The sequence below is a fragment of the Magnolia sinica genome, chromosome 14 (genome assembly GCF_029962835.1).
Source record: "Magnolia sinica isolate HGM2019 chromosome 14, MsV1, whole genome shotgun sequence".
Classification (NCBI taxonomy): Eukaryota; Viridiplantae; Streptophyta; class Magnoliopsida; order Magnoliales; family Magnoliaceae; genus Magnolia; species Magnolia sinica.
This window is the reverse complement of record NC_080586.1, coordinates 82,002,992-82,269,397: the sequence shown is the minus strand read 5'-3', so window position 1 is coordinate 82,269,397 and position 266,406 is coordinate 82,002,992. Positions and strand designations below refer to the sequence as shown.

General features: G+C 40.6%; 10 protein-coding genes, 3 long non-coding RNA genes and 3 other non-coding genes across 22 annotated transcripts; 9 read left to right on the top strand and 7 right to left on the bottom strand.

Annotated features, from left to right (window-relative positions):
- Window positions 1-18,556: 18,556 nt before the first annotated feature.
- On the top strand, window positions 18,557-18,663 carry LOC131226383 (small nucleolar RNA R71). Its single transcript, XR_009161772.1, has one exon. It is a non-coding gene; the product is annotated as a small nucleolar RNA R71 (small nucleolar RNA).
- A 31,160-nt stretch (window positions 18,664-49,823) lies between these two features.
- Window positions 49,824-50,399, bottom strand: LOC131225090 (receptor-like protein EIX2). The gene has a single exon (XM_058220510.1). It carries the CDS (start codon window positions 50,397-50,399, stop codon window positions 49,824-49,826), a length of 576 nt encoding a protein of 191 aa, XP_058076493.1.
- A 78-nt stretch (window positions 50,400-50,477) lies between these two features.
- LOC131225088 (receptor-like protein EIX1) lies at window positions 50,478-54,765 on the bottom strand. Its single transcript, XM_058220509.1, has 3 exons — window positions 54,651-54,765; window positions 51,772-52,815; window positions 50,478-51,646 (listed from the first exon to the last, which is right to left on the bottom strand). The coding sequence occupies exons 1-3, from the start codon at window positions 54,763-54,765 to the stop codon at window positions 50,478-50,480; spliced, it is 2,328 nt and encodes a 775-aa protein (XP_058076492.1).
- A 16,540-nt stretch (window positions 54,766-71,305) lies between these two features.
- LOC131225087 (receptor-like protein EIX2) lies at window positions 71,306-74,332 on the top strand. The gene has a single exon (XM_058220508.1). It carries the CDS (start codon window positions 71,306-71,308, stop codon window positions 74,330-74,332), a length of 3,027 nt encoding a protein of 1,008 aa, XP_058076491.1.
- A 14,682-nt stretch (window positions 74,333-89,014) lies between these two features.
- LOC131226541 (small nucleolar RNA R71) lies at window positions 89,015-89,121 on the top strand. Its single transcript, XR_009161916.1, has one exon. It is a non-coding gene; the product is annotated as a small nucleolar RNA R71 (small nucleolar RNA).
- A 14,491-nt stretch (window positions 89,122-103,612) lies between these two features.
- Window positions 103,613-106,418, top strand: LOC131224755 (mitogen-activated protein kinase kinase kinase YODA-like). Of its 3 annotated transcripts, none has more exons than XR_009161170.1 (3): window positions 103,613-103,735; window positions 104,985-105,264; window positions 105,847-106,418. XR_009161170.1 is itself a non-coding variant. In XM_058220097.1 (2 exons), the coding sequence occupies exons 1-2, from the start codon at window positions 105,203-105,205 to the stop codon at window positions 106,145-106,147; spliced, it is 363 nt and encodes a 120-aa protein (XP_058076080.1). In that variant the 5' UTR covers window positions 104,711-105,202; the 3' UTR covers window positions 106,148-106,418. The 3 variants fall into 3 exon arrangements, 1 of the variants encoding a protein (XP_058076080.1); XR_009161171.1 differs by lacking the exon at window positions 103,613-103,735 and adding an exon at window positions 103,754-104,296; XM_058220097.1 differs by lacking the exon at window positions 103,613-103,735 and having other exon boundaries at window positions 104,711-105,264.
- Window positions 106,419-106,421: 3 nt separating this feature from the next.
- On the top strand, window positions 106,422-205,644 carry LOC131224757 (uncharacterized). The gene is made up of 2 exons (XR_009161172.1): window positions 106,422-106,551; window positions 204,325-205,644. It is a non-coding gene; the product is annotated as an uncharacterized LOC131224757 (long non-coding RNA).
- LOC131224746 (receptor-like protein EIX2) lies at window positions 109,449-112,991 on the bottom strand. 2 transcript variants are annotated; one of them, XM_058220073.1, is made up of 2 exons: window positions 109,810-112,991; window positions 109,450-109,647 (listed from the first exon to the last, which is right to left on the bottom strand). In XM_058220073.1, exons 1-2 carry the CDS (start codon window positions 112,952-112,954, stop codon window positions 109,517-109,519), a joined length of 3,276 nt encoding a protein of 1,091 aa, XP_058076056.1. In that variant the 5' UTR covers window positions 112,955-112,991; the 3' UTR covers window positions 109,450-109,516. The 2 variants fall into 2 exon arrangements, with proteins under 2 accessions (XP_058076055.1, XP_058076056.1); XM_058220072.1 differs by having other exon boundaries at window positions 109,449-112,991.
- On the top strand, window positions 138,650-139,255 carry LOC131224759 (uncharacterized). Its single transcript, XR_009161174.1, has 2 exons — window positions 138,650-138,707; window positions 138,805-139,255. It is a non-coding gene; the product is annotated as an uncharacterized LOC131224759 (long non-coding RNA).
- LOC131224756 (non-specific lipid-transfer protein 1-like) lies at window positions 152,240-153,439 on the top strand. The gene is made up of 2 exons (XM_058220098.1): window positions 152,240-152,660; window positions 153,294-153,439. Exons 1-2 carry the CDS (start codon window positions 152,314-152,316, stop codon window positions 153,301-153,303), a joined length of 357 nt encoding a protein of 118 aa, XP_058076081.1. The 5' UTR covers window positions 152,240-152,313; the 3' UTR covers window positions 153,304-153,439.
- On the bottom strand, window positions 188,173-188,279 carry LOC131226452 (small nucleolar RNA R71). Its single transcript, XR_009161836.1, has one exon. It is a non-coding gene; the product is annotated as a small nucleolar RNA R71 (small nucleolar RNA).
- A 4,170-nt stretch (window positions 205,645-209,814) lies between the features above and the next one.
- Window positions 209,815-210,396, bottom strand: LOC131225086 (receptor-like protein EIX2). Its single transcript, XM_058220507.1, has one exon. It carries the CDS (start codon window positions 210,394-210,396, stop codon window positions 209,815-209,817), a length of 582 nt encoding a protein of 193 aa, XP_058076490.1.
- LOC131224749 (leucine-rich repeat receptor protein kinase EMS1-like) lies at window positions 210,037-213,441 on the bottom strand. Its single transcript, XM_058220076.1, has 2 exons — window positions 213,149-213,441; window positions 210,037-213,073 (listed from the first exon to the last, which is right to left on the bottom strand). Exons 1-2 carry the CDS (start codon window positions 213,439-213,441, stop codon window positions 210,472-210,474), a joined length of 2,895 nt encoding a protein of 964 aa, XP_058076059.1. The 3' UTR covers window positions 210,037-210,471.
- A 30,341-nt stretch (window positions 213,442-243,782) lies between these two features.
- LOC131224753 (mitogen-activated protein kinase kinase kinase YODA-like) lies at window positions 243,783-253,439 on the top strand. Of its 4 annotated transcripts, XM_058220089.1 has the most exons (4): window positions 243,783-244,092; window positions 250,447-250,534; window positions 250,714-250,776; window positions 252,906-253,439. In XM_058220089.1, exons 3-4 carry the CDS (start codon window positions 250,763-250,765, stop codon window positions 253,339-253,341), a joined length of 450 nt encoding a protein of 149 aa, XP_058076072.1. In that variant the 5' UTR covers window positions 243,783-244,092; window positions 250,447-250,534; window positions 250,714-250,762; the 3' UTR covers window positions 253,342-253,439. The 4 variants fall into 4 exon arrangements, 2 of the variants coding, with proteins under 2 accessions (XP_058076072.1, XP_058076071.1); XR_009161169.1 differs by lacking the exons at window positions 250,714-250,776; window positions 252,906-253,439 and adding an exon at window positions 251,669-251,953 and having other exon boundaries at window positions 243,789-244,092; XR_009161168.1 differs by lacking the exon at window positions 250,714-250,776 and having other exon boundaries at window positions 243,790-244,092.
- Window positions 253,440-254,734: 1,295 nt separating this feature from the next.
- Window positions 254,735-255,641, top strand: LOC131224758 (uncharacterized). Its single transcript, XR_009161173.1, has 2 exons — window positions 254,735-254,900; window positions 254,975-255,641. It is a non-coding gene; the product is annotated as an uncharacterized LOC131224758 (long non-coding RNA).
- A 2,735-nt stretch (window positions 255,642-258,376) lies between these two features.
- On the bottom strand, window positions 258,377-261,421 carry LOC131225085 (receptor-like protein EIX2). The gene has a single exon (XM_058220506.1). The coding sequence runs from the start codon at window positions 261,419-261,421 to the stop codon at window positions 258,377-258,379; it is 3,045 nt and encodes a 1,014-aa protein (XP_058076489.1).
- Window positions 261,422-266,406: the final 4,985 nt, after the last annotated feature.

Below are 266,406 nucleotides of genomic sequence, written 5' to 3'. Positions count from 1 at the left end.
ATCATTGTGGAGCCCACGTAACTTTGATCTCCTTTGAACCGTTCGTACAACTCAGATATCGAGGAGTTGTATAGCGCTCGTCTTCGCACGACACGTACCCACATCAGCTATATGGGCTCAAAATTTATCTAAATACAAAACTGAGTGGGCCGTACGTTAGGAAAAAATGTGTGTAAGTAAATTCCTACCGTTGAAACTTACCTGGGTCCACCGTGATAAAGTTCATAAGGTCATTCCTACTAGGATAAACTGAAAATATAAAAACTAGCATGTTTCAACGGTGGAAGTCCAATGCTCTTTCGTGTGGCCCACTTGACTTTTGGATTCGCGTCGGTTTTGGGCCAATGTTCTAAAATGATCTAGAAAAACTGATGGAAAGGGTGGATTTCCAATAAACAACAAGGTGGGCCCCACCTAGGTTTCTTAATTAGGAAGAAATCAGCTTCCGCCGCTAACCCAGGCATCTGCGGAAGCGGATTGGCCGGTGTACACACACCACCAATCTGGGTAGTGTGTTGACGTGACCAAGTTCTATGGGTCCCATCATAGCGTATGTGTTATGTCCAAAACCATCTCTCCGTCTGGCCAGCTGGCTGTATGGTGTGGATACATAATACAACATCAAGATGGGCCCCACAGTAAGTAACCGACGGTAAGGGCGGCACCATCTTGGGTGAGGCTGGGGTCGAACCTACGTCTGCCCCTCTCTAGTCCTCAAAAGGAGGATATACACAGCCTCCTCATACCTTGTCTTTATAATTGGGTCCACCACTTTATGATCCAAACAGTTGATTTTCATGGTATGTCCCGCTAATTAGTGGACGGCCTTATTTTAATTAATTTCAGGTGATCTTCATGGTAGGGCCCTCTATGAAATAGATGTCCTCCAAAAGTGGCTTTAACGGGAGATTTGATGGGCCTGCTCCTCATCAGTTCTACATTAGAAATTATCCAGTGGTATGCATTAATCAGAAATTATACAGGTGGTATGCATTAATTTAAATAAATCTGACTAAGTTGTGCAGACCAATGTGACAAAGTTATTATCCCATGACTATATTGATTGAGCAATTTTAATCTTTGATTTGATTTGTGTGGGATCATTGGTTATTTTTCAGTTTTAACTTTTGAACGAGTGCCCGCCAGCTTGATATCCTGATGGTACCATGATTTTGATAGTTTAATTTAACTACTTGTTTGTCATGTAAGTATTTTCAAAGTAATTACTAAGTGTATCGCTTTATCAAACTCTGCCAGAGTATCAAAGTTTCAGGTGAATAGAAGGATGAATGAGCTGGCCTATCATGGATGAGAAATACCTCAACATCTTACCCACAAATATGTGTGGATTATTCATTTGCTAGCTAGTGGATGAATGGTTAAAAGGTAAGCGAAAAACAGTTCATACAATTCTAAGATTTCACATCTCTGTCATTGCTATGCTTGTGCCTTGGGTTGGGTTAGGTTGGTGCTCAACCTTAGCCTAACGTAATGTTCCTGTACCTCAACCCTACCCCGACCCAATGTTGGACGGATTTTGTGGCCTGCGGTGTGTTGAGGTGTTGACACAAGCAAAGTTCTATCAGCCCTACATGATGTATGTGTTATATCCACACCGTTCATCCATTTTTGGAAATTATTTTGTTAAATCAGTCTGAAAACAAAGCAGATCCAAAGCTAACGTAGACCGCCCCTCATAAAGCAGTTGGGACAGTCATGTTCCCACCATAATGTTTATTTCCTATCCATTCTGTTTATAAGGTCAAACAGAGCTGATGAAGAGAAAACACAAATATCATCTTCATCCAAAACATCAGTGGCCCTCAAAAAGCTTTTAATGGTAGGTGTTCAATCCCCAGTGCTTTTCATAGTATATGGTTCACTTGGAACTTTGGATCCAGTCATTTTTGTGATCATGCCCTAAAATAGTGGGGCCCACAGAACATTGCCAAGTCAGCACATCCTGAGTGTGCCATCAAGGCAATCCGCATCCGTAAAAGTTGGCAACGGGAGCGGATTAGGTGAGATCCCGACTCACCAAGTCAGTGCGGCCCTTACTATGGGCCCACCTTGATGCATGTAACTATATCCATACCATTCATTTATTATTATTATTATTATTTTAAAGATTATTTTGTAGCATGAACTCAAAAATGAAGTAGATCTAGTTCTAAGGTGGACCATACCTTAGGGAAACCGTGGTGATTGTCCATAAAGGGAGCAATTAAAGTTTTGGATTGAGCTGATATTTACTTTTTCCCTTTATGTTGGATTACCTTATCAACAGTTTGGATGGCAAATAAACATTATGAAAACATTGCAAAGGGTTTGATAAGTTTTTAATGGTAGGTTCTTTAATAACTAGTGTTTTATATGGTATGGTACACTTGAGTTTTGGATCCACTTCATTTTAGGGAATGGGCCCAAAAATGACCTGGAAAAACGGATTGATGGCATAGATTTAGAATACAAACATCAGGGTAGCCTCACGGCAAGGGTCACACTTTCGTTCGTGAGGGTGGGGGCATACCTAATCCGCTCTCGGTTGGTAACGGTCTCCACCTAAGCACCTAGGCTGATCACTATATGGTGGCCCATTTTTTATTTTTATTCTCATTTTAGGGCATAAGCCCAAAAATATGGATCTACCTCTTCTTCTTCTACTACTTTTTTTTTCCCTTTCCCTTCGGGAAGGCAACACGGCAAGTGTGTAGGGGTGTGTGGAAAAAAAAAAAATAAAGCATCTAGACCACACTACTACATTAGAATGGTATACCCACCGGTAAAAGCTTTCTTGAGGATAAAAAAGTTTTGGATCAAGCTGAAATTGGAGTTTTCCCTTTATGCAAGTATGTGTCAGCTAATCAACAGGTTGAATGTCAGATAAACATTACAGTGCACTATAAAATATTTTTAATGGCAGGAGTTCAATCCCACTTCTTCTGCTGGTGTGGTGCACTGATATCTGGATCTACCTTATTTATTGTTTTGGGGCTCATGACTTAAAATGAACAATCCCACTTCTTCTGGTGGTGTGGTGCACCTGATATCTGGATCTACCTTATTTATTGTTTTGGGGCTCATGACTTAAAATGAACTGGCAAAATGGATGAAACAGATACATCCTTGTGGGGCTCACAGAACTTTTCCAGCATCACATATATAGTGCCATGGCGTGCCCTACTCTACCAAATCCAAGTCGGACAAGGATTGCCTGTCAATTAGCAGATCAGGTGCGACCCTGCCTCACCCAAGACAGTGTACTTATTTTCCACTGAACCATTCAATAACTACTATTTTTCTGTAGTGTGGTGCACTTGAGATTTAGATGTGCCTAATTTTTGTGATCAAGTCTTAAAATAAACTATGAAACTGGGTTATAATTCCAAGTTTTGATAAACTTGTAAGATATGGAGATGACTCTTCCACTTTTTTTAATTATCCATTTTCCTGCATTAAAGAAAACAGTGGATCCTATATTTGTATTTTGTTAGGCATGCAGAACATTTTAAAATGACATAGTGTAAAACAAAAGAAACTTGGGGCGTGTAAAATTGGGAATGACTCAACTAGATACTAATTCTGAACATGGAGTGAATATGTACCTTCTTTTTAAATTTTTTTTTTTAAATTCTCATAAAAAAATTCACTCAAAAGATGAGAAAAATATCATGTTATAGGTTTTCATCAATTATTACTATAAGCCAATCCACTCCTGGAATTTGAAATCCTTTGTCAAATTTCAAAACTCACTAAATTCACCAAAATAATTTATAAGAGGTCCCAATGCTTTTTATATTTTACCACAATACTAGTTAACCACCATTTTCATCATATACCATCCAAACCTCCAAATTTTGAGTCCACCATCTCCGTTGCATTAATGTCCTGCACAAGTGGCTGTTAGGGGGAAGAGACGATATGCTCATCAGTTATGACACATCAGATGTACAAGACAACATACATTAATTCAAATAAAAGGGACTTAATTCTGCAGCCCAATGTGGCAAAATTATAATCCCAAGATCAGATTGTTTGGACAGTCCTGACCTTTGATGTCTAGACACTTGTTTTACGATTAGATTAAGACCACTTGTTTTTTTTTTTTCTAAAAATAAAAATAAATAAATAAATAAGTAAATATAAAAAATCCAATAAAAATGTATCCAGTAAGCATCACGGAAGGGATTGAAGTCATGGTCAGTATGTCTCTGGAGGGATGTGACTGAAAGGTTGTCTACATTGCACCCCGTGGAGGCAAGAACTGAAGTCCCGTCTTTACTCCAACGGAGGGATGTGACTATGATAGCTGTCTAAGGGCCTATTTGTTAACGCTGAATTTTTGCGTCTGTCTAAGGGCCTGTTGGTTAATGTTGAATTTTTGCACTTAACGCGGAATTATGAAAATGTTCCGTATTTAGTGGTGTTTGTTAATGCATCATGGTGAATGCGGAATGCGTGAATGCAGAATGCGCTTGGTGAATTTTTCATTAAGGGGCTGTTTGATTTTTAATTTCACTGGTAAATAAAGGAAATAAGTAATTATTACTTGTTTTCTCTAATTTTTTTCAAATTAAAATGTATTTTTTCTTATTTTGTTTTTTAAGGCGTGGATGATGTCAGGATTACACATGGGGTCCACATATCACAGGTGGGTTGCTACCCAAATGTGGGTTGACCATCCGTACCGGTAGAGTTGAAATTTGTATGATTGTACAGTACCCGGTTTTAATACCTCCTATCCAAACATTGATCTGTATAAGGTATTGTATACTATGCCAACCAATACCTCCAATCCAAACATTAATTAGTATTTGCTTGATTTGGATGTATTCTGAAAACCGTCCAATGCATACATGAACAGTACCCAAATACAATACAATACAATACTATACATGAATCCAAATAGGCCCTTAGGCAATTTTGGGGACGAAATTGTTTTTAAGGGGGGTAGATTGTAACGTCCTGGATTTTCAAAAACCCTTGAATTGTTTTTATATAATTAACTTAGATTATTACGTACTGACCATTAACACTCAATGTTAGTTTATACACAGGTGGTACCAGTAAAGAACCACACAAATTCGATTAATCAACCATAGGAAGCCAACGAATCTGGCCGATTACTTAAACACCGAGTTTAGCCACATGATTTGCTCACACAGATCCTAAATCTAGCCGACCTATCATTAATTAGTTAAGACAATTATAACTAAATAAAAACTTATTAAAATCTGAGATAACTAGTGGTCAAATCTTAATTAACAAGCCCAATTAATCCCGTATCCTTTTAACCCAAGAACCGACGGTTTATGGTGATTACAATTGAATCGTAATTTTCACTAGTTACGAATATGCCACATTATGAAGTTTCCTAATCCAAACCTTTATGATTGTGCATGAGAAATCTCGATACCCAATTTATTCTATAAATGCCTTGATTATCTAAACAAGCTTTAGACCGCTCGTTAGTGGCCCACTAAACCTAAAACTATACAATAATGTCCATCTCCCTGGGCTTGACGCCCATTGTTGAGGGTCAAATATTGCATATCAGACCCAGTTACTGCCTAGATTTACGAACATAGTACGATTTAACAGCCTGATTTAATCATGTTTGTGATGCAGGGCGTATTCACGAGCCTGGACTGGGAAAGGGTACTAAAAGCATGGATTTAACGATCTGAAAGCACCAGAGCATGGGACGGACCCTATGAGACCAAGATCGACAGATTTACACGGCAATGATCCAAGAAAATCGAGGAATTGAAGCTCAAGTGGCCTGAAAAGTTTTCAGAATGCAAGATCATAGGGTTCCCACCATCCGATCAGGATCGAATCTTCATATATGGCCTGAAGACCCTAAATAAACCGTACACGTCAAATTTCAATAGTTGGATCCCTATGGAAGTAGTCCAATGGTCAGATCAGCCCATGAATTACCGAGCTGAGGGCCACCTGATATTCACATATGCTTCAAATGTGGGCCTTACCCATTAAATGAGATGATAAAAGGGATGAGCGGATCTGATTTCCCGCAAACATCAAGGAAGACCCCGCTCCACGTGACAGCTGTACACAGCAAATGTACATGCACTGTGCACCGGATCAGCCGGCCTGGTCAAACCAACCGCGACCCGTCGCCCTCCCTCTTCTGCGGAAAAAACGGATAGCGTCTTTACGCTGTCCGTCCGTTTTTCGCTAATGGGCCCCACTCGTTATATGGATCGATGATCCGAACCGTTCACCGGACTCAGGACACAGCCAAGACCGACTCCTAGCTGTCCGTCTGGTCCCATGCATATACATATGCATAGATCTCTGTTTAAACGCAGGATGGACGGCTGGGTTACGCTCTCATGAGATACCGCACTTTGGATCGAAAACCAAGCAATCCCAAACGGTTTTTCGTCCTGAAAACAATGGACGGAGTGGATTCGACATTAGAATCCTAGTGTGGCCACAGTCACCACCGACTAAACAACGTCCGCGGCTCTGTTTCTGTCTGCTTAACAGAGGCTGCGGATGATCGTAGTGGGCCATCATCACGGACCAAATCATCAATCCGAGCCATCCATCATGTAGAGGGACTCAATATTGTCAGAACCATGCTGACCGTTTTCAGCCATACACGCATACATGTCCGCCACAACGATCACAAAAGGACCATTCGAATGCCGTTACAACAGGAATTCTTCCATGGGCAGCGTCAACGGAGGATCAAAACAGACCATGTTCGGTCGAAATTCTGAGGAGAAGCTGTTGGACGGCATGGATCTCTCAAATGATAGATAAAGTGGGCCCCACCAATCATTCTTACGCAGAAAGCCTCTTTGTTGCGTGATTCAGAGCCCGGTCCTGTTACAAACAGCCTGCGAAAGGCAGGACGGGCTCTACATACAGGAGTCTCCAGCTTCCGCAGCCGAGTCCTGCCAGGACTCCACCAATCTTTATTTTTCTCTCCTTTTATCTTTCTTCTCACCTCCCTGCTGTGGAGTCCTAGCAGGACTCGGTAGCGGAAGCTGGAGACTCCTGTATGTAGAGCCCGTCCTCCCTTTCGCAGGCTGTTTGTAACAGGACCGGGCTCTGAATCACGCAACAAAGAGGCTTTCTGCGTAAGAATGATTGGTGGGGCCCACTTTATCTATCATTTGAGAGATCCATGCCGTCCAACAGCTTCTCCTCAGAATTTCGACCGAACATGGTCTGTTTTGATCCTCCGTTGACGCTACCCATGGAAGAATTCCTGTTGTAACGGCATTCGAATGGTCCTTTTGTGATCGTTGTGGCGGACATGTATGCGTGTATGGCTGAAAACGGTCAGCATGGTTTTGACAATATTGAGTCCCTCTACATGATGGATGGCTCGGATTGATGATTTGGTCCGTGATGATGGCCTACTACGATCATCCGCAGCCTCTGTTACACAGACAGAAACAGAGCCGCGGACGTTGTTTAGTCGGTGGTGACTGTGGCCACACTAGGATTCTAATGTCGAATCCACTCCGTCCATTGTTTTCAGGACGAAAAACTGTCTGGGATTGCTCGGTTTTCGATCCAAAGTGTGGTATCTCATGAGAGCGTAACCCAGCCGTCCATCCTGCGTTTAAACAGAGATCTATGCATATGTCTATGCATGAGACCAGACGGACAGCTAGGAGTCGGTCTTGGCTGTGTCCTGAGTCTGGTGAACGGTTCGGATCATCGATCCATATAACGAGTGGGGCCCATTAGCGAAAAACAGACGGACAGCGTAAAGACGCTGTCCATTTTTTCCGCAGAAGAGGGAGGGCGACGGGTCGCGGTTGGTTTGACCAGGCCAGCTGATCCGGTGCACAGCGCATGTACATTTGCTGTGTACAGCTGTCACGTGGAGCGGGGTCTTCCTTGATGTTTGCGGGAAATCAGATCCGCTCATCCCTTTTATCATCTCATTTAATGGATAAGGCCCACATTTGAAGCATATGTGAATATCAGGTGGCCCTCAGCTCGGTAATTCATGGGCTGATCTGACCATTGGACTACTTCCATAGGGATCCAACTATTGAAATTTGACGTGTACGGTTTATTTAGGGTCTTCAGGCCATATATGAAGATTCGATCTTGATCGGATGGTGGGAACCCTATGATCTTGCATTCTGGAAACTTTTCAGGCCACTTGAGCTTCAATTCCTCGATTTTCTTGGATCCCTGGCTTGTAAATCTGTCGATCTTGGTCTCATAGGGTCCGTCCCATGCTCTGGTGCTTTCAGATCGTTAAATCCATGCTTTTAGTACCCTTTCCTAGTCCGTGAATACACCCCGCATCACAAACATGATTAAATCAGTCATTAAACGGTATTATGTTCGTAAATCTAGGCAGTAACTGGGTCTGATATGCAATATTTGACCCTCAACACAACCCCCTACCAGCATTTTGCTAGTCCCGAGCAAAGTATGCAAAAAATAAGTTGAGAAATACAGAACAATTTTTATGAACTCAAGCGATTTTTTTATTTTAAAAAAAAAACAGTCTAGATTCGAAAATTCTAAGATGCATGAATGTTGGATATTACTTCCTCCTAGAATCAAGTGCACAATAAATTTCATAATCAACTTTAAAGTATTTATGCATTAATTAGAATAATTCTAAACAATGAGTATCATGAGTGTATAATAAAATCTCGACTTATCGTCATTAAGAAATCCAATGGATAATTTTTATGATAACATTGATAATCAAAACAGTATTTAGGACACTCAAAACTTAAACCAGAATTTGCCTTTTAGTTCTTTTTTTTTTTTTTTTTTTTTTTTTTTTATCGAGGGAGAGGAGAATTGAATCCACACCTATAGGGAGCAAACCTATGGTGAAAATTATTCGCCTAACCTTTTCCAAAGGTATCTCTCTCTCCCTTTTGTTTTTTTTTTTTTTTTCATAACGGGCAAATTTTCCAAGCTGGTTCCTTACATGCTTAGTGATTACCAAGTTAACCCTTTAATATCAGACTGAAATCTTAATGTGAAAGCGAGATGTGACATGTGAACTCATAACTCAATCAATGTTTAAAACTTCCAATTATAGATTAATACTTCAAACTTAACTGTGAAATCTAATATAATAGATAACTGAATCTAAAAGTCATAAATTACCAACTTCACTTATCTTGTAATTTTAAATCCAAGATGGTTATCAAAATCACTTCAAATTCAACAAAATGTCAGAAAATTTTTAAAATTTTCACAACTTTTGTACAAGACCAAGAAAATGCTAATTAGGTGACCTAATCTCCCACCCCAACCTAAAGTCTACATTGTCCTCAATGTAAAAGAAATAAGCATGCGATGCACATGGGACAAAAAGTAAATGAGAAGTGATGGAAAGATAATACCTGGATGAAAGAATCAAGAGGCTTTTCAAAGATTTCTACGTAAGAGCGGTCAGCACAAGAGAGAAACCAGCAGAAGTAAAATAAAATAACAAAAATACAATCCTACCTATACCACTTTCGTAGGTGCTCTCGATTGCATTTAGCGTATGCAACAAGCCTTTAAACCCCTAGGTTACCCCTAGTGGACGAGTTGTAGTCTCGTGAGGGTTTGCAGTAATGTTACCCACAAACATTGAACTGACTAATGAAAAAAAAAATGACATAAAATGAAGAACTGGGTTGCCTCCCAGGAGCGCTAAATTTACCGTCTTCAGCCAGACAAATAAAGCAACTACCCTAGTCCTAAGAAAACAGGAAACTTACCTATACCTCCATCAGACTAGGAGGTTAATCCTGGTAAACAGGATCAGTCAGAGGCATGGACATGTCCTCTGAATCAAATTTCTCGACAAATGGTTTCAATCGATGTCCATTGACTTTAAACTCCTTGCCATTGTCGGGATCTCTTATCTCAACGGCCCCATGAGGAAAAACAGTAACAATAATGTAAGGGCCGGTCCAACGAGATCGAAGCTTACCCGGAAAGAGATGTAATCGAGAATTGTACAAAAGGACCTTCTGACCAGGCGTGAATGATTTTCGTAAAATGTGTTGGTCATGAAATGCTTTCATCTTGTCCTTATAAATTCTTGAATTATCGTACGCATCATTTCGGATTTCTTCAAGTTCATTCAATTGAAGTTTGCGTAGCGAGCCAGCGTTGTCAAGATTGAAATTAAGATTTTTGATCGCCCAGTACGCTTTATGTTCCAGCTCCACAGGCAAGTGACAAGCCTTCCCATAGACAAGTCTAAAGGGAGACATTCCAATAGGGGTTTTAAATGCAGTACGGTATGCCCATAAGGCATCGGTCAATCGGATTGACCAATCCTTACGGTCAGGGTTAACCGTTTTCTCCAAAATGTGTTTAATTTCTCTATTAGAAATCTCAGCTTGCCCACTTGTCTGTGGGTGGTACGGGGTGCTCACCTTATGAGAGATACCATATTTCTTTATTAAGCTCTCGAATGATCTATTACAAAAGTGTGAGCCCCCATCACTAATGATGGCTCGAGGCGTTCCGAATCGAGAAAGAATGTTTTCTTTTAGGAATTTAATGACCGTGCGATGGTCATTCTTTCGACACGGAATCGCTTCGACCCATTTAGTGACATAATCCACGGCGAGCAAAATGTACAAATTTCCAAACGATTGGGGGAATGGTTGTCACGCCCCAAACTCGGAAACCGGGCTCACAAAATTCCCGATCGCCGAATCTGGCCCCGACAGCCTCCGTAGAATCCCATTCTCGGCTCACAGCTCCCATTCGCCAGGTTCCGATCCTGGGATGCTACAAGGAGGATTTTCAACATCAGTTTGATTCGTAATAAGCATAACCAAAGGCATAACCCACAAACACAACCAAAAACTCCATCACATTTCCACTATAATCAAAACTTTACAGGTACAATGAGCATAAGGGAAATACAATGAATATAGACTAAAACTCCAAAAGAAGATCAGCCACGCGTCCAAGCCTCAGCGCTGCTGCGATCCAACGTCACCTGCACGCAACGGTCGTGCATAAGCTTATAGAAAGCTTAGAGGGTGGTGAAAGTTTATGCTCAAGGTGATAATGTAGCTATACAGTATCAGAGTAATGCGGAACATGCTGATGAATGCCAAGAATACCATTAGCCGTACCAAGGCCATGTGGTGCAAAGAATGATGTCGGCCATACCAAGGCCATGCAATGCGAAATGCAAGTCAAGCATACAAATCCTCATCTAAGTCCACATGTCAATACGGCTCAAATCGGGAATATCACTGGGGTCTAGTACACTCCAAGCCGATTGCCGCCCCATCGCGCGCAATAAGGTGAGTGGAAAGACCTCACTATCCGCCGCCAATATCGGGCTCGGCTCGTCAATAGCGGACCCATTCCTCGAGCCGGTCGAACTCCTAGCATTGCCCCTACTCTCGGGCGGTGTAAGGCCGCACCCCCTTCCAACCGACCACGACATAGTGGAAAGCGCAACCATCCGGTAATCGGCACTCGCGCTCATGCATCCACTCGGCTAGACGTTGGAGCAACCTCCTGGTACCATAAGGGTTTAGGGACTTTCACCCAGTGGATATCTATCGCACCCCATGTAGAAGATTTCCTGGTATCCAATCCCGCCAACCACGATACGTCTGTGGGGCCACGGCCCGATGTCGCTAGGGCATACAAGAACCATATCACACAATGCGAATGCATGAATCACACTATCCGGTCATGCAGAGGAATCCTGCGCGTATCGTGCGCTCATGTAGGGCAACACCCTCTGTACGGTCCCATAAACAATCCGCCCAAAGACATATGCTATGATCACCATCTCTCATATTAAGCATACATATGATGCATATGATCATGAATCATGGAATTTAAATATGTTATATGGGGTGGATGACGTGCATAACGAAGGTGGGCCTAGACGGCCTACACATAACATGCACGAGCCTAACAATGGGCCCTAGGGAAAGTCATAATGCGGCATTTAACCACACTATACTTGCAATGTGGACATCAAACCACCATTGCTCCCAAGGCATAGCCCTGACGTAAACATCATCACATAAATTATTTTGGGATTACACATTGCAATGGACCTTAGGTACATCCATTGGGCCCTTAAATACATCAAATTAGCCAAGTCACAAGGGCCTTATATTCATTAAGTGGGGCCACACCAATGGGCCTTATGTACATTGCAATGGGCTATAACCCGGGGCTTCAGAACATATCAAATAGGCCTAATCTTATGGGCCTTATGTGTATCACATGGGCCACACCAATGGGCCCTAAATGCACATCAAATGGGCCTCAACCCATAGGCCCCAATATGTCTTAATGGGCCTTAAACCATGGGCCCTTAATACCTCAAATGGGCCTTGGGCCCATAATACATCAAATGGGCCTCGACCCTTGGGCCTTGCACATACATCAAAGTGGGCCTCAACCATGGGCCATAAGTACTGAGGTGGGCCTCAATCACGGGCCTCAATATTGGTAACAAATATATGCACAAAATATAGTATATAATATATGTATAGTATATAATATATATATATATATACATAATACATATAATATTATATGAAATATAATATATATATATATATATATATATATATATATATATATATATATATATACACACACACATCACAGGGGCCCCCATAGAGCCCCTACTTGGACCGAGTCCGTCTATCCCAGTGGCTCCACGTCCACCGTCCAGGCGGACGGTGGGAATGAAACACGTACATCAATGTGGGCTCCATGTGGGGCCCACCATAAGGTTTAGATGCCATCCGAACCATTGATAAGGTCACATGGGCCCAGTTGAAGGGTGAGAACAATTCTCACCCTGATCCCAAACATGGTGGGCCCTGGAAGGGTTTCAAAGGTAAATGTTCAATCCCACTATTTCACACGGTGTGGGCCACCAGTTTTGGATCAAAGTTGATTTTTGGGGTGGGCCCACGTCGGATAGTGGCCCACCCGATGAACGGGTTTGATGGCACATAAACGTTAGGGTGGGGCCACGGCCGGGCCGTGGGTGGTGGCTGCTCGAAGCAGCGTCGCCGGACGTGGCGTCTTGTTGGCGTGCACTGCCTGGCGCAACAGCAGAATAGCGCTTCTTCATTTTTTTATTTTTGTTGTTTTTCAGAAAATCTGCAGATTTTGCAGGTGGGGTCCACATCCAGTTAATCTACACCGTCCAGCGTTCTTCCATGGCTCACCACGAGCAGAACAAGTCCAATATTGGACATATTTCAATGTACAACAACTCAAGGAAGTTTTCAATGGTGAAAACCACCATTTGCTACGGTATGGCCCGCCTGAAAGTCTGATGGATCCCATCTTTCAGGTCAACGGCTAAAAAGAGCTTGGGAAGGGAATGGATGGTGTGGATTTAATACATACATCAAGGTGGGGCCTACATGAGGGGACAACCCCCTGGCAAGCTAATATTTATGTTTTTTTTTTTTTCCCAAAACGTCCAGCGTTCCTGGACGCTGGACCATTGAAAATAAATTAGGGGTGGGCCCTGCTTAGGTGGGCCACCTCATGGAAAATGGTGTGGATATTACACACAAAGTGGGCCCCACTTGTAGGTGATTTGGATGGAATACATACCCTATGGTAGGGTCCATTCAAGTGGGCCACACAACCTCATCATCTTACAACAAAATAAAATAAATGAAATAAAATTAAAATAAAAAGGGAGAGAGATAGAGAGTGAGACCGTGTGATGGAGGGACCCCGGCACTATGGGCCCTCCCTTGCACTAAATCATACATTAAGTGGGTCCCATTACAAGTGGGTCCATGGAATTGAAATCCAACGGTGGAGATCCCTTCTCCACTAAAATAAATGGTCTAGATGACCCTAAACATGGAAGGAAATAAACATCATGATGGGGTCCATGGAGAATGGCCCCATCATGGAATGATCATGATGATCCAAGTGGGCCGTCGGCCACATCTTAGGGTCCAAAGTGAGATCCAAACCATTAATCGGTTGGCCTCACTTGGTCCATCTTAAAAATGAAAATCTACCCTATTAAGACACCCACCACTTGATCTTCTTGCTCCCTAGGCTTCCTTGGTTCCTTGAGCTCCTCTTTGATGGTGGAAGATGAGAAATGGATGGTTGAGATGAGAGATGAAGGGGGTGGGAAAGGTGGGCCACACAAGTAGTTTGGGAGAAATGGGAGAGGGTCTCATACGTAAGGATTTTTTTTTTTTTTGAAAGAAATATGAAGGAATAAAGGAGAGAGGGAGAGATAAGAGAGAGGGAGAGATAGCTTAGGTAGGAAATGATGAGTTGTAAGAGAGGGTGGCTAGCATTAAATGCTTGTAAGAGGGATAGGGGTAGGTAGGGTGGCTATAGCTAGGGTAGGGTGGCTATAGCTAGGGTAGGGTGGCTATAGCTAGGGTAGGGTGACTATAGCTAGGGTAGGGTGATGTCATCATTCTCATAATTTCCTAGAGATTAGTGCCACATGGAATAGGTGGGCCCCGCAATACGCGGTCCACGGTCATTATAATGCATAGCCCCCAACTTATGATCTAAGCGTCGGTTTCACGCACAAGACGCGGCGTTGGAATCGCAGCGACGGAGCGGTCGCTATGATACAACTTTCGGATCAAGCCGTCATCGGTGCGCGGAACCTGGCCTAGGATCGTGTGCAAACACCGGATATGGTACGAAGGTTGACGGAATTTGACCGGAAGGACCGCGGAAGCCAACGGAACAGTAAGGATTAGGACACGGGTCTTACAATGGTCCCATGAAATCGATGCCCCAGCAATCAAATGCTTCAATGATAAGGATGGGATTCAAAGGCATTATATTTCGACGGGACAATGCTCCCAATTTCTGGCAACGCTCACAAGCTTTGCAAAACTCATGAGTGTCCCTAAACATAGTGGGCCAGTAAAAGCCACACTGCAGAATCTTGGCCGTGGTCTTTTTAGCAGAAAAGTGACCACCACAGGCCTCTGAGTGACAGAAGGAGATGACGCTCTGATGCTCATCGTCTGGTACACATCTCCTTAGGATTTGGTCTGGGCAATATTTAAATAAGTAAGGATCATCCCAGAAAAAGTTGCGCACCTCGGTGAAGAATTTCTTCTTATCTTGCGCAGTCCACTGTGTCGGTATGGCACCTGTAGCAAGATAATTAGCAATATCAGCGAACCAAGGTGAATGGGAAACTCGGAACAGTTGTTCATCAGGGAACATGTCGTTGATATGAGTCGCCTCAAGGGAATCAGAGGTATTAAGGCGAGAAAGGTGATCGGCCACTACGTTCTCTACTCCCTTTTTATCTTTAATTTCCAAATCAAATTCTTGGAGTAGAAGGATCCATCGTATCAGACGGGGCTTAGAATCATTCTTAGAAAGAAGATACTTAAGTGCCGCATGATCTGTGTAGATACCTAAATTTGTCCAAGGCGAACACTACAGCTAAGAGTTCCTTTTCCGTAGTCGAGTAGTTCACTTGGGCAGAATTTAAGGTTCTACTTGCGTAGTGAATGACGTAGGGCCGCTTATCTTTTCTCTGGCCTAAGACCGCTCCAAGAGCATAATCAGAAGCGTCGCACATAAGCTCAAAAGGAAGGCTCCAGTCGGGTGGCTGCATGATAGGTGCAGTGGTTAACGTGCCCTTAAGCTTGGTGAAAGCTTCCTGGCATTGCTCAGTCCACTCGTACGGAGCATCCTTTTGGAGAAGAGTACATAAAGGACGAGAGAGGAGACTAAAGTCCTTTATGAATCGCCTGTAAAATCCTGCGTGTCCTAAGAAGGATCACACGTCTCTGATGTTCTTGGGTGGAGGTAGGTTAGAGATAAGATCGATTTTTGCCTTATCTACCTCGATTCCCTTGGACGAGATAATATGCCCAAGGACAATTCCCTTCTGAGCCATGAAATGACACTTCTCCCAATTAAGTACCAAGTTCTTTTCTTCACATCTTTTCAGCACACATTTAAGACTTTCCAAGCATTTGCTGAAAGATGGACCATAAACAGAGAAGTCGTCCATGAAGACCTCTAGATATTGCCCCACCATGTCAGAAAAAATACTAAACATACATCGCTGAAAAGTGGCAGGGGCATTACATAGTCCGAATGGCATCCTTCGATAGGTAAAGGTACCGTAGGGACATGTAAATGTGGTCTTTTCCTGGTCTTCAGGGGCTATCTCTATCTGGTTGTAGCCCGAATACCCGTCAAGGAAACTATAATAGGAATGACCAGCTAACCTTTCTACGATCTGATCAATAAATGGTAAAGGAAAGTGGTCTTTCCTCGTGACGGTATTCAACTTTCTGTAGTCAATGCACATTCTCCAACCAGTAGTGACTCTAGTTGGCACGAGTTCATTATTAGCATTGGCTACGATGGTGATTCCGGACTTCTTAGGGACCACTTGAGTTGGACTCACCCATTGACTATCAGATATAGGGTATAAATACCCACATCCAATAGTTTAAGAACCTCGGCCTTAACCACTTCCTTCATGTTTGGATTTAGTCTACGTTGTGGTTGCCGAGCGGTTTTTGCATTATCCTCAAGGTATATGTGATGAGTACAAATCGAGGGATCGATTCCTTTGAGGTCCGCTATCGTCCATCCCAGGGCTCCTTTATGCTCAATGAGAGTAGATATAAGCATACTCTCCTGCTCTTTCTCCAGGTGGGCAGAGATCACCACCGGGTATGTCTCATCTTGACCTAAGTATGCATATTTCAAATCAGAGGGCAAAGGTTTTAGGTCAAGCTTCGGCGGCTTGAGGTTAGACGGTAGAGGCACTATATCGGTTTGTGGCAATTCTTCAAATTGTGGCCTCCACCGGTTAACTTCAAGTACCGGTGCAGTATCAAGCAAGGCACACGTCTCCCTAATCATGTCATCATCGAAATCATGGGAGTGGGCCAGGCACGTCTCCAGATGGTCGGAGGATAAGGTTAGAGGTGTCGTATCTTCCACGAAAGAGTCAATCATGTTAATGTCGTGGAAATCGTCATCATCCTCTGCGTTGCTGCCGTTATTGAAAAAAATGTTCGACTCCAATGTCAAATTTCCAAAAGACATAGTCATGATACCATTCCTGCAATTGATAATTGCATTTGACGTGGCAAGGAATGGGCGACCAAGAATGACGGGAATCTGAGTGCTCATGTTATTGATGGGTTCGGTGTCCAGGATGATAAAATCTACAGGGTAGTAAAATCTATCGACCTGGACTAACACATCCTCAATTATCCCTCTTGGTACACGAACAGAGCGATCAGCAAGTTGTAGTGTGGTTAGGGTGGGTTTTAATTCACCCAAACCTAACTGTTTGTATACCGAGTAGGGAATCAGATTGACCCTTGCTCCTAAGTCAAGAAGTGCGTGATCAATTCGATGGTTCCCGATTACACATGATATGGTTGGGCTACCGGGATCCTTGAATTTCTGCGGCACGTCTTGCTTCAGGATGACACTCACTTTTTCAGTCAAGAATATTTTCTTTTGAATAATTTTTCGTCTTTTGGTCGTGCATAAGTCTTTCAGGAATTTGGCATATGAAGGTATCTGTTTAACGACATCAAGTAGAGGAATGTTGACTTTCACCTGTTTCAACACCTCTAGGATATCCTGAGAGTTAGAGAGGGGTTTTGGTGAAACCAACCGTTGGGGGAATGGAGTAACTGGCTTCTCTAGAAGTTCCGGTTCTACTTTTTATGGGGCATCACTGGATCCATCATTGTTATCCTCTTCTAGTTCTTGAGGCTTTTCGGGCTTAACCGGAAGAGTTTTATCAATGATCTTCCCACTCCTAAGAGTGGTGATGGATTTAGCATGCCCCATCTGATTTGAAGAGCTGGGATCATTATTCTCGTACTGCGGTTTAGGATTGTGGAGAGGTTGTGCAGGAAGCATCTTCTTTTCTATAACCGTCATACGAGAATCTATCTTTTGCATAAAATCTGTGATTCCTCGCATTGCCTGAGCCAGCTCTTGTATGAGATTTTGAACCGGTTCCTCTTGAGGTTTCACTTGATTTGGATTTTGATTGAAGAAACCTGGAGGAGTCGCCGTTTGTCCATTCCTCCAACTAAAGTTTGGATGATTTTTCCAGCCAGGATTGTATGTGTTGGAGTTAGGTCCAGTAAAAGGTCTTTGATAGTTGTTTACGGCATTGGCTTGTTCATTCAACACTCCTCGAAAGGCGGGTATTGTAGGACAGTTTTCAGTTGTGTGAATGTTGCAATCACAGATGCCGCAAACAATTTCATTGACCTTATCCTTCTTTCCTTCCATGGCCTCAACTTTCCTTATGAGCGTAGTCACTTTACACTTGAGATCATCCTTTTCTTTCAAGAGATATAATCCACCTTTCTCCTTTAATTGAGTCGGCCTAGACGTGGTGTTCGCCATTGGGTAATAGTCCCATGATTGTGTTTTTTCAGCGAGACTATCGAGGTAATCCCATACCTCGTCAACATCTTTGTTGATGAACTCTCCATTACACATTGTCTCCACCATTTGGCGCATGGAAGATGTCAGTCCATCATAGAAAAAATTTGTAATGCGCCACGTTTCAAATCCGTATTGTGGGCATGAACTGACCAAATCTTTGAACCTTTCCCAACATTGGAAGAATGTTTCATCTTCCTTTTGGGCAAAGTTCATGATTGCTTTTCTGAGGGTAATCGTTTTATGATGTGGGAAGAATTTTTTTATGAATTCCCTCTGCATGTCGTTCCATGTGCCAATGGATCTAGGACGCAGTGAATGTAACCACGTCTTAGCTTTCTCTTTTAAGGAAAAGGGAAAGAGTTTCAGCCTAATTGTATCCTCAGATACATTAGGAAAACATAATGTAGCTATAATCTCATCGAACTCTTTCAAGTGCAAATATGGACTCTCTGATTCAAGTCCATGGAATTTGGGAAGGAGTTGGATAACTCCTGGCTTGATGTTCATTTGTCCTGTGTTTTCAGGAAAAATCATGCATGAGGGCATACTCACTCCCGCCGGTTGTAGATAATCTCGTAAAGTACGAGGCGGGGGTGCCTGTTGCACCTCATTTTCATCTTGGGTATCCTCCACCCTGGGTGGAAGTAGAGGAGGTTGGTCTTCAGCCATAACTTCAGTTAACTCAGGGGATTTCGAGCGGTGTCTAGTCTTGCGATGGGTAGTCAACCCCTCGACCAATCCTCCTTCAGTCAAGAGACGTCGAGTGTTGTCACGGGCCCACTTGGGCATGAAAACACTCGCAGCCCTCAATTAAAAACCTAATCCTAAGAAAGGAAAAGAAAATCTAGAAAGAAAGAGAGAGTTGGAAAGAAATTACCAAATTGGAGTCCTGAGTTAAAACCTGCAAAATAAAACAAGAATAAGTTGGATTCTAAAATAAGAAGAACAATCCTTTAAAGTAAAGGTAGTAGTAAACTAATTTCTAAAAGAAAGTGGAAATTTCTAAAATAAATTAGGAAAGTCCTAAACTAGAAAGTAAAGTACTAAAAGAGAATTGAAAAATAGAAAGTAGGGAAGGAGCTTACCGAATTAGAAATTTCTATCTTAAAGGCCTACAAAATAGGAAGGTTAGTTTCTAAAAAAAATTCTAAAAATAAATTAGGAGACAAATTAGATTTTAAAAGAGTTAGAAAGTTACTAAAATAGAAATAGAAAGTTAATTTCTAAAAAGGGAAAAAAATAACCTAATTTCTAAAAATAAACTATTTCCTACAGAAGGGAGGATTCTGGAATTAGAAAATTTCTAAAAAAAAAACTTAATTCTAAAAAAAATAGGAAAAAGTAGAGAGATTAGGAAGAAATTACCAATTGAGAAACTTATGTCAAGATCCTACAAAATATGGAAACAAGTTAGTTTCTAAGAAAAAAAAAAAAAAAAAAACTTTTAGCCTAAAGTTAGTAAAATCCTAATCCTAACCTAATTCTAAAACTAATTAATTTCAGAGAATCGTAACCGTCAGTCCCCGGCAACGGCGCCAAAAACTTGTTCACACCCCAAGTGCAGGGTTGTGATGTAGTAATAAACTCGGTAAGACCGAGGTCGAATCCGCAGGGACTGATACCTGTACGTTATCTGAACTAAGTAGAACTAGAACTAGTCGAAGATGCGATCTAAAACAAATAGAATTTAGGAAATAATTGCGGAATGATTATCTAAAACTTAAGTAACTCAGAGGAAGGAAACTAGGGATTCAGATGATCCACTTGTAGAGATCAGGGAGATCTTATGCCTGCATCAATAATTATGAAATTTAAATTGAACGTTACTTGATCTAGTTTTTAAGAGATGAAAAGTATATGAATTAGAATGGATTCCATCATCTAACCATGCCCAGGGGACAAAGTAAACAACAGAATTAAACTAATTATCAACCAACCAACAACGTATGAAGATCAGGAAGGGTACTGTCATCCTACCATGCCCATGAAACAATGATGAACAACAGGGCTTTCTGACTTCATAATCATAAAAAAAGGGAGGAAATACTCAAAGTCATTGCAGATCTATTGTAATTTTAGTCACAACACACCATTAAAAACTGAAAGTATTCCTTTAATTAAACGAAAATCAAATTCAGTTCGTGAATTGAAATCAAATTAAAGGCAATGAATAAAATCCCCCATCTCACTACAAGCTTCACCTCTTAGCCCTAGCTAAGAGGTTTAGCCACTCATGATTGGCCTAAGCCCAAAACAAATAGAAAGAAAATGAAAATGAAAAAGAGAAGAAAAATAAAGAAAAATTTCTTATCTTTTCTCTCTCATCTTCTCTCTCTGTCTTCTTTTCTTCCGTCCTTCTTCCAATCAGCCGCACAACCTCTCTCACGTGCCAGCCACGTTCCAATCCTCTGCCGATGTCCAGCACGAACACTTCTTCCCAACCAAAAACGACTTCCCACTTTTTCTCCCCCTCCGTTTCCAAACTTTCTCTCCTTTTATCTTTCTTCTCACCTCCCTGCTGTGGAGTCCTGGCAGGACTCGGCTGCGGAAGCTGGAGACTCCTGTATGTAGAGCCCGTCCTGCCTTTCGCAGGCTGTTTGTAATAGGACCGGGCTCTGAATCACGCAACAAAGAGGCGTTCTGCGTAAGAATGATTGGTGGGGCCCACTTTATCTATCATTTGAGAGATCCATGCCGTCTAACAGCTTCTCCTCAGAATTTCGACCGAACATGGTCTGTTTTGATCCTCCGTTGACGCTGCCCATGGAAGAATTCCTGTTGTAACGGCATTCGAATGGTCCTTTTGTGATTGTTGTGGCAGACATGTATGCGTGTATGGCTGAAAACGGTCAGCATGGTTCTGACAATATTGAGTCCCTCTACATGATGGATGGCTCAGATTGATGATTTGGTCCGTGATGATGGCCCACTACGATCATCCGCAGCCTCTGTTACGCAGACAGAAACAGAGCCGCGGACATTGTTTAGTCGGTGGTGACTGTGGCCACACTAGGATTCTAATGTCGAATCCACTCCGTCCATTGTTTTCAGGACGAAAAACCGTCTGGGATTGCTCGGTTTTCGATACAAAGTGCGGTATCTCATGAGAGCGTAACCCAGCCGTCCATCCTGCGTTTAAACAGAGATCTATGCATATGTGTATGCATGGGACCAGACGGACAGCTAGGAGTCGGTCTTGGCTGTGTCCTGAGTCCGGTGAACGGTTCGGATCATCGATCCATATAACGAGTGGGGCCCATTAGCGAAAAACGGACGGACAGCGTAAAGACGCTGTCCGTTTTTTCCGCAGAAGAGGGAGGGCGATGGGTCGCGGTTGGTTTGACCAGGCCGGCTGATCCGGTGCACAGCGCATGTACATTTGCTGTGTACAGCTGTCACGTGGAGCGGGGTCTTCCTTGATGTTTGCGGGAAATCAGATCCGCTCATCCCTTTTATCATCTCATTTAATGGATAAGGCCCACATTTGAAGCATATGTGAATATCAGGTGGCCCTCAGCTCGGTAATTCATGGGCTGATCTGACCATTGGACTACTTCCATAGGGATCCAACTATTGAAATTTGACGTGTACGGTTTATTTAGGGTCTTCAGGCCATATATGAAGATTCGATCCTGATCGGATGGTGGGAACCCTATGATCTTGCATTCTGGAAACTTTTCAGGCCACTTGAGCTTCAATTCCTCGATTTTCTTGGATCCCTGGCGTGTAAATCTGTCGATCTTGGTCTCATAGGGTCCGTCCCATGCTCTGGTGCTTTCAGATCGTTAAATCCATGCTTTTAGTACCCTTTCCCAGTCCAGGCTCGTGAATACGCCCTGCATCACAAACATGATTAAATCAGGCTGTTAAATCGTACTATGTTCGTAAATCTAGGCAGTAACTGGGTCTGATATGCAATATTTGACCCTCAACACAACCCCCAACCAGCATTTTGCTAGTCCCGAGCAAAGTATGCGAAAAATAAGTTGAGAAATACAGGACAATTTTTATGAACTCAAGCGATTTTTTTATTTAAAAAAAAAAAACAGTCTAGATTCGAAAATTCTAAGATGCATGAATGTTGGATATTACTTCCTCCTGGAATCAAGTGCACAATAAATTTCATAATCAACTTTAAAGTATTTATGCATTAATTAGAATAATTCTAAACAATGAGTATCATGAGTGTATAATAAAATCTCGACTTATCGTCATTAAGAAATCCAATGGATAATTTTTATGATAACATTGATAATCAAAACAGTATTTAGGACACTCAAAACTTAAACCAGAATTTGCCTTTTAGTTCTTTTTTTTTTTTTCTTTTATCGAGGGAGAGGAGAATTGAATCCACACCTATAGGGAGCAAACCTATGGTGAAAATTATTCGCCAAACCTTTTCCAAAGGTATCTCTCTCTCCCTGGGCTTGACGCCCATCGCGGGTGTTAAACCAAGATAGTGCCCGGAATTACTCAACTTGGTCCAGAATTTAAGTGTTTCAAACGCGTGAATCCCCTAGGTTGAAATCTGGAACTTAAATGAAACTAGTTACTTTGTTCTTTCACAAAGTTGTGACTTTCAGACCGTCAATTCATAGCCAAAGTCGGGGTACTGACTAAAGATATTTCTTCAAACATATCCGTATGGTCGCGGCCTCGATCGACTATCGGTGACCATTAAACAGACTCCTAATCATATCTGTTGATCGACGCATCCAAATGGCAGGCCGATCATATCCATACGTAGATCATCATTAGGGCTAACTATCCTACGGTGTATATCAATATGTACACCCCATAGTGGGCCTTAGAGCTTAGAAAAATCTTCTCATAAGGCTAGTATAGTAAAAACCCAGCCCTTGGGGCCATTCATACCAAATCTGGCACTATATAAGGGCTTCATTTGGGCACCCCATCTCTCCATACGAATTTGCATTTTCTAAAGGAGAGAAAGAGAGAAAGAGAAAGAGAAAGAAGAAGAAGAAGAGTGAGAGTAAGAGTTGGAGGTTTTGGTGCTTCCTTTCATCGGTCTCCTCCAACCAAGGCCTGACCTCGATCATTTTCCTCCACCGAATCCACCCTATTTGCGATTGGGAGGAAAGAAACAAATCTTACTTTCTAACCTAGGTTTTTCTAAAATGAATTGCATGAATCTCATATAATTCTTGGTGTTTATATAGGAATTTGTGATTTTCTCCAAATCCCTATCCCTATGAGCTCAAAATTGGATATTCCTTATTAAGGTGCGGACCATTATCTCTAGGTTATCATTTGTCGACCCTTGAGGTTTTAGTTAATGATTAGATGCTTGTAAATGAATTTGTACATGTTAATATGTAAATGTTTTGATTTGTCTATAATATATGTTATTTGTTGGATATGGATACTCACATGTTTGATGAAATGTTTGAATGATGGAATGTATTGCTTTTTTTATGCTCATGTACTTGATTTAATACTTAAGTGATTGTACTACTTTATGCATGCTCACATGTTTGATTTAATGTCTTAATGAACGTATTATTATATGTATGCTTACAAATTTGATGAAATGCCTAAGTGGTTGTGTAATATAACCTATGCTATAATTGTGTGATGTAGTATTTAGTTCATAACGATACTTAGGATTGTTATAATATTGGGTCAGTTGGCTAACTGCCTGAACTAAAAGGGTTGTCCAAGCTAAGGTGGCCACCCTGGGCTTGTTCGATTGACTTGAGTTAAACACGGACGAGCGACAGTAGCTGGACTACATGAGCTACTTGCACTCAATGACGGTTGTGTCGTAGTTCTCCCAGTTCAATTAAATTAGTCCACTAGCCAACTGATCATGTATGTTCAAAATGTATGACACGTCCGTTCCTAATGGATGTGTTTATTCATAACTGTTAGTGTGATATGATCCCACTAAAACTCATGAGTCGGGCATGGTGGTATGGGACACCGTGTCTGAGCTGTCATCCTATGCTGGGGTGACAAGCCTCCCCATAGTAAGAAGTAAGCACAAATGGAGGTGATATATAATTGTTTGAACAACCTCCGTTAAATTACCTGGTTGATAGTTTCATTCCAGAGTACTGTTCGAATGACTCGGGCGTGAATGGAATTGGGTGACGAGCTATTTTCCTTTATGTGTTTTGGTTTTATGTGATAAGCCCGCATCTCAAAACTGAGTGATCATACCCGATATTGGATGACGATTCGTATCGGGTTGATCCTCATACATTTAGGTATCATACCGTACCTTTAGAATTGTTGATTTGTGAGAAAAGGGGTGATACTTAAAGTTGGATCAAGGGACACCGGTGATGAGTTGCTACATGGGGCAACGAGCTACGTGATTTGGATAAGGACACGTAATATAACGCCGGTATCCTATCTTAGCCAATATGCTTGATGAATGAAACTTAATAATTACTCGGTTAACATGATCATTCATTGCATCGCATTAGTTTAGAATATGACGAAACAGGCGTTGGAGTCGCATGTTGAGGAAGTATTATTATTTGCGAACCAGGTGATCGGAGTCATGTGTGAGGGAGTGTTATTAGGAAAGGGCATGCATCATGTCATATTTTCATATCTATATTTAACAAGAGTATTTAAGAATTATTTGATTTCTTGTTTATCATTAATTGCGCTGATTATGTCGATAACATGTGTAACTTAAAATGAAACCACTGAGTTAGCTACTCACTCCCACCTGGGACGGTGTTTTAAAATACCAACCAGGCATATTATTAATGCATGTTCTATCAAGGCCTCTGGCGGGTAGGCTTAGATCGGTTTGCACCACCGCCGTTATGCTCTGGAAGATTTGGAATAAATTGAAAACTTTACACTTTAACCATATTGGGTATGTATATTGTTGAGGGTCGAATATTGCATAGCAAACCCCAATTACTGTCCGATTTTACGTACACGATAATGCCTAATATTATAATTTAATCGTGTTTTTGTTGCAAGATGTAATAAGGAGTTTGGACTGAAAAATAGTACTAAAAGCGTGGATTTGACACTCCGAAGTGACTAGAGCAAGGGACACACTCCAAAGAACCAAGACTGAAGACTTTACATGCAAGGGATCTGAGGAAATCAAGCCATTCACGTTAAAGAGGCCCGAAATTGGTGAAGACTGCAAGATCACATAGTTCCCGCCATCTGATTGGCTCAAAACTTCATACATGGCCTGAGGGCCATAAATTAACCGTACATATCAAATTTCAGCCCTCGGATCCCTGTAGAAGTGGCCCAACGAACAGATCAGCCCCTAAAACTCTGATTTTAGGCCCACTTGCTATCTGGATATGCTTAAAATTTGGTCTTAACCTCTCAATTCACACGACGAAAGGAATGGACGGAGAGGATTCTTTATATACATCAAGATGGAACCCACCCTGCATGGTGCATGTGCACAACACATGTACAGTCGCTGTGCACCGAATCTCCCAAAGTCGGTCAGCACACGTTGACCGACTCTCATCTTCCAAACCAAGAACGGCAACAACGACTTGACACCGATCACCGGTTCTTGGTTGTGGGCCCCACTAATCATGTAATTTGAGGATCTGGACCTATTAGGTTTCCAAAGGGCGTATGATCCAAGCCTAGGTGGCGGAATTTCAAAAGACATCGAAGATCAGTTTTTGATCGTCCAAACGGAAGATGGACAGTGGAATAAATCAGTTTGCGGGCCATACCGAAATTAAACCCGAATTGGCCTTCCTGTGTGTTTTTCCGGTTGGAATACAATGGGCGGTATGGATCTTCCATCTGATTGCAATCAGTGGGCCATCACACTTCACAGAGTTGACGTGCGTCGACTCTGTTTCGCAACTGAGGCTGTGTCCATTCGTTGTGGCCCACCATCATGCAGTAAAGGCTTGATAAGAGTCATTCATCAGGTAGAGGAAGCAAAACCAATCAAATTCATGCTGATCTTTGGCGGCCATGTACATTCACAGGATCGTTACACCGATCGCAAGAAGATTGTTTAGCTGCCAATGCAGCCTGATTGTCTCAGTGGGCCGCATCAACGGACAACCATAACTCTCCATATCTGGTCGAAATTTCGAGGAGAAGATGATAGACGGCGTGGATTTCGCAAACGTCATATAAGACGGGCCCCACCAGCAGCCCGCGCAAGAGCTTCCGCGTTGCGCATGTAGCTGCGAAAGGAGTTGTGGAAGCTTCACCGACTCCAGTTATGCACTCTCTACCGCCCTTGGCAACTATAAAACAGAGGGAGAGAGAACGTGAGGGGATGATTCAGCTGGGGCATAGAGTGCAGCCGTGGAGGCGAATTTTGAAGCCGGTTTCCTGGAGTTCTTTTTTTTTTTCCTTTTTCTTTTTCTTTTTGTTTATTTCTTTCCTTTCATGTTTTTCCTTAGTTTTAGCATGATCATGCTAGGCTAGACCTCTTAGCTCGGGCTAAGAGGTGAAGCTTGTAGGATGATGGGAGACTTTTTGCTTCTGCCTTTTGTTTAGACTGAACTGATGTTGATTTTATTTTAATTAAGGGAATGTTTTTAGTTTTTAATAGTCTGTTGTGACTAAAATTACAACGGGTCTGCGATAGCTTTGAGCATGTTCCTTTCTTTTTTTTTGATTATGACATAAGGAAGCCCTGTTGTTCACCATCGTCTTCTGGGCATGGTTGGATGAAGATACCCTTCCTAACCTTCATATCATGTTGATTGGGTGGTAATTAGTTTAATTCTGTTGTTTACTCTGTCTCCTGGGCACGGTTTGGTGATGGAATCCATTCTGATTCATATACCTTTCATCTCTTTAAAGTTCGATTTGATTTTCATGGTTGCACCTTTCAACTGGATGAAGATGAGTTAAGTTCTTGAAACAGGCATAAGATCTCTCTGATCTCTACAAGTGGATCTTCTGAATCCCTACTTTCTTTCTTCTGAATTCCTTAAGTTTTAGAGTAATATTTCACTATTATTCCTCAAAAACCATTCGATTTAGATTTCATCTTAATCTAGTTCTCGTTCTACTTAGTTTCAGATAACGTACAGGTATCAGTCCCTTGGGATTCGACTTCGGTCTCACCGAGTTTATTACTACATCACAACCCTATACTTGGGGAGTGAACAAGTTTTTGACGCCGTTGTCGGGGATTGACGGTTGCGATTCTCTGAAATTAATAGGGTTTAGGATTAGTTAAGATTATGATTTTACTAACTTAAGTTTTAGATTTTATTTCTATTTAATTTTTAGAACTAACTTGTTTCCTGTTTTGTAGGATCCTGACATAAACTTCTAAATTGGTAATCCTTTTCTAATTCCTCTACTTTTTATATTTTTTAGAATTAGGGTTTGAATTTTAGAAATTTTCTAATTCTAGTATTTTCCTATTTTTAGGAAATACTTTATTTTAGAAACTTTCCTCTTTTGTTTTTAGAAACTAGGTTAGCTATTTCCCTTTTTTTTTAGAAATTCTTTCTAATTTTAGAAACTAATTCATCCTTCTTTTATTTTATTTTTAGAAACTTTCTAATTTTGGGCTTAGATTTTCTATTTTAGAAACTTTCTAATTCTAGGTCTTCTTTTTAGAAACTAACTTAGCTTCTAGGTTTAGGGAACTTTCTTTTTTAAAAACTAACTTTCTATATCAATTGTAGGAACTTTCTAACTTTAGACTTTATATTTTAGAAACTAATCTCTTTTGTTTTCTTTTACAGGATCTTAACATAGGAACTTCTCATTTGGTACCTTCTTTCTAACTTCTCCTCATCTTACTTTACACATTGTTGTAGGATCGTTTCTTCTGTTTTTCTTAGGATTAAATTTAGATTAAGGGTTTCATCATGTATATGCACGAGTGGGAACGTCAGTATGCTGAGAAGAATAACCTATTTTGGGATGATAAAGATATAAATCAACCTATGTCTCAAAACTTTTCTGAAACTATCAGTAAGAACCGATCAGAATATAAAGATCCACCGGCTAAGAAGTCCTTACGTGATTATATGCAGGAGAACAATTACACCCCACGGATTAACAAAAAGTACGTGAGTGTTGGGGTTATCATAATTATGTTTGTGAGAATTATTATCACCCATTTGATAAAAAGAAAATAATGCGTGATTATATCATGAGTGATAATAAGTATTACCAACCAGCAGATTCTCCCACCTATGATCAGTATGACTATAACCGGTGGGAACATCAAAATTGGGTAAATGAACCATCAACAAGTTATAATAATTCTCTTGGATCCCATACCTTTGAAATCCAAACAGAAACGACCCAAGAGGATTCACTTCAACATGACATAGCCTGTCTTGCGGAAATTAGAAAAGCAATGGAAACACTCATTTCGCGCCTCGAAAGGATAGAGGAAGCTTTCTCATCCCAACCACAACCCAATCCAAAAATACAATGCTAGGAAAGTGATTCTCACTCACTTTTGAAGGAATCTGGAATTTGGAATGAGGAGTTAAATTCCATTAATGAGCATGCAGTTCAATCTCCTGATGAGAAGATCTCGATGACTGTTCAAAGGAATGGTGAAGATACATGGATGTCTTTTAAATATAGTGATGATGATGATACAACTTCCTTACATGACACACAGGATTTCAATGATGAGGTAAAGGTTAGTTTATTTGAACCTCAACCGAATTTAGGAATAGAATGTGAGGAAGGCGATCTCATCCCAAATGTGCACTGCACTGAACTAGAATATGATGAATATTGGGACGGCGATCCTGAATGTACAGCCACAGTTCCCCTGGAATCTATCTCAAGTTTGGTCCAGGTCAATGATCAAGATGTACACAAAGTGGTCGGTCATAATGAGTCACTCCCCTCACCTGACATGTCTGATTTAAAAGTGGAGGATGAGCTCCTTACAACCAACCCTTCTAACTCTTGTGAAACATGTTTGGACCACGCATCTGAATCGAATGATGATGTGTTTCAGGAGAAGGACGAGTTGCTCGCTACGACCCTGGAATTTGAAACCACTCAATTGAGGCCACCATCTGAGCTATACACGTTTAACAATTCAATGCCTCGATTGAGTAGTCTCAATGAACAAAGTGATCACATCGATGCTTACCCTATTGATTTTCAATCTGTGTGTGCAGGACTGGAGGAAGAAAGCGTACATCTGGCTACTTTTAAGGATGATGGTTTCCTTAGGCAAATCATCGCGAGCTACAATGTGGAAAATAAGTCACACTCAGCTGAACTTCCCAACTCTTTGGATGATTGCTTGGCATACTTTGCAGATTCAAACAATCCCATGTCAAAAGATAAAGTGGATGCCTTGCAAGACGACATCTCGGTAGTCATCACTGACTGAGAGAACCCTTATTCTGAAGCCCCTTCTTCCCCTGATCCTAAACGTCTACCAGTAAAGGAAGAGAAGCTAAAAATTGAACCGAAGTTTGGAACTTCGGAATGTATTGAGACTACATCACTTCTTAAGAAGTTTTCTAAACTTTATTTACTTGTAGTCTTTGATTCACCATTGGATACTAACGTTGAAACTTCTTCTGTCACAGGTGAATCGTGTATACTCTGGCTACCTCAAGCAATTCAATGAAAATTTTCTTATGAGGTATATAAGTTTCTCTGGAAAGTCATGCTCTAGAGTGTCTAAGCCTATTGCAAAAAGGGCTTTTAGATGATCTTGTTGAGGAACTTACTAAGAAACTTATCAAGATATTGGCCGGAAGAGGAACCTTGCGGTATGATCGAGTAGTTTTTTCCTGCATTCATAGGACTAGGGTAGTTTGCTTCATGCTGTTCTAAGTTAATTTGTTGTCTGGCTAAAGGCTTAAACTTAGCGCTCCTGGGAGGCAACCCAGCTTTTCATTCCATTTTATTTTTCTAGTTAGTTAGTTCAATGTTTGTGGGTAACATTGCTGCAAACCCTCACGAGACTACAACTCGTCCACTAGGGGTAACCTAAGGGTTTAAATGCTTGTTGCATACGCTAAATGCAATCGAGAGCATTTGCGAAAGTGGTGTAGGTAGGATTTTATTTTTGTTATTTTTATTTTTTATTTTTTATTTTTTTATTTTTTACTTCTATTGGTTTCTCTCTAGTGATGACCCACTCTTACGTAGATATCTTTGGAAAGCCTCTTAATTCTTTCGTCCAGGTACTATCTTTCCATCACTCCTCTTATATTTTCGTTGTCCCAAGTGCATTGCATGCTTATTTCTTTTATATTGAGGACAATGTAGATTTTAGGTCGGGGGTGGGAGATTAGGTTTCCTAATCAGTGTTTTCTTGGTCTTGAGCAAGAATTGTGAAATTTTTCAAAAATTTTTCTGACATTTTTATGAATTCAAAGTGATTTTGACAACCATTTTGGATTTAGAATTATAAGATAAGTGATGTTGGTAATTTATGACTCTTAGATTGAAGTGTTAATCTATGATTAGAAGTTTTAAACATTGATTGAGTCATGATTTCACATGTCACATCTCACTTTCACATTAAGATTTCAGTTTGATATTGAAGGGTTAACTTGGTAATCACTAAGCATGTAAGGAACTAGCTTGGAAAATTTGCCCGTTATAATCAATTGAAAAAAAAAAATAAGATACCTTTGGAAAAGGTTGGGCGAATAATCTTCACCATTTGTTTGCTCCCTATAGGTGTAGATTTAATTCCCCATGGATGATATGTGAAAAGGATTAGGTGGACGATCTTTATCATAGGTTTGCTCCCTATAGGTGCGAATTCGATTCTCCTCTCCCTCGATGGAAAATCAAAAGCGAGAAGAATGAAAAAGAAGAATTGTAAGGCAAGTTCTGGTTTAGGTCTTGAGTGTCCTGAATGCTCTTTTGATTATTAATGTTATCATAGAAATTATCTATTGGATTTCTTAATGATGATAAGCCAAAATTTCATCATACACTCATGGTACTCATTGTTTAGAATTGTTCTAATTAATGTATAAATACTTTAAACTTGATTATGGAATTTATTGTGCGCTTAATTCCAGGATGAAGTAATGCCCAACATTCATACATCTTAGAATTTTCGTATCTAGATTGCTTTTCAAAAATCACTTGAGTTCATAGAGATTGTCCTGTAATTCTCAACTTATTTTTCGCATACTTTGCTCGGGACTAGCAAAATGCTGGTTGGGGGTTGTGTTGAGGGTCGAATATTGCATAGCAGACCCTGATTACTGCCCGATTTTACATATACGATAATGCCTAATATTATAATTTAATCGTGTTTTTATTGCAGGATGTAATAAGGAGCTTGGACTGAAAAATAGTACTAAAAGCGTGGATTTGATACTCCGAAGTGACCAGAGTAAGGGACGCACTCCAGAGAACCAAGACTAAAGAATTTACATGCCAGGGATCCGAGAAAATCAAGTCATTCACGTTAAAGAGGCCCGAAATTGGTGAAGAATGCAAGATCACATAGTTTCCGCCATCTGATTGGCTCAAAACTTCATACATGGCCTGAGGGCCATAAATTAACCGTACATATCAAATTTCAGCCCTCAGATCCCTGTGGAAGTGGCCCAACGGACAGATCAGCCCCTAAAACTCTGATTTTAGGCCCACCTGCTATCTAGATATGCTTAAAATTTTGTCTCAACCTCTCAATTCACATGATGAAAGGAATGGACGGAGAGGATTCTTCATATACATCAAGATGGAACCCACCTTGCATGGTGCGTGTGCACAGCACATGTACAGTCGCCGTGCACCGAATCTCCCAAAGTCAGTCAGCACACGCTGACTGACTCTGCTGACCGATTCTCATCTTCCAAACCAAGAACGGCAACAGCGTCTTGACGCCGATCGCCGGTTCTTAGTTGTGGGCCCCACTAATCATGTAATTTAAGGATCTGGACCGTCTATTAGGTTTCCAAAGGGCGTATGATCTAAGCCTAGGTGGCGAAATTTTAAAAGACATCGAAGATCGGTTTTTGATTGTCCAAACGGAAGATGGACGGTGGAATAAATCGGTTTGCGGGCCATACCGAAATCAAACCCGAATTAGCCTTCCTGTGTGTTTTTCCGGTTGGAATACAATGGGTGGTATGGATCTTCCATCTGACTACAATCAGGGGGGCCATCACACTTCACAGAGTGACGTGCGTCGACTCTGTTTCGCAACTGAGGCTGCGTCCATTCGTTGTGGGCCACCATCATGCAGTAAAGGCTTGATCCGAGTCATCCATCAGGTAGAGGGAGCAAAAGCAATCAAATTCATGCTGATCTTTGGCGGCCATGTACATTCACAGGATCGTTACAGCGATCGCAAGAAGACTGTTTAGCTGCTAATGTAGCCTGATTGCTCAGTGGGCTGCATTAACGAACAACCATAACTCTCCATATTTGGTCAAAATTTCGAGGAGAAGATGATAGACGGCGTGGATTTCACAAACGTCATATAAGACGGGCCCCACCAGCAGCCCGCATAAGAGCTTCCGCGTTGTGCTGCGCACGTAGCTGCGAAAGGAGTTGCGGAAGCTTCACCGACTCCAGTTACGCACTCTCTACCGCCCTTGGCAACTATAAAACAGAGGGAGAGAGAACGTGAGGGGATGATTCAGCTGGGACATGGAGTGCAGCCGTGGAGGCGAATTTTGAAGCCGGTTTCCTGGAGTTCTTTTTTTTTTCCTTTTCCTTTTTCTTTTTGTTTATTTTTTTTCTTTCATGTTTTTCCTTGGTTTTAGCATGATCATGCTAGGCTAGACCTCTTAGCTCGGGCTAAGAGGTGAAACTTGTAGGATGATGGGAGACTTTTTGCTTCTGCCTTTTGTTTAGACTGAGCTGATGTTGATTTTATTTTAATTAAGAGAATGTTTTTAGTTTTTAATAGTCTGTTGTGACTAAAATTACAACGGGTCTGCGATAGCTTTGAGCATGTTCCTTTCTTTATTTTGATTATGACGTAAGGAAGCCCTGTTGTTCACCATCGTCTTCTGGGCATGGTTGGATGAAGGTACCCTTCCTAACCTTCATATCATGTTAATTGGGTGGTAATTAGTTTAATTATGTTGTTTACTCTGTCTCCTGGGCACGGTTTGGTGATGGAATCCATTCTGATTCATATACCTTTCATCTCTTTAAAGTTCGGTTTGATTTTCATGGTTACACCTTTCAACTGGATGAAGATGAGACTCTAAGTCCAGTTGAGTTCTTGAAACAGGCATAAGATCTCTCTGATCTCTACAAGTGGATCCTCTGAATCCCTAGTTTCTTTCTTCTGAATTCCTTAAGTTTTAGAGTAATATTTCACTATTATTCCTCAAAAACCATTCGATTTAGATTTCATCTTAATCTAGTTCTCGTTCTACTTAGTTTCAGATAACGTACAGGTATCAGTCCCTTGGGATTCGACTTCGGTCTCACCGAGTTTATTACCACATCACAACCCTATACTTGGGGAGTGAACATATATTGTGGCTTGTATAATCCTCATTAGGGCGGACACTACTTTTTAATTGTATTTTGACTGTTTGCTCTATATTTATTAATTTTTGTTATCTCTGCCTCGCTTTGGTTCCGCTAAGTTGAATTGCACAACTTTGATTATTCGTGTGCGGACTTGATGTGAATTAGAATGAAGATGCATGTGCATTTTATTACGTCAACACCTGAGAACTCGGGATTAGAGTCTATGTACTCGGGTGCCGATTTTTAGAGTTCTACATTATCGTAAGCTAATTCAATTGGAAAATTTGAAATCTTTTGTCAAACTTCAAAACGCATAAAATTCACCAAAAGAATTTATAAGAGGTCCCAGTGCTTTTTGTATTTTACCATAATACTAGTTCACCACCATTTTCTCTAAGCAGGGTTTGGCGTAGGTCATTAGATGCGATTAAGTGGGATAGAATTGCATTTGGAGAGGATTGGGAAAGGTTGGGATTAGGTGAGATGGAGTTGCATTTAGTCTTATAGAATTGCATTTTGTTCCATGCAGCCGTGGATTTTGAAATCCACTGCACGCACTGATGAATGTATTTATCCATGTCGTCCATTCATATACACCATTTACGCATGACACTATGGTTATATATGTGTACAAGTGAATGACATCCATTTTGAATTTGATCAGTTGATTACAATTCCATGGTCCACCAAACATGATTTTGCTTAATCCCACATTTCCGTGGCAAAATTTCTATCCAAGCATGGGATTGGATGGCAACAATACTATGGTATTTTCGAACATGCAATCATTGTGCAATATATAATGATGTTAATCCCATCTAATACAATTCAATACCATTCAAATATAGGGACCAAGCAGGCCTTTAGGCATCATATAGGACTATCCAAACCTTCAAAATTTGTGTATATGAGATGAGGAAACTATACAATACCAGATTGTTTGGACAGTCTTTACCTTTGGCCTCTGGACACTTGTTTTAGGATTATATTAAGACCACTTGGCTTTTTTTGTTTTTAACCATCCAATAAAAACGTATCTAGTAAGCGTCACGGCAGGGACTGAAGTCATGGTCAGTCCGTCAATAGAAGGATGTGACTGAAAAGACTGTCTACATATTACACCCGGTGACCGGCAAGAACTGAAGTCAGGACTCTACGCCAACGTAGGCATGTGCCTATGATGGCTGCCTAAATGGCACTTCAGTCAAAGTCAATATGTCACGGAAGGGATGGACTGTTGCAAGTAATATGCTGTCTAAATTACTGGCTAATCATGAAGCAGGCATATCCTAAGATCACGCTCACAAAGAAAGAGTGACCGTTCTTTTGTTAACCATTAGACGAATGCTTAAAAAGTAACCAGCTGTCAACTGTGGAATTATACGATGATCAGGCTGACTATGATGTTTTATATACAGGCACTTAGAAATTATAAATGCGGTGTACGTTAAATCATTAATTCAAATAAAATTGAGTAAAATGTGCAGCCCATTGTGGGAAAGTAACACACCCAAGATCAGGTTAGTTGAGCAATCCTAACCTCTAATTTTTGGACTCTTGTTTGTGTGAATAAGACGTACTATTGGATATATTTCATCTTAACCATCCAATAAGTGTCCACCAATTTGATATTTTGATGAACACGTAAGCTTAATTTTTACTTCAAAGTTCATGCACAGAAAGTACCTTTATATGGATGGTTTAATTTTACTACTCGTATGGCATGAATGCATTTTCTAAATAATTACTAAGTGCCTGCATGTTATCCAACACAATCCGCAAGAGTATCAAAGTTCTTTTTTTTTTTTGTTTTTTTTTTTTCCAATTTTTTTCCTCAGAAGAATATAGTGTTAGATGGCTTTTGCTGATAGTCATGTATGTTGTGAATGTGAACTCCACGGCAGGGACAAAAGTCTATATCAACCTGTTAATGGGGGATGTGATTGCTAATGAACTGTCTAAATTGCACCTGTGACCGATAGGGACATGTGTGGAGATTCTAGTGGAGTTGTCTGCTTGAATGAATGAGTCCTTGTAAATATCCTCCTAAAATTAGGAAAAATATGAAGAAAAAATTATCTTAACATTGTCTGACAGTTCACATGCACCCATTCGCATAAAGTAAACGGTACAAACATCAAATTATGAATTTTTGTACCATATATTGTGAGAATTATTGTATACATGAGACTTAATTCAATACTTTATTGTTTGTTATGCACTATTTATATAAGGTATACTAATAAAATCCATATTGCATATATGTTGCAGTTGCACATGTGAACATGGTGCAATTAATCTTATTAGTTTGGACCATTGAACAATGGGCCCTGCCCCGTACAGCCTGAAAATGGTGGCTTTAAAAATCATGCATAATATAGATGTCCTAGTAGTGGGCCTTCGATCAATTCTTCTTAAGCTCTCATGTCTTTTATGTGCATGTGCCAACCTATTCAGTGAGACTGTTTAATTTTTTGGCCGAGGGAATTATTTTTATTTTGGCTGATCTAATTGTATCATTTTCCATCCTCAGCGTGCATATCTTATAAATATTCTGGATGATCACATAATACTTGAGGATTCTATGCAAATCCTCAACGTACACATATCCCATGATTTGGGGTGTGACTTTGGCAACATAAGCTTTGCCAGAATAAATCCTGACATATCATAATATGATATGAGGAGGCCGATTCAAACCATTTACAAGATTATTTATTTATTTATTACTATTTTTATTTTTTATTTTTTTTATTTTTTAAATTACACACGCACACACGCCCCACACAGTCATGCTGATGGAATTTCATCACCTATGGATACTCGAACCCTTGACCATTTACAAGATGGCCGAGCTGTATATGAACTGAGCTAGCTTAGTTATCTCACTCGACTCGACTAAGAAAAGCTTAACTCAACTTGGCTTGAAATTGGGTTCAAGCCAAGTCGAGCTAATTTTTTGAGCTAGAAAAAATTTTGAGCCGAGTTCGACCTAAACTGAACTAGACTTGACTTGGGTCAGAACTTGACTTGGATCGAATTGATTCAACTCGGATCAAGTTTACTTAATATAAATATTTTGTGTGTGTGTGTGTGTGTGTGTGTGTGTGTGTGTGTATAACTCTAAAATCTAAACTTGAACTCAGTTCATAGGCTTAAAATCGAACTCGGTTCGAAAGATCGAGCTTAAGCTCAACTCGAATTGCTGACCGAACCAAGCCGAGTTCAAGCTAGGGTAGCCTGCTGGTCGAGTCAAGCCGAGCTGAGCCTAGCTTGACACAGTTAGGTTCATGTGCAGCTCTAGCCCTCATCCTCGATGGTGAATACCTAATGATGAAGTTCATCAATTAGACTGCTAAGCACTTGTTTACTTATTTTTCATCAAATATAAACCATACACTTGACCATTGCTTTTTGGGCCATTGATTTTAAAGTCTAAGATTTTAAATCTTAAACATTTTTGAAGCATACATTCATGGCTATATTTTGTCATATCAACAATAGGGATCACCTAATGCATGGCCCATTGATTATAAAGTAGAATCTTGAAGATTTTTGAAGCAGACATTCATGACTATATTACGTCAGATAAATAGTAAAGATCACCTAATAAAATCCTAAATCCATTGTATATTGTCCCAACATATTATATTGTAATACATTGGGATATTCTATCAAAGCTCTAATGACAATGGGTTTTAATAATTTAGTTAAATTAATTTGACTGATCCATACCACATTTACAATTTCTCAATCCTCTGTCTAAGCATACTCTACCAAAGTTTCAAGTAACTCCTCTCACAATGCCACACAAGGTGCATTTATGTTATTTTATGCAATTGCATTGGTAATCTCCATCGCGTATGAACGTATATTTTCAGGATTATGCTCGCAAAGAATTGTGAATAATTCATCTGTTTGATAGCTACTGAAAAAGAGGCAGAAAAGTAAAAGGAGAAATAGCTATGAGCCAAGAAAATGTCATTTCACATTCTTTTCATTTTCTTGCCCGATTCTTGGGATAAAGTTACTGTATGTGGAGAAAAAAATTACCTGGACCATAAAATGGGTTATAATTCGTCAAGTCTGACATGACATGGGCTTGTAAGATACGGAGATGATTCCAATGCTTCTTTTACTTATTCATTTGTGGACTGTTGAAGAAAACAGCAGAATGCCCAACTTTCCTTTGCTCCACCACGATGTACTGCTTTATCCATGCCATCCGTCCCTTTTACCAGCTTATTTTATGGCATAAGCCTAGATATGAGGCCAAGTGAACAATTCGAAAGGAAACAATGGTGACTCATGAATGCCCATCATTAAAAACTTCCCTAAGGCTACAAAAATTATGGATCAAGCTGATATTTGTGTTTTCATTCGTATTTATTTGTGTGACTTAATGAAGACGTTGGATGGCAAATAACATTGCAGTGGGTCATTGGATGGTTCAATTACTGAAATGGTGCATCATGACATTTGAATCTGTCTTATTTTTTAATACATGCTATAAAATGAGCTGGAAAAATGGATGGATGGCATGGATAAAGCACACACTACTCACTATTGGTGGTGCGTGTTATTCTATGCAGTCCATCCCATACGAGCATAGGTCGAGATGAGGTGAGGCTGGGTTATTACCATGAATAGAATGAGATGCTACCTTCACTTCGGTGCTTCCTTATGCATGGAACATTTCTCAGAAACATTCTGGTCCTTGGGGAAACCGGGGCCATGGCTTCATGATCCAAACCATTAATCTTAATGGGAAATGTAATGGATGGAGATTCCTCAAAACACTCCCACAATGATTCTAAACCTTTTATTGGTGGTCTAAAAATAGATGAATAGGAGAAGAATATTGCAATAGTCCACTTCAGAGGAAGAAAGCAAAGCATGTGATAGACATGCTCAGGCATTACAAAGTGTATTTTATCATCCAACACACTGGCTGGCAGAGTATCAAAGTTTTTATTTTATTATTTTTTAAGCTACTGGGTAAAGGCTATATATTATTAGCAGGCTTCTGCAAATGGTGTACCTTAATAACATGCAGATCCCACCACGATATATGTGATCCACACTGTCCATCCATCTTGCCAAATTATTTTTAAGGCATGTTCCAAAAAACAAAGCCAGTTATAAGCTCAAGTGGATCACACCACAGGAAACAATGTAGATAATGACATTTACTGTTGAAAGTGGAAACCTTTTAAAGCACAAAACCATATATAGCCGTAATATCTAAAGCCAAACAAAAATGGATGAAAAGAAAACACAAATACCAGCATCATTCAAAACTTGTGGGGCCCAATAAGTTATCATCAGTAGGTATTCAGTTCCTCCTATTTCAAGTGCCGAGCCCATGAAGCTTTTTTCTAGCACGGACTAGCATTGAGGTAGATACTTGAGAGGTTACTGCCGAATCCAAGTCCCCAACACGTACCCACATATAAATATTTGCAAGATCTAGGACGATCATCACACATGCGGATTGGTGGATCACAAATCTGCCATCAATGTGAACTGTTGGCTATCCTATTTTAATTGTTTCCGTGTTTATTCCTACTGGTCCATCTGAAGTGACTGGATTTTGTGCTAATCAATGTTCATCGCATGGGCTGCTTGATTAATATCCAGATTCTCACACGCATGTGACATAGTTGTACATTTATCACACTTGTTTAAAATAGGACCAGTTCATCAGGCAATCCCTCACCATTTAGATTCCATACATGCGAAATCAGGCACATATTTTCAGTAGGTGGGCAGCACATGACATAATATAAACCTATTTTTTGCCAATCTCTTAACCATTCATTTATTTTTATTACTATTATTATTATTTTTACAGCTGTAGCCTATTGGATGAGCTCATAGGCTTGGCATCCAAGTTGTGGATCGCTCCGATTTCACACTCATGTGATTTTTGATGGCCCGGGCTAACCTGGGCCTATTGCCACCCTTGTTCTCATGGAATCTCTGCACATTGTTTATTTCTTGAAAGGCTTTTCTTTTTCTTTTTTTTTTTTAAATTTTTTTTTTTTTTTTTTTATAACACACACCCCACACACTCACGCTAATGGAATTTCACTGCCTATGGATACTCGAACCCTTGACTGGGTGTTGAAACTCTTGAGAGTCTACCACCCGAGTTTAGCCACAGAGTATTGAAGTTTTTCTGTTTACCATGATCTTTCTAATAAAATACAGCAAAGTCATTTCTGGTCATTGCAAAGGACCCAAATCCAACCGTTGATGTCCTAATGTGTTTTGCACATGCCACAACCATGTCCCTCGATGTCTTCAAATTAACCACTTCCTCTCTCAGCGTGAAATGCACAGGCCACTTATCTTCTGGTTAAGAATAATTTCGGAAACATGGGCCATCTATGACTCTATCAAACATGGACCACTTAGATACACCACCCTGATGAGTATGCCACCGCGAGATGGCTCTATAAAATTCCTGTCTCGGATTGATACATCAGCCTACCAACTACAATATTGGGATATGGCTCTGTCATATAGACATGTTCACTTGTTCTACCATGGATTCCCATGCTAGTTTTGTATTGTTTAAAAAATGGCTGTGCCTCATCCTCTCCACATGATTTACTGATGTGAAACTATCTAGATCATCTAAATTGTGGGTCCTATTGTAAATATAACATATATCTAAAATCACACTAATCAAGCAATCCTAGGCATCCAATTAACAGGAATCAATAGATGTTTAAAAATAAAATAGTGAGTCGTCTGAATTCGAAGTGAAAAATCTTAAGAGTAATATTATCTTCACAGTGCAAGTTTTTATAGATGCTATGCATACGGCAACACGAGCATAAAACCAACAATACAAATTCTTTGCATTCAGGTGAGACGGAGAAACATGATGAGTAAGAGTAGGCGACTTCAAAATCTCAAGGCTATCTCCTATGATGCTGCTAAGGATGAACACAAGGATTTCTGGACTCGGATTTGGTAGTGACGCCTCCAGGACCAATGTTGGTGCCTGTCGATACTAGAAAAGCTCTGTGAACTCCACCATGATGTATGTATTTTATCCACACTGTCCGTCCATTTTTCCAACTTATTTTAGGGCATGAGCCCGAAAATGAGGCATATCCAAATCTTAGTTGGACTACACCACAGGAAATAGTGGTGATTGAACACCCACTACTAAAAACTTCTTAGGGCCACGAAAGTTGTGCATCAAGCTGATATTTTTGTTTTTCCTTTCAACCAGGTCTGTGTGACGTAATCTACAGGTTGGATGGCAAATAAACATCACAGTGAGACTAAGAAGTTTTTAATGGTGGGCATTAAAGCACCACCGTCCTGTGTTGTGGGGGCAAACAAGCTATCTTTATCTCACTAGATTGGGATCCAAGGACCCAAAAAGGGGCTCAAAATATATCCCAAAATAGGGCCAAAACAACATATTCACACAGAATAAAAATAACCATGAAACAAAGCCGACCTGGACTGCTGAAAGGGGCTAAAGCCAAACAGAGCTGATCCACACTGATGGTGCTGGCATTCCACACTGCTGGGAAGTAACTGGAAATGAGCAAACGTATAAGTGGAAGTACTTGCATTTCATCCATCACACTGACAGAGTATCACCTCATTATCAAAAATTACATGAATCCTAACTGGTGGACTGGTGGGCATCTAATGAAGTGTGAAAGAAAGTCATTACTGTAAACTTGGGTATGAACACTGTAGGTGTGTTAATAGGCTAAGTAGTCCAATGGGCTTGCCTCAGAAAAGATGTCTAGTTGACTACTGTTAGTATAAAAATGAGCTGGTTTTGGGTTAGGTCAGGGCTGCTGGAGCCTAACCACATTTACAAACAAGCCTAAACTCAGTGTCAGCCCAAGCCCAAGTGCAACCTGACCAAACCCACTCTGCAAAAAGATTGAATGAGGAAAGGTTGAACCAAATCTTTCACAGGGTTTAAAACATCCTACCAACAAAGCAAGCATACTAATTTATTTATATCGAAATAACGCATATGGGACATGAGCATTTGGGAAGTAAGGTTTGGCCAAAGTCAAACCGAGATGGGCTCAATTACTTTAATGGTTCCTATCAACCCAATCATGACCCGAAAGTCCATAAACGCAACAAAACCTAACTTCTAAGTGGGTCAGATTGGTTGGGCCCACTACTAAGTGGGCCCAACTACCAAGTTAAGCCCAATTACAATTAGGCACTTACTTAAGGAGAAATTTTGGTCCTAATTAATTTAAAAACTCAGCTAGAAAAATGGACCACAATCAGGCCCAACCATTAATATAAAAATATGATCCTAAGTTTGAGCCAGATCTCTAGTTATGTGTCGCAGTCCAGATCAGAGCACATTAGGGGTCCCAATTTAAGCCCCCAAAGTGGGCCCCATCTGGGTCTGAATCTATAGCCAGCTTAAGTCTGAGAACGGCCTTGATTAAAAGGTATCTAACTTTTCAGTTTTTAAGCCAAAATTGGCCCATAACATTCTCCCAAAGATGATGAAGTTTGGACACACTAAGATTTCAATTAGACAGGGTCCTTACTCACGTCTCCCTGGTAGACTCACAAGAGTTTCGACATGAGATCATAGGTTCAAGTACCCATTGCGGTGAAATTCCACTGTGGTGTAAGTCATCTATGTCGATGCAATGACAAATGCAGTAGTCTTGGCAAGTGATCAACTATTGATTACAATTTTTAAATATTAGCTTGGATTATCATGTTTAAGCATTATTACTTGAATTGTATGGTATTTGAACCATATAAACTCGACTTGGATATAATTATAATTTTTTTTCCACCAACCATTATAGTTTAGGTTTTTATAAAATGAAAACTTATTATATATAATTGTGTTTTGCAATATTTTGATTCCATTCAACGTCTCTGAACTTTTAATGAAAAATTCTACTATTTTTATTAATGTTTTTCCAGTATTTCTCAATCAACAATATATATATATATATATATTTGGAGTATTGGCTATAATATCAATGATGGCGACACATGTTCACACATGCCTCAGTCATTGGTACATGTGCGCAGAATTTGAACCACTTATCACATATACACATGCTTCATTTCCAAGTGCAATTAGCAGCACTAAGTGGGCTCATGCAAATGCCCTTATTGGATCATGACCCTGTTAGAAAAGTGCTAGAAACCAAGGTCCAAAGACCCGACGGGTACCAGAATGGATCTGATTTGGGGTCCTAAAAATGAGCCCCAAACCCCAACAGCCCTAGCGGGGGTGTCAAAAGATCGGGCCCCAAGGGCTGTAAAATGGAGAGATGAAAGCGGCCGGATTGGGAAAGTTGTTGAAATGGGCTGAATTTTAGCCTGTTGCCGATGGTGGTTCATTTCTTGACTGCTTCCTATACCGTACACATGCCCAAAGATTGCAAGGGTGTAATTTTGTATTCTTCCTGAGCATTGTGATGAAAGAACCACACCAAACTTCCATAACTTTGCATCTGCTGTCTGCTATCCTAATTATGATTTGGGGTCAGTCCGTGGCAATCTCTAAAGAATTTGGGACTTTCATCTGAATCCAAGCTTTGACGAGTGTCCTACTCCACCCCATTGACTGATTTAGGATGTGGCATTGGTTGAAGTCGGACTCCGGGAGTTGAAAGACCACTTGCAGTTTACTGTTATTTTTGTAGCTTTAGTTTCATCGGGAGCTTTTAATCATCCTCTGACACAGCAACTGATGTTGGTATTTTTGAAATTATAATTTTCTGCTGGAGGGATAGCTTCCAATATTGTGTATCAAGATCAGATTCAGCGGTTCCTTGTTGGGGGCCGTTGCACAAAACCTTAGGATCTAACCTCCCAAATAACACCAGAATTATAAGATAATAAAGTAATGAAATAAATCAAAGCACAAACCACACGACACAAGAGATTTTTACATGGAAAACCTTCAAAGAGGTAAAAACCACAGGACCTCGTCCAGATCAACAATCCACTATGAAGTAGAACATTACAACGGACCACAAGCACACACCGCTTGAATCAAACCTTCTTTACTCACGCAGGAGTGGATAAACAATATAAGAATAAAGAAAAATGGAGAGAACTCACCGATTACGAGGATGCAGAAGTGTTGAGATGTCGAGTGCACAGTTGATCACCTCTACAAGCAGAACCTCCTTTCTACAAGCTTCTTCGCTCTCTTTCTCTCTCTCTTTCTCTCACAAACCTTTGATAGCCCTAAACCCTTTAGCAAACCCTTGCAAAGCTTTAGGAAACGCTCTTGTATTCACTAAAAAAATCCTAGGAACCCCTATTTATAATTTAGGAAACTCCTTTCTGCACCATGACGAAAACCACCTCAAATTTACATAATCCAAACAAAATCCGGACATGAATCTGCGTAACCTCGACTGGTCGAGCGGATTCCTCGACTAGTTGAGCAACACGGAAGAATAAACTCAATTGGTCAGTAGACTTTGAGTCGAGTATCACTCAATTGGTCGAGTAGGGCACTCGACCGGTCGAGCGACGAGGAGAAAATCCTCATCAAAACTCCTCCTTTTCGACTCAGGAGGAATTCACTTTCTTCAAGTTAGCTCGGTTTTTACAAACCTCAAATTCACCTTTAAGAAAAGCCTTGGTCAACATGTCTAACCTATTATCGTCCGTGTGGACCTTCTCAAGCTGTAACACCTTCTGTTTCAAAGTATTCTTAATCAAGTGATACCGAATCTTTATATGCTTTAACATGGAGTGTTGACTTAGATTCTTGCTCAAGTGTATAGCACTTTGACTATCGCAATAAACCATGTGTTGTTCCTACTTCAGGTTAAATTTCTATAGGAACATCTTCATCCAAAGCATCTCTTTACATGCCTCTGTGACTGAAATGTACTCGGCCTCTATCGTCAACAATGCTACGACCTTCTGTAGCTTGCTCTGCCAAGAGACTGCTCCCCCTGCAAACGTGAACATGAACTCTGATGTACACTTCCTGAAGTCTATGTCACCTGCCATATCTGCATTTGTGTAGCCCTCTAACATAGGTTTTCTGTCACCATAGCATAGGCTTAACCTGAATGAGCCTCTTAGATACCGCAGTATCCATTTCACCGTATCATAGGTGTGGTTCTTATGCAAGGATTTTATCTCTTCTTTCATAACTTTCAACCACTCCCCCTTATGCTCGTCGATTAGGGTTTTAGAATAATCTTCTGACTCTCTCCCATCAATGAGCATAATATACTCATGCGGCGAGTACCTATTAGACAGATGACTATCCCTAGATGACCTCCTCACCTGTGGCTAAACAGATGGATCAAGTGGGGGCTGCTCCCCCTATCCATCTTCTATAGGAACTCTCTCGTCCTCTGCACCATACTGTACTCCCCCGTCATCAGGCACAATGGGAGGAATAATCGGATCCATGTCCTCTAGCTCACATGAACTAGACTGGTTCTTCTCTAGCTTATCAATATCTTCTATATACTGATCTTCAAAGAAAATCACATATTTGCTCCTAACAAGCTTTTTCTCGGTCGGATCCCATAGTCTGTAGCCAAACTTTTCATCACCGTACCCCAAGAACACGCACTGTCTGATCTTCATATCGAGCTTGAACCTCTTGTCCTTTCGTACGTGAACGGATGCCTTGCATCCAAACATCCAAAGATGACTGTACGATGGATTATGTCCAGTCCACACGTTCTTGGGTACTTCTCCATTTAACGGGGCTGATGGAGACCTGTTTATCAAATACACTGTCGTGTGCATTGCTTCTCCCCAGAACATCTTAGGCAACTTCTCATGGGATAACATGCATCTGATTCTCTCAACAATGGTGCGATTCATTCGCTCGGCCACACCATTATGCTGGGGAGTCTTAGGAACTGTCTGTTCATGCCGTATACTCAGGGACTTACAATACTCATGAAAGTTACCGATATATTCACCACCATTGTCAATGCGAATACACTTCAATGATCTACCTGTCCCTCTCTCTTGACCATAGCATGAAACAATTTAAACACATCAAAGACTTCGTCCTTAGATTTCAAAGCATAAACCCAAACCCTCCTGGATGCATCATCTATAAAAGTGACAAAATACAATGCCCCACTCAAGGTTTTGGTCCTCATAGGACTACAAACATCAGAATATACTAAATCTAATGCATACACTTTATTACTATGAGAAGCAATTTTAACAAATGAAACTCTATGTTGTTTCCCTGATAAATAGTCAATACAGGTTTTAAGAAGTATACCTGTCACGTCTTGAAGGAGCCACTTCTTTGCTAGTAGTTGAAGCCTCTTTTCACTCATGTGGCCTATACACCTGTACCACATGTCAACAGATAAATCTTCCGCTGCATTCAACCCACCCTTGCACACATTGACACTTGCCTTGTACATGCAGAGTGCAACACTTCTTCCATCTGGCTGCGATCAACGAACCCTTGATGAGCTTTCAGTGCCCACCAACAAATCGGCTTTTATATCCATCATCATCCAACCTTCCTGTCGACATCAAGTTGAGGCGAAGGTCTGGGATATGCCTTACATCCCTGAGAACCAATGTGCAGCCCACATCGGTCTTCACACAAATATCACCGACCCCTACGATCTTTGATATGCCAGAATTTTTCATCTTCACGGTCCCAAAGTTACCTCACTTGTAGCTTGTGAAGAAATCCCTGTGCGGAGTCGCATGAAACGAGGCTCCCGAGTCTATCACCCAGTCGGTGTCCTGACTCGTAACCATGAGACAAATATCATGATCCACCAAAAGAATAATCACAACGTCGCCATCTGAAGCGACCGCAGTGGAATCTGATTCATCTTCCTTCTCCTTTCCTTTTCCTTTTCTTATCGTTCTTATTCTTACGACATTCATGCTTATAGTGGCCATTTTTTACACAATTCCAGCATTCAACTTCCTTCTTGATACTCGACTTGCATTTTGATTTATCTCGATCCTTCCCACCTTTTTTATTCTTTCCTCTCCCCCGTTCTATTCAACCCCTGAGACTTCTTCCTTGTCTCCTCATTGAAGAGACAACTAGTTACCTGTTCCATGAACATCTTTCCGTCTGTCGCAGGAGTTACTTAGAGACACTACCAATGTCTCCCAACTATCAAGTCATGAGCTAAGCAATAGTAAAGCCTATAATTCATCATCTAGGACGAAAAGCCTATAATAGTAAAGCAATACAATTCCTTACAATAAAGCAAGTCCTCCATCTTAGCCTTCCATATGGTCCAGTTAGAACCATTGAGACTAATCATCCTTGATGAGCCACCTTCCATAATTCAGAACTGATCCCACTCTGTTCAACCAACCTGGACGCTTTGATACCACTTTGTTGGGGTTGTTGCACAAAACCTTAGGATCTAGCATCCCAAATAAAACCAGAATTATGATGACAAGCCGAGATTACACTATACACCCATGGAACTCAATGTTTAGAATTTTTCTCATTGATGGATTAATACTTTGAACTTGATTATGAAATTTACCATGCGCTTAAGTCCATGAGAAAGTAATGCCTAATATTCATTAATCTTAAAATTCTAAGATCTAGATAGTTTTTCAAGAAACACTCGGGTTTAGAAAAATCATCCTGTAATGCTCAACTTATCTTTCGCACACTTTGCTCGGGACTAACAAGCTGCTTGTTGGGGGTTGTGTTAACGGTCAAATATTGCATATTAGACTCCAGTTATTGCCTGAATTTATAAACATGGTACTGTTTAACGGTCCAATTTAATCGTGTTTGTGCTGTAAGGTGTGTTTAGGAGCTTGGACAGAAAAGGGGTACTAAAAGTATGGAATTAACGCTCCGAAGTCACCAAGGCAAGGGACGAACTCCAAGGGACCGAGATCAAAGGATTTACATGCCAGATATCTGAGAAAATCAAGCTGCTCACATTAAACAGGACTGAAAACCATCCAGAATGCAAGATCACAGGGTTTCCACCATCCGTTCGGCTCGAAACTTTATATATGGCCTGAGGACCATAAATTAACCGTACACGTTGAAAATCATCCATTGGATCTTTGTGGAAATGGCCCAACGGACAGATCATCCCACAAATTGTCAATCTGGGGCCCGCCTTATATCTTGAAATACTTTAATTTTGGTGTCAACCATTTAAATTATATGACAACCAGGTTGGACGGAGCTGATCTCTCATATACATCACCGTGGGACCCACATGTGAATTGCACTTGTACAGCATGGGTGCTAAGCCGTGCACCAGACCAAAAATTTTGGTCAAAGTCGGCTGGCCCAACCTTCTTCCTCATGGAGACAGCATCCAACGCTCTCCGACCATTTTTTGGCCAGTGGGCCCCACACATCATCCAAATGGATGATCTGAACCGTCCATTCACTCAGGGGGGTGGCCATAACCTTCGGCAAGCTTACCTTTTTCTTCCATGTACGTGGACATGCATAGATTACCGTTAAATGCAGGATGGATGGCGGAAGCAAAACATTAGTGGCCCACACAGAATCTAATCCAAAATCAGCCATTTCTTATTGATTTTTCGAGAGGATCACAATGAACGGAGTGGATTTATCCATAGAAGCCGATAAAGGGGCCCACCGATCATCACAGCCACGTCCGTAAGCTCTGTTCGTAACAGAGCTTGCGGAGAAATCTTGTGGGCCGCCACCGTGCATCGAAGGTTCGATCTAGACCGTCCATTGGAATCTCACCAATCCTATTATCACAGCCTAGGTGACAGAATCCCAGAAGGCAGCGGAGAACGATTTCCAATCGTCCAAACGAAAAATAGACGGTGTAAGGAAAGCTTTCGTGGGCCACACCGAACCTGAGTTGCAACACATCCTCCCCGACCAGTTTTTCGAGCCTCTTTCGATGAACGGATTGGATTTTCCATTTGACGCTGATTAGGGGCCCACTGATTTCAACAACGAACCCATCTTATGTAGGCCCTATTTTTCGTGTTTGGCGCTGACTGGTTTCAGGGACATTGTAAGCCCACGATGATGATCGGACGCCTGATCTGGACCGTCTATCATGTGTATCTATCCAAAATGTCCCAAGGGACATTGATCTTATGGACAAAATGCAGGGAAAGTGGGAGTTGTTGGGCATTATCTTTCGGCTGCGAAACAAGATGCGTTGCCAGCTGCGTAAAAACGTCCGCATGAAGTTTTCCTCCACTGACCCTACTTGGCTGTTATAAAAAGGAGAAAGGAGAGAGAGCATAGGGCCGATCTGGGGATGTGAGTAGCCGTGGAGGCGTGGAACAGACCGGCATCAAGAGTGTTTTTCTTCCTTTTCTATTTTTTTTGTTTATTTCTTTCCTTTAGAGAGTCTTTTAGCCCCACATTGTCTATGATGGGCTAAACCTCTTAGCTAGGGCTAAGAGGTGAAGCTTGTAGCATGATGGGAGAACTTTTTGCTTATGCCTTTTGTTTAAACTGAACTAATGTTGATTTTAGTTTAATTAAGGGATTTTTTTTTTTAGTTTTTAATGGTCTGTTGTGACTAAAATTACAATGGATCTGCGATAGCTTTGAGCATGTTCTTTTCCTTTTTATGTTTATGACGTCAGGAAGCCCTGTTGTTCACCATCGTCTCCTGGGCATGGTCGGATGACGGTACCCTTCCTAACCTTCATATCATGCTAATCATATGTTTTTTCTTATAAGTGTGCTCCAATTAATGACATGAGCAATTAACACGTATAAAATAGAAATATTTATTATTATATTTTTGCAGAAAGGTGGGAGCATTCCACCTATAATTTTATTGATACTTGAAAATTATATACATAAGAGGGGAAAATATTGGCCAATCCCCTCCCTAAATTCTAATTAGTAAGTTTTCTATTACAACTATTATAAACCAAAAAAAAAAAAAAAAAAAAAAAACACCCACTCTAAAGCTTTCACAACTAGGTAGCAAACAATTATTCATTATTCATGACCTTCGTTTCCAAGTAACTTCTTCAATCTAACGTCTTGCAAAGAGACAGCTGTAAAGAAGTCTTTCTTTCATCTCATCAACAAAACAATAATAGGCGATCCTCCAAGCTTTCTTGAGCACTAAAACGCCACAGAAGGCCCAAAACCCCACAGCAAATCCTGGTCCCAATGCAGAGTAAAACCAAACCATTTCATGCGTTCCATCATCTTTTTTTATATCACCACCAACAGGCATTGGACTTTGAGAAGTCACATCACTATCACACTTATCTGAAAGAGGAAGTCCACAGAGATCATTGTTGCCCATATAAATAGAAGGATCTTGAAGTATCTGGAGCTGATTTCCTAATAAAATTTTTCCTAACAAGTTGTTATTCGACAAATTAAAGTAACTTAAAAAAGTTAAATTTGACATGCTCAGAGGAATTGTACCCCAAAGTTGATTTCTGGATAAATCAAGAGACTCTAGCAATGCCAATTTACTAATTTTGTCTGGGATCTTTCCAGTCAAATGGTTTTCAGATAAGTTTAAGACACGCAATCCTAGAAGACTTGTGAGTTGTTCGGGAATTTTTCCAGATAAGTTATTTCTTGAAAGGTCCATGCATTGAACCAGTGAAATCATTCTTGTGTATTCAAGCATATGCCCCTTCACTGACACGAGCAAGTTTTCCTCGTAATATTATCCTGCTACATTCAGAAAGAAGTAGTCTGTCTTCTGCTCATTCTTCATGGCCGTGAGATTCTGAAGACTTTGAGGAATTGAACCAGATAAGCAATTTTGTGCCAAATCAAGGACCTGAAGAGAAGTTATGTTTAACAATTGTGGTGGGATGTTGCCAGTAAATATATTGGATCGTAAATTCAGAATTCTTAAAACCGGAAAGCTTTTGCCAATCCAATCGGGAATCTGACCTGAGAAATTATTGTGTCCAAGGTTGAGAGTCTCCAAAAGAGTACAATTCTTCAAAGTTGAAGGAACTTTTCCTGATAGGCTATTGTTGCTCAAGTGCATTGTTTGAAGTTGATATAGTAGACTCAAAGATGTGGAAATTCTTCCTGATAAATTGTTCTTGCTCAAATCAAGTGCGATGAGGTCTACACAATCACCCAATCTGAATGGGATGGTGCCGCTTATATTGTTTTGGGAAAGATCAAGGACAACAAGATACTTCAGTTTGCTTATGGATGAGGGAATTATGCCACTGATTTGATTACCTCTGGCAGAAAACACTTGTAAATATTGCATTGTGGATGTAAAATTGGGTGGGATTGACCCAGAAAATTGATTGATGGAGAGGTCTAGTACTTCAGCTCCATTCAATATGCAAGGTGTGGGACCACTGAAATGATTCGAACTCAAATCAATGTTGGGATTAGTATATATCATTTTTAGAGAGTTGGGCCATTGGCCAGAAATCTCGTTATTTGAGAGGTTCAGTGAATAAAGTTGGGGTGCTAAATCCCAAAACCAGGTGGGGATGATGTCTGAGATGGCTGCGTTAGAGAGATCCAAGAAGCCTATCCGCTTTTGCGTTTGTAGCCAGGGAGGAAACCGAGGACCTAAATGACATGATCCTAGTGAAATTGTAGAAAGCTGAAATGGAGGGACCCAATGAGGGTGTAGGTTGAAAGCCAAAGAATTAAAAGACAAATCTAAGCGGTCCAACTTTGTGAGGTTTTCAAAATGAGTTTCAGACACGTTTCCTGTCAAAGAGTTGCTAGAGAGGTGAAGCCAAGACAAGTTAGAAAGTTGTCCTAAATTTGTCGGAATTGTCCCATTCAACTGATTCTCAGGGAGATATAACATTTCTAAGGAAGACAATCCTCCAAGTGCTGCAGGGATTGGGCCTGTGTCAACATGCAATTTACAAGAAAAAGCACTTTAAGATTTTTGAGCTCATCTAACCAATCAGGAATGGTTGCATGCATATGATATCCAAACAATGACAAGATCTCTAAATTGACAAGCTTACTTATTGCTCTTGGAATGCTACCTCTTGTGTTCTCATTGAATACCAATTCAAGATCCACAAGTGAGGCAATATTTCCAATAGAATTGGGGATTCCTCCATACATATTACTCAAAGACAGATAAAGTAGCTTGATCCTACTCCACCTGCCTTCTAAGAGTTGTGAAAAGTTAGCACTTAGAGAATCTCCCAGCTTCAACTCTTCCAAGTTGGGAAGTTGTGAAAATTGGTAAGGAACTGGACCGTCAAATTTGTTATCCCAGAGATTTAAAGACACAAGGCTGCTAATGTTAGCTATCCACTTTGGAATTCTAGAATTGAAGTTGTTGAAATTGAGATCAAGGATACGGAGAGATGTGAAATTAACAGAAGCAAGAGTTGGAGAAATATATGAAAGATCACATCCGAATAAGCGTAGCTCAACGAGGGAAGGATACTTGTTCATTACGTGGACCCAATCATGGCTTGCCATGGAAAGGTTCACATAAGACATGTCGAGGTACTTGAGAGAAGTTAGGCTTCTCAACCACCACAGGTTTTTGGCAGTCAAGGTGTGGTCGGGAAAGGAAGAAAGCTTGAGGGAAATGAGTTTAGAGAGGTTTCCTAGCTGATGAGGGATTCTCCCACTGAACCTTGCATGTGACAAATTCAAATGCCTCAACTCCTTCATGGAACCCAAAAACTGTGGAATTGGGATACCATAAAAAGCATTGTAGCCCAAGTCCAACAACTGAAGATGCTTCAGTTCAACCACAGCTGGATCAATTCTGCCACTTAGAGTGAGATCGTTGAGGTCGAGGTTAAGAACATACCCAGTTATGTTGTGGCAGGTAATTCCTGTCCATTTGCAGCAGTCTGAGGCTTCATCATCCCAAGAAGAGAGAAAATTCGAAGGATCGTTGAGAGCCTTCCAAAAAGTGGTTAGAGCTTTTCTCTCGGAATCCAAGCAACTACCGCTCACCTTCCAATATCCGCCACAGTATATCGGCATATTTAAAAGAAAGAGGAAAATAAGGAACCCACTTCTCTCCATTCCTTCTCTCTCAGCTGCAGAAAAAGAAAAAGAAAAAGGAATGAAAATTAGCTTCTTTGCTAATATCTCCCTTCTCATCCTTCATTTATAGGATTCTGACGTCCATAACCAGGACACGTGGCCCAGCGGTCACCACGGAATCCGAGTCTATACTACGCTACTATGATATGATAGTTCACCACCATTTTCTCGGGAGCCAATTAGGTGCGGCCCATCTTAACGGATGTCCACTTCAATTCTTCGAATGGTTGAAAAGTTATAACGGTGGTAAACCATCAAATGAGTGTAGCTAGTATTACGTACCGAGTGCGGATGCTGGAAGCGGATTGGCTGGTGTACCACACACCAGCGATACAGCTGGTGTATTGACATCAGAAAGTTCTATGGGTCCCATCGTGAGGTATGTATTATATCCAAACAGTCCACCTAATTGAAGAGGTCTTCTTAAGGCTTTATTAGAAAAATAAAATAAATTCAAGTATCAAGCGGACGACACCGCAAAAAGCAGTTGGGATTGAATGTTTACCGTTGAAACCCTTCCAGGGTAACAGAAATTTTCGATCGATATAATATTTATTTTTCCTCTTTATCCAGGGATTTTTATTTATTTATTTATTTATTTTTGTGACATTATGAATAGATTGGATGGAAAATAACCGTTAAGGTGGGCCCTACGTATGTTTTAACGGTGAAAATCACTATCCCACTGCTATTAGTAGTGTGGTCCATTTGAGTTGTTGATATGATTCATTTTTTGGCTCCTCATCTAAAATGATCTCCAAAAATGAATGGACGGTGTTGATATGATAAATACATCATTGTGGAGCCCACGTAACTTTGATCTCCTTTGAGCTGTTCGTACAACTCGGAACTCGAGGAATGTCAGCGATCGTCTTCGCGCGACACGTACCCACACAGTTATATCGGCTCAAAAATGAATGATCTAGATACAAAACTCAAGGGAAGCGGATTGGCTAGTGAAGCACACATATAGCTGGTGTATTGACGTCAGCATGTTCAGTGGGTCCCATTATGATGTATATGTTATATCCAAACCATCCATCCATTTGGAGAGCTCGTCCTAGGGTTTTGGCCAAAAAATTAGGAAGATCTAAAGATAAAGTAGACCACACTGCAAAAAGCAGTGGAGGATTGAACGTGTACCATTGAAACCCTTTTGGGGTCACAGAAGTTTCGGATCAATATAAAAAATTTTGGTCCTCTTCATCCAGGTATCTTTGATCTTATGAATAGATTGGATGGAAAATAAACATTACGGCGGGCTTTACTAATTTTTCAACGGTGGAAATCACTATCCAGCTGCATATTTGGTGTGGTCCATCTGAGCTTCGATACGATCAATTTTTTTGGATAATTCTCTAAAACTATCTCGAAAAATGGATGAACGGTGTTGATATATTAAATACATCATTGTGGGGCCCATGTAACTTTGATCTCCTTTGAACCGTTCGTGCAACTCCCAGCTCAAGGACCGCTGGCGCTCGTCTTCGCAGGTGTGTGGTACCCTAACCAATCCGCTTCCAAACTCAAGTGGGGTAAATTCACACCGTTGAAACTTACCTGGGTCCACCGTGTTACCGTTCATAACATCATTCCTACTAGGATAAAATGAAAATATAAAAACTAACCTGATTCAAAACTTCTGTAGCCCGACGAATGTTTCAACGGTGGAAGTCCAATGCTCCGTCGTGTGACCCACTTGAGTTTTGGATTCGCGTCAGGTTTGAGCTAATACCCTAAAATGATCTGGAAAAACGGATGGAAAGGGTGGATTTCCAACAAACAACACGGTGGGCCCACCTAAGTTTATGTAACATGAAGAAATCACTTCCGCTGTAAACCCAAGCATCCGCAGACACCCGTAATCTGGCTGGTGTGTTGACGGCACCAACTTCTATAAGTCCCATCATAACGTATGCGTTATCTCCAAACCATCCCTCCATTTGGCCAGCTAGTTGTAAGGCTTGATCTTAAAATTAATGCAGATCCAAATATCACAACGGTGTGGATACATAATACATACATTAAGATGGGCCCACAGGATCCTTACTCTTTCTGGGGTGGTAGATTCTCAGGAGTTTCAACACCCGGTCAAAGGTTCGAGTATCCATTGGTGGTGAAATCCCACCGCGGCGTGAGTGTGTGGGGGCGTGTGCGCGTGTAAAAAAAAAAAGAGATGGGCCCACGGTAAGGGCGGCATCATCTTGGGTGAGGCCGGGTCTCACCTAAGTCTGCCCCTCTCTGGTCCTCATTCGGATGATATATATATATATTCAGCCTCCTTAAGCCTTGTCTTTAAAACTGGGGCCACCGCTTTGTGATCCAAACCGTTGATTTTCATGGTATGTCTTGTTGATTAGTGGACGGTTGATTTTCATGGTATGTCTTGTTGATTAGTTGACGGGCCTGATTTTAATTAATTTCAGGTGATCTTCATTCATGGTAGGCCCTCTATGAAATAGGTGTCCTGCAAAAGTGGCTTTAATGGGAGAGTTGATATACTGCTCCTCATCAGTTCTACATCAGAAATTATACAGGTGGCATGCATTGATGCAGTACGTTGGTGCTCACCACTAACCCAACTCAATATTCCTGCACCTCAACTCTGACCCAACCCAACCCAATCCCGAATTGGAAATTCTCAACTCAAGCCCGACTCAAGCAGGCTCGATCAGATTAGTCGGTGGATACATGTTGGATCCTTACTCTTGCTTGGTTGGTAGACTCTTAGGAGTTTCAACACCCGGTCAAGGGTTTGAGCATCCATAGGTGGTGGAATTCCACTAGCGTGAGTGTGTGGGTCTGTGTGCGTTTGTAAATAATAATAATAATAAGGTGGATACATGTTAATATTTTCGTTATTATATTAGTTTATTATATTTTTAATACAATTCTTATTTTTATACCTATGATTTTATTAATTATAACACTCAATTATAATTTATTAGTAATATATATATATATATATATATATATATATATCCTAACTGTGGGCCCACTTTGATGCATGTATTGTTTATGAACAGGTCAGTCTGTTTTGAAAACTTATTTTATAGCATGACACAAAAAAAGAGGAAGATAAAAACCTCAGATGAACTACACAGCACCAAATGGTAGTTGTTGAATGCTCATTATTAGAAAATTCTTAGTGCGTAATGGTTGTTTACCATCCAATCCGTTGAAAAGTTCCACGGACATTAGAGATGAAAGAAAAAATAAATATCATCTCGGTCTTAAACTTTTCTGGCATGAAAAAGATTTTTATTGGTTAATAACCACTGTTTCATGTGGTGCGGTCCACCTGAAATTTGTATCTGCTTCATTTTTCAGGTTCAGGCCCTAAAATAATCTGGCAAACAGATATATGGATGGTGTGGATATGTAATGCATACATGCATCAAGGTGGTCCTACAGTCAGGGTCTCACCCCATGTAGCAGAGGTATGTGAGGACTGTTGGGAAATCGCGGAAGCACACGTAAATGAATCAAGTAAAGTACTCCAATCTCAACATCTCTATCAACAATTGGTCATTAATTGTACATGTACCAATGCTGGACAACATGATTTTTCTTCATTAGCAGTGATGAAAACCCAATTAAATATAATGATTTTGATATGAAATTTTTTATAAAAATCCATCATATAGTTAGTGACCTACGCTCCAAATTTCAAATCATTCTAATTTCTGGTTTGAAAGTTAAAATTCTATAAATGACGATGTATATATCAAGTTCGAATTTGAAATTTTCCTTTGGTCACATTGAGAGATGTAACACTTTGATCTTTAATCATTGTGACATGTGAAACTTAGAAACCCAGCCTATGATCTTTGATTGATGATTTTAATATGGATACTAACTTTACTTAGAGTATATAAAATTTTAAAATGTGAACTTGGACCCCATAATTTTTTTAAGAATTTTTGCTCCTCATAGTTTGCTAGATAATGGAAATCACTTGATTTCAAATACTAATAAGTAATTAAGTACGGCTCCAATTGAGGTGATTCAAAAGCCATATCGTAGATTGATAAATCAAGTTGAAAAGTTTTTTTTTAAAAAAAATAGAAGTTCATAAATTTTTAATACTGAATTTTTATTTTTTTTTAACCAATCGTTTGTTTCTAAACAACCCTCATTGTTTGAATTTTGGAATCTTTTGTAGACATTAGTCTCTGACAAAATTTTTCATACTTATAAATTCATTGCCAAAAAAAAAAAAAAAACCTAAGAGATTAATCCAATATATGTAATTATCAATAACATTAACATGACCAACACCATTAGAATTAGAAAAAGAAATTTGAGATGCTAGTTTTCAAATCTCGAATACGAGATTTTATTTTAAGGGAGTAGAATTTAACGCCCGCAATTTTTGTTAATAAAATTTAAATTTTAAATTTTTAAATTTAATTTTAAGTGGAAAAGAGATTCACCGATCTCATCATTCTTTTTCTTATCTCTCTTTATTCAAAACTTTTCTCGTATCTTATAGTCTCTCAACAAACCATCTGTCTTAAAAAGGGAACGTAAAAGAGCGAGAATCCTATCAAAACTAAAAGAATAAAGAAAAACTCGTAGAAAAAAAAAACACGAAAGGAAAAGTGGGAAGGAGGATTTTTGGAATTTGTCTATGCAGGTTAGTATATATTTTTGTTTCTTTGTTTTATTTATGCAATAGTTAATTTGACATGATCTACATATTGGACAGATTAGATCAATCAAACATTCATTATGTAAGTTTAATTCATTCATGTGGAAATGTACACTGATGCACATGACTTTAAGGCTGATGTGCAGTAGGTGAGATTTTTCCATGATGGAGAGCGATCGGTATGATTTGTACTGTTCATTGGTGTTCTAAGACTTATTATGTAATATTTTTAAGAATCAGATCAATTTGACACCTCAATGGACGGTACTGATAACAGATCTACCAATTTTCTTCTTTAATCTAAAAAAATTGAATAAATACTGAAAGAGTGATTTTCTATATAAGATACAACTTGGCATAGATAATTATATGACATAATCTAAAATATGTGATTAAATCATCACCATTCATTAGTTTCTTGATATTAAAATAAATTAAAATATTAAATTCCAGATCAATTAGACCATCGGATGGGTAGCATCGATCTGAAGAAATGATAGATAATGAATAATATGTTTTTTCATTATGTGTAATTATAAGATTAAAAATAATTCTTATTTATGTTATTTTAGAAAATATTAATTCAATTCAAACCGTTGGTTCACAGAATTATCTCCACTGCATCAAGGTGAGTGATCCCGATGTGTTTCTCATCCATCAAGTTAAAATAGATCGATTATTTGATATGTTGTATGCTCACCCTTATATAATTGTCATGTACTCTTAATTGATTTAAATGAATGTGTGATATCTGTATTAATATAATAATAACGATTTGATTTGATTAATGTGGTATAATTAATTATTTTAGTTACTGTATTAATGCAACTTATATGTTGAATTAAAAACTATATATGAATTAAATGATATACTGGATAGAGTGAGACTATGTTGGTTCAAATGTGATAATCGAAATGATCTATGCAATACATGATTCATGATTCCTTGATATACTTGCGCATATAACAATTGCATGCACAACACATGTTGAATTCTTGGGGGACTTCCCTGGATGGTATATCTAGTAGAATCATTACCAGAAACTCACTATACTAGTGAAAGCCTACTCAAGGAGTAGATGCGAGCCTTGCCTATGCCTACCAAATGGTACAAGCCTTTCAAGGGGTAAATGCGGGTTGACGGGTTTTCAACTCAGGTAAGGTGGTGGATTCACACTTGATGCATTGATGCATTGCATAATATTTACATTTTCTTTCTAAAATTATATTGTGTATGATTATTGGCATTATATTATAATTTGAGGTAAAGAACCATTTCAAGAATTCTCACTAGGCTTGGTCAGCTTACCCTTTATTGACGTAAAACTGTACAGATGAGCAATTAGTTGATAAGTTTGCGCAGAAACAAGAAGTTGTGGTTAAACTGGTGCATGATACACATGAGACGTAGCTGTACCTATCAGAAGAGGAACTGGCAGCATTTGGACCATTCCTAATTATTTAATTAGAATTTTATATGTTAGGATAATCTGATTAGTTGTAAGATTTTAAGCATTTGATTGATTTTATTTAATTGAATTGTTCTAGGTCTATAACAAATATTCATTGGTAAGCTATATTGACTGCTGAATGATGGCAAAATTATGCTGATTGAATGTTTATGGATGTTAAGAATGGACAAAGGTTGATGATTAAATCATTGTATGAATGATTGTGAATGGACCTAGTTGGAATATAGAAATGAATATTAATTTTTCCTTTGAATAATCGTATAATGGAATGAAGTTAGTGCACTTTGTGTATGAGTTACAACTCGAAACTTGAGTCTGAGGGTGCACACTATGTACTCGAATTTCGGGGCATGACAGTTGTGTTCGATAAACTCCCTAATAAATTGCCTCTCATACGAGATATACAAAATTATATTGATCCCGTCTCAAAGGCAAATCTGTCTAATTGCCCATATTATCAGAAAAAATATGAGATTTTGAAGGCAAAAGTGAAGGAACTGATCGATACTAATCAAGAAAAACATGAATACATATATTGTGTCAGCTTAAGAGCCTAATGCCAAGTACAAGAAAATGGCTAATAAACATCAGTATCAAAAATTATCTCAGAATCATAAGCCAAGTTCCTGAAATAACTCGAGGATAAGTTTTTTCCAAGTATGGGGGTTTGATGTAGAACGTGTCACAGATACATTCCAAGCATGATTGGACCAAAAGAAGGCGAACCGTAAATTGATCATAATTTTTGATCCAGGTATCGTTACTACGCACTGTAAGAACTCTATTTAGTGAGCTTTATTGATCAACGGTCTAAATTGTCATTCAGTTGGACTGGATGATTGAGTAGACCAGTGGGCCCCACATCAGGTGATGCGCTACGCAGTCTATCTGCGCAGCTTTGCGTTCTAGGGTTGGAATGCTATAGCTGTCTTACGCAGACAATAATTTGAGTTGAACTAGGATACTACAATGTGGAGCGTGGGAGAGAGAGTTGTGATGGGTTTCAAACTCTCTCTCCACAAACTCTATATATGAGAGCTGGGTCCCTGATCCTACACCACGGTAGAATTCGAGTCCCATCTTGTGAATTACAGAAAGAGTGTGAAGGAGAGGAAGATCCTAAGCTTTACAAGAATTCTATTATTCTGGTATTCTTATTCGGCTTCCATGGTGGCGCCTCATCTAGGTACACTATCTGAACCCTTGATCGCCATGTCCCATGCATAGACAGATCCTTGGATTTTCGCATCCAGATAAAAAATTACGGTTGGTATCAGAGCCATCTGCGCATAGGTATGGATGATCCTATACATCAATTAGGGCTTTCAAATTTGAACCCATACTGCAATTAGGGCTTTCGAATTCAAATTCCATATCAGATCAGTATCAAGGATTTTCGAATCCCTGAATCCAGAAACAATATAGATTAGGGATTTCGAATCCCAAATCCCAAATTGGAAATTTCGAAACTAAAACCCTAAATCCAGTTAATTAGGGATTATTCGAACCCTAAATCCAGTTAATTAGGGATTTTAGATTTGAATCCCCAAATTGTGTAATAAGAGATTTTGGATTCGAATCCCATATTGGATAATTAGGGATCTTTAAATCCCTAAATCCAACTACATTAATGTTAGGGATTCAAAACCCCAAATCCAACATAAATCAGGGTTTTCAATCCCATTAGGGCTTAACAATCATGCCATTCTAGTTACTTATCTCAATCGCTTAGGCTGGCAGCCATTATTGACCCTTGGATCAACAGACGAGGGTTGTGGCTCGCCATTCCGGAATCTTCCCTGCTTCAGGAGCCATTGATGGCATTTACAGGTCCCACCTTCAATGTTGGCGACCGTAGAAGCTGTTTCCGCAACTTCTCAGTCCGATCTTTTGGCGTCGGGACTACTGGAGATCCAGGTGGGAGAGAGAAGATTGATCTCTTCTCGGTTCATCAGGCGCACAGCGAGAGAAACTCTCTTTCTCTCTCTCATATGCAGTCGCACGCAGCGAGAGAAGCTCTCTCTCTCTCTGTTGTAAGCAATCTAAGAAACACAGGTTTCTTTCTTTATTATCGGGACCCGATTCAGGTCCGCTCAGATAATGTGGACTCGCCTTAGGTCCATTCGGATCTGAGGGCCCGTTTAGAACCTGATCCGTGGGCCTATACTAGATTTTCAGATCTGGAATGGGCCTGACCCTTGGGTTTATAATGCTTTTCCAGATCTGGAATGGGCCTGAAACTTGGGCCTGTAATAGGCCTTAGAGATGATCACCTTATGGAATGAGTCCTTGACTGGGCCTAATTTTAAGAACCATCGGATTTTAGTCCGAATTTGTGGACACACTCTAGTTATATTTGGGCCCTATTAAGGTTAAGTGATTGTACATGTAAAGATCTTGATTTATAGTGTGTGATATTAAACATTATCAATTCTGACTCATTCACTAGATATCCATACAGATACAAAATTTCAGGATATGGATCTGTATAATATGACCTGATTTTTCTATCATATGGACAGCTATGCATGGGTCTACCCATCCAGGTAAATAATTTCACCTATCATGTGAATGTCATGGGTTAGACTTGTTATGTTCATTTATCATATGAAGTCTTGATTCGGCCCAGTTATAGCCCATTACCCATCCTTAGAAGTTGATATAAACCATTAGAACATGTAATTTGAAACCTATGCGTATGTTTCTTTTAAAGTTCCCATATGTTCCAATGATCAATACCGACCATCTTATTGGCCGCATCAGACCCATTAAGATATAATCTATTGAGAGGCAGGATTATAATCGCGATCCTAAGTCTATATTTGTAGAGTTGGATTCGGTTGTATTAGCCACCATAGTGACCTCAATCGACGAAAATTTTACAAGTACAGACTTGTAACATTGGGATAAGGAGGATTGCGTACAGTTGTGTTCACGTTCTCATGTGTACGGTAACGAAAATGCAGACGATTACCGTTTGGTAAACACATGAACGTGTTAAGAAAATGGTGTTAGTAATGTAAAGCTGAAAGACTCAATTCACCCATAGGTATTGAGTGTCTCAGATTTACATTACTAACATCACTTAGCTTCATGTTAAAGAGGATCACTCGCATGTTATTCTCCTATAGGAGGAATGATGATGATGTAACAAATTCTCACCAAGATGTGATGGCCGGGCCCATCTTCATCTTGGATGATTCAGTTGACGCCTCTCTTGGCAACTGAATTAATTCAATTTGTCTGATATTTTGTTTACATTCACAAAATTGCTTTGTGAAATAATGAACTAATGTGAGTATATATGTATTTCTTTTATTTTCAGTCTCAATTTCAACTAATCAGAATCAAGTCCTTGCCCTAAATGGATTTAATTATGCTCAATGGAAGAACCCCATTGAAGCTGTTTGGGCTGTCTTCAATTAAATTTGACCCTAATAACACCAGAACCTCCAGATCCATATGATAATGCCACTGAAGCTGAATATAATCGATGGGTTGTATGGTTTAGATCAAATGATACATGCCCGAAGGTCATAAAGTTTTCGATTTCTGAATCTATGAAGGGCGCCATACCTAAAACAGATAAGGCTAAAGTTTTCCTAACTGAAATGGGAAAACGATTCAAGAAATCTGATAAATCTGAAGTGGGCATTCTTTTGAATAAATTGACTCGCTCATCCTACGACGGAAAAGGCAATATCCATGAATACATTGTAGAGCAGATTAAAGTTGTATTTAAGATCCGTTCTCTAGGGCTTGTATTCACTGATGATCAATTGGTTCATTTGATCATGAACAACATATCTCCCCAATTCGGCACGTTCCTGGTCAACTATAACACTCTAAAGGACATGTGGACATTGGATGAACTTATCACTCAATGCGTCCAAAAAGAAGACAGGATCAGGCAGATGGTTAAAGTTTAAAATATTAATATGGAGACCTCCTGTCATGGGCATGGGCAAGGGAATAAAGGTAAAAGGAAAATGAAATAAGGTTCTAATAATGGATTCTCTAGTCTTCCATCTGGAAATCATGAGAATCAATCTGAAAATGGATCTAAATGCAAATGGGTTAAAGGCAAACCGTACTTCTTTTGCAAAAAGGCGAGTCATCTAAAGAAAGACTACAAAGGTTTTAAGAATTGGCTCATAAAGAAAGGTAATCATTCTGTTCTTGTCTGTTTTGAATCTAATCTGACTGATGTATCAGCGGATTCCTGGTGGATAGACTCAAGAACTACTGTTCACATATGTACTTCTATGCAGGAATTACTACAGGCCAGGCCACCGACTGATGCGGAGCGCTCAGTATATGTAGGTAATGGCGACAAGGTTGATGTGGAGGCAATATGAGTCTATAAGCTTAAGTTGAAGTCTGGTCATTTTTTGAATTTAGTAGATACATTCTATGTGCCGTCTATAAGGCGCAATTTAGTTTCAATTTCCTATTTGGATAAGTTGGGATATTCATTCCACTTTGGAAATAAAAGTTCTAGTATTTACTTTAATTCGATTAAAGTTGAAACCGACTTTATAGTAAACAACTTATACCAGTTAGACTCGATTGCCTCTTACGTTTATAATATTAATACCTTGCATGGAAATAAAGTGGAATCCAAGTGAAGACTAGACTATGAGAATTCCTCCATGATGTGGCTCAGGCTGCTATGCCATATATCTCGTGAGAGATTAGACAGGGTTGTGCGAGAAGGAATTTTGCATTCTCTAGACTTCTCTAACTATAAAGTATGTATTGATTTCATAAAAAGAGAACAGACTAGAACGAGAAAGAAAGACGTAACCAGGAGTGTAGATCTATTAGAGGTTACACATATAGATATCTGTGAACCATTCCCTATAGCCTCACGGAGTGGCCATAAATATTTTATTACCTTTATAGATGACTACTCTCGCTTTGGGTACCTATACCTTATCAGTGAGAAATCAGATGCCCTGGATGCTTTTAAAATTTATAAGGTCGAGGTTGAAAATTAACTCGATAAGAGAATAAAAGTTATCAGATCTGACCGTGGTGGTGAATACTATGGCAGATATGATGAATCAGGACGTAATCTAGGTTCGTTCGCTAAATACTTTTTAGGATTGTTGCATTGTCGTTTAGTACACTATGCCTGGTACTCCAGAACAAAATGGAGTGGCTGAGAGACGTAATCGCACCCTTATGGATATGGTGCGAAGCATGGTCAGCAATTCGACATTGCCAGAATCTCTGTGAGGTGATGTGATCAAGACTGCAGTTCATATACTAAACAAGGTTCCCAGCAAAGCAGTAAGCAAAACTCCTTTTGAGTTGTGAAATAGGAGAAAATCAAATCTCCGATACCTACATGTTTGGGGTTGTCTTGCTGAGGCTAAAATTTATAACCCGCATGAAAAAAAAAACTTGATTTTAGAATTGTAAGTTGTTTCTTCATTGGATATCCAAAAAGATCAAAAGGCTATTGATACTATTGTCTTTCTCACTCCATCAGGATTGTTGAGACTGAGAATGTCAAATTCATCGAGGACACTGAAAACAGTGGGAGCACGAACATAAGGATTGTGACTCTAGTCATAGCCAATCCAGCTCATGTGGATATAATGATGCAATCGATTCTGCAGTCACTACAGAACACTACGTAGAACCTCATATACAAACCACTAATGAGGAAAATCAAGATCAGACCCAACAAGCTGAACCATTGAGAAGATCTGAAAGAGATAGAAGGCCTGTAAATCAAGACGAGTATATCGTATACTTACAGGAGCACAACTTTGACATAAGGATGGAAAAGGATCCTGAATCCTTTACATAAGTCAAACAAAGTACTGATCCTTCTTGTTGGTTTGATGCCATGAAAGATGAGTTAAAATTCATGAAGGACAATAAAATATGGGGTCTTGTAGAATTACCCACTACAATAAGGCCGATTGGTTGTAAATGGATATTTAAAACCAAACGGGACTCTAAAAGTAATGTCGAACGATATAAAGCCAGACTTGTTGCCAAAGGTTTTAACCAATGTGAGGGCATTGACTTTAAGGAGACTTTCTCACCAGTATCTAAGAAAGACTTATTCAGGATCATAATGGCTCTTGTAGCTTACATAGATTTAGAGTTACATCAGATGGATGTAAAGACTCCATTTCTCAATGAGGATCTGAATGAAAATGTGTACATGTTGCAGCCCGAAGGTTTTGTAGCTACTGGCTCAGAACATTTGATTTGCAAACTTAAGAAGTCCATCTATGGGTTGAAACAAGCATCGCGACAGTGGTACCTAAAGTTTTATGAAGTAATGTCCTCATACATCTTTGTAGAAAACACTGCTGATGAAAGTATCTACATTAAATCCAGTGGGAGTAAGTTCATAATAATGATTTTGTATATTGATGACATTCTATTAGCTAGCAGTGATACTAAGATGTTGAGCGACACCAAGAAGTTCTTATCTTAAAGATTTGAAATGAAAGATCTTGGTGAAGCTTCTTATCTCATCGACATTGAGATTCGCCTTGACAGAACACTTGGACTGCTCAACCTGTCATAGAAGGCCTATATTACTAGGGTACTCGAAAGGTATGACATGTAAAATTGTGCTTCAGGAAAGTCGCCCATTATGAAAGGCGACAAATTTGGTCTCTTTCAGTCTCTAAAGAATGATTTAGAAAAGAATCGAATAAAAAAATTTCTCTACGCATTAGTAGTACGGAGCATCATGTATGCTCAAGTCTGTACGCGACCGGACATTGCCTTTGTCACTATAATGTTGAGAAGATATCTATCTAATCCAGGAATGCAACATTGGATAGCTGCATTGAATGGGGTCCACCGTCCTGGATGTTTGAACTAAGTGGATATAGGTTAGATACATCGAGGTGGGTCCCACCTGCATGTGCAGGGGTGGGCCACGTCCTCCAGATGGATGAACGGTTTGAATAAAACGATACATCATGGTGGAGTTTACCGTCCTGGCCAATGGACGACTGGATGAAACCATACATCATGTTGGGGTTACACGTGCTGGATGTAGCACCGTGTTATGCACGGATAGTGTGGATGAGATCCATACCTCGGATCAGACCCGGATAGTGTGGACGAGATCCATACCTCAGATCAGACCCACATAATTGCAATGTCAATACAACAACTGTATCACTGGAGTGAGGTACACCAGTCATCCAATCCCCACCGTCCAAGACTGTTTGGACGTGTGGACAAAATACATACATCATGTGATGGCCCCTGCACAGCAGATGAACGGTGTGGATGCTGCACACATCCAGTGATTGGGGCCACAAATGGATGGACGATACGTGGATGATACACATACACCATTGTGGGTCTCACCGTGGATGATACACATACACCATTGTGGGACTCAAAGTCCAAGTTGCTGGACGGTGTGGATACACTACATACATCAAAGTGGGCCTAACGTGATGGATGGCGTGGATATGTCACACGCATCAGGTGGACTGCACATCAAGAGGGAGAGGGAAAAGAAAGAGAGAGAGAGAGAGAGAGAGAGAGAGAGAGAGAGAGAGAGAGAGAGAGAGAGAGAGAGAGAGAGGACCCCGCCACTATGGGCCCTCCCTATACATGCATACATCAAGATGGGTCCCACATATGTAGGCCCTCAAATCACAAAATCAACAAATAAAAGCACCCGCCTTTGATCTTCTCCTCCTCCTTCCGCCAAAGCATCTTAGAACTCCAAAGGATGAACTTCAACAGTTGAGATTGGTTTTGGAGGGTGGGGATGAGAGATAGGAAGTGGGTCATACAAAGCTCTCTTTCATGGAGCTTGCTTGGACATGGGTTGCTTATGAGGAAATGAGAGAGAGGTGTAAGAGAGAGAGGGATGGGTGAGTGATGGGGTGTGATGGGTGAGTGAGTGATGGATGTGTACTTGTGTAAGAGAAAGTGTTGACTTTTGGGTAGGGTGGTTGTAGTTGGGGATGAGATAGAGTGATGAGTTGTACTTTGATTGATTGATGTGACGTGTTATAGAGATTCTCTCAGAATTATAACGCGCAGTGTTTTCCTTGAACTGAACACGGGCCCATATCTCCTGGCCCGGGTATCGCCTCAGCGCGAGACGCCGCACCAGAACCCCAGCGACGGCGCGATCGCACTGGTACAAGTCTCGGGTTGAGTCGACTCAGATATGTAGAACTTGTCTTAGGCTCGCACGCAAATGTTGGTTATAGGTTGCGAGTTGCTGAAATTCGACCGGGAGGACTGTAAGAGTATACGGAACGGTACGAACTAGGATACGCGTCTTACATTTTATATTTTTTAAGAATGTCATCACATGATTTTAGAGGTATGGCCCACCTGAGTTTCGTATACGGTTGATTGGATATCCCATAATTTAAAGGGGACTCATGAAATGCGCGGTGTTGATGTTAGACACGCATCACGGTTGGGCCCACACAGATCGACCTCATGGGAAGTTCCCATGAGCTCGACCACATAGAACCATAACCCTTTATCTTTCTTTTCTTGTGGCAGACTGACACTCTGGTAGAGCTTGGTGCTCGATGCACCTCGTTCCAAAGGCCTGAGAGGACGAATTGGCTACTCCCCTCCCACCAGCCGGTCGGTGCTCTGTGGACCCCACCATGATGTATTTATTTCATCCATTCTGTACATCTATTTTTTTTAGATATTTTATGGTATTAAACCAAAAACGAGGTATATCCTAATCTCAAGTGGACAACATTACAGGAAACAATGTTGAATGCACATTGTGTGGATTGGATCGGATCGGATTGGATTAGATCCCGGATTGGATTGGATCGGTCCCAATTGGCCACTGATCCAAACTCGACTCGATTTACGGTCGAATCTGAGTGGGCCTACTCGATCCGACCCGATCCTAGCCTTCAGTTTGGATCGAATTGGGTAGGATCTGTCGGATCGGATCAGATTCTGCCCAGCTCTAGTCATTGGTAATGACATCAACCAATGAGAAGTGACGGCACTGTATTTCCCTCATACCTGGATTTCCTGCTAAAGTAGCATGAAGTTCCTGCACAAGGATTCTGGGTGGGGCCCATTGAGATATTTATGAGAAATCCAACCCGTCCATTAGTTTTTCGAGCTCATTTTAGGGCATAAAATCAAAAATAAGGTGGATGCAAAACTCAAATGGGCCACACAAGAGGGAAAAGTTGTGATTTAGTGACCATCGTTGAAATATTTATATGGCCACAAAATTTTTGTATCGGTCTAATTTTATTGGTTTTTTCACTTCATCTCAGCGAAAATGACCTTATAAACGGTTTAGATGACATATAAACATTAAGGTGGAGCCTAAGAAGGTTTCAACCGTACGAATTCCTTTGCCAACTGTTTCTTCTTGTATTGCCCATTTGAGTATTAGATACTCCTCATTTTTTATAGAATGTCTTAAAATTAGCTCGAAAAATGGATGGACAGGTTGGACTTCTCATCGACATCACGGTGGACCCCACCTTGCATCCCAGCACAGGAACTCCCTGGGAAAGGCTTTGGCGGGAAATCATAGCCAGTGACCCTGCCACTGGCCAATGGCTAGTGGTCCGTGCTATGGGGCCCTACCATAATGTATGTGTTTCATCCATGCCATCCATCCATTTTTCCAGATCATTTTATGATATGAGCTCAACATTGAGGTAAATTCAAATCTCAAGTGGACCACACAGTGTTGATTGAACACCAACCATTAAAAACTTTTTACAGGCTACAAGTTTTGGATCAAGATGATGTTTATTTTTTCCCTTCGTCCAGGTCTGTACGACCTAATTAATAGGTTGGATGTCAAATAAACATTACAGTGTACCCTAGGAAGTTTTTAATGGTGGACATTCAATCACTACTGTTTTCCAGTGGTGTGGCCCACATGCGTTTTATATCTGCCTCATTTTTGTTATCATGCCCTAAAATGAACTTTAAAAATGAATGAACGGCATGGATAAAACACATACATCATTGTGTAGCACACAAAGCACTGACCACTGGCCACCTAGCTAGTAGTAGCGTCACTAGCCAAAACGCGTACATTTCGCTTGGATTCCTTGCCAAAGCCTAGAGGTGGGCATCGAGCCGAGTCGAGTCGAGGTGGGCCAAGCTTGGCTTGGCTTGTCCATGATGTACTCGAGTTCGAGCTTAGCCTCGAGCTCAACTTTGAAGCTTGGCTTGTTTGCCAAAGTTATTGAGTCGAGTTCGAGTCGAGCTAGTGGTTCGAGTCGAGTCGAGTTTACCTCGAGTCGAGCTCGAGCTTGTTGGGTGAGAGAGTAACGGATTCTGTTCTTGATCCTCCTCCATTGATGAAAAATTCAAGAATCTTAAGAGAATCAAAACAAAACCCGATGAAAAAACCAAACAAAGCTTCGAATCGGATGAGGAAACCTGTAAGAACCGATCTGTTCGTTATCTTCTTCCACCAGCAGAAATTCAAGTACTAGAAAAGAAACAGAGCAGAACACAGATCAGAAATCCAAATAAAGAGCTCTAGCCAATTAGATCATTGAATTTCCTTGAAGCTCTAACAAATCTGAGAAGAACCCATCTCGAATTTCTTGGGTTTCTCACCTAAGAAGTAGATATCAAGAGATTGAAATCATATTATTGTGGAGCTGAAATGAAAACTGGTGGTGGTGGTCAGGGCGGGCGTGCGGCTGGCAGTGGGCTGAGAAAGAGAAGAAGGGGAAAGGGAAGGGGGTGCATGCGGTCGTGTAGAGACTCTAAGGTTTGTTTTTTGTTTTTAAATTTAAACTTAAAATTTATATTAATAATATATATATATATATATATATATATAATATATATATATATAATATTTAATATATTTATTAATCGAGCCGAGTCGAGCTCAAGTTCGAGCTTCGAGTCGAGTCGAGTCGAGTCGAAATGCCCCGTGGTCGAACTTGGCTTGAACTCAACTCGAGCTTCAAATAATTAGCTTGGCTCGCCTCGAATTGGCCATTCAAGCCGAGTCAATCCGAGCTGACTCGAGCCGAGTCGAGCGAGCTTTTCGAGCTAGCTTGACTCGTGAACAGCCCTACCAAAGCCTTTTGTTTTTTTTTCTCGCAGGGACGTCGATTTCCTGCTAAAGGAAGTTCCTGCTAAGGATGCTGGGTGGGGCCCACCGAGAATTTTATGAGGAATCCACCCAAAGCTTCTTTTTTTTTTTTTTTTTTTGCAGGGAGGTGGATTTCCTCCTAAAGGTAGTTCCTGCCAAGGATGCTGGGTGGGGCCCACCAAGATATTTATGTGAAATCCACCCCGTCCGTCATTTTTTTGAGATCATTTTAGGACGTGTGACCAAAAATTAGATGTATCCCATGCTCAAATGGGCCACAGGAGAAGAAACAGTGGGCATTCAGTTAGAACCGTTGAAGCCTCTTTATGGCCATAAAATTTTTGTATCAGGCTATAGTTTCGGTGCTTTCACTTCATCCTATTGGGAATGACCTCTTTATGGTCGAGCACAGAAAGGTTTCAACGGTAGGAATTATTTTCCCCAATTTTCCCTTTCGTGTGACCCAATCGAGTTTTGTATCCACTTCAAGTTTGAATGCACATACTGAAATAATCTCGCAAAACAGATAGACGGAATGGATTTCTCACAAATATTGCAGTGGGCCTCACCCACCATCTTTGCGCAGGAACTTCCTGCGAAAGGCTTTAGCAGGAAATCCGCGACCATTTTACAGGAATTTCCTGCGACGGAAAGTTAGGTGGGGCCCACCGTGATGTTTACGTGAAATCCACAGCGTCCATAAGTTTTGCAACATCATTTTAGGAGATGGCCTCAAAAATGATGTAAATCCAAAATGTTCAAGTGGGCCGTACGATAGGAAAATGTGTAGGTAAATTACCACCGTTGAAACCTACCTGGGTCCACCGTGATACCGTTCGTAAGGTCATTCCTAATTGGGTGAACAGAAAATATAAAAATTAGCCTGATTCATAACTTCTGTGGCCCCACGCATGTTTCTACGGTGGAAGTCCAATCCTCTGTGGTGTGGCCCACTTGAGTTTTGAATTGGCGTCGGTTTTGGGCCAATGTCCCGAAATTTGCGTCGGTTTCTGTAAATCTGCGTCCGCCATTAACGCAGACATCCGCACTCCGTGCGTAATACGAAAAGATACTTTCCTTTGATGGTTCACCACCATTATTACTTTTGAACCATTTGAAGTGGATGGTTAGGATTGCTTGATCAGTGTTAGGAGAAAATGGTGGTTAACTAGTATGATGGGTGGATATGGTCTTCAAAGCTTATAAATCAAGGACAGCAGAGAAATTTTTTTAGCAAAGAAGCTATTTTCCATTTCTACATCAGAGTGAGGGAGGAAAGGAATGGAGAGAAGAGGCTTTCTTTTTTCCCTCTTTCTTTTAAATATTGTAATATATTGCGGAAGATATTGGGAGGTGAGCGGTTGCTTGGATTGGGAGAGAAAATCTCTCAACACTTTTCGGAAGGCTCTCAACGTTACTTCCAATATTCTCTCTTCATGGGATGATGAAGCCTCAGACTGCTGTAAATGGAGAGGTATTACCTGCCACAACATAACTGGGTATGTTCTTAAACTCGATCTCTACCATCTCATTCTAAGTGGCAGAATTGATCCAGCTCTGGTTGAACTGAATCATCTTCAATTGTTGGACTTGAGCTACAATGCTTTTAATGGTATCCCAATTCCACAGTTTTTGGGTTCCATGAAGGAGTTGAGGCATTTGAACTTGTCAGATGCAGGGTTCAGTGGGAGAATCCCTCCTCAGCTTGGAAACCTCTCTAAACTCATTTCCTTGCAGCTTTCTTCAACCGAATACTCCTTGTGGTCGTTGAATGGGAGTATCCCTGCAGCTCTTGGAGGATTGTCTTCTTTGCAATCTTTAGATCTCTCATGGAATCAGTTGAATGGGAGTATCCCTGCAGCTCTTGGAGGACTGTCTTCCTTGCAATCTTTAGATCTCAGTGGCAATCAGTTGAATGGGAGTATCCCTGCAGCTCTTGGAGGATTATCTTCCTTGCAATCTTTACATCTCTCACGGAATCAGTTGAATGGGAGTATCCCTGCAGCTGTTGGAGGATTTTCTTCCTTGCAATCTCTAGATCTCAGTGTCAATCAATTGAATGGGAGTATCCCTGCAGCTCTTGGAGGATTGTCTTCCTTGAAATCTTTAGATCTCTCATGGAATCAGTTGAATGGGAGTATCCCTGCAGCTGTTGGAGGATTGTCTTCCTTGCAATCTTTAGATCTCTCATGGAATCAGTTGAATGGGAGTATCCCTGCAGCTGTTGGAGAATTGTCTTCCTTGCAATATTTAGATCTCTCATGGAATCAGTTGAATGGGAGTATCCCTGCAGCTATTGGAGGATTGCCTTCCTTGCAATCTTTAGATCTCAGTGGCAATCAGTTGAATGGGAGTATCCCCGCAGCTCTTGGAGGATTGTCTTCGTTGCAATATTTATCTCTTGGGGAGAATCAGTTGAATGGGTGCATCCCTGCAGCTGTTGGAGGATTGTCTTCCTTGCAATCTTTAGATCTCAGTGACAATCAGTTGAATGGGTGTATCCCTGCAGCTGTTGGAGGTTTGTATTCCTTGCAATCTCTAGATCTCAGTGGCAATCAGTTGAATGGGAATATCCCAACAACTTTAGGACAACTTTCTAACTTGTCTTGGCTTGACCTCTCTAACAACTCCTTGACAGGAAACGTATCTGAAACTCATTTTGAAAACCTCAAAAACTTGAACGATTTAGATTTGTCTTTTAATTGTTTGGTTTTTGATCTACACCCTGATTGGGTCCCTCCATTTCAGCTTTCTACAATTTCACTAAGATCATCTCATTTAGGTCTTCCTCCCTGGATACGAACACAACGATACATACAGGAGTTGAATCTCTCTAACACAACCATCTCTGGCGTCATCCCCACCTGGTTTTGGGATTTTACAACCCAACTTTCTTCACTGGACCTTTCAAATAACAAGATTTCTGGCCAATTGCCCAACCCACTAAAAATGATGCCTGCTACCTACATTGATTTGAGCTCGAATAATTTCAATGGTCCCATACCTTGCATATTGCATGGATCTAGTTCACTTGATATCTCCAACAATCAATTTTCTGGGCCAATCCCACCCAATTTTACATCCACAATGAATGATTTACTTGTCTTTTCTGCCAGAGGTAACCAAATTAGTGGCATAATTCCTTCATCCATAGGCAAAATGGAGTCTCTTCTTGTCCTTGATCTTTCCCAAAACAATATAAGTGGCACCATCCCATTAAGATTGGGTGATTGTGTAGACCTCATAGCACTTGATTTGAGCAAGAACCATTTATCAGGAAGAATTCCCATATCTTTGGGTCTGTTACATCAACTTCAAACATTGCACTTGAGCAACAATAGCCTATCTGGAAAAGCCGTTTCATCTTTGAAGAGTTGTACTCATTTGGAGACTCTTGACCTTGGACAAAACAATTTCTCAGGTCATATTCCCACTTGGATTGGCAAAAGCTTTCCAGCTTTAAGAATTCTGAATTTACGATCCAATATGTTTACTGGCAACATCCCGCCTCAATTGCTAAACATAACTTCTCTTCAGGTCCTTGATTTGGCACAAAATTGCTTATCAGGTTCAATTCCTCAAAGTCTTCGAAATCTCACCGCCATGAAAAATGAGCAAAAGTCAGAACACTTTCTTGTGAATGGAACAGGATCTTATTACAAGGAAAACTTGATTCTGTCAGTGAAGGGGCTAATGCTTGAATACACTAGAACAATTTCACTGGTTACATGCTTGGACCTTTCAAGTAATAACTTATCTGGAGAGATCCCTGAAGGACTCACAAGTCTTTTGGGATTGCGTGTCTTAAACTTATCCGGAAATCATTTGACCGGAAAGATCCCCGAAAAAATTGGTAAATTGGCACTGCTAGAGTCTCTTGATTTCTCCAAAAATCAGCTTTCAGGCACAATTCCTCCGAGTATGTCAAGTTTAACTTTTCTCAGTTACTTGAACTTGTCGAATAACAACTTGTCGGGAAAAATTCCATCAGGAAATCAGCTACAGACACTTTCAGATCCTTCTATTTATATGGGGAATAATGATCTCTGTGGACCTCCTCTTACAGATAAGTGTGACCGTGATGATACTTATCAAAGTCCAATGCCTGTTGGTGGTGATGTAAAAAAAGATGATGGAGTGCATGAAATGGTTTGGTTTTACTCTGCCATGGGACCAGGATTTGCTGTGGGGTTTTGGGTCTTCTGTGGTGTTTTAGTGCTCAAGAAAGCTTGGAGGATTGCCTATTACCGTTTCTTTGATAAGATGAAAGAGAGCCTTTTGTTCAAGTGCCGCTTTGCAAGATGTTAGATTGAAGAAGTTAGCTGGAAACGTCATGAATAATGAATAATTGTTTGCTACCTAGTTGTGAAAGCTGTACTGTGGTTTCTTTTTCCTTTTTTCGTTTTTTGGGTTGTTAGTTCTTTTTATAAGAGTTGTAATAGAAAGCTTAGTAATTAGAATTTAGGGAGGGGATCGGCCAGTATTTTCCCCTTTTATGTATTTAATTTTCAAGTATCAATAAAATTACAGGTGGTGTGCTCCCACCTTTCTGCAAAATTATGATAATAATAAAAATTTCTATTTTATACGTGGTAGCTGCTCTACTCATTAATCTGAACACACACCTGTAAGAGAAACATATAGTTAGTAAGATCAGTTGATGATCTATATTCAATATAAGAAAGTGACACACCTAATGAGTGATGCTCGATATTCAATATATGAAAGTGACCCACCTAATAATTGCATCGGCTTAATTTTTGGGCAAACTCACGTGTAGAGTGAGACACTTCCCATAGTATGGCAAGTTGAACTATTATTATTTGTAGAGTTGGTGTGCGAGATTGTTCGCCACCAGTTACTAATTTTAAGTGGTCTGGAAAATCTGAATTCAGCTTGAATACTGCGCCAACCAATATTTCATGACAAGGCCCACCTTTTCCACGACTCAAATGTGCACATAGGTTTTGAGTGGAATCACACGTGGTGTGTGAGATTGTTGGCCACCCATTGCTTTAAGTGGCACCTGAATTTGGCTTGAATTTTGTGCCAGACGATATTACATGATGGACCCACTTTGGAACTTGATGAGTAGACTGAACTTGATTGTGGAATTGAATAATATCTGTAATGAGGCCCACCTATACATGTGCCCACCACCTTATGACAGTAACGACCTAATTTTGGTCTTGGAATTTAAACCAGCCGTTTTGGCTTGAATTTGCACTTTTAGATTTGGCTTGAATTTTGTGCCAGACGATATTTCATGTTGTGTCCACTACCTTCTAAATTAGGCCCACTGCGCATTTCATGGTTTAATTACCATGCAAGTATCACACTTATTCAACAAATATATATAACCATTCGATCAATAGCTTCAATATGGACAGTCAAGACCATTCCCACGAAAAATGGGTCCGGTGCCCAACTTGATACATCTATTTGCTAGGATCATATGAGCAAACCAATGACATATTTGATCATATAACAATAATGAGATTCTTGCGTTGGAATGTGTTCTGGCCTAGATGGACAATTCAGATCAATCGGACTATGTACCCAAGTAAACTGATGCACCTAGGAGCTTTAAGAGCACGGGAGCATTTTTCGAAACAAACATAAAAATAAATAAACAAAAGAGGATAGTATAGAAAGGTGAAACAACCGATTTTATTCTCAATCAAATGAATAAATTAGAAGAAGAGGTGGTGATGATGAGGAAGAAGAAGAAACTGTAATGACATTTATAATAACAATAATAATAATAATATTGCCATTGATGTTACATATGATTAGGTACATGAACAGCCAGTAACAACAGCTAAAACCCAGGCAGAGCGCACCAGCCTCAGCCAGCCCACCTTCAAATTATCCCCACAGTGCGAAATCTGGACCCTTAAATGCACTTCTCCTTTTGAAGCATCGGGGTAGTTCTTTGGGGTCATAGGAGCAAGGACCGTCTTTCAAACGTCCTTGACAAAGATGTAAACATTGTCTTGTCTTCGGTAGGTTGCATCACGGTCCGATTGCTGTGGTCGACCATGTAATATATGACATGCTTTCATGTTGACCACGTCACAAAGTACTTGATCTTTATAATTTTTACAAATTAAAAATGAGACAGTGCATTGTTCAATTACCTTGTCTTGTTCACTCTTTTTAAAAAAATAAAAAAATAAAAAAAAATCTAGCTGATTGAGTAAGGGGAATGATGTCTGGCGTATGTAGCTGTAACTTGTCAACCATCATCTTTAAGACATGTTCTTGCTACTACCACTGTATGTGATTATATCACAAACCTTGCCGTTGACGGTACACCACGTACGAAATATATTGTACTAATGCAGGTGCACCTCCTTCCTTAGAGTGTACGATAATGGCTTCATGACCAACAATTCGTCATGATCCCTAGCCAACCGTTCTTCATCACTAAATCCTTCCTCAATGACTTGTTCATCTTCATTAAATTCAGGGCTTTCTTCCACTGCATCACCTTCAGTTCCCCCTTTGTTAATGGCCAAATGGGACGCGGGGCGTTAAGGGCGGGTGTTTGATAAACGACCTAGTTGGTGACAATGGTAAGTTGGTAATAATTGTTCAGCCTTGGCCGACCATAAGAATTTAAAATTTTACTTAGACTAGCTATTGTGGGTGTCGCACATTACGGCCTAGATAGACCGCTCCTTGTGTCACTATTTGTAGTTGTAGAAGGTTGAGGACGCCCTCTTACTAGTTCATTTTCGCAAATCCAGCATAGGTAACCTGGCATAGTAGGTTAGTTGGCTAAAGTATCTTCTTCTACCCCAAAATCATATATGATAAGTACTCATTCTGATTTACGAGATATCTAACGGTCCTGATCATTTCTACCTCCAATCGAGCCTTTTCTAGTCCGTCTTTGCCATGAAAGTGTCCGCGATCTGCTCTACATCAAAAGCCCATAAATTAAAACCATCCTGAATCAACATAACTTACTCAACCCATAAAATCAACATCTCATGTTCAAATACCACTGGAAAAAGTGGTAATTGGACGTCCATAGATAAAAACTTCCAATGACCCAATGCAAAGTTATTTGCCATCCAAACCACTTAATTAGGTCACACAGACTAGTATGAATGAAAACACAAAATGTCAGCTTGATCCATACTTTTTGTAGCCTTTAAGTTTTTAACGGCCGGTGGGCATTCACGATCAATCACCACTATTTCCTTTGGCAATGTCCACTTTGCCTTACTTCTGGGCTTATGCCATAAAATGAGCTAGTAAAAGGGATAGATGGCATGGATAAAACATATACATCATGGTGGAGCAAAGGACAGTTAAGTCCTTCCACTGTTTTCTTCAACAGTCGACAAATGGATAGACAAAAGAAGCAGTTGAATCATCTCCATATCTTACAAGTCTGTCTCATCTTAGACTTGACTTGGAATTATAGTTCCTTTCATGGTCTACTTAAATTAGTCTGACTTGGAATTATAGCTCCTTTTATGGTCTACTTAAATTAGCCTATCTTTGACTTATAGCTCCTTTTATGGTCTACTTAAATTAGTCTATCTTTGAATTATAGCTCCTTTTATGGTCTACTTAAATTAGTCCATCTTTGAATGATAGCTCCTTTTATGGTCTACTTAAATAAGTCTAACTTGGAATTAAAGCTCCTTTTATGGTTTACTTAAATTTTTCTACACGTCCCTTGTGAATAAGGCCAGGAAATGAAAAGGATGTGAAAAGACATTTTTCTTAGCTGATAGCTATTTTTCCTTTACTTTTCTACCTCGTTTTCAAGTAGCCATCGAACAAACGGCTGATTCACATTTCTTTGTGAGCATAATTCTGAAATCATACTTTTATACACGATGGGGTTTACGAAGGCAACTGCATTAAAATACATAAATGTGCTGCGTGGCATTGCGAGGGGAGGTACTTGAAACTTTGGTAGAGTATTATGCATATGTGGAGGCATTGAGAAATTATAAATGTGGTATAGATCAGTCAAATTAATTTAACTAAATTATTAAACCCATTGTCACTAGAGGTTTGATAGAATACATCCCGATGTATTACAATATGATATATTGGGACTATATGATGGATGTAGGGTTGTGTTAGGTGATCCTGATTGTTGATCTGATGAAATATAGTCATGAATGTCTACTTCAAAAAATTTTAAAATTTTACTTTATAATCAATGGCCCACAAAACAATTAATCTAGGGTTGTGTTGGGTGGGATTCCTATTGTTGATCTGACTAGCCATGAATGTCTACTTCAAAAATCTCTAAAATTTAAAATCTTAGACTTAAAAATCAATGGCCCACAAAGCAATATTGGTCAAGTATATGGTCTATATTTGATGAAAAAATAAACAAGTGCTTATCAGTCCAATTGACAAGTTTCATCGTTGTGTATTTACCACCGACGATGAGGGCCATCTTGTAAATGGTTTGAATCAGCCTCCTCATATCTTATTATATCATATTATGATATTAAGATATGTCAGGATTTATTCTACCTAACCTCCTGTTGCACAAGTCACGCACTAAATCATGGGATATGTGTACGATGAGGATTTGCAAGGGATCCTCGAGTCTTACGTGATATCCAGAATGTGTATAAGATATGCACGTTGAGGATGGGAAATGATACAATTAGATTGGCCAAAAAAATAATATATAACTCCCTCATCCAAGGAATCAGACAGGCTCACTGAATAGGTTGGAACATGCATATAAAAGACATGAGAGCTTAAGAAGGATTGATCAAAGGCCCACTACTAGGACATCAATTTTGCATGATTTTTAAAGTATGGATAATCATTTTCAGGCTGTCAGTCAGGTCCCATTGTTCAATGGTCCAATCCAATGAGATTGCACCATGTTCCCATGTACAACTGCAACATATATGCAACATGGTGCATAACAAAGAATAAAGAATTGCATTAAGTCTCTTGTATACATCAATTACAAAAATTGACATAGGGGAGGACGTAATGAGGTCGAGCATTATCTTTATTGATCCATAAACACCTTAAATCCACAAGGTACTCTTGAATCCATAAGAGGCTTTTTGAATCCACGAGAGAAATAGAAGAATTTCTAAGGAATTTTATTCATAGAATGATAATTGATTCATTTAAAAAAAATGAGTTTAACCTCCTTAAATAATCCTAAATAAATCCTAAAATTAAACATAATCAAGGAATCTTAATTAAATAAGGAAATAATTTCAAAAATCGCATAAATTTTCTGCATCCGTCGACCTATAGTTGTCCGGTCGAGTCGACAAGTCGATACAGCCTAAAAGTGTCTAGATATTTAAATCAAAAATTTGTGATTTTCGACATGTCAACCTGATTTGTCAACCTGTCGAACAGTATTTTGACTTATCTAAATTAGCAGAAATTGACCAACAAACAATCTGGAACAATATTTCAACCTATCGAACAGTATTTTGACATGTCTGAACTTGTAGAAATCATCTAGCAAGCAATTTAGAATTTTTAGTGAAATTTTGACTCATCAACGATAAAGGTCGACCGGTCGAACTATGCTGATTTTTCATCAATTTCTCCTTGGGCTTCTTTTAGTCCATGTGCGTTAGGAACGTGCTTGATCCTTGTCCTACATCAGACCCATCCACTTGAAAGAAAAAAAAAAAAACTCGTCGTTGAGTTTGGTTTTTTTTTTTTTTTTTTTTTAATTCAACTTTTTTTTTTCCTTGAGTTTGGTTCACGATACGTGTTCAACTTCTTTGATTTCTTCAACAGATTTAGTTCACAATACTTATTTAACTTATGGTGTTGACATTTGGTAGCATTGTTCTTGTACTCTTCAGTCGGCTTTTTTGATTTCTCGTGGATGTCAGCATGAAAAGTTGCTACTCGAACTACCATATTCTTTGTCACAACACTCATTCCAAGTAGTTTATGCAACGGAAACAAGTCAAGTGCAAATTTAGGAACTTAGGCATATACAACCTCAAATTGGGCCTTGTCGATAGATTGACTCTTTTTGTTGTTGGATACAAACTTAATTTAAGAAAAACCAATCTCCTACATAAGAGGCAATTCATCAAGAATTTCAGTGAATAGAATCATCTTAAACTCCTGCAACACGTGTTTTACATCTGGAACTGTCACGGACATCACTCTCGTCTCTTCAGAGTGTTTAATGAAATCTCATTAGTTTACAAGATGTTGCTCGTCTACTTTAGAAGTATTGGATCGTTTCTCTACTTCCGCGTGTGCGACACTTATGTTGTTGAAGAATCTGGCAGCCTGTCGCAACTCCTTCTCGACTGGGTCAGCTCTTGTCGACAAACAACGAGATTTCTTTGCATAACTCGTCACCGATCAACTACCTTACCAATAATTTTGGTATTGTTAGAACAATACTTGATTATAATCTTGATGGAGGAATCGCATGCACAATAACTCTTTCATCCGCGCTCACGTGTGGATCGACGCCTTCATCTTTCTCGTTCGCTCGAGTTGAAATTGCTCCCACCAAGTTGAAGCTTTGCCCTTCAATTTATATGTCACTAATTTAACATTCTTCTCCTCAATAATTTTCATGTAGTTGAAGAAACGTTTGACATCAAGCAGTTAAGAAGTCATCGATGTGGAGTTGGTAGTTGAAATTAAGAAGGTCGACTTTGTTCACTCCCCAAGTGTAGGGTTGTGATGTAGTAATAAACTAGGTAAGACCGAGGTCGAATCCACAGGGACTGATACCTGTACGTTATCTGAAACCAAGTAGAACTAGAACTAGACTAAGATGCGATCTAAACAAAAATAGAATTTAAGAAATAATTGTGAAATAATTATCTAAAACTTTAAGTAAGTCAGAGGAAAGAAACTAGGGATTCAGAGGATCCACTTGTAGGGATCAGGGAGATCTTTTGCCTGCATCAGGAATCATGAAAATTAAATTGAATTTCCTCTGATATAACTTTAAAGGGATGAAAGGTATTTGAATCAGAATGGATTCCATCATCAAACCATGCCCCGGAGACAGAGCAAATAACAGAATTAAACTAATCACCAACCAATCAGATGACTATAAAGGTTAGGAAGGGTACCGACATCCAACCATGCCCAGGAGACGATGGTGAACATCAGGGCTTCCTGACATTATAATCAAAATAAGAGAAGAGAAATACTCAAAGCCATTGTAAGCCCATTGTAATTTCAGTCACAACATGCCATTAAAAACTAAAAATATTCCCATAAAATTAAATCAAATCAATCTCTTCAGTCTAAACAACAGGCACAAGCAGAAAAATCTCCCATCAAGCTACAAGCTTCACCTCTTAGCCCTAGCTAAGAGGTTTAGCCACACATGATTGGTCTAAACTCAAAACAAATAGAAAGAAAAAGAAAACGAAAAAAGAAGAAGAAGAAGACGAGGAAGAGGGAGAACCAAGGTCGAGCACCTGTGCTCTCTCTCTCCAGCCGTGGATAGCAGAAAGCTCTCGCCTGTCTTCACGTTCAGCCCTTTTCCCAACCATGCACAGCAGCAGCAAAACTCCCTGTTTCACGTTTCTTCCTTCCTTCCTCCGTTTGATCCTGATTCGTCCAAAACCGTAGCTCTCTCTCTCTCTCTCTCTCTCTCTCTCTCTCTCTCTCTCCTCTTGCTCGTTCACGGCTCCAGGGCTGCCTCCTCCTTGCTTCCACGTTTTCTCCTTCCCTTTATAGCTGTCCCAGGTCGACGGCTGCGTGGAGAAAGTCAGTTGGGGTTTTGCGTGCGTAAACCTTACGTAGCAATAGTGCTACGTGCGCAGCCAAACCGTGAAACGGTCTTGCGGACGGCCTTCATGGGAGAACTCCCTGATTGGATTTTCTGATCTTTCTCCATGATGGGATTCGGTTTTGGCCTGGGCTCCACCTGATCGGTGCGGATTTTCCATCTGATCAACGGTGGTGGGCAACAACATCCTGAAAAGGTCGGGCCTTGCGTTCGAAGCGAAATTGCGTAATGTATGTGAAAATTGGATTTTTCGATAACAATGGGGCCCACATGCTATGGTTTTTGAAGAATCAGATCCGTCCATTGGATTCGTGGTGGAATTTTGGTCGAAGATGATGTGATAAATCTCAAATTCAGTGTGACCCACCGGATTTTTCTTTTCTGCTGTCCATCCTGCATTTGAACTTAATTTTCTTGCATGCGCGTACATTGTTGTGAATTGACGCCATGAATTTGGTAGAACCCATCTTCTGGACATATTGGACGGCTCCGATCGTCGAACTGGGTGATCGTGGTGGGCTAGTACACTCCACAGCGGACAACGTCCGCTTGCTGTGCGTAAGACGTCAGGTCAACCGACTTTTACCAGGAGTCCTGGTTCGGTGCGGTGCAGCTGTGCACCTACTGTGCACACGCATCACGTGTGTGGGGTTTACTGTGATGTTCATGAGAAATCCGCTCCGTTCATCCATTTTTTCATCTAATTTAAGGGGTTGAGACCAAAATTAAAGCATATCCAAAAATTAAGTGGGCCCCAGATCAGTGATTTATGGGCTGATCTATCCGTTGGGACACTTCCACAAAGATCCAATGGCTGAAATTTTATATATATGGTTACTTTATGATTCTCAGGTCAGATATAAAGTTCAAGCCAAACGGATGGTTTGAACCCTATGATCTTGCATTCAGTACGATTTTTAGGCCTCTTTATCGTTAATCACTTGGTTTTCTCAGATCTTTGGCATGTGAATTCTTCAATATCAGTCTCCTAAAATCCGTCCCTTGCCTTGTTGATTCTTGAGCATCAAATCCATCCCTTTAGCACCCTTTTCAATCCAAGCTTCTAAATTCACCTTGCATCACAAACATGATTAAATCAGGCCGTTAAACAATACTATGTTTGTAAATCCAGGTAACAACTGGGTCTGATATGCAATATTTGACCCTCAACACAACCCCCAACCAGCATTTTGCTAGTCCCGAGCAAAGTATGCGAAAAATAAATTGAGAATTACAAGATAATTTCTACAACTCAAAGGATTTATAAAAAATAGTTCAGATACTCGAATTCTAAGATTCATGAATGTTAGCATTACTTTTTCCTGAAATCAAGCTCACGGTAAACTTCATAATCAAGTTCAAAATATTAGTCCATCAATTAGTATAATTCTAATTATTGAATTCCATGGATGTATAGTCCAATCTCGACTTGTCAACATTAAGATTCACCTTGATATTTAAGAATATCATTGGTAACAAATAAGAGAAATCACGATAACCCAACTTGGTTTACACCTTATCTTTTTATTCTTTTAATTTTTGATTTGATTTTTTTTTTTTTCATTAGGAGTAACGTCAAGAAGAGGGATCAAATCCTCACCTATAGGGAGCAAACCTAAGGTAAAGACTGTACACCCAACTTTTTCACATATCATTCATGGGGAATTGAATCCTCATCTATAGGGAGCAAACCTATGGTAAAGACTGTTCGCCCAATCCATTCAATTTTCCAAGTTGGTTCTTTTCATGTTTAGTGATTACCAAGTTAATCCTTCAATATCGAACTGAAACCTTAATATGCATGCGAGATGTGTCCTGCGAATTCATGACTCAATCAATGTTTACAACTTTTAATAATGGATTAACAATTCAAACTTAGCTGTGAAATTCAATAGATAACTGAATCCAAGAGTCATAAAGTACCAACATCACGCATCTTGTAGTTCTAAATCGAAGATGGCCGTCAAAATCGCTTCGAATTCATATGAAATTCTAGAAAATTTTAAAAATTTTCACAATTTCTGCTCAAGACTAAGAAAATACTGATTAGGAAACCTAATCTCCCACCCCTAACCAAAAATCTACATTGTCCTCAATGTAAAAGAAATAGGCATGCAATGCACATGGGACAAAATGAGTAACTGAGAAGTAATGGGAAGATAGTACCTGGATGATGCATAGAAAAATACTTTCCAAGAGATCACAGCATGGGTGTCGGTCAGCACGAGAGAAAAGGTAACAAAAATAACACAAAATAAAATCCTACCTATACCACTTTCGTAGGTGCTCTCGATTGCATTTAGCGTATGCAACAAGCCTTTAAACCCCTAGGTTACCCCTAGTGGACGAGTTGTAGTCTCGTGAGGGTTTGCAGTAATGTTACCCACAAACATTGAACTAATGAATGAGAAAAGTGAAATGGAATGAAAATTTGGGTTGCGTCCTAGGAGCGCTAAGTTTAACGTCTTCAACTAGACAAGAATGGACCATGAATTAATCAATCTTGATAACCTGGGTCCGCCTAGGAGATTAATCCTGGTAAACAGGATCAGTCAGAGGCATGGACATGTCCTCTGAATCAAATTTCTCGATAAATGGTTTCAATCGATGTCCATTGACTTTAAACTCCTTGCCATTGTCGGGATCTCTTATCTCAACGGCCCCATGAGGAAAAACAGTAACAACAATGTAAGGGCCGGTCCAACGAGATCGAAGCTTACCCGAAAAAAGATGTAATCTAGAATTGTACAAAAGGACCTTCTGACCAGGCGTGAATGATTTTCGCAAAATGTGTTGGTCATGAAATGCTTTCATCTTGTCCTTGTAAATTCTCGAATTATCGTACGCATCATTCCGGATTTCCTCAAGTTCATTTAATTGAAGTTTGCGTAGCGAGCCAGCGTTGTCCAGATTGAAATTAAGATTTTTGATCGCCCAGTACGCTTTATGTTCCAGCTCCACAGGTAAGTGACAAGCCTTCTCATAGACAAGTCTAAAGGGAGACATTCCAATAGGAGTTTTAAATGCAGTACGGTATGCCCATAAGGCATCGGTCAATCGGATTGACCAATCCTTACGATCTGGGTTAACCGTTTTCTCCAAAATGTGTTTGATCTCCCTATTGGAAATCTCAACTTGTCCACTTGTCTGAGGATGGTATGGGGTGCTCACCTTATGAGAGATACCGTATTTCTTCATTAAGCTCTCAAATGGTTTATTACAGAAGTGTGAGCCTCCATCACTAATGATGGCTCGAGGTGTTCCGAATCGAGAAAGGATGTTTTCTTTTAGGAATTTAATGACCGTGCGATGGTCATTCTTTCGACACGGAATCGCTTCGACCCATTTAGTGACATAATCCACGGCGAGCAAAATATACAGATTTCCAAACGATTGGGGGAATGGTCCCATGAAATCGATGCCCCAGCAATCAAATGCTTCAATGATAAGAATGGGATTCAAAGACATCATATTTCGACGGGACAATGCTCCCAATTTCTGACAACGCTCACAAGCTTTGCAAAACTCATTAGTGTCCCTAAACATAGTGGGCCAGTAAAAGCCACACTGCAGAATCTTGGCCGTGGTCTTTTTAGCAGAAAAGTGACCTCCACAGGCCTCTGAGTGACAGAAGGAGATGACGCTCTGATGCTCATCGTCTGGTACACATCTCCTTAGGATTTGGTCTGGGCAATATTTAAATAAGTAAGGATCATCCCAGAAAAAGTTGCGCACCTCGGTGAAGAATTTCTTCTTATCTTGCGCAGTCCACTGTGTCGGTATGGCACCTGTAGCAAGATAGTTAGCAATATCAGCGAACCAAGGTGAATGGGAGACTCTAAACAGTTGTTCATCAGGGAACATATCATTGATATGGGTCGCCTCAAGGGACTCAGAGGTATTAAGGCGAGAAAGGTGATCGACCACTACGTTCTCTACTCCCTTTTTATCTTTAATTTCCAAATCAAATTCTTGGAGTAGAAGGATCCATCGTATCAAGCGGGGCTTAGAATCATTCTTAGAAAGAAGATACTTCAGTGCCGCATGATCTGTATAGATAATGATCTTGGATCCGATCAAGTAGGACCTAAATTTGTCCAAGGCGAACACTACAGCTAAGAGTTCCTTTTCCGTAGTCGAGTAGTTCACAGGCGGGATTTAGAGTCCTACTCGCGTAATGAATGACGTAGGGCTTCTTATCTTTTCTCTGGCCTAGGACCGCCCCAAGAGCATAATCAGAAGCGTCGCACATAAGCTCAAAAGGAAGGCTCCAGTCGGGTGGCTGCATGATAGGTGCAGTGGTTAACGTGCCCTTAAGCTTGGTGAAAGCTTCCAGGCATTGTTCAGTCCACTCGTACGGAACATCCTTTTGAAGAAGATTACATAAAGGACGAGAAAGAAGACTAAAGTCCTTTATGAATCGCCTGTAAAATCCTGCGTGTCCTAAGAAGGATCGCACGTCTCTGATGTTCTTGGGTGGAGGTAGGTTAGAGATAAGATCGATTTTTGCCTTATCTACCTCGATTCCTTTGGACGAGATGATATGCCCAAGGACAATTCCCTTCTGAACCATAAAATGGCACTTCTCCCAATTAAATACCAATTTCTTTTCTTCACATCTTTTCAGCACACATTTAAGGCTTTCCAAGCACTTGCTGAAAGATGGACCGTAAACAGAGAAGTCGTCCATGAAGACCTCTAGATATTTCCCCACCATATCAGAAAAGATACTAAGCATACATCGCTGAAAGGTGGTAGGGGCATTACATAGTCCGAATGGCATCCTTCGATAGGCAAAGGTGCCGTAGGGACATGTAAATGTGGTCTTTTCCTGGTCTTTAGGGGCTATCTCTATCTGGTTGTAGCCCGAATACCCGTCAAGGAAACTGTAATAGGAATGACCAGCTAACCTTTCCAGGATCTGATCAATGAATGGTAAAGGAAAGTGGTCTTTCCTCGTGACGGTATTCAACTTCCTGTAGTCAATGCACATTCTCCAACCAGTAGTGACTCTAGTTGGCACGAGTTCATTATTAGCATTGGCTACGATGGTGATTCCGGACTTCTTAGGGACCACTTGAGTTGGACTCACCCATTGACTATCAGATATAGGGTATATAATACCCACGTCCAATAGTTTAAGAACCTCGGCCTTAACCACTTCCTTCATGTTTGGATTTAGTCTACGTTGTGGTTGCCGAGCGGTTTTTGCATTATCCTCAAGATATATGTGGTGAGTACAAATCGAGGGATCGATTCCCTTGAGGTCCGCTATCGTCCATCCCAGGGCTCCTTTATGCTCAATGAGAGTAGATATAAGCATACTCTCCTGTTCTTTCTCCAGGTGGGCAGAGATCACCACCGGGTATGTCTCATCTTGACCTAAATAGGCATATTTCAAATCAGAGGGCAAAGGTTTTAGGTCAAGCTTCGGCGGCTTGAGGTTAGACGGTAGAGGCACTACATCGGTTTGTGGTAATTCTTCAAATTGTGGCCTCCACCGGTTAACTTCAAGTACCGGTGCAGTATCAAGCAAGGCACACGTCTCCCTAATCATGTCATCATCAAAATCATGGGAGTGGGCCAGACATGTCTCTAGATAGTCGGAGGATAAGGTTAGAGGTGTCGTATCTTCCACGAAAGAGTCAATCATGTTAATGTCGTGGAAATCGTCATCATCCTCTGCATTGTTGCCGTTATTAAAAAAAATGTTTGACTCCAATGTCAAATTTTCAAAAGACATAGTCATGATACCATTCCTGCAATTGATAATTGCATTTGATGTGGCAAGGAATGGGCGACCAAGAATGACGGGAATCTGAGTGCTCATGTTATTGATGGGTTCGGTGTCCAGGATGATAAAATCTACAGGGTAGTAAAATCTATCGACCTGGACTAACACATCCTCAATTATCCCTCTTGGTACACGAACAGAGCGATCAGCAAGTTGTAGTGTGGTTAGGGTGGGTTTTAATTCACCCAAACCTAACTGTTTGTATACCGAGTAGGGAATCAAATTGACGCTCGCTCCTAAGTCAAGAAGTGCGTGATCAATTCGATGGTTCCCGATTACACATGATATGGTTGGGCTACCGGGATCCTTGAATTTCTGTGGCACGTCTTGCTTCAGGATGGCACTCACTTTCTCAGTCAAGAAGATTTTCTTTTGAATAATTTTCCATCGTTTGGTCGTGCATAAGTCTTTTAGGAATTTAGCATATGAAGGTATCTGTTTAATGACATCAAGTAGAGGAATGTTGACTTTCATCTGTTTCAACACCTCTAAGATATCCTGAGAGTTAGAGAGAGGTTTTGGTGAAACCAACCGTTGGGGGAATGGAGCAACTGACTTATCTAGAAATTCCGGTTCTACTTTTTGTGGGGCATCACTGGATCCATCATTGTTGTCCTCTTCTGGTTCTTGAGGCTTTTCGGGCCTAACCGGAAGAGTTTTATCAATGATCTTCCCACTCCTAAAAGTGGTGATGGATTTAGCATGCCCCATTTGATTTGAAGAGCTGGGATCATTACTCTCGTACTGCGGTTTAGGATTGGGGAGAGGTTGTGCAGGAAGCATCCCCTTTTCTATAACCGTCATACGAGAGTCTATCTTTTGCATAAAATCTGTAATTCCCCGCATTGCCTGAGCCAGCTCTTGTATGGGATTTTGAACCGGTTCCTCTTGAGGTTTCACTTGATTTGGATTTTGATTGAAGAAACCTGGAGGAGTCGCCGTTTGTCCATTCCTCCAATTAAAGTTTGGATGATTTTTCCAGCCAGGATTGTATGTGTTGGAGTTAGGTCCAGTAAAAGGTCTTTGATAATTATTTACGGCATTGGCTTGTTCATTCAACACTCCTCGAAAGGCGGGTATTGTAGGACAGTTTTCAGTTGTGTGAATGTTGCAATCACAGATGCCGCAAACAATTTCATTGACCTTATCCTTCTTTCCTTCCATGGCCTCAACTTTCCTTATGAGCGTAGTCACTTTACACTTGAGATCATCCTCTTCTTTCAAGAGATATAATCCACCTTGTTCCTTTAATTGAGTCGGCCTAGACGTGGTGTTCGCCATTGGGTAATAGTCCCATGATTGTGTTTTTTTGGTGAGACTATCGAGGTAATCCCATACCTCGTCAACATCTTTGTTGATGAACTCTCCATTACACATTGTCTCGACCATTTGGCGCATGGAAGATGTCAGTCCATCATAGAAAAAATTTGTAATGCGCCACGTTTCAAATCCGTGTTGTGGGCATGAACTGACCAAATCTTTGAACCTTTCCCAACATTGGAAGAATGTTTCATCTTTCTTTTGGGCAAAGTTCATGATCACTTTTCTGAGGGTAATCGTTTTATGATGTAGGAAGAATTTTTTTATGAATTCCCTCTGCATATCGTTCCATGTGCCAATGGATCTAGGACGCAGTGAATGTAACCACGTCTTAGCTTTCTCTTTTAAGGAAAAAGGAAAGAGTTTCAGCCTAATTGTATCCTCAGATACATTAGGAAAACATAATGTAGCTATAATCTCATCGAACTCTTTCAAATGTAAATATGGACTTTCTGATTCAAGTCCATGGAATTTGGGAAGGAGTTGGATAACTCCTGGCTTGATGTCCATTTGTCCTGTGTTTTCAGGAAAAATCATGCATGAGGGCATACTCACTCCCGCCGGTTGTAGATAATCTCGTAAAGTACGAGGCGGGGGTGCCTGTTGCACCTCATTCTCATCTTGGGTATCCTCCACCCTGGGTGGAAGTGGAGGAGGTTGGTCTTCAGCCATAACCTCAGTTAACTCAGGGGATTTCGAGCGGTGTCTAGTCCTGCGATGGATAGTCAACCCCTCAGCCAATCCTCCTTCAGTCAAGAGACGTCGAGTGTCGTCACGGGCCCACTTGGGCATGAAAACACTCGCAGCCCTCAATTAAAAACCTAATCCGAAGAAAGGAAAAGAAAATCTAGAAAGAAAGAGAGAGTTGGAAAGAAATTACCAAATTGGAGTCCTGAGTTAAAACCTGCAAAATAAAACAAAATAAGTTAGATTCTAAAAAGAGAAGAACAATTCTTTAAAAGAAAGATAGAAGTGAACTAACTTCTAAAAGAAAGAATTCCTAAAAGAAAGTGAAAATTTCCAAAATAAATTAAGAGAGTCCTAAACTAGAAAGTAGATTACTAAAAGAGAATTGAAAAATAGAAAGTAGGGAACGAGCTTACCGAATTAGAGATTTCTATCTTAAAGGCCTACAAAATAAGAAGGTTAGTTTCTAAAAAAAATTCTAAAACTAATTTAGGAAACAAATTAGATTTTAAAAGAGTTAAAATTAGAAAGTTACTAAAATAAAACAAAAATAGAAAGTTAATTTCTAAAAAGGAAAAGAAATAACCTAATTTCTAAAAATAAACTATTTCCTACAGAAGAGAGGATACTAGAGTTAGAAAATTTCTAAGATTTAAACCTTAATTCTAAAAACAGAAGAAGTAGAGAAATTAGGAAGGAATTACCAATTTAAGAACTTATGTCAGGATCCTACAAAACAGGAAAACAGGTTAAGTTCTAAAAATAGAATAAAATAAAATAAAAACTTCTATCCTAAAGTAAGTAAAATCCTAACCTAATTCTAAAACTAATTAATTTCAGAAAAACGTAACCGTCAGTCCCCGGCAACGGCGCCAAAAACTTGTTCACTCCCCAAGTGTAGGGTTGTGATGTAGTAATAAACTCGGTAAGACCGAGGTCGAATCCACAGGGACTGATACCTGTACGTTATCTGAAACCAAGTAGAACTAGAACTAGACTAAGATGCGATCTAAACAAAAATAGAATTTAAGAAATAATTGTGGAATAATTATCTAAAACTTTAAGTAAGTCAGAGGAAAGAAACTAGGGATTCAGAGGATCCACTTGTAGGGATCAGGGAGATCTTTTGCCTGCATCAGGAATCATGAAAATTAAATTGAATTTCCTCTGATATAACTTTAAAGGGATGAAAGGTATTTGAATCAGAATGGATTCCATCATCAAACCATGCCCCGGAGACAGAGCAAATAACAGAATTAAACTAATCACCAACCAATCAGATGACTATGAAGGTTAGGAAGGGTACCGACATCCAACCATGCCCAGGAGACGATGGTGAACATCAGGGCTTCCTGACATTATAATCAAAATAAGAGAAGAGAAATACTCAAAGCCATTGCAAGCCCATTGTAATTTCAGTCACAACATGCCATTAAAAACTAAAAATATTCCCATAAAATTAAATCAAAAATCTCTTCAATCTAATCAAAAGGCACAAGCAACATCTCTCCCATCAGGCTACAAGCTTCACCTCTTAGCCCTAGCTAAGAGGTTTAGCCACACATGATTGGTCTAAACCCAAAACAAATAGAAAGAAAAAGAAAACGAAAAAAAAAAGAAGAAGAAGAAGAAGAGGAAGAGGGAGAACCAAGACCGAGCACCTGTGCTCTCTCTCTCCAGCCGTGGATAGCAGAAAGCTCTCGCCTGTCTTCACGTTCAGCCCTTTTCCCAACCATGCACAGCAACAGCAAAACTCCCTGTTTCACGTTTCTTCCTTCCTTCCTCCGTTTGATCCTGATTCGTCCAAAACCGTAGCTCTCTCTCTCTCTCTCTCTCTCTCTCTCTTTCTCTCCTCTTGCTCGTTCATGGCTCCAGGGCTGCCTCCTCCTTGCTTCCACGTTTTCTCCTTCCCTTTATAGCTGTCCCAGGTTGACGGCTGTGTGGAGAAAGTTAGTTGGGGTTTTGCGTGCGTAAACCTTACGTAGCAATAGTGCTACGTGCGCAGCCAAACCGTGAAACGGTCTTGCGGACGGCCTTCATGGGAGAACTCCCTGATTGGATTTTTTGATCTTTCTCCATGATGGGATTCGGTTTTGGCCTGGGCTCCACCTGATCGGTGCGGATTTTCCATCTGATCAACGGTGGTGGGCAACAACATCCTGAAAAGGTCGGGCCTTGCGTTCGAAGCGAAACTGCGTAATGTATGTGAAAATTGGATTTTTCGATAACAATGGGGCCCACATGCTATGGTTTTTGAAGAATCAGATCCGTCCATTGGATTCGTGGTGGAATTCTGGTCGAAGATGATGTGATAAATCTCAAATTCAGTGTGACCAACCCGATTTTTCTTTTCTGCTGTCCATCCTGCATTTGAACTTAATTTTCTTGCATGCGCGTACATTGTTGTGAATTGACGCCATGAATTTGGTAGAACCCATCTTCTGGACATATTGGACGGCTCCGATCGTCGAACTGGGTGATCGTGGTGGGCTAGTACACTCCACAGCGGACAACGTCCGCTTGCTGTGCGTAAGACGTCAGGTCAACCGACTTTTACCAGGAGTCCTGGTTCGGTGCGGTGCAGCTGTGCACCTACTGTGCACACGCATCACGTGTGTGGGGTCTACTGTGATGTTCATGAGAAATCCGCTCCGTTCATCCATTTTTTCATCTAATTTAAGGGGTTGAGACCAAGATTAAAGCATATCCAAAAATCAAGTGGGCCCCAGATCAGTGATTTATGGGCTGATCTATCCGTTGGGACACTTCCACAAAGATCCAATGGCTGAAATTTTATATATATGGTTACTTTATGATTCTCAGGTCAGATATAAAGTTCAAGCCAAACGGATGGTTTGAACCCTATGATCTTGCATTCAGTACGATTTTTAGGCCTCTTTATCGTTAATCACTTGGTTTTCTCAGATCTTTGGCATGTGAATTCTTCAATATCAGTCTCCTAAAATCCGTCCCTTGCCTTGTTGATTCTTGAGCATCAAATCCATCCCTTTAGCACCCTTTTCAATCCAAGCTTCTAAATTCACCTTGCATCACAAACATGATTAAATCAGGCCGTTAAACAATACTATGTTTGTAAATCCAGGTAACAACTGGGTCTAATATGCAATATTTGACCCTCAACACACTTTCATCCTGAATTCTCGATTAGTCCGATCATCCCAACTGTTGCCTCGTCTGGGTTGTTCGATGATCATATCGTTGATCCCTTCGTCGCTAGATCCCACCTCCTCAGATGTAATTCTTTGTTTCATCATTGGTATCGCACTACAGTCAACACAATTACAAATTTTAGCGCCTACCAGGGGCGAATCACTGCCACAAACATGGAGTTGCCCTAGGGCCTACGTCATGAGATCGATGATAGCTTACAACTCTTGCATGACTTGTTGATCCTCTCGCAAGACTGCTTCAAAAGCCTCCCTTGTTAAATGACAATTCCCTAGAGCATCATCCATTAGAATGCTACACGACCCGTCGTCAGAAGCCATAGTTCTAAGGAGAAAGCCTCGCTGTGATACCAATTGATATAGGGGAGGACGTGATGAGGTTGAGCATTGTCTTCCTCGATCGATAAACACCTTAAATCCATAAGAGGTTTCTCGAATTCACGAGAGAAATAGAATAACTTCTAAGAAATTTTATTAATAGAATAATATATATATATATATATATATATATATATATATATATATATATATATATATATATATATATATATATATATATATATATATATATATATATATATATATTAATATTAAAGAGTTTTAACTTCCTGAAATAACCCTAAACAAACCCTAAAAATGTAATCAAAGAGTCCTGACCAAATAAGGAAACAAATTCCAAAAATCGTGTAAACTTTTTACGTATGTTGACATGTTGTCGACCAGTAAAGTCAATAGGTTGAAACAGTCTAAAAGTGTCCAAAGATTTAAACCAAAATTTCTGTGATTTTTGTCCCGTACACTCGATCTGTCGACCTATTGAACAATATTTTGAACTGTTTAAACCGGTATATATTAGCCAACAAACAATCTAGAACAATACTTTGACATGTCTAAATTAGCAGAAATCAGCCAACAAACAATCTAAAATTTCTAACAGAATTTCGACATGTTAACCATAAAAGTCAACCAAACCAACTATGCTAAATTTTTGTTGATTTCTCGTTAGGCTTCTTTTTGGTTCATGTGCATTAGGAATGTGCTTGGTTCTCATCCTACATCAAAAATTCATAATTTGTTGTTTGTTCCATTAACTTATGTGAATAGATGCATATGAACCATCACACCCTGTTAAGATAATTTTTATTTCATATTTTTCATAATTTTACCAGGATACTCACAGAGACTCATTCATTCAGGCGGACAGAACACCACTAGAATCTCCAAATGCGTCCCAGTCTGCCACAGGTGCAATTTAGACAGCTCATTAACAAACACATCCCCGCATTGACGGGTTGATTTAGACTATGTGCATGCAAAAGCGAATTTAATGATGTAACCTTCTTCCCAAGAGGAAGAGAATTATATAAAAATTTAAAAAAAAAGTTTTTTATTTTATTTTATTTTATTTTATTTTAGGTTAGCTTGTTAGTACACAACCATGTCAGTACACACACTCCACTGTTAGCCACCCCCACTAGGAATCGATGCCAAGACCTCAAGTGTTGAAACAAGGTATGTCAACTCATTCTACCAGTTGAGCTATGGATCTGGGTGTTGGATTGTGTTGGATGATACACAGGCACTTAGTAATTACTTAGAAAATGCACACATGCCATACAATAGTCAAATTAAACCATCCATATAAAGGTACTTTCTGCACACATACCTTAAACTAAAAATTAAGCTTACCGGTTCATCATAATTTCAAATTGGTGGACACTTATTGGATGGTTAAGATGAAAAATATCCAATGGTCTTATTTACACAAAACGAGAGTCCACAATTTAAGGTTGTGATTGTTCAACTAACCTGATCTTAGGATTGTTACTTTGTAATAATGGGCTGCACATTTTAGTAAATTTTATTTGAATTAATGTACATCACATGTATAATTTCTGAGTGCCTATGTATAAAGCGTCATAGGCAGCCTGAGCATCATATAATTCCACAGTTGACAGCTGGGCCACACCTGGCTGAAGAACTTTGGAAGATAAATCTGAACCATTGGTAAATTAGTTCCAACAACTTTGGGTTCATGTTACACCTTAGATTTGAATTTGCTTATTTTTTTGGTTCATACCCTACAATGGGCCGGAAAATGGATGGACTACGTGGATAGACAATGCATTTATCACAGTGGGCCCTGCGGCCATGGCTTGGTTGAGGCCTGCGCATCTATTCCCTTTCCATTTCCATGCCACCAATACATGGTTTAGGATCATTTAAGTAAGATCGTTTCGAGGATATCTCCATCCAATATTACCTTTTCCATTAAGATGGCATGCCCCCGGTTGTACAGACACGAGGCTTGAGGAGACTCTTCGGCCTGAGGACCAGACAGGGACAGCCTATGACTTTCTATATTTACTACGTTATTCCATGCGACAGTGGTGGTGCACTAATTGCTTGGGGAGATTGCTTGGACTTTTGGATTGTCTTTATATGATAGTGGTTAGAGAAAATAGCGGCTAACTAGTAGTATGGTAAAATACAAAAAAAAAAAAAAAAAAAAAAAAACACTAGGACCTCTTATAAATGGCTGAACATAGTGTGTTTTGAAAATTAACAAGGAGTTCTTTCTCATTTTAGGTTTCTTCTAGTTAACTTACATGATAGGTGAGGCCTAATTTCGTGGCGCCCACCTGAAAGTGTAGGTTGTACATCAATCCATTTTTCCAAGTCATTTTTGGGCTCATTTCCTAAAAGAAGTGGATTCAAATTTCAAGTGTACCATGTTGTTAAAGGATGTCTTAAATCTTGGTCATGCTCGACCAGTCGAGGGACTGAGTCGACTAGTTGAAGGTCCCTTCGACTGGTCGAAGATAGTTCGACTCGAAGTCCAGGAACGAGGTATTTGGGATTTCCAGAACGCTTGATTAGTTGAAGCCCTGGCTCGACTAGTCAAATGTTACGCATATAGTGCGCGGATTCGGTGCGGACTGCATAAATTTGAGGCAGTTTCTAGGGGGGTGCATAAGTGAGATTTTCCTATCTATAAATAGGAGTCTCTAGGGCCATTCTAAAGTATTCAAAGTCTTCCTAAAGGTATTCTAAGAGTTTTTAAAAGGATGCTAAGGTTATCAAAGAGTGTAGTAAGGGTAAGATTCGAGGTTGTTCGAATCGGGTAAGTCTTCTCTCTTTGTAATTTCTATTTTTATAGTGAAGATCTGTCGCTTCGTGCTGTGGTTTTTTTCCGCAAGGGTTTTCCACATTAAATCTTTATGTTCTCTTATGATTGCTTGGTGCTCTTGGATTGCTATCCTATATCCATATTGTGTGATTCCCCAGCATAAACCCCAACAAGTGGAATCAGAGTAATCGTTGGGGCACAGATTTGAATCTGTAGGATTAACAATAATGGGAAGTACTAGGTATGATATTAAGAAATACTCAGGGAAAATAACTTTGAGTTATGAAAGATCAAGATGATCAGTTCCTTAACTAAGTAAGGTGAGGATGGTGCTCTTGAGGGGAGAAAGTCTAGTATGACTGATGATAAATGGAATAACTTTGATAAGATGACCTTATCCTTAATCAGTTTATGTCTCACATATGATATTTCTTTATAATGTTTTGAGAGAAAAAACTGCGGCTAGTTTATGGGCGAAGTTAGAAGATATTTATGCGAAAAAATTCTTTGAAAATTGCGTACACTTGAAGCGGCGGTGGTATAACTTTAAGATGACAGAGGGTGTAGATCTAGAGGCTCACATCAGCAACTTTAATAAATTGATTTGCAAATTGCTAGATACAAAGGAAGTGATTAAAGATGAGGAACAAGCATGTATATTGTTGAATTCTCTTCCCACATCATATGAGTCATTCGAGGACATAATGTGCACCATAAATAAAACCTAGAGTGTCGATGCCATTATCTCAACCCTTCAAGGGAAGGCCATCAGAAAGCTACACGACGATATAGGAACATCTTCCGATGCACTGATTACGAGATGTAAGAATTCTAAGCAAGATACATGATCTTCAAGACCTAGATCTAAATCCAAAGGCAAGGGCAAAGGAAAACTAAAGTACTGAAACTGTGGGATGTCTGAACACATGAATAAGGATTGTACCAATCCTAAAGCGAAGAAAGAAAATTCAGCAGCTTCTTCCAATGAGGCCAATTTGTTACATCTGATGAAGAGACAAGTGGTGATGATGTACTATTTGTATCTATGATCGGACACTTGCAAGACAATCATGGAGATGAGTGGATCCTTGACACAGGAGCGTGATGTCACATGACTCCTCATCGGAGTTGGTTCACCAGTTACAAATAATGCAATGGTGGACATGTTTTTATAGATAATGACAATGCCTATAATGTTGTGACTATTGGTACGGTGAGCATCAAGATGTTTGATGGAATGGAGGGTACCTTGACTGACGTCAAGCACGTTTCTAATATGAAAAAAAATTCTAATTTCTCTCGATATACTCGAGGCTATAGGGTGTAAGTTCACTGGTATTGATGGTGTCCTTAAAGTTTCAAAAGGGGCACTCATGGTTATGAGAACGCAAAGACACAGAAACCTTTGCAGGTTGATCGGGAACACTTCAGCAGGTGGTTCCATGTCTCTATGTATGTGGCATGCTCGTCTGGGCCACATGTGCGAGCAGGGCATGAAGGAACTATCTGATCGTTGTTTGATTCTGACTTTTAAAGATTGTGATTTAGATATATGCAAGCATTGTATATATGATAAACAATCTAAATTATCTTTTAAATCTGAAAAACATGTATGTAAGGGAGTGCTTGATTATGTACACTTTGACGTATGGGGGCCATCACTAGAAATTTCTGTTGGGGGATCGTCATGGTTTGTTTCATTCATTAACGACTACTCTAGGAAAGTTTGGTTATACTTCATAAAATGTAAATATAAAGTTTTCACCATATTCAAACAATGGAAGGTAATGGTAGAAAAACAGTCAGGGCGAAAAATAAAGGTTTTAAGGACTGACAATGGTGGAGAATTTACTTCCACAGAGTTTAATAAATATTGCAAGGATGAAGGGATCATTAGGCACAACATAATGCGACACACGCCCGAACAAAACGGTGTGGCTGAGCAAACGAATCAAACTCTCTTGGAGAGGGTCCGATGCATGTTAAGTAATGCTGTGTTGGGTAAGACTTATGAACTGAGGCTGTTAACACGGCTTGCTATTTGGTAAATTGGTCTCCTTCAATAACAATTGAATGTAAAATTATAGAGGAAGTATGGAGTGGTCATAAGATCGACTATTTAAATTTGCATTTGATTGTGAGACTTACTCTCATGTACCGTCAGTTGAGAATGATAAGCTAAACCATAGAGCTAAAAAGTATATTTTTGTTAGCTATGGTCTTGGTGTGAAAGGTTACAAGTTATTTGACAAGATCACACACAAGGTCATCACTAGCCGTGACGTCAGATTTGATGAAAGCTCTCTATTCCGCAAGAATGATCATGAGGAGCAATAGGAATCAGAAAGGTTGTTCGTAGACGTCCAGATTGATACATATGATACTCAGGTAGAAACAGATGTGCAGACAGAGGTATAAGATCAGGTGAAGCAGCCACCTGTGAGAAGGAATCTACCGCATGATCGTAGGTTACCAGTAAGATACAGGGACGACTCTAATATTGCATATGCCCTCATTACAGATGAGGGGGACGGATCTACTATTTAAGAGGCTCTCAGTGAGCCTGATGTAGAAAAGTGGAAGGCGACTATGGATGATGAGATGGACTCATTGCACAAAAAATACACATAAGAGCTGGTGGAGCTTTCAGTGGGCTGAAAAGCGATCTGATGCAAGTAGTTATTCAAAACAAAATAGGATAGATACAAAGCTAGATTGTTAGCAAAGGGTTATGCTCAGAGAGAATAAATCGACTTCACAGAGATATTCGTGCCGGTGATTAAGCAGATGTCTATTAAATTCGTGTTCGTGCTAGTTACCCAATATGATCTCGAGCTGAAACAATAGATGTCAAGACTGCATTTTTGCATGAGGAGTTGGAAGAGCAAATGTAAGTTAAAGGGGCATTGAAAAAAGTTTGCAGGTTAATGAGGTTGTTCTACGACATTAAATAGTCGTCTAGGCAATGGTATAAAAAATTTGATTATTTCATGTTGAGTCAGAAATTTACTTAGAGTGAATACGATTACTGTGTCTATTACAAGACATTGAGTGATAACAGATTGATCATGTTAATATTGTATGTTGATGATATGTTGATCGCCAGTCATTATATGTCTGAAATTAATGAACTGAAGACTCAGTTATCAGGGACATTTGAGATGAAAGATTTAGGGGCTATAAAGAGAGTTCTTGACATAGATATTCATAAAGACAAGAAGGGGAGCAGGCTTTGGTTATCACAAGCAGAATACCTTGAAAGGGTATTGATCAAGTATGGGATAAACCAGACAAAGTCAGTGAGTATTTCTCACGCGGCTCACTTCAAGCTTTCCTCAAAACAATGTCCTAAATCAAATGAGGAAAAGCAGGTTATGTCTCATGTGCATTATTCGAATGCGGTTGAAAATTTAATATATGTCATGGTCTGTACGAGACCAAATATTTCACAGGCAGTCGGTGTTGTGACCCAAATACATGTCAAATCCCGGTAAGCAATATTGAGAAGCGGTGAAATGGCTACTTCGATACATTCGAGGTACAAAAGACTAAGTCTTAACTTTTGAGAAGACAAGGGCAAAGTTGGTATGGTATGTGGATTTAGATTATATAGGTAGTGTGGATTCTAGAAAGTTTACTTCAGGATACTCGTTTGTACTAGTGGGTGGAGCAATCAGTTAGATGTCGAAGCTTCAGTCCGTGATGGCTCTTTCCACTACTGAAGCAGAATATACGGCAGTGATGGAAGCGTTTAAGGAAAATGTTTGGTTAAGAGGCATGATAAATCAGTTGAGACTTCAGCAGGTGGTCGTGCCGGTTAACTGTGATAGCAAGAGCGCTATTAATTTGGTTAAAATTTCTGTTTATCACTCACGTACTAAACACATTGATGTTCGTTACCATTTTATCCGACAAGTGCTTGGGGAAGGAGGCATAACACTAGAGAAGATTCACATCAGTATGAATCCAACAGACATGTTTACTAAGGTTGTTCCTAAGGAGAAGTTCAAGTTCCGTGTAACTTTTCTAGGCTTAACGATGACATAAAAGAATGATGGAGTATGCACGAGAAGCATTGATTGAAGCTATAATGCAATACAGAGATAAGAGAAGAGGTCAAGAAGCTACACGGTTGAAGATTAAAGACATGGTGAAGATTGTTGTTAAAGAATGTCTTAAATCTTGGTCATGCTCAACCAGTCGAGGGACTGGCTCGATTAGTCGAAGGTCCCTTTGACTAGTCGAAGATAGTTCGACTCGAAGTCTAGTAACGACGTATTTGAGATTTTCGGGACGCTCAACCAGTTGAAGCCCTGGCTCGACTAGTCGAAGGTTACGCAGATGGTTTTTTCTCACAAGGGTTTTTTACGTTAAATCTTTGTGTTCTCTTGTGATTGCTTGATTCTCTTGGATTGTTATCCTAGATTTATATTTGTGTGATTTTGCAGCACAAACCCCAACATACCATACCATAGGAAACACTAGTTATTAAAGACCCTACCATTCAAAACTCATCGGACTCTTCGTAATGTTTTCATAATGCTTATTTGCCATCAAACCTGTTGATAAGGTATCACTAAGGGAAAAAGTAAATATCAGCTCATCAAAACTTTAATTGCCCCTTTATGGACAATCACCACGGTTTCCCTAAGGTATGGTCCACCTTAGAACTAGATCTACTTCATTTCTGAGTTCATGCTAGAAAATAATCTTTAAAATAAAAATAAAAAAACAAATGAACGGTATGGATTTAGTATACATATATCAAGGTGGGCGTAGGGTAAGGCCCGCACTGACTTGGTGAGTCGGGATCTCACCTAATCCGCTCCCGTTGCCAACTTTTAGGGACGCGGATTGCCTTGATGGCACACTCATAATGTGTTGACATGGCAACATTCTGTGGGCCCGCTATAGTGTATGTGTTATATCTACATTGTAGATCTAATTTGCGAATAATTTTAGGGCATGAACCCAAAAATGACTGGATCACATTATGAAAAGCATTGGGGATTGAACGCCTACCATTAAAAGCTTGTTGGGGGGCACTGATGTTTTGGATCAAGATGATATCTGTATTTTCTCTTCATCAGTTTGATCTTATAAATAGGATGGATAGGAAATAAACATTAGCGGTGGGCACATCACTTTCCTAACTACTTTCTAGGTCTGGTCTACTTTAGCTTTGGATCTGCTTCATTTTCAAACTGATTCAACAAAATGATCTCCAAAAATGGATGGACGATGTGGATATAATACATACATCATGTGGGACCCATAGAACTTTGCTACGTCACGCCTCAACACACCACGAGGCCACAAAATCTGTCCAACCAACGACTACGTACAGCGACCAACTGTTGATAGAGATCTTGAGATCTTGGTTTTAAAAGTAAATATTCTTTTTTGAAAATTTTGTTTTTCGCCAAAATGAAATTGAAAAAATAAAACAAAAGAAAATTTACTTTTTTGTTTAGTCTCACATTGAATGAAGTGGGAGAAAACTTTTTATTTATAAGTCTTTGGGTGTATTTGGAGAAATGGAGGTAGAGATGCTTAGTTCATATAACACACGTGCTCTCGGGCTCGGGCATAGGCATGAGCGTGAGCAGTGTAACCGTAGTGGCACTAGATGCTGCAAATGGTCAGGTCAACAGATCCAAAATCATCGACTATTTTTTAGAACAGTTAATAGCCTTAATAGCCAAAACAGTCCAAAAACGGACGGCTCTTGATGATCTAACAATCTGAAATGTTCTTAAATTAGTTCCAATGGTTAGAAATATTTCACAAACGTTCTTAATCATTGATGACCTCCTAGCAACAGTCCACACCCCAGATGCTATATAAACTAAACCCTCCAGGTCCAAAATTATCCAAGTCCAATTAATTAAATTCGATCTGATCTCTCAAAGCTTTTCTTTTAACGTTATTCAAGAAAAACTTACTGAGTGACTCGAATCTTGTTTCAATCACTAAGTTTGGTCACTCAACAAATTTGCCAGAGTAACGAACTGCGTTAACCGAGTCCCTGTGAGTAGGTCCCTTTGTAATTGTTGCACTGCGTTAGCCGAGTCCCCTGAGTAGGTCTCTTTGTAATTGATACATGCAGGACCTTAAGGAAAAAAAAACTTGTCTGATCCTGTAAGCAATTCTCCTGTGACCTATCAACAGTCTCAATATCAATCGAGAAGAAGGCGAATCAAGCTTTGACAACGTATTACATACGTAATTCAGTCTGGTGGTATTTTTTTTTTTTCGATTTCCAATATTATTTGTAAAATATTTTCTAAAAAAAATACCAAGAGATGGCAACGCTGAATATTGAAGGGTTGTGTGATCAATGGTTAGATACTGGCTAAATTGCTGAGTCCAAGAAGATTAACGAGCCCGGATTCAACAGTCCAGGGTCAGGCCCTATACTTCCCAGCAGTCTCAGGCTACAAAATTTGAACTACTTATCACATTTTGGGATTTCCTGACGAGCGGCTCAGATCCATACACACGTGTTTCATTTCCAAGTGTGAGATGACCACATCCTTGCAGTGCAATTAGCATCATTAAGTGGGTCCATTGAAATGCCCTTATTGGATCAGGACCCTGTTAGAAAAGTGATAGAAACCAAGGTCCAAAGACCCGACGGGTACCAGAATGGATCTGGTTTGAGGTCCTAAAAATGAGCCCCGAACCCCAACAGCCCTAGCGGGGGTGTCAAAAGATCGGGTCCTAAGGGCTGTAAAATGGAGAGACGAAAGGGGCCGGAGCGAACAGTAGATGGCGTGGCAGGTCTGTGGCCATCAAATGGGCTAAGGAGCCCGTCAGAATCCAATTCATAGAGTTTCCCATCGGAAACAACAGACCCTATTGCATCATGAAAGGCTCCATTTGAATGCCCAGTTATAGAATTGGGGTTAGTACCCAAAACCACAAAACCTGAAAGATTAGGCCCACTACCCAATATCAACGTATTAGATTGATTAAGGGGCTGGTCCCTTGCTTTGTGGACGTCCATAGGGATGAATCTTTGTTAGTCTAGAAATGGGCCTAGAAACGAGGCCCAACATTAATGGGCCGGACCACTCATCCTAGAGATTCAGAAGCCAGAGTTGCAGGCCCCACAGCAAGCCCAGATTGGTAGGAAGGCACACTGCGTCTGGCTCTAGAAACGCTGGAGACATTGGGCATGGGCCCAGAATCGGTTTCGGAGTGGGCCTGGGAGCTCGGTTAGGTCCAGCACTACTCATAACAGCCGGGTCATGTCCCGCTATTCCCGTCATGGTCCTGGAAATCGGGATGGGCCTTACGTGCATTTGGCATTCACCTCCAACGGTCGAAATTTCGATCGTTTCAGGGGAGAGGCCGACCGTTGCGGGATTGCGGGAATGCTGGGGTTGCTGCCCTGGTTGGGTGGAATTGGAATATAGGGAAATGTTACCGGAGTTCAGAGCTGCTACGTAGACAGAGAAGGAGAGGTTTCACCATTTCCGCCGCTTGGAGCTCCTTCCACCTACAGCGTCTGGGATGAGTGCGAATCACCAGCCACCGGCGATTGACTTCTGATGCTCCATCGGGAAGACCCAACAGCAATAGAGCTTGCGAGACGCGCACCGCCGGATGAAGCCATGGGAGCTGGCAAGGGTGAGTTTTGTTGGTTGATTAGTAGCAGGAAACAGGTGGAACTTCCGGGCAATAAGAGAATCCGACGACATCTGAAGAACGCCCATATCCAATTGATGCACAACCTGGATCTGAGATTCAGACCTAGAGATAGACAGCTGCTCTGGCTGCACAAGGCCATGGCTTTAGCCGGGAAAATCACACTCCAAGTGGAATAAGCGCATACAAGGTAGATATAACAGTCAAATAGAAATAACCAACCAAATCAAAATACAAACACAATTTTTATATGAAAAACCTTTGTGACAAAAGAACCACGGCACGGTACAGAGAGACAAAGATATCTAATGTAGTCAAAATCTTAGAGTTATACCACTCATCTTTTCTGATTAAAGAAGGAACCCAATCTTCCCTTACAATGCATAATCTAAGAAAAACCTACCTTTTAAGAAAATCATTTCCTAAGTTCTTATAAGTGCAGAAAACCCTCTCACCTTACAAAACCCTTGCCCCTTTGAGCGAATTCATTTAACTACATTCCAATGCCCTTTTCCCGGATTCCACCATACGTCTATTGACTACGCTAACCGCTTGTGACATTTCTAGCCTTGTGTAAACCATTGCATTCGTAAGACTCCCCACTACATTCATGTACAGCACTCATGACATGTCTGATATCTCCTCTCTTGTGATGGGAGATGACTTTGATGATAACTTAAAGTGATTGTTGTGCTATGCCAGCATTCAGACAACAGACCTCAAGATAACTGAGGAACTTTTCGATTTCCATGTGAGTTAAGTCAGATTGTGAATATTTTCCACCATTTTTTCTGTTTGGTTTCAGCATTGCACGTTTTGAATGGTACTTGTGATGGGATGTGCATTTAGGAAGTTGGATGGGTAATGACCAACAATTGGAATGGGTCAAGATGTGGGCCCATTATGGATTTTCTGTAACCAAAAAGCTTGCGCTGTTCAAATGATCATAACAGGTCAATCAGAGGACTTTTCCCTGCTGGATGGCTATCTCTTTTAAACTTATGTTTGCCCATTGAGAAGATCGTGTCGAATTTTAGCCTATTGTCGATGGTGGTGCATTTCTTGACTGCTTCCTATACTGTACACATGCCCCGAGATTGCGAGGGTGCAATTTTGTGTTCTTCCTGAGTATTGTGACGAAAGAACAACACCAAAATTCCATAGATCTGCCATCTGCTATCCTGATTAAGATTTGGGGTCAGTCCGCAGAAATCTCTAAAGAATTTGGGATTTTCATCTGAGTCCTAGCTTTGACTAGTGTCCTACCCCACCACATTGACTGATATTGGATGTGGCATTAGTTGAAGATGGATTCCATAGAGTTGAAAGATCACTTGCATTTTACTGTTATGTTCATAGATTTAGTTTCATTGGGAGCTTTTAATCACATCCGACGCAGCAACTGATGTTGGTATTTTTGAAATTCTGATTTTCTGCAGGAGGCATAGCTTCCAATGATGTGTATCAAGATCAGATTCAGCAGTTCCTAATAGCAATGAAGTTTCAATGCCATTGGGAAAGAACTGTATATTGTTATATTCATCAATCATCACAGAGGAAAATGGAAAAAATGAAAAAAAAAAACAATAAATAAATAAAATCTTAAATAGGGAATTTGGAGTATGGAGGACTAGCTCTCCATCAGCTGTCTCTGGATATGGAGGGGCTGGCAATCCATCAGCTTCGAGGGGCAGGGGCAAAAACTCATTCATCAACCAGGTCTCTCTCTCTCTCTCTCTGTCTCTCTCTCTCTCTCTCTCTCTCTCTCTCTCCATCTTCATATGTTAGTTTGGGGTGGCTTATTTCCTGTTGTAATGAGGTTCTGAGTTTGTGTGCGCTTCTGATCAACCTACGTAACAGTCCATCACATACCACCACTGGAAGTTTTGATCCATATATTTGCTAGAGCCCATCATGGATTGCTTATGATTCTAAAGAATCATTTTTTATGGCAATTGCAGAAATAGGTTGGCTATAGAGAATAAGGCAAAATAAAGATTGGACTGGATTATCCGATCAGTGAGATATATATACTTTTTTAATGGTAGCCTGAGAGAATGTGTCCTGGACTTAATGGGAGTTCAGAACGGTCTATTGGATTGTCTAACTTAACTGTTGCAACTAGGAGCCTTATAACTTATAGTGCTCTGGAAGCACTGAAGCATTTCTCATTTCTTTAATATCTAAACTGCTATTTTACCTTGCATCTTACAAAGACTTTACAATAGTCTTCAAGTTGGGTTTCACCTCTGCTGGACATTAAATTTCCTGAATTGAATATCATGTGGTTATGATTTTCAGTGATAGTCCTATGCCGAGGACATGTCCAGTATCTCCCATTGGAAGCCCTCTCCTCCACCCAAGATCTCCTCAACATATGAATGGAAGGATGTCCACTTCTCCCATATCCAGTCCTAGAACTACCTCTGGGTCGTCGACCCCTTTCATCACCTCCAGCAGTCCGCATTCCACCATGATGGCTTTGGAAGCACGCCAAGGTCTCCGAACAGTCTGTACCCTAATGGCTCCACCTATCACGAGCCCAAGCCCGGCTTCTTCCGAGCAATGCAGCCAGGTGGCCCTCATGCCTTCCAGGAACTAATTGCTTCTGAAAATGACATCCTTGGAAAGCCATTTGGAAGACCGGCTCATGGCAGCGATCCCTGGGAACTGTATGATGGGCAGCCAGTGTTGGCCGATCGTGTGTCGTCGCAGCAGCTCTTGAGGGATCATGTGAAGTCGAACCCTGCACTTGATCTTACCAGTCCATCCTTGCCAATGCTTGGCCGATCCAATGGCATCTGATTTGACATGGGCAAACTATCAGAGCATGCCTGTTTTGATCATCTTGAGTTAATTTTCTTTTCTTGATTCTGGCAGTAAAGAAGACCCATTTTTACAATAAGTGATCCAACATGGAAGCCTGTCGAGAATAAGATTATTGGAAGCAGTGGAGGCATACGGTTCTCTTCTGAGGCAGAGGAGGGCATTCCCATCCTCCTTATGGTAAGCGTGCTATTGATATCATTGCTCATTTCCCTATATTCCCACCTCAATGGCTTGAATTGGTAGTTAATCGAAGGGATCAGAATCGTCTACAACACCTGTTTTATACAGCATGCAAAACACCCAAGATTTTTGGGACCCACCATGGTTCATATGTGAAGTCCTTGCTGAGCATTAGGTTAGGGCGCTTATTTTCACCATAAACACTGCGCCTAAAACCCCTTAAGTTCATGCAGAGTGGCCCTCATGAGTTTTGGATCAGGTTGGTTTTCATATATTCACTGTCCTTGTGATTTACTCCTGATGAATGGGTTTTGATGAAAGATAAACACCATGGTGGCACCACATAGACCTATGGTTGGCATCTCCTCTTCTGATAGTTTGGCCTACCAGGGTTGTGTATCTGGCTGATTTTTGGCCCGAGTATTGGCATCGTGGAATGTTCCTGATGGATGACATCATGGTGCGCCTGAGGACTTAGATTGTTGCACGCGCTGTAAAAAAACAGGTGTTGTTGAGGATTCTGCTCCAATCAAAAGGGGGGAAAGATATGCTGGTTGAGAGCAACAATCTAAGCCTTACTTCTATATTGTGCCACATCCATTTTAGGAACTACCGAGTGTACTGTGGTACACGTGCCATGATTATGGTGGCTTTGTGCATTCTTATGGATTGTCATGCTATGCCAGCATTCGAACAATAGACCTCAAGATAACTGAGGAACTTTTCCATTTCCGTGCGAGTTAAGTCAGATTGTGAATATTTTCACCATTTTTTCTGTTTAATTTCAGCATTACATTGTTTTGAATGGTACTTGTGTTGGTATCTGCATTTAGGAAGTTGTTGAGGTCATGACCGACAATTGGAATGGGTCAAGAGGTGGGCCCATCATGGATCGGCTGTGACTAAAAAGCTTGCGCTGTTTGAATGATCATAACAGGTCAATCAGAGGATTTTCCTCTGCTGGATGACCATCTGTTTTAAACTTCTGTTTGTCCATTGGGAAAGTTGTCGAAATAGGCCGAATTTTAGCTTGTTGCCAATGGTGGTGCATTTCTCGACTGCTTCCTATACTATACACATGCCCCAAGATTGCAAGGGTGCAATTTTGTGTTCTTCCTGAGCATTGTGACGAAAGAACCACACCAAAGTGTCCTACTCCACCCCATTGACTGAATTAGGATGTGGCATTAGTTGAATTTGGACTCCATGGAGTTGAAAGACCACTTGCATTTTACTGTTATGTTTGTAGCTTTAGTTTCATCGGGAGCTTTTAATCATCCTCTGACACAGTAATTGATGTTGGTATTTTTGAAATTATGATTTTCTGCAGGAGGGATAGCTTCCAATGATGTGTATCAAGATCAGATTCAGCAGTTCCTACTAGCAATGAAGTTCCAACTCCATTGGGAGAGAGCTGTATATTGTTATATTCATCAATCATCACAGAGGAAAATGCAAAAAAAAAATAATAATAAATAAAATTCTTAAATAGGGTATTTGTAGTACCCCTTTTTTTTGGGCCATGGCCACTGTACAGATTCTGGGGAATTGCATTTAAGGGTTCAGATTTCCCACTGCGGGAATAATTCTAACGCGGGTTGGCTGAGGCTGCTGCGTTCAACTTGGGTTTGAGCCTGCTGTTACTGGCTGTTCTTCTACCTAATCTGTTGTTGTATGTAACATCAATCACATCTGCAGAAATTTGAAGAAAAATCTAATTACAGTTTCTTTTTCTTCCTCATCTTCACCACCTCTTCTGCTAATTTATTCATTTGATTGAGAATAAAACCGGTTGTTTCTCCTTTCTATACTATCCTCTTTTTTTTATTTTTATTTTTTTTATTTTTATGTTTGTTTCGGACAATGCTCCATTGCTCTTAAAGCACTGTTAGTGCAGTTGCATCAGTTTACTTGGGCAGTCTAATCGATTGATCTGAACTGTCCATCTAGGCCAGAACATATTCCAATGCAAAATCTCATTAATCATATGATCCAATGTGTCATTGGTTTGATCATATGATCCTAGCAGCTAGATGTATCAATTGGTTACTGGACCCATGTTTCGTGTGAATGGTCTTTGACTATCCATATTGAAGCTATTGATCAAATGGTTATATTTGTTGAATAAGTGTGATGCTTGCATGGTAAACCATGAAATGTGCAGTGGAGCTAATGAACAGTCTCGATGAAAGGGTTAGACTTTGAAGCGTCCTTCAACCATTAGCACTTTGGCTTTTTGGCTTCAATTGTGTTTGATTAGCCACTTTATTAAAAATTAAAAAAATAAAAACAAAAAAACTTCTGGCACAAATAAAATTGAAGTTCTCCTGCTGAAGGGTTTGTTAATTGCACATGGGTGCATTACCGTACATCAAATAGCCATATTCGTGGTGTGTAGGTCCAAGATCAACGGTTCAAATCTTTTGAAGGATGCAGCCCCCGAGGTGAAACCTGCCACAACATGGTAATATGGTAAGGTGGCAATGTACGCTATCATAACTTAAAAGGTTTTTAGTCTCTCCTTACTCGATCTAGAAATAAAGACTCAATCCATTTGACACCCCGACCCACCCTACCGACTCACCCTCAAGCCATGATAGGTGGGGGCCCTATCTTTTTGTCTGCCCCAGCCCGAATGCCTGATCTGCTTATTGAATTCAATAAATTCTTATTTCCAAAAAAAAAAAAAAAAAAGGCTTTCTATTACAACTCTTATAAAAAGTACTGGCGAAAAAAACAAAAACAAAAAAATAAAAATAAAAAATAAAAAAACACCACAATGTAAAGCTTTCACAACTAGGTAGCAAACAATTATTCATTATTCATGACTTGCATTTCCAACTTCCTCAATCTAACGTCTTGCAAAGCGACTGTTGTAAAGAAGCCTATCTATCATCTCATCAAAGAAACGGTAATAAGCAATCCTCCAAGCTTTCTTGAGCACTAAAACGGCACAGAAGGCCTAAAACCCCACTGCAAATCCTGGTCCCAAGGCAGAGTAAAACCAAACCATTTCACGCGCATCATCATCTTTTTTTACATCACCACCAACAGGCATTGGACTTTGAGAAGTCTCGTCACTATCACACTTATCTTTAAGAGGAGGTCCACAGAGATCGTCGTTGCCCATATAAATAGAAGGATCTTGAAGTGTCTGGAGCTGATTTCCCGATGGAATTTTTTCCGAAAAGTTGTTATTCGAGAAGTTCAAGTAACTAAGAAAAGTTAAACTTGACATACTTGGAGGAATTGTACCTGAAAGCTGATTTTTGGAGAAATCAAGAGACTCCAACAATGTCAATTTACCAATCTTGTTTGGGATCTTTCCGGTCAAATGGTTTCCAGATAAGTTCAAGACACGCAATCCGAAAAGACTTGTAAGTTCTTCAGGGATCTCTCCAAATAAGTTATTACTTGAAAGGTCAATGCATGTAACTAGTGAAATTGTTCTAGTGTATTCAAGCATTAGCCCCTTCACCGACACAAGCAAGTTTTCCTTGTAATAAGACTCTGTTTCATTCAAAAGAAAGTTGTATGTCTTCTGCTCAATCTTCATGGCTGTGAGATTCTGAAGACTTTGAGGAATTGAACCAGATAAACAATTTTGTCCCACATCAAGGACCTGAAGTGAAGTTATGTTTAACAATTGTGGTGGTATGTTCCCTGTAAACATATTGGATCGTAAACTCAAAATTCTTAAAACCGGAAAACTTTTGCCAATCCAAGTGGGAATATGACCTGAGAAATTATTCTGTCCAAGGTCAAGAGTCTCCAAAAGAGTACAATTCTTCAAAGATGAAGGCACTTCTCCCGATAGGCTATTGTTTCTCAAGTGCATCGTTTGAAGGTAATGTAACATACCCAAAGATATGGGAATTCTTCCTGACAAACGGTTCTTGCTCAAATCAAGTGCCTCGAGGTGTACACAGTTACCCAATCTTAATGGAATGGTGCCACTTATATTGTTTTGGGAAAGATGAAGGACACCAAGAGACTTCAATTTGCCTATGGATGAGGGAATTATGCCACTTATATTGTTATGGGAAAGATCAAGGACAACAAGAGACTTCATTTTGCCTATGGATGAGGGAATTATGCCACTGATTTGGTTACCGCTGGCAGAAAAGACATGTAAATTGTGCATTGTGGATGTAAAATTGGGTGAGATTGGCCCAGAAAGTTGATTTTTGGAGAGATCAAGTGAACTGGATCCATGCAATATACAAGGTATGGGACCACTGAAATTATTCGAACTCAAATCAATGTAGGTAGCAGGCAGCATTTTTAATGGGTTGGGCAATTGGCCAGAAATCTGGTTATTTGAAAGGTCCAGTGAAAAAAGTTGGGTTGTAAAATCCCAAAACCAGTTGGGGATGACGCCAGAGATGGTTGTGTTAGAGAGATCCAACTCGTGTATGTATTTTTGTGTTCGTATCCAGAGAGGAAGACCTAAATGAGATGATGTTAGTGAAATTATAGAAAGCTGAAATGGAGGGACCCAATCACGGTGTATATCAAAACCCAAACAATTGAAAGACAAATCTAAGTAGTACAACTTTTTGAGGTTTTCAAAATGAGTTTCAGACACGTTTCCTGTCAAGGAGTTGTTAGAGAGGTCAAGCTTAGACAAGTTAGAAAGTTGTCCTAAAGTTGTTGGAATTGTCCCATTCAACTGATTTTCTCGGAGAACTAATTCCTTTAAGGAAGACAATCCTCCAAGAGATGCAGGGATATTCCCATTCAACTGATTCTTCCTGAGATATAAAGCATGTATAGAAGGCAATCCTCCAAGAGCTGTAGGGATATTCCCATTCAACTGATTGTCACTGAGATCTAAAGATTGCAAGGAAGACAATTCTCCAAGAGCTGCAGGGATACTCCCATTCAACTGATTTCCACTGAGATGTAAAGACTGTAAGGAATACAATCCTCCAAGAGCTGCAGGGATACTCCCATTCAACTGATTCCAACTGAGATCTAAATATTGCAAGGAAGACAATCCTCCAAGAGCTGCAGGGATACTCCCATTCAACTGATTGCCACTGAGATCTAAAGATTGCAAGGAAGACAATCCTCCAAGAGCTGCAGGGATACTCCCATTCAACTGATTGCCACTGAGATCTAAAGATTGCAAGGAAGACAATCCTCCAAGAGCTGCAGGGATACTCCCATTCAACTGATTGCCACTAAGATGTAAAGATTGCAAGGAAGAAAGTCCTCCAAGATCTGCAATGATTGGGCCCAACATGCAATGGTAGAGAAAAAGGTTCTTTAGATTTTTTAGTTCATTGAACCATTCAGGAATGGGCGCATTCATTTGGTATCCATCCAATGACAGGCTCTCTAAATTTATAAGCTTAGTTATGGCTCTTGGAATGCTACCACTTATATTCTCAACGAATGTCAAATAGAGAGACTTAAGTGATGTGATATTCCAAATAGAATTGGGGATTCCTCCATGCAGCTCATTGAAATATAGATCAAGTAGCTTCAGTTTACTCCAACTGCCTTCAGGGAGTTGTGAACAGTTAGGACAGAGAGATCCTCCCAGCTGCAACTCTTCCAAGTTGGGAAGTTGTGAAAATTGGTAAGGAACTGGACCATCAAAATTGTTATATGAGAGATTTAAAGACACAAGGCTACTAATGTTAGCTATCCACTTTGGAATTCTAGAGTTGAAGTGGTTGGAAGAGAGATCAAGGACACGGAGAGATGTGAAATTAAGAGCAGCAAGAGTTGGAGAAATATATGAAAGATCACATTTGACTAAATGTAGCTCAACGAGGGAAGGACACTTGTTCATTACGTGCACCCAATCGTGGCTTGCCATGGAAAGGGTGACAGAAGACATGTCGAGGTACTTGAGAGAAGTTAGGTTTGTCAACCACCACAGGTTTTTGGCACTCAGGGAGGAGTAGGGATATGAAGAAAGCTTCAAGGATATGAGTTTAGAGAGGTTTCCAAGCTGATGAGGGATTCTCCCAATGAACCCTGCATCTGACAAGTTTAAATGCCTCAACTCTTTCATGGAACCCAAAAACTGTGGAATTGGGATACTATAAAAATCATTGTAGCTCAAGTCCAAGAACTGAAGATGCTTCAGTTCAACCAGAGCTGGATCAATTCTGCCACCTAGTCTGAGATGGTAGATATCGACATGGAGGTCGAGTTTAAGAACATACCCAGTTATGTTGTGGCAAGTAATTCCTCTCCATTTGCAGCAGTCTGAGGCTTCATCATCCCAAGAAGAGAGAAAATTGGAAGGATCGTTGAGAGCCTTCCCAAAAGTGATCAGAGCTTTTCTCTCGGAATCCAAGCAACCACTCACCTCCCAATATCTTCCGCAATATGTAACAATATTTAAAAGAAAGAGGGAAAAAAGAAAGCCTCTTCTCTCCATTCCTTTCCTCTCTCTCACTCTGATGTAGAAAAGGAAAGAAAATAACTTCTTTGCTAATTTCTTCCTCAGCCATCCTTGATTTATAAGATCTGACGACCATATCCAACCAGGGTCACCACGTAATCCGAATCCATGATACACACCACCGAAATGATAGTTCTCCACCATTTTCTCTAAACACGTGTGACTAATGTAAGCCTATACAGACCTCCAAATTTTGGTACGCACTGTGGATAGACCATATCTCTAAAAGCACGCTGATCAGGAATTCCTAACCATCCACTTATGACTGTCAATCAAATCCTATGAGTGGTCTAACTCCAATTTCAAAATCAGACTTTCATCTTACAAGTACATTTTTTGAGGGATTATGCTCCGTATATCGGCGATCCGGCTACGCCTGGAGTAATCACAATTTTTAAAGTGGTGGTGGACTATCACAGGAGTGTTGGTGATCCCACGTCTTGAATCGAACGGCATGCTGAAATCACGGTGCGTGGCTTCCGTGAATACCCGGATCCACCGGATCGGTCGATTCTTGCATGTGGGTCCACCGTTTTTTATGTTCCTGACATCCACACCGTCCATCTATTTTGATTGATTATTTTCGGGCACGATCCCAGGAATAAAGCAAATCCAAATCAGCTCAGGTGGACCACACCACAGGAAACAGTAGTGATTGACCATTAAAAACTTGTGGGCCACAAAAATTTTAGATCAATATGATATACGTTTGGTCTCTTCATGAGGTGATTGTGACCTTATCAACAGGTTCGATGGCAAATAAACATTCCGGTGGTCCCTAATAAATTTTGAATCTGGTTACTGGGTATGGTCCACCAAAGACTTGGATCTACTTCATTTTTGGCATCATGCCCTGAAATGATCTGCCAAAATGGATGGCTGAACGGCTTGGATGCAAGTCACATGTATCACGTTGTCCACACAAGGACCTCCCGAAGCCAAGCCGGAAATCGCGTCTCTAACAAACAAGCCGGGTATCAGGATGGCCCGCCATACGCATGCCAATGTGGAACTCCGTTAACGTGTTTATACGCATGCATCAACGGGAATCGTAAACCTTTTGACACCTCCCTTAAGGCGTGCGACACGTGCTACTGTGAAACACGCTCAAAGCACCCGTACCATGTCAATGTGCAACACGGATCTCTAGGCGCCTCCCTCGTATCTTTCACACGCGTCTGCCATTATGGAACGCAAACCTCTTGGCACCTTTCTTATAGATGGCAAGCCCAACCAAATCAAATGTTTGCCCAGCGCTGGGGTTTCAAACCTGGAAAATAAAACCGGGTCCGGCTTGGATGACCAGATTTATGGTTCGTTTGATAGGTGTTGTCATGTCTTTAATTTATACATGAAACAGGGTTTGATCGGTGGACCAATCTAGTTAATTAATTGAGTGAACCTTGAATTATATAGAACACTGCATAGTTTTGGACAGTTTCGATCAATCAAACTGTAGATTAATCGATCAACATAATTTGAAAAATTCTAATTAACTTTCTAAACTAGTTTTGCTATGGTTTAATCGATCTATCGAAGGATTCTTGATCAATGTTGATGGATTGATGCTTAGATCGATAGTGCATAGTTTTGCATAAGATCACAATTTACTTCTTATTTCAATTGTAACACTATATATATTGAGTGTTGTTATGGGTAAAAATGAGCTGATCATAAGTATGATGTCGGCTCGGACATTTGTGGGCGTTGCATGGTCGGCCAGCGCCAGTCATGATTAATGAGCTCCTCAATGACCAAAAAGTGATACTATTGTACTTTATTGTACAACAACGAACTCAACGCCGAGCTCTTTCATGGCCCCATCCATGTCCGAGCTAATGTTCAGATTCCTGGAGAAGCCTCCAAGGCATGATCCCGTATAGGACCAAGTAGGCCCTGCTCGAAAGACCTGCGAGAGAGTCCATACATGGTACGACAAGATGAAGAGGATGGTCATCCTCGATTTCGCTTATATTCTACTAAAGAATGGAGCTCACTCCTGGCAATCAGATACGATATTTGGGGTAGGTCGGCAAGTCGGCAACTTACTCGAATGTTAAAGGAGAAGCCCGGCCTCGGCGCGTCAGAGAGTCCATGTTGGCCTCAATCTCTCGCTACATGTTTCTTCTAATCTAGACCACTTAGATCTTATAAAAAAATATCTCTCCGAGATCTTTTTTAAGGATCTCGAAAGTGTTGAGGGCCTTGCACAAAACCTTAGGATCTAGCCTCCCGAAACAAGCCAGAATTATGGAATAATAAAGCAATGAAATAAATCAAAGCATAAACCACACACCACACGAGATTTTTATGTGGAAAACCCTCAAAGAGGTAAAAACCACGGGACCTCGTTCAGATTAACAATCCACTATGAAGTAGAACGTTACAACCTTCTTTACTCACGCAAGAGTGGATAAACAATAAGAGAAACAAAGAAAACGGAGAGATCTTACCGATTACGAGGACATAAAAGTGCTGAGATATAAATTGCACAGTAGATAACCTCCATGATCATAACCTCCCTTATATAAGCTTTTTCTCTCTCTTTCTCTCTCTCTCTCTCACACCTTTAATAGCCCTCTTGTGTTTTTCATATCACTAGAAAAATCTTAGGAACCCATATTTATAGTTTTAGGAAACTCCTTTCTGCATCCCAGTTGCGAAAGGACTCAAAATCCATAATCCATACAAAATCGTGGAACGAATCTGCATAACTACGACCGGTCGAGCGCTACCCACGACCAATCTAGCACCATCTTCGACCGGTCGAGCATCCCGGAGAAAAATAACCCAAAGTTGCTGGACTTTGAGTCGAGTCAGGGCTCGACTCCATGACTGGTCGTACACCAGCCCTCGACTAGTCAAGCGAGGCTCACGACCGGTCGAGCATGGGACAAAAAATTCTATTAAATCTCTCCCTTTTTCTCCCAAGGGGGATTCACCTTCTTCAAGCTAGCCTGATTTCTGCAAACCTCAAACTTGCCCTTGAGCAAAGCCTTGGTCATCATGTCTGACCCATTATCGTCTGTATGGACCTTCTTAAGTTGTAACACCTTCTGTTCCAAAGTATACCTAATCCAATGATACCGAATCTCTATGTGCTTCGACTTGGAATGCTGACTTGGATTCTTGCTCAAGTGTATAGCACTCTGACTATCGCAATAGGCCACGTGCTGCTCCTGATTCAGGCTAAGTTCCTGTAGGAACCTCTTCATCCAAAGCATCTTTTTATATGCCTCTGTAACTGCAATGTACTCGGCCTCTGTCGTCCACAATGCTACAACCTTCTGTAGCTTGCTCTGCCAAGAAACCGCTTCCTCTGCAAACATGAACATGAATCTCGATGTAGACTTCCTAGAGTCTATGTTTCCTGCTATATCTGCATCCGTGTAACCCTCTAACACAGGTTTTTCATCACCATAGCATATGCTCAACCTGGATGAGCCTCTTAGATACCGCAATATCCACTTAACTGCTGCCCAATATTCTTTGTCAGGATTGGCAAGATACTGGCTGACCACACCAACCGCATATGCTATGTCTGGGCGAGTACACGCCATAGCATACATCAAACTTTCTACAGCTGACGCGTAGGGTACCTTCTGCATCTCTTCCACCTCTGCCTTCGTCTTGGGACATTGCTTGTCGTTCAATCTGAAGTGACCATCTAGTGGATTACTGACCAACTTCGCTGCATTTATATTGAACCGCTCTAGGATTTTCTCAATATACCGCTCTTGTGACAGCCAAGCTTCCTACTGCTTCTGTTACAAGTTATCTCCATCCCTAGGATCTATCTAGCTGGGCCTAAGTCTTTCATCGCAAAAGACTTGCCCAACTCCTATTTCAGCCTGTTGATTTTCTTGATGTCTTTTCCCTTAATGAGCAGTCATCAACGTATAACAACAGAACTAAGAAATCACCATCTAAAAACTTGCGCATGAACACACAGTGGTCCGACTCCGTTCTGTCATACCCATGCTGTAACATGAATGAGTTGAACTTCTTGTACCATTACCGTGGAGCTTGTTTCAGCTCATACAAGCTCTTCCTCAGCCTACACACCATATGCTGTTTGCCCTTGACTTCGAACCCCTCTGGTTTGTGCATATAGATTTCTTCTTCTAGGTCACCATGGAGAAAGACAGTTTTAACATCTAACTACTCTATCTTCAGATCCATGCTAGCCGCCAACCCAAGCAACACCCGTATGGATGTCATCTTCACCACTGGTGAGAATATCTCCTCGAAGTCTATGCATTTCCTCTGACCAAACCCTTTCACCACAAGTTTGGCCTTGAACCTCGTCTGTGAATTCTTCTGCTCAACCTTCTTTCTGAACACTCACTTGTTGCTCAAAGCTTTCTTGCCCTTAGGCAATTTCACCATATCATAGGTGTGGTTCTTATATAAGGATTCCATCTCCTCTTGCATAGCTTTCAACCACTCCCCTTTATGCTTGTTGGCTAGGGTCTCAGTATAATCTTCTGGCTCTCCCCATCAGTCAGTATAATGTACTCTTGCGGCGAGTACCTCTTGGACTGCTGTCTGTCCCTAGATGATCTCCTCACCTGTGGCTCAATAGGTGGATCAAGTGGGGGCTGCTCCCCTGGTCCATCTTCTGAAGGAACTCCCTCATCCTCTGCACCTTGCTATAATCTCTCATCATCAGGCACCATGGGAGGAATAATCAGATCCATGTCCTTTAGCTCACATGAACTAGGCTGGTTATTCTCTGGTTTACCAATGTCTTCTATATACTGATCTTCAAAGAAAACCACATCTTTGCTCCTGACGAGCTTCCTCTCGGTCGGATCGTACAATCTGTAACTGAATTTTTTATCATCGTACCCCAAGAACACACACTGCCTGATCTTCATATCGAGCTTGGACCTCTTGTCCTTTGGTACGTGAACGAATGCCCTTCATCCAAACACCCTGAGATGACTGTACGATGGATCTTGTCTAGTCCACACCTTCTTCTCCATTCAATGGGGCTGATGGAGACCTGTTTATCAAATACACCGCCGTGTGCATTGCTTCTCCCCAGAACGTCTTGGGCAATTTCGCATGGAATAACATGCATCTGATTCTCTCAATAATGGTGCGATTCATTCGCTCAACTACACCATTATGCTATGGGGGGTCTTGAGAACCGTCTGTTCATGCCGTATACCTAAGGACTTACAATACTCATGAAAGTCGCCAATGTATTCACCACCATCGTCAGTGTGGATGCACTTCAATAATTTACCTGTCTCTCTCTCGACCATAGCATAAAACAATTTAAACACACCAAAGACCTTGTCCTTGGATTTCAAAGCATAAACTCAAACCCTCCTAGATGCATCATCTATAAAAGTAACAAAATACCATACTCCACTAAAGGTTTTTGTCCTCATATGACCACAAACATCAGAATAAATCAAATCTAATGCATGCACTTTATTAACATGAGAAGCAGTTTTAATAAATGAAACTCTATGTTGTTTCCCTGATAAACAATCAAGATAGGTTTTGAGAGGTGTACCTATCACGTCTGGAAGGATCTACTTCTTTACTAGTAGCTGAAGCCCTTTTTCCCTTATGTGGTCTAGAAGCTTGTGTCACATGTCAATGGTTGAATCTTCCGCTACGTTCAACCCACCCTTGCACATACTGACACTTGCCTTGTAAAGGGTGCAACACTTCTTTCATGTAGCCACGATCAATGAACCCTTGATGAGCTTCCATCGCCCACCAGCAAACCGGCTTTCATCACCATCATCATCCAACCTTCCCGTCGACATCAAGTTGAGGCGAAGGTCTGGGATATGCATCGCATCCCTGAGAACCAATGTGCAGCCCACATCGGTCTTCACACAAATATCATCGACCCCTACGATCTTCGATACGCCAGAATTTTCCATCTTCATGGTCCCAAAGTCACCTGACTTGTAACTTGTGAAGAAGTCCCTGTGTGGAGTCACATGAAAAGAAGCTCCCGAGTCAATCACCCAGTCGGTGTCCTGACTTGTAGCCATGAGACATACATCGTGATCTGCTGAAAGAATAATTACAACTTCGCCATTTGAAGCGACCGAAGTGGAATAATTACAAATACATCGTGATCTGCTGAAAGAAGCTCTCGTTCATATTCCTTCTCATTTCATTTTCCTTTCTTGTCGTTCTTATTTTTACGACATTCATGCTTATAGTGGCCCTTCTTTCCACAATTTCAATATTGAACATCCTTCCTGGTACTCGACTTGCCTCTTAATTTATCTCAGGCCTTCCCGCCCATCCTGTTCTTTCCTCTCCTCTGTTCCTGTGTCACAAGGGCCTCTTGCTAAGTAGACCCCTGAGACTTCCTCCTTGTCTCCTCATTGAAGAGACAACTGGTTACCTGTTCCATGGATATCTTTCCATCTGGCGTGGAGTTACTTTGAGATACCACCAATGTCTCCCAACTATCAGGTAATGAACTAAGCAATAGCAAAGTCTGCAATTCATCATCCAGTACTATCTTCATAGAGGAGAGTTAGTTCACTATATTGCTGACCTCATTCATGTGCTCGGTCACAGAACCACCATCCTTGAACTTGAGATTCACAAATCGCCTTATCGAAATTTTTTTATTACCGGCTGTCTTCCTCTCATACAACCCTTCTAATTTCAGCCATAGGCTAGCGGCTGAGGTCTCCGTAAGCACATGGTGGAACATAGAATCATCCAACCATTGTCTAATAAACCCCACCGCCTTTCGGTTCATTTTCTTCCAATCATCATTAGACATATCCTTGGATTGTGCTGGTATGCCTAAAATTAGAGAATATAGGTCCTTGCAATAAAGCAAGTCCTCTACCTTAACCTTCTATATGGTCCAGTTAGAACCATTGAGGCTGATCATCCTTGATGAGCCACCTTTCATAATTCAAAAAATCGATCCTACCCGTTCAATGAACTTAGCTCTGATACCACTTTGTTGGGGGCCTTGCATCAAAACCTTGGGATCTAGCCTCCCGAAACAAACCAGAATTATGGAATAATAAGTTAATGAAATAAATCAAAGCATAAATCACACACCACACGAGATTTTTACGTGGAAAACCCTCAAAGAGGTAAAAACCACGGGACCTCATCCAGATCAACAATCCACTATAAAGTAGAACGTCACAACCTTCTTCACTCATGCAGGAGTGGATAAATAATAAGAGAAACAAAGAAAATGGAGATATCTCACCGATTACGAGGACATAGAAGCGCTGAAATATAAATTGCATAGTAGATAACCTCCACGAGCATAACCTCCCTTCTATAAGCTTCCTCTCTCTCTTTCTCTCTCTCTCTCTCACATTTGATAGCCCTCTTGTGTTTTTCATATCACTAGAAAAACCCTAGGAACCCATATTTATAGTTTTAGGAAACTCCCTTCCGCATCCCAGTTGCGAAAGGACTCAAAATTCGTAATCCGCACAAAATCGGGTAACGAATCTGTGTAACCATGACCGGTCGAGACGAGTTCACGACTGGTCGAGCGCCACCCATGACCGGTCGAGCACCACCTTCAACCGGTCTAGTACCCTGGAGAAAAATAACCCAAAGTCGCTGGACTTTGAGTCGAGTCAGGGCTCGACTCCACGACTGGTCGTACACCAGCCCTCGACCGGTCGAGCGAGGCTCACGACCAGTCAAGCACGGGACAAAAAATCCTATAAAAAAGATTACCTCGACACGCTTAGGATATGATCCCCTCAATGATACACACCTACCAAGCAAGGAGATTTCCATCTACACCACCACACTTTTCAGCTATAAATATAGAGTTGTTCTAAAATGAAAGGTACGTATAAATCACACAAAAAAAAACCCTATGTTCTAATAGACCTAACTTGTCTGCCTGAATTTGGCATCAGAAGGTCCCCTACTATAGCCAGGGTCTCTATCACTATTTTATCTTGCAGCTATCGAGTGGTTTAAGGAGGATGTCCAGAATTCTGCTTCAACAGTTTGGCGTCGTTTATGGGAACATCATCAAAGTCATTTCCATCTTCTATAACGATTCCATCATCAAAGCCATTTCCATCATTGGTGAACGTTATGCAATACTTCTCCCTTTTCTTCTCTTTCAAAGGCCGAGCTAAAATCAGAATTTCAGACTCAGGTCGATTGATGCTCATAGCATGATTTTTTCAAGCATTGTTTGAATCGCCCCCACCTCGGGGACCATCGATGATGGTTCGAATCTCCTCCATGGGTCGGTTATCACCCGAACGTTCTTCCGTTGTCACGGTTCTTTTGATATGCTCCCTGAGACGGCCTTCTCGGATGAGTCTTTCGATTTCTTCTTTCAAGTGATAATAATCACTTGTATTGTGCCCATGATCACGATGATAACGACAATATTTGTTCTTACTTCGTCGGTTCGGGTTGCTTCGGAGTTTGTCAGGCCAGTTAACGAACCCTTTGCCCTTGATTTCTATAAATATCCACTCCTGTGATTTGTTTAGCGGGGTATATGATGAAAACTTGTGATCGGGTCGATGTTTATTCGACCCGCGCTCTTCGCGTGCCCGATCATCTTTACGCTTTTTTCCCCCAGTAGAGTCAACTTCCTTTTTTGCTGACTCTTTGGCCGAGATTTTTACGTTCTAGGCAGCTTCGGGCATGATCCGAGTTTCTTCGACATCTGCGTACTTATCTGATCAGGCCATGAATTCAGCCAGAGTGGTAGGCGGATTTTTGTCCAAGGATGCCAGAAACGGTTTATCTCTAACGCCCTGCATGATTGAGTTGAGAGTTGTTTCGTTCGAATGTTTCTGGACTTGGAGTGACTTGAAGTTGAAGCGTTTGATATAATCTTTCAACAGCTCTCCCTCTTTTTGAACTATATTATTCAGGTGCACCGGTGGCTTCAATTTTTTCTTCCCACCAATGAAATTAGTGAGGAAGGCATTGCTGAGCTCTGTGAACGAGCTAATGGACTTCGGTTTCAACTGTTTGAACCAAAGTTGAGCTACTTCGGCTAAAGTGCGGGAGAAAGCTCGGCACATTATAGCGTCTGAGGCATCATGCAGTTCCATATACGTCCGAAAAGATTTGATGTGCTCGGTTGGATCAGTTTTACCTGTGAAGGGTGTAATCTGCGGAAGACGAAATTGTTTCAGTAGCCGAGCTTGCATCATCTCTTCTATAAACGGAGATGCTTTTACCCCGGCCTTACCTGACGTAGATCATGGCCCTGCTTCATGTCCGCAATCTCTTCTCGCACTTCTCTCCTGAAGTCCCGAAGGTCGGCTTTCCAGGGTTCGCCACTATCCGTCGTCCCCTCAACTGGAGGCCTGCTACGCCTTCTCCAATTTACATCGTGTCGAAGATCGGTGGTAGGCAGTGGGGCGGTCATGGAATGAGCGGGTGCTGGCTCGGTTGGACCCTGGTGCAGACTTTACTACTGTTGCGGGATGTTCATCGCCTGACCATTGTTGTCCTGAAGCAATTGAACTTGCTGGCGATGCATTTGTTTCAGCATTTGCTTCATGAAGTTTATGTCGGTTCTGAGTTCCTGGACCTCCCTATCTAACTGCCGATCACCTCGGTTCCGCTGTATTCCTAGTCGAAACAGAGGTTGCCGGATGGGCCGCAGAACCTTGTCGATTATCAGGTTGATTCTGAGCTCCGTTCGTGCCCGGCGGTCCTTCGGTGGCGGGCGGTCCAGTGACAACAACCTCATTCGACTCATCTTGAGCGGTTCTCCTTGTTCTTGCCATTGGAGATCTCTTTGAAGCTTGTTGGTAGAGCCTGGAAAACGACTTTCATATCGTTTCCCACAGATGACGCTAATCTGTTGATGTAAAAAACTGGTGCACCCTTCTCTGCCTCGTCACTTGCACAGGAAGGAGATAAAGAAGACCCTGGCTAGAGCCGGGGACTCTCCAATGCTAAAGTCAGTGACCGATTTGTGAATGAAGGGCTTTTCGATAGTGTTTTTCATGTACCTTACACCTTGGAGGTTTTCCTATATTTATAGGAATGGGAGGGTCCCGACATGTAGGGATTATCTTCCTGTTATCTCGGAGAATTGATTTGATCCTTTTTTGGACTCCGCCCGATCCCGAGATCTTCGAGATCGGGGATCCTTTTACTAGATCTTCAAGACAGTATTTCCATTTATACCGTCTCTTCCTTGCTTGCCTCAGTCTATCCGACTCTAATATTGAGTGAATCTCGACTAGTTACAAGGATAAAACAATTTGCCTTCCGTCGGATGAAATGGAACCGATCAGTAATCGATACCTTTTCTTACTTCGTTAGCTGACCTTATAACCGACCTAACTATGGATCGGTTTTATGGTCAGTCAGGTGACTTCTAAGCTTCAGGTCTTAATCGGCCCTTTAGATGTTGCTATCTCATCTTTCGAGTCAACTTCGTGCATCTTATATAATTTGCCTATGGCTCTTAACTCTATAAGTCTCGGTTGGAATTCATTTCCCACGATCTGAGCCATGTCTCTCCTTTAGGCATTTTACTTACCTGCCTCAGTCAAGCTTGTTGCCTCGGATTTCCGTGTGGAGTTAGTAGAGTTGGTCCATTCCATAACCGAGCCTTCGGACTTGTCCTTTTTTCCCCCAACACGATCCATGTGGAAGTGGTTCAGTGATTGAGACCGTATGATTGGCCTGTAGTCACCGACTACCGGGCTTCACGGTGGATCTTGACTATGCGGCCCACCAAGATGCATGTGACTTACATTCACATCGTCCAGCTGTCTTGACAGTTCATTTTAGGGTATCATCCCAAAAATGAAACAGCTCCAATTCTTAGGTGGACCACACCACAAGTAAGAGTGGTGATTGAATACCCACCACTAAAAGGTTCTCCGGGGCACTGGAATGTTTATTTGCCTTTTGACAAAATCACAAAGACCTGGACGACGGACCACACAAATACCAGATTGGTCCAAAACTTTCGTGCCCCACAACAAGTTTATAATGGTCAATCACCAATCTTTCCTCTAGTGTGGTCCACCTGAGCCTCCGATCTCTTTCATTTTTGGGATAAAGCCTAAAATAAGCTTTTCAAAACTGACGGGTGGCATGGATGTAAGTCATGTACATCTCAATGGGCCACACAATCATGGATCCACCGAAGCCAAGCCAGAAATCACGTGTCTATAAGTTAACTAGCCGTGTATTAGATTGGCCCACCATAATCATTGCCGTACATAAAAAATAAAATGATCAACACATTTGTGGGCTACAGATTTTTCTCACAAAAGTCTCAAGTAGGGTGAACTTACTATTAATTTGTTCTAACCCTTTGTAATTTTTTTTTTTCAAGAGTTCATAAACGTGAAAACTCAACGTGCCTCCCATCTTTGTTTAACTTCAATCATTGTATTATAATTAAAATATGAAACTATAGATTACTTCTGTGAGTTGTTTAGCAGTTATGAAGTATCCAGTGATCCAGGGTCTTGGGGTGCTTAATTGTATATGGTTCATATGATAGGTGGGTGCCCTTTTTCTCTTCGTGATAGCTCATCTGAATGAAATTTCCATCCTCTGTTTAATAAAATCTCTCTTAAAAAAATTTTGAAACTATAACTCAATAATTAATACTAAATGATGAGGGATGGACATGATGAGGTCAAGCACTGCCTTCCTTAGGAGATAATTATTCTAAAATCTACGGAGCTTCTCTGCACTCGTCAGAGTGATTCTTCGAATTCACAATGAAAGAGAGAAAATAGAAATAAATTCTATAAAATCAGAAATATATTGATTGATAATTGTCTCGTATGTATGTGTCCTAGTTATACCATTATTATAGAAAAAAAAAAAAACCAAAATTCGTAATTATTAAAAATACTAAAATTCTAATTCTAATAAAACTCTTCTAAATCCTAGTTAAAAAAATAAATAAATAAATTCAAATAAAGTTTTGCTAGAAAAGCCCTAGCATGATTACAAGTTATTTATAATTATTATTTTTTAAATAGTAATTTTTCTTTAAAATTTCATTTTTGAGTTGTAAGTGCGCTTTTTCTTACGAAGCAGATAGACGCGACCCACTTTGTGAATCTTTTTTTTTTTTTTAACCAACAGAATTTCATTAGTGGGAAAGATTGACTTACAACGCACTGCACAGTAATTTCGGGTCCCCTCGCAACCAAAATAAAGAGAGAGGACCTATCGTAAGGGGACGCATGTCGTCCACCTATTTACAAAAAAAAAAAAAAAAAAGCCAAGGAAAGGAAATAAGCAACAGAAACTCATCTATTTATCACAAGTTCTGATAGACCCTATCCCGACCCTATCTAAGAAAATCATCCCACAAATTTGAAGAGGAAGAGTCCTGGGATTGTAATGAGTCGACGAAAGATGAAGGAGACTTCCAAGATGGGCCATACCGTCCGCAAGACTGTTACCTTCTCTGTGAGTGTGGGAGAAAGAGAAGTGGCCCAGACTGCGTAAAAGGTTGATTCTGGATATCCAAGGTTTCCATTTCTAAGGAGTCTTGGACTGAGTAGTAAGACTGGAAATCACCAAATATGAGTCGGACTCAACTATAATTCTATCTAAACATTTCTCCAAACAGAGCACCATCCCGTCGTGAATAGCATGAAGTTCCGCTAGATTGTTAGAGCCAACCCCGTAGGCCATTGAAAAACCAAATAAAAAGTCACCAGAATCATTCCTACAGATGTCGCCTCTACCTGATAGGCCTGGATTGGAAATCGCTGAGCCATCAACATTTATTTTTACCCAGCCCGGAGTCGGCAGATTCCATTTCACCAAGAAAGTGGCAGCATGCTTATGAGAAGAAACCGGCTTCATGGGAGAAAATCGTGGAGGCCACTGAAGATTGTCCATTTTCTCTGTGCCAATTAACAAATTTGCCCACCACCCGACACGGGCCATAGATCTCCTTAAGGTCATAGGCGAGCTGTCATAAACCGCCCCATCCCTGGATCGCCAGATCTCTCATAGAATGAGGATAAAGAGAAGGGTTCTGACAGATTTTAACGCTGCTTTTGGAGCAGCTGCATTTCTCCAATGAGCCAATTTTCCTACAACAGAGTTGTGGATCAGAGGAGGAACTCCGCACAACGTTCCGAACGCAGTCCAAAGAGCACGAGCATGACGACCAAAAAGGAATAGGTGAGCTATTTATTCCGATTGAGGACTGGCATTCTCAGCTTCAAGGTAGCAGCAACATCTGGAGGTGAGGGCAATGCCTTTGGCTTGGACATGGTTATCGACCGGGTTCGCATTGAGAAGAACTCTCCATAGGAAGATGGAGAATTTTGGCAGAAGCGAGGCATGTCAGATTCAGCTGGCCCATTGAGTAGGAGGGGAAGATGTTCTCAGCAGATTCCAGGCTGACCGCAGGGAGAAAGAGCCTGAAGTTTCAAGCGGCCAGAAACAGTTAGAGTGTGTGTCAGACATTGTAAATCCTCCATTGAAGGTCTCATTAATAATCTGTTGAGGAAGGAAAGAAAACACCTGGGATGGAGGGAGAGGACCTGATCGCCTGATGACATCTTTCACTTGCAGATCTATGAGCTCTGTAGGAATCGGGCTATCAAGCAGACGCTGGAGGGGTCCCCTGCCCATCTAGTTGACTGTCCAAAAATTCAGCTCACTTTGGCCTACACCCCACTGAACAGTTTCCGACATTAGAGGAATCAGGGACCTAACTCTTTTCCATAACGGCGATTGGTTAGAGGAGGGAGGCGAAAGAACATTAGATAGAATATCTCTGTTATGTTTGTTGCGCATGAGTTTCCTCCAAGGTCCTGCATCCTCGCCAAATTTAACTGCCCAAGCTAACTTTAGACGATGAGCATCCATGACTTCATTCAGTCTTCTAATTCCCAGCCCTCCTTCCTCGAAGGGTCTGGCGATCTTATTCCACGCCACCCAGTGGAGTTTTCTTTTCCCATTAAATCATCCCCAGAAGAAATTAGAGAAGCTTTTTTTCAATCTCGTCAATCACCTGACTCGGGATGTGCATCGCTAAAATAATATGAATGGGAAAGCTGCCCAGAACATGGCGAATGAGCGTGATCCTACCAGCTTAGGAGATTAGTCTACCAGCCCAACTAGAAATCCTACTGTCGACCTTTTCCACCAAGAAATGAAAAGAAGAGGATCTGATTCTGCCTATGCATAGAGGGGCCCCCAAATATTTGATGCCTTCGGTAGCTTTTCTGAAGCCAAGAATTTGCTCCGTGGATCTTATCCTTGCATGAGAAAGGGCATTAGAACAGATGAAATAGCTCTTCTGTGGGTTAATTTTTTGACCTGAAGCTTCCTGGAATAAGGCCAAAAACTGCTTGAGGAGGAGGAGATTCTCTCGCTTGCCGTTAGTGAAGAGAAGAATATCATCAGCGTATAGCAAATGAGAGGTGATGGGACTGTCCCGACGCATTGCAAAAGGTTGACATCCACCACTCGCGATCATGAGATTTAGATTAGCTGAAAACGACTCCATCGCAATGATAACCAGAGCAGGGGAGAGAGGGTCTCCCTACCTCAAACCCCTGCTCTGAGGATGGAGAACCAGTTGTTCCCCCAACAACTTTCCATGAGACGAACCCACCGCTGATTGAAGCCAAATTTGAGGAGAATTTGCTTCAAAAAATTCCAACTTAATCTATCGTATGCTTTCTCGAGGTCGAGTTTAAGGATGAGATTCCCCCTCCCCCGGAACTTTTCTATTAATGTCTCTTATTACCTCTTAGGCCAGCGCAATGTTTTCGGCTATAGATCTCCCCTTGACGAAGGCACCTTGTTCTTGCGATATCAACTTAGACAATAAAGAGCTCAGCCAATTAACTAACAGTTTGGCAAAGATTTTATAAATAACATTACATAGACTAATTGGCTGGAATTCAGAGAATCTTGTAGCTGATTGGGATTTTGGGATCAGACAGATGAGATTTGTCGTGAAAGCTCTAGGAAGGGGAGATCCCGCAATGAGATCCGCCGCCGCTTTGTGGATGTCGTCACCAAAAATATCCCAGCATGTCGCGTAGAAAGCCATCGAGAAGCCATCAGGACCCGCAACCCCATCTTTGGGCACTGAAAGGGCAGCCGCTTTAACCTCTACCATCGAAGGGAGGGCCATCAAAGCATCGTTATCTAGCTGATTGATGGCCTGGGGGATAACCTGGGGAAAGTCAGACATGACTCTGATGGGCTCTGATTTAAAAAGGTCCTCGAAATATTTGATCACCTCCGATTTTATCTCTGGCGGAGAAGAGATCATTTTTCCAGCCGCATATCTAATTGAAGTGATGGTAGCCCTCCTAGCTCGTTCATTAGTCGAAGAGTGAAAGAATTTAGCATTTCTATCTCCCTCCAGAAGCCAAGAATTTGTAGATTTTTGTTTCTAGAACACCTCCTACATAGGCTGGAGCTACTTCAGCTTGTTTTGTGCTTCCATGAACTGATGGGAAAGATCGCTCAAAGGAGAAGATTGCATACTGAAGTCGATACCTTCTAATTCTTCTTCAGTTTGCTGGAGCTGATGGAAGATATTACTGAATATTTCCTTGTTCCATACTTTCGGCAATTGTTAGGTCTTCTTCAGCTTAAGCTGAACATTAATCATCGGATGAGTGGAGCTGTTTCCTTCCCACGCCTTGTGAATTAGCTGCAGGAAAGAATCATGAAACGTCCACATTCTAAGGAATTTAAATGGCCTAATCTTAGAGATGTCATGAGCAGGGAAGGTGAGCCGAAGCGGTGCATGTGCCGAGTTGCTCCTGAATAGATGTTCAATGCAAAAATGAGGAAACTTGGTCACCCAGCTGGAGTTGAGAAGAGCTCTATCCAGCCTCACCCACACACGGGCATTTCCTTCGCGGTTATTACACCAAGTAAACCGATTACCCACAAAGCCCGTGTCTAACAGACCGGAGTTGTGGATCATCACATTAAATTCTGCCATACTTGTTCCATATGGGGTACGTATCCCTCTTCTTTCGTCTAAGTTTTCCACCACATTGAAATCTTCGGCAATGGCCCAGGCCCCTTGTATCGATCTGCTGATAGATTCTATCTCATCCCAAAGAGACCTCCTTTGAATTTTGTAGCAGCGCGCATACACTACCGAGAGAGAGAGACCGGCTTAGTCAGGGAAGGAGAAGAAAAGGATAAAGTTACCATCTAATTTGAGATCGAGGTCATCGACAGTTGCAGCTGATTCCTGAAGAAAATCCATATTTTACCTCCCTGATCACCATTTGAAACTGAACAATGAAATCTCAGTTTTAGGCCCAGCGCTACCCTTTTACCCTCTGCTTGCATGGGTTCAAGGATTGCCAAAAGACGGGGGTGAAATCTGTTAACCATCTGTTTGAGAGCTTTAACCGTAGGCGCATTCCCAACACCGCGTGCATTCCAAATAATCGCTTTATCCATCCGTGACACATCCAAAGTTCACTGGTCGACGTTTCAAATTTCGTAATCTGCTGTACCATATACCTGAAGATTGAATTCTCGCCTTTAGTCTTCTTATTTGTTGCCTGATAGTACTAATAGTTGGGGGTTGGGCTGCAGCTTGCATAGGAAACAGGAAATCAGGTTGATCAGTTGGCAGCTGAATATTTGCAGTGGCAGAGATGTCTGTAGGAGACTAACTGAGCTGATCTTGATCAAAAAATGAAGATAGGTCCATCGTAATGTCACTTGAATTGTCTAGGAAGGAGGATTCTTTGTTGGTTTTCCTATTGCTAGACTCATCTTTACGAATCCAGCAATGATGGATGGGCTTGCTCGAGACTTGGCTACTAAAGATGTTTTTCTATTGTAGGGGTGAGTAGCCCTCCGAACGGGATTTGTTACGTCTCAGGAAGCAGCTGGGAGAAGTAGGAAAGACTGCCGGAATCACTTGAATGGGGCGGGGTGTGGAGCAAGGAGAGGTTGTAGCGGGGGTAGGGGGGTATCAGGAGTAAGGGTGTTGGGGTAGTAAGACAGGGCAAGGAGGTGGGATGTTAGAAGGAGCTGGGTTGGAGGGATGAATAAGTTTGGGGTATTCTAGCAAACGGTTACAAGGGGAAGGGGGAGGTAGGGGCTGATTCGAAGGGGGAGCAACTGGAAACGGGAGATGATCAGAATCGAGCAGGGCCAGCTGGTCTGGATACGACATTATTACAAACATCTTCGGAGGATTGTTGTAGTGGCCTGCTTGGATTTGAATTGAGCAGGGCAAGCTGGTTGGGGTGAGTCGCACTAGCAACAGCATTATGACGAGCATATCTTCGGGAGATTGTTGTAGTGGCCTCCTGGGATTTGAATCGAGCAGGGCCAACTGGTTGAAGGGACTTTAACTTGATTTGGCATTTCGTCGAACATCTTCTGGGGGTTGCTGCTGGGGCTTGCGGGGATGTGTGAAGGATTGGGACACCCATTCTTTCGTGGATGTAGCCATCTTAGTTGAGAACGGAGAGAGGTGATCTGTTATAATCTCTGATTTGTTCTCCTCAACATAGCCTTTGATAGGGAAAACTGTACCAAGGACCACCATGAATTTGGGTTTATGAATGGAAAGGTTGAGAGACAGTTCAATTCGGATTCAAGCAAATCCTCGGAATACTCCCAATGTGGCCAGACTTTCTATCTCTATCACCTCCCCATATCTTTTGGCCACACTCTCGATGGCCTCTGGGTACCAAGCGTGGGGTGAAATTTCATACAGACAAATCCAAACCCCATTTCGACTGGCTGCTGTTTTTGGTTTCCATACTTCTACGAACGAAATGTGCATTTTCTTGTGAAGATTCGGATCTGCAAGGAACAACGATCTCTCTTCTTTGGATTTGAACTTGATGAGAATCTAATGGGGAGCAACTCGAGTGAAGTCAACCTGAAACTTGGTGAAAGATGATGCTTGGAAGACATCGATTAGGTGAAGGATGGAAACCCCTTCATTCTCCACTGTGGCGATTAAGGTGAAAGAAAGAGTATGAATGATACGTCTTACCGTGCGATCATCCGTCCGGATTGTGGAAGAATCTGGGACATCTCTATCAGGTTGGGGCGGTCTTGGAGGGTGCTTATTTGATCTCTCAGGCCCCAGGCTCCGTGATTTCAAAGCTTCCTTATAGGAAGGCACCCTGACCGGATCAATCTCCCGATAAACAGAGGAGATGTTGGATTATGTATTAGGGATTTGATCTGTAGAATCACACAGATCTAGATCTAGGATAGCAATTCAATAGTAATAAGCAATCACAGAAGAACACAAAGTTTTAACGTGGAAAACCCTTGTGGGAAAAAACCACGGCACAAAGCGACATAAATCCACTATGAAATAGAAATTACAAGAGAGAGAACTTACCCGATTCGAACAACCTCGAATCTCACCCTTGTTACACCCTTTGATTTCCCTAGAACCCATTTAGAAAGCTTTAGAATTATTTCCCATACCTTAGAAAAGCCCTAGGAACACCTATTTATAGTTTAGGCAACTTCCCTTTCGCACCCTGCCGAAAACCGAATCAAATTTCTGCAGTCCGCATTAAATCCGAAAACGAACCTGCGTAACCTCGACTGGGCGAGCAGACTGCTTGACCAGTTGAGGGACCCCTACGACCGGTCAAGCTATCCCCACGACCGTTCGAGCGTCTCGGACACTAAAAGGTGAGCTCGCTGGACTTTGAGTCGAGCGGGCCACGACCGGTTGTACAACTCCCACGACTGGTTAAGACAGTCCCTCGACCGGTCGTGCACGATAAAATAAAAACCAGATTTAAGACATCTGGCAATAATCTCCACCATGTCTTCAATCTTCAACTGTGTAGCTTCTTGACCTCTTCTCTTATTTCTATATTACATCATAGTTTCAATCAATACTTCTCGTGCATAATCCGTCCTTCTTTTACGCCATCATCAAGCCCAGAAATGTTGCACATAACTTGAACTTCTCCGTAGAAATGACCTTAGTGAGCATGTCTGCTGGATTCACGCTTGTGTGAATCTTTTCTAGTGTGACGCCTCCTTCCTCAAGTACCTGTCGGATAAAGTGGTGACGAACATCAATGTGTTTAGTACGTGAGTGATAAACAGAATTTTTAGCCAAATTGATAGCGCTCTCACTATCATAGTTAACCGGCATGACCTCCTGCTGAAGTCCTAATTGATTTATCATGCCTCTAAGCCAAACACTTTCTTTAAACGCTTCCGTCACTGCTATATATTCTGCTTCGATCATGAAAAGAGCCACCACAGACTTAAGCTTCGACATTCAACTGATTGCTCCACCCACAAGTACAAACGAGTATCCTGAAGTAGACTTCCTGGAATCTATACTGCCTGTGTAGTTGGAATCCACATACCCAACCAACTTTGTCCCTGTTTTCTCAAAAGTTAAGACGTAGTCTTTTGTACCTCGAATGTATTGAAGTAGTCATTTCACTGCTTCCCAATGTTGTTTACCGGGGTTTAACATGTATCTGCTCACAACACCGACTGCCTGTGAAATATCCGGTCTCGTACAGACCATGACATACATTAAACTGCCAACCGTATTCGAATAGGGCACATGAGACATAGCCTGCTTTTCTTCATTGGAATTAGGACATTGTTCTGAGGAAAGCTTGAAGTGAGCCGCGTGGGGAACGCTCACCGGCTTTGTCTGATCCATCTCATACTTGATCAATACCTTTTCAAGGTATTCTGCCTATGATAACTAAAGCCTGCTGCTCTTTCTGTCTCTATAAATATCTATACCGAGAACCCTCTTTGTAGCCCCCAGATCTTTCATCTCGAATGTCCCTGATAACTGAGTCTTCAGTACGTTGATTTCAGACATATTATGACAGGCGATCAATATCTCATCAACATACAATATTAGGATGATGAACTTTCCATCACTTAGTGTCTTGTAATAGACACAGTGATCGTATTCACTCTGAGTAAATTTCTGACTCACCATGAAAGAATCAAATTTTTTATATCACTATCTAGGTGACTGTTTCAGGCCGTACAACTACCTCATTAACCTGTAAACTTTTTTCTCCGCCCCTTTAACTTCGTAGCCCTCTGGTTGCTTCATGTAGATCTGCTCTTCTAATTTTTCATGCAGGAATGCAGTCTTCACATCCATCTGTTCCAGCTCGAGATCGAATTGGGCAACCAGCACCAACACGAATCTGATAAATACCTGCTTAACCACCGGTGCGAATATCTCTGTGAAGTTGATTCCTTCTCTCTGAGCATTATCCTTCGCTACCAACCTTGCTTTGTATCTATCCTGTTTTCTTTTGAATAACCACTTGCATCCGATCGCTTTTCGGCCCACAAGAAGCTCCACCAGCTCCCATGTGTTATTTTTGTATGAGTTCATCTCATTGTCCATAGCCGCCTTTCATTTTTCTACATCAGGCTCATTAAGAACCTCCTGAATTGTAGACAGGTTCCCCTCATCTGTAATGAGGGCATATGCAATATTAGAGTCGTCCATGTATCTTACCGGTAACCTGCGATCACGCGGTGGATTTCTTCTCATAGGTGGCTGCTCCACCTGATCTTGTACCTCTGTCTATGCGTCTGTCTCTGTCTGAGTATCATCTCAGTAAATCTGGACGTCTATGATTAACCTTTCTGGTTCCTCTGGCCCTCTTGATCATTCTTGCGAAATAGGGAGCTTTCATCAAATCTGACGTCACGGCTAGTAATGACCTTGCGTATGACCTTGTCGAATAACCTATAACCATTCACACCAATGCCATAGCCAACAAATATATACTTTTTGGCTCTATGGTCTAACTTATCTCTCTATACTAATGGTACATGAGAGTAAGCTTCATAACCAAATATGCGTAGATCTGAATTGTCGATTTTCTGACCACTCCATACTTCCTCTGAAATTTTACATTCGATTATCGTTGAAGGAGATCGGTTCACCAAATAACAAGCCGTGTTAACGACCTCAGTCCATAGGTCCTTTCCCAACGCAGTATTAGTTAACATGCATCTGGCTCTCTCCAGGAGAGTCCGATTCATTCGCTCAGCCACACCGTTTTGCTCGGACGTGTGGCGCACTGTGTTGTGCCTGATGATCCCTTCATCCTTACAATAATCATTAAACTCAGTGGAAGTAAATTCTCCACCATTATCAGTCCTTAAAATCTTTATTTTCTGCCCTGACTGTTTTTACACCATTACCTTCCATTGCCTGAATATAGTGAAAACTTTGGATTTACGTTTCATGAAGTAAACCCATACTTTCCTGGAGTAGTCGTCAATGAATGAAATAAACCATGATGACCCCCAATGGAAACTTTTGGCGATGGCCCCCATACATCAGAGTGCACATAATCAAGCACTCCCTTACAAACATGTTTTTCAGATTTAAAAGACAGTCTAGATTGTTTACCATATATATAATGCTCGTATGTATCTAAATCAGAAATTTTAAAAGTTGAAATTAAACATCGATCAGAAAATACCTTCATACCACGCTCGCTCATGTGGCCCAGACGAGCATGCCACATACGTAGAGACGTGGAGTTTGCAATAGTTGCTGCTGCTCAACCTGCTGAAGTGCTCCCAATCAACCTGTAAAGGTTTCCGTACCTCTGCACTCTCATAACCACGAGTGCCTCTTTTGAAACTCTAAGGATGCCATCAATGCCGGTGAACTTGAACCCTATAGCCTCAAGTGCAACAAGAGAAATCAGACTTTTTTTCATGTCAGGAATGTGCCTGACATCAGTCAAGGTACGTTCCATCCCATCAAACATCTTGATGCTAACTGTACCAATAGCTACAACATTATAGGCATTATCATTGCCCGTAAAAACCTGTCCACCATCGCATTCTTTATAACTGGTAAAGCAACTCTGATGAGGAGTCATGTGATAAGATGCTCCTGTGTCAAGTATCCACTCATCTTTATGATTGTCATGTAAGTGACCAATCATGGAAACAAACAGAACATCTCCACCACTTGATTCTTCATCAGATGTGACTACATTTACCTCCTTGGAAGAAGCTGCCGAATTTTCTTTCTTCGCTTTAAGATTTCTACAATCCTTCTTCATGTGTCCATACAACCCACAATTCCAACACTTTAATTTTCCTTTACCCTTGCCCTTGGATTTAGATCTAGGCCTTGAGGATCCTTTACCTTGCTCAGAATCTCTGCCCCTCGTAATCAGTGCATCGACAGATCCCCCCATGTCGCCGTTTAACTTTCTCATAGTATTTCCTTGAAGGGCTGAGATAACGGTGTCAACACTTAGGGTTTTATTTGCGGTGCACATCGTGTCCCTGAAAGATTCATATGATGCAGGAAGAGAATTCAACAATATACATGCCTGTTCCTCATCTTTGACTACTTCTCCATATCTAGTAATTTGCACATCAATTTATTAAAGTTGCTGATATGGGCTTCTAAATCTCCACCCCCTGCCATCTTGAAGGTATAACACTGTAGCTTCAAGTGTAGGCGATTTTTAGAGGACTTCTTTGCATAAATGTTCTTTAACTTCGCCCATAAACTAGCCGCAGTTTTCTCCCTCAAAACATTATAGAGAACCTCATCCATGAGACATAAACGGATGGAGGCTAAAGCATTACTATCAAGGTTTTTCCATTCATCATCTTTCATGGTAGATTTTCGCTCCTTACGAGCCTTAATCTCGCCTTGCTTGATGAACAGACTAATCATCTTAACCTTCCATAACTCAAAATTATTTTTGCCTGAGTACTTCTCAATATCAAACTTGCCGTTTCCCATTATTACTAATCCTGCAGATTCAGATCTGTGCCCCAACGATTGCTTTGATACCACTTGCTGGGGATTTGATCTGCGGAATCACACAGATCTAGATCTAGGATAGCAATTCAATGGTAACAAGCAATCACAGAAGAATACAAAGTTTTAACGTGGAAAACCATTGCGGGAAAAAACTACGGCACAAAGCGAGAGAAATCCACTATGAAATAGAAATTACAAGAGAGAGGACTTACCCGATTCGAACACCCTCGAATCTCACCTTTGTTACACCCTTTGATTTCCCTAGAACCCCTTTAGAAAGCTTTAGAATTATTTCTCATACCGTAGAAAAGCCCTAGGGACACCTATTTATAGTTTAGGCAACTTCCCTTTCGCACCCTGGTGAAAACCGACTTAAATTTCTGCAGTCCGCATCAAATACAAAAATGAACCTGCATAACCTCGACTGGTCGAGCAGACTGCTCGACCAGTCGAGGGACCCCTACGATTGGTCGAGCTATCCCCACGACCGGCCGAGCGTCCCGGACATCAAAAGGTGAGCTCGCTGGACTTTGAGTCGAGCGGGCCACGACCGGTCATACAACTCCCACGACCGGTTGAGACAGTCCCTCGACCGGTCATGCACGGTAAAATAAAAACCAGATTTAAGACATCTGGCAACATTGTGGAATAGGAAAGCCCCTTTCAGATGAGCAACTTGACGTGACAGAGGTCTTCTAGTAATATTTGAAGCTCTTACACTAGGAGACTATTTTTGCTCGTGCCCTTGATTCTGAATCTTTGCCCACTCAATGTGCACTATCCTACCATCGATCCGTCTCTCATGGAGGCATTGAATGGCGTTGAATGCCTCTTGCTCAAAAACGAATCAGATGAAGGCGAATCCTCTAGATCTATTGAGGTTCCTGTTCCAGGGAATAAAAAATGTCTTTCAACTTGCCGAATTTGCCGAATATTCGATGGAGATCTTCGATTGAAGTGTCAAATGAAAGATTAGTAGTGAAGATGGAGAACGGGGAGCGTGCAGGTTTTCTAGGGCCAACTCTGTTCCACGGGGGGTCGTGGACAACGCTCTCGTCTCATTCGACATGCTCCTCCATCCGAACTCCTGTTCATGTTCTATGGCGCATAAACTGCTTGATGAGTATATGAAGAAAATTAACCCACTTTGTGAATCAATTTTCCTTTAATAGACCATTTCAATAAAAATTGATAGGTTGTGTGCCCCGTAACAATACTCAGATCAAAAGTTATGGCTAACTTACCATTCACCTCCTTCAACCATGTTAAGAGTGTATTTGTGCCACGTTTTACATCATTAAACTTTTTAGAAATATGTTAAATAAATAAAAACTAAGAGGTTGAACATCTTGAACATCCTTCTCTAAAAAAGCATCCTTACACATATGCCAATGTGGACCTCCTTCATGGAGTCCATATACATGTCTTTGTCAACACAAACATTTTGACACCTATCTCAAAGCGTCCATATGCATGCCGATGTGGACCTCTGTCAATGTGTTGCATGTGCCAATGTGAAACGCAGACCTTTTTGACACCTCCCTTGAAGCAATGTACAAATGTGAAATACAAACCTTTTGACACCCACCCAAGGCGTTCATACACATGTCACTACACCAAAATCGTCAATCAAGTACGGTCCGTAGTTTGGTTCAGAAACGGCTCTAAGCCATTTCTGATTTGAAACAGTAGTGAACCGTACTCGAATAGTGGCTGTTGTACGTTGTTACTTTCACTTTTTTGTTTGTGTGTCCCGATTGAGTGTTTTATATTCTTATTTCTTACTAATATAGTTTATCGTATTATTTTAAAATAGATGGACGGAATGGATTCTATTAGAACCCTCTAAGTGGACCCCACATGTCCCGAGAGTCACATTTATACAAAATGCCGCAGACTACTGGATTATTTCCATCGCCAAAATGCCCTAATTCCTCCAAAACCCCCAAAACGCGATCTGCCTCTCCCTCTCCCGATCTCCCTCTCTTTCGATTTTCCTCTCCCGATCTCAACCCTCTCTCGATCTCCCTCTCCCTCGATCTCCCTCTCCCGATCTCAACCCTCTCTCTCAATCTCCCTCTCCCTTGATCTCCCTCTCCCGATCTCAACCCACTCTCTCGATCTCCCTCTCACTCTCCCTCCCTCTCTCGATCTCCCTCTCCCTGCAACATCAACCATTCCATGATAGTCTCCACACATGGGGTATCTAATATTGTAGAAGCAGCAGCAGCAGCTCCATATGGGGTGTGTGATCTGTCGTCCACGGTTGAATGGGGAAGACTGAAGGGAGGGAGTGAGTGCAGCAGCAGCAACAACAACAACAAATTCCTAGAAAAGTAATTCATCTCCCTCTTCTATCTTCTATATCAATCACCATCTCTCCAGCAGATCTCAGCTTGTAAGGACGCAGATCTCGTTCTACGTCTCTCAAAGCTGCGATTTGTTAGATTTTTCGTTCTTTCTGCTTTAGCTCTACTTTGTAGTCATAGATGCGAGATTTTTATTTGATATTTTTCTCAATGTAGTTTCTATTTTCTGTAGTCATGGACGAGATCTCGTCTCTTGATCTGATCCATACGGGGATTATTTAGCATTTTTTTTTTCGATTTTTTGGTTGCGAGGCTGTAGATTTTCATGATTTTTAGATCCTAGCATGAAGGAACACGGATTTAGTTTTTGGATTTGTTGAATAACCGTTTTATTTCATTTTTCTGTTCACACTGCATTTTAGCTTTCCATGATTGTCCTTGCCAACTGTAGATTTGAGTATTTTAGTCGTTTCTCATGTTTCTAGTTTTTTATTATTTCCATTTATTTGGATATCTGCATTGGTTGATTTTATTTTATTTTTCATAGGAAAGAAAGGATGTCTTTCAACATAAAATGAAATCCTTCTTTTTAAAATTTAAATAGTAATAATTTTCTAAAATAGATTTTCTTATGGACCAAATTGGAGGTATCAAAGAGATGATTTAGGTCAATTTTCATTGAAATCCTTCTTTTTAAAATTTAAATAGTAATATTTTTTTTTTCAATTATCGTATATAACACATGGTGTGGAACTTTATTACAGTAGCAACGCATGGATTCAGTTCAATCGGAGAATCTACAATCGACTGGTGGACCCTCAGTTGGGAATCATTAATGTGTAGAGAGAATGCGGCCATGCAAGTTGTGCTCTTGGCGTAAAGAGCTCATTGCTCAAGGGCGAGTTATTTTGGCAGATGGGCCCCAAATGATTCATGGTAAACCTCTTCAAGAAGATGTTTACAAGGTTGCCATTGATATCATTATCAAAGGAGACGTCGAATTGCCTGAGCTAGACGGATATCATTCGACTGTAAGCGAAGTTGGAATTGGCTCATTTGTTGCATGGCATCATTGCTTTACTGAGTTCACCGATTAGCGACAATAGTCTAATACTTTTTTGGACACATAACCTTTTTGGACTGTATATATGTTTTGATTGTATAACTTACTTGATTAGTTGTTTCTATAGACTAGACATGATAGATGTAATGCAGGTTTGTGACAAATGTGTTGATGGCTTCGATCATCACTGCATGGTAATGAATTATATCACAAGTAAAACACTTTACTGAAAGTAAACTCTACCAGTTTAGCTAACACCGCATTGTTGTTGCCTATTTTCAAGTATCTGTATAGGAGAGATTTGCTTCTTGCATTAGAGTTCAATATCATGAATGAATATATGCTGTCAGGTTTGTCAATTCAAGAGTTCAATATCATGTTGTTTATCTATTGATCGTTTGGCCTGAAACATCAGATTGCTTGATGGGTTTTGATTTTAAAGCTTTTTTTGAAAAAATTTCAACCGACAATCATGTGAGTTGTAAAATCTTATGATCAATTTCAGTGTCCTACCTTCATCAACATTACCACCATTGTCAGCAACATCATCATCATTATCATCAAACACAAGCTGCAGCTACTGTTTCTCCTGCAGTTCCAACCAGCTTCTTTCTAGCTCCTCATATGGAAACACAAGGTGGGGCCCTTTACTCCCAGTTGTCTGTAATGCCACTGAAATCTGATGGGGTATTTGTTGTAGCTTTAGCAGGGATCTTTTAGTTTTGCAGCATGACCAAACACAGATCTAAATGCCTCCTGTGAAAAGATTTATAGGTCTATGGGGCCCACTGTGTATGGGCTCGGCAGCAGCAATTGGTATTCTGAATGATCTTACTTTGCTGATCAGTGAGATCTTTTTCATGTTGATTCTGAAATGTTAGCACTTGCTTTCTTGGGGCGTGTTTGGTCATGCCATATTTCATGAAATATTTTTACACCAAATTGAATTGATAATCATGAAACAAATCATGATATTTGGTGCAACCAAACATGCCTTTGATGATGCTTACGTTCTCTGTATTCCCATCACCTAAGGTTTCTGACACAGTGGTCGAGCCATACATTGATACTGTTTCTGTCCACCAGCTGGTGGAGAATGCTGATGAGTGTATGGTGCTTGATAACGAGGCCCTATATGACATCTGCTTCAGGACTCTCAAGCTAACTACACCTAGCTGTGAGTTTACCATACTCTGTTACCTTATCTTAAGCTTAACTTCAAGTTTATTTTTCCCCTCTTATTTTATTTTCGTTGATAGTAATGATCTCATTTTAGGCACTGTTAATCTGATTTCAATCTGATTTTAGGCTCTGTTTGGTCGATGCCAAAAAATGCATCGATCTCATTTTAGTTTACAGTAGTTATTTATTAGAGATCTTGATCTCTGATACTGAGTTTGTATTAACGGTGATTTTGTCCTTTAGAGATCAAGATGCCAAATACAGGATTACTGTTAGCAAAAATGAGATGCGCTCTTTTTTAGGCGTATACTAAGCAAGGCCTTAGCTAAAATGATGCATAAGGAGTTCATATTAGCTGTGATTATGTATTACAGGTCCAAATCTCCAATACGTAATTACTGTTAACTGAAATGTGATGATCTCAATTTTAGGTGCCTACCAAACTGGGCCTTTGTTTGCTTATGAAGATGACCAAACAGGCCCTTAGTTTGTATTTTTATGCTGTGGCCGTCTTTGCTACCATTTCTTTCTGAAAAATGATGATGCTAAATTGTCTTTTTCATCGAGTGACAGAGATGATTGTCCTTTTCCCTCACTTTTTCCTTTTTCACGGAATAGAAATCACCTAGAAAAAGGTGATGTCTACTCAGAAGACTCACTTTGCCTGATGTGCCAGTGTGGTGTATCTGTGTAAGATCCAAGCTATTCATCAAGTGAGCCCTGCTGTGTGTCATAATCAGCCTTGTATTTATGTCAAATAGCTAGGATCCTTTTACAGATTTTTAATACGGCCTTGTATTTACATTCAATGTTACAGGCAAAGTTAAAGGAGACTCAGTATCACAGTATAGAGGTATGAAGGATGCGTCTGATGTTTCCCTGGTAGGAGTACTGAGAAGATTCTAGGAGCAAAGAAGGACATAAATGGAATTAAAAAATTGAGAATGGGAGATCTTGCATGTTGTATTTTGTACTTATCTTAGGTGGGGTATATTGATGGAGGGACAGGATGTTGAAGTAGATTGGTGGACGGGTGGATGGATGTGGTTGGTGGATTCAATCCATTCCATGGATGTGAGAACTTACTCATTTATGGCCATTGATGGAACGTGGATTCAATCCATTGCTGAACTTCTTTTATCTCTCTGGTACATTTCTTTTCATTGAAGTCTGAACTATTGCTTTGAAAGACTGGTAAGAATCATGGCTGCTACTCTTGGACTCTGGCGGGCTGCCTACAATCATGGCTACCACCTTGGATTGCACATGATCCTTAATTCCACTCAGGTAAGACCATTGTAAATTACTACTGTCCATTTTGCATGCCCTTGAGCTTATTGTTTTGATCGTCCGATCATGCTCATTTTGGGCCCATTTACATTCCACCATGGACCCTCGTATTTTATCATAGGTGGATTCACTTGGGTTCCATAAGAAATTTGCGTATGAATTGAGGTAAGAAGAATTCTGACTGATTAGTTTACTTTGAAAATTTGAATATGTAACAAAATCCTATTCAGTTTTTCATATGATTTTGTATTCTTATCAAAGTTCAGAAGCCGTTGATGACATCCTGAATCTTAATCCATCTTCGTATGGCCGTGTTTGGATGTAAAATCTAACGATTTGCATAAATTCAATTTATTAAACAGGAAATGATGGAGGAGTCTGACATTCAGGAAGTATCCTTCTAATCGCAGTTGCTTTCATTAGCGTAATTGCAATTTGGAGACGAGGTGGACATGCATCCGTTGAAGGTGAATCAGTGCAATGCAATTCAATACTGCATCTGAATGCTATGCAAGTCTTTTCACAGATAATTATCTTGAGTAGAGGAGAAGATCAAAATTACTGAGCCATCCTTAATAAACTAAGCCTGTTAGAGATGTAACATACCCCACTCTCTCTCATACAATGAACAAAGGGGTTTAAAATTGTTATTAAAATTCCATCCTAAAATCTGACCGTTGGCAACATTAATAAGCATTCAAAATCATTTCTAAAATTTTGGTTTGTAAAAAAAATAAAATAAAAAATTAGGGATGCGGCGACTCAGTAAATCATATGATAGGTGGCGTCAAGCATCTTTTCTGGCCTGATGCCAGCTCGAAGTGTCTCTTGTACAGTTTCTTTATCATGGAATGAAGGCTCTGTTTAAAAAAAAAAAAGCATTCAAAACCGTTTCTAAAATCTTGTGCCCTAAATGTGACCAGTGGCACCAGAACGGTTTAAAACCGTTCCTAAAGCGGTACCCAAAACGGTTCTGAACTGTTCTGAAGCATTTAGGAACGGTTTTAAACCGTTCCTAAATGACGATTTTGTGTGCTAATGTGAAACACAAATCATCTGATTCCTTATAGCCTCCGTATACAAATCCCTCAAAGATAGATGGCAAGGCCAACCCAATCTAATGTTTGGGTAGGGCTCGCATTTCAAACCTGGAGAACCAAGCAGTGCCGGGCTTGGGATGGCCAGATTTATGGTTAGCCTATCTAATAGGCCTTGTTCAAAACTGTCCTAGCCTAGCCCATTGTCACCTTGGACCTCAGCCAGTGGGTCCAATTTCACATGAGGAACCATTCAATGCTGGGTTGAGACCCATTAGATTGCCCTAAACCATTTGCATTCTTACCTCTAGGTTGAGTTAGAGTACGAGACATGAGTTACCAGATTTGACCTGAGTGGATGCAGTCAATGATGTAGAGCGGGTCACGGATAATTGCATGGTCAAGATGGACAAAAAAAGGCCCGATCGGAAGTGGAGGTGATCCAGACCGTCGGAACTTAAAACGAACGTATCTCGCAAACCGGAATGAGTTATCGAACATGCTATCTATGATTTTGAGGTAGTACGAGCTACTTTAGCCACCCAATGCCGGGTTGCACACACCGAATTTGCGAGATTCCATCAGAACGGTCAAAATCCCTATTTATTTTCATTCTTACTATTTATAATTTCTATTTTGATTATAACTCTTCATCTGTTGGGCTTTATGAGTTGTGTCCAACGTGCAAAATGCTTAGAATAATTAAGAGAATAGCATGATGGAGCCAAACAAGACACTTACTATTTTTGGCCAAAAACTATGAGGTTCACGGCAGTAAGCTTACTATTTATAGTAAGTAACAATTTCTAGGAGTTTTAGTTGTAGTTAAATTCCAAAACTTTTCCCTAGGTTTAGTAGCCTTATTTAAAGAGTTGTAAACTCATTTTTCATCATCAATAAAATTATTTGGAATTTTTTAGGACTTTTTTTTCCTTCTTTTCCTAATAGATTCGAGGTATCACTCTTAAGAGTCCTGAAAAGTTCTATGGATTCATGACAGTTATCCCTTGAGGAGGACGGTGCTCCACCTTAACACGTCCTTCCCTGCGTCAGGCAACCATTAAGCTTATCAGTAGGTATCTAGATCAATGGCTTGAATTGAACCATGGGTCATCAAAGAAAACCCACTAAATGATTGGTTTCGATCATCACAAGGGTGGGCCTCACATCTAAGGATGAAGATAAAGAACTAAAATTAAATGACATTTTACCTTATTTTTTAAGCGAAGTCCTTACCTCAAAACATAGGGTGAATATACATTATAACTGACAAAGGTTTACAAAGTGGAAGAAAAAGTCCAAGGTCAAGCCGCCAATCATTTATAGGAGCGGTTGATGTGATTTTTAAATATTATAACAACCTTATTATAAGAGTAATTATTGTAAGTAGTGGTTCACAAGATTCCAACTCTATTGGGCTAATTATACTTTATGTGACATCCACTCCATACATTAGGTTCATCACTTGGTATTAGACCGTGGGCCCAAAAATCAGCATGACTCATAATTCAAGTGGACCACACTATAGGGAAAATGTAAAGGGAATACAAAAAATAAGTTTTTTTTTTTTTTTTTTTGTGGGACCCACCATGTTTTACAAATTGCATGCAACGTGCTCATGAGGTGCATCTAAAAGGCTGATAGCAGATTCCGATAATCAAAATGATCTAAAATTCAGGCAGGCCACACATAATGAAGTTAGAGGTTTTACAAATGATTTGACATTGTTCCCATTTCATGGCCCACCTGACTTCATTGTTCCCATTGCCATGGCCCACCTGACTTTTTAGATTGAGCTGATTTGTACTGTGAACATGATGAGATGGTGTACCTAATTGATGTAGAGCGGGTTGCGGACTATTTCATGGCCAAGATGGACTAGAAAAGGTCCAATAGGAGGTGGAAGTGATCTGTATTGTCGGGACCTTAAAATGGGCTTAACTAGCAAATCCGAATGAGTTATTCTATCTGCCATCATATGATTTTGAGGTAGGACGAGCTGCTTTAGCCACCCAACCCCGATATGCGGGGTTACGCACACCAAATTCATCAAATATACAGTTGAATTTTCTTTTTATTTTTAATTTTACTATTTATAATAAGTTTTAATTTGATTATAACTTTTTCGCAATAATACAAGTGCTTAGAAAAGTTAAGAGAATAGCATGGTTAAGCCAAATAGTACACTTACTATAGTAAAATGAGATGGATATAAATCTGAGGTGGACCACACCACGGGAAAACAATAGTAATTGGATATCCATCATTAAAATCCTCCTAAGGCCCATTGTACTGTTTATTTGTCATCCAATCTGTTGATTACATCATACAGACTTAGATGAGGGGAAAAAAAACAAAGATCAGCTTGATCCAAAACTTTTATGCTCCCAAAAAGCTTTTAATGGTGGACGCTCAATCAACACCGTTTCCTGTAATGTGGTCCACTTGAGATTGGGATATACCTCATTTTTCGGCTAATACCATAAAATGATCTAGAAAAATACATGGATGGCATGGGTGAAACACATACATCATGGTGGAGCCCACAGAGCATACTAGCCATTGGCTAGTGGCATAGGGAGTAGCCAATCCGTTTCCAATTTCTCATCCATGTTACTGCCGGAAGCGGATTGGCTCGTGTACCGCACGCCAGATATGGCTGGTGTATTAACGTCACCAAAGTTCTGTGGGTCCTGTCACGAGGCATGTGTTATATTCCAACAATCTTTTCATTGGCGAGCTCGTTCTAGGGCTTGAACCGCAAAATAAAACATATCCAAAAGATTAAATGGACCACGCTGCAAAACGCGGTGGGGATTGAACGTATACCATTGAAACCCTTTTGGAGTTACAGAAGTTTTAGATGGAGATGATATTTCCTTTTCCTCTTCATCCAGGTCCGTGTGACCTTATGAACAGATTGGATGGAAAATAAACCCTATTGTGGGCCTACGAATGTTTTAACGGTGGTAATCAATGTCCCCATTGCTATTTCTGGTGTGGTCCACTTAAGCTTTGGATATGAATCATTTTTAGTACCATCCTTTGAAATGATCTCAAAAAATGGATGAACAGTGTGGATATAATAAATCAGGCAGATGCAAAACTCATGGGGACCACACCACACGAAACAATGGGGATTTAACGCCTGGCGGTGACATATAAACTCCGTGTTCAGCTACAGGAAGGTTTCATCGGAGGACGTTGCTATCCCACTGTTTTGTTGGTAAGCCCACCTGGGTTTTGGATCTCTCTGATTTTTAGAATCCTGTCCAACTGTGGTCTTTCAAAACAGATGGACAGAGTGATAGGGACATTTCTGCAGACCCCCAAAGCCTCGGCACAGAGATATTTTTATGCCTGGGTCACAGACTCACAGGTAATCCGCTTACATTTGGCTTGGCGTGGATTGGGTAATACACCGCGAACTGGCTAGAGACGGACAGTACCGTTAGGAGATCTACAGGGCCAATGTGATGAATATGTTTAATCCAAGCCGTTCATCTATTTCGAAAAATAATTTTAGGGCTTGAGCCCAAAAAAGGGACATATGGAAGATTTAAGTGGACTACACCACAGGAAGTAATATGGACAATAACTCCCACTGTTGAAACCTTGGTAGGACTCACCGTAATGTTTTATTTGCCATGCAACTTGTTAATAAGGTCACATGTGCCTGGATGTAGGGAAAACGTAAACATCAGCTTGATCCATAACTTCGGTGGCCTTCGAGAGGTTTTTAACGGGATCTGTTTCATATGGTGCGGTCTAATCGAGCCTTCGATGTGCCTCCTTTGTGCACTGATGCCCCAAAATGATCTCTCTCAAAAAAAAAAAAAAGAAGATAGATCTCTCAAAATAGAGAGAATATTTGCCATATCTTTTGCGATTTTTATTTTTATTTCCTGACATTTCAAAATCATGAAGACTTGTCTAGCTGTCCAACCGAGTCCAACTTGAAGACTGGACCGTGTCTTTATTTAACTTGAATAGATATATTATAATTAAATATAAAATTAAAGATTGATAATTAATATACAATATTTTAGAAATAAGTAAAATAAAAATATAAAATTAAAGATTGATAATTAATATACAACATTTTAGAAATAAGTAAAATAAATAAAAACTAGCGTTCGTACCTAAATGCAAATGTTGACTTATTTTTTCAAGCGTTCCTGCACTTGCCAGTGTTGACTTATTTTTTCAAGCGTTCCTACACTTGCCAACGTGAAACACAAACCCTCTTGCCGGAGGTGTACACGAACCGAGCTAGCTCGATTAGCTAGCTCGACTCGACTCGAGAAAGCTCAATTCGACTTGGTTTGAAGTTGAGTTCGAGCCGAGTCGAGTTGATAATTTTTTGAGCTCGAAAATGAGTTCGTGCCGTGTTCGAGCTGGCCTCAGCTCAGCTCGACTCGGATGAAATCTAACTCGAATCGAACTCGGATCGAACCAATTCGGTGACTCAGTTACTTTGCTATTGATGTTGCTCACCAAGTGTTTAATGAAATGACTCAATGAAGTGTGGTTAGTGGCAAGGAAGGTATGTACATGAAACAAATACTCTTTTCTTTTTCCTTGTTTTCATGTTGCTTAGAAGGTGTTTGATAAAGTACCTGTAAAACCATTGTTTCTGTTTTACACATTGTGAGATTTTGAAGGTGCATTCCAAGTGTTTGTGGAAATGCTGCAATGGCGAACTTGGCTCGATCTTGACTCGAATTGGACCGAACAGTTGACCGAACCGAGCCGAGTTGGCCATTCAGGCTCGAGGACCAAGCCGAGCCGAGTTCAAGCTGAGGTCAGCTAGTGGCCAAGTCAAGTCGAACTGAGGCCAGCTTGGTTCAACTCGATGTACACCCCTACCTCTTGCATCTTCGTTAAAGCAGTCTCTGTGCACGTGCCAATGTGAAACACAAACCTTTTGGCACCTTCGTTGAAGCAGTGTCCGTGTACATGTGCCAGTGTGAAACACAAACCTTTTGACACCTTCGTTAAAGCAGTGTCCATACATGTGCCGTGTACATGTGAAACACAAACCTTTCGGCACCTTCGTTAAAGCAGTGTCCCTACACATGTGCTAGTGTGAAACACAAATCTTTCAGCACCTTCGTTAAAGCAGTGGCCATACACATGCCAAAGTGAATTAAACATAAACCTTTTGGCACCTTCATCAAAGCAGTGCCCTTACACATGTGCCAATGTGAAACACAAACCTTCTAGCACCTTAGTTAAAGTAGTGTCCGTACACGTGCAAATGTGAAACACAAACCTTTTGGCACCTTCATCAAAGCAATGCCCGTACATACGTGCCAATGTGAAACATAGACCTTTTGGCACCTTCATCAAATGAGTGCCCGTACACATGTGTAAAACACAAACCTTTTGACACCTTTGTTAACGCGCCTGTACACATATGCAAACTTGCAACACAAACTTATATATGTCCCAGCCCAGCCTATTGCCACCTTGGACCTGATACGATGGGTCCAATTTCAGATCCGGAACCATATGCTATTGGGTTGAGTCCAATGACCCACTAGGTTGTTGCATTCCTACCTTTGGGTTGCAGTAGAATACAGGACACGAGTTACGATATTCGGACAGATGTAAAGTGGGTCGCAGCAGACACTTTCATGGGAAAGATAGATCATAGAAGGATCGATCGGAAGTGTAAATGACCTGAGCCATTAGAACGTTAAAACAGTCCTATCTCACATACCGGGATGAGTTTTTTGACATATCACATATGGCTTTGGGCTGGGTAGGAGAAGCTGCTTTAGCCAACCATCCCTGCTACACTCGGTTGCCCATGCTTGATTTACAAGATTCCATCATATCAACAGTCAAAAGTCCATTTTATTTTTATTTTTACTATAAATTGCATGTTTTAGCTCAAATATAAATTTTAATCCTTTGAGTTGCAGGACTCATGGGTAATATGAAAAGCGCTTAGAAAAATTACAAGAATAATGTGGTTAGGCCAAGTTGGATACTTATTATTTTTGGCTGAAAACCATGAATTCTAGTAGGAATGGAGGCGGTCTAAAAATAATAAGTTTACTATTTAGAATAAGTCACGTCTTTTCACGAAGTTTGAATTGAAGTTCAGGTTGGCTTTGGCCTCGGATTTTTAACTGTTCAGGCTGGTTCTAGTGGGTCAGGCCTGGCCTATGCTTGGCCCACTAACAACCCTATTGAAATAGTAGACCATTAATAATCTCAATAGTGGTAAGCTACCAACCTATCATTTCCAATCATGTGACCTTCAAATTCATGGGATTTATTGGATTTTGGACCCACACCCTAAAATGAGATGGTGAAAATGGTGGACGGTTTGGATTTGTGCAAGCACCACAAAAGTAGGCACCACAAAGGTTTAATGGTTGATGATAAGGACTTGGTGTCATATCATACACTACAAGAAAAAAGACCTTTTACTGTGGTTAAAAGCACCGGTAAATGTCAAAAAAAGCATCCTTAAACCTTTGCTGCTCAGACAAGCACATGCAGAGAAGGATTTACTGACACTAATCATACTTTACCGACGCTTTTGCAGTCGTCATAATTGAGTAGAATTTTCCAACACCCATTGTCCTTTTACCGGTGCTTGAAAAAGTTGAAAATTAAGTGCCGGCAAAAGTCTGTCGAGCAGACGAGCCCTGACTATCTGGGCTCTAAGGTGGGAAGACAGTTCTGGCGCCCCCTTCGGATAGTCTACAAGCAAGAGCAGAGGCTGTTAGAATAAGCTGCGAGTGAAAAAGACAAGAAAATCTAAAAGTACTCGGTTCAGTACCTCGGAGGCTGAACTGGGTAGGTACTCAGATTCGGAGGTGTCCGAACTCAAATGTCGGAGCCTCCCACTCTCCCGAGGCTTAAAACCATTTTCCATTCCAATCTTTGTTGGAAGTAGGAAGTTTGGCGACGAGACCTGGAGTGTATGACGCCCTGGTTGAGAGATAGTACCAATATGGCTTGGCCTTATCGTGCCTGCCTGGTACATTGCCAAGAACTCGTCTGACGAAAACTTCTGGTTCTTTACTTGTCGCTAGATGATGTACGACGATATCAAGATACGCCACGTAATTGGGACGAGCTGACTTGGAGCGAGCTTCAGCCACGCCAGCACTTCGTGCATGAAGGGGTGAAGCGAAAACTGGAGTCCGCATTGTAAGGCGCAATTGAAGATGGTTATCTCCCCATCAGAAGGGGCTCCCAATCCATCTATGTTAGAAGGAGCGCTCATATGCACCAAATCTGGAATCTGGCACTCGGCTCGGAGGCGAGCTAACTGAGACTCAATGAAGACTGATCCCCACAGAGTTTCAACCCTAGACCGGCCACCCGAGGGCCCGGTCAACGACCTCCCAGCAGGGTCTCGGGATATCCTCATTGCTCCCTTAGCCCGAGCCTTAGATTTTGCCCCAGTACTCCTCTTGGGTAGGGGGTAGAGTGGGATGGCCTCGAGAGGACCTTCCGAGCTCCGACGCTCGGAATCTGTACTCTCGGGCTCCGATTAGTTCAAGACCTCGTGGACTTCGTCCGAGTTGCTCGACATTGTGAAATAAAGAAAGAAGTTGTAGGAGACTCACAGTGCTGTGACGATTTACTTCGGCGACGATATCCCTTTCCGGCAGATGAGCCCGAATGGAATCCTCTTTACCGACAACAAGTCTCGGGAAGAAGGGCGGGGACGAGAGAAAGCCACAAGAGTATTCAAATGCAGGGAAAATGAAATGGAAGAGGCGTCAGGATTTTTTATAGCCTGAGTCCACCGCCTGCCATCATGACGGGCAGTAATAGCCGAAGTTGAAACGGCTTGGATTCGAGACCTCCTGTGCACGTGGCAATCCATGATATGAGTAACCGAACGTAATCCCGACCTGCGCGCAGTCAACAGTTAATGCATAGTTATCTTTACTCACCGTTTTGATCTGTGAGCTGCCAGCGCTCAATGCGCCGATGACCCTTCATATTTCGAGATACACGTGGCATCCCCTGATCCACTCAACTGAACTGCTTCGACATCCGCGGCCACATGGCCGATGCGCAATGGTAAGAGCCGGAGTGACGGCCAGCCCCGTGCGAAACATGGATCCCAAAAACCATAATGGGGACACTTCGTTCAGTCTAATTGTTACAAGGAAATCGGTGGTTCATCTCCTCAGGCCTCGATTCGCTTTCCATTACTCTTTGAGTCTGAGCTCGGACTTAGAGAGTAGGGTGCTTCTGTTATGGAAAAATCTGAACCAAGTCGAATCGAGATTAACTCCGACATCAATGATCGGGCCCCTGAGCAAACACATATCTGACCCGAGGCGAATGTCCGATCCGAGGATTCTGGCTGAATGATGACACCGACCCTGGACTTGAGATAAGTCGTGCACTCTACAAGACGGGTCGGGCCTTGGAGCTGTGACATCACGCCCAACCCAATTGAGACAACTCAGAACACGGGAGAGCATCTGTTCGACCATTGTACTACCGAGCCGAGGGTCACTATCTCGAACGGAGGACTAGTATTCCGAGCAAAGCTTCTTTACTTAGTGTATTAACAGCCCGCTTCCGTACATTCGTTGACTCGGATCATCGAGTAAGGTTCGAACCATGAGGTTGGCTCGGATAGAGACAGTCTTGGCAGAGGTAGTGCTCGCGCCATGATCAGGTAGTGCTCGCGGCACGATTGGCACAATCTTGGGATAACTGCCAATTACCGCGCGTGCATAGCCCTCGCTTAGTGGCTATGACCACGCCTAGATTATCGGACACGTCCTAAGTGACCCTCAGGTATAAAAATAATATATTTTTACAGGAACATGTACACAATATCTCACACCCTCTCTACTCTACACTACTTAGACCCAGATTCTCTAGCCTGACTTTGGCGTCGGAGGGTACCCTGCTTGAGTTAGGGGGGGTCTCCTTTGCTTACCTTTCTGTGCAGGATCAAGATTTGCTTTGAGTACTCAAATCTCGGCAAAGGGTGGACCAAATTCTTGCAACAACACCCTCTATTACATGGTCCCTCTAGCACATGCCGGCTATTGAGAAAGAGGAATAGTAGCAGCGAGTTACTCTCCTCAATAAATTCAAAAGACAATTAAATACTTTCGTTGGACAGTCAGCTACACCCAAAACTAATTGCTAACGCACCTTTCATTGATTAACTGCAGGGTTAAAAATGGCTAGACTCTACTCGTATTATATATAGTGTAGATACACAATGGTGGTATTGTCCACTTTCAACATCAATTTTTTTTAATTTTTTTTTTTTATTTTAATGGAAAAAGAATTTGGACCACCCACTTTTCTTTTTCTTTTTTTTTCCATTTCTAACCATTCATTAGATAGCAATCAATTTGATGGGTACAATTGCTTAACCAGATGGACAGGTGCGATTGCTTGTCCACTCCACTCAAAGGCCCTCACAATTTCGATGGTTTAGATGGCCGCAGGAATGACAGATGTATGGAGGACGAATCCCAACTATCGTGAAAACGGTGGCGCACCATCCTAGTCTAGTCCTTTCTTTTCTCATAATGTCATGCAATTGAGGCCAACTAGCTCCTATCGGCACTAACCTCTATATAAACCCCTCGTGGGAGAGATGAAGATCGTAACACAAGCTAAAGTCTCATACTCAATTAGATAAAAAGGCAAGACATTTGTAGTAGTAGTTGTGTTGGTGATAGCAAGTCATGGCTGGCGCTAGAGTTCATACCCTTGTATGCCTTGTGCTGGCATTTGCATTAATCACCTCGCCCCGCGCTGAAGCTGCTATCACTTGTGGGCAGGTGGTTAGTGCACTGTCTCCGTGCGTTTCTTACCTCCGCTCGGGGGGAGCTTTGCCACCTGCTTGTTGCAAAGGCATCCAAACACTAAATAGCAGTGCCAAGACCACACCCGATCGCCAGGCGGCCTGCGGGTGCATCAAGAGTGCCTCAGCAGGCATCTCTGGCCTCAATTATGGTCTAGCTGCCGGACTACCGGGGAAATGCGGTGTCAGCATTCCTTACAAGATTGCCCTGTCTACCGATTGCACTAAGTATATTCTTTTCTTACCACCATTTTTTCTTTTTAGTTTTATCTCTTTCTTTTAAATATTTTATTTTATACTAACTTGAAAGTGAAAAATAAAAATATAATATAAAATTATAAAGAACAGAACAAGGGAAGAGGTCCAATGCTTCCCACGACATGCAATTATGTGGTCTATGGCCTATTTTCTAATGGATCTACTCAATGGACCTACTGGTTTTCCAGGCTAAAATTCCAAACTCCAGGAGCAAAGACGAATTTACAGCATTGGGTAACAATTTCGGGAGGAAATTGAGATGCTACGCTATACTCTCTAGACTGCATTTGGGTGAAATCTGATCCATTCATTTGTGGGCCATTGTGTATGTATGCTATACAGTCATGATGTGGCCACATCTGTGTGAAGAAAATGGATGGTCCAGGAAATCACGACATACACCTGTGCACCCGACGACTGAATCAGCTTTTTTTTTTTTTTAAAAAAAAAAACATGGAACGGACCAAGTGTTATCCACCAGAAAACGAGAGAAGGAATGGAAAAAAGAAAACTGTAATGGGTTATTAGGCATGTGAGTATATACAATTTGTGATAGATTTTACGTATAAATATACTAACAAGTGTTTCAACAATGTGATGCAGGGTGAAGTGAGGAGTTGGAGAGAAGTGGCCTTAGTAGGTTTGATAATGTGAGAATAAATGGGGCACATTAGCTCTTGGGGCATGAGACCCTTAAGTGTCCTTCGATCTGTTTTTCTTTTCCCTATGCAACCTTGTATGGTTTTTATGTAATAGGATATATATGATATTTGCTCTCTCTCTCTCTCTCTCTCTCTCTCTCCAAATGGGTTAAAAAGCAGACTTTTGATAAGCCCACCGCATGCTAAGCTATTCTCCAGCTCATGCACTCTTTTGGGCGCGGATTAGGTACTACCCCCGCCTGTTCCGAACTCGGGACACATGGAGGCTTCCAGGGCAACTGAGGGGCCACTGTGACGTATGAAATTTATCTATACTGTTCATGCATTTTTAAATATCATTTTAGATTATGAAACCAAAAATAAATAATGTCCAATGCCTACGTGAACCACACAGTGGGAATTAAATTCCTACCGTTGAAAATTTCTTAGGGACCACAGAAGTTTTGGATCAAGACAATATTTGTTTGTTCGCTTCATCCAATTGTATATGACCATATCAACAGGTTGGATGGAAAATAATTGACAGTGGACCCTAAGAAGGTTTCAATGGATGAAGGCGTCCTTAGTACCACTGCTTCCTGTGGTGTGGTTCACTTGAGCCTTATATCTGCCTTATTTTTGATTTAGCCATTTAAAATGATATGGAAATATGGATGGACGGTGTGGATAAAACTCATAAATCACGGTGGCCCCTCAGGGCCATCGGAGCCTCTGCCTTTCCTGAGCTTGGCAAGCGGGGGAAGTACCTAATACGCGTCCGACTCTTTTGTACGTTGACTTTCTACCTTCCCAGCCTTACAAATGGCGACTGGACGGGAACCGATTGTTCGTATGGTTGCCAATTGGTCGGGTTCATACCTCGACCCGGGCCAACTGGGTTTGTGTCTTGACGGTTCCGGGTCCTTTCAGGCCCGGGTCTTGTCCTTGAAGTCCCAACTGAATCCGATTGAGAACGAGTAGGTCGAGTCTTTGAATTTAGGTTTGTGAGGGGTTTGGGAGAAATAACGTCATTTAAATGATTGCCCCACCCAATGAATAGACAAATTGCACGGCAACGTGACAGCATTGGAAATCCCATTTTGTTGATACAGTATATATACATAACAAGAATTTTTACTGCAAAATTCTTTAGGAATTAACAGTTTACCAAATAATTCCGGGAAGGTGCTTTTTGCGGAAGGAAATTATAAAAATGTCTTCATCCACTTATTCTTTAAAAATTACTGAAAAATGAAGACTTATGGAGCCCCATGTGGTATGCGTGTCACATCCAAGCCATTCAACATATGCATCCACCATTGTGATTGTAGGGGAAAAAACAGCGATCGAATTATTAGATGGGCTAAAACTTGCGAATGTATATTTCGAGCTTGGTATGTTATTTTTTATGGATTGGCCTGCCTTGTGATTGCCAACATTTTTTGCTTGCCTAATAATCATGTTGGTAAGCACCTCTTGGATGGGTTGGATGTCAGACATATTCCATCTGAGCGTAACAATTTTGAATTCTCCGCTTTGTAAAATAAAAAAATAATAATAATAAGAGAGAGAGAGAGAGAGAGAGAGAGAGAGAGGAACTATTTGGTAAAATCCAAATTATATAGCCATTTTATTGTAAAAATCTTCATATAATGATAACAATAATTTTCATTATAACTAATTGGATGGCTGGGAGCAGACTTATCAAACTCTGACCTCCTTTCAATCGGGTCCACGTTGATGGCCACGACTAGACTGATTTTAGCTAGGTCCATGAAAGTGAGACCTGAACCAACCAGTTCTAATTTATCCCTTGTAATTTGGTACTGTCACTATTTTTTTAAAAAAACCATTTGATAGCTATAAATTAGATGGCTAAGATTTCTTAATCAGTGTGCATTTAGAGACGTGTGCTGTCGGCAATGTGCTCCACACTTCCGATGGTCTAGATAGCTTTTTTTTCTTTTTTTTTTGATGGTCTAGATAGCTGTGCACGAGTGTCACATGTGACAAAGAGAAGCATGATAGGATCCTCACGCAAGGCTTAAATGCTAAAGTTTCAATTTTGACAAGTGAAGCCCATGCAGGGCTGTCAATGGCTGTCAATGGGTGGCCTGCGACCCTATGGCCCAGTGGTAGACTCACAAGAGTTTCAACTGGAGGTCATGTGTTCGAGCACAGTTGTGGTGGGACGCGGATTTCCTGCGAAAGCCTTTAAAATCCACACCGTAAATCTGTTTTCTGATCACATTTTAGGACTTCGAGACCAAAAGTGATAAGGATCCGAGGAAAAGGTGGGTAGGAAAATTCCTACCATTGAAAACTCTCTGGGGTAGAAAGCAATGTTTACATGCCATCCATACCGTTAATAACATCATTCCTACTGGGATGAACTGAAAACATAAATATTAGCCTAATTCAAAATTTCTATGGCCCCACGAATATTTCAACTGTGTACATTCAATACTCACATTTTAGGCCCACTTGAGTATTGGATACGGTTCATTTTTGTCCTCTTATCCTAAAAATATCTCAGAAAACGGATGGACGGAGTGGATTTCTCACAAACATCACGGTGGGCATCACGGTGGGCCCCACCTAGGTTTCCAGCCTGGGAATTTCCTGTGAAAAGCTTTCGCGGGAAATCCGCGTCCGTTGTGTGGTGTGAGTGCATGGGCATGCATGGGGGGGTGTGTGAGTACCCGATACCACTACCCGAGACCAGGCTATCAACGGACAAAGCTCCGACGAAATCAAAATTTTAAATAAGCCTGGCTGTAACAGTACCCGAGACCAGGCTGCCAATGGATCCCAAGCTCTCTGTTTGGGAAGTCCTCGTCACCAATTTTGGGCCTTTATAATGTTAAACAGCAACCATTCTCTTCTTAAAACTTGGGTAAAGCCTAAGGTCGTGATTCATATAATTCCTTCAAAAAAATTGCTAAAGCAAAAATTCATTGTAACCGGATATTTTGGGAACTATAGCAATTATGTTTGCAATTATTTTTAAATGATGTAAAATGGTTTTTGTGTTAGACTTCCTCGAGAGATATTCACTTTAAAATATGCTTTGATTTGAATATTCAACGCATTGATCATTTAATTCTTTTACTCTGAGCTTGAGGTCATTTTCAAGGTTAAAAAAATAGAGACCCGTTTGTGCATCTCTCAGTCTACGTACATGCAGAAATTGACAGCTTGACAATGGCTATGTCTAGCTTTTATACCGGTGCAGCCCTCTTGAAAGATGGAACAACCGGACTTTTGAGCAAGGCAAATATAAGACGGTGCCTGGATGATGAACATTCCATAGTTCGCACAAGCGCCACACCAGTGGTGGGCCTACCCGTCAACTTGTGGGCCCTACTTGCTCAAGTACCTATGGCATTTCTCAATTTGTGACCTGCCCTAGAAATGATGGGACCCAAGCCAACCTTGCTTTGAATGCCTGAAGTAGACCGGGTCGCGGACCCTTTCATGGTAAAGATGGACCAGAGAAGGTCCGATCGACCATCAGAACCTTAAAACAGCCATATCTTGCAAACAGTGATAATTTTTTGGATGTATCCTATATAATTTTGGGGTAAGAGAAGCTACTTTAGCCAATCAACCCACTATACCAGGTTGCCCACATCGGATTTGCCATCAGATCGATGGTCAAAAATCTCTTTTAATTTTGTTTTTATTATAAATAGTAAGTTTTAGTTCGATGGTAAATTAAGAGAATAACGTGGTTCAGCCAAATTGGACACGTAGAAAAATTAAGAGAATAACGTGGTTCAGCCAAATGGGACACTTACTATTTCTAGCCAAAAACCATGAAGACTAGGAGGAATAGAGATAGTCTATAAATAATAAGTTTATTATTTATAGTAAGTTATGTTTTTAGTGAGTTTGAGTCTAAAACTTCGTCCTAAGTTTGAGCTCATTATTTAAAGGATTGTAATTTAGTTTTTATCATCAATTAATTTATTTGAATTTATTAGAAATTATTTCTATTTTTATCCTTTGTGAATTAGAGGAAACTCTAGGAAGAGTCCAGAGTTATGAGGAAGACAGTGATCGACCTCATCACTTCAACCAGTTATACACAAATATAGAGAGACCTGTGTGTGGTCTCGCTCGCAAAGGACCTTACATGCAACCAACGTGGGGTGGGCTCAAGTGGAGCCCACAGTAACAATTATGTGAAATCCACTCCAATTATAAGATGTGTCAGCCCATGTTAGGCACAAGGCCCAAAATTCAACCACATCAATGATTCAGGTGGACCACATAAGTGGAAATAGTATGCCAGACCTGTCCACCCTTTGTTGGGAATTTGTGCTGCGGAATCACATAGATCTAGATCTAAGATAGCAATCAATCACAAGAGAACACACAAATTTAACGTGAAAAATCCTTTCGGAAAAAAAAATCCACGGCACAAAGTGACAAAATTCCACTATGAAAGCATAAATTACAAAGATAGAGGACTTACCTAATTTGAACAACTTCGAATCTCACCGTTGCCACACCCGTTAGAAACCCTAAAAACCCTTTTAGGAACCCTTAAAAAACTTTTAGAAAGTCTTAGAATACCTTAGAATAACCCTAGGGACCCTTATTTATAGTTTAGAAAACTTCACTTACGCACCTACTTTGGAAAATTTCAGAAACCGCATCAAATTTACGCAGTCCATGCGTGGGCCGCATAACCCTCGACTAGTCGAGTCAAGGCCTCGACTGGTGGAAGGACCACTTCGACTGGTCGAGCGTGACCCTCGATTGGTCGAGCGGCTCAGACCTCTAAAAACATAGCTCCCTAGACTTTGAGTCGAGCGGGTCTCGACTAGTCGAGCCAGCTCCTCGACTGGTCGAGCAGCGCGGTGTACAGATTTAAGACATCTGTTATGTTAACAATCTCCGCCATGTCTTCAATCTTCAACCGTGTAGCTTCTTGACCTCTTCTCTTATCTCTACATCACATCATAGTTTCTTGTGGACACTCCTTCCTCCTTTTATACCATCGCTAAGCCTAGAGAAGTCGCACAAAACTTGAACTTCTCTGCAAGAACATTCTAGGTGAGCATACCTACCCGATCAGAATCCACGTGCCCAACCACCTTTGCTCATGTCTTCTAAAAAAAGAAAGACATACTCTTTTTACCATCTCACCACTATCCAATATTATTTGCTGGGGTATTTGCTCACAACATTGATAGCCTGTGAAATAACTGGTCTAATACAGACCATGGCATGCATTGCCAACTGCATTCGAATAAGGCTTATGAAATATATCTTTCTTTTCCTCATCTGTTTTGGGACATGTCTTGAGGAAAACTTAATGAGAGATGCGTAGGGAACGCTCTCTGACTTTTCTTGGTCCATCACATCCTTGATCAATACCTATACAAGGTATTCTATCTGAGATAACCAAAGCCTACTCCTCCTCCAGTCTTAATGCCGAGAACCATTTTTGCAGCCCCTCGACCCTTCATCTTGAATGTCTCACTTAACCGAGTCTTTAGTACATTGATTTCAGACATGTTATAATTGGCAATTTACATGTCATCAACATACAGTTCCTAACTCACCATGAAGGAATCAAACCACTTGCCTAGGCGACAGGTCATACCACGACCTCTTGCAAAGTCTTTTTCTCAGCCCCTTTAAACTTCGAACCATTATGATTGCTTCACGTAGATCTGCTCTTCCAATTTTCCGTATAGAAGTGCAGACTCCACATCCATCCTTCCAGCTCAAGATCAAATTGGCCAACCAGCGCCAATCACGGATCTAATTGATACCTTCCACTCTGATTTACTTTAAAGCCTTTGAGTTTTTTTATTTCCGAATTTGTTGTGCACTACGAGTACAATGAATGCTTTGATTTAATAATTGTTTATCTTGAATTAGAGAAGGATTCAATTTGTATAATTAATTGATCTATTATTGCCTAAGAGTGCTTTAGACGCTTTTGATTTCTTGTGATTGAGATCTGAGTGTTTGATAAGAGAATCGTTTAATCGAATTCAAGTTCTTATTGATGTTGATGATTGGTTTAATAGAATTATCTTCTGATTGGCTAGGATAGAACTTCAATTACAATTAAGTTATACATTGAATCAATAAATGAGATATTATGATTGCTATAAGTGGATTCCTGAATTCGTAGTCTTTTATTTATTATTGTTTTAAATCTCTTTTCTTACTTGCTAGATATAAAACCCAAACAACCGCCAATCATTTATAGGAGCAGTTGATGTGAATTTTAAATATTACAACAACCTTATTATAAGAACAATTATTGTAAGTAGTGGTTTACAAGATTCCAACTCTATTGGGCTAATTATACTTTATGTGACATCCACTCCATACATTAGGTTCATCACTTGGTATTAGACCATGGGCCTAAAAATCAGCATGACTCATAATTCAAGTGGACCACACTATACGGAAAATGTAAAGGGGATACAAAAAATAAGTTTTTTTTTTTTTTTTTTTTTTTATTTTTCTGGGGCCACCATGTTTTACAAACTGCTGCAACTTGATCATGAGGTGCATCTAAAAGGCTGATAGCAGATTCCGATAATCAAAATGATCTAAAATTCAGGCAGGCCACACATAATGAAGTTAGAGGTTTTACAAATGATTTGACATTGTTCCCATTTCATGGCCCACCTGACTTCATTGTTCCCATTGCCATGGCCCATCTGACTTTTTAGATTGAGCTGATTTGTACTGTGAACATGATGAGATGGTGTACCTAATTGATGTAGAGCGGGTTGTGGACTATTTTATGGCCAAGATCAACTAGAAAAGGTCCAATTAGAGGCGGAAGTGATTTGTACTGTCAGGACCTTAAAATGGGCTCAACTCGCAAATCCAAATGAGTTATTCTACACGCCATCATATGATTTTGAGGTAGGACGAGCTGCTTTAGCCACCCAACTCCGATATGCAGGGTTATGCACACCAAATTCATCAAATATACGGATGAATTTTCTTTTCTTTTTTATTTTTATTTTTATTTTATTATTTATAATAAGTTTTAATTTGATTATAACTTTTCCGTACTAATAAAAGTGCTTAGAAAAGTTAGGAGAATAGCATGGTTAAGCCAAATGGTACACTTACTATAGTAAAATGAGATGGATATAAATCTTAGGTGGATCACACCACACGAAAACAATAGTGATTGGATATCCATCATTAAAATCCTCCTAAGGCCTTTTGTACTGTTTATTTGACATCGAATTTGTTGATTACATCATTCAGACTTAGATGAGGGGAAAAAAACAAAGATCTGCTTGATCCAAAACTTTTATGATCCCAAAAAGCTTTTAATGGTGGACGCTCAATCAACACCGTTTCTTGTAATGTGGTCCACTTGAGATTGGGATATACCTCATTTTTGGGCTAATACCATAAAATGATCTAGGAAAATACATGGATGGCATGGTGAAACACATACATCATGGTGGGGCCCACAGCATACTAGCCATTGGCTAGTGGCATAGGGAGTAGCCAATCCGTTTCCAATTTCTCCTTCCCTGTCCTTAATTTAAAAGATTTGAATATCACATCCATCCATGTTACTGCCGGAAGCGGATTGGCTTGTGCACCGCACACCAGCGATGTGGCTGGTGTATTGACGTCACCAAAGTTCTATGGGTCCTGTTATGAGGTATGTGTTACATCCCATCAATCCTTTCATTGGCGAGCTCGTTCTACGGCTTGAACGAAAAATAAAACATATCCAAAAGATCAAATGGACCACGCTGCAAAAGGCGGTGGGGATTGAACGTACACAGTTGAAACCCTCATAGGGTTACAGAAGTTTTAGATGGAGATGATATTTCCTTTTCCTCTTCATCCAGGTCCGCGTGACCTTATGAATAGATTGGATGGAAAATAAACCTTATTGTGGGCCTACGAATGTTTTAACGGTGATAATCAATGTTCCCATTGCTATTTCTGGCGTGGTCCACTTAAGCTTTGGATATGAATCATTTTTGGTACCATCTTTTGAAATGATCTCAAAAAATGGATGAACAGTGTCGATATAATAAATCAGGCAGATGTAAAACTCATGTGGACCACACCACAAGAAACAATGGGGATTTAACGCCCGGCGGTGACATATAAACTCCGTGGTCAGCTACAGGAAGGTTTCATTGGAGGACGTTGCTATCCCACTGTTTTGTTGGTAGGCCCACCTGGGTTTTGGATCTCTCTGATTTTTAGAATCCTGTCCAACTGTAGTCTTTCAAAACAGATGGACGGAGTGGATTTGATAGGGACATTTCTGCAGACCCCCCAAAGCCTCGGCACAGAGATATTTTTATGCCTGGGTCACAGACTCACAGTTAATCCGCTTACATTTGGATTGGCGTGGATTGGGTAATACACCACGAACTAGCTAGAGATGGACAGTACTGCTAGGAGATCTACAGGGCCCAACGTGATGAATATGTTTAATCCAACCCGTCCATCTATTTTGAAAAATAATTTTAGGGCTTGAGCCTAAAAAGGAAAATAATTTTAGGGCTTGAGCCTAAAAAGGAGACATCGAAATTTAAGTTGGCTACACCACAGGAAGTAATATTGACAATAACTCCCTCTATTGAAACCTTGGTAGGACTCACCATAATGTTTTATTTGCCATGCAACTTGTTGATAAGGTCACATGTGCCTGGATGTAGGGAAAACGTAAACATCAGCTTGATCCAAAACTTCTGTGGCCTACGAGCGGTTCTTAGCGGATCTGTTTCATATGGTGTGGTCTAATCGAGCCTTCCATGTGCCTCCTTTATGTACTGATGGCCTTAAATGATCTCTCAAAATAGATGGAATATTTGCCATTATCTTTTGCGATTTTTATTTTTTTTTGATATTTCAAAATCATGAAGACTTGTTTAGCTGTCCAACCGAGTCCAACTTGAAGACTAGACCGTGTCTTTATTTAATTTGAATAGATATATTATAATTAAATATAAAATTAAAGATTGATAATTAATATACAATATTTTAGAAATAAGTAAAATAAAAATATAAAATTAAAGATTGATAATTAATATACAACATTTTAGAAAAACTAGCATCCGTACCTAAATGCCAATGTTGACTTTTTTTCAAGCGTTTTTACACTTGCCAACGTGAAACACAAACCCTCTTGCTAGAGGTGTACATGAACCGAGCTAGCTGGATTAGCTCGCTTGACTCGACTTGAAAAAGCTCAATTTGACTTGGTTCGAAGCTGAGTTCGAGCCGAGTCGAGCTGATAATTTTTTGAGCTTGAAAATTAGTTCGGGCCGTGTTCGAGCTGGCCTCAGCTCGACTTGACTTGGATGAAATCTAACTCGAATTGAACTCGGATCGAACCAGTTCGGTGACTCGGTTACTTTGCTATTGATGTTGCTCACTAAGTGTTTGATGAAATGACTCAACAAATTGTGGCCGGTGGCAAGGGAGGTATGTATATGAAACAAATACTCTCTTTTTTTTTCTTGGTTTCTATGTTGCTTAGAATTTGTTTGATAAAATACTTGTAAAACCATTGTTTTTGTTTTACGTATAGTGAGATTTTGAAGGTGCAAACTAAGTGTTTGTGGAAATGCTACAATGGTGAACTCGGCTCCATCTTGGCTTGAACTTGACTCGAATTGGCCTGAGCTACTGACCGAGCCGAGCCGAGCCGAGCTGGCCAGTCAGGCTCAAGGACCGAGCCGAGCCGAGTTCAAGTTGAGGATAGCTAGTGGCTGAGCCGAGCTGAGGCCAGCTCGGTTCAACTTGATGTACACCCCTACCTCTTGCATCTTCGTTAAAGCAGTCTCTGCACATGTGCCAATGTGAAACATAAACCTTTTGGCTCCTTCGTTAAAGCAATGTCCGTGTACATGTGCCAGTGTGAAACACAAACCTTTTGACACCTTCGTTAAAGCAGTGTCCGTACATGTGCCGTTTACATGTGAAAACACACTTTTCGGCACCTTCGTTAAAGCAATGTCCCTACACATGTGCTAGTGTGAAACACAAATCTTTCAGCACCTTCGTTAAAGCAGTGTCCATGCACATGCCAATGTGAATTAAACATAAACCTTTTGGCACCTTCATCAAAGCAGTGCCCTTACACATGTGCCAATGTGAAACACAAACCTTCTGGCACCTTAGTTAAAGTAGTGTCCATACACGTGCAAATGTGAAACACAAACCTTTTGGCACCTTCATCAAAGCAGTGCCCATACATACGTGCCAATGTGAAACACAGACCTTTTGGCACCTTCATCAAAATGAGTGCCAATGTGAACGACTTGTTTTTGGAGCAATCGGGCTTTGATGTGGAGGCAAGGAAAGGTTTGTTTTGTAAAAAAAAAAAAAAAAAAGTGCCCATACATATGTGTCAATGTGAAACACAGACCTTTTGGCACCTTCATCAAATGAGTGCCCTTACACGTGTAAAACACAAACCTTTTGACACCTTTGTTAATGCGCCTGTACACATGCAAACTTGCAACGCAAACTTATATATGTCCCAGCCCAGCCTATTGCCACCTTGGACCTGATATGATGGGTCCAATTTCACATCTGGAACCATACGCTATTGGGTTGAGTCCAATGACCCACTAGGTTGTTGCATTCCTGCCTTTGGGTTGCAGTAGAGTAAGGACATGAGTTACGATATTCGAACTGATGTAAAGCGGGTTGCAGCAGACACTTTCATGGGAAAGATAGATCATAGAAGGATCGATCGGAAGTGTAAATGATCTGAGCCATTAGAACCTTAAAACAGTCCTATCCCACATACCGGGATGAGTTTTTTGACATATCACATATGGCTTTGGGCCGGGTAGGAGAAGCTGCTTTAGCCAACCATCCCTGTTACACCCGGTTGCCCATGCTTGATTCACAAGATTCCATCATATCGACAGTCAAAAGTCCATTGTATTTTTATTTTTACTATAAATTGTATGTTTTAGCTCGAATATAAATTTTAATCCTTTGAGTTGTAGGACTCGTGCGTAACATGAAAAGTGCTTAGAAAAATTACAAGAATAATGTGGTTAGGCCAAATTAGATACTTATTATTTTTGGCTGAAAACCATGAATTCTAGTAGGAATGGAGGCGATCTAAAAATAATAAGTTTACTATTTAGAATAAGTCACGTCTTTTCACGAAGTTTGAATTGAAGTTCAGGTTGGCTTAGGCCCCGGATTTTTAATTTTTCAGGCTGGTTCTAGTGGGTCAGGCCTATTCAAAATTTTCATTTTGTCAGGCCTATGCTTGGCCCACTAACAACCCTATTGAAATAGTAGACCATTAATAATTTCAATAGTGGTAAGCTACCGGCCTACCATTTCCAATCATGTGACCTTCAAATTCATGGGATTTATTAGATTTTGGACCCACACCCTAAAATGAGATGGTGAAAATGGTGGACGGTTTGGATTTGTGCAAGCACCACAAAAGTAGGCACCGCAAAGGTTTAATGGTTGATGATAAGGACTTGGTGTCATATCATACACTGCAAGAAAAAAGACCTTTTACCGGTGGCTAAAAGCACCAGTAAATGTCAAAAAAAGCATCCTTAAAACTTTTGCTGCTGCTCAGACAAGCACATGCAAAGGGGTGCATCAGCAAAGGATTTACTGACGCTAATTATACTTTACCGATGCTTTTGCAGTCGTCGTAATTGAGTAGAATTTTCCAGCATCCATTGTCGTTTTACCGGTGCCTGAAAAAGTTGAAAATTAAGTGCCGGCAAAAGTCTGTTTAAGCGCCGAAAGTATTCCAACACACGGTTTCTAGCCATATTTAATCACGGAAAAGCACTGATAAAAGTCTAAGCAAGCGTCGTTAAAAGACTTCCAAAGGGCTGTAGAGATTTGAGAGGCCCCAGTTAAAAGTTGCGTTATCCGCAGCACAGGCCAGTAATTGTGTGTGTGTGTGTGTATATATATATAATAATAATAATAATAATAATAATAATAATAATAATAATTCAATTGGAACCTATAAAATTTTTAAATATTTGAAACCTAAAAAATGTTGCAATACAATTAAAAAGGAATATTACACAAAAATTATATTAATTCGTAATAAAAAATATATAATATTTATTAAAAAAAGTTGAAAATGGTCTTGAATACATTAAAAAAAAAATCTTCCATGTGATCCACTCCTAGTACGAGTGGCATTAAAAGGCTTATGTGCTTATGGGCCTAAATTTAGGCATAATTGATCAATATCCTACACGCATAAGAAGATGAAGAAGAAGAAGAATAATAAAAAAAAAAGAGTCAAAAGGTAGCATTCCACAAAGATAGAATCAATGAATTAAAAAATAAACCCTTAATTGCAAGGTTAAAAGAATATAACAGAGCTATCAATGGCTAGATGGGCCAAACACATCTAGGTCAACTTGGGACAATGCAAGCTCCTTAGTTATGCCCTAAGTGAGGCAGGCCTTGTGAGTCCCAATATGATGTATGTTATTTATCCACAGCGTCTAGATCCAAATATCATGTGGACTAGACCACAAGAAGCACCAGTGATTAAACAACCACAATCCAAAACTTCTTGGAGGCCGCACAAGTTTGGAATGAAGCTGATATTTGTGTTTTCCATTCATCCTAATCTTTGTAACCTTTTTTTTTTTCTTTTTTTTCTTCTTCTTCTTTTAAGGATGATTCTATTCCATATGGGCCAGTGTATAAGTCGATACACATTTGGGCTAACCCCTCACTACCAAGGGAGGAAGGGCCAGCCTATCATATCTAACTCCTTACAGGTGGAAGAAAAAAAAAAGGACTCTAGCTAAATCGCACTGCTCTTAGGCCCGTCCTATCCACAACCAGCTCTCCTTGAGAGAGAAGGGGAAGCTCGGAGACCGCCGAGAAGATTTTGTTTTGCTGATTGGCACTGCCCAAACGGGCCAGACCCAGACCGTCCACCACTTTGTTTACCTCTCTCGGGATGTGCTTGATCGAGATGCTACCTGTCGCCCGAATGTAATCAAAACAATTCTTCCAATAGAAAATGTTCCACGGGCCTCCCTCGGGATGTGCTTGATCGAGTCACTTTCCACTTCGACCTTGTTGAAGCCTTTTTCCTTGCAGAGTCCTGATCTTTGTAACCTAATAAACAGGTTGGATGGCTAATAAACATTACAGTGGGCCTTATAAAGCTTTTAATGGTGGGCATTCAATCAACGGGTTAGATGACAAATAAACATTCCTCTAGTCATCGAAACACCCCCTCAAAAACCTAGCTAGGCATCCTATCGATACGTGTTCTTGGAGCAGGCAACCGATGGTTTTGCAATACTGAAAAATAGAAGAATATGATCATATACACCTCAATGCACCATAAGGTTACTATCAACATTGGAGGTGTTGTGAGTAAAACTGAACTGATCCACAGTTTGGGAGGTGTCACAAGTTGCAAGAGACATATCTCGAAGTTGAGCTGACTAGAATAGTAGAACGAGTTTTTCGGGCTAAAGGGCGCAAAGTTCGGAAAATATAGTAGATGATTCTCTCAACGAAGAGATAGGATCCAAACCGACCCCGAGCTAAGCTGCTTAAAGGCAGAATTATCTCCCTAGCTAACTAGATTGACCATAGCCAGAGGTAGGGCGGAAACTCAAGAGAGAATCCCGTCTTGAGCCAAGAAAGGAAAGATTAGATACAATTCTGCCCACAGATTATGCCGACCGATATGGGCTTGACGATACTTTCAGAGTTAAATCCCTATCCAAGTAAGGATCCTCTTGCAAATCTAGCAGATCCCACAAGAGTCTCTGCATCGCCTAAAGGACTCTATAAGTACCCCCACCGCAATTGCAGGGAGGTAAGACCAAAAAACCAAAGCTCAAAACTTTTAATCCGATTCTACCTACCTAACTTGAGCATTGGAGATCATCGGCTCCCCATTGTTTAATCTTCCTATTTTAGTGTAGGTTCACCAGTGAGCTCGTCTCCATGATCGATCACATCTGTTCGACCAGATTTTGGTGATAACAATAGGTGTTGGGCCAAATCACTCATCGAGTGGCCCACATGTGCACATTGACTAAATTCGTTGGCTATCTATTATTTTCTAAGATGCAACCCACCTTGTGAATGGGTCAGTCATTTTTTTTCTTGCACGGAGTGATCTTCAACATCGGGTCAAAGTTTTGGACAGATTGGATGACATATACATGTGATACGCTGGCAGACTGTACACTTAGTGATGTGTGTATGATCATTCCTCAAGGTTGGATTGAAAGGACACAATTGCCTATGCCCCTGGCTACATGTCGCGGTACTTGAGAGAAGGTTGGTTTGTCAACCACCACAGGTTTTTGGCACTCAAATAATTAAAAGAAAATTGTAAGGAAATGAGTATAGAGAGGTTTCCAGGCTGATGAGGGATTCTCCCACTGAACCCTGCCCATGATAAGTTCAAATAGATTGGGATCCAAGGACCCCACCTAATCATAGAAAGAACAGCCTACAAGCAGTGGAACAGGGCTCAAAATGGATTCCAACACAGGGCATAAAACAACATATTCACACAAGATACAAATAACCATCAAACAAACCTTGGGTTAGGGTCCGGTCAAGCCCAACCCATCTACAAACAGGCCTAAACTCAGTGTCAGCCCAAGCCCAAGTGTGACCTGACCAAACCAACTCACAAAAAATTTGAATGAGAAAAGCTAGAACCAGATCTTTCATGGGTTTTGAAACATCTCTACCAACAAAGAAAGCATGCTAGTATATTTATATGGGAATAATGCATATGAGTGGCGAGAATTTGGGTGGCAAGGCTTGGCGAAAGTCAAACTCTGATTGGCTAATTTACTTTAGCGGTCTATATTTATTAACTCAATCATGACCCAAAAGCCAAACTCAACAAGAACCAAACTTCTAAGTGGATCAGGTTTGGTTGGCCCACAGGTCCATCCATCCCATTTGCGATATAACATGTCCAATTTATTAGAGAAAGGAATTAACTTGCAATTATATATATGAGCTGAAGAGGTGATTTCAAAATAGAATTTGTTCCATACGATTGGCAGAGTGATATTTTATACTCATGCACTTTAAAGTTGTATATATAGAATATCTTAAATCAGTCAAACCATCTATGCCATTGGACTAACTTTAAAGATTTCATTATAAAATTTATTTAGATTGATTTAACTGTGTCCTGATCTCTGACTTATAAACATTATTTCTTAAATATGGATCATTGACATGATTGTGTTATAAACATCATTAATATTTATAAATGTTTTTCGTTCTAAAGGGAATGTTTGTATCTGTATAGATTCAGTTCTATCCATAGAGGAAGGCAACAATAGTTTCAGGAGAGATTCAAGAAAAGAAGTGAACCGCAGCAAACCTCTATAGGGCAATACATGTAATCATTAATTAGGTGGGGTAGACCCCGAGCCCTTGACTATAAATCAGGCTAATTCAATCATCAGGTGGACCATGCTCTTTGAAGGAAAATGGACAATTAGAAAAAATCTATAATAGTCTGTATTCATCATATACGTGTGGCTCAGCTAATGAGTGAGCAAGTGGGCTTTTCTGGACCAAGCATATGTTCACATGGACACCCAATTCAATGGTATAGATCTTACATAAGCCTGCCACATTGGCATTTACAATCTCTCTTCATGCTCGTCGCTTTATTCTAATTGCCTAAGAAGTTGGTATTTTTTCGGTGGCGGGCTACGTTGAGGTCCACTAGATATACGATCAGAATCTACTGACCATACAATTATATGCTCGAGGTCAGACAATAATTCTTTGGTGGGTCTTGAGAAGTCTCTACAAATGACAATAGTTCAACTTGTCAATTCTTGAGAAGTCTCCCACAACATGTGGCTTGGCCCAAAAATTAAGTGAGTGCATTTATTATGTGGGTCACTTTCATAAATTTAATATGGACTACTAATCATATGTTTCTGTTACAGGTGCGGCTCAATTGTTGAGTAGAGAAGACACTCACAAAGTAGCAATGTTTATTATTATTATTATATTTTTACAGAAAGGTGGGAGCACACCACCTGTAATTTTATTAATACTTAAAAATTATACACATAATAGGGAAAATACTAGTCAATCCCCTCAATAAATTCTCATGACCAAGCTTTCTATTACAACTCTTATTAAAAATACTTAAAAAAAAAAAAAAAAAAAAAAAACAATGTAAAACTTTCACAACTAGGTAGTAAACAATTATTCATTATTCATGACTTGCGTTTCCAACTAACTTCTTCAATCTAACATCTTGCAAAGCGGCACTTGAACAAAAGTCTTTTTTTCATCTCATCAAAGAAATGATAATAGGCAATTCTCCAAGATTTCTTGAGAATTAAAATGCCACAGAATGCCCAAAACCCCACGACAAATCCTAGTCCCAACGCAGAATAAAACCAAACCATTTCATGCACTCCATCTTTTTTCACATCACCACCAATAGGCATTGGACTTTGAGAAGTCTCATCACTATCACACTTATCTGTAAGAGGAGGTCCACAGAGATCGTCGCTGCCCATATAAATAAAAGGATCTTGAAGTGTCTAGAGCTAGCTGATTTCCCGATGAAAATTTCCCTAATAATTTGTTTTTCGACAAGTTCAAGTAACTTGGAAAAGTTAAATTTGACATGCTTAGAGAGGAATTTTACCTGAAAGATGATTTTTAGAGAAATCAAGAGACTCTAGCAATGTCAATTTACCAATCTTGTCTGGAATCTTTCTAGTCAAATAGTTTCTTGATAAGTTTAAGACACGCAATCCCAAAAGACTTGGTAGTTCTTCAAGAATTGCTCCAGATAAGTTATTGCTTGAAAGGTCCAAGCATGTAACCAGTGAAATTGTTCTAGTGCATTCAAGCATTTGTCCCTTCACACAAGCAGGTTTTCTTTGTAATAAGATCCTGTTCCATTCAAAAGAAAGTGGTCCGTCTTCTGCTCTTTCTTCATGGCCGTGAGATTTTGAAGACTTTGAGGAATTGAATCAGATAAACAATTTTGCCCCAAATCAAGGACCTGAAGTGAAGTTATGTTTAACAATTGTGATAAAATGTTGCTAGTAAACATATTGGATCGTAAATTCAAAATTCTTAAAGCCAGAAACCTTTTGCCAACCCAAGTGGGAATATGACCTGAGAAATTGTTGTCCAAGGTCAAGAGTCTCCAAAAGAGTACAATTCTTCAAAGATGAAGGGACTTTTCTTGATAGGCGCCTATTGTTGCTCAAGTGCATTGTTTGAAGTTGATGTAGTAGACCCAAAGATGTGGGAATTCTTCCTGATAAATGGTTCTTGCTCAAATCCAGTGCTATGAGGTCTACACAATCACCCAATCTTAATGGGATGGTGCCACTTATATTGTTTTGGGAAAGATCAAGGACAAGAAGAGACTTCATTTTTCCTATGGATGGGGGAATTTTGCCACTGATTTGGTTACCTCTGGCAGAAATGACTAGTAAATAATGCATTGCTACGGGGTATGGTTGGGCATCCAACACCCGTGCGGAGTTAAGAGCCATTCATGATGGGCTATTCATTTGTCTCCAAAGGGGGTTCTCCAAGATTCTTGTAGAATCGGATTCCCTGCTTGCTATCAACCTTCTTTCAGGGGTCAACAAGCCGGGGTGGAAGTGAAAATATTGGCTGGGCAGGATCAAAACCCTCCAGCGAGGAGGGGACATTCATTTCATTCACACCTTTCGTGAAGGGAATGGCCCGGCTGATAAGATGGCTAGAATGGGCAGCGGGTCCCAAGCCTCTTCCCTGTTCCTTTCGGTGGTAGACTTGCCTAGGGAGGTTAGGGGCCTTATTTTTCTAGATAGGGTGGGTCTTGGCTTGGTTAGGGGCTAGCCCCTAGTTTGGGTGGTTTTTTGTTTCGGCCCGTTTTTGGTTTCGTGTAGGTATCTTTTTGCGCCTACCGATCCAGGGTTGTATAGCTTCTTTTGTAAAAACAATGCTTCATCTTAGATGATAGGTTGCCCCTTGCCATTGCTAAGGTTCAGGGGTAACCCGAAGTACAGCCATTGTAATCAGCCTTCTTTTGAAATGAATTGCAGGTTTCAAAAAAAAAAAAACTAGTAAATAATGCATTGTGGATGTTAAATTCGGTGGGATTGGCCCAGAAAATTGATTGTTGGAGAGATCAAGTATTTTGGGTTGATTCAATATGCAAGGTGTGAGACCATTGAAATTATTCGAACTCAAATCAATGTCGGCATAATCAGATATCATTTTTAGAGGGTTGGGCAATTGGCCAGAAATCTCCTTATTTGAGAGGTTCAGTGCAAAAAGTTGGGTTGGAAAATCCCAAAACCAGGTGGGGATGATGCTAGGGATGGTTGTGTTAGAGAGATCCAAGGGCTCTATGTGTTTTTTGTGATTGTAGCCAGGGAGGAAATCGAGGACCTTTTTTTTTTTTTCTTTTCTTTCTTTCTTTCTTTCTTTCTTTAAACGAGATTTCATTGATGGACAAAGGCTTTACAAAAGGGGCTCAGGCAAGCAAAAAAAGAGCTGAGGCCCAACAAAAGACTGCACATTCGGGAGGGTCATGCACCAGAATGGCCCACCTATCGTAAGGAGCAACAAAGAGCGAGGAGGAAGGCTAGGAGACCCGCACCCTTCCCAGGCCTGATCTGTCCAGGGTGAGCTCTCCACGGGCCAGCCTAGGGAGCTGAGAGGGGGAGATGAAGATGGACTGGGCTTGGTAGGCACTGACCCAACGAGCTAGGCAGTCCGCCACCCTGTTGCCTTCTCTTGGGATGTGGGAAATGGCGATGGATCCCCTGGCTCTAAGGGCTTCAAATTTCTTCAGCCAGTAAAAGGAGAACCATGGAGCTTTGGTCGACCCCGAGAGCAGATCGACCACCTCACGGGAGTCGCTTTCCACGTCAACAGAGGTGTAGCCTTTGGAGAAGCAAAGAGAAAGCCCGTCCACCACCGCTTTCACCTCTGCTAGGAAGCTAGAGCCATGGCCATAACCCTTGGAAAAACCGAGGACCTAAATGACATGATCGTAGAGAAATGTAATAAGGCTACAATGGAGGGATCCAATGAGGGTGTAGATTGAAAGCCAAAGAATTAAAAGACAAATCTAAGTCGTCTAAATATTGCAGGTTTTCAAAATGAGTTTCAGACACGTTTCCTGTCAAGGAGTTGGAAGAGAGGTCCAGCTTAAACAAGTTAGAAAGTTGTCCTAAAATTGTTCGAATTGTCCCATTTAAACGATTCCCACGGAGAATTAATATTTCTAAAGAAGACAATCCTCCAAGAGCTGCAGGAATTGGGCCTGTCAACATGCATCGGTGGAGAAAAAGGTTCTTTAGATTTTCAAGTTTATTGAACCATTCAGGAATGGGAATATTCATTTGGTATCCATCCAATGATAGGCTCTATAAATTTATAAGCTTAGTTATGGGTCTTGGAATGCATGCAGCTCACTGAAATATAGATGAAGTAGCTTCAGTCACTCCAACTGCCTTCAGAGAGCTGTGAACAGTTAGGACAGAGAGATACTCCCAGCTGCAACTCTTCCAAGTTGGGAAGTTGTGAAAATAGGCAAGGAACTGGACCATGAAAATTGTTTTCTAAGAGATTTATGGACACAAGGCTGCTAATGTTAGCTATCCACTTTGGAATTCTAGAGTTGAAGTTGTTTTAATTAAGTGAGATGAAGGATACGGAGAGATGTGAAATTAACAGAATCAAGAGTTGGAGAAATATATGAAAGATGACATTCTTCTGAGCGTAGCTCAACGAGGGAAGGACACTTGTTCATTACGTGGACCCAATCATGGCTTGCCATGGAAAGGTCCACAAAAGACATGTCGTGGTACTTGAGAGAAGTTATATATGTTTGTCAACCACCACAAGTTTTTGGCACTCATGGAGTATTCGTATGAAGAAAGCTGCAAGGAAATGAGTTTAGAGAGGTTTCCAAGCTGATGAGGGGATTCTCCCACTGAACCTTGGTTCTGACAAGCACAAATGCCTCAACTCCTTCATGGAACCCAAAAACTGTGGAATTGGGATACCATTAAAATCATTGTAGCTCAAGTCCAACAACTGAAGATGCTTCAGTTCAACCACAGCTGGATCAATTCTGCCCCTTAGACTGAGACCGTAGTTATAGAGATTGAGTTTTAAGAACAAACCCAGTTATGTTGTGGCAGGTAATTCCTCTCCATTTGCAGCAGTCTGAGGCTTCATCATCCCAAGAAGAGAGAATATTGAAGGAATCGTTGAGAGCCTTCCGGAAGGTGGAGAGAGCTTTTCTCTCGGAATCTAAGCAACTACTGCTCACCTTATATCCTCCACGATATATCAGAATATTTAAAAGAAAGAGGGAAATAAGAAAGCCTACTCTCCATTCCTTCTCTCCCAAATCTAGAAAAAGAATAGAAAATTAGCTTCTTTGCTAATTTCTCCCTTCTCCATCCTTGATTTATAGGATTCTGATGTCCATAACCAGGACACGTGGTCCAGGGGTCACCACCGAATCCGAGTCTATACTACACAACTATGATATGATAGTCCACCACCATTTAGCAGTTGTGAAGGGTCTGGGTCTTGGGGTGTTTGTACTGAATCGAGCATGAAAGCCTGGACCGGTATTACAGCTAAAGGCTACTCGGTTATTGCTACAGATTACACTACCGAATGTAAAACAGCAAGCTGAGAAGGTAAAGATTATGCTACGAAATGTAATTTACTTAGCAAGGAAAGTAAAAGATTACACTGCAGAATGTCAATTGACAAGGTAATTGAAAGGATAATTTGAAAGATAGATTCTGTTTGCTTGAGTTGGTACAAGATGATTTTCTTTACTGTATTCTTCTTCCATTTATAGCTTTGATTCAGCCGGTCTGGATTCTTCTCGTGCTCCCACGGTTTCCATAATTGTTTTCCATTACTCCTTCGTAGATGTTTCCCACGTCTTAGCTTCCTTCGCTTCTTTCTTTGCCACCTGTCATATAACTATTCGAGCATGATCGTTCTTCCATTGGCCGTTCAAGTAGTACACGACACCACCTGATACATTCTGACTATGCTTATCGAAAAATCTCCTTCGTACATATTTGCAGATCTTCGAATGCACCATACGTATCCGCACAGATCATACGTAACTCCACCTGATTGGTCGTGGCAGGGTATGACGATAATGTGCACTAACAAGTGATTGTGTATGAATATGAATGATTGCATATAAATATGAATTCAAAACAATGAAAATCAAAGTTTTAATGGATCATATGAAAATCCACTAGTCAAATATAAGAATCACAAATAAAGTATGATTATGAGATCATAGCTTTTTACAAGAAAACAATGAGAACATGAGTTCTGATCACATCTAAGATGCGAGAAGAGGTGAACCACCGCATATGGGACACTATATCTTACCAAAATCCATGTGGGAAATCCGTTTCTAAAAAAAGAAAAAGAAAAAAAGAGCTTTAAATATTAAAGCTAACCGATTTTAGCAACTGCTTTAAACAGTTAATCTCAAATCTGGATGTAATCCTACAGTTGCTATTTAATGACTAAGGCTTGAGCCTAAGTGTAACAAAGGCAATCTCATCCTATATACTTCTGTATAGAGGTACGACTGAAATAAAAATTGAGTTATGGACATGAATTTTGAAAAAATTGTGGGCCTCAAACACTTCTACCATCTTAAAATATTTCCCCCATTTGTATTCATTGCATCAATGAATGGCAGGTGATGTGAATAAAAAATAATAATAATAATAATCAAGAAAAGAAAAAGAGAGAAACTGATTACATGGAACGCTCCTTTATGGTTACACTTTTTTGTTTCAAGACAAAAAATTGTGACCATCGCATGGTCCATCTAACGTAAAATTCAGGTTGCAGTTTCTACATGGTGAAGCTTACCTAATGAATGGATCACATCTTGCCGACCTAGGGATAATAGGACCTATATTTCTACTCGCGTGAGTAGCCTTAGAAAGGGTCATATAGGATGGATACAGAAAAGGGTGTCTCTAGCATGAGCATAGACTTCAAAGGCACTCTTCCAAATGCATGTGACGTTAAAAGAGAGGAAAGGATTGACTACAAGTGAGTCATGATGCATGAACCCTTTATCAATTTATTCATGCTAGAGTAGGAACTTGTCCGGTGATGACTAGGGAAAAATCTCCATCTATCAAAATATGAACCTTTATCAATTTATTCATGTTAGGTAGCGTAGAAAGTTGTGCAGATGGTAATTAAAAGATCTTCATCTATCAAAATGTGAACCCCATATATAAAAGAGAGGCAAATGATTAACAAGTAGCAAGTCATGCACGTCGAACCCACAATCAATTTATTTATGCTAGTGTAGAAAGTTGTGCAAATAACGACCATGGAAAAACCTCCATTTATCAAAATGTGAAGTGAAAAAAGAGGCAAAGTAATGACGAGGAGCCCACTTCCCCAGCTGGCGATCTCCTAAAGACAATCCCCCCTCTAGCTAGTTTCTGACCTGGATAACACAGAGCTTATAAGGATCCCATCGATTGAGGAGGTTAGGCAGGTCATCCTTAAACTTCCAAAAGATGGGTCCCCTAGGCCAAATGGCTTTTCTGGCGCCTTTTACGCTAAATGTTGGGACATAGTAGGTCACAACCTGTTTAAAGTGGCGGTTCATGTGTTCGAAGGAGTGAACATCCCCGGGGCTTTTACAACTTCTCATTTGCCTGATCCCTAAAATTGCAGCCCCCATGAGCTTCACTAATTTTCAGCCCATAAGCCTGTGTAATTGCATATACAAAGTCTTCTCCAAAATCATTTCGGCTAGGCTAAGTTCTTTGCTCCTTAAGCTAATCTCCGTTGAGCAAGGGGCTTTCATCCGGGGTCAGTCCATTATGGAAAACGCTGCCCTTGCTCAATAGATCTTTAGAAAAATTGATAGGAAGGTCCGAGGCCGGAACATTGCACTAAAACTGGATATGGAAAAGGCCTACGACAGGATGGAGTGACCTTTCCTCACGTAGGTCCTTACCCATTACGGTTTCAGTTCCACTTAGGTTTCAATGGTGGAGAAATGTTAGCATAACTGCTGGTTTTCTGTGATTATAAACGGGGAAGTTGTTCACTCCCCAAGTATAGGGTTGTGATGTAGTAATAAACTCGGTGAGACCGAGGTCGAATCCCAAGGGACTGATACCTATATGTAATCTGAAACTAAGTAAAACTAGAACTAGACTAAGATGAAATCTAAATCAACTCTAATTTGAGGAATAATGGTGAAATACTGATCTAAAATTTTAAAGAATTCAAATGTAGGAAACTAGGGATTCAGAGGATCCACTTGTAGAGATTAGGGAGATCTTATGCCTGTTTCAAGAACTCAACTGGACTTAGAGTCTCATCTTTATCCAGTGAAGGGTGTAACCATGAAAATCAACTGAACTTCCTTTGATATAGTTTTTAAGAGATGAAAGGTATATGAATTAGAATGGATTCCATCACCAAACCATGCCTAGGAGACAAAGTAAACAGCAGAATTAAACTAATTAAAACCAATCAACATGTTATGAAGGTTAGGAACGGTTTTGTCATCCAACCATGCCCAGGAGACAATGGTGAACAACAGGGCTTCTTAACATCATAATCAAAAGAAGGAATGGAATATGCTCAAAGCTATCGCAGACCCATTGTAATTTTAATCACAACAGACCATTAAAAACTGAAAACATTTCCTTAATTAAACTAGTATCAAGTTCAATTCAATCTAAATAAAAGGCATAAACAACAAGTCTCCCCATCACGCTATAAGCTTCACCTCTTAGCCCTAGCTAAGAGGTTTAGCTCAACATGATGGAGCTAAATCTCTCAAAAATAGAAAAATAAAAACATAATCAAAGAAATTTCTAAGAAATACTTCTCTATTTCTCTTCCTCTCTCCCTGACGTCCCAGCTAACTACATGCCTCCACCGCAGATCGGATAGAAATTGAATTCCCTCCTCTTCTCTCTCTCTTTTCCTTTTAACGTTATTGGCCCACAGAGTCTAGGCGCTGTTTAGACGCACGGCCTGCGCAAAGGCTTCCGCTATGTTGATGGTGGAGCCCATTATTGATTTTAACAGGAGAATCCAAGCCGTCCATTGCGTTCCTCTCAAAAAACCGATTGGAAAGGGGTATTTATGTACGTCTTTTAATGCGGCCCATTGAATTTTTACTTCTATCGTTCATCCTGCGTTTTAACGGTTAAAAACCGATCTTTGTTGTTCTCTGGAATTACGTCACCTAGGTTAGGATGATGGGGAGCGTGGGCTTCTTATGGACGATCCAGATCCGACCGATGAAGCACGGTGGTGGCCCACTAGATTCCTCCGCAGGCTCTGTTCTTGCGTAAACAGAGAAAAAATAGATTACTTTCGCTGTACTACTGGTGGGGTCCATGATTAAATTCAGTTGGGAAATCCACACCGTCCATTGAAATCCTGGCAAAAATCCAGTCAGGAATGAGTAGTTTTGGTAGGTTCTTGTGTGGCCCACTGTACTAACTCAATTCGCCGTTCATCTTACGTTTTCTGACAATTCACATGTGTACATGTCCATGGGCCAAAAAGGAAAGCTAGGTGATGGTCACACCCCCCTTCTGGGCACGTTAAACAGTCCAAATCATCAAAATATGATATAGGTGGGTCCCACTAGCCAAAAATGGACGGACAACATCCGTCCGCTGTTCCTGCGTAAGAAGAAGACGGGTCAGCCCGTCTTTGACCGGGCTGACCGTCTGGTGCACGGCCGGTGCGTGTACACTATGTACACGCACTGTACATGTAGGGTCCACTGTGATGTTCGTGAGACATCTGCTCCGTCCATTTGATGTGTCACTCCATTTAAGGCGTTGAGAAAAAAATTGAAGCATTTTCAGATACCAGGCGGGCCCCAAATCACTAATTTATGGGCTGATCTGTCCGTTGGGCCACTTCCAGAGGGATTCAATGGCTGAAATTTGACGTGTACGGTTAGTTTTTGGTCCTCGAGCCATGTATAAAGTTTCGAGCCGAACAGATAATGGAAACCCAGTGATCTTGCATTTTGGCTGACTTTCAGGCCACTTGAGCTTCAGTTTCTCGATTTTCGTGGATCCCTGGCGTGTAATTCCGTCGATCTTGGTTCCCTGGAGTCCGTTCCTTGCCTGTAGTGTCATCAAAGCGTTAAATCCATGCTTTAAGCTTCCTTTTCAGTCCATGCTCGTAAATACACTCTGCATCACAAACATGATTAAAGCAGGCCATTAAACGGTATCATGTTCGTAAATTCAAGCAATAACTAGGGTCTAATATGCAATATTTGACCCTCAACAGAAGCGTTGGGTTTCTTCAAATCCTTCAGGGAGCTGAGATAGGGAGACTCGCTTTCGCCCGACCTCTTCATCTTAGCTACTGAAGTGTTTAGCAGGGGTTTCAAGTCATTAGTTAGCCGCAGTCTCTGTCAGCCATTCAAGCTCATATGAGGATGCATGTCCCACCATCTCACATCTCCTATATGCTGATGACACCCTTCTTTTCCTCAAGGGGGGCTATGTGTCACTGAGAATGGTTAACAGTTTCCTGTCAGGCTACCAAGCGTCTTCAGGGCAAAAGGTGAATACAAGAAAAATCGGGTTTTTCTACTCTTCCAAATTGCCCTTTGGCAGGGTGAAGGCAATTGAGAGATCCTTGGGGATTCTGTAAGCAGCAGTGGGGAATCTCTATTTGGGTGTGCCCATAGTTAGAGGCAGGGTAAGGAGAGAGATTTTCCAACCCATGATGGACCGCGTGGTGGCCAGAATTGATGGGTGGACTGCCAGATACTTAACGCAGGCTAGTCAAACTTATGAAAGCGCTTCGCCTTAAGATGGATTGAAGTGTGCAGTACGGTGAGATTGATAGTTTGTGGGCTTCATACATGAGAGCCAGATACGATGTTAGCAGTTGCATGAGTGGGGTCGTAGGGGTGTCGGCCTCTGCTTCGCCTCTATGGAGAAGCATTCACAAGCTCTTCTTGCAGTTGGACTTGAATGTACAGTGGCACGGGCCGCCTGCCTGCCTGACATGGGTTGCCTACCCCGAGTGTGCCCCTGCATCCCACTGGCAATCCCACTCGAGCCTGGTGTGAAAATGCCCCTGCATTAATCACCCCCACTAAGGAGTCTCGAATACAAGACCTCCCGCTCTGATACCAATTTGATGTAGGACAACTAGCGACTTACTCTAAAAGTTCTAACTATTAGAGCATGGTGAATCAATCCCTTTATCTCATAGCCGAGGCCCCATATCTCATGGGTTATGACCTCGGTCGAACCCCCCTCATGGGTCCCAAATCACATGGGCACTGCCTCACACTAGCCAACCGCCTCACACGGGCCGCCCACCCCGAGTGTCAATGGGATTTTCCTCCTCACTTTAGAGGAGAGATGGGAAGCGGGTTGAAAAATTGGAGTAGTTTACCGCGCTGCTCGATCGGTCGAGTGAGCCACTTGATCGGTCGTGGGTGGCACTCAACCGATCGAGTGGAGCTCGACTCAAAGTCCAATGACCATCCAATATTTTTCTCCAGGGTACTCGACCAGTCGAGGGAGGTACTCGACCAATCGAGTGGGCTGCTCAATAGGTTGAGGACTCGGCTCGACCAGTCGAGCTTATGCAGATTTGAGTCCGGATCTTGTGCAGACTGTGAAAATCTAAGGCATTTCGCGATAGGGTGTGGAAGGGAGTTTCCTAAACTATAAATAGGGGTGCCTAGGGCTTTTCTAGGTAACACAAGAGGGTCTCCTAAAGCTTTGCAAGGGTTTGTCAAATGGTTTAGGGCTATCTAAGGTGAGAGAGTGAGAGAAAAGAGGGAGAGGAAGCTATAGAAGGGAGTCGACGTCTCAACGCTTCTGCGTCCTCGTGATCGGTGAGATCTTTTCATTTTTCTTGTTATTCTCTTATTGTTTATTCACTCCTTCGTGAGTGAAGAAGGTTGTAACGTTCAACTTCATAGTGGATTGTTGATCTAGACAAGGTCCCGTGGTTTTTACCTCTATGAGGGTTTTCCACGTAAAAATCTCTTATGTGGTGTGGTTTATGCTTTGATTTATTTCATTGCTTTATTATCCCATAATTCTAATTGTTTTGGGAGGCTAGATCCTAAGGTTTTGTGCAAGGCCCCAACAAAGTGGTATCAGAGACAGGTTCATTGAATGAAGAAGGATCGATTTTGAATTATGGAATGTGGCTCATCAATGATGATCAGCCTTCATGGTTCTAACTAGACCATATGGAAGGCTAAGATGGAGGACTTGCTTTATTGTAAGGGCATATATTATCCAATTTTAAGCATATCAGTAAAATCCAAGGATATATCTGATGATGATTGGAAGAAGTTGGACCAGAAGGCGGTAGAGTTTATTAGACAATAGCTGAAGGATTCTGTGTTCCACCATGTGTCTACGGAAACCTCAACCACTAACCTATGGTTGAAATTAGAAGGGTTGTATGAGAGGAAGACAGCCGGTAATAAAATCTTCCTGATAAGACGACTTGTGAATCTCAAGTTCAAAGATGGTGGTTTTGTGGCTGAGCACATGAATGAGGTCAGCAATATAGTGAACCAGCTCTCCACTATGAAGATGGTCCTGAATGATGAATTGCAGGCTTTGCTATTGCTTAGTTCATTGCCTGACAGTTGGGAGACATTGGTGGTGTCTCTAAGTAACTCCGCGCCAGATGGAACGATATCTATGGAACAGGTAACCAGTTGTTTCTTCAATGAGGAGACAATGAGAAAGTCTTAGGGGTCTACTCAGCAAGAGGCCCTTGTGACACAAGAACGGAGGAGAGGAAAGAACAGGAAGGGCGGGAAGGCTTGAGATAAATTAAGAGGCAAGTCGAGTACTAGGAAGGATGTTGAATACTAGAATTATAGCAAGAAGGGCTACTATAAGCATGAATGCTGTAAGAATAAGAACGACAAGAAAGGAAAAGGAAAGGAGAAGGTAAATGAATTAGATTCCACTGTAGTCGCTTCAAATGGCGACGTTGTAATTATTCTTTCAGCAGATCATAATGTATGTCTCACAGCTACGAGTCAGGACACCAACTGGGTGATAGACTCGGGAGCTTCTTTTCACGCGACTCCACGCAGGGACTTCTTCACAAGCTACAAGTCAGGTGACTATAGGACTGCGAAGATGAGAAATTCTGGCGCATCAAAGATCATAGGGATTAGTGATATTTGTATGAAGACCGATGTGGGCTACACATTGGTTCTCAGGGATGTGAGGCATATCTTAGACCTTCGCCTCAACTTGATGTCGACAGGAAGGCTGGATGATAATGGATATGAAAGCTAGTTTGCTGGTGGGCGCTGGAAGCTAATAAGGGTTCGTTGGTCGCAGCCAGAGGAAAAAAGTATTGCAACATTTATAAGGTAAGTGTCAATGTGTGCAAGGGTGGGTTTAACACAGCGAAAGATTCAGCTATTGACATGTGGCATAGACATCTAGGCCACATGAGTGAAAAAGTGCTTCAACTACTAGCGAGGAAGCGACTCCTTCTAAACGTGACAGGTATACCTCTCAAAACCTGTATTGATTGTTTATCAGGGAAACAGCATAGAGTTTCATTTATTAAATCTGCTTCTCATGTTAATAAAGTGCATGCATTAGATTTGATTTATTCTGATGTTTGTGGTCCTATGAGGACAAAATTCTTGGGTGGGGCATTGTATTTTGTCACTTTAATAGATGATGCATCTAGGAGGGTTTGAGTTTATGCTTTAAAGTCCAAGGACGAGGTCGTTAGTGTATTTAAATTGTTTCATGCTATGGTCGAGAGAGAGACAGGTAGTTTATTGAAGTGCATCTGCACTGACAATGGTGGTAAATACATTGGTGACTTTCATGAGTATTGTAAGTCCCTGGGTATACGGCATGAACAGACGGTTCCCAAGATCCCCTAACATAATGGTGTAGCTGAGCGAATGAATCGCATCATTGTAGAGAGAATCAAATGCATGTTATCCCATGCGAAATTGCTTAAGACATTCTAGGGAGAAGCAATGCACACGGCAGTGTATCTGATAAATAGGTCTCCATTAGCCCGTTGAATGGAGAAGTACCAGAGAAGGTGTGGACTGAACATGATCCATCTTATAGTCATCTCAGCGTGTTTAGATGCAGGGCATCCGTTCACGTACCAAAGGACGAGAGGTCCAAGCTCGATATGAAGATCAGGAAGTGTGTGTTCTTGAGGTATGGTGATGAAAATGTTAACAGATTGTGGGATCCGACCGAGAAGAAGCTTGTTAGGAGCAGAGATGTGGTTTTTTTTTTAAATCAGTTTATAGAAGACATTAGTAAGTCAAAGAAGAACCAGCTTAGTTCAGGTGAGCTAGAGGACATAGATCTGGTTATTCCTCCGATAGTGCCTGATGACGGGGGAGTACAACAAGGTGCAGAGGACGAGGGAGTTCCTAAAGAAGATGGACCAGGGGAGCAGCCCTCACTTGATCCACCTGTTGAGCCACAGGTGAGGAGGTCATCTGGGGACAGACAGCCATCCAAGAGGTACTCGCCACATGAGTACATTATGTTGATTGATGTGGGAGAGCCTGAAGATTATTTTGAGGCCCTAGCCAACGAGCATAAGGGGGAGTGGTTGAAAGTTATGCAAGAGGAGATGGAATCCTTGCATAAGAACCACACATATGATATGGTGAAACTGTCTAAGGACAATAAAACTTTGAGCAATAAGTGGGTGTTCAAAAAGAAGGTTGAGCAGAAGAATTTACAGACGAGGTTCAAGGCCAAACTTGTGATGAAAGAGTTTGGTCATAGGAAAGGCATAGACTTCGAGAAGATTTTCTCACCAGTGGGGAAAATGACATCCATACGGGTGTTGCTTGGGTTTGGCAGCTAGCATGGATTTGGAGATAGATCAGTTATATGTTAAAATTGCCTTTCTCCATGGTGACCTAGCAGAAGAGATCTACATGCACCAACCAGAGGGGTTTGAAGTCAAGGGCAAAGAGTATATGGTATGTAGGTTGAGGAAGAGCTTGTATGGGCTAAAACAAACTCTACGGCAATGGTACAAGAAGTTTGACTTGTTTATGTTGAAGCATGGGTATGACAGAACAGAGTCGGACCACTGTGTGTTCACGCGCAAGTTCTCAGATTGCGATTTCTTAGTTCTGCTATTATATGTTGTTGACATGCTCATCATGGGAAAAGACATCAAGAAGATCGATAGGCTAAAACAGGAGTTGGGCAAGTCGTTTGCGATGAAAGACTTGGGCCCGGCTAAACAGATCCTAGGAATGGAAATAACCTGTGACAGAAGCAGCAGGAAGCTTTGGCTGTCACAAGAGCGGTATATTGAGAAAGTCCTAGAGCAGTTTAATATGAATGCAGTGAAGCCGGTCAGTACTCCACTAGATGGTTAATCCAGATTGAGCGACATGCAATATCTCAAGACGAAGGTAGAGGTGGAAGAGATGTAGAAGATACCCTATACGTCAGCTGTAGAAAATTTGACGTATGTTATGGTGTGTGCATGCCCAGACATAATATATGCGGTTGGTGTTGTCAACTCGTATCTTGCCAATCCTGACAAAGAGCTTTGGGTAGCGGTGAAATAGATACTGCGGTATCTAAGAGGCTCATCTAGGTTGAGCCTATGCTATGGTGACGAAAAACCTGTGTTAGAGGGCTACACAGATGCAGATATGGCAGGTGACATAGACTCCAGGAAGTCTAACGCTTGCAGGGGGAGCGGTTTCTTGGCAGAGCAAACTACAGAAGGTCGTAGCATTGTCGACGATAGAGGCCAAATACATTGCAGTTATAAAGGCATTTAAAGAGATGCTTTGGATGAAGAGGTTCCTACAGGAACTTAGCCTGAAGTAGGAGCAGCATGTGGTCTATTGCGATGGTCAAAGTTCTATACACTTGAGCAAGAATCCAAGTCAGCACTCCAAGTCGAAGCATATAGAGATCCGGTATCACTAGATTAGGGATACTTTGGAACAAAAGGTGTTACAACTTGAGAAGGTCCACACGGACGATAATGGGTCAGACATGATGACCAAGGCTTTGCTCAAGGGCAAGGTTGAGGTTTGTAGAAACCAGGCTGGCTTGAAGAAGGTGCATTCATCTTCAGTTAGAAAAGGAAGAGATTTGATGGGATTTTCCTCCTCAATTTAGAGGAGAGATGGGGCAGCGAGTTGAAAAATCGGAGTAGTTTACCGCCCTGCTCGACCGGTCGAATGAGCCACTCGACTGGTCGTGGGTGGCGCTCAGCTGGTCGAGTGGGGCTCGACTCAAAGTCTAGTGACCATCCAATATTTTTCTCTAGGGTACTCGACCAGTCGAGAGAGGTGCTCGACCGGTTGAGTGGGTTGCTCGACCGGTCGAGGACTTGGCTCGACTAGTCGAGCTTACGTAGATTCGAGTTCGGATCCTATGCAGATTGCTAAAATCTGAGGCCTTTCGCGACAGGGTGCAGAAGGAAGTTTCCTAAACTATAAATAGGGGTGCATAGGGCTTTTCCAGGTAATACAAGAGGGTCTCCTAAAGCTTTACAATGGTTTTCTAAAGGCTTTAGGGTTATCCAAGGTGAGAGAGTGAGAGAAAAGAGCGAGAGGAAGCTTGTGGAAGGGAGTCGACGTTTTAACGCTTCTACGTCCTCGTGATCGATGATATCTCTCCGTTTTTCTTTTTATTCTCTTATTGTTTATCCACTCCTGCGTGAGTGAAGAAGGTTGTAACGTTCTACTTCATGGTGGATTGTTGATTTGGACGAGGTCCCGTGGTTTTTACCTCTTTGAAGGTTTTTCACGTAAAAATCTCTTGTGTGGTGTGGTTTATGCTGTGATTTATTTCATTGCTTTATTATCCTATAATTCTAGTTTGTTTTGGGATGCTAGATCCTAAGGTTTTGTGCAAGTCCCCAACCAGTGTGCCCCTGCATCCCACAGGCAACCCCACTCGAGCCTGGTGTGAAAATGCCCCTGCATTAAGGCTGCTTAGAGAGGCTATACCGGTTGATGGCAGGATCCAGGAGAAAGGGTTAAACTTAGCATCAAAATGCGTCTGCTGCCCGGTAGATCTAGATCACTGGCCGAGCCACGAATCTCTCACCACCATTTCATTAGTGGCAACATGGCAACCAGTGTATTGAGTCATTTCAACTACCTCTTTGGTACAACCATATCAACTCAACATTTGGTTCAGGAAAGGTTGGGGCAATGGTGGGCGTCCCTCCCGCCCGAGTGCTAGCACAACTTGGCTGCATGTTGAGGGTCGAATATTGCATATCAGACCTCGATTACTGCCTGATTTTACGTACACGATAATGCCTAATATTATAATTTAATCGTGTTTTTGTTGCAGGATGTAATAAGGAGCTTTGATTGAAAAAGAGTATTAAAAGCATGGATTTAACGCTTCGAAGTCACCAGAGCAAGGAATGGACTCCAGGGGACGGAGATCGATGGATATACACGCCAGAGATCCGAGAAAATTGAGAAACTGAAGCTCAAGTGGCCTGAAAGTTAGTCAGAATGCAAGATCACAGGGTTTCCACCATCCACTCGGCTCGAAACTTCATACATGGCCTGAGGACCATAAATTAACCATACACGTCAAATTTCAACCATTAGATCCTTGTGGAAGCCCAACAGAGAAATCAGAGGGTGCTAGCCATTAAAGAGCATCTTGGCAATCCACAAGCGATTAAGGCTCAAACTTAGGCGTTAGAAAGAGCATGAAAAATAACAAATCATAGTGAAATTTTGTGTCATTTGCATGGTGCAATCAGGAGATACTGACGGCAGAAAATATAACAAAAGAGAAGGGCAAATCTGTAAATAGATGTGCCATGCATGGCATACGTGAAGCCAATTGTATTTTTAACGGTGAATGTTATCCATACATCGGTTAAGCGTGTGGCCCACCTTGAAGTCAGATCTACTTTAAACTAGAGGCCATGGGCCAACACTATGTACAGGAGCTGATGGAGGGAGTGAATTTCTAGGACAAGCATCACAGTGGACCCCACCTATTTTTTGTGCAAAACGTCCAAACAGAGACGTTTCGCACGTCCAGTGACGGACGTGCTCTCACCGGCTAATCACAGTGGGCCACATCCATCGCCCAAACGGACGATCTGAACCATCAACTTTCTCCATAGGGTGGCCAAGACCCTGTCCAATGTCTTCTTCTGTTCCCATGCGCGCACACACACGTAACTCATGATCAAATGCAAGACGGACGACTAGAAGATCTGGTACCATGGGCCGCATCAAACTCGAGACAAATCGGCCTATGGACCACACCGAAATCATTCAAGAACCGTCCATTCCTGATGGGTTTTTCGAGTTGAATCCGATGGACGGCGTAGATCTCTCAAACGTCAGCTTCAGTGGGCCCCACCGACATCGCAGCGTAGTCAGTTACGCATTCTGTGATAGCACGTACGAGGCCGGACGTTGCGGGCTGTTTTGTAGACATGGCCAGAATCAGTCCGACGATCCTGGCCATTCAAAACCTCTCCAAGGAAGTTCCGACTGATGCCAAGAAGGCTGAACATCTTAGATTGGTTCTCTTTGGCTGAAAGATGAATGAACGGAAGTCGGTTTCCAAAGATACCGCACCGACTGTCTGCGTAACTGCAGAAACAGATTGCGAAAAATCTCATGCTGGGGAAAAGGCTTCCGACGAAAGGATGCATGGACTCAAGTCACCGCCCTTGGGTCTTCTATAAAGGAGAGAGGAGAAGAAAAAAAAAGAATTGGAATTCGAAGGAGATCAATGGGCAGCCAGCTGGGAGTTTGTTTCTCTTTCTTCTTTGGTTTTATTTTTCTTCCTTAATACAACTTTTAGCCTCACCATGTTCATGTTAGGCTAGACCTCTTAGCTAGGGCTAAGAGGTGAAGCTTGTAGTCTGATGGGAGAATTTATGCGTGTGCCTTTTGTTTAGACTGATGTTGATTTTAGTTCAAATTAAAAGGAATACTTTCAGTTATTTTTAATGATTTGTTGTGACTGAAATTACAATAGATCTACGATAGTTTTGAGTATTTCTCCCTCCTTTTGATGTTTATGACGTCGGGAAGCCCTGTTGTTCACTATCGTCTCATGAGCATGGTTGGATGACGGTACCTTTCCTAAACCTTCATGCATTGTTGATTGGTTGGTAATTAGTTTAATTCTGTTGTTTGCCTTGTCTCCTGGGCATGGTTTGGTGGTGGAATCCATTCTAATTCATATACATTTCATCTCGTGAAAACTAGATCAAATAAGTTCAGTTTAATGTTCATGATTTTTGAAGCAGGCATAAGATCTCCCTGATCTCTACAAGTGGATCCTCTGAATCCCTAGTTTCCTTCCTCTGAATTCCTTACATTTTAGAATAATATCTCACCATTATTCATCACTTTATATTGGATTTAGATTTCATATTAGGCTAGTCCTATTTCTACCTAGTTTCAGGTAACGTACAAGTATCAGTCCCTTGGGATTCGACCTCGGTCTCACCGAGTTTATTACTACATCACAACCCTATACTTGGGGAGTGAACAAGTTTTTGGCGCCGTTGCCGGGGACTGACGGCTACTATTTTCTGAAATTAATTAGTTTTAGAATTAGTTTAAGATCAGAGCCACTTTGTATTTTCAAAATGTGTCTGAGGACACAGTCAGGCTGAGACTCTTTCCTTTTTCCTTAAAAGAGAAAGCTAAGACGTGGTTACATTCACTGCGTCCTAAATCCATTGGCACATGGAATGATATGCAAAGGGAATTTATAAAGAAATTTTTTCCACATCATAAAACAATTACCCTTAGAAAAGCAATCATGAACTTCACCCAAAAGGAGGATGAAACGTTTTACCAATGTTGGGAAAGGTTCATGGATTTGGTCAGTTCATGCCCACAACACGGCTTTGAAACGTGGCGCATTACAAATTTTTTCTATGATGGACTGACATATTTCATGCGCCAAATGGTCGAGATAATGTGTAATGGAGAATTCATTAATAAAAATGTTGACGAGGTATGGGATTACCTCGATAGTCTTGCTGAAAAAATACAATCATAGGACTATTACCCAAAGTCGAACACTACGTCTAGGCCGACTCAATTAAAGGAGAAAGGTGGATTATATCTCTTGAAAGAAGATGATGATCTCAAGTGTAAAGTGACTACGCTCATAAGGAAAGTTGAGGCCATAGAAGGAAAGAAGGATAAGGTTAATGAAATTGTTTGGGGCATCTGTGATTGCAACATTCATACAACTGAAAATTGTCCTACAATACCCACCTTTCAAGGAGTGTTGAATGAACAAGCTAATGCCATAAACAATTATCAAAGACCTTTTACTGGACCTAACTTCAATACGTACAATCCTGGTTGGAAAAATCATCCAAACTTTAGTTGGAGGAATGGACAAACGGCTACCCCTCAAGGTTTCTTCAATCAAAATCCAAATCAAGTGAAACCTTAAGAGGAACCGGTTCAAAATTTCATACAAGAGCTGGCTCAGGCAATGCGGAAAATTACAGATTTTATGCAAAAGATAGATTCTCGTATGACGGTTATAGAAAAGAGGATGCTTCCTGCACAACCTCTCCCCAATCCTAAACCGCAGTACGAGATTAATGATCCCAGCTCTTCAAATTAGATGGGGCACGCTAAATCCATCACCACTCTTAGGAGTGGAAAGATCATTGATAAAACTCTTCCGGTTAGGCCCGAAAAGCCTTAAGAACCAGAAGAGGACAACAATGATGGATCTAGTGATGCCCCACAAAACTTAGAACTGGAACTTCTAGAGAAGTCAGTTGCTCCGTTCCGCCAACCGTTGGTTGCACCAAAACGTCTTTCTAACTCTCAGGATATTCTGGAGGTGTTGAAACAAGTGAAAGTTAACATTCCTCTACTTGATGTCGTGAAACAGATTCCTTCATATACCAAATTTCTGAAAGACTTATGCACGACCAAAAGACGGCAAAGTATTCAAAAGAAAATCTTCTTGACTGAGAAAGTGAGTGTCATCCTGAAGCAAGACGTGCCGCAGAAATTCAAGGATCCCGGTAGCCCAACTATATCATGTGTAATCGAGAACCATCGAATTGATCACGCACTTCTTGACTTAGGAGCGAGCGTAAATCTGATTCCCTACTCGATATACAAACAGTTAGATTTGAGTGAGATAAAACCCACCCTGACCACACTACAACTTGCTAATCGCTCTGTTCGTGTACCAAGAGGGATAATTGAGGATGTGTTAGTCCAGGTCGATAGATTTTACTACCCTGTAGATTTTATCATCCTGGACATTGAACCCATCAATAACATGAGCACTCAGATTCCCGTCATTCTTGGTCGCCCATTCCTTGCCTCGTCAAATGCAATTATCAATTGCAGGAATGGTGTCATGACTATGTCTTTTGGAAATTTGACATTAGAGTTAAATATCTTTTTCAATAACGGCAGCAACTCAGAGGATGATGACGATTTTCACGACATTAATATGATTGACTCTTTCGTGGAAGATATGACACCTCTAACCTTATCCTCCGACCATCTAGAGACGTGCCTGGCCCGCTCCCATGATTTTGATGATGACATGATTAGGGAGACGTGCGTCTTGCTTGATACTGCAGCGGTACTTAAAGTTAACCGGTGGAGGCCACAATTTGAAGAATTGCCACAAACCAATGTAGTGCCTCTACCGTCTAACCTCAAGCCGCCGAAGCTTGACCTAAAACCTTTGCCCTCTGATTTGAAATATGCCTATTTAGGTCAAGATGAGACATACCCGGTGGTGATCTCTGCCCACCTGGAGAAAGAACAGGAGAGTATGCTCATATCTACTCTCATTGAGCATAAAGAAGCCCTGTGATGGACGATAGCGGATCTCAAGGGAATCGATCCCTCGATTTGTACTCACCGTATATATCTTGAGGATAATGCAAAAACCGCTCAGCAACCTCAACATAGACTAAATCCAAATATGAAGGAAGTGGTTAAGGCCGAGGTTCTTAAACTATTGGACGTGGGTATCATATACCCTATATCTGATAGTCAATGGGTGAGTCCAACTCAAGTGGTCCCTATGAAGTCCGGAATCACCATCGTAGCCAATGCTAATAATGAACTCGTGCCAACTAGAGTCACTACTGGTTGGAGAATGTACATTAACTATAGGAAGTTGAATATCGTCACAAGGAAAGACCACTTTCCTTTACCATTCATTGATCAGATCCTGGAAAGGTTAGTTGGTCAGTCCTATTACTGTTTCCTTGACGGGTATTCGGGTTACAACCAGATAGAGATGGCCCCTGAAGACCAGGAAAAGATCACATTTACATGTCCCTACGGCACCTTTGCTTACCGAAGGATGCCATTCGGACTATGTAATGCCCCTGCCACCTTTTAGCGATGTATACTTAGTATCTTTTCTTATATGGTGGGGCAATATCTAGAGGTCTTCATGGATGATTTCTCTATTTATGGTCCATCTTTCAGCAAGTGCTTGGAAAGTCTTAAATGTGTGTTGAAAAGATGTGAAGAAAAGAACTTGGTACTTAATTGGGAGAAGTGTCATTTTATGGTTCGGAAGGGAATTGTCATAGGGCATATCATCTCGTCCAAGGGAATCGAGGTAGATAAGGCAAAAATCGATCTTATCTCTAACTTACCTCCACCCAAGAACATCAGAGACGTGCTATCCTTCTTAGGACACGTAGAATTTTACAGGCGATTCATAAAGGACTTTAGTCTCCTCTCTCGTCCTTTATGTAATCTTCTTCAAAAGGATACTCCGTACAAGTGGACTGAACAATGCCAGGAAGCTTTCACCAAGCTTAAGGGCACGTTAACCACTGCACCTATCATGCAGCCACCCGACTGGAGCCTTCCCTTTGAGCTTATGTACGACGTTTTTGATTTTGCTCTTGGAGCAGTTCTAGGCCAGAGAAAAGATAAAAGACCCTACGTCATCCATTACGCAAGTAGGACTTTAAATCCGGCCCAAGTGAACTACTCAACTACGGAAAAGGAACTCTTAGCCGTAGTGTTCGCCTTGGACAAATTTAGGTCCTACCTGATCGGATCCAAGATCATTATCTATACAGTTCATGCGGCACTGAAGTATCTTCTTTCTAAAAATGATTCTAAGCCCCACCTGATACGATAGATCCTTCTACTCTAAGAATTTAATTTGAAAATTAAAGATAAAAAGGGAGTAGAAAACGTTGTGGCCGATCACCTTTCTCGCCTTAATACCTCTGATTCCCTTGAGACGACCCATATCAACGACATGTTCCCTGATGAACAACTGTTCAGAGTCTCCCATTCACCTTGGTTTGCTGATATTGCTAATTATCTTGCTACAGGTGCCATACCGACACAGTGGACTGCGTAAGATAAGAAGAAATTCTTTACCAAGGTGCGCAACTTTTTCTAGAATGATCCTTATTTATTTAAATATTGCGCAGACCAAATTCTAAGGAGATGTGCACCAAACAATGAACATCAGAGCGTCATCTCCTTCTGTCACTCACAGGCCTGTGGTGGTCACTTTTCTGCTAAAAAGACCATGGCCAAGATTCTGCAGTATGGCTTTTACTGGCCCACTATGTTTAGGGACACTCATGAGTTTTGCAAAGCTTGTGAGCATTGTCAGAAATTGGGAGCATTATCTCGTCGAAATATGATGCCTATGAATCCCATCTTTATCATTGAAGCATTTAATTGCTGGGGCATCGATTTCATGGGACCATTCCCCCAATCATTTGGAAATCTATATATTTTGCTCGCCGTGGATTATGTCACTAAATGGGTCGAAGCGATTCCGTGTCGAACTAATGACCATCGCACGGTCATTAAATTCCTAAAAGAAAACATCCTTTCTCGATTCAGAACGCCTCGAGCCATCATTAGTGATGGGGGCTCACACTTTTGTAATAAACCATTTGAGAGCTTAATGAAGAAATACGGTATCTCTCATAAGGTGAGCACCCCGTACCACCCACAGACAAGTGGGCAAGCTGAGATCTCGAATAGGGAAATTAAACACACTTTGGAGAAAACGGTTAACCCTGATCGTAGGGATTGGTCAATCCGATTGACTGATGCCTTATGAGCATACCGTACTGCCTTTAAAACCCCTATTGGAATGTCTCCCTTTAGACTTGTTTATGGGAAAGCTTGTCACTTGCCTGTGGAGCTGGAACATAAAGCATACTGGGCGATCAAAAATCTTAATTTCAATTTGGACAACGCTGGCTCGTTACGCAAACTTCAATTGAATGAACTTGAGGAAATCCGGAATGATGCGTACGATAATTCGAGAATTTACAAGGACAAGATGAAAGCATTTCATGACCAACACATTTTACGAAAATCATTCATGCCTGGTCAAAAGGTCCTTTTGTACAATTCTCGATTACATCTCTTTCCGGGTAAGCTTCGATCTCGTTGGACCGGCCCTAACATTGTTGTTACTGTTTTTCCTCATGGGGCCGTTGAGATAAGAGATCTTGACAATGGTAAGGAGTTTAAAGTCAATGGACATCGATTGAAACCATTTGTCGAGAAATTTGATTCAGAGGACATGTCCATGCCCCTGACTACTCCTGTTTACCAGGATTGATCTCCTAGTCTGATGGAGGTATAGGTAGGTTTATCGCTTTCATAGGACTAGGGTAGTTGCTTTATTTGTTTGGCTAAAGACGGTAAACTTAGCACCCCTGGGAGGCAACCCAGCTCTTCATTTCATTTCGTTTTTATCATTAGTTAGTTCAATGTTTGTGGGTAACATTACTGCAAACCCTCACGAGACTACAACTCGTCCACTAGGGGCAACCTAGGGGTTTAAAGGCTTGTTGCATATGCAAAATGCAATCAAGAGCACCTGTGAAAGTGGTGTAGGTAGGATTTTATTTTTGTTATTTTTATTTTACTTCTGTTGGTTTCTCTCTTGTGATGACCCGATCTTACGTAGATATCTTTGGAAAGCCTCTTGATTCTTTCGTCCAGGTACTATCTTTCCATCACTTCTCTTATATTTTTGTTGTCCCATATGCATTGCATGCTTATTTCTTTTACATTGAGGACAATGTAGATTTTAGGTTGGGGGTGGGAGATCAGGTTTCCTAATCAGTGTTTTCTTGGTCTTGAGTAAAAATTGTGAAATTTTTCAAAAAAATTTCTGACGTTTTTGTGAATCCGAAGTGATTTTGACAACCATCTTGGATTTAGAATTACAAGATGAGTGATGTTGGTAATTTATGACTCTTAGATTCAGTTATCTATTATATTAGATTTCACAGTTAAGTTTGAAGTGTTAATCTCTGATTAGAAGTTTTAAACATTGATTGAGTTATGATTTCACATGTCACATCTCGCTTTCACATTAAGATTTCAGTTTGATATTGAAGGGTTAACTTGGTAATCACTAAGCATGTAAGGAACCAGCTTGGAAAATTTGCCCGTCATGATCAATTGAAGGAAAAAAAAAAACCAGATACGTTTGGAAAAGGTTGGGCGAATAATCTTCACCATAGGTTTGCTCCCTATAGGTGTAGATTTAATTCCCCATGGATGATATGTGAAAAAAGTTGGGTGTACAGTCTTCATCATAGGTTTGCTCCCTGTAGGTGAGGATTTGATTCCCCTTCTTGACGTTACTTTTACTAGAAAAATCAAAAGTAAAAAAAAAATATGAAAATAAAAATAAAAATGATGAAAAGGTGATTTGTGAGGCAAGTTTTGGTAATTCTTGTGTTGGTTACCAATGATATCCTGAGATAGAGAAGTGAATTTTAATGATGATAAGCCGAGATTAGACTATACACCCATGGAACTTAATGTTTAGAATTGTTCTGATTAATGGATTAATACTTTGAACTCGACTATGAAGTTATCGTGCACTCGAGTCTAGGAGATAGTAATGCCCAACATTCATGAATCACAGAATTCTAGGATCTGGATTGTTTTTCAAAAATCATTTGATTTTATAGAAATTGTCCTGTAATTTTCAACTTATTTTTCACATAATTTCCTCGGGACTAGCAAAATGCTGGTTGGGGGTTGTGTTGAGGGTCGAATATTGCATATCAGACCCCGATTACTGCCTGATTTTACATACACGATAATGCCTAATATTATAATTTAATCGTGTTTTTGTTGCAGGATGTAATAAGGAGCTTTGATTGAAAAAGAGTATTAAAAGCATGGATTTAACGCTCCGAAGTCATCAGAGCAAGGAATGGACTCCAGGGGACGAAGATCGATGGATATACACGCCAGAGATCCGAGAAAATTGAGAAACTGAAGCTCAAGTGGCCTGAAAGTTAGTCAGAATGCAAGATCACAGGGTTTCCACCATCTACTCGGCTCGAAACTTCATACATAGCCTGAGGACCATAAATTAACCGTACACGTCAAATTTCAGCCATTAGATCCTCGTGGAAGTGGCCCAACAGAGAGATCAAAGGGTGCTAGCCATTAAAGAGCATCTTGGCAATCCATAAGCGATTAAGGCTCAAACTTAGGCATTAGAAAGAGCATGAAAAATAACAAATCCTAGTGAAATTTTGTGTCATTTGCATGGTGCAATCAGGAGATACTGACGGGAGAAGATATAACAAAAGAGAAGAGAAAATCTGTAAATAGATGTGCCATGCATGGCATACGTGAAGCCAATTGTATTTTTAATGGTGAATGTTATCCATACATCGGTTAAGCGTATGGCCCACCCTGAAGTCAGATCTACTTTAAACTAGAGGCCATGGGCCAACACTATATACAGGAGCTGATGAAGGGAGTGAATTTCTAGGACAGGCATCACAGTGGACCCCACCTATTTTTTGCGCAAAACGTCCAAACAGAGACGTTTCGCACGTTCGTCGCACGTCCAGTGACGGACGTGCTCTCACCAGCTAATCACAGTGGGCCACATCCATCGCCCAAACGGACGATCTGAACCATCTATTTTCTCCATAGGGTGGCCAAGACCCTGTCCAATGTCTTCTTCTGTTCCCATGCGCGCACACACACGTAACTCATGATCAAATGCAAGACGGACAACTAGAAGATCTGGTACCATGGGCCGCATCAAACTTGAGACAAATCAGCCTGTCCCGAACGGTTTTCGAGGAGAACGCAATGGACGTGGTGGATTTCTCCTCTGACACTGATTTTGGACCCCACCAACGTCATAGCACGAGTCGCGCAGGCTCTGTTTCGCAATAGAGCCTGCGGTCGAATGTTGTGGGCCACCCTTTGCATTGATCAGTCCGATCTGGACCATCCAGTGGACTCTAAAGGGCCCTGTAACCATCGCCTAGGTGGTAGAATCCCAGAAGGCATTGAGAAGATGATTTCCAACCGTCTAAATGCGGGTCGGACGGCGGAGTGAAAAAGCCTATGGACCACACCGAAATCATTCAAGAACCGTCCATTCCTGATGGGTTTTTCGAGTTGAATCCGATGGACGGCGTAGATCTCTCAAACGTCAGCTTCAATGGGCCCCACCGACATCACAGCGATCCGTCCGCAGGCCCTGTTCACCGCGCGGCCGAAACCCGAACGTTGCGGCCTGTTTTGTATCAACAAAGAGAATCGGTCCGACGATCCTGACCATTCAAAACCTCTCCAAGGAAGTTCCGACTGATGCCAAGAAGGCTGAACGTCTTAGATTGGTTCTCTTTGGCTGAAAGATGAATGAACAGAAGTCGGTTTCCAAAGATACCGCACCGACTGTCTGCGTAACTGCAGAAACAGATTGCGAAAAATCTCATGCTGGGGAAAAGGCTTCCGACGAAAGGATGCATGGACTCAAGTCACCGCCCTTGGGTCTTCTATAAAGGAGAGAGGAGAAGAAAGAGAAAAAAAAGAATTGGAATTCGAAGGAGATCAATGGGCAGCCGGCTGGGAGTTTGTTTCTCTTTCTTCTTTGGTTTTATTTTTCTTCCTTAATACTGTTGAAAGACTTTTAGCCTCACCATGTTCATGTTAGGCTAGACCTCTTAGCTAGGGCTAAGAGGTGAAGCTTGTAGTCTGATGGGAGAATTTATGCGTGTGCCTTTTGTTTAGACTGATGTTGATTTTAGTTCAAATTAAAAGGAATACTTTCAGTTATTTTTAATGATTTGTTGTGACTGAAATTACAATAGATCTGTGATAGTTTTGAGTATTTCTCCCTCCTTTTGATGTTTATGACGTTGGGAAGCCCTGTTGTTCACCATCGTCTCATGGGCATGGTCGGATGACGGTACCCTTCCTAAACCTTCAGGCATTGTTGATTGGTTGGTAATTAGTTTAATTTTGTTGTTTGCCTTGTCTCCTGGGCATGGTTTGGTGGTGGAATCCATTCTAATTCATATACCTTTCATCTCGTGAAAACTAGATCAAATAAGTTTAGTTTAATGTTCATGATTTTTGAAGCAAGCATAAGATCTCCCTGATCTCTATAAGTGGATCCTCTGAATCCCTAGTTTCCTTCCTCTGAATTCCTTACATTTTAGAATAATATCTCACCATTATTCATCACTTTATATTGGATTTAGATTTCATCTTAGGCTAGTCCTATTTCTACCTAGTTTCAGGTAACGTATAGGTATCAGTCCCTTGGGATTCGACCTCGGTCTCACCGAGTTTATTACTACATCACAACCCTATACTTGGGGAGTGAACACTGCATGGGCTGACCCCATGTCTAATTTAGTGGGAGATTTGGAAAGCTAGGAATGCCATCAAATTTTACGGGAGGCATGTACCTGGCGCGACTGTCATTAGCCGTGTAAAATGGTTGCTAGCTAGGGCCAGTGAAAGGGCCTACTAGCAGCTTGTCGTCAGCCCCCCCCCCCCCCCTACCTACAAACTACGAACTAATGAAGTGGATCAAGCCAATCCAAGGTTGGGCTAAGTTAAACGTCAATGGGTCAGCCAGGAGGAACCCGAGGTTATCAGGAGGAGCAGGTATCTGCCGAGGGGCAAACGACAACCACCTTTTTACTTTTTGTCTTTGGCTACGGGGTAGGCTCGAACAATATCGCAGAGCTGCGTGCGGTTCATGACAGAATCATCCTATGTTTGGATCAGGGCCTATCCAAGGAGGTGGTTGAATTATGTCCTTTAACATCTTCTGAAGTTTTTAGTGATTATTTATTTATTTATCATTTTCTCAATGTTTGCTTCAATCAACGAAATTATTTCCAGTATTGGTGATAATATCAGCCATGTTAATATATGTTCTTATATTCCCTTATCATCGATGCATATACAATCACCAACCATTGACAGAGAGCATGAGATGACAAAACTGAATATTGAGCGGTTGTGATCAATGCTGGCTAAATTACTTGGTCCAAGAAGATCATCAAGCTCGAATTCAATAGTCTAGGATGTCACGGGTCGGGTCCTGTAGTTCCCCAAACCTAGGCTGTAACTACCCATGAGCATGGTTTTTTTACTCAGCAACTCAGATGGACTCATTCGATCCTGAGTTGAGTCAGGACTCGACCAAGCCGGGGGTGACTCAAATGAGGACCATGTCATCCTCTATTCTCAGTACTAAACCATGGTACTGATTAGGATCGGACTCAACCAAGTTCCAGTCGACTGGGCCAAGTTGCATCCGTACCATCCATGCCTGTGAGGCCGTTTGTAATTTAGTTGGTTTTATGCGCTGAGTCAAGTTATTTTAATTTAAGTCAGTTTTAGTTTGTTAGCTTGTGGCCCATCCTAACCTAGTCGTGGAATCATATTCTGTCATCCAGGTTGTGTGCCTAAATGGGTCCCACTAGGTTGCCCACTACAACATTTCAAATTTGGGCCTGAAATTATTCCAGCCCCACTCACATCACACGTGTTACTGAATCTGTATGCAATGTCAGCAAGATAGATTTCCATACATCAGTGGACACAAACATGTACGCAGAATTTGAACCACTTATCATATGGACATGAATATTTATCATATTGGGATTGATTGACGAGCGGCTCCGGGTGCTTCATTTCCAAGTGTGAGATGACCGCATCCTCACTAGTGCAATTAGCACCACTAAGTGGGCCCATGTCAATGCCCTTATTTGACTCAGACTCTGTTGGAATAGAGCTCGAAAAAAAGGTCCAAAGACCTGAGGGGTGCCAATGGCCAAATGGATTTGGTTTCAAGTCCTAAAAAAAAAAACCACGAACCCCATCAGCACTAGTGGTTTGTGTCAACAGGTTGGGTTTGGATTGGGTCCTATGGTACGTGTACTTGAGCTAATTGTTAGGGATTTGGACTGCGAAATTACACAGATCTAGATCTATAATAGTAATCCAATAACACGAAGCACACACAAGAGAACACAGATTTAACGTCGAAAACCCTTGCGGGAAAAAACCACGGCACAAAGCGACAGATCTCCACTATGAAAATAGAAATTACAAAGAGAGAGAACTTATCCAATTCAAACAACCTCGAATCTCACCCTTGCTACACCCTTTAGAAACCCTAAAATCCTTTTAGGAACCCTTGGAACTCCTTTAGAAAGCCTTAAAATACCTCTCAATCCTGCATACACCCCTTTATATAAGTTTAGAAAGAAGTAGAATCGAAATAGGAAACAAAAATAAAAAAATCTGCATTTTTGCAAAAAAAAATCTGCATAAAATCTTCAATGTCATCGAAAACGGACCAAAACTGTTTAGCGACCAGGGGTGAAAATTTTCAAAAATTATCGATGGCATCGAGTAACCTTCGATGTCATCGACGACTGGCTTCGATGTAATCAAAACTTGGTCGATGTCATCGACAGACCAACAGATAGATTTAAGACATCTGTTCATAACAATCTCAAGCATGTCTTCAATCTTCATCCATGTAGCTTATTGTCCTCTTCTTTTATCTCTACATCACATCATAGCTTCTTTTGCACACTCCATCCTTCTTTTACGCCATCGCCAAGCCTAGAGAAGTTACACAGAACTCGAACTTCTCTGTAGGAAGGATCTAGGTGAGCATGTGTGCCGGATCAAAATCCACGTGCTCAACCATCTTTGTTCTCGTCTTCTCAAAAGGAAAGACGTACTCTTCTTACCATCTCACCGCTACCCAATATTGCTTGCCAAGGTACTTGCTTACAACAGCAATAGCTTATAAATAACCAGTCTAATCTAGACCATGGCATACATTGTCAACTGTATTCAAATAAGGCTCATGAGATATCTTGCTTTTCCTCATCTGTTTTGGGACATGTCCTAAGGAAAACTTTAGGAGAGACGCGTAGGGAATGCTCTCCGGCTTTTCTTAGCCCATCACATCCTTGATCAATATCTACACACAAGGTATTCCTCCTGTGATTACCAAAGCCTACTCCTCTTTCAGTCTCAACGCCAAGAACCATCTTTGCAGCCCCCTGATCCTTCATCCTGAATGTCCCACTTAACCGAGTCTTCAGTACATTGATTTCAGACACTTTATAATTGGTGATCTACATGTCATCAATTCTTGAGTCACCATGAAGGAATCAAACCACTGCCTAGGTGACAGGTCGAACCACGACCTCCTGCAAAGTCTTTTCTCAGCCCCTTTAACTTCGAACTGCTCTGGTTGCTTCATGTAGATCTGCTCTTCACATTCTCTTGCAGAAGTGCAGACTCCACATCCATCCTTCCAGCTTAAGATCACATTGGCCAACCAACGCCAATCACGGATCTAATAGACACCTACTATCCATCGGCGTGAATATCTTTAAGAAGCCTATCCCTTCTCTCTGATCATAACCTTTCGCTACCAACCTCACCCTGTATCTATATTGTATCCTCCTGAAGATCTACCTGCATCCAACCGCTTTTCGACTCACTGGAAGCGCCACCAGCTCCCATATGTCGGTTTGATACAACGAATCCATCATATCGCCCATGGTCACTTTTCACTTATCAATATCAGGCTCACCCAGAGCCATTAGAATAGAAGATGAATCTTCTGTAATATTGGAGTCATCTTTGTACCATGCCGATATCCTGCGATCATGCATGTGATTCTTCTCACAGGTGGCTACTCCACCTACTCTATATCCATGTCCGTGCATCTCAGCCTTCTTGCCCTACCCGCTCATGTGGCCATGCTCAACATACCACACATATGCAGAGGTGGAATCCGCTACATCCACTGCAGCTCCACCTTTGAAGTGCTCCCGATCAACCTGTACAAGTTACCGAGTCGTTGCGCTTTCATGATTACCCGTGCCCCCTTAGATACCTTAAGAGCACTATCAATACCTGTGTACTTGCATCCTTTTGCTTCAAGTATAGCAAGAGAAATCAAATTCTGCTTCAAATCAGGAACATGCTTGACTTCAGTCAAGGTACGCTCCACCCCATCAAACATTCTTATGCGCACCGTACGAATAGCCACAAGATTACAGGCAAAGCCATTGCCCATAAACACCTGTCTACCATCGCACTTCCTGTAATTGGCGAACCAACTCCGATAAGGAGCCATGTGAAAAGATGCCCCTGCGTCTAGCATCCACTCGTCCTTACGATCATCGTATGCCCGCCTGATAGTAGACACAGACAAAACATTACCATCACATCCACTTAATCCATCTGACGTGGCAGCATTGGGCTCCCTGTACGAAGCCTCAAAATCTTCTCTCTTCGATTTATAATTTTCACAATCCTTCTTCACATGTCCTTCCTTCCCACAATTCCAGCACTTTACCTTTCCTTTTCTCTTGCCCTTGGATTTGGATCTAGAACCTAAAGAACCCGTACCTTGTTTAAAATTTCTACCCCTTATAAACAGTGCATCAGAAGATGTCCCCATGTCGCTGTTTAGTTTTCTCATAGCCTTCCCTTGAATGGCTGAGATAACGGTGTCGACATTCAGGATTTTATTCGTGCTACACATAGTGTCCTTGAATGACTCATACGACGCCGGAAGAGAATTCATTAACATATGTGTTTATTCTTCATCTTTCATCAATTCCTCCATATCCAGCAATTTGTAAACTAATTTATTAAAGTTTCTAATGTGAGCCTCCAGATCTCCACCCTCTGCCATTTGGAAGTTATACTACTGCCGCTTCAAGTGTAAGCGATTTTTCAAGAACTTTTTCGTATAGACATCTTATAACTTCGCTCATAACTTAGCCACAGTTTTCTCCCTCATGACTTTGTAGAGAATATCATCCGTGAGACATAAACGGATCGATGATAATGCCTTCCTATCAAGAGTATTCCATTCATCATCAGTCATAGTAGACTTTCGCTCCTCAAGAGCACCATCTTCTCCTTGCTTGATTAAGGAATTCATCATCTTGATCGTGCATAACTCAAAATTATTTTTCCCTGAGTACTTCTCAATATCATACCTGGTGCTCGCTATTATTACTAATTCCTCAGATTCAGATCTGTGCCCCAACGATTGCTCCGATACCACTTGTTGAGGATTTGAACTGCGGAATCATACAGATCTAGATCTAAGATAGCAATACAATGGCACTAAACAAACACAGGAGAACACAAAGATTTAACGTGGAAAACTTTCGCGGGAAAAAACCACGGCACAAAGCAACAGATCTCCACTATGAAAATAGAAATTACAAAGAGAGAGGACTTACTCGATTCGAATAACCTCAAATCTCACCCTTGCTATACCCTTTAGAAACCCTAAAATCATTTTAGCAACCCTTGTAACTCCTTTAGAAAGCCTTAGAATACCCCCAACCCCGCATACACCCCTTTATATAAGTTTAAAAAGAAGTAGAATTGAAATAGGAAACAAAAATCGCAAAATCTACGTTTCCACAGAAAATCTGCGTAAAATCTTTGATGTCATCGAAAACGGACCAAAACTGTCCAAAGACCAGGGGTGAAAAATTCCAAAAATTATCGATGGCATCGAGCAACCTTCGATGTCATCGACGACTGGCTTCAATGTCATCGAAACCTGGTTGATGTCATCGACCAATCAACAGACAGATTTAAGACATTTGTCCATAGCACTAATTGGGTCTGGTCTTGCCAGGTCTGGGTCCAGGATCTGATTGGGCGAAGTTCCTATCAAGTCTTACCATGTAGGATTTACATGGTCGGGCCACTTATGGATGGTTTATGTTGCACCAGAAATTTTACAAAAAACCATCGACTTACGGTAGAACTTACATGCTGGCTCCTTTTTTAAAATCGCTTTCAATATGCTATCCCATTAATTTAGTAATTAAAGTTGGAGGAAAGGGAAGGGGTTAAGGGCTCAGGTGGCCCCCACTGTGATGTTAATGTGAAATCCACTCCAACCATCAGGTGCTTCACCCTGTACTAGGTTTTCGGCTAAAATATTAGCCACATACGATTCAAGTAGACCACACGACTAGAAAGAATGTATAAGGTAATACTCACCCTCCAAAAATTAACTCCATCCATGATTCAAGTAGACTATTTGATCGGAACCAAAGATATAGGATTTCTTTGTGAAAGCTACATGGAGGGTCCGATGGAGCACTTTGTTATATTTGGATGGAACAATATGACCATTAATTAGGTCATCTGCAACATTTGTTTCTAAGTCTGTGTGCATATCAATCCGAGTAAGAGTTTTAAAATGGATAGATGAATGTGGGTCCGAGAGAGTAGTCGATGGCGTACCAGGGTCGTCGTCATCACATGGGCCAAGGAGACCATCAGAATCCAGAAATTTCCCATCGGAAGCAACGGACCCCACTGATAGGCCCAGTACCAAAAACTGCAAAACTGAAAAGATTGGGCCCGACACCGAATATTGTTGAATTAGATTGATTAAAGGGCGGGTCCAATGGGTCCACCATTGCTGTGTGGACGCCCATAGCTAGGAAGGATGTTTTTGCTAGTCCATAAATGGGCTAACCAAACCAGGGCCAGAACTAATGGGCGCATTAGAGTAGAAGCCAGAGCTTCAGGCCCCACAAGAAGGCCAGACGCCCGGAAAACTCCCGGCCTGGCTTCAGCAAAGCTGGCCAGAACTAATTGCTTTCTTTCATGTGGTCTAATTGAGTTTTGGATCCGCCTTATTTTTAGGCTCATGCTCTTAAATGATCTCAAAAAATGGATGAACGGTGTGGATATAAAAAATACATCATGTTTGGCTTACAGAACTTTTTCATGTCAACATGCACCGAAGTCCCGCGTCCCCTTCGTAGTCGGGATGGCCCAGCGCGACGGGAGCGGATTAGGTGTTACTAGGGTAATAATTTAGTAGGTGTTACCCTTACTTTGGGGCCCACCATCCTTATGTGTTGTATATCCACTCCATCCATCCGTTTTCTAAGTCCGTTTTAGGAGGTAATACCGAAAATTAAACAGATCCAACTCTTAGGTTGACCACAGTCATTTACCACTTTTTTCAGTGGTTTGGTCTACAGGAGATTTGGATCTATTTACTTCGTATGGGTACCGGGAGTTGAAACTCGTGAGAGTCTACCACCCGAGCAAGAGCAAGGACCCATTTGGATCTATTTATTTTGTAATAATAACGTACTGAAATGAGCCCAAGGAACGGATTGACGGTGTGAATGTACAGAATATTTATCAAGAAGGGCCCACACTGTGAGGGTAATAGGTGTAAGTCCATGAAGTGTGGCCCTCTTGAGTTGTGGATCAGGCTGCAGGTTTTTGTATATTCACTGTCCTTGTGATTTACTCCTGATGAATGGGTTTTGATGAAAGATAAACACCATGGTGGCACCACATAGACCTATGGTTGGCATCTCCTCTTCTGATAGTTTGGCCCACCAGGGTTGTGTATCTGGCTGATTTTTGGCCCGAGTCGTGGCATCGTGGAATGTTCCTGATGGATGACATCATGGTGAGCCAGAGGACTTAGATTGTTGCACGCGCTGTAAAAAAACAGGTGTTGTTGAGGATTCTGCTCCAATCAAAAGGGGGGAGATATGCTGGTCGAGAGCAACAATCTAAGCCTTACTTTTATACTGTACCACATCCATTTTAGGAACTACCAAGTGTACTGTGGTACACATGCCATGTTTATGGTGGCTTTGTGCATGCTTATGGATTGTCATGCTATGCCAGCATTTGAACAATAGACCTCAAGATAACTGAGGAACTTTTCCATTTCTGTGTTAGTTAAGCCAGATTGTGAATATTTTCACCATTTTTTTCTGTTTAGTTTCAGCATTGCATTGTTTCGAATGGTATTTGTGTTGGTATCTGCATTTAGGAAGTTGTCGAGGTCATGACCGACAATTGGAATGGGTCAAGAGGTGGGCCCATCATGGATCGGCTGTGACCAAAAAGCTTGCGCTGTTTGAATGATCATAACAGGTCAATCAGAGGATTTTCCCCTGCTGGATGGCCATCTGTTTTAAACTTCTGTTTGTCCATTGGGAAAGTTGTCGAAATAGGCCGAATTTTAGCCTGTTGCCGATGGTGGTGCATTTCTCGACTGCTTCCTGTACTGTATACATGCCCCAAGATTGCAAGGGTGCAATTTTGTGTTCTTCCTGAGCATCGTGACGAAAGAACCAAACCAAAGTTCCATAACTTTGCATCTGCCGTCTGCTATCCTTATTATGATTTTGGGTCAGTCCGTGGCAATCTCTAAAGAATTTGGGATTTTCATCTGAATCCAAGCTTTGACGAATGTCCTACTCCACCCCATTGACTGATTTCGGGTGTGGCATTAGTTGAAGTTGGACTCCATGGAGTTGAAAGACCACTTACATTTTACTGTTATGTTTGTAGCTTTAGTTTCATCGGGAGCTTTTAATCATCCTCCGACACAGCAACTGATGTCGGTATTTTTGAAATTATGATTTTCTGTAGGAGGGATAGCTTCCAATGATGTGTATCAAGATCAGATTCAGCAGTTCCTAACAGCAATGAAGTTTCGACACCTTTGGGAAAGAACTGTATATTGTTATATTCATCAATAGTCACAGAGGAAAATGAAAAAAAGAAAAGAAAAAAAAAAAGTCTTAAATCGGGAATTTGTAGTACCCCTATTTTTTTTGGGCCATGGCTACTCTACAGATGCTGGGGAATTGCATTTAAGGGTACAGATTTGGCACTGCGGGGTGGGCTGGCTGAGGCTGCTGTGTTCAGCCTAGGTTTTAGCTGCTGTTACTGGCTGTTCTTCTACCTAATCTGTTGTTGTATGTAACATCAATCACATCTGCAGAAATTTGAAGAAAAATCTAATTACAGTTTCTTTTTCTTCCTCATCTTCACCACCTCTTCTGCTAATTTATTCATTTGATTGAGAATAAAACCGGTTGTTTCACCTATCTATATTATCCTCGTTTTTATTTTATTTTTATGTTTGTTTCAGAACACATTCCAATGCAAAGATCTCATTCATAATATGATCAAATCTGTCATTGGTTTGATCATATAATCCTAGCAAATAGATGCATCAAGTTGGTTACTGGACCCATTTTTCGTGTGAATGGTCTTTGACTATCCATACTGAAGCTACTGATCAAATGGTTATATTTATTGAATAAGTGTGATGTTTGCATGGTAAACCATGAAATGTGCAGTGGACCTAGTGAGCAGTCTGTATGAATGGGTTGAGACCGTCGAAGGGGCTCCTTAAACCAGGACCACTTATACTTAGGCTTGTTTGGCTTCAATTGTGTTTGATTAGCCACTTTATTTTTTAAAAAAAATAATAATAATTTGTGGCACAGATAAAATTGAAGATCTCTTGTTGAATGATTTGTTAATTGCACATGGGTGCACTACCATATACATCACACAGCCATTGTGGTGTGTAGGTCTGAGATCAATGGTTCAAATCTTTTGAAGGATGCAACCCGTGAGGGGAAACCCGTCACCAAGCCGTGTCAATGGACCCCTGACTCGAGCCAGTTCGGCTAAAATCAAAACCAAACGAGTTGGTCTGAGTAGTTAGTCTTAAAACTCTAATAAAAGCCCATACATTAGTAGTAATGGAGAACCTTTCCTAACTTCGAACTTGGCAAAAAGGGCTTGGGCTATCATATAATTAAGTATTCTAACTTCTAAATGATGGTGAACCGTGTAGGGAGTCTACACTCGAGCCATGGTTCAACCAACATTTTGAAAATGGTGGCAAGTCATCATCCTCATGTGTCACTCCTATGCAGCTTTTTAGACCATATATAGGGACACATTTTTTATGGAGCATTTCTTGCAAACCACTGTGACAAACCAATCGCAACCATCCATTTGGTGGTTCTGAAAAAGGCCGTTGAAAGTAAAATAGCTCGTGGTTTAAATTCTATGGCCAAAATTTGGTACTTACAGTCATAAGGTGATGGCCACATGTATAGGTGGGTCTCATTACCGATTATTGGACAATCAAGTCAGTCCACTAATCAAGTGCCAAAGTGATTGAGAATCAAGTCAGTCCACTTATTTTTACTGATCGTAGGGCGATGCTATCAATGAACCACAGGATGGTTCAAGAATTCAAGATGAAAGTCGATCTTCCTAGTTTTAATGGCCAACTCTACTTCAAGGACTTCCTCGATTGGTTGCTTGAAGTTGAACGTTTCTTCAACTACATGAACATTGTAGAAGAAAAGAAAGTTAAACTCGTGGTATACAAGTTGACGGGCAGAGCTTCAGATTGGTGGGAACAACTTCAACTCGAGCGGACGAGACAGATGAAGGTGTCAATTCGCACGTGGTCGCGGATGAAGAAGTTATTGTGCATGCGATTCCTCCCTCAAGATTATGATCAAGTATTATTCTAACAAAACCAAAATTATTATCAGGATAGTCGATAGGTAAAAGGTTATGTAGAAAAAACATATTATTGGTCCGCGAAAAATGACTTCATCAAAACGGAGTTGCAACAGACCATAGGATTCACTAGTGGCGAACATGTGACCTCTATAGGAATGGAGAACCAACCCAAGACTTTTAAAGTAGAGGGACAATATCAATTACTGAACAGGCCTTTGTTAAACAATCTGAGAAAACGGGAAATATATATCAATTAGTTAAAAAGAAAAAATATGTGGAGCCTGTGAATATCCTAGAAGATTTGGAACCAGTATCGCAGGAGTTCAAGAGGGTTGTGCTCGATGAAATCCCTAAAAATTACCTCCCATACGAGATATACAAAATCACGTTGATCCCATCTCAGGGGCAAGTCTGCCTAATTGCCCACATTATCAGAAAAATATGAAATCTTGAAGACAGATGTGAAGGAACTAATCAATATTAGTCAAGTCAAGGAAAGCATGAGTACATATATTGTGTCAACTCAAGAGCTTAATGCCAAGTACAAAAAAAAAGGGCTAATGAACATTGGCGTTAGATCTCAGACTCATGTACCAAGTCTCTTGTGTAACTAGAGGACGAGTTTTTTTTCAAGTGGAAGGGTCTGATATAGAATGTGTCACAGATACATTCCTAACATGGTGGGGCCAAAAGAAGACGGACCGTAAATTGACCATAACTTTTGATCTGGGTATCGTTACGGGGCGCACAACCTATCAATCTTTACTGAAATGGGGCATTTGAGGTGAACCGACCCACAAAGTGGGTCGCATCTGTCCGTTTCGTCAGAAAACATGCACTTTCAGCTCAGAAACGATTTTTTAGAAAAATTTTACTATTTTTAGTAATTCTTATTTTTAATTTTAATTTTTTCTATTTTTAGAGTTTTAGATTTTCTTCCCTTGTAGAAATAACTTTTAATTATACTAGGACTCTTCTAGAGAAATTTTATTTGAAATTTTTATTTTTAGAAATTAAGCATTAGAAGAGTTTTATTAGAGTTAGGATTTTTATTAGAGTTAGAATTTTACTATTTTTGGTAATTACGAATTTTAGTTTATTTTTTCTTTATTAATGGTGTATGGAGACGCATTAGACGATTATCAATTATTAATTAATCAATTTCAAATTTATTAGAAATTATTTTCTATTTTCTGCTTTCTTTCCTCGTGGATTCAAGAAGTCTCTGTGAGGAGTCCAGAGAAGTTCCATGGATTCGGAATAATTATCCTCTTGAGGAAGACGGTGCTCAACCTCACGTCCTCCCCTGCATCACAAAGTGGGCCCATCATGAAATGTTATATGGCTTAAAATTCAAGCCAAATGCAGGTGTGCAGGACCACTTAAAGCGATGGGTGGCCAACAATCTCACACACCAGGTGTGACTCCACCAGATGAGTGGATTGACAAAGAGATCTTCAGGATGGTTCTCATCATTTGAGCCGTGGAAAAGGTGGGCCCTGTCATGAAATATCGTTTGGTGTAGTATTAACTGAATTCAGATATGCAAGACCACTTAAAATTAATAACAGGTGGCGAACAATCTCGCAAACTAAACTCTACAAATAATAATATATAGTTCAACTTGCCAAACTTTGGGAAGTGTCCCACTCTATATGTGGTTTTGCCCAAAAAATTAAGCCAATGGAATTATTAGGTGGGTCACTGGCACAAGGATGAACGTCAGGTAAGTTGGCTAAAGTAGATCGTCCTACCCCAAAATCTTGTATGGTACATCGAGTAACTCATTCCGGTTTGTGAGATATGCATGTTTTAAGGTTCTAATGGTCTTGATGACTTCCGCCTCTAATCGGGCCTTCTCTGGTCCATCTTGGACATGAAACTGTTCGCGACCCGCTCTACATCAGTCACTTCCATACATTGAATATGGACCATCACTCATTAGGTGGTTTCTTACATTGAATATAGACCATGGACTAATCTTACTAATCATATGTTTTTCTCATAGGTGTGTGTTCTGATTAATGAGTAGAGCACCTAACACGTATTAAATATAGAAATATTTATTATTATTGTTATTATATTTTTGCAGAAAGGTGGGAGCACACCACCTGTAATTTTATTGATACTTGAAAATTATATACATAAGAGAGGAAAATATTGGCCAATCCCCTCCGTAAATTCTAATTACTAAGCATTCTATTACAACTCTTATAAAAAGTACTAACAAAAAAAGAAAAAACGAGAAAAAAAAAAGAAAAGAAAAAAGACCACCACTGTAAAGCTTTCACAACTAGGTAGCAAACAGTTATTCATTATTCATGATATTCGTTTCCAAGTAACTTCTTCAATCTAACATCTTGCAAAGCGACAGTTGTAAAGAACTCTTTCTTTCAACGAAACGGTAATAGGCAATCCTCCAAGCTCTCTTGAGCACTAAAACGCCACAGAAGGCCCAAAACCCCACAGCAAATCCTGGTCCCAATGCAGAGTAAAACCAAATCATTTCATGCGCTCCATCATCCTTTTTTACATTACCACCAACAGGCATTGGACTTTGAAAAGTCTCATCACTATCACACTTATATGGAAGAGGAGGTCCACAGAGATTATTGTTGCCCATATAAATAGAAGGATCTTGAAGTGTCTGGAGCTGATTTCCCAATGGAATTTTTCCCAACATGTTGTTATTCGAGAAATTCAAGTAACTTAGAAAAGTTAAATTTGACATGCTCAGAGGAATTGTACCCTAAAGCTGATTTCTGGAGAAATCAAGAGACTCTAGCAATGCCAATTTACCAATCTTATCTGGGATTTTTCCGATCAAATGGTTTCCGGATAAGTTTAAGACATGCAATCCCAGAAGATTTGTGAGTTGTTCAGGAATTTCTCCAGATAAGTTATTGCTTGAAAGGTCCATGCATGTAACCAGTGAAATTGTTCTAGTGTATTCAAGCATTCGCCCCTTCACTGACACAAGCAAGTTTTCCTCATAATAAGATCCTGCTCCATGCAAAATAAAGTGGCCCATCTTCTGCTCATTCTTCATGGCCATGAGATTCTGAAGACTTTGAGGAATTGAACCAGATAAGCAATTTTGTGCCAAATCAAGAACCTGAAGAGAGGTTATGTTTAACAATTGTGGTGGGATGTTGCCAGTAAACATATTGGATCGTAAATTCAGAATTCTTAAAGCCGGAAAGCTTTTGCCAATCCAAGCAGGAATCTGGCCTGAGAAATTGTTGTGTTCAAGGTCGAGAGTCTCCCAAAGAGTACAATTCTTCAAAGTTGAAGGAACATTTCCTGATAGGCTATTATTGCTCAAGTGCATTGTTTGAAGTTGATGTAACAGACCCAAAGATGGGGGAATTCTTCCTGATAAACGGTTCTTGCTCAAATCAAGTGCCTAGAGGTCTACACAGTCACCCAATCTTAATGGGATGGTGCCACTTATATTGTTCCGGGAAAGATCAAGGACACGTAAATTATGCATTGTGGATGTAAAATTGGGTGGGATTGGCCCAGAAAATTGATTGTTGGAGAGATCAAGTACTCCAACTCCATTCAATATGCAAGGTATGGGACCACTGAAATGATTCGAACTCAAATCAATGAAGGCATCATCATCAGATATCATTTTTAGAGGGTTGGGCAATTGGCCAGAAATCTCGTTATTTGAGAGGTTCAGTGAAGAAAGTTGGGGTGTTAAATCCCAAAACCAGGTGGGGATGATGTCAGAGATGGCTGTGTTCGAGAGATCCAATTGGCCTATGCGTTTTTGCTTTTGTAGCCAGGGAGGAAACCGAGGACCTAAATGACATGATCCTAGATCAATGTAAGAAAGCTGAAATGGAGGGACCCAATGAGGGTGTAGATTGAAAGCCAAAGAATTAAAAGACAAATCTAAGTAGTCCAACTTTTTGAGGTTTTCAAAATGAGTTTCAGACCCGTTTCCTGTCAAGGAGTTGTAAGAGAGGTCAAGCTTAGACAAGTTAAAAAGTTGTCCTAAAGTCGTTGGAATTGTCCCATTCAACTGATTCCCACGGAGAAGTAATACTTCTAAGGAAGACAATCCTCCAAGAGCTGCAGGGATACTCCCATTCAACCGATTGCCACTGAGATCTAAAGATTGCAACGAAGACAATCCTCCAAGAGCTGCAGGGATACTCTCATTCAACTGATTGCCACTGAGATCTAAAGATTGCAAGGAAGACAATCCTCCACGAGCTGCAGGGATACTCCCATTCAACTGATTGCCACTGAGATCTAAAGATTTCAAGGAAGACAATCCTCCAAGAGCTGCTGGGATACTCCCATTCAACTGATTCCACGAGAGATCTAAATATTGCAAGGAAGACAATCCTCCAAGAGGTGCAGGGATACTCCCATTCAACTGATTGCCACCGAGATCTAAATTTTGCAAGGAATACAATCGTCCAAGAGCTGCAGGGATACTCCCATTCAACTGATTGTTACTGAGATATAAAAATTGCAAGGAATACAATCGTCCAAGAGCTGCAGGGATACTCCCATTCAACTGATTCCATGAGAGATCTAAAGATTGCAAGGAAGACAATCCTCCAAGAGCTGCAGGGATACTCCCATTCAACTGATTGCCACTGAGATCTAAAGATTGCAAGGAAGACAATCCTCCAAGAGCTGCAGGGATACTCCCATTCAACTGATTGCCACTGAGATCTAAAGATTTCAAGGAAGACAATCCTCCAAGAGCTGCTGGGATACTCCCATTCAACTGATTCCACGAGAGATCTAAATATTGCAAGGAAGACAATCCTCCAAGAGGTGCAGGGATACTCCCATTCAACTGATTGCCACCGAGATCTAAATTTTGCAAGGAATACAATCGTCCAAGAGCTGCAGGGATACTCCCATTCAACTGATTGTTACTGAGATATAAAAATTGCAAGGAATACAATCGTCCAAGAGCTGCAGGGATACTCCCATTCAACTGCTTCCATGAGAGATCTAAAGATTGCAAGGAAGACAATCCTCCAAGAGCTGCAGGGATACTCCCATTCAACTGATTGCCACTGAGATATAAAGATTGCAAGGAAGACAATCTTCCAAGAGATGCAGGGATTGGGCCCAGCATGCAACCTTGGAGAAAAAGGTTCTTTAGATTTCTTAGTTCATTGAACCATTCAGGAATGGGCGCATTCATTTGGCCTCCATACAAAGACAGGCTCTCTAAATTGACAAGCTTAGTTATAGCTCTTGGAATGCAACCTCTTATATTCTCATCGAATGAGAAAGAGAGAGATTTAAGTGATTTGATATTCCAAATAGAATTGGAGATTCCACCATGCAGCTCACTGAAATATAGATCAAGTAGCTTCAGTTTACTCCAACTGCCTTCAGGGAGTTGTGAACAGTTAGGACAGAGAGATCCTCCCAGCTGCAACTCTTCCAAGTTGGGAAGTTGTGAAAATTGGTAAGGAACCGGACCATCAAAAATGTTATCTGAGAGATTTAAAGACACAAGGCTGCTAATGTTAGCTATCCACTTTGGAATTCTAGAGTTGAAGTTATTCTGATAGAGATGAAGGACACGGAGAGATGTGAAATTAACAGAAGCAAGAGTTGGAGAAATATATGAAAGATCACAATTTGGTAAGCGTAGCTCAACGAGGGAAGGACACTTGTTCATTACGTGGACCCAATCATGGCTTGCCATGGAAAGGTTCACATAAGACATGTCGAGATACTTGAGAGAAGTTAGGTTTGTCAACCACCACAGGTTTTTGGCACTCAGTACGGAGTCGGAGTAGATATATGAAGACAGCTTCAAGGAAATGAGGTGAGAGAGGTTTCCAAGCTGGTGAGGAATTGTCCCTCCGAACCCTGCCCTTGATAAGTACAAATGCGTCAACTCCTTCATGGAACCCAAAAACTGTGGAATTGGGATACCATCAAAGGCATTGTAGCTCAAGTCCAGCAACTTAAGATGCTTCAGTTCAACCAGAGCTGGATCAATTCTGCCACTTAGACTCAAAGCTGGATCAATTCCGCCACTTAGACTGAGATCGTAGTTATCGGAATGGAGGTCGAGTTTAAGAACATACCCGGTTATGTTGTTGCAGGTAATTCCTCTCCATTTGCAGCAGTCTGAGGCTTCATCATCCCAAGAAGAGAGAATATTGGAAGGATCGTTGAGAGCCTTCCGAAAAGTGGTGAGAGCTTTTCTCTCGGAATCCAAGCAACTACCACTTACCTTCCAATATCCTCCACAGTATATCAGCATATTTAAAAGAAAGAGGAAAATAAGAAACCCACTTCTCTCCATTCCCTCTCTCTCAGCTGCAGAAAAAGAAAAAGGAATGAAAATTAGCTTCTTTGCTAATATCTCCCTTCTCATCCTTTATTTATAGGATTCTGACGTTCATAACCAGGACACGTGGCCCAGGGGTTACCACGGAATCCGAGTCCATACCACACAACTATGAATTGATAGTTCACCACCATCTTCTCGGGACTCAATTAGGTGCGGCCCGTATCAATGTATGTACTATTTATCCACTTTAGAAGGTTGAAAAGTCATAATGGTGGTGAACCATCAAACGGATTGGCTACTCCACTTACACCAGCCAATGGCTGGTGGCCGGTGCTATGTGGGACCCACCGTGATGTATTTGGTTCAACCATGCCATCCACCTACTTTTAGAGATCATTTTAAGGGATGAGTCCAAACATGAGTTATATAAAAATCCCACGGTGGTGAAATCCCACGGCGTGCGTGTGTGGGGTATGTGTGCGTGTGGCGTGAGTGTATGGGGGTGTGTGTGCGTGTGTAGAAATAAAAAATAAAAAAATAAAAATAAAGAGTCCAAACATGAGTTATATAAAAATCTCAAGTAGACCACGTCACAGGAAACAGTTTTGAATGAGGCTCGACCATTAAAAACATTTTGGGGGCCATACAAGTGTTGGATCAAGCTGATCTTTGTTTTTTTTCTTTTCATCTGATCCTGATGACCTAATCAACAGATTGGATGTCAAATAAACAGTATAGTGGCCCTTAGGAGGATTTTAATGGTTTATATTCAATCACTATTGTTTTCATGTGGTGGGGCCCACAGAGCACCGATCTCCAGCCACGGAGCCGCTGGCAGGGGGAGTAGCCAATCCGTTTCCCTCACAGTATTACGTACGGAGTGCGGATGCCGGGAGCGAATTGGCTGGTGTACCAAACACCACTGGTGTATTGACGTCAGCAAGTTTGTGGGTTCCGTGATGAGGTATTTGTTATATCCAAACCGTCCATATAATTGGAGAGGTCTTCTTAGGGCTTTATTCTAAAATTAAGATTGATCTAAGTGACCACACTTCCAAAAGCAGTGGGGATTAAACGTCTACCATTGAAACCCTTTTGGTTAACTGAAATTTTGGATCAATATAATATTTTTTTTCTTCTTCATCCGGGTTTTCGTAACCTTATGAATAGATTGCTTGGACAATAAACGTTATGGTGGGCCCTACGAATGTTTTGATGGTGAAAATCATTACCCCACTGCTATAGCAGTGGTGTGGTCCATTTGAGCTGTTAATATAATTCATTTTTTAACCACTCATCTAAAATGATCTCGAAAAATGAATGAACGGTGTTGATATGGTAAATACATTCCTGTGGAGCCCACGTAACTTTGATCTCCTTTGAGCGGTTCATACAACTCGGAGCACGAGGGTGTAGCGCTCGTCTTCGCACGACACGCACCCACATCAGCTATATCGGCTCAAAAATTATCAAAATACAAAACTCAAGTGGGCCGTACGGTAGGAAAATGTGTGTATGTAAATTCCTACCGTTGAATGCTCATTATTAAAAACTTCTTAGTGCGTAATGGTTGTTTACCATCCAATCTATTAAAAAGTTCCACAGACATTAGAGATGAAAGAAAAAATAAATATCATTTCGGTTTTATATAAACTTTTTATTGGCCTGAAAAAGATTTTAATGGTTAGTAACCACTGTTTCATGTGGTGTGGTCCACCTGAAACTTGTACCTGAAACCTTTATCTGCTTCATTTTCAGGTTCAGGCCCTAAAATAATCTGGCAAACAGATGGATGATGTGGATATGTAATGCATGCATGCGTCAAGGTGGCCCTACGGTTAGGGTCTCACCCACACAGCTGGTTCCCGTGTTGGACGGATTCTGTGGCCTCACGGTGTGTTGAGGTGTTAGCAAAGTTCTATAGCCTTACATGATATATATATTATATTCACACCGTCCATCCATTTTTTGAGATCATTTTTGTTAAATTAATCTGAAAATGAAGCAGATCCAAATTAAGCTAAAGTAGACCAGACCTCAGAGAGCCTCCGACAAGCTTTTAACGGTAGGTGTTCAAAGATCTAGTCATTTTTGAGTTCATAACACATGCACTATAGTGGGGCCCACAGAACGTTGCCACGTCAACATATCATGAGTCTGCCATGAAGGCAATCCGCGTCGCTAAAAGTTGGCAACGGGAGCAGAGGGGATTAGGTGAGTCCCCGACACACCAAGTCAGTGCGGGCCTTAGCATGGGCCCACCTTGATGTATGTATACTATATCCATACCGTTCATTTGTTTTGTTTAAGATTATTTTTTAGCATGAACTCAAAAATGTAGTAGATCTAGTTCTCAGGTGGACCATACCTTAGGGAAACCGTGGTGATTGTCCATAAATAGCCCTACTCTACCCAATCAAAGTAGGGCTATTTATGGATCGGTGTACTTAGTGGGAGCCACCTTGATTATGTATTCTGTATCCATGCCGTACATTTGTTTCTCCAGATTATACGAGGGAGTGAGGCAAAAAATGAAGAAGATCCATGTCTCAGGTGGACCTGTAGAAAACAGTGGTGATTGGAAGTTGGGAGTTTTTTTTTTTTTTTTTAGATGAGGACTGGTATGGTACACCGCGGGAACATGAGTTGGAGTTTGGTTGCTGCTGTTGGTGCATTTTGTGCGGGTGATCTGAGTCGTTCAGTTGGCAGCCTAAATCCTAATAGTTAGAGAAATGGCCTGTGGACATCGATTCAACTCAGACCAGACTATGGGGCCTAGAAAAATTTTAATAGTTTTTTATCCTATCCGAACAAAGGCCAACTCGATCTGACTTGATATCTCTGATCGAGTCGGACTTGGTTTGGGTCAGTCCAGCTAAGATCCAGTTCAAATCGAGTTAGGCCCGCTGGACTCGGCCCCAAGTCGGATCAAGTTCGGGTCAGGGTTTTGACAATACCGGATCGAGTCAAGTTGGACCTAACTCGGTCTGACTCGATTCGATGCCCACCGTTGGTTCAACATGTACTTTAATTATGGGCCCACTTTTACAAACTGGACCATTTAGATATTACACATAATGGAAAATCAGACCTTATAAAATTTCTTTGCTAGTGTAGGAGGTTATTACAAATCATAGAAAATGAGTCTATATCAATAACATCAGCGCATCTTACAAGTTAGGTTGTCTAGACGAGTGTGATTTATCATTTAAGTCATAAGTCAAGATGCCACCATTTGAATGGGGCTATGCCCATTTATTGTGATCTTGTAGACGGTCCTACCATTTGGCATAAACCAAGACTTATTAGCATACTCTTTAATAAGCTCAAAGTTTATATTGCATTATAATGTCGATGGTATTACTTGTAGGCCCCACAATGGATAAGGCACAATCCAATAATCAAACCATGTAGGCCCCACAATGGATAAGGCACAATCCAATAATCAAACTTTGTAGGCCCCATAGTGGATAAGGCACAATCTAATAATCAAACCCTGTAGGCCCCACAGTGGATAAGACACAATCCAATAATCAAACCCAGGAAAAATGCAAACCACTGCATCATAGAAAAGTAAAGTTCCTAATCACAAGAAAGTCCTTCCATGCACAGAGAATAATACATCATGCCTCATCACGGTTCTTAGACTTGGATGACTCCAATGTGACTCATCCCAGTCGACATGGATTCGGTAGCATTTGATTGGTTTGATCCCACAACTCATCCCCTAAGTCACCACTGACTCAGGTGAGTCGAGTCGATTTAACCCTGACTCAGTGAGTCCCAACTCAACTCAAGAACAAAAGGGTTAATCCAAGTCCCTAAGTTTGTTAACCATATACCCATTGCTGTTACAATTGAAACGGAAAGAAAAATATTAAAGACAGTTGTTTAGTGGGGCTAGTGATTTTATTCTAAGTAGTGGTTCATATGATTTAGGCCATGGGTATGGTGGACATCCTTTGGATGCCTATTTTCTTAGATATTCCACATCAGAAGATCCAAGCCACAAATCTTAGGTGAATGTTCAATAATCCTAGCCACCCAATTAAATCTCATCAACTCGACTATTATCTTCCTATTCTAAAACCATTGAGAGAATCGTATGATCAGAGTAAATTTAATCCTTGCTCTAAAATGGCTATGCATGCATGTCAAGTTATACTAGACTAATAGGGCAACATATAGTCTTGGCGGATCCCTTGTTATAGCATCAATATCCATCCATGTTGTGGGCCCATTTTTCTATGCTTGGACACTAGGACATGCAAATCATGGCATATCAGGACCTTATCACTACTCTTGCGGAGTGTACCAATTTTCTACATATCTTTGTAAACTAGTCTATATTAGTAAAAACTATGTATCTTACAAGCCACGATGCGTGAACGGCTGTGCTTCAAGTCAAAGTCAAGCAGTCAACATTTGAATGAGCCCAATAATACTTTAGTGCTATTTTCGTCATGGCCCCGATGGGCCTAATAATACTTTAGTGCTATCATCGTTATGGCCCCGCCCTTTCCAAACGAAGACGCACGAAATTCTCCAAAAGAATTTATAAGAGATCCCAGTGTTTTTTGTATTTTACCATAATATTAGTCATCATTTTCTTTAAGCACATAGTCATCATATAAGACTATCCAAACGTCCAAATCTTAGGTCCACACTGTCTCCATTACATCGATGTCTTACACAAGACACATCAGAAAATGTACAGGCAGCAGACATTAATTTGAATTAAACGGACTAAATTCTATAGCCCACCGTGGCAAATTTATAATCCCAAAATCAGATTGTTTGAATAGTCCTAAACCTTTGATTTCTGAACACTTGTTTTATGATTAGATTTGGACCATTTGGCTTATATATATATATATATATATATATATATATATATATATATATATATATATATATATATATATATCATTTTAAACTGTCCAATAAAAATCCACCAACTGATAATCTAATAAGCTTAATTTTTTTATTCAATGCAAATTTACACTGGCGTATCTCATAAGCGTCACGACAGGGACTGAAGTCATGGTCAGTCTCTCAATGGAGGGATGTGACAGAAATGACTGTCTACAATGCACTCCATAAATTTCACGGTAAAATATGAAGTCTGGTCAATACGTACGTCAATGGAGGGATGTGACTAAGATGGCTATGTAAATGGCACTAAAGTTAAAGTCATTGAGTCAATTAAGGCATGAGACTGTAACAAGTAATAAACTTTCTAAATTACTGGCTAATCATGGAGCGGCATATCCTACGATCACACTAAAAAACAAAGGATGACCGTTCATTTATTAGCCATTACACAAATACTTAAAAAGTAAGATGCATGCCTAGTTGCGATTTTAGTGAAAGAATGTTGGTCCAATGAATGAGTTGTTGTGACTCAATCTCAGTACTATTATAAAAAATTAGACAACAAATTACATTAATAAATTGTGATGGTTCATATGCATCCATTCACATAAAGTATGTGATACAAATAATAAATTATAATTTTTTCTACCATATGCGGTAGAAATTTTTGTATAGATGGTACTTGATTGAATACTCTATTATTAATTATGCACCTTATATGATAAAATTCACGTTTCAGTTGTGTTGGGGGCTGTTACACAAAACCTTAGGATCTAGCCTCCCAAAAAACACTGGAATTATGGGATAATAAAACAATGAAATAAATCAAAGCACAAACCACACGACACAAGAGATTTTACGTGGAAAACCCTCAAAGAGGCAAAAACTACCGGACCTCGTCCAGATCAACAATCCACTATGAAATAGAATGTTACAACCGATTACAAGCACACACCGCTTGGATCAGACCTTCTTCACTCACGCAGGAGTGAATAAACAATAAGAGAATAAAGAAAAATGGAGAGATTAACCGATTCGAGGACGTAGAAGCGCTGAGCTGTCAAGTGCACAATAGATCACCTCTAAGAGCAGAATCTCACTTCCACAAGCTTCCTCTCTCTTTCTCTCTCTCTCTCTCTCTCACACACACACACATACACACCTTTGATAGCCCTAAACCCTTTAGTAAACCCTTGTAAAGTTTTAGGAAACCCACTTGCATTACTTAGAAAGCCCTAGGTACCTCCTATTTATAGTTTAGGAAACTCCATTTCGCATGGGTGCGAAAATTGCCTTAAATTTCTGAATCCCAAACAAAATTGGATTAGAATCTGCATAACCTCGACTAGTCGAACAGAGTCCTCGACTGGTCGAGCAGACTCTTTGACTGGTTGATCAGCTCGGACGAATAAAAACAATTGGTCGCTAGACTTTAAGTCGAGCCCCACTCGATTGGTCGAGCTCCACCCTCAACTGGTTGAGTGAGACCCTCGACTGGTTGAGCCTAGGGAGAAAACCCCATCAAGTTGCACATGGGAATATGGTGCAATCTCATTGGTTTAGACCATAGAAAAATGGGCTCTGCCGGTATAAACTGAAAAACCAAAGGCCCATGCTCCAAAAATCATGCAAATTAAAGTAGCCCTATTAGTGGACCCTCAATGAAACCTTCTTAAGCTTTCATTTCTTTTACATGCATGATCCAATATGAAATTTATTTTTCCTCTTCACTCAGGTCTTTGTAACCTTATGAACAAATTGGATGGAAAGTAAACGTTATGGTGGGCCCTATGAATTATTGGATGGAAAGTAAACGTTATGGTGGGCCCTATGAATTTTTTAATGGTGAAAATCATTATCTCCGCTTCTATTTATGGTGTGGTCCAGATGATCTTTTGATATGATTCATTTTTTGGATAATGCTCTAAAATGATCTCTAAAAATAGATGAACGGTGTAGCTATAATAAATACATCACTGTGGCCCTGTATAACTTTGATCTCCTTTAAACCGGTGCTTGTCTTCGCACGAACACTTACCTACAGCAGCTATATAGTTGGTTCCAAACCATCCCTCCATTTGAACAGCTCGTTGCAAGGCTTGATCCGAAAAATAATACAGATTCGATTATCATGACGGCATAGATATATAATACACACATGAAGATGGGCCCCACATAAATGTTTATTTCCTATCCATTCTGTTTATAAGGTCAAACAGAGCTGATGAAGAGAAAACACAAATATCATCTTGATCCAAAACATTAATGGCCCCCAAAAAGCTTTTAATGGTAGGCATTCAATCCCCAGTGCTTTTCATAGTAGGGTTCCCTGGAACTTTGGATCCAGTCATTTTTTAGATCATGCCCTAAAATAATAGGGCAAATTAGATGTACTGTGTGATATAACACATACACTATAGTAGGGCCCACAGAAGGTTGCCACGTCAGCACATCATGAGTGTGACATCAAGGCAATCCGCATCCGTAAAAGTTGACAACGGGAGCATCCCGACTCGCCAAGGCAGTGCGGGCCTTACTATGGGCCCACCTTGATGTATGTAACTATATCTACACCGTTCATTTGTTTTTTTTAAAGATTATTTTCTAGCATGAACTAAAAAATGAAGTAGATCTAGTTTTAAGGTGGACCATACCTTAGGGAAACCGTAGTGATTGTCTATAAAGGGGCAATTAAAGTTTTCGATTGAGCTGATATTTACTTTTTCCCTTTATCCATGTTCGTGATACCTTATTAACAGGTTGGATGGCAAATAAACATTATGAAAACATTACAAAGGGTTGGATAAGTTTTTAATGGTAGGGTCTTTAATAACTAGTGTTTTCTATGGTATGGTACACTTTAGTTTTGGATCCACTTCATTTTAGGGAATGGGCCCAAAAATGACCTGGAAAAATAGATTGATGGCATAGATTTAGAATACACACATCAAGGTAGGCCTCACGGCAAGGGTCACACTTTCGTTGGTGAGGGTAGGGGCATACCTAATCCGCTCTTGGTTGGTAACGGTCTCCACCTGGGCACCTAGGCTGATCATGGCCCCTTCTTACAAAGGGTTCGGTAAGTGTTTTTTTTCTTTTTTCAGCTCATTTTAGGGCATAAGCCCAAAATATGGATCTACCTCTTCTTCTTCTTATTTATTTATTTATTATTATTTTTATTATTTTAAGGAGGCATTAGGGCAAGTCTGTAGGGGTGTGTGGTAAAAAAAGGCATCTAAATCTCAAGTAGACTACGCTACTACCTTGGAGTAGTATGCCCACCGTTGAACACTTCCTTGAGGATAAAAAAGCTGGATCTGCCTCATTTATTATTTTTGGGCTCATGCCCGGCTACATCCTTGTGGGGTCACAGAACTTTTCCAGCATCACATAGTGCCATGTCTGAGGTGTGCCCTACTCTACCCAATCCAAGTCGGACACGGATTGCCTGCCAAGGGAGTAGATCAGGTGCGACCCTGCCTCACCCAAGACGGTGTACTTCTTCTCCCACTAAACCATTCAATAACTACTATTTTTCTGTAGTGTGGTGCACTTGAGATTTAGATGTGCCTAATTTTTGTGTTCAAGTCTTAACAAGAATTATGAAACTGGCTTATAATTCAAAGTTTTAATAAACTTGTAACATATGTAGATCACTCTTCCACTTCTTTTAATTATCCATTTCCCAACATTAAAGAAAATAGTAGAAAGTCTTATATTTGTGTTTTGTTAGGCGAACATTTTTAAATGACATAGTGTACAACAAAGGAAACTTGGAGCGTGTAAAATTGGGAATGACTCGGCAAATTCTTTAAATTCTCATACAAAAATTCACTGAAAAGACAAGAAAAATATCATAACTCTACAATATAGATTTTCATCTATTATTACCTTAAGCCAATTCAATGGTGGAATTTGAAATCCCTTGTCAAATTTCAAAACTCATGAAATTAATCAAAAGAAATTATAAGCGGTCCGTGCTTTTTTTATTTTTCCACAATACCAGTTAATCACCATTTTCTCTAAGCACTTAAGTATCATATAGGACTATCCAAACCTTCAAATTTTGGGTCCACCATCTCCATTCCATTAATGTCCTGTACAAGTGGCTGTTAGGGAGAGAAGATATGCCTGTCATCAATTCTGACACATCAGAAAATGTACACAACAGCATACGTTCGGTCAAATAAAACGGACTTAATTCTGCAACCTAACCTAACAAAATTATAATCCCAAGATCAGATTGTTTGGACAATCTTAACCTTTGATTTCTGGACACTAGTTTTAGGATTAGATTAAGACCACTTGGCTTTTTTTTCGTTTTTCTTTTTTTTTTTTTTTTAAAAAAAACTATCCAATAAAAATGCATATGGTAATTAGCGTCAGCGGGGACTGAAGTCTTGGTCAGTCCGTTCACATGAGAGATGTGGCTGAAAAGACGGTCTACATTGCACCCGGTGAACGGCAAGAGCTGAAGCCAGGTCTATACGCCAACGGAGGGATATCCTCAGTTCACACTCACAAAAAAGGTTCCCAGCTGTCAACTATGGAATTATATGACGCTCCAGCTGCCAATGGTGCTTCATACACAGGCACTCAGAAATTATACATGTGGTGTACATTAATTCAAATAAAATTAGCTAAAATGTGCAGCCAATTGTTACAAAGTAACAATCTCAAGATCAGGTTAGTTGAACAATCCTAACCTCTAAGTTTTGGACTCTCGTTTGTGTGAATAAGACTATTGGATATTTTTCATCTTAACCATACAAAAAGTGTCCACCGATTTGATATTTTGATGAACCGGTAAGCTTAATTTTTACTTCAAAGTTCATGCACAGAAAGTACCTTTATATATGACATGTACGCATTTCTAAATAATTACCAAGTGCCTGCATGTTATCCAACACAATCTGCGAGTGTATCGAAGTTTTTTTTTTTTTTCCAGAAGAGTACAGTGTTAGATGGCTTTTGCTGATAGTCATGTATGTTGTGAATGTGAACGGCAGGGACAAAAGTCTATCTCAACCTGTCAATGGGGGATGTGATTGCTAATGAACTGTCTGAATTGCACCTGTGACCAATAGGGCCGGACATGTCTGGAGATTCTAGTGGAGTTTTCTGCTTGAATGAATGAGTCCTTGTGAATATCCTAGTAAAATTAGGAAAAATATGAAGATTTCTGTAACAGGAAGAAATTAGCTTCCGCCATTTACGCAGGCATCGGCTTCCGCGCATGCCTGGTGTGTTGACGTCACCTATTTCTATGAATCGCATCATGACGTATGTGCTTTGTCCAAACCATCCCTCTCACCAGTTTCTATGAATCCCATCTTGACGTATGCGTTATGTCCAAACCATCCCTCTATTTGGCCAGCTCGTTGTAAGGCTTGATCCTAAAAATAAGACATCCAAATATCAGGACGGCGTGGATACAAAATACATACATCAATGCATAATACATGCATCAAGATGCGCCCCACGAATGAGCTGGCCCATCATATTTCAGGTGAATAGAAGGATGAATGAGCTGGCCCATCATGAATGAGAAATACCTCAACATCTTACCCACAAAGATGTGTGGATCATTCATTTGCTAGCTAGTAGATGAATGGTTAGAAAGTAAGCAAAACACAGTCCATGCAATTCTAATATTTCACATCTCTATCATTGCTGGGATAGAGCCTTGGGTTGCGATGGTGCTCAACCCTAGCCCAACCAGATGTTCCTATACCCCAACCCAACCCAACCCAACATTGGGTTGACAATTTTCAACTCAAGCCCAACCCAAGCACGCTCGGTCGAGTTGGTCAGGTGGATACATGCTAATATTTTCGTTATTACATTAGTCTATTATATTTTCAATATCTTATTTTTTGTACCTATGATTTTATTAATTATATATGTAGTTGTTTATCATAATAAATTTCATTTTTCCTAAACAAATAAACTAAAATATAGTACAATTACTCCTTTAAAAGCCGTGTATTGATCCGGTGTATTTGGGAGAGAGAAATTCAGCATATCTTGTTAGCTTGAGTCATTGGAAATGACGTGGACCAGTGAAACCTGACGGCACTAGAATTTCTTATGCCTTTAACACAGATGATCCACACTCAATTATAATTTATAAGTAACATATATATATATCGATCGGGTTCGGGTTGGGTTGGGCAACCCGAAACCTCAACCCGAGCCCGACCCAAGTTTTATCGGGTTGGTGTTTGTATATCCTAAGTTCGAGATCAAACCTAATACATCCTGCCTGAGCTCAATCTATTGTCAAGTTGGTCATGAGTCAATCAGGTTGAACCCACCCGACTTTCGGCCCTATTGCTAGCTCTATTATTGGGATAAGTCATTATATGTATATAAAAAAAAAGGTTAGGTGAACCATTAAATTAGCTAATAAGTCCAAACTTAACTATGATATTACATAGACTTGTTAGATATAAAAATGGTTCTTTGTTTCTTTTATCAATTTATCCCTCCATTGCTAGAGAAAATAGTGGAATGCACTACATTTGCTTTTTCAATTATTTTATGTGAAGATTTGTACGTAGTTCCCAACACCTTATAAAATTCATTGAGACAGGCGAGAAACTTTGATTTGTTACTCTTCTTCTTTTTGCTGCCCGTGCTCAATCCTGCTTCAGCATCATTTTATCTTGAAGGACATCGTTGATGTCTATAAGCCTCTTTTATACTACGTTTTAAGGCAAGTTGGAGTTGATCTTCTTCCAAAACTCTTAATTTGGCTTCCTCATCTACCTTTTCTGTAGTAGTTCTCTATGTACCAAAATGTTTGGATTGAGTAGAAACTTTCTTATTTGAATTTAGAAGGATCTAAAAAAGAATTTAGACCTCTTTTGGGGCTTTAGGGCATAATTTTGCATCACCATCCTGACATGCCAGGTGTAAGTGAAACCAATTAGTTTTCTTAAGAAACTTTACCCCCACACAAAACTATATGCAATCTTCATTCTTCCAAACCTTTACGATTCGACTAGGAAACCATAGTTCAAAATTTTGGTCGAGGTATCGGATGATGACATATTTATACTCTTATTTTTTTTTTTCAAATTAGTATGTTGAGAATTTATAAAAATAAATAGAAAATAGAAACGAATAACAATGCCGAGAACCCTCTCTGTAGCCCTTAGATCTTTCATCTTGAATGTCCTTAATAATTGAGTATTTAATATGTTAATCTTAAATATGCTATGATTATCGATCAATATGTCATCAACATACAAAATCAGGATAATGATTTTTTCATCACTCAGTGTCTTGAAATAAACACAATAATCATACTCACTCCTGATAAACTTCTTAATCACCATAAAAGAATCAAACATTTTATATCACTGCCTAGGCGATTGTTTCATAGCGTACAACAACATCTTTAATCGCCAAACATTGTTCTCTGCCTCTTGTATTTCGCAGCATTCTAGTTGTTTCATGTAAATCTGCTATTTTAATTTCTCATGTGTGAATGCAGTCTCTACATCCATTGGCTCCAGCTCGAGTTCGTATTGGGCAATCAGTGCTAACACAAATTTAATAGATACTTGCTTCATCGCAAATGCGAATATCTCAGTGAAATTAATGCATTCTTTTTAAGAATATCTATTCGCTACCAACATTACCTCGTATCTATCATATTTCTTTTTCAAGATACACTTGCACTCGATCGCTTTACAGCCAACGGGAAGCTCCACCAGCTTTAACATCTCATTTTTTGTGCAAAGTTTATCTCATTATTCATCGCAACTTTCATTTTTTTGCATCTATATTGTTAAGAGCTTCTTAAGAAGTAAACAAATTCCTCTCATCCGTAATGACAATAAATGCGACATTTAATTCATCCCTGTATCTCGCCGGTAACATGCGATCCCATGGTAGATTCCCTATCACAAGTGGCTACTCTACCTACTCATATACCTTAGTTACATCTGTATATCAACCTGTCTCATCTCTGTCTACCTGGATGTCCACAACCAACTTTTTAGCTTAATTATGCTCATCCTTATGGAACAATGACATCGCGATTAAAGATAATTTTTTGTGTGACCCGGTCATACAATCTGTACCCCTTCACACTATTATTATATCCAACAAAGATGTACTTTTTACCATTTGGTCTATCTTATCTCTCTCAACTGATGGTACATGAGAGTAAGCATTCCAACCAAATATACACAATCTTGAGTAGTTTACCAGCTGACCACTTCACATTTCCTTTAGAATTTTATAATCAATGATCATATAAGGGAACCGATTCACCAAATAACAAGTTGTGTTAACGGCCCCAGTTCACAAGTCTTTACCCAGTTTAGAATTACTAATCATACATCAGGCCCTCTCCAAGAGAGTCTGTCATGCCCCAAACCCAGAAATCGGATTCATAGGAATCCCAATTGCCGAATCCGGTGCTGACAGCCTCCGTAGAATCTCATTCTTAGCTCCTAGCGTCCATACGCTAGATTTCAATCCTAGGGTCCTACAAGGAGGGTTTTTTTTTGTACATTTAACTCGTAATAAGCATAACCACAAGATTACCCAATTCACAAAGGCAACATCATCATCACATATCCACTAATATAATCATTTGAGTACAATGCTGAAAGGGAAATACATAAATCAAAAATCAAGCACCAGAAGACTGCTGCACGCTCCAAGCTCAACATTGCTGCAACCTAACCTCACTTGCACACATCTATCGTGCATAAGCGTATAGAAAGCTTAGAGGGTGGTGTAAGTGTGTGCACAAGGTAAGTGCCAAGTATTCATTATCAGAGTAATTAGATTAAGCGGAAGTACTGACAAGTCCATGGATCATACAATATCAGGGTACACAATACAAATCAACTATGCAAATGAGGAGTCAAAGCGAGCCAAATATTAGATGCCGAGGATACAATGTCATAAATCACACAATATCGAAAGTACTGATAATCCATAAATTGTATAATGTCGAAATAAGCAGAAATACTAACAAGAGCATAAATTATCATAGGAAACAGAATATTGGCAAGATCATAAATCATACGATAACAAGTAAGCGAAAATACGGACAAGTCCATGAGTCAATCAATGTCAGAATATGCAATGTAGAACAACTATGCAAATGAGGAATCATAGATAGCTAAATATTAGATATAATACAACATACATTCCTGATGAGTAGCACAAATAGTGTCAGCCGTACCTAGGCCATATAAATATAGAGACACAATAACCCAAAATGCCGTATGTCGCGGATGTTATGCAATATGCGGTGCGAATGGAATGACCATACTGGAGTGTGAAATCGGGATGATAGTACCTAGTATCATAGGCTATGGGGTCCATTACAAGGGACTTCTATCCAAACCAGTCCCATACTTAAATTTGGATAGTCAGACTCAATGTGGTAAACTCCTGATCTCAGGTTAGTCGCGCGCCTCAACCGAAATCCTGGCCATTGTGAAGGCACATGTAATAAATAGTTGCGCACCACTAACTCGAGTGGATAGTGAATGAATGAATGCATGAATGAGTATGCAACTCCTGCTCACTAAATCCACATATCAGTACAGTTCATCTCTGGGATCATCACCAGGGTTTAGTACACTCCAAATGACACCGTCGCTCTCCCAGCCGCACAGTCCAAGTGAGCGTAAAAAACTTCACTATCCGCCTAGTCAATAGTCTGTCAATACCTATTCGGCACATCGATAGCAGACCTATTCACGAACTGGTCAAACCCAGCCTAGTATTGCCCCCTACCCTCGGGCAGGTAAGGCCACACCCCCTCCCAACCGACCACGACACAGTGAGAGACGTGGCCTCCTGGTATTCGGCACTCGGGCGCTCATGTATCCACTTGGTCTCGACGTTGGGGCGTGTCCTGGCAATAGAGGTTTAGGAATTTTCACCCAGGGACATCTATGACGCTCGTATGCTAGAACTAAACATTTTCGATGTCTCATTTGGCCATCCACGATATGCCTGTGGAGGTTATGGCCCTAATATCGCTAGGGCATACAGTAATCATAATGCGAGATGCATGAGTCATACAATCTAGTCATACATCAATCTTGCGCATACCGGGTGCTCATGTGAGATAACCTCCGCCTATCAGGGAATCTCATAACAACATGCTCAATGACATATGCAATGATCAACCACATCTCATAACAAACATGCAGATGATGCGTATGGGCATGTATCATGATGCTATGCTGTCATATACTCATAATCGGTATTAATAACCGGCATCGACAATCGACCACGACAATGTGGACATTTAACCAACATTGCCCCCGAGGAATGACCCTCATAGATCCTAACATGTAGTGGACCCATGACCTCACACAAGGGCCAAATATACAACACCATGGGCCTCGCTCAAGAGCTTAATACACATCACGATGGACCTTTCACATGGGCCTAGCATACATCACAATGGGCTCCATCGTCTGACCCTCAAATGCATCACAATGGGCCTCAATTACGAGTCGCATATACACCATATAGGTCTCGACAAATCGGCCTTGATAATTGAAATCGGCCTTGACAATCGAAATCGACACTCGGACTCAGCCTCGATAATCGGAGTCGGCCTCGATACTTGGCCTCGACAATCGGGATCGATCGATAATCAAAATCAGCAAATCGGTCATGTAAATCAGAATCGGCAATCGGCCATGACAATCGAGGTCGATCAATAATCAGAGTCGGTAAATCGGTCACGTAAATCAGAATCGGCAATCGGTCACGACAATCGAGGTCGATCAAGAATTAGAGTCGGCAAATTGGTCACGACAATTGGAATCGATCGATAATCGGCCTTGGTAATCGAAATCGGCAATCGACGTCGATGAGAATAGCCTAACAAGGCCTAAGAGAAGGTCATAACAAAGACATCTAACCATCATTGCCCATCAATGTGGACATCTAACCAACATTGCTCCTAACGAGTGGCCCACATAGGGCTAAACATATAGTGGGCCCATTGCCTCACACAAAGGCCTAATATACATCGCAATGGGCCTCATACAAGGACTACATACCCATCACTATGGGCCTCGAATACATCCCAATGGGCCATGACATATGGGCCGAAGATATATCTCAATGGGTCACGACCCATGGGCTTCAGATACATCAAGTGGGTTGTATTACATGGGCCTCATATGCAACACGTTGGGCCTCATGGATGGGCCACAAATACATCGAGGTGGGCCTCATGGATGGGCTACAAATATACCAAAGTGGGCCTCGTATACATCAAGTGGGCCGCACCAGTGGGCCTCACCAAACGGGCCATAAATATATATACCGATGGGCCTGGCCAAATGGGCCACAAATACACAATAGGTGGACCCTACACATGGGCCTTAAATACATTACACGGGCCTCACTAAATGGGCCACATATACATCGTATTGGGCCTCGCCCATGGGCCTCAAATACATCACAATGGACCACAACCCATGGGCTTCAAATACACAATAGGTGGGCCCTACACATGCAGCAAATGGGCCCCACCAGATGGTCGGTGTGGATATAGAATGCATATATCAGGTTGGTCACACGTCCCACAGACTGTGGATCAAACATACATCGACGCAGGCCCTGTATGACCTAGATGGTTAGGATATAACACATATCATGGTGGAGTCCTCACCGTCATAACCTGATGGACGGTGTAGATTAAATCATACATCATGGTGGACCACATGTATAGGGTCCATGCCCAATACATGGATGGGATGGCGTGGATGAAACACTTACGTCATGGCCGGTCCCACACACAGATGGACGGCGTGGCTGAATACATACACCAGGGGCCAGTTAGACAGACGGCGTGAATATACAATGCATGTATTATGATGGGGACCACTGTCCACTGGACTGAATGGTGTGGATCAAGACATATATCATAGTAGTCCAATCTGGTAAAACAAGTGGATGGCTTGGGAAAAATACAAATATTAGGGTGGATTTCCACGTGCTTGGCCATCTCACGGTCACACGTGTTACATGTGTGGACAACACATAACTCAAGGTGGGGTCCCACGTCAGTTGGATGAACGGTGTATACAAAACATACTTCAAAGTGGGCCTCCAAGTACAGTGGCGTTGATTAAATCCATTCATCATGGTGAACCCCACCATCCAGCTCATCTGGACGTTGCAAGTATACCAGCCATTCTGCTTCCACGTCAGAGTAGGCCCCACGTGTTGGTTGGGTCCCCACCGTCCCAAACAATGGACGGTGTGGATGGCCCGCACAAACGTTAGAGGCGAGCCCCCCATCTTAGCATATTAAAGTGGAGTCCACACGTGTGTGGATCCCACGCTGCTGGGCAGCAAGGACAAAACACATATAGCACGGTGGTCCCACGTAGGGCCCACCACATTATATATATATATATATATATATATATATATATATATATATATATATATATATATATATATATATATATATATATAATTTAATATACTAACACCGTCCAGACCCTGATGGCCTAGACTAACACATACATCCAGGTGAGCCCCACACCAAGGGTGGGTCCCACCGTCCAGCTCGTCTGGGCGGTGCATATGCCACATGCATCATGGCGTGATCCATCTAATGGATGGACGACATGAATGGTCCCACGGACCTTGCTAACAGTAATAGAGGTTGCACGCTGCAACCTGCAGAAAACAACAGAGGTGGGTCCCACATAATGGGCTACCCCCCGTTATAGTAATATAATATATTTTATTTATATTTGATGCAGTAGGTGAGTATAACCCACTGTCAGCTAACACTTCATTGTCAGCCCCCCCTTCCACCGTCAGTTCGTACTTCACTGATAGCCACACCCTGGACGGACGGTGTGGATATACATCTCATCAAGGTGGGTCCCACATGGCCCACCTGCTTTGGATCCAAAACTTCTCTGAAATCCTAAAAGGATTTCAATGGCAGACATTTAATCCCTACCGTTCCCTGTGATGTGGGCCACCTGTGAACCACATACGGCTGATTTTGGGAGGGCCCACGATTCCAAAAGGGGCCTATCAAATGGACGGTGTTGATGTACGACACACATCATGGTAGGGCCTATGCATGGGGCCCACGGCTCCCCGTCCGTTCACACCTAGCAGCGCAGGACGTTGCCCGCGCGTCCTCATGCAGCAGCAGTGTCTTGCTGCATAACATTTTTTTTTGTTTTTAGGTTTAATCAGGGTTTTTCCTAGGTGGGGCCCACATCGGTCAGATCCACTCTAGCCATTACATTCCATGGCTCGAGACAGTCCGAACGAGCCCAATATTTGGGATATTTGGTGTGTAGAAACATCAGGGTCAATTTCAACGGTAAAAAAAAATAATGTTTTCTATGATATGGCCCGCCTGAAAATTGAATTCACTTCATTTTTCGATTCAACGCATAAAATGAGCTGGGGAATGAAATGGACGGCGTGGATTAAATTAATGCATCAAGGTGGGGCCTGTACGAGTGACCCACCCAAAAATCTAAAAAGGGAACTGACGTTATATATACATATATTATTTATTGTTATTATTATTATTATTTTTTAGCTTGTTAGTACACACCCATGTCAGCACACGCACTTACCATGCTTCACGTCTAGCGTCCAGGGACGTTGGATGGCATTGATAAACACGGCCTCATGGTGGGTCCCACATGAACGTGGGCCCATGTTTCATCAAGGCAGGTCCCACATGAAAGTGGCCCATCGATGGGTCTGATATTTGTGTTTTCTCATCATCCGTAAGGTAGGGTCTACATGACTTGGACGGTTTGAATAAGACATACATCAAGGTTGTGTCCATTCGAGTGGGCCACACATCACACAAAAGAAATAAGAGAGAGAGAGAAGCACCCACCTTTAAATCGACTCCTTCCTCAATTCCTCGGGTCCTCAAGCCTTTTAGGATCTTTTTCAACGATGGAGATGAGCTTCTAATGGCAGGATTGAAGGGGATCTAAGGTGAGTGTGGCTAGAAATGGGAGGGTTGCCATAGACCTTTTTACCTTCTCTCTTGCTAGGGGGAGAAAATGAAGAAGAAAAGAGAGAGAGAGAGAGAGAGAGAGAGAGAGAGAGAGAGTAATTAATTCATGTATGGCCATAAATGCTAGGGTTGACTTATGAGGAAAATAAATGTCATAATTACTTGTAAGCATTTATTACTTGGCATGGGGTGATGACATCACCCCATGATAACCTAGGAAATGGTGCCATTGTGATATGTGGGCCCCGCAAATGTGTGGTCCACAGCTATTATAATGCGCGAGCTACATCTCATGATCTAAGCGTCGCATTGACGCACGAGATGCAGTGTTGGAATTGCGGCGTCGGCGCGGTCGCAATGGTATAGGTCTCGGGTTGAGCCGACTCAGATCGACAGGACATGACTCAAGATTGCGTGCAAATGCCGATAATAGACCGCGGGTCTCCGAAATTCGATCGGGAAGATCGCGGAAGCCTACGGAATGGTACGGGCTAGGATACAGGTCTTATAGAGTCCGATTCATCCGCTTAGCTAAATCGTTCCGCTTTAGTGTGTGGTGCACTGTGCGATGCCTCACGATCCCTTTATCTTTGCAAAATTTATTAAATTCTCCAAAAGTGAATTTCCAACTATTGTTTGTCCTCAACACCTTCACCTTCTGCTCTGACTATTTTTTTACCACCGTCTTCCACTGCTTGAAGTTGGTGAAAACATCATGTTTATTTTTTTATAAAACAAACCCATACTTTCCTGTAATAGTCATCAATAAATGACAAACCATAACGACCCTCCACTAGAAACCACGGGCGACGGCCCCCATACATCAAAATGCACATAATCTAAAACCCATTTACATACATGTTTCCTAGATTTAAAAGACAACCTTGACTGTTTACTATATATACAATGTTTGCACATATTAAAATCAATACTTTTAAAAACTTGAATCAAATAATGATCAGAAAGTATCTTCATACCCTTCTCACTCATGTAACCTAAGTGTGTAAGCCACATACGTGCAGACGTGGAATCTGTTATAAACGCTACAGCCACGCTTTACAGACGTTACAAACCATATTATTGACAGATTTAATGTAATGCCTCGACTTTTCAAGACCTGAGTATACGCCTCGTTTTTCGAAAACTCGAATGTTAACCTTAAAGGATGGTCAAATTCCACTATATATATTTTTTAATTATCATAGTAAACAGGTGAGCGTAAAATGGACAAATCAACATAAAGAAAAATTTCATTTACATTTGAAATATACAAGAGCTACACATAATGGCTTATACAAACTAATGCCCCTACTCCTACAATTACAAAATGAAATAATATTACATGTGAAATAAGGTAAATTACAACAATCTTGAGTTGTGAAATCCTATAGCAACCCTTAGAAATTACAATCATGCATCCCTGTCAAATATAAGTTGCTCCTTGTCAATGTAAACATGAATTTCACCTGGGCCACCAGTGCTACTTGTACGGTTATATATTTGATGGATGAGTGGCCAACTCAGTGTGAATTTTTCTCAAGATTACATACCACCGCATTAGGTAAAAATAGTATAAAACATCCAGACAATCAAAACAGAGTAAATGTAGTCTTATTATATACATGGTTGCGTGAATGCAATCATTGTCTCGGGTAAAACATCCAGACAGACATAGGGGTCGTCACCCATGCAAACATCGACCCAGGTAAAACATCCAAATGGTCTGTGCCTCGGGAAAAACATCCAGTCACGCAAATACGTACATTGTGTACGGTAACAATAGATGTTGGTCTGTGTCCCGGGAAAAACATCCAGTCAGGCGAATACGTCGACCTAGGAAAAACATCAAGACGGTCTGTGCCTCGGGTAAAATATCTAGACAGGCAAATACGTACGATGACAATAGATCATTCATGGTTTATGAAGATGTCATGCTTGCATGGAACCAACACAAGGTTGGATGAATCTTTAACAACGTCACTGTACATTATAAGAAATCAATTTTTCATGTTGATTTACATATCTTACAATCGTATTTATTCACATACATGTGCATGGTTTACTATATTATTCAGGCCTTCGCTATCGGTAGAGTAGCAGCTGAAACAGTTGGAACTCGGATTGTTTGTGCATCAACTTCTACCACGACGATGGATAACGGGACATGTGTAGTTGCACTTAGAGAGCCAACTGTAATTGGTGACAATGGTGTGCATGATAGCAATGAGGAAAGAGTGTTTCCTGATGGTCCAAGAAACGAACCACACCTAGATCGTACGATTGTTTGTTTGGTGCTTGGTGTCCTCATATTATTTACGGGTGTTTACTTGAATGTCCATTGCAGCGGATAGGTTTTTTGTGTCTGTAATTAAAGACAAATTGGAGGACTATTTCACAGTATATAGTTAAGGACGTCTCATTTGTAATATTTGTTTTTTCACTTTTTTTTTTCTTGTTTTCCTGGAATGTTCAATATCATCTTAAGTGGATAATTTATTTATTTTTTTTGTTTTTTGAATTTTATATATAATTTTGAAGTAGGCTTTCTAATTTTGTTATTGTTATTTTCTTTTCTTGGAGATGGATGACATTTGATGCATTTGCAATATTCGTGTCTCTTTTTTTTTGTTTTTTGTTTTTTTTTTTTTTTTAAATTTCTTTCTGTTCTTCTCTTTGCTGCTGGTGTCCGAATATCATCTCCTTATTTTAACGATATGTTTTACAAAAATTATAATGTATGTTTTCTACTTTTGTTTTTGTCCAACACATTTTGTTTTCTAGGGCGTGGATGACTTGACGATTACACATGGGTCCACATATCACAAGTGTGGCAATCTCGGTCTACCACTGGTAATCTACGGTGGGGCTGATTGTCACGTTGATTTCGCAGTGCCGTGGTGCCAAATCTGGGAACGGATTGGCTACTCCCTCTGACACCATCTTCATGGCTGGTGGTCGGTGCTGTGTGGGCCCCACTGATGATGTATGTGTTTCATCCATTCCGTTCATCAATTTTTACATATCAATTTATTGCTTGATCCCAAAAATGAGAGGGACATATATATCAGGTGGATCACACCAACATGAAAACAATAGTGATTGGATATCAACCATTAAAATCCTCCTATGGCCCACTATACTGTTTATTTGACATCCAATCTGTTGATTAGGTCATACAGACCCAGATGAAGAGAACAAAGAAATATCAGCTTGATCGAAAACATTGTGGCCCCAACATGTTTTTAACGGTCGACCCTCATTCAACACTGTTTCCTGTAATGTGGTCCACCAGAGATTTGGATATATCTCATTTTTGGATTCAGAGCGTAAAATAATGTATAAAAACATATTTCTGGAATGGATGAAATACATACATCATGGTGGGGTCCACATAGCAACGACCATCATCCATTGGCTGGTGTCAGGGGGGGTAGCCAATCCGTTCCCGCCAAATCATGATGGAATGGTGATAAAATTCAATCCGTACATGTAGTATTCGGAAACTTGTACGGTTGTACAATACGCAAACATAATGCCTCCTATCCAAATGTTGATCTGTATAAGATACTGTATACTATTCTCCATAATACCTCCAATCCAAACACCGATTTGTCTCGCCCTGATTTGGATGTATTATGAAAACTGTTCATTGTATACATGAACAGTACCCGAATACAGTACAGTACAATACAATACACGAATCCAAACAGGCCCTTAATGTATTCAAACCACTTCCTCTCTACGTGTGCAGTGCATGGGCCATATCCACTAGTTAGAGCAATTTCAGAAACATGGCCCATCTATGAAGTTATCAAACATGGACCACTTATATACACCACCCTGCCAAGTATGCCACCGAGAGATGGCTCTATGAAATTCGTGGCTCAGATTGATACATCAGCCTACGAAGGACACTATGGGGAGATGGTTCTGTCATAGGCATGTTTGACTAGTTCTACCACAGATTCCCATGCTAGTTTTACATGGTTTAAAAAATGGATGTGCCTCATCCTCCCCCACATGATTTACTGATGTGAAGCCATCTAGACCATCTAATTTGTGGGTCAGATTGTAAGTAGGACATATGTCTAAAATCACAGCGATCAGGCGATCCTACCTGTTCAATTAATGGTAATCAAATGGATGTTTAAAAAATAAATTAGCGTGTAGTCTACATTGGAAGGGAAAAATCATATGGGTAATATTATCTTCTCAGTGCAGGTTTTTATACATGCTATGCATAAAAAATGGGGCCACTAATCAGGCAACACTAGCATAAAACCAACAATACAAACTCTTTGCACACATATGGCCCACCTGATGATCAGATTCATAATAGCTTTGGTTCCACTATGATGGAAAGTTAAACAAACATCCTAAGTGCAGTCTCCTTAGCATCCAGGTGAGAGGAGAAAAAGGAAAATGGTAAGTAAGAGTAGGCTACTTCAAAATCCAAAGGCTATCTCTTGTGATTCTGATAACTCAAGTGAGACACATATTTGTGAGGTGCATCCAATGGGATGAAAGAATTAATCAACCTAATCCAAAACTCAGGCAGGCCACTGCCTTAAGTTAGAGGTTTGGGGAATATGATTTGACATTGTTCCCCATGCCCTGGCCCACCTGACTTTTGATTCGTGCTGATTTTTGGGCTGTAAAGTGAACATGAGAAGGCATAACTAATGGACGGAGTGGATTTCACGCGCACAGCACAGTGGGACCGCTTACAAACAATAGACTCCCTGCTGTAGGCATGGTATATACATCGAATCTAAACGTAGATATGTAGTGAGTTCCACCGTAGATGGATTATAATCAAGAATGAGAAGAACTTTGATATTTTGGTAAGCTTGATGGATGAACTGCAGGCATTCATAATCATATACATAGCATATGTGTTACTTGATGAAATGCAGGTACATGGAATAATACATGTGGCATATACATTAGTTAAACAAAGAAGATTGTGGCCCCACATGGCTTATGAAAAAAAGTTGGACTAAAATAATTGTTTAAATATTGGATTAGTAGACATCTAATGGACGGTAAAAGTAAAAAAAAAAAAAATAGATAGTTCCATTCTAATAAATCTGAGATTTAAATGATCCAGTTCATTCTAACTTTATAACTTATCTTAATGGGGTTGCATGATTTTGATAGTCTAAACTTTATTATTTTTATTATTATTATTATGTCATTAAAGGTAGGAGCACACCACCTATAATTTTGTTAATGTGGAGGCAAACTATATACATCTCACTAGATTGGGATCCAAGGACCCCACCTAATTAAAGAAAGAGGGATTACAAGAAGTGAAACAGGGCCCGAAACAGGGCTCAAAATAGTTTCCAAAAAAGCCTACTCACATAAGATACAAAAATACAGGTTATGTGCTCCTACCTTTCTCCAAAAGGGAGGGAGTGAGAGAGAGAGAGAGAGGGAGAGGGAGAGGAAATGTTGCCCCTGGCTACTCATGTTATGTATATATAGTAGATATTAGTACTAATGACAATGGGGTGGGTTCTCGGTTTTTTGGTCTAGAATAAGATTTTTAAAAAATGTGACCCCACCTAAGTATGTGTTGATGCTTAAAAATTCACAAATAATTATATATGTTATTAAGACTTTTGAAGATTTGAATCATCCTGGATTATTATCCAATATGTCGACACCTAATTTTGAAGTCTCAAGAGGATGCTCTGAAGTTTACATTTGTCATGCGGCCAAACCGGCGACCAGATCATGTAAACTATGTTAGTACTGTCCACCTGAATATCTGCTCCATAATTTACATCAAATCAAAGCTCATAAAACACACACACACACCGTGTGAAGTTCAGAGCTAATCTAACAATCAGATCAAACAATAACAAGTGATTGTGGAACCTTCATAAGTGATAGTGTATGACGAGGTGAAAAACAAATAAATAGGTAGGTTATAATATGGTAAATAGGATTTACAAGCAGGTGAATAATGTTTTCAACCATGTGAATAACTTGTAGAATAAACTTATTCTACAAGGACTTGTGGAGGAACCGACCTCTTTATCTCTACCTGCATCATGATTATCCAGATGATAATTGTTGAAATTTTGGTTTAAAAATAAAAGTTTGAAAATTTTGTTTTCCTCTAAAACATTTATGTAAAAAACTAAAGAAAAAATGGGTTTTCTTTAGCTCCACATTAGATAAAGTGGGAGAAAACTTTTGGTTGATAAGTATTTAAGTATGGAGTATTCTTACTTGGAGAAATAGAGAGATACTCAGTTTGCACTGGAACGCACATGCGCTTGGGCTCAAACGGTCTGAAAATGGACAACCCTTAATGATCCAATGGTCAAATCATTGATCTAACAATCAAAAACATTTGTAATTTAGTGCCAATGGTCAGAAACGTTTTACAAATGTTCTGAACCATTAATGACTACCTAGCAATGGTCCATACCCTAGATGCTATATAAACTGGACCCTCCATGTCCAGAATGATCTGCAAAGTTCCAAACTGCATTAACCAAATCCCTAAGTAAGTCATGTAGGACCTTAAGAAAAAAATGCTTGTCTTATCCTGGAAGTAATTCACCTGTAACTCATTAGCGATCTCAATTCAACCAAGAATGAGGTGACCAATTAAGCTTTAAAGAAAGCGTATTACATACATGATTTACCTTAGTGTTAATTTTAGTTTTATCTTTTGTTTTTAATATTTTTTGTGAAATATTTTCCAACAAAAATTAGTACTATCCAAAGAGAACTGCAACAAGAGTTGCCAGGAGAGATACAAGAAAGGATGTAAATTGCAGCAAATGTGTATGTGGCAATACATTCAATCATTAACTGGGTGGACTTTGAGCCCTTGATCAAGCCAATCATTCAAATAATCTTCTCTTTTTGCGCTGTACTCACACCTAATTTGATATTAGATTCGGTGTTTCTTATTCCTTCTATTAGAGATCTAATCTTGATTATGCCAAATCAGTTTTGATTTTGTATGGGTGAGATGTGTCTGTTGGAATGGGACATGGGATCAATATCACACTTAAGAGGCTCTCATACCATGACAAAAAACAGAAACATAAATAAAGAATTTTGTTTTTGGTTTTTTTTTTTTTTCTCAATGTAAAACTCTTTGCAATACATTGTATTTATAGATTATAGGGAGAATAAAATCATATCTCTAATTAAGATGTGGAATGGGAAAAAAATCCGTACAAAATCAAATCTGTGTTTGACTAATCAAGATCAGTTCTCTAATACCTTCTCATGTTTATGTGTTGCCTTTTTTCTTGTATTCAGGGTCTTGTGTTAATGTTGTTGGTACATTCTCATGGGCCGATTTTAGTTTTTGTACATTTCTCATGACAGACATTCCCTTCCTCATTTCTTGAATGTCCAGGGAGTTCCTCCCTTAAGGTTCAGAGATTTTGAGGTGAGTCTGATTTGATTTTGTTTCGTTCATTAGTTTTTTTTTCCCTGATTTTTGGTGATTTTTTAGTTGAATGGTTTGCTCATTAATGTGTAGATCTGTGATGAGAGAATGGAATTTTTTGTTGAGAGATGTCGACAGGAATTGAGTCTTGTAGTGTGTATGTGCGAGTTTTTGAGATTCAGGCACGTCATAAGGGCACAATGAGGCCTACCTTTTTTTGCCAGGGCACATACATGGTGGGGCCTTCTCGATGCATTCAGATCTTGCACAGTAGGAACTGAACCGGTGCTTAGTAACCTAAGCAGTTTTTTTCCTGTTTTCATTTAAAAACACCTAAAAGGATATTGCAACGACTCTTTTATGTTGATGGTTGGTCTTCTTTAATCTGTTTAATTAACTGTGTAAAAAAAAATAAAAAATTCAATAATATGTATATAAATTGGATGGCTTGCACATGTGAAGATGAGAAGTAGGTCCTGAAATGATTTCAAGTTTCTTTCTTAATTTCTGTTGAATTTCTGATAAACCCACGAGGGATGCTCAAGTCAGACGGGTTGGGATTTGGAGTTTTCATCAAGGGTGTAAAATTGGTGTTATCCAAATATAATGGCCCATAAAATTTTAATGGTTTGCATTAATGAATGTTGTGTAATTCTCTTTGTACTTTAATAAATATATGTTTATGTTGATGTCAAGCTCCTTCCTTCATGTGGGCATCTGTGATGAAATTGGCTTTTAACAACGTGCAGAAAAAGAAAGATACAGAGTTAAAAGGAGGTAGTTGATCTCATATACAATGAAATGACATTCCAAATGGTGCCAATGCATTGGAAACCCCAGTTGATGGCATTGATCATTGTATGGGCTACCTTGAAAATGAGGAGCTCTGTAATGGTGTCACAAGACAACAAGGAGATATTGATTGTAGTTGCTTCACTTTGATTGAATCACCGACTTAGGGAAGGACGTGATGAGGTCGATCATTGTATTCCTCGAGGATAACTACTCCGAATCCACAAGGAGAGAAAATAGAAAATAATTTCTAATAATTTGAAATAAATTGATTGATCCTAAACAATGGAATAATAATACTTTAAATAGTGATATCAAACCTAGGAATAAGTTTCAGAATCAAACTCTAATTCAAACTCCCTAAAAACATGGCTTACTAGAAATAGTAAACTTACTATTTATAGATGGTTATGATTTCTACTAGATTTCATGGTTTTGGGCCACAAATAGTAAGTGTCTGATTTGGCCTAACCACATTATTCTCCTAAATTTTCAAAGCCCTTTTCATGTTGGGCATGAGTCCTAAAACTCAACCCATCAAAAGTTATGATAGAATTAAAACTTACTATAAATAGTAAAAATGAAAAAAAAAAATGGAATATGACCATGGACTGATGAAATCTCCCAAATCCAGCATAGGCAATTTGATGTAGCAGGTTGGTTGGCCAAAGTAGCTTCTCCTACCCCAAAATCATATATGGTATGTCGAAAAACTCATTCTGATTTGCGAGATACAACTATTTTAAGGTTATGACGGTCCTGATCACTTCCGCTTCCGATCAGGCCTTCTCTGGTCCATCTTGGCCATGAAAATGTCCGCGACCCGATCTACATCACCAACCCTATTGCCCTGACAAGCCATCAACATTCAATTTCCGTCATTCACATGGAGAAGGGATCTACCATCCAGGCATCCATCTTCTTTAGATAGAATCTCTTTAATGGCCAACACATGGCATTCTGGTCCATGGCTGCTGCTATTTAAGGTGTTTCTTATGGGCCAGTCATTTGGCAGGGGATCTCATGAAATTAGGTAGAGTAATCGATGCACTTGGGTACTAAAAATTATATACTTTGAAGATAATAAATTAAAATTAAATCCTTCAAATCTTGGCTCTGATTGGTGGAGATTTAATGAAAGGTTAAATGAAAATTATCTATGGTCCAAATTCAACATCTAAATTCTTCCTAATAGAAAATTATAAGCATTAAATTAATCTAAAAATTTGAAAACTTATCTAATTTAATTTAACAGCTTGAACGGTTTGATTGAGCTAATGCATGCTAGGGTACAATTCCAAAATGCCCAAGTATTAATCCTCACTATCTGACTATTGAATAAACTCCCTTTTTACAACCTTCATTCTTTCTTGGATCTTGTAAACCACTGCCTCTCTCCACGTGCATTGCACTTACTAATCTATTTAAAAGTAGAATATGAAATGCTTGGGTAATTTGATTGGGACAACAACAATAAACGTTGGCCCACCTTTTGATAAGGGTCCATATCATGGGTCGCATCATTGATGGAAGATGCCAAGAGAACCTATCCAAACCGAATGATCCTTCTGATTGGGCCCAACTTCTTCTTGACTGGGCCGATAAGTTACCAAGGCAAGTGTTTCTCTAATTGAAAGGACGACTGCGTGTTTTATTAAATCTAATGGTGAGATATTCAAGTTATAATGTATTATATATTACTAATATCAAGATAGAAACATACAGTCACTCAGAGGTTGCACTACTCGGATCTGGCCAATGCTCAAGTCTTTTGATAGCACAGCAGGGGTAACTCTTTAGTCTTCTCCTCCGCCTAATGGAATTGGGTCCTGCCCAGTCTGGATTGGAAATCGGTCCAGGTAGGAACCCATGGGACCCACCATGATGTATGAATTTTATTTACATCATTCATCTAATTTTCAAGGTAGACCACACCACAAGAAGTAACAGTGAATTGATGCCCACTGATGTAACTTTCCGAAGGAGGACTGTCATTTTTATTTACCATCCAACCTCGTCATAAGGTCACATAGACATGGAAGAATGATAAACATAAATTTTAGCTTGATTCAAAACTTGTGTGGCTCCTAAGATGTTTTTAAAGATCAGTGTTCAATCCCCGTTGTGTGGTCCACTTGAATTTGCCTCATTTTTTTGCCTCATAAGCTAAAATAATCTGGAACAGTGGATGAACAACGAGCGTGGATAAAACCATATATCACGTACGGTGGCCCACGGAGCCCTGCTGGACCATTCCATCGCCCGGGCAGGATGCAGAGTGGTGCAGTCACTTGGAAGCAGATTGCCTACTGAGTAAACTTTATGGGGCCCACTGTGATTTATGCATTTTATTCCTTCCATCCATTCATTTTACCGGATAATTCTAGGTCTTGATATAGAAAATTGAAGCATATCTAGTGCTCAAGTAGACCACACCATAGGAAACAGTGTGAATTGAACTTCACCATTGTAAAATTCTTGTTATCTTATTTGTGTTTTCCTTTCATCCATATCTCCGTGATTTATGAGCAAGTTGGATGACAAATAAACATCACCGTGGCCTGTGGGTCATAGGAAGGTATCAGAAATAATCATTCTCACTGTTTGTTTCCTGCGTGCAGTCCACTTGAACTTTGAATTTACTTCAATTTTGACTTCAACCCTCAAAAGATCTGAAAGACAGATGGACAGCGTGGATGAACCACATACATTTACGGTGGGCCTAAGGCCTAGCAGAGTTTACGCATTACCATAAAAGCCTATAAACTTACTCAGTGCATGGTCCAATTTCAGTCGCTCCTTTACATTCCGGAAGCGGACCAGCTCTTGAGTTGGACGAACCATTCAAAGTGTCGTCAAGGTTATATGGGCCTACAATGAAGTAATTATGTTTATACTGTTCATCCATTTGTACATATCATTTTAGGTCTTTATATATATATATATATAATATTTCTAAGGCTCAAGTGGACCACACCACCAAATAGCAGCGGTGACAATGATTCTCACCGTTAAAACATTCGTAGGACCCATCATAACATTTACTTTCCATCCACTCTGTTCATAAGGTCACACATACTTAGATGAAAATAAAAAATAAATATCATATTGATCTAAAATTTCTGTGACCCCAAAAGGGTTTGGATGGCAGGCGTTCAATCCTCCATTGCTTTGTTTTACAGTGTGGTCCACTTAAATTTTGGATCTGTTTTATTTTTCGGTTCAAACCTTATGATGAGCTCACCAAGTGTACGGACGGTTCGGATATAACTCATACCTCATGATGGGACCCACAGAATTTGGTGACGTCAACACAGCCACATCGGTGGTGTGGGGTACACCGGCCAATCCACTTCCATCCCAGGGCCGGAGGGGCAGCTCCAGAATCCCTCACAAGCTGGCCCGTTGATGGGAAACAACAAAACCACCGGTAGCTGCTCCCCCTTTTAACAATCTGTTATTCCGCTCCTTTTTCTCCATCAAATTCTACGGTGACGACCTCATCCTTAGTTTCACGTACTCCTGTAAGGGCAGAGAGTCCCACTAGCCCTGGTTCGCTCAAGATGAAGGGAAAGCTCATAGGCAGGGGTACATTCGGGCATGTTTATGTTGGTTTTAACAGGTGCGTCTCAACCTTATATCTCATTTAAGGAATTTGATGCATGCAAAATAAATCTCATGTCAGCATTGCAGAACACTGCTGCTTGATTCTACTTTGGGCATGTTTTGATATATGGAATCCAAGGGAAAAGAAAGGAAAAATAATAATTATAAAATGATGATTTCCATGAGAACTATTGAAACATTGAATCCAATTTGAGTTCTTGTTTGGATAGTAAGTGGAAATCTCATATTATTCTAACATGATTCACCTAATTTCTTTTGCCAATAATCCAAAATATGGAAAATTGTAATGATCGTTTGGTGGGGTCCGCCATTTTCTTTTCCATCCAATCAACACAAATTGTCACAGACCCATTTCCTTTTCCTTTTCCTTTTCCATTGTTAGGCATGGAATCCATGGTTTCCAAACATGGCGTTTGGATGTACAAGCGATTGAGTTGCAAACATCAAGTTTAAGCAAGAGGAATCGGGAAAATATATCGAAGTTTCATAGCATTCACAGTGAGGCAAGCAGCTCTGAATTTATTTTTTTCCTCCCTTTTTTCACATCCCAATTAATGTAATTGCAATTTGGAAATGGGAAACTCCAATTGGCTGGTAAAGGAAATTATAGTTCATTTTTTGTTGTTGTTAAATTACAATTTGGCACTGATAAAAAAAATTACAATTTGGATATTACTAACAAAATTTGTTTTTGTTCATTGCCAATTTATTAGACTTATAGTGGTTATTCAATTTGATAATGCATCTAGGCATGCCCTAAATGTTTAACCTTGTCAAATACTTCTGATTGCCGGTCATATATATATATATATAGGGAAAAGGTACTATGCGCTCGAGCTGATGGGAACATCCCATGAGGTCGAGCTGTGTGGGCCCCACCGTGATGCGTTTCGAACATCTACCCCATCAGTCAGATGCACCATTCCATCGTGGGCCTAGGTCTCAAAAATCAAGTCAATCCGTGACTTGTGTGGGCCACACCACATACAGAAGTGGGGAGGGGCCGTGCACCATTAAAACATTCATAATCATTTTTTGGGCCCACCGAGATGTGGTTTGCAAATCCAGCCCATCCATTATGTGTGTCCCACTTGGATGAGGGTTTAGACCAAGTTTCAGCAGCATTCAAAACTCAGGTGGGTCCCACCAAGTGCTTTTATATGCTTTTGGCATGTCTTCACATGATTTTAGATGGTATGGCCCACCTGAGTTCCATATACGACTGATTTTTGGGATATCCCATAATTTAGAGGGGACCCATCAAATGCACGGTGTTGATGGTCGACACGCATCACGGTGGGGCCCACACAGCTCGACCTCACGGGAGCTTATCGTGAGGTCGAGCGCATAGTACCTTTTCCCATATATATATATATATATATATATATATATATATATATATATATATATATAATCTCACCATTAATGTGGATACTTAGCTGATGTGTGTGGTCTCTTTACCTTTATTTCTTGAAACCTTAGCTGAGGAGAAGTCATGTGTGAAGGGCTCCGCTTCTCACGATGATGATGCTCCTATAGTTCGTCAGGACAGTTGGAGGACATCTCAGCAGGCTCCTGAGTTACGTCGAAGCGAAAGAGGATTGATTCCCCAAAGATACTTCGATATTGAGGGGCAAACATTCTCTTGCGTCGCAGTTGAGGATGTTGAACCTGATTCGTATCAGGATGCATTATTATTTTCTAACTCAGCCGATTGGGTGAATGCTATGGACGGAGAGATCGCTTCCATGGAGAAAAATAAAGTCTGGGAACTTGTTGATCTGCCTTCCAATCGCAAAGCGATAGGTAATAAATGGGTACTAAAGATAAAAAAAAAAGATAGATGGTACAGTGGACAAGTATAAAGCATGATTAGTTGCTAAAGATTTTACAAAAAAAGAAGACATTGATTACGAAGAGACCTTTTCACCTGTTGCAAAGTTCTCCTCAATCCGCATGATCTTGTCCATTGTCACGAGTTTAAACTTAGACTTATATCAGATGGATGTAAAGACTGCATTTTTAAATGGTGACTTGGATGAAGAAATATACTTGCAACAGCCCATGGGTTATGTGGACAAAAAGCATCCAAAGAAAGTCTGCAAGTTGTTGAAATCTATCTATGGGCTGAAGCAATCTTCAAGACAGTGGTACATGAGGTTCCACTTGGCCATCACCACTTTTAGATTCATAATGAGTGAAGAAGATCATTGTGTATACCTGAAACGGTCTGGAAGATCTTTTCTGATACTATCTCTATATGTAGACGATATCCTATTAGCTGGTAATGACATGCAATTGTTGATATTGACTAAAGATTGACTATTCTCGAACTTTGAGATGAAAGACCTCGGTGAAGCCAACTTTATTCTTAGGGTAAAAATCATCAGGAATCGCCCTAAAAAATTTATAGGCTTGTCTCAAGCAACCTATATACAAAAGATCTTAGAGCGGTTCAAGATGAAAAATTCAAAAGCTGTTGAAACCCTTATGAATAAAGCTACTAAGCTAGACAGGAAATCGTGTCCCCAGACTGAAGCCGAGAAATTGGTTATGTCCTTAGTACCTTATGCAAGCGCAGTAGGGAGCTTAATGTATGCTATGCTTTGCACCAGACCGGATATTAGCTATGCAGTTAGCATAGTCAGCCGTTATCAGAGTAACCCGGGACAGTCTCATTGGCAAGCCATCAAATGTATATTCCGCTATCTCAGAGGAATGAAATACCTAATGTTGTGTTATGAAGGCACAAGCCTTGAGCTCAAAGGATATTCTGATGCTGCTTGGGGTAATGACGCCGATGAGGGAAAGTCTACTTCAGGATATGTATTCTTACTCAGAGGAGGAGTTATCTCATGGTCAAGTAAGAAACAAACATCCACAGCTCTTTCATCTATGGAGGCCGAATACATTGCATGTTGTGCTGCAGTTCAGGAGTGTGTATGGATTCGCAGATTTCTATTGGGTCTAGGTGTTGTACCGAGTGTTCATTAGCCTATATCGTTGAAGATAGACAATACTTCTGCCATTGACTTGGCAAAGGACCCTAAGCACCACTAGAAGTCTAAGTACATTGAGATCAAATATCATTACGTCCGTGATCAAGTGAGAGATAAGAAGGTCACCCTCAGCTACATTCCTACTAAAGAGATGATGGCTGATCCCATGACGAAATCTATAGCTAGAGATTTATTTCAGGTTCACATCAAACAGATGGGATTGAGAAAAGCTTGAGTGATGTACTTATTTTGTAGTGTCTTTGATCTTTCATTAATGAATAACACATTCCATTTATTCAGTATTAAATACTAATATAAACTAGGTAAGTAGATCATCAGCATTTACCTTGAGATCATGTATGATTTCTATTTTTGTCGGCAGGCCAATCACCCACTTGCACGGGTTGACCAACCTTGAATGTACAAGAGAGGTACATTTGGGGCCATGTTTATACATTGAGGTATGAACTTCTCTTTATTTCGAATAATAAATGATAAGGATATGAGTGAGTCGTATCCGCCTACAATCTTATAAAGATTGAAGATGAGATTGATAAAGTCGAATAATATAATCGCATCATTTCGTTACATGCGATCAATTTTATGGCTTGAATTTAGAGCCAGGTTATGAGGTTATGAGATGAGTCATACCTCATGTAGAATAACCTGCGTATTGTAGACCCGACATTCTCCTAGTATTGTCTACTTTACGACGTGGATTGTAGCCACGTGCTGGGACCTTTTACCTACAGATTGCTTTGATTCAATCTAATTATTACAACATGCGAGTAGTTAGTCCCGTAGGTGACTCTTTGTGTCCTTAGCTACCCTCCTCTTGTGTATTTGAGGATGAAATTGAGTGTCGCTACTTTAGTGTACTATGACGAAAAGTCCTTAATTGGTCAGACTTAGTTACGCTAGGAAAGTTGCTTGATTAATTCCAAATTACACATCTGCGTGGGGAAGATCTCGTGACAGCTAAACCAAGTTTCTAGAACTATAAATACGCACTTGAAGACTTATCCGCTGGCAGTATCGAGTTGTTTTTATTAGACTTTTGCAAACAATATTTTTCTTAAAAAGCTTTATATATATATATATATATATATATATATATATATATATATATATATATATATATATATATATATAAGTATTGCTTTAAATTAGTTTTAGTCGAAGTTTATGAAAAATCAAGTTTTCAGAATAACTCGATAAGTTGAATAAGTGCATATGTTGGTCGAGTACTCTAGATCGGGAGTTAACTCCATCTAATGTGGTTATGTGGACTAGGACAGGCATTGCTAAGCTTGGTTATTGAGTACTAGTTAGGTGGTCGCTTAGTACTTAAGCACCTATGAGAAGATTATGGTGATCCAGCTGGTCCCACGCCTCTGATTCTTTTGATCATGATGTTTGGTTTTTTTATTATTATTAGGCGAGTTAGATGGACAAATTTTTGTGCCTATCCCACAATGTGATTGAGTGGGAGATGTTGGACGTAGGCCGGTGGGGCCCACTGGTGAGCAATCAATAGTGAGTGACTTCTTTCGGCTTTTTCCTTTCTGTTAAGATTTCAAATTTATGTTTGAATTTGATTTGGGATAGGAGATAGGGAGAAGACCGGATAATCTGGTCTCATCCCATCTCCTTCCTTTACTATAAAAAGGGATGCACTTCTCTTGTAAACGAATAATACGAAATACCGAGAGTATACAGAGAGATATAGTGTGCACTATAATTTGTCCATTTTGGCTTGTCCTTGGGATGATCTAATCCATAGATCGCGATCCGGGGCCACTTATACCGTAGGATCAGAGGTGTGAATAGATCCATCTGCTCCAGTAGTAGATAGGTAGGCCGTTGGAGCATCAATCTTCTGCTTTGTGGGGGTTCCAAAACTCGTGTAGACCGTCAGATCTTGAGGGCTCACCTTCCAAACAGGGCCACAATTGCCACATGTACACGGTACAATGTGCGAAGGCCTTGGCATTACATAACTCCCCTGATGAAAATCCAATTCGCCAAGAAAGCAATCTAGATTATTAGATTATAATATATAGACGGTGGGCTTTGAGCATTAGACAGTATTTTCAAAATAATGATGGTTATTCACTGTACACATGGCCTACGTGTATGGAATCCAGATAATCCAAATTGCTAGGCTGTGATAGTGGGTACTTCCCACTAAATTTTATAGGTGCACATACTGATCCGATACCATTCGAAAGCCATGGATTCCAATCCAAAAAGAAAGGATGGGCTACTTACCTTTTTAGATGAAAATAATCTGAGATCCGCTGTTGAATGCTCTGATACCACTGAAGGGAAACGCGGAAGGTGAGCCCCCAAGATCTGACGGTCTACAAGAGTTTTGGAACCCTCACAAAGCAGAAGATTGACGCTCCAACGGCCAGCCTATCTACTACTGGAGTAGATGGATCTATTCACACCTCTGATCCTACGGTATAAGTGGCCCCGGATCGCGATCTATGGATTAGATCATCCCAAGGATAAGCCAAAATGGATAGATTATAGTGCACACTATATCTCTCTGTATACTCTCGGTATTTCGTATGATTTATTTACGAGAGAAGTGCATCCCTTTTTATAGGAAAGGAAAGAGATGGGATGAGACCAGATTATCCAGTCTTCTCCCTATCTCCTATCCCAAATCAAATTCAAACATGAATTTGAAATCTCAACGGAAAGGAAAAAGCCGGAAGAAGCCACCCACTAGTGATTGCTCACCAGTGGGCCCCACTGGCCTACATCCAACAATGTGCTCAGTTATGACTGTTATCATTGGATCTGCTCATTTATGGTTTTTCCTATGTAAGAGGGGACTTCACTTCTTTAAATTTTTCTGTGCAATGCTTGTCCATTTCTGTGCACCCAACAATCCTGTATACAGCTCATATAAATATGATTTTTTTCTTCTTTCTAATTGTTTGACACGTTTCATTTTGGTTACCTTTTACATCTATAGACAATTGATCTTTTGGGTTATTATCACACTATTCTTCACTTGAAATCTATACATATAAATGATTATGATATCCAAATAAAAATAATATTATTATCCAAATATTTTGCAGTTGAGCTGGGGAGTCTTAATTTTCAATGCTGCCATAGGTTTGGCCCCATATCTGCATCCAAGGCCTAGACAATGTCTGTGTCCATGCTAAATAATTTATCTTCAGAGAAGCCATCCAAATTATTTAAGTATTTCCCACGTGGGAGTAGAATAAAGTCAAGAAACCATGTTGTCCTTGAGTGCTATTGCCTATGCTCCTAAAGTTGTTGCTATATCGTGTATTTCTTTTCTTATTCTGTTGTTTTGGTTTTAGTGAAAGTGGGAAAATATGTGCAATGAAGAAGGTTACACTCTTCTCTTATGATGCCAAGTCAAAAGAAAGTGCAAAGCAATTGATGCAGGTAAGTTCTTTTTCTAACAGAATTATTTGGAACTTGTCATCCGAAGCTTACAGTTCAAGTTGTGTGATATTCTCATCTTTGCAACTTCTTTTACTTTGACTTCTTTATTACTTACATATGCAATTTCTTATTTTCATTTTTTGATAAGTTTTATTATTCTACTCTGCTTTTTCTGATAGGAAATAGCTCTCTTGAGTTGCTTGAGGCATCAAAATATAGTGTAATATTATGGGTCAGACACAGTATGCATAGTTGTGCTGATTTATGAGAATCACTGAGTTTTTCTTTTGTAGATGGCTGTAGCCTTTTGTACATTTTTGTATTCTCCCTATGATTATTCTTGAATTTTTATAAAATTATTAATTTCTTCTTTAATCTTTTGCTATTTGAATTTTTGCTGCATAGGCTTTGAATAATTCTGGTCATGATGTTAGCATGCTTTTATTACCAATCAAACAAAAAGAAGCTTAGTTAGAGTTAGTGATGCATTGATGAAGTGCTTTGCCATTTGAAAATTTTGTTGACTAGGCTTTGAATAATTCTGTTGGTGATGTTAGCATGCTTTTATTACCAATCAAACAAAAAAGATGCTTCTGTTAGAGTTAGTGCTTCATTGATGAAGTGCTACTCTGACAGTGGTAAACCAACCCTGTGGCTAATGGTTCCTAAAATATTTATTGAAATATTTGTTGGAAATGTTTTTTTTTTTAAAAATAAAATCAAATATCCATATATTCTTTTCTGATAAGTTTCTCTAAGGCATTTGGCTTTTGTAAATGCATAATGTAGATGCTAGAACTTAACACAAAAATTCATGTCTTTTTTGTACTTACATTAACTCGGTTAGTTTTGCTTCTTCCACTAAGTGATTTTTCTTGGCTTCATGGATAAAATCAAGCTGCAAGTTCTAGTATTTAATCTCAACATTTCTCTCTGATTTTTATTTTTTTTATTTTTTTTCTGAATGTCCATTTATATTATAAGACTCTCTTAGGCATTTGAGTTACATAAATGCATAATGTTGATGCTAGCACTCATCACAGAAATCCTTGCACTTTTTGTACTTACATCAATTGGGCTAGATCTCATTCTTCCACTAAGTGATTTTTCTTGGCTTCATGGATAAAAATCAAGCTGTGAATTCTAGACTTAATCTCCGCATGATGGTGGAGGTACCTTGCAGGGAGATTTCTTCTGGGGTCAAGGGGGGATGGGCCTTTTCCTCAGGATTCTGGATTGTATTCATAAAGAGATTACATTCCTGACCATGGGAACCCCTCATTCAGCATATCTGACCCTTTGGTGGTCGAGCTTGCCGTTAGAGGGGCTTCTCACCCCTTTCTTTGTATTGGGAATTCCCTTCCCATCCTTTACTTTTAATGAATCTCATTACCCTTTCACAAGAAGAAGGATAAAAAAAGAAAAGAAAAAAGAAAAAAGAAGAAGAAGAGGGTTTTTCACAGCCCTGTGGGAGTTCTCATGGAAGTTCTGTGTTTGCACGAGTTGTTTTCATCATGATTTCTCCATGGAAGGGCATAATTAAAGATCTAAGAGCATTATTTTCCTTTTGTCCAAGCAACTCAATAGCAACAGTGTGTCATGTGACTGCAATGATGTCACCTTTGTACTGAGCAGACTTGTTTCAAACTTGCAGAGAAAGGTCTTGCATGGCATTTAGTTGTTTGTGCTGGTATTTAGTAGATGGTGGAAGCTCTACCATCAATATGATTAGGAGATGTACGCAGCATAAAGATTCTCATATATGTAGGGTTAAAAAATGTTATTTCGTAGCTTGAATCACAATTCTATACAACTGCACCCTTATGGTAACATGGCATGCATATGTGGTGATTAGGACTGTTGATCTGGTTACTGGTATCATGTGGATAGCACATATCCCCAAAGCAATGGCTTTGGACTGTGGTAGCTATTCAATCAGTTGTCTAAAAAAGGAATGGGTGTCTCAAAACAAAGCGACCTCTCTCAGTAGTCCGCTTATGATTCTAAAGAACCACTTTTGTGGCATTATAGGAATAAGATGGCTATAGAGAATAAGGAAAAATAATGGATGGATTGCATTGTCCGATCAGTATGATATTTATTTGGTAGCCTGAGAGAATGTGTTCTGGTCTTGATGGAAATTCAAAACAATCTATTGGATTGTCTAACTGAGCCGTTGCAACTAGGAGCACTATAATTTATAGTGCTTTGGTAGCAGTGGAGCATTTCTTGTTTCTTTAATATCTAAACAGCTAGTTTACCGAGTTCAATCTTACAAAGCCTCTACAGTCTTCGAGTTGAGTTTTACCTTTGCTGTACATTAAGTTTCCTGAATTGAATATCATTCTAATTCCGCAGTTATGGTTTTCAGTGATAGCCGTATGCCGAGGACATGTCCAATATCTCCCATTGGAAGCCCTCTCCTCCTCCCAAGATCTCCTCAGCATATGAATGGAAATATGTCCTCTTCTTCCATATCCAGTCCTCGAACTACTTCTGGGTTGTTGATGCCTCTCAGCAATGGCGCCGTCCCCTTTCATCACCTCCAGCAGTACGCCTTCTATCATGATGGCTTTGGAAGCACGCTGTGGTCTCTGAACAGCTTGTACCCTAATGGCTCGACCTATCATGACCAAAAGCCCGACTTCTTCCGAGCAATGCAACTGGGTGGCCCTCATGCCTTCCGGGAACTAATTGCTTCTGAAAACGACATCCTTGGAATGCCATTTGGAAGGCCGGCCCATGCTAGTGATCCCTGGGAACTGTATGATGAGATGCCAGTGTTGACTGATCATGTTCCTCAGTAGCACTTGAGGGATCATGTGAAGTCAAACCCTGCACTTGGACCTCATCAGTCCAACATTGCCAATGCTTGGCTGAGCCAATGGCATCTGATTTGACATGGGTAGACAATCATCTTGGATTTTTATTTTTTATTTTAATTATTTTTTTATTTTTTATTCTGGCGCGGTTGGTTTATCATCATAACAGCAGCGAAGATAAGGGATCCAACATGGAAGCGTGTGGAGAATTAGATTGTTGGAAGCAATGGAGGCACACGGATCTCATCTGAGGCTGAGGAGGGCATTCACATCCTCGTGGTAAGCTTGCTATTTCTATCATTGCTCATTTCCCTATAGACCACGTCAATGACTAGAATTGGTAGTCAATCAAAGGGACCAGAATAGTCTACAACACCTGTTTTATACAGCATGTAAAACACCCAAGCTTTTTGGGACCAACCATGGTGCATATGTGAAGTCCTTGCTGAGCATTAGGTTAGGGCGCTTATTTTCACCATAAACACTGTGCCTAAAACTCCTTAAGTTCATGCAAAGTGGCCCTCATGAGTTTTGGATTAGATTGGTTTTTGTATATTCACTTTGTCCTTGTGATTTACTCCTGATGAATGTGTTTTGATGAAAGATAAACACCATGGTGGCACCACATAGACCTATGGTTGGCATCTCCTCTTCTGATAGTTCGGCCCACCCAGGTTGTGTATCTGGCTGATTTTTGGCCTGAGGCCTGGCATTGTGGAGTGTTCCTAATGGATGACATCATGGTGAGCCAGAGTACTTAAGATTGTTGCACGCGCTGTATAAAACAGGTGTTGTTGAGGATTCTATTCCAATCAAAAGGGGGGAAAGATATATGCTGGTTGAGAACAACAATCCATGTCAGATGGGGCCAAGGCCGAACTTCAGAATGATGGAATGATTCTTTTCCCTGATTGATGGACACTTGTTTGTTGGGTTTTCACCATTGGCCAATGTTCATTTTAACGATCCTTTGATGGCCATGAATCAGACGGGACAATAAGTTCAGCCTATCTTTTATAATGTGCCACATCCATTTTAGGAACTACAAAGTGTACTGTGGTACACATGCTATGTTTATGGTGGCTTTGTGCATGCTTATGGATTGTTGCACTATGCCTGGATTCAAACAACAGACCTCAAGATTACTGATAAACTTTTCCATTTCTGTGTGAGTTGAGTCAGATTGTGAATATTTTCCACCATTTTTTTCTGTTTGGTTTCAGCATTGCATTGTTTTGAATGGTACTTGTGTTGGTATCTGCATCTAGGAAGTTGGTCAGGTCGTGACTGACAATTGGAATGGGTCAAGAGGTGGGCCCATCATGGATCGGCTGTGACCAAAAAGCTTGCGCTGTTTGAATGATCATAACAGGTCAATCAGAGGACTTTCCCCTGCTCGATGGCCATCTGTTTTTAACTTCTGTTTGTCCATTGGGAAAGTTGTCAAAATAGGGTGAAATTTAGCCTGTTGCCGATGGTGGTGCATTTCTCGACTGCTTCCTATACCATACACATGCCCCAAGATTGCAAGGGTGCAATTTTGTGTTCTTCCTGAGCATTGTGATGAAAGAACCACTCCCAAGTTTCATAACTTTGCATCTGCCGTCTGCTATCCTAGTTATGATTTGGGGTCAGTCCGTGGCAATCTCTAAAGAATTTGGGATTTTCATCTGAATCCAAGCTTTGATGAGTTTCCTACTCGACCCCATTGACTGATTTATGATGTGGCATTAGTTGAAGTTGGACTTCATGGAGTTGAAAGACGACTTGCATTTTACTGTTATGTTTGTAGCTTTAGTTTCATCGGGAGCTTTTAATCATCCTCCGACACAGCAACTGATGTTGGTATTTTTGAAATTATGATATTCTGCAGGAGGGATAGCTTCCAATGATGTGTATCAAGATCAGATTCAGCAGTTCCTAACAGCAATGAAGTTTCAACACCATTGGGAAAGTACTGTATACTGTTATATTCATCAATCATCACAGAGGAAAATGAAAAAAGAAAAAAAGAAAAGAAAAGAAAAGAAAAAGTCTTAAATAGGGAATTTGGAGTACCCCTTTTTTTTGGGCTATGGCCACTGTACAGATGCTGGGGAATTGCATTTAAGGGTCCAGATTTCACACTGCGGGGATATTTCCAAGGTGCGCTGGTTGAGGCTGCTGCGTTCGGCCTAGGTTTTAGCTGCTGTTACTGGCTGTTCTTCTACCTAATATGTTGTTGTATGCAACATCAATCACATCTGCATCAATTTGAAGAAAAATCTAATTACAGTTTCTTTTTCTTCCTCATCTTCACTACCTCTTCTGCTGATTTATTCATTTAATTGAGAATAAAACCCGTTGTTTCACCTTTCAATATTATCCTCGTTTTCATTTTATTTTTATGTTTGTTTCAGAAAATGCTCCAGTGCTCTTAAAGCACTGTTAGTGCTCCTATTTGCATCGGTTTACTTGGGCAGTTTGATCGATTGATCTGAACTGTCCATCTAGGCCAGAACACATTCCAATGCAAAAATCTCATTAATCATATGATCCAATCTGTCATTGGTTTGATCATATGATCCTAGCAAATAGATGCATCAAGTTGGTTACTGGACCCATGTTTTTGTGTGAATGGTCTTTGACTATCGATACTGAAGCTACTGATCAAATTGTTATATTTGTTGAAAAAGTGTGATGCTTGCATTGTAAACCATGAAATGTGCAGTGGACCCCACCACAGAAAACAGTGGGGAGAGTGATGCCCACCGTTGAAACCTTCCTAAAGCCCACCATGATGTTTATTTGAAATCCGACCTGTTCACAAGTTAACAAAGACATGAAAGAATGGAAAACACAAATATTAAATTGATTGAAAACTTCCTGGCGTTTAGAAGTTTTTAATGGTGACCGTCACTCTCCCCACCTTTTTTTGTGGTGGGTCCACTGGAGCTTTGGATTTGACTAATTCTTTGGTTCTTGCCCTAAAATGATCTCTCCAAATGGATGGACGGTGTGGATACAAAACTTACATCATGGTGGGGCCCACAGAATTTGGTGACGTCACTTCAGTTGCGAGTCTTGTTACTCAACCTGTAAATAGCTAATCCGCGTCCGGAAACCCGCCACCGTAAGGTGGTAACGTACGCTATCGTAACTCTAATAAAACAATCCGGATTTCCTGCGAGAGCCTTTCGCAGGAAGTTCCTGCGCAAGGATGCTGTGTGGGCCCACCACCATGTTTTTGGGAAATGTACTCCGTTCATCCGTTTGGTGAGCTCATTTTGGGAAAAGTGACCGAAAACGAAGTGGATCCAAAGCTAAAGTGGACCACACAAGAGGGAAAATTAGGGAAAGAAATACCTACCGTTGAAACCTTCCTGGGCTCTGCCTTGATGTTTATATGCCATCCAAACCGTTTATAAGGTTATTAACATAGGGATGAATGAAAATACAAAAAATTTAGCCTGAAACAAAGCTTTTATGGTCATAAAAATGTTTCAACGGTTCTAACTGAATTTCTACTGTTTCCTCTCGTGTGTCCCACTTGAGTCTTGGATCCACCTCGTTTTTAGTACTTATCCTAAAATTATCTTGTAAAACGGATGAACGGAGTATATTTCCCAAAAACTGTGGTGGTGGCCCCACCCAGCATCCTTGCGCAGGAACTTCATGCAAAAGGCTTTCGCAGGAAATCCGCGTCCCTAATAAAAGCCCTGACTCGAGCCAGTTTATGCTAAAATCAAGACCGAACGAGTTGGTCCGAGTAGTTAGTCTTAAAACTCTAATAAAAGCCTATACATTAGTAGTAGTGGAGAATCCCAAGTTTCTAACTACAAACTTGGCAAAAAGGGTTTGGGCTATCATATAAGTATTCTTAACTTCTTAATGATGGTGAATCGTGTAGGGAGTCTACACTCGAGCCATGGTTAAACCAACATTTTGAAAATGGTGGCAACTCATCATCCTCATGTGTCACTCCTGAGCAGCTATTTAGACCGTATATATATAGGGGCATATTTTTGATGGAGCATTTCTTGCAAACCGCTGTGACAAACCAATCACAGCCATCCATTTGGTGGTTTTGAAAAGGACCGTTGAAAGTAAAATAGTGTGTGGTTTAAATTCTATGGCCAAAATTAGATCCTTACAGTCATAAGGTGATGGACACATGTATTGGTGGGTCTCGTTACAGACTATTTGACAATCAAGTCAGTCCACTGATCAAGTGCCAAAGTAGGCCCATTATGAAATATTATCTGGCTCAAAATTCAAGCCAAATGCAGGTGTGCAGGACCACTTAAAGCAATGGGTGGCCAACAATCTCACACACCAAGTGTGACTCCACCAGATGAGTGGATTGACGAAGAGATCTTCAGGATGGTTCTCATCATTTGAGCCGTGGAAAAGGTGCCCTATCATGAAATATCGTTTGGTGTGGTTTTAACTGATTTCAGATATGCAAGACCACTTTAAATTAGTAATGGGTGGCGAGCAATGTCGCACACCAAACTCTACAAATGATAATAGTTCAACTTGCCAAACTTTGTTAAGTGTCCGACTCTATATGTGGCTTTGCCCAAAAAATTAAGCCAACGGAATTATTAGGTGGGTCACTTCCATACATTGAATATGGACCATCACTCATTGGGTGGTATCTTACATTGAATATAGACCATCGACTAATCTTACTAATCATATGTTTTTCTTACAGGTGTGTGTTCCAATTAATGAGTAGAGCAGCTCACACGTATAAAATAGAAATATTTATTGTTATTATTATTATTATTATTATTATTATTATATTTTTGCAGAAAGGTGGGAGCACACCACCTATAACTTTATTAATACTTGAAAATTATATACATAAGAGGGGAAAATAGTGGCCAATCCCCTCCCTAAATTCTAACTACTAAGCTTTCTATTACAACTCTTGTAAGAAGTACTTCAAAAAAAAAAAAAAAAAACTATATATAGCTTTCACAGCTAGGTAGCAAACAATTATTCATCACCTGTGTTTCCAAGTAACTTCCTCAATCTAACATCTTGCAAAGCGACAACTGTAAAGAAGTCTTTCTTTCATCTCATCAACAAAACGGTAATAAGCAATCCTCCAAGCTTTCTTGAGCACTAAAATGCCACAGAAGGCCCAAAAGCCCACAGCAAATCCTGGTGCCAATGCAGAGTAAAACCAAACCATTTCATGTGCTTCATCATATTTTTTTACATCACCACCAACGGGCATTGGACTTTGAGAAGTCTCATCACTATCACACTTATCTGGAAGAGAAGGTCCACAGAGATCATTGTTGCCCATATAAATAGAAGGATCTTGAAGAGTCCGGAGCTGATTTCCCGATGGAATTTTCCCCGACAAGTTGTTATTCGACAAGTTCAAGTAACTAAGAAAAGTTAAACTTGACATGCTTGGAGGAATTGTACCCGAAAGCTGATTTTTGAAGAAATCAAGAGACTCTAGCAATACCAATTTACCAATCTTGTTTGGGATCTTTCCGGTCAAATGGTTTCCAGAAAAGTTTAAGACACGCAATCCCAAAAGACTTGTGATTTGTTCAGGGATCTCTCCAGATAAGTTATTGATTGAAAGGTCCATGCATGTAACCAGTGAAATTGTTCTAGTGTATTCAAGCATTTGCCCCTTCACTGACATAAGTAAGTTTTCCTTGTAATAATATCCTGTTCCATTCACAAGAAAGTGGTCCATCTTTTGCTCATTCTTCATGGCCATGAGATTCTGAAGACTTTGAGGAATTGAACCAGATAAATAATTTTGTCCCAAATCAAGGACATGAAGAGAAGTAATGTTGAACAATTGTGGTGGGATGTTACCAGTAAACATATTAGATCGCAAACGGAGAATTCTTAAATCCGGAAAGCTTTTTCCAATCCAAGTGGGAATATGACCCAAGAAATTGTTCTGTCCAAGGTCGAGAGTCACCAAACGAGTACAGTTCTTCAAAGATGAAAGGACTTTTCCTGATAGGCTATTGTTGCTCAGGTGCAGTGTTTGCAGTTGATGTAGCAGACCCAAAGATGTGAGAATTCTTCCTGATAAATGGTTCTTGCTCAAATCAAGTGCTACAAGGTCTACACAATCACCCAATCTTAATGGGATGGTGCCACTTATATTGTTTTGGGAAAGATCAAGGACAAGAAGAGACTTCATTTTTCCTATGGATGAGGGAATTTTGCCACTGATTTGGTTACCTATGGCAGAAAAGATAACTAAATCATTCATTGTGGATGTAAAATTGGGTGGGATTGGCCCAGAAAATTGATTATTGGAGAGATCAAGTAGTATGGCTCCATTCAATATGCAAGGTATGGGACCATTGAAATTATTCGAACTCAAATCAATGTCGGAGGTGTCCAGAGGATGCATTTTTAAAGGGTTGGGCAATTGGCCAGAAATCTCGTTATTTGAGAGGTTCAGTGAAGAAAGTTGGGGTGTTAAATCCCAAAACCAGGTGGGGATGATGTCAGAGATGGCTGCATTAGAGAGATCCAAGATGCCTACGTGTTTTTGCGTTTGTAGCCAGGGAGGAAACCGATGACCTAAATGACATGATCCTAGTGAAATTTTATTAAGCTGAAATGGAGGGGCCCAATCAGGGTGTGGATCAAAAAGCAAAGAATTGGAAGACAAATCCAAGATGTTCAAGTTTTTGAGGTTTTCAAAAAGACTTTCAGAGACGTTTCCTGTCAAGCAGTTGTAAGAGAGGTCAAGCTCAGACAACTTAGAAAGTTTTCCTAAAGTTGTTGGAATTGTCCCATTCAACTGGTTTTCTTGGAGAAGTAATTCCTCTAGGGAAGACAATCCTCCAAGAGACGAAGGGATACGCCCATTCAACTGATTTCCATTGAGATATAAAGATCGCAAGAATGGAAATCCTCCAAGAGCTGCAGGGATTGGGCCTGTCAGCATGCAATTGGCAAGAATAAGTTGTTTAAGATTTTTGAGCTCATCTAACCAATCAGGAATGATTGCATGCATATGATATCCATTCAATGACAAGATCTCTAAATTGACAAGCTTGGTTATTGCTCTTGGAATGCTACCTCTTGTGTTCTCTTCGAATAACAACTCAAGATCCACAAGTGAGGTAATATTTCCAATAGAATTGGGGATTCCTCCATACATATTACTCAAAGACAGATAAAGTAGCTTCATCCTACTCCAGCTGCCTTCAAGGAGTTGTGAAGAGTTAGCACTTAGAGAATCTGCCAGCCGCAACTCTTCCAAGTTGGAAAGTTGTGAAAATTGGTAAGGAACTAGACCATGAAAATTGCTCAAAGAGAGATTTAAAGACACAAGGCTACTAATGTTACCTATCCACTTTGGTATTCTAGAGTTGAATTTGTTCCCGTAGAGATCAAGGACATGGAGAGATGTACTGAAATTAACAGAAGCAAGAGTTGGAGAAATATATGAAAGACCACATTCTATGAAGCGTAGCTCAACGAGGGAAGGACACATGTTCATTACGTGGACCCAATCATGGCTTGCCATGGAAAGGTTCACATAAGACATGTCGAGGTACTTTAGAGAAGGTAGGCTTGTCAACCACCACAGGTTTTTGTCACTCAAAGAAGATGAAGAAAGCTGCAAGGAAATGAGTTTAGAGAGATTTCCAAGCTGATGAGGGATTCTCCCACTGAACCCTGCATATGACAAGTTCAAATGCCTCAACTCCTTCATGGAACCCAAAAACTGTGGAATTGAGATACCATAAAAAGCATTGTTGCTCAAGTCCAAGAAATGAAGATGCTTGAGTTCAACCAGAGCTGGATCAATTCTGCCACTTAGACTGAGATTGTAGAGGTGTAGTTTAAGAACAAACCCAGTTATGTTGTGGCAGGTAATTCCTCTCCATTTACAGCAGCCTGAGGCTTCATCATCCCATGAAGTTAGAATATTGGAAGGATCGTTGAGAGCCTTCCGAAAAATAGTCAGAGCTTTTCTCTCGGAATCCAAGCAACTACCGCTCACCTTCCAATATCCTCGACAGTATATCAGCATATTTAAAAGAAAGAGGAAAATAAGAAAGCCAGTTCTCTCCATTCCTTCTCTCTCAGCTGCAGAAAAAGGAATGAAAAGAAAATTAGCTTCTTTGCTAATTTCTCCCTCCTCATCCTTGATTTATAGGATTCTGACGTCCATAACCAGGACACGTGATCCAGGGTCATCACGGAATCCGAGTCTATACTACACAACCATTTTCTCGGGACTCAATTAGGTGCGGCCCATCTTTAATGTATGTATTGTATATCCACTTCAAATGGTTGAAAAGTCATAACTGTGGTGAACCATCAGTGATGTGCCCACCGTAATGTTTATTTCCTATCCATCCTATTTATAAGATCAAACAGATGAAGAGAAAATACAAATATCATCTTGATCCAAAACATCAGTGCCCCCAACAAGCTTTCATCACTCATTTTTGGGTTCATGCCCTAAAATTATCTCGCAAATTAGATGTACAGTGTAGATATAACACATACACTATAATGGGGCCCACAGAACGTTGCCACGTCAACACATTATGAGCGTGCCATCAAGGCAATCCGCGTCCCTAAAAGTTGGCAACTGGAGAGGATTACGTGAGATGCCGACTCACCAAGTCAGTGCGGGCCTTACCATGACCCACCTTGATGTATGTATACTATATCCATACCGTTCATTTGTTTTTTTTTTTTTTAAAGATTATTTTCTAGTATGAACTAAAAAATGAAGTAGATCTAGTTCTAAGGTGGACCATACCTCAGGGAAACCGTGGTGATTGTCCATAAAGGGGCAATTAAAGTTCTGAATTGAGCTGATATTTACCTTTTCCCTTCGTGATACCTTATCAACAGGTTTGATGGCAAATAAACATTACGAAAACATTACGACGGGTCCGATGAGCTTTGAATGGTAGGGTCTTTAATAACCAGTGTTTCCTATGGTATGGTACACTTGAGTTTTGGATCCACTTCTTTTAGGAGATGAGCCCAAAAATGACCTGGAAAAATGAAGTGATGGCATAGGTTTAGAATACACACATCAAGGTACGCCCCGCGGCAAGGGTTGCACCTTCGTGGGTGAGGGCGGGGGCGTACCTAATGGCTTTCAATTGGTCTCCAGCTAGGCACTTAGGCTGATTACTATAGGGTGGCCTTCTTCTTCTTTTTCTCTCTCTACTTCTTCGGTTAGCTTGTTAGTACACACCCCCACTGTCAGTTCACACTTCCCTGTTAGTTCTACACCTTATATGATAAAATCATCGTTTCAGTTGCACATGGGAATATGTTGCAATCTTATTGGTTCAGACCATAGAACAATGGGCTCTGCCAGTACAAACTGAAAAACCAAAGGCCCGTGCTCCAAAAATCATGCAAAGTAGCCTTATTAGTGGACCTTCGGTGAAACTTTCTTAAGCTTTCATTTCTTTTACATGCATTTACCAACTTATTCAGTAAGCCTGCCTAATTTCTCAGATTTATTTATTTATTTATTTATTTTTATTTTTATTTTTGCATTTTACCATTATATTAAGCAACCACCATTTTCTTGAAATAGGCATCATATAAAACTATCCAAACCTCCAAAATTTTGGAGATCAAATAATCAGTGTACCACCTTATGACGCATGGAATGACTTTGTAAATGTAGACTGGACTATTTAGATATTGCACATAATGGAAAATCAGACCCTATGAATGAGTCCATATGAGTAACATCAGCGTATCTTACAAGTTGAGTTGTCCATACTATTGTGATTTAAGTCATAAGTAAAGATGCCTCCATTTGAATGGTGCTATGCCATTTATTGTGTTCTTGTAGACTTTCCTACCATTTGGCATAAACCAAGACTTTTAGCACTCTTTAATAAGCTGAAAGTTTGTATTCCACCCTAACGTCGATGGTATTACTTGTAGGCCCCACAATGGATAATGCACAATCTAATAATCAAACTCAGGAAAAAAAATGGAAACCACTGCATCGTGGAAAATAGTCATAATACATCATGCCTCATTACAGTTCTCAAACTTCGATTATCCCAGTCGACATGGATTCGGTAGTGTTTGTTTAGTTTGATCCCACATCTCACCCCCTGAGTCACCACCGAATCAAGTGAGTCAAGTCGATTCAGCCCTGACTCAGCGAGTCTCAACTCAACTCAAGAACAAACGGGTTAATCTAAGTTGCTAAGTTTGTTAACCATATACCCATTCCTATTACAATTGAAATGGAAAGAAAAATGTTAAAGACAGTTGTTCAGTAAGGCCAGTGATTTTGTTCTAAGCAGTACTGGTTCGTATGATTTAGGCCATGGGTATGGTGGACATCATTTGGATGCCCAGTTACCTACATATCCCACATCGAAAGATCCAAACCACAAATCTTAGGTGAATATTCAATAATCCTAGCTACCCAATTGAATCTCATCAACTCAACTATTATCCTAGCCATTTCTAAATGAAGAGACATGAAATTGACCAAAAGAATTTATAAGAGGTCCCAGTGTTTTTTGTATTTTACCATAATACTATTTAACCATAATTTTATCTAAGCACTTAGGCATCATATAAGACTATCCAAACCTCCAAATTTTGAGTCCACATGGTCTCCATTACATTGATGTCATGCACAAGTGGCTGTTAGGGGGAGAGACGATACGCCTGTCATCAGTTCTGACACATCAGAAAATGTACATGCAACAGACATTAATTCAAATTAAATGGACTAAATTCTGCAACCCATTGTGGCAAAATTATAATCCCAAAATCAGATTGTCTGGACAGTCCTCCTAACCTTTGATTTTTGAACACTTGTTTTAGGATTATATTTGGACCACTTTGGCTTGTTTTTTTTTTTTTTCTTTTTAAACTCTCTAATAAAAATCCACCAACTGATGATCTAATCATATTAATTTTTTATTCAATGCAAATTTACACTGATGTATCTCGTAGGCCTCACGGCAGGGACTGAAGTCATGGTCAGTCCCTCAATGGAGCGATGTGACTGAAATGACTGTCTACATTGCACCCCGTGATTTTCACGGCAAAAAATGAAGTCTGGCCAATTTGTCGTTGGAGGGATGCGTGTAAGATGGCTGTGTAAATGGCATTGAAGTCAAAGTCATTGATTCAATTAAGGGATGGGACTGTAACAAGTAATAAGCTGTCTAAATTACTAGCTAATCATGGAGTGGCATATTGATGCAAGGATGAACGTGATTAGGTTGATTACTGTCTTCCTCAAGGATAACTACTTCGAATCCATGAAGCTTCTCTGGACTCCTCATAGAGACTTCTCGAATTCATGAGGAAAAACTAGGACAATTAAAAATAATATTCTAAAAAATTCATAAATTAATTGATAAATAAACATCTTGGTGGGCCCACTGATGGTTTCTATGGTGTGAATCATTATAATAGCCACTTTCTATTGTGTGGTTCACTTGAACCTTAGATCCACTTAAGTTTGTCCTACTTCTAAAATAATGTGTAAAAATGGATGGACAACCCATACATCACGATGGGCCCTTAGATCCCTAGCTTGTTCGAGCTCGGCAAACCAGCAATGTGAGTGATACCCTGACTGTAGGGCCCACTGTATTTTTTTCAAAAGGGGGCAGAATCCCCATATCATTGATAATATAAACAGAGGATGTACAACCATATGCCCAGGAGGGCGCCTGAAAAAACAAACCATACGGACAACAAAATGAACCGGACCTCCCTAAATAAACCGAAGACCATATGCCCAGGAGGGGCCCACTTTGATGCATGCATTGTATATGAACAGGTCGGTCTGTTTTGAAAACTTATTTTATGACATGGCACAAAAAGTGAAGAAGATGAAAACTTCAGATGAACTGCACAGCACGAAATAGCAGTGGTTGAATGCTCGTTATTAAAAACTTCTTAGTGCCGCAACGGTTGTTTGCCATCCAATCTGTTAAAAAGTTCCACAGACATTAGAGATAAAAGAAAAAATAAATATCATTTCGGTCTTATATAAACCTTTGTTGGCCTGAAAAAGATTTTAATGGTTAGTAACCACTGTTTCATGTGGTGTGGTCCACCAAAATTTGTATCCGCTTCATTTTCGGGTTCAGGCCCTAAAATAATATGGCAAACAGATGGAGTGTGGATATGTAATGCATACATGCATCAAGCTGGCCCTACGGTCAGGGTCTCACCCACACAGATGGTTCCCTTGTAGCAGCTAAGTCGTTGGTTGGACGGATTTTGTGGCCTCATGGTGTGTTGAGGTGTTGGCTTAGCAAAGTTCTATGGGCCCTACATAATCTATGTGTTATATCCACACCGTCCATCCATTTTTGGAGATCATTTTATTGAATTAGTCTGAAAATGAAGTAGATCCAAAGCTAAAGTAGACCAGACCTCGGAAAGCAGTTGGGACAGTGATGTGCCCACCGTAATGTTTATTTCCTATCCTATTTATCCTATTTATAAGATCAAACAATGAAGAGAAAATACAAATATCATCTTGATCCAAAACATCAGTGCCCCCAACAAGCTTTTAATGGTAGGCGTTCAATCCCCGGTACTTTTCATTGGATCCAGTCATTTTTGGTTCATGCGCTAAAATGATTTTGCAAAATAGATGTACGGTGTGGATATAACACATACACTATAGTGGGGTCCACAGAACGTCGTCCCGTCAACACATCATGAGTTGGCAACGGGAGCGGATTAGGTGAGATCCGCGTCTGTAAAAGTTTACAACTGAAGAGGATTAATTGAGATACGGACTCACCAAGACAGTGCGGGCCTCACCATGGCCCACCTTGATCTATGTATACTATATCCATACCGTTCACTGGTTTGTTTGTTTGTTTTTTTTTTTTTTTTTTTTTTTTTTTTATTATTTTTTAGCATGAACTCAAAAATGAAGTAGATGTAGTTCTCAGGTGGACCACACCTTAGGGAAACCGTGGTGATTGTCCATAAATGGGCAATTAAAGTTTTGGATTGAGCTGATATCTACATTTTCCCTTCATCCATGTTCGTGATACCTTATCAACAGGTTGGATG

Bases quoted from the DNA above. Each gene is read 5' to 3' on its own strand.
- LOC131225090 (XM_058220510.1), bottom strand. From the start codon at position 50,399: ATGGACCTTTCAAGAAATAACTTATCTGGAAAAATTCCCGAACAACTC.
- LOC131225088 (XM_058220509.1), bottom strand. From the start codon at position 54,765: ATGGAGGGATGGTTTGGAGATAACGCATACGTTATGATGGGACTTATA. The intron at 52,816-54,650 runs GTGATTTCTTCA...CTTTTTCTGCAG, and splicing joins TGCTTGGGTTTACAGCGGAA to CTGAGAGAGAAGGAATGGAG. The intron at 51,647-51,771 runs GTAAGCTTGTCA...ATGTTGACACAG, and splicing joins TAGCATTCCAAGAGCAATAA to GCCCAATCCCTGCAGCACTT.
- LOC131225087 (XM_058220508.1), top strand. From the start codon at position 71,306: ATGGAGAGAAGAGGCTTTCTTTTTTCCCTCTTTCTTTTAAATATTGTA.
- LOC131224755 (XM_058220097.1), top strand. From the start codon at position 105,203: ATGGAGGGGCTGGCAATCCATCAGCTTCGAGGGGCAGGGGCAAAAACT. The intron at 105,265-105,846 runs GTCTCTCTCTCT...TATGATTTTCAG, and splicing joins AAAACTCATTCATCAACCAG to TGATAGTCCTATGCCGAGGA.
- LOC131224746 (XM_058220072.1), bottom strand. From the start codon at position 112,954: ATGGAGAGAAGAGGCTTTCTTTTTTCCCTCTTTCTTTTAAATATTGTT.
- LOC131224756 (XM_058220098.1), top strand. From the start codon at position 152,314: ATGGCTGGCGCTAGAGTTCATACCCTTGTATGCCTTGTGCTGGCATTT.
- LOC131225086 (XM_058220507.1), bottom strand. From the start codon at position 210,396: ATGCACTTGAGCAATAATAGCCTATCAGGAAATGTTCCTTCAACTTTG.
- LOC131224749 (XM_058220076.1), bottom strand. From the start codon at position 213,441: ATGAGAAGGGAGATATTAGCAAAGAAGCTAATTTTCATTCCTTTTTCT. The intron at 213,074-213,148 runs GTATGTTCTTAA...TCCAGCTTTGAG, and splicing joins ACCTGCAACAACATAACCGG to TCTAAGTGGCAGAATTGATC.
- LOC131224753 (XM_058220088.1), top strand. From the start codon at position 244,034: ATGAAGGGAAAGCTCATAGGCAGGGGTACATTCGGGCATGTTTATGTT. The intron at 244,093-252,905 runs GTGCGTCTCAAC...TATGGTTTTCAG, and splicing joins GTTTATGTTGGTTTTAACAG to TGATAGCCGTATGCCGAGGA.
- LOC131225085 (XM_058220506.1), bottom strand. From the start codon at position 261,421: ATGGAGAGAACTGGCTTTCTTATTTTCCTCTTTCTTTTAAATATGCTG.